The 240292-nt window shown below is 55.7% G+C and overlaps 11 protein-coding genes, 4 long non-coding RNA genes and 2 other non-coding genes across 84 annotated transcripts; 3 read left to right on the top strand and 14 right to left on the bottom strand.

Moving 5' to 3' along the window:
- Nucleotides 1-8690: 8690 nt before the first annotated feature.
- RASGRP2 (RAS guanyl releasing protein 2) lies at nucleotides 8691-26826 on the bottom strand. 19 transcript variants are annotated; one of them, XR_014836418.1, is made up of 17 exons: nucleotides 26193-26283; nucleotides 24199-24339; nucleotides 23449-23551; nucleotides 22879-22941; nucleotides 22430-22561; nucleotides 21522-21672; nucleotides 21136-21309; nucleotides 20444-20983; nucleotides 18159-19008; nucleotides 16449-16526; nucleotides 16107-16229; nucleotides 15663-15778; nucleotides 11311-11452; nucleotides 11002-11038; nucleotides 10455-10631; nucleotides 9324-9388; nucleotides 8691-8905 (listed from the first exon to the last, which is right to left on the bottom strand). XR_014836418.1 is itself a non-coding variant. In XM_085009493.1 (17 exons), the coding sequence occupies exons 2-16, from the start codon at nucleotides 24269-24271 to the stop codon at nucleotides 9330-9332; spliced, it is 1827 nt and encodes a 608-aa protein (XP_084865619.1). In that variant the 5' UTR covers nucleotides 24272-24339; nucleotides 26736-26826; the 3' UTR covers nucleotides 8691-8905; nucleotides 9324-9329.
- A 1059-nt stretch (nucleotides 26827-27885) lies between these two features.
- Nucleotides 27886-41668, bottom strand: PYGM (glycogen phosphorylase, muscle associated). Of its 3 annotated transcripts, none has more exons than XM_085009970.1 (21): nucleotides 41552-41668; nucleotides 39135-39379; nucleotides 37949-38050; nucleotides 37782-37860; nucleotides 37583-37686; nucleotides 37095-37226; nucleotides 35713-35824; nucleotides 35544-35626; nucleotides 34705-34848; nucleotides 34263-34355; nucleotides 33870-34016; nucleotides 33522-33685; nucleotides 32877-32991; nucleotides 32261-32362; nucleotides 31783-31930; nucleotides 31416-31474; nucleotides 31158-31299; nucleotides 30517-30724; nucleotides 28690-28824; nucleotides 28403-28469; nucleotides 27886-28294 (listed from the first exon to the last, which is right to left on the bottom strand). In XM_085009970.1, exons 2-21 carry the CDS (start codon nucleotides 39375-39377, stop codon nucleotides 28145-28147), a joined length of 2529 nt encoding a protein of 842 aa, XP_084866096.1. In that variant the 5' UTR covers nucleotides 39378-39379; nucleotides 41552-41668; the 3' UTR covers nucleotides 27886-28144. The 3 variants fall into 3 exon arrangements, with proteins under 3 accessions (XP_084866096.1, XP_084866095.1, XP_003122636.3); XM_085009969.1 differs by lacking the exon at nucleotides 41552-41668 and adding an exon at nucleotides 41255-41536; XM_003122588.6 differs by lacking the exon at nucleotides 41552-41668 and having other exon boundaries at nucleotides 39135-39453.
- A 2518-nt stretch (nucleotides 41669-44186) lies between these two features.
- On the bottom strand, nucleotides 44187-57839 carry SF1 (splicing factor 1). 21 transcript variants are annotated; one of them, XM_085009986.1, is made up of 14 exons: nucleotides 57665-57839; nucleotides 57281-57440; nucleotides 55790-55918; nucleotides 53020-53095; nucleotides 49813-49965; nucleotides 49530-49619; nucleotides 49018-49201; nucleotides 48813-48928; nucleotides 48606-48713; nucleotides 47725-47905; nucleotides 47187-47460; nucleotides 46784-46843; nucleotides 46476-46655; nucleotides 44187-45733 (listed from the first exon to the last, which is right to left on the bottom strand). In XM_085009986.1, exons 3-14 carry the CDS (start codon nucleotides 55869-55871, stop codon nucleotides 45396-45398), a joined length of 1842 nt encoding a protein of 613 aa, XP_084866112.1. In that variant the 5' UTR covers nucleotides 55872-55918; nucleotides 57281-57440; nucleotides 57665-57839; the 3' UTR covers nucleotides 44187-45395. The 21 variants fall into 21 exon arrangements, with proteins under 21 accessions (XP_084866112.1, XP_084866109.1, XP_084866104.1 ...); XM_085009983.1 differs by lacking the exon at nucleotides 57281-57440 and having other exon boundaries at nucleotides 44187-45095; nucleotides 45529-45733; nucleotides 47183-47460; XM_085009978.1 differs by lacking the exon at nucleotides 57281-57440 and having other exon boundaries at nucleotides 44187-45095; nucleotides 45529-45733.
- Nucleotides 57840-70124: 12285 nt separating this feature from the next.
- On the bottom strand, nucleotides 70125-83867 carry MAP4K2 (mitogen-activated protein kinase kinase kinase kinase 2). 8 transcript variants are annotated; one of them, XM_003122586.5, is made up of 32 exons: nucleotides 83746-83867; nucleotides 83565-83622; nucleotides 83235-83325; nucleotides 83085-83149; nucleotides 82724-82779; nucleotides 82348-82395; nucleotides 82220-82262; nucleotides 81782-81854; nucleotides 81562-81693; nucleotides 81423-81485; nucleotides 80970-81051; nucleotides 80771-80878; nucleotides 79988-80066; nucleotides 79713-79771; nucleotides 78861-78904; nucleotides 78738-78776; nucleotides 78606-78639; nucleotides 78382-78487; nucleotides 78206-78294; nucleotides 78090-78131; nucleotides 77916-78000; nucleotides 77748-77827; nucleotides 77598-77658; nucleotides 77384-77501; nucleotides 73679-73737; nucleotides 73496-73599; nucleotides 73208-73385; nucleotides 71408-71476; nucleotides 71206-71292; nucleotides 70904-70974; nucleotides 70750-70805; nucleotides 70125-70660 (listed from the first exon to the last, which is right to left on the bottom strand). In XM_003122586.5, exons 1-32 carry the CDS (start codon nucleotides 83839-83841, stop codon nucleotides 70573-70575), a joined length of 2463 nt encoding a protein of 820 aa, XP_003122634.3. In that variant the 5' UTR covers nucleotides 83842-83867; the 3' UTR covers nucleotides 70125-70572. The 8 variants fall into 8 exon arrangements, 7 of the variants coding, with proteins under 7 accessions (XP_003122634.3, XP_005660785.2, XP_084866097.1 ...); XM_005660728.3 differs by having other exon boundaries at nucleotides 78206-78270; XM_085009971.1 differs by having other exon boundaries at nucleotides 80771-80857.
- Nucleotides 83868-84171: 304 nt separating this feature from the next.
- On the bottom strand, nucleotides 84172-90976 carry MEN1 (menin 1). 5 transcript variants are annotated; one of them, XM_005660726.4, is made up of 10 exons: nucleotides 90932-90976; nucleotides 90078-90538; nucleotides 88426-88634; nucleotides 88099-88227; nucleotides 87757-87797; nucleotides 87592-87679; nucleotides 86823-86959; nucleotides 86298-86433; nucleotides 85696-85860; nucleotides 84172-85483 (listed from the first exon to the last, which is right to left on the bottom strand). In XM_005660726.4, exons 2-10 carry the CDS (start codon nucleotides 90520-90522, stop codon nucleotides 85001-85003), a joined length of 1833 nt encoding a protein of 610 aa, XP_005660783.1. In that variant the 5' UTR covers nucleotides 90523-90538; nucleotides 90932-90976; the 3' UTR covers nucleotides 84172-85000. The 5 variants fall into 5 exon arrangements, with proteins under 5 accessions (XP_005660783.1, XP_003122633.2, XP_005660784.1 ...); XM_003122585.6 differs by having other exon boundaries at nucleotides 90944-90976; XM_005660727.4 differs by lacking the exon at nucleotides 90932-90976 and adding an exon at nucleotides 90841-90929.
- A 10820-nt stretch (nucleotides 90977-101796) lies between these two features.
- CDC42BPG (CDC42 binding protein kinase gamma) lies at nucleotides 101797-121194 on the bottom strand. 7 transcript variants are annotated; one of them, XM_085010782.1, is made up of 38 exons: nucleotides 120850-121194; nucleotides 118203-118294; nucleotides 118039-118122; nucleotides 117581-117676; nucleotides 117134-117282; nucleotides 116515-116608; nucleotides 116071-116271; nucleotides 115736-115984; nucleotides 114959-115038; nucleotides 113773-113870; nucleotides 113599-113679; nucleotides 113228-113319; nucleotides 112962-113141; nucleotides 112603-112698; nucleotides 112347-112468; nucleotides 112198-112270; nucleotides 111974-112080; nucleotides 111773-111887; nucleotides 111422-111570; nucleotides 111253-111341; nucleotides 110901-110953; nucleotides 110720-110818; nucleotides 110575-110634; nucleotides 110178-110283; nucleotides 109752-109885; nucleotides 109529-109668; nucleotides 109353-109434; nucleotides 108496-108712; nucleotides 107825-107848; nucleotides 107461-107523; nucleotides 106740-107339; nucleotides 105144-105241; nucleotides 104979-105063; nucleotides 104738-104858; nucleotides 104470-104593; nucleotides 104192-104315; nucleotides 103979-104064; nucleotides 101797-102989 (listed from the first exon to the last, which is right to left on the bottom strand). In XM_085010782.1, the coding sequence occupies exons 1-38, from the start codon at nucleotides 121007-121009 to the stop codon at nucleotides 102933-102935; spliced, it is 4680 nt and encodes a 1559-aa protein (XP_084866908.1). In that variant the 5' UTR covers nucleotides 121010-121194; the 3' UTR covers nucleotides 101797-102932. The 7 variants fall into 7 exon arrangements, 6 of the variants coding, with proteins under 6 accessions (XP_084866908.1, XP_084866911.1, XP_084866909.1 ...); XM_085010785.1 differs by having other exon boundaries at nucleotides 109353-109374; XM_085010783.1 differs by having other exon boundaries at nucleotides 110720-110815.
- Nucleotides 121195-127710: 6516 nt separating this feature from the next.
- EHD1 (EH domain containing 1) lies at nucleotides 127711-149988 on the bottom strand. Of its 2 annotated transcripts, none has more exons than XM_085010787.1 (5): nucleotides 149486-149988; nucleotides 144454-146051; nucleotides 133216-134979; nucleotides 130222-130386; nucleotides 127711-129769 (listed from the first exon to the last, which is right to left on the bottom strand). In XM_085010787.1, the coding sequence occupies exons 3-5, from the start codon at nucleotides 133441-133443 to the stop codon at nucleotides 129245-129247; spliced, it is 918 nt and encodes a 305-aa protein (XP_084866913.1). In that variant the 5' UTR covers nucleotides 133444-134979; nucleotides 144454-146051; nucleotides 149486-149988; the 3' UTR covers nucleotides 127711-129244. The 2 variants fall into 2 exon arrangements, with proteins under 2 accessions (XP_084866913.1, XP_020938530.1); XM_021082871.2 differs by having other exon boundaries at nucleotides 133216-133628; nucleotides 145954-146051.
- LOC110259240 (uncharacterized) lies at nucleotides 136355-140929 on the top strand. Its single transcript, XR_002341446.2, has 2 exons — nucleotides 136355-136476; nucleotides 137293-140929. It is a non-coding gene; the product is annotated as an uncharacterized LOC110259240 (long non-coding RNA).
- LOC146405056 (uncharacterized) lies at nucleotides 141746-149749 on the top strand. Its single transcript, XR_014836867.1, has 2 exons — nucleotides 141746-144293; nucleotides 145453-149749. It is a non-coding gene; the product is annotated as an uncharacterized LOC146405056 (long non-coding RNA).
- A 1627-nt stretch (nucleotides 149989-151615) lies between the features above and the next one.
- On the bottom strand, nucleotides 151616-165571 carry LOC146405055 (uncharacterized). The gene is made up of 2 exons (XR_014836868.1): nucleotides 165533-165571; nucleotides 151616-153761 (listed from the first exon to the last, which is right to left on the bottom strand). It is a non-coding gene; the product is annotated as an uncharacterized LOC146405055 (long non-coding RNA).
- MIR192 (microRNA mir-192) lies at nucleotides 163694-163773 on the bottom strand. The gene has a single exon (NR_038549.1). It is a non-coding gene; the product is annotated as a microRNA mir-192 (primary transcript).
- MIR194A (microRNA mir-194a) lies at nucleotides 163899-163974 on the bottom strand. Its single transcript, NR_128424.1, has one exon. It is a non-coding gene; the product is annotated as a microRNA mir-194a (primary transcript).
- A 1254-nt stretch (nucleotides 165572-166825) lies between the features above and the next one.
- ATG2A (autophagy related 2A) lies at nucleotides 166826-187480 on the bottom strand. 8 transcript variants are annotated; one of them, XR_014835804.1, is made up of 41 exons: nucleotides 187214-187480; nucleotides 185120-185282; nucleotides 184860-185012; nucleotides 184653-184755; nucleotides 184111-184246; nucleotides 183858-183956; nucleotides 183476-183572; nucleotides 183229-183393; nucleotides 182985-183125; nucleotides 182637-182874; nucleotides 182407-182551; nucleotides 182218-182310; nucleotides 181617-181775; nucleotides 181267-181510; nucleotides 180777-180873; nucleotides 180489-180648; nucleotides 179451-179593; nucleotides 179225-179370; nucleotides 178975-179135; nucleotides 178255-178405; nucleotides 177939-178132; nucleotides 177751-177831; nucleotides 177200-177306; nucleotides 177018-177110; nucleotides 175401-175487; nucleotides 175121-175197; nucleotides 174340-174510; nucleotides 174072-174198; nucleotides 173771-173985; nucleotides 172802-173010; nucleotides 172245-172380; nucleotides 170409-170609; nucleotides 170118-170219; nucleotides 169951-170035; nucleotides 169722-169854; nucleotides 169564-169636; nucleotides 169312-169394; nucleotides 168960-169081; nucleotides 168659-168813; nucleotides 167591-167743; nucleotides 166826-167506 (listed from the first exon to the last, which is right to left on the bottom strand). XR_014835804.1 is itself a non-coding variant. In XM_085008685.1 (41 exons), exons 14-41 carry the CDS (start codon nucleotides 181267-181269, stop codon nucleotides 167270-167272), a joined length of 3681 nt encoding a protein of 1226 aa, XP_084864811.1. In that variant the 5' UTR covers nucleotides 181270-181510; nucleotides 181617-181775; nucleotides 182218-182310; nucleotides 182407-182551; nucleotides 182637-182874; nucleotides 182985-183125; nucleotides 183229-183393; nucleotides 183476-183572; nucleotides 183858-183956; nucleotides 184111-184246; nucleotides 184653-184755; nucleotides 184860-185012; nucleotides 185120-185282; nucleotides 187214-187480; the 3' UTR covers nucleotides 166826-167269.
- Nucleotides 187481-188054: 574 nt separating this feature from the next.
- LOC146405054 (uncharacterized) lies at nucleotides 188055-192981 on the bottom strand. The gene is made up of 3 exons (XR_014836864.1): nucleotides 192783-192981; nucleotides 191548-191846; nucleotides 188055-188121 (listed from the first exon to the last, which is right to left on the bottom strand). It is a non-coding gene; the product is annotated as an uncharacterized LOC146405054 (long non-coding RNA).
- Nucleotides 192982-193050: 69 nt separating this feature from the next.
- PPP2R5B (protein phosphatase 2 regulatory subunit B'beta) lies at nucleotides 193051-201313 on the top strand. The gene is made up of 14 exons (XM_005660724.4): nucleotides 193051-193397; nucleotides 193821-194293; nucleotides 195078-195274; nucleotides 195829-195930; nucleotides 196091-196183; nucleotides 196309-196439; nucleotides 197581-197640; nucleotides 197740-197848; nucleotides 198361-198414; nucleotides 198488-198538; nucleotides 198661-198780; nucleotides 199635-199762; nucleotides 200029-200130; nucleotides 200542-201313. The coding sequence occupies exons 2-14, from the start codon at nucleotides 194095-194097 to the stop codon at nucleotides 200687-200689; spliced, it is 1494 nt and encodes a 497-aa protein (XP_005660781.1). The 5' UTR covers nucleotides 193051-193397; nucleotides 193821-194094; the 3' UTR covers nucleotides 200690-201313.
- On the bottom strand, nucleotides 201310-202668 carry GPHA2 (glycoprotein hormone subunit alpha 2). The gene is made up of 4 exons (XM_003122551.5): nucleotides 202610-202668; nucleotides 202121-202223; nucleotides 201777-201961; nucleotides 201310-201669 (listed from the first exon to the last, which is right to left on the bottom strand). The coding sequence occupies exons 2-4, from the start codon at nucleotides 202221-202223 to the stop codon at nucleotides 201568-201570; spliced, it is 390 nt and encodes a 129-aa protein (XP_003122599.3). The 5' UTR covers nucleotides 202610-202668; the 3' UTR covers nucleotides 201310-201567.
- A 2238-nt stretch (nucleotides 202669-204906) lies between these two features.
- MAJIN (membrane anchored junction protein) lies at nucleotides 204907-239763 on the bottom strand. 3 transcript variants are annotated; one of them, XM_005660723.4, is made up of 11 exons: nucleotides 239674-239763; nucleotides 228087-228203; nucleotides 224149-224194; nucleotides 220338-220413; nucleotides 220059-220184; nucleotides 218640-218671; nucleotides 218224-218315; nucleotides 211224-211287; nucleotides 206774-206846; nucleotides 205863-205980; nucleotides 204907-205254 (listed from the first exon to the last, which is right to left on the bottom strand). In XM_005660723.4, the coding sequence occupies exons 2-11, from the start codon at nucleotides 228185-228187 to the stop codon at nucleotides 205209-205211; spliced, it is 774 nt and encodes a 257-aa protein (XP_005660780.2). In that variant the 5' UTR covers nucleotides 228188-228203; nucleotides 239674-239763; the 3' UTR covers nucleotides 204907-205208. The 3 variants fall into 3 exon arrangements, with proteins under 3 accessions (XP_005660780.2, XP_084866905.1, XP_084866906.1); XM_085010779.1 differs by lacking the exon at nucleotides 205863-205980; XM_085010780.1 differs by lacking the exons at nucleotides 205863-205980; nucleotides 239674-239763 and adding an exon at nucleotides 228888-228950.
- Nucleotides 239764-240292: the final 529 nt, after the last annotated feature.

Raw genomic sequence — 240292 nt, 5'->3', positions numbered from 1 at the left:
AAAACAGTGTCAAGCAGAGGCTAAAGTGCAAAGTATGTGTTATAGCATTAATCGCTTTTTTTGGCTGCATCCACAGCATGCAAAAGTTCCCGGGCCAGGGATCAAACCTGAGCCGCAGCAGTGACAACGCCAAGTTCTTACCACTAGGCCACCAGGGAACCCCAGTAATCACTTTTTAAACTCCTCATCTTAGGAGTTCCAGCTGTGGCTTAGTGGTAATGAACCCAACCAGTATCCATAAGGATGTGGGTTTGATCCCTGGCCTTGCTCAGTGGGTTGAGGATCTGGCATTGCTGCAAGCTGCGGTGTAGGTCGCAGATGTGGCTCAGATCCAGTATTGCTGTGGCCTGGGCATAGGTGGGCAGCTGCAGCTCTGATTAGACCCCTTGCCTGGGAACTTCCATATACCATGGCCCTAAAAAGCAAAAATAAATAAATAAATAAACTCCTCATCTTAGCATTTTACAGTTTGCAAAACACCGTGTGTCTCACGTTTCCTTTGAGTCTCAGGAGGGCCTGGTGAAAGAAATAAGCAAGGCAGGCCTCATAGCTGCCCCCTTCGCAGATGGGGAAATAGACACTCAGAGAAGAGAAGGGGCCTCTGAGTGTCAATTTCTGTGGGACAGGATTCCATGGAGGAAGAGTGGGTTGAGGTCCTGAGAGCAGCCGAGTCACCCGGATGCCACCCCCTCTAGCTCCCATCACCATGGGCTCAAGGCTGCAGTGTCCACCTGTGGGTAGGGCCCCAGGGAGTTGACTGGGTGCAGAATCCCCAAGGTCACACACTTGTAAGTGGCAGAGCCGGGCCTCAGATCTTGCCCCCTGTCCCAGGCCTTCCTCCACCGTGCGAGGGGCTTCCTCCGACTCCGGAAGGTGGGAGAGGAACAAAAGGGTCTGGAGACTAGTGGAGGTCCTATAGTAGCACAGCTGGGAGTGGGTAGGTGTGTGTGGCGGGGGTGCCCCTGAGCAGGTGTCTGTGGACATGGAGAGAAGCATGAAGGGGGCTGGGCACAAGAGTGGCAGCTCAGCGTGTGCATGATGAGGCTGTTGCCAGGTGTGTGGGGCTGAGAAGATGGGTGGGTTGGGGACCGAGGTGCAAAAGAATGACTCGGTGGAGTGGGGGCTGGAGCACAGGTGCCTAGGAGCTTGGGGGTAGGCGGCAGAAGGGGTGCTCACCCCTAGGCCCAGCCATTGCTGTGCACAGCTGACGGATGATGCCCCAGGTGGGCACACCCCAGCGACGTGGAGAGAACAGATGGTTTCCAGGGGCAGCCTTGTGAGTAAGCATGAGGTTCCTAAAGGTATCCACGACAGGTGTATATGCGCATGCGCTTGTGTGTGTATGTGTGTATGTGTGCATGTGTGTGTGTAAGGTCATGACGATGATAGAAATAGCTGCCATTTACTGGGGGCTTTCTACATGGTTGACAAATAATCAGACAAAGTAAAATTCACAGGGGGAGTTCCCTGGTGGCTCCGTGGATTAGGGATCTGACACTGTCACTGCTGTGGCTTTGGTGGCTGCTGTGGTGAGGGTTCCATCCCTGGCTTGGGGACCTTCCCCCTGCTATAGGCATGGCGGGGGGGCGGGGGGGGAGAAAGTGAAGTGCACAGAGTGCTTAGCACAGGGCCAGACTCACAGTAGATACAGTGTACAGGAGTACCTTGGAGAGACTGCGGGTTCGATTCCAGACCGCCACAATAAAGCTAATATTGCAATAAAGCAAGCCACCCGAATTTTTGTTTCCCAGCACACTGTACTGTAGTCTCTTAAGGGGGGGAATAGCATTATGTCTAAAAAAGCAATGTACATACCTTATTTTAAAATACTTTATTGCTAAAAAAAACACTAACCATCATCTGACAACAAAAGATTGCTACAAACCTTCGATTTGTAAAAAAAAAAAAAAAATACATCTGTAAAGTGCAATAAAACAACATATGCCTGTAAATACAGCTGTTACTATTATTATTGTCATTATAATCATCTCACCTAGTCCTCAAAAGAACACCATCAGTAGGTATGAGGAGCCCCTTTTTACAGAGGGTGAAACTGAGGCTCAGAGAGGGGCAGAGCTGAGCCCAGGCAGCCTCACCCTCACCGCACCCCACCGTGTTAGACGGCAGAGATGGCTTTGTAAGGATCAGCCAGGTGCCAGGCACGTGCCAAATTATTTGTTGAATGAGTCTCTGAGAGCGGGAGCCCTGTCGGTGTGGACCGTGTGGATGGGGCCAGGCGGGGGGCCACCCGGCAGAGGGAGCAGCAGGGCGGGTGGCGTGTGCTCGCACTGTCCATCGGGGTGTCCCCATGAAGACTGGGCATGAATGGGCAGCGTGGCTCTGGCTCCAGGCTGGGCCGGGGTCCCATGGGTGAGGATTAGGGCTGGGGGAGGAAGGCACCTGAAATGGGAAGGTTATGGGGAAGGCCAGGCGTGGCTGAGCGCTGGGCCAGACCAAGAGGGACTGTGATCATGCGCACGAAGGCCTGGGACAAAGCACTTGGGACCAAGAGGAGAACGTGGTGCTTAATGATGGGGGCTGCTATCTGGGAGGAGAGGGTGTGTCCCAGGAAGGGAAGAGAACAGGTGTCCCTGTGTGACTCCGAGGGGGTGAATGGGTGGATGGGGGGCTGTGTGCTTCTGAGGGTGAGGGCCGACCCTGCAGTGTCGTAGGGGCCATGAGTGTGTCGTGTGCGGGAGAGCAGGGCGCCTGGCGGAGGTCTCTGAGGCAGGCAGCGAGGTGGCTGTCTCTCTGGGCGGGGAGTGTAGGCGGTGTGCTGCCGGGAGGTGTATTGTGTACGCAGGTGTGTGTGCCTGTGTAGGTGTGTGTCTGGGTGGGTGCCACCGAGCATATGTATCAGTGTCAGGTTGTCTGTGTCACTGACAAGGGCAGGTGGGAGGGAGAAGCCGGACCTGGATGGAGACTGAGAGCCTGGAGGGGAATGAGGGTCCCCCACGGCCCCTCCAGATCGCAGCCCCCTCCTCTCAGGACCCCCGAGTGTGGATTCAGCAGCCAGGAGAGGCCCCAGCTCCAGGAGAGAACTCCCCAGCCAGCCTGCGACTGCCGGCCTCCGCCTGGCGGTCAGTCCCGCCCACCCCTGTGGATCTGAGGACAGGCTGGGGCTGAGAACACCTCCTCTAGAAGGAATGAACACCTCCTCCCCAGCCAGACTCTTCTCCCTGGCCCCTAGAAAGATCCAGCCCAGGCTCAGATGCCAACCTCCCTGGAGACATCCCTGGAGGCAGGAGTTAGGGACCCCAGTGGTCAAAGCGCCCGCAGAGCAGAAGGCCTTACAGTTAACAGATCAGCCGACCTCCCTCCTCTGTCTTCCTCCTCTCTTTCTACTTCTCTGGCAGGAGACAGACGGCAAAGCCCTGAAGTCTCCCCTCCCCTCAAAGGAACACCCAGACCCTGGGAAGGTGGTCAAGAGGGAGGGGCAGGAGTGAACGGGAGGTCCTCGCCCATCCGACCCCACCCCCCCACACATAAAAAACCCTGAGTCTGTGGAAGGCAGCCCCAAGGCACTCAAGAGGACCGGGGACCCAAGACCCACACCCTGAGGTTGAGTCCATCCCTCCAGGTCTGAGCAGCTTCCCCCTCCACCTCCAGGCACCAAACCCCAGCCCTGTCCCAGCCCCTGCTGGCTTAATGAGGGACGGAACGCCTTCGCCTAGGACTCAGGTGAGGGTCGAGGGTAAAGAAGACAACAGCCCCTCCAGGCCGATTTTGCCTCCAAGGGCCCCTCAAGGCGTCAAGGGCTCACACCCCAGCCCAAAGAACCCCGGGGCAGATGGTCCCCTCAGCTGGGGAGGAGGCTAGGACAAGAGGAATGGTCCCCTCCTCTTTAGGGGTGGGGGAGCAGCCCGGGGCCCTGCAGCTTCCTCTCCCTGCAGCATTCTCTGACCATAACCCTGTCGCCGCCCCCAGCGCATTCCCACCCCAGCACAGCCCCCTCCTACCGATTTCCCAGTCTCCCTCTCTCATCACCCCCAACCTTCCCCCGCAAGCTTCCGCTCCTCTCCCTCAGGCCCCCCATCTTTGCCGGCTCTCCACTGCACAGACCCATCTCTGCCTTGAACACCTTGGCACCTTCCCCTCTGCTCCCTCCCAATAACCTCCTCTCCCCTTGGCTCCCATCCCCCAGTAAAGCCGGGTCCTCCGAGCGGGGCCCCCCCAGGATGGAGCCCTTGGCCTGGCCCCTGCTCCCTTCCACTTCTCTCCTTTCCCCTTTCCAGCCCTCTTCTCTCACGAAACCAGTTTCTCGCTGGTTTCTCCCTGCAGATCCTTCAGAGCACAAGAGCTCCCCAGCCCCTCTGACAGAGCACTGCTTGCTTTCAGCGGTTGGGGCTAGCCTAGGCTGGGGACCCCCCTCTTCGGAGCCTCCCTCACAAGCCCTCTGGGTGCCCCTCCTTCTCGCCCCATTCCTTCCCCTCAGCGACCCTCCCTCCCACCCCACCCCCTCCATTCACCCAGGCTCAGGGCCAGTGACCCTTCCAGAGGGAGGCTTCGACCCCCAACCCCCCCCCAGCTGCTTAGCCGCCTCGCTGTCATCCAGCCAGTCCTCTCAGCGCGGCAGCGCCCCCGCCCCCCCAATCCATCCTTCCTGCCTCCCCCGCCCCTCCAAACGCTCCCCTCCCCCGAACTGCTCCCGCCCCCCGCCCCCCGCCCGTTTCCGCCGCAGCACCCCCCCACCCCGTACCTGGTTCTAGGGGCACCAGGAGCTGGAGGGTGGGGATCAGAGCCCCGGGGCCTCCCCGTCTCCGGCGGGTAGTAGAGCCAAGGCTAGCGGTGTCGGCCGCCTCGCGCCTCTCTCGCTCCCCACGGCGTCCCCGCCCGCCTGCCGGTCCACCCGCCCAGCCGCGGTGCCGCTCGAAGGAGGATGCTCCGCGAGTCAGGGCGGCTGCTCCCGCCGCCGCATCCCTGCAACACCGACTGACGGCAGCATCAGCACCAGTGCCCGCCCCCCAGATGCGCGCATTGGACCACGCTGTGCTAATGGACGAGCGGCACAGCCAATGCGAAGGCCCAGAAGCCGCCAGTCCCGCGGCTCCACAGGCCCACCTCCCACCCCCGGGAGGGACCCAGGCGTCCCAGCCTCAGGGCATCCGAGCTCTTCCCCGCTTCTCGCGGTCCTTAGCCCTGGCGCACAGGCCTCCAACCAGGCAGACCCCCAACCCAGCCCCAGTGCCTTTTCCGGAAGCCCAGGCGCCCCAGCCTCTCGCCCGCGGGTCCCGCATCCCCTGGCGGGTGGACCCATGTGGCAGAGCCCAGGGCTGAGGCGAGCCGAAGGGGAGGTTGAGGCCCCAGACTTGGGGCAACCAGGGAGCAGGACCGGTGCGGAGGCCCGGGCCGCAGCGCCCTCTGCTGGCTACGCCCAGAGGCGGCCCCGGACTGCCTGGAGCCTAGGGAACCTCGCCTGCGGCTGCTGGGGGCCTTTTCCAGGCTTTGCCTGGAGGGTCCCACGGCCTAAGGGGCCCCTCGCCGCCGCTAGAACTGAGGAGGGAGGGTCTTTGGTGGGGAAAGGACGGAGGTGGTGGGGGAGGGAAAAGCAGAGATGGAGGTGGAGTAGACCCAGAGGTGTGAGGTTTCCCACCCCTACCTCATGGGAATCCCCGAGTTTGAAGCCTGATTCCCAGTCCTGCCTGGAAGTCTGGCCTGAGACAGAAATAGGTTTAGGGGGCAGGGCACCGGCGCACACTACCGGGACCTCTGTAGGGACGCTGGCGGCATCTCCCTTCTCTGCTCTCCACTCAATCAGGAAATTCAGAGTGAATGTGGCGCCGGGGTGAAGGTTTTCCCTATGAGGGCGTCTGAATCGCTGCGCGAGGGTGTGAGTGTGGACGGAAGTGGACCCCTTCACTCAGCCAACCCAACGTGGACCTGGCACCTAGCATGTGTATGCAAAGTTGGACACTGGGCTTCTGAATGATGGTGAGTGTGTGTGTAAGACCATTCTGCCAGCTCACTCCAGGACCCTGATTTCTGTTGCAGAGTCTGTGATCTGCACAGCCAGTGGTAGCTGGCACTTCCTTAGCTAGAGGCAACCTGCAGGAATGCTCACATTCGAACACCAATGCGCGCATGGGCACTCGGGGGTGTACTCACAGCCGTGCACACCTATCCGTGTGCACACAGGCATTCCCAAAGGGACACACAGGGACACCTGCAGAAATGCCCCCCTCCCAATAGAACAACACTCAGGAAGCACATCCTTGCTCAAGAACATACACAAGCTTGTGCACACAGGTGCTTGAGGCAAATACATGCCCGGGGGAACAGGTGTACACAAAGGACCGGCCCACGAGGTCGTCCTGCCCCCCCCCCCCCGCCCCTGAGTGCAAGGTGGTCAATTATTGAATAGATCCATGGGGACATCCCCCCACCACAGGTCTCCCTCCCCAAGCTGTGGGGGGATGAGAGGGGGACCGGGGCTGCAGGACCCTAGGGGTTGGGAAGAGAGATCCCTGAGCCGGTTCCCACACTTGGGGGGGCCCACTCTGACCTTGGAGAGACACTCGGGATGGCCCCACCAAGGCTACCAGAGGAACCAGAGAATGGGAACTGCTGAGTCAGGGCCTGTGGATATGAAATTGCCTCTCTGACCCCAGATCCCACAGCCCTGCCCCTCCCCCACGCTCCTCTTCCTGCAGCGCCCCTCCCACCCCATACACACGCAGACTGGTCCAGCCAGGCACCGGGGCATAGATAGACAGACAGACAGACAGGTACAGCGACTCATAGAGACTGTCTCTCAGACCCTTATAGATGGTCGTGGGAAGGGATGGGGGTGGGGGCAGGGCAAGATGTAAGTATGAGCACTTGTCTTGGTCCCCACCCCCAGCTCCCTGGGCCACCTTTGCCCATCAAGGGCAGGGAAGGTCACCTAGCAGCTGCTGTACCTCCCTGCCCCTCCCCCAGCTACAAGGATGTCTCCCCTGACCCATGTCCAAGGTTCAGCCTGCTGGATGTCGCTGGGACCCTCCACTTCAAGACACCCCCCCCCCAACAGTCCCCACCCAACATGGTCATTCCCCTGTGTACAGTCCAGTGAGGACACATGGTGCAGGGGAAATGCAGCAGATACAGCATGCGTGCCCATGCACACACATGCATACACACACACAATGTGCAGCTCATCCACCAAATTCGCACAGGCAACCATGAAAAGGCAGCCACACAGCACACTCCCAGGTGGAGCAGACCTGTGCGTGTGGACGCAAACACACACACTGGGACGAGGCCAGGCTGGGGCTGGGGGAGCAGCAGGGAGGGGGCAGACCAGGCTGCAGGGATGGAGGCAGCGCGGGAGGCAGTGCAGGGAGCGAGCTGCTCTTCACAACACAATCGCCGTCTGTTGTTATAGCAACTCAGCCCCCAAATCGTGAAACGGATATTACCGCTTCGAGAGGGGGAAGGGCTGGAGGGGGCTGGGGACAGGAAGGAGGGGCAGTACCGAGGCCCCAATGGGAGACTTCGGGGGGAGGGGGGGGCGCAACAGGGGGCAGAGCTGCAGCTGAGAAGTAACAGGGTGGGAGGAGGAGGTACCCCAAATGAGTAGGCCTGGGGGAGTGAGGTCTCAAAGAGCAAGATGGGCATGGGGTCAAGGTACCTTGAGGGAGGGGGCTGAGGCCATTGCCAGGGCCTCAGATCTTGTGCTTGGCAGGTAAGAGTTGGGGTGCTCAGGCCTCCACCCCCAGGACAGCCTGAAGTTGCTGGAGGACACGCCCCACCTTGAGAGGGGTGCTGGGGAGGCGGCGCCCACTCTCAAACTGCCATCTAGAGTCTCCTGTCCCCAGGATGGCCTGGCCCAGCTTGAGAACCTCTCAAAGACCCCCCCACACTCCATCTTCCTCACCCAGACCGGCCTTAGCAGTGGCCTTAGCCTCTCTCAGGCAGTGGTGACCCCCAAACCTCCATGCTGCAAACTTGAGAGGGAAGAGCTGGGTTGGGAGAGGCTGCCGGAGGCTGAGAGCAGGATCAATATGCATTTCCTCTGGAAGTCACTGTCCTTCCTGCTGGCAGCAGCCCTGGGCCTGGAGGCTGCAAGCCCAAGGAGTACAACCCGGCCTCCCTCCTCCCCCCACAGCCAGCGCTCTGGGCTGCCCTCTCCTTCCCACGATTCTCTGTAGTGAGCTCCCCGTTGCTGGAAGTATTCAAGCAGAGGCTGAAAGGCCACCTGTCAAGCAAGGGAATTTCAGCTGTGGGCTGAAGGCTATGGTTAAACAAGACCGCTAGCCTCAGCCATTCTAGTTTCAAGTGCTAGAAACCCAAGATTCTGGACTCCTCAAGATTCTAGACCCTCCAAAAAACTGTTCTAGGGTTTCCTTGTTCTTAAAAAAAAAAAAAAGAAAGGAAGAAAAAAGATAAAAAAGGGTAAAAAGGAAGTTCCTTTGTGGTGTAGCGGTTTAAGGATCCGGTGTTGTCACAGCTGTGGCCCAGTTTGCAACTTTGGCTCAGGTTTGACCCCTGGCCCGGGAACTTCCACGTGCCGTGGGTGTGGCAAAAAAAAAAAAAAAAAAAAAAAGACAAGGTTTCCTGGTTCTAAGGCTCTACCCTCCAGGATTCTCTCCCCTCAAGATTCCAGATCTCCCAAGATTCTCTAACTACAAAGTTTTAGCCTCCGTGATTCTAGTCTCTGTGATTAATGGACCCCTGCCCCCGACGAGGATTCTAGGCGCTGATGGTCCAGGTTAATTACACGGGCCTTTTTATTCCATCTGGAAAATACAAATATTCACAAGAGTCTGTACAACCTTAGGGACACCAGCCCTGGCCCTGCCCTCAGCCGCATGCCACCCTCACACCCCGCCCCCCAGCCCCAGCCTGCTGCCCCAGCACCCCCGGCTCCCTGCTCTGGTCCAAGTCTTTTCTCCAAAGCAGGCATGAGTGCTCGATCCAATCACAGCTGGGAAGAGAAAACAGAGGTTGTGAGGAAGACTCCCCTCCAAAAGTCGGGATCCGACTGACCTGGGCCATTTGCCTTTTTTTTGTTTGTTTTTTTTAGGGCCACACCTGCGGCACATGGAGGTTCCCAGGCTAGGGGTCCAATCGGAGCTGTGGCTACTAGCCTACACCACAGCCACAGCGATGCGGGACCCGAGCCGTGTCTGTGACCTACACCGCAGCTCGAGGCAACGCCGGATCCTTAACCCACTGAGCAAGGCCGGGGAGCGAACCTGCATCGTCATGGAAGCTAGTCAGATTCGTTGATGCTGAGCCTCGACGGAACGCCTGACCTGGGCCGTTTGGACAGAAAGCCCCCTGATCCCCGCCTCCTCCAGCCCTGGGTGGGAAGGCCCTCCGCAGGCTTCGGGAAGACTCACCATCAATTACAAGTGGATGTCGAAGACGCCATCCTCCACCGTCTGAACCTCCTCCTCTCGGATCTCTGCAGGGAAGGGGGTCGCAGGACCAACTCCTGGGTCTCGTGCCCTCAGCAGCCCTCACTGGACGCACCCTGCCCCCTCCCGAAAGCAGACCCATCCAGCAAAACTCAATTCACTGAATGACCAAATAGCCCAATTTTCGAGGCTCTTTTTCGGTTTTCATTTTGCCGGAGCTTTTGCACAGCCACAGATGTGTCAGTGCAGTTTGCTTAAACGGCAATTTTGTGTGTGCTTCACATTTTAGACCCCAGCGCTTCTGGAAGGTTCGATGCAAATGGTTTTATCTTTTCTATTTTTGAGTACTTATGCCTCAATATTTGAGGACTTATGCCAATCTGAACTGTTGTGGTCAACTGTCTTAGACCCCAGTTTAACATGGTTGTTTAGAGTGTTCTCGGTAAAATAATCATTTGAGAAAGTGTCATTCAGAAAACTGACCTAGAACCGCCACTGACCCCAAGAGAGCCACTAAGAGATTTTTGGGGGCAAGGGACTTTTCTCAGAATAGCCTCCAAAGCAGTCAAAAAGGGAAACGGGCAAATGGCTCACTAAACTCCCCCTCCAATCATTGTCAATTCCCTTAACAAAATAAGAGTGTAATTGCATCCTGAAGCCGCTTTCACTTCACTCTTTTTTTTTTGGTCTTTTAGGGCCGCACTGGCAGCATATGGAGGTTCCCAGGCTAAGGATGGAATCTGAGCTATAGCTGCTGGCCTACACCACAGCTCACGGCAATGCCAGATCCTTAGCCCACTGAGAGAGGCCAGGGATCGAACCCTCATCCTTATGGATGCTAGTCGGGTTCGTAACCACTGAGCCACGACAGGAACTCCCACTTTACTATTTCTTATATATTAATTTCTTTCCTCCTTAGCCTCAGAGGGTTGAGGGTTCTCTGGCCACTTTCTGGCACCCTTACCTGTCCAGCCCTTCTCCATCGCCCCACCAAAATAAGAGAATTTCAAACTCTGGAATGGTTTCCATCCTGGAAAAGCTAACACTTTGCCAGAATGGCCTTCCCTGCCTCTCTCCCTCCACATGCCAGCACAGGAAGAGACCCTCTCTTACCTGGAGGCCGGGAGCCTCGCCTGCCTGGGCGGGGCAGGGAGAAGCTGAAGGCCCGATGGTGGGTGTGGGTGGGTGAGGGTGAGTGTGCAGACCCCTCCAGACTCACACTCTGCGCCCGGCGCCGACACTCGACTGACAGGCGATCTTTGCACTGCTTGTGGCAGTTCACACCACAGGCTGGAGAGGCAGGTGGGGAGCCCAGCCAGGGCCATTGGTCAGAACACCCTCCATCCCATTCTGTGGGCCTGCACCTCTTCCCAGGTCCATTGGCTCCTGAGCAGCCACCCCACCAAAACAAGAGCCTCCTTTCAAAGTGCTCTCTTCATCCTACTTGCCAGTCTGTGCCTTCCCCAAAGTTCCCTGTTCCTGGACAGCTGTCTCACCAAAATAAAAGCCCTGTTATAGCCCTTTCACATCAATCAGCATGTTTCTCGGACTCTAAGATACTCCACTCCTTGGCAATCGCCCCACCAAAATAAGAATCTCCACCCAGGTTAGTAACTCTTCCCAAAAGACTCAGCCCACCAGTTCTGCCACTCCATCTCACCTCGGCATTTGAGGCCCTGCTTGTAGATGCCCAGGATCTGAAATAGAGGAGGGGGACCGTCGTGGAGGGGAGGGATTTAAAGGTGATTTAGAGGTGACTTCTTCCTTCCCAAGGGCGGGAACTGGGACTGACCCTTTATGGGGCCTTAGGGCCCCTCTCGGTTTGGCTCAGAACACCGAGAAGAGAGGCAGGTGGAATGAACGCTTGCCTCCGCTGAGAAGGCACTGGCAGGGGCGGGGCCAGAGGGGAGGGCGGGGCGTCGAGGGACCGGGGCGGTGCTGGAGGGGTGTGGCTTGGGCGGGGGCTCACCAGGGCCTTGCAGTGGCGGCAGGCGACCGGGCGCAAGGAGTTGCTCTCGTGGAAGTTGTGTACGAAGCCCATGCGGCCCCCCAGCACGGAGCTGGACCGCAGGAAGTAGGAAACCATCTCCTCCCTGCTGATGCAGCCATCCCTGTCCGGGAGGGGGAGCACCTCAGCTCTGGGGGCCTCCCTGGGACCACCTACCACCTGCCTAACCCATTCCCCTGGGCAAACCCTCTACCAAATAAGAGGTCCTCGGCAGCTCCTGAATTTGGACCCTTGGTGCAGGGAAGAGAAAGAACTAGACTTGGACTCAGGCAGATAGAGTAGCTGCTACGAATTAGGCGTGTGATCTTGGGCCAGTCACTTGCCCTGGGTTTCCTCCTTTGAAAAACAAGGATCATAAGGCCTGCCCTGTCCACTTCACAGAGCTGGTGTGTCACCTAAAACTGCTCTGCACTTTCCTGTGGGATTATCAGCCTCTGTTTCCCAAAGGGAGCTCTGGGAACACCAGTCAGGCGCCCTGAGCATTAAGGGATCTCTAATGAGTCTGGGGACCAGGTCAGACTGGAAAAAGCTGCACCATCTCCTCTTGCCTAATCCTGCCAGAAAGACACCTGTCATCGGGGTTTCCCACATAATCCAGGGCTTCCCACAGAGCCCTTTTTTCACCTCTTCACATATTTTAGGGCAAGCATGAGCACGTGCCCTGTGATGGACAGAACTCTGTTCAAAATTGGGCTCTGCCGCTCCCTGGATGTGCGACTTCAGGCCAATCTCATGCCTCACTTTCCTCTTCTTGAAAGGAGGCCATGACAGTTCCTACACCTCAGAGGGGTTTTAGAAAGGATTCAATGAGACCGTGCACATGCAGCCTGGACAATCATGCCTGTGTGGTTAATAGGTTCTGGGCCACTGGGAGCTACTTCCGTCAGGGCTAGCCCGTGTCAGAAGCTCCCGCCCATTGTATCCGGATGATCCAGGTGGTCCTTCAAAATCAGTGGCATATTGGGACAACTGGCCATTTAAAAAATACATAAACCAAAAAAAAAAAAAAAAAAAGATGATAGCTAGATAGATAGAGAGAGAGAGAGATAAACCTAGGTTCCGACCTCATACTGTGCATGACATTCCCACTGAATTGAGAACACTAATGTAAAAAGCGAAATTATCAAAGTATCTGGAAAGGTATAAGAGAATAACTTTGTGATCTCGAGGGGATGAAGGCCTTTCGACACACAACACAAATCCGAGAAGCCATAAAGGAAAAGACTGACATACTGAGCACACAGTTTTAAAAAATTTTATATGGAAAAGGACAACATAAATGACAGACTGGGAGAAAATATCCGCAAACGTAGTCAACACCAAGGGTTAATATCCATTAACAGAGATCCTAGAAATCAATGAGGAAAAAAGACTCACAAACCCAGGGGAATAATGGACAAGGGATATGAACAGGCAATTAACAGAAGAAATATAAGAGGCCAATAAACATATGAAGATATCCTACCCCCGCTAGGATTAAAGCAATGCAAATGTAACCAAGACGCCGTTTGCCAATTAGACTGGCAAAATTGTAAAGCTTATTTTAGCATCCACTGTTGGCAAGGAAGTTGGGAAATGGGCACTTGTTCACGGCTGATGGGGGTGCAAGCTGGCACCACCTTGCCTGAGGTCACTTTGGCAGCCTCTCTCCCAATTTAGAATGTGCATATCTTTTGATCCAATTATCCCACTTCTAGGAATTTCTCCTACAGAAATAGTGCCCTGAGTGCACGGGCACAAAGATGCTCACAGCGGCACGGCGTATATTAATAGCAAAAAACTGGGAACAGTCTCCTTGTCCATCAGCAGGAGGATGGCGAGGTAAATGGTGGCCCAGCCACACAGTGCAAAACTCTGCAGCTGTTCCAAAGAATGAGGTAGTTCGGCATGAACCGGCATGGGAAGAGGTCCACGATAAAAGTTCGAGTGGAAAACGAAAGTCAAAACACACAAGGCGTGCGGCTCTGTCAAGACAGTGATCTAAAAACAAAAACAAACAAACCAGCCACCCCTGAAAAGCCCACTGCCGCAAATACATAGATGTTGCTTACAAATGTATCAAAAGCTGGAGTTCCCGCTGTGGCACAAGGGGATTGGCAGCATCTCTGCAGCACACCAGGGCCGAAGGTTTGATCCCTGAACCGGGACAGGAGGTTAAAGGATCCGGTGTTGCCTCAGCTTCAGTGTAGGGCTGCGGCGTAGCTGGAAACTGTGGCTCAGATCTGAACCCTGGCCCAGGAACTCCATGTGCCATGGGGTGGCCAAAAGAGAGAAAAAAAAAAAATAATATATATATATATATATAGTATATATTTTATATATAAATAAAAAATATGGAGTTCCCATCGTGGCGCAGCAGAAACAAATCTGACTAGGAATCATGAGATTGTGGGTTCGATCCCTGGCCTTGCTCAGTGGGTTGAGGATCCGGCATTGCCATGAGCTGTGTTGTAGGTTGCAGATACGGCCCGGATCTGGTGTTGCTGTGGCTGTGGTGAAAGCCGGCAGCTACAGCTCCGATTCGACCCTTAGCCTGGGAACCTCCATATGCCGCAGGTGCGGCCCTAAAAAGAGAAAAAATAAAAATAAATAAATAAATAAATAATATATAGTATATATTTTATGTGTGTGTGTGTGTATAAACACATATATCAAAAAGTGCTTTGGTGTTCCCGCTGTGGCACAATGGGATCGGCAGTGTCTTGGGAGCACTGGGACACAAGTTCAATCCCCAGCCTGGCACAGTGGGTTAAGGATCTGGAGTTGCTGCAGCTGCATCTTAGATTGCGACTGCAGCTCACATCTGATCCCTAGCCCTGGAATTCCATATGCCGCAGGGTGGCCAAAAAAGAAAGAAAGAAAGAAAAAAGTGCTTTAAATGCGTAGGTGCGGAGTTCCCGTCATGGCACAGTGGAAATGAATCTGACTAGTATCCATGAGGATGCAGGTTCGATCCCTGGTCTCACTCAGTGGATTAAGGATCCCGCATTGCCGTGAGCTGTGGTGTAGGTCAAAGACTCAGATCCTGCGTGGCTGTGGCTATGGTGTAGGCCAGCAGCTAGAGCTCAGATTCAAACCCTAGCCTGGAACTCTCCATACGCCGCGGGTGTGGCCCTAAAAAGACCCCTCCAGAAAATGAAATAAAACAATAAATGCATAGGTGAGTCTGCAAGAAATGGCAATCCCCAAGTTCCTTCAAACCTAGGCAGTCAGTTGTTGGGGCCTGATGGTGCAGCTGCCCCAGGAGCCAGGTGCTGAGTTTTGGTACCCAACCAGGGGCCCCGCACAAGGCCTGGGGCCTGTAGGAGGTGGGGAGTTAAGGCTGAGCCACCTTCGTAACACTGGAGCCTTGATGGCGCCCTCACTAAAGGGGTGGCCTAGAAAAGAAATCCACTCCACCCAGGGAGGTGACAGGGAACTCTGTTTTCAACTATTTGTTCTCAACTCTGGGAGAAGAAACAAAGCAATGACAATAAATGCCACGGGCAGAACAGATTTCTACTGTAATCCTATTTGTCCATGAAGCAGACACAGACAAATTCGCTATCAATTTGCAACATGCATGAAAAAAAGACTGGAAAGATACAGGCATTGCCAAACCAGTAACCTGGCTAACTGGGTTACAAATGACAACTTCTAAGTGGGAAAGGAGGGAAGAAACACTTCTTACTTTATACACTTTGGCACTATAAATCTATTTTATTTCCTGGGTTTGTTTTTTTTTTTTTTAACCTATATAACCTATTTAACTTCCTGGGTTTAATTTTTTCCATATAACCAGCTTGCAATATGGATATCATTAAATAAAATCCACCAGGAATGGACTATCAGTTTTGATGGGAATTTTGCCTGCTCCACAAAATAGGTGTGACTAGGCAGGTGAAAAACCAGCTGTTTGTGCAAACTGTCAGCAGGTGAATTGCTAAGCGAGTGGGTGCTGCTTATTACAGGCCTTTCGTATCTAGTCATTAAGACGGGCTTCCCGGGAGTGCAACTTGCCCACACTTTTTGCCCCACAAATAAAATGGCATCTATGTAGCAACTGTCCCCAGGCCACCATTCAGGTAGAGTTCTCTCCCCACCCCACCCGCGGCCCCCCCATCGGTCTGAATAAGCGAGGTGAGCTAAGGCTGTGCCTGGGCAGTGGGTGGCGGCCCCCAAAATAAGAGGGCCCCCCCGCCCCCTCGCCACCATGGGTGGCTTCCTCTGCCGAGGTCATCTGATTAAATGGCCTCGTCTTGCACAGGAGGAAACTAAAACCCAAGGGGAAGTGAGCCTGCCTTCCCTCTCTCCCTGCCCCCAGCCCTCCTCACTGGTTCTGGTCGAGGTCCCCAAAGGCGCTGAGGTAAGGAAAGTTCCCACGGATGATCTGGAACTCCTCCTGCGAGATGTGGCCGTCCCCATCGACGTCAAAGTTCCGGAACACAGACTGAAGCACACAGAGGCACGCGTGCAGGTGGCGGGGGTAAAAGCGGCACTGCCCCATCCCGCCCACGTTCCCGGTCCGAGGTTCGAAGGGTGTCTCCGAGGCCCGCAGCTGCCTGTCACCCCCACCACCTCGATTCTCCACACCCGCTTCCCAAACCCACCCGTCAGCCACGCCCCCGTGACTTCTGGAGACTGAGTGTTGACCCTTGGACATGGCCCTGGTGGTGGCTCCCAGGGCAGTGCCCTGGCAAAACCAGCCTCGAGGGCCCCTAAGGACCAGTCCCCCGCAACCCCCTCAGACTCCAGAGCTGGCTTCCACCGACTCTCACCTCCACCATCTTCTCAATGTGTTCCACCAGCAGCGCCTGATCCAGCTTGGGTTTGGCCACCGAGGTCCACTCCTCCAGCACTGGGGGCCGGGGAGGCGGCGTGCAGCTCGTGGGGCTGGTCGGCTGTGCAAATGGTCAAGCCTGAGCGAGGGCTGGAGGCGAGGGAGCCCAGGGCCCAGGGGAGGAGAGCGCGGAAGCCCTGGGGAGGAGGAAGCCTCTCCACCAAGCAGGATGGGTAAGGTAGCCGCCCCCGCTGCCCTCCCATCCTGGGGTTCCCAGGAGGGCAGAGGCAGGGGTGGAAGACGATGGGCCGAGTGGGTAAGCGTGGATTCCCTCCCTTACCGAGGACTTGGAGCGAGGTTCCCGCTGCAGTGACAGCTGGTAGAGCTCATCCTCCGTCTGATACTGATCCAAAGACACCTGGGACACACAGGTTGATCGCAGTCACTGGCCCCTGCTTCTCCTGCTGGGCAGGAGCCCACTGCCCAGAACCCAGAGCCACGGGTCCACCTAGAGGTCACAGCCCAGCCCTCAGCCGGGTCCAGAAGCAGGGCTCAGGACAAAGGCCAGCTCAGAATATGCCCCCAACAGGGAGTTCCCATCGTGGCTCAGTGGAAACGAATCTGGCTAGTATCCATGAGGACGCAGGTTCGATCCCTGGCCTCGTTCAGCAGGTTAAGGATCCAGCGTTGCCGTGAGCTGTGGTGTAGGTTGAACACACAGCATGGATCTGGCGCTGCCATGGCTGTGGTGTAGGCCAGCGGCTACAGCTCCAATTCGACCCTTAGCCTGGGAACCTCCATACACCACAGTGTGGCCCTGAAAAAGACAATGAATAAATAAATAGGTAAATAATACACCCCAAAAACCACATGCCAGCGCAGCACACAGACCAGAACCGAGAGCATGGCCCCAGATTTTGAACACAATGCACAGCCAAGATCTCAGCCAAGAATTCAGGTCACAACCCAGCTGAGAGCTCTGAAATTTACCTCCAACATAGAACAAACCCAGCAACCAGACTCCAGCCCAGATTTCAATCTGAATCCCAGACCAGAGCCTAGAAGCAGGTGAGACTTCACACCAAGCCTTGACAATTACGTCCTAGGCCAACAACTAGAACCCAGTCCAGATCTGGACCAGAACTCAACTCCTACCCTGGAACTCAAAACCAAGAACCACAGAGCTAAGGGCCATGTTTAAAAACCACCCCTGGGGAGTTCCCTGCTGGCCTGGCAGTTATGGATTTGTCATCGTCACTGCTGTGGCTCAGGTTCAATCCCTGGCCCGGGAACTTCCAAATGCCAAAGGCAGGGCCAAAAAAAATACATTGAAAATAAATAAATAAACTCTATTTTGCGGTTCTTCTGTGCTGCAGTGGGTTATGGATCACTGCATTGGCTGGGGTCACTGCCGTGCCATGGGTTCTATCCCTGGCCCAGGAACTTCCACATGCCACGAGCATGGCCAAAAAACAAAACAAAACAAAACAAATAAAAAACCACCCCTGGGAGTTCCCGTCGTGGCGCAGTGGTTAGCGAATCCGACTAGGAGCCATGAGGTTGCGGGTTCGGTCCCTGACCTTGCTCAGTGGGTTGACGATCCGGCGTTGCCATGAGCTGTGGTGTGGGTTGCAGACGCGGCTTGGATCCCGCGTTGCTGTGGCTCTGGCGTAGGCTGGTGGCTACAGCTCCGATTCGACCCCTAGCCTGGGAGCCTCCATATGCTGCGGGAGCGGCCCAAGAAATAGCAAAAAGACAAAAAAAAAAAAACACCCCTGTACCCAGAATCCCATGTTTGACCCCAAACCTTGAACACAATCCACTGCTAGGAATTCAATCCAGGAGCCAGGCCCAGCCTTAAGCCCACACACCAGCCTCAAGAGCCAGCCGCAGCCCACAGCCCCATCTGGAGCCTGGAACCCATCTCCCAGCTCACCCCGACCCTGGGGCCCAGGCTGGGTCTTGGTTTCTTGACCAGAACGAAGAACCCAAGGCCAAGCCCACAGGCTTGTGTAAACACAGGGCCAGGTGTGTGTGCCCGGCCCCTCACCGTGAGCAGGCTCAGCAGGTCAGGATTGGCCTGCACTGGGGGCCGAAGGCTGGTCACCATGGCCAGCTCCTCCAGGATGCTGAAGAGCTGCTTCATCTTGGCCCCATTCAGTCGGGTCCGGGCGGGATCCAGCCAGTCAGGCAGTGCCAGCTGCAGGGCCACCAGATCCTTGAGGTGCACACCCAGGATGGGGAAGCGGAAACCCACACAGGCTGCCAACCGGCGTCGGTAGTTGCCATAGTTGCCGGTGGCTGTCACTAGTTCCGTCAGACCTTCCCAGAGCTGGGGGCCAAAGGAACACGTACATCACAAACACACACACGTGCACACACATGTCACATATCACGGGCTCAATTCTGCCCCCCGCCCACGCAACCGCCCCGGACATGTGGGAAAGGGTGTGGAGTCAGTCAGGGATGGGGGAGAGGTCTAAAGCCCCTCTCGCTGTCCCCCAACACTGGCTCCCCTTAGCACCCGGGGGTCGGATTTCCTAGGTCAGGAATTCAAAGGACCACCCATTGCCAAATACCACACTTCTGCACCCGGCCTGGGCACAGATCAGCATTCACAGTCAACAGGAGAGGGAATTGAGGGTGAGGCAGCAGAGCAGCACAGGACAGTGATTTCAAAGAAAGGTCTTAGTTGGGTCATCCGTAACAGCCCAAACTGGGAAAACCTCAAAGCTTAAACAGGAGAGGAGATACATAAATCAGGGCGGACAAAAATATTACGTGGCACCAAAAAGCATGGACGTTTGCTCCACAGCACAGAAGGTAAGAAGCAAAGAAGCAAGAAATAAAATGACAGCAGTTCCCTTGTAGCGCAGAGGGCTAAGGACCTGGCATTGTCACTGCAGCAGCTTGGGCTGCTACTGTGGCTTGGGTTTGATCCCTGGCCCTGGGAACATGTATATACTGCAGGCGTGGCCAAAAAATAAATAAATAAGTAAATAATATAAACAACACCATTCCATTCACAGGAAGTTCACAGATAGGCAACAAAAAAATCTGCATTATTTGGGGATGCATTCATAGTGGTAAAGCTATCAAGAAAAGCAAAATCAGAAGTTCTCGTTGTAGCTCAGCAGTAACGAGCCCGACTAGGAACCACAAGGACGAGGGTTTGATCCCTTAGCCTCACTCAAGGGATTAAGGATCTGGCGTTGCCGTGCACTGTGTTGCAGTTTGCAGACGTGGCTCAGATTCCATGTTGCAGTGGCTGTGGTGTAGGCCGGTGGCTACAACTGCAAACCCTAGCCTGGGAAGCTCCATATGCCACAGGTGCAGCCCTAAAAAAAAAAGACAAAAGACAAAAAAAAAAAAAAAAAAGCAAGATCAGAAGTTCCCATTGTGGCTAAGCAGTAATGAGCCTGACTAGTATCCATGAAGACAAAGGTTCAATCCCTGGCCTCGCTCAGTAGATTAAGGATCCGGCATTGCTGTGAGCTGTGGTATAGGTCGCAGACTTGGCTCAGATCCTGAGTTGCTGTGGCTGTGGTGTAGGCTGGCAGCTGTAGCTCCGATTTGACCCCTAGCCTGGGAACTTCCATATGCCACCAGTGCAAAACTAAAAAGCAAAAAATAAAGACAGACAGACAGAAAGAAAGAGAGAGATGGAGTTCCCATCATGGCTCAGTGGTTAACAAATCTGACTAGGAACCACGAGGTTGCAGGTTCGATCCCTGGCCTTGCTTAGTGGGTTAAGGATCTGGCGTTGCTGTGAGCTGTGGTGTAGGTTGCAGACGTGGCTCAGATCTGGCGTTGCTGTGGCTCTGGTGTAGGCCAGCGGCTACAGCTCCAATTAGACCCCTAGCCTGGGAACCTCCACATACCATGAGTGCAGCCCTAGAAAAAGATAAAAAAAGGAAAGAAAGAGAGAGATGGAGGAAGGGAGGAAGGAAGGAAGGGAGAAAGAAGAAAAAGAAAAGCAAGATCATTGTCATTATGAAGGTCATGGCAGTGTCCACCTCTGATGGGGAATGAGTTATGCTCTAAAGTTCTGGGAGCTTCGGACGCTGGCCATGTTCTACTTACCTGAGTGGTGGTTACACGGATGTTTTCTTTATCTTTTTTGGCTGCTTCCCAGGCCAGGGATCAAACCCATGCCAGAGCAGCAATCCAAGCCACAGCAGTGACAACGCCAGGTCCTTAATTCTCTGAGCCACTAGGGAACTCCTTTTTCTCTTTTGGCTATAATTTTTAAACTATAGGAGTTCCCGTCGTGGCGCAGTGGTTATCGAATCCGACTAGGAACCATGAGGTTGCGGGTTAAATCCCTGGCCTTGCTCAGTGGGTTAAGGATCCGGGGTTGCCGTGAGCTGTGGTGTAGGTCACAGACGTGGCTCGGATCCTGCGTTGCTGTAGCTCTGGCGTAGGCCAGTGGCTACAGCTCTGATTCAACCCCTAGCCTGTGAACCTCCATATGCCACGGGAGAGGCCCTAGAAAAGGCAAAAAGGCCAAAAAAAAAAAAAAAAAAGGAGCAGAAGAGGAAAGCACAAGCTTTGAAGTGCAGCAGCCCTGTGAGCCCCCACACTGCCACTTTCACTATGCAACCTGTGAAAGGGGGAGCCTTGGTTGCCTCGTCTGTCAGATGAAGATAGGAGGCCCCAGCCCGCAGCACTGCTGGGAGTTCTCGGTGAGGCCAGGCCTGGCAAGGCTGGTCCCAGCACTTGACCAGGCTGTCCCCCTGACCCCCAGGTCTCAGGCACCTTGATGGTCTCTGGGCTCACGTGGCTGTGGGTCTCCTTGAGGCGGGAGATGGAGCTGTGGCTCAGGCCCCCGACCACCGCCATCAGCGTGTTGAAATTCTGCAGCTGCAGCAGTTTCTGGGGGGGTGTAAAAGAGGAGGAGGAGGCGGTGAGTCACGGAGTGGGCCCAGCCTTTGGCCCAGCCTCTCTGGAGAAGCTCTGGCCCTGGGTTAGGGGAAAGGAGGCCCCGCTGTCAACGGGGGAGGTTGCAGTGGGGGAGGGGCAAGCACCTCTGCTACGTGGACGAAGTGCGTGATGACCAGGGCCCGCTGCGGCGCGGTGGGCTTGCTGAGAACCATGAGCTGCACCCACTGGGAGACGCTGTTGAAGAGGGAGATGAATCGCTCCAGGACAGGGTTGTCCACAGTGCAGCCATGAGTCACGAAACTGTGATAGTCCTGGAACTGGGGGGAGGCGGGGGGAGCAGCCTCAGCACCCTGGGGCCCCTCCCCTCACCGAGGGCCGCCCCTCACCCGCCAGTCGCCTTTCGGTGGTTACACTGAAGCCCCAGGCCCACCCTGTCACCCTGCCCAGCCCAGGGACACTGCCCCTTCTGGGACACCCCCCCACACCCCGGCCCACACTCGACTCCTGACTGAAGGCCCTTGGGCCGCACCAGGATCTTGCAGAAAGAGCGATACTCCAAGTACGTAAGATGCTCCGCCAGCTCCAGGGGCTCCAAGTGGTCAAACAGCAGGGACATCTTGCGCTTTTTCTGTCCCACCGGGTTCCGCTGGGTCACCTGCCGCTTCCACTTGTAGGTGGGGCTGGGGGGCGAGGCGGGGAGAGTGAGTCCTTTGCTGAAGATGCCCCGCCCCTCGTGGCCCCACGCTCACGCCCCTCGGGCTGACTGCGAGACACCGTGCAGGACAGGAATGCCCCCAGTCCCAGCAACTGCTGCAGTCTCCCCCTTGTCAGGCACTCGACACAGATTTATGGAGGACGTACTCTGTGCCAGGCACTGTGCCAGGCGCCGGGGGTACAGAGATGAGCAAGACACGGTTCCTGCCCACGAGGAGCTCACAGTCTACCGAGGGAGACAGACACAGAAACAAACAATCACAAAACAGCGTGGCACACGAATGTGGCTTTACACGGGGTCTGAACAAAGGAGGAGGAACAGAGGTGGGAACGACAGATCCTGCCCTGGAGGACGCCACAGACACGCCACACCTGAACTGAGTTTTGATAACACGGAGCAGGAGGCAAGGGGACAGGAGCAGAATGCCAGGGTGGGAGAGGAGGCAAGGGCTATGGAATGGTAAGTGCACCCGCGTAGCTGCAGAATGAGGGGCTGGGATGGGCGGTGGGCTGTAGAAGATGAGGCAGGAACGCCAAGCTGGCCTGAGACAATGGAAAGCCTTAATCCCCAGCCGAGGCATCTTGAAGGCAATAGGGAGTCATAGAAGGTTTTTAAGCATCAGTGACATGCCCCTCACCATTCATCTCCACAAACACTTATGAAGCACAGATGCTGGAGGATGCTGAATGCCCTTTCCCGCCCTCCCAGCTCCCGCCACGCACACGCTCTCGATGTCGATGAGGCTGCTGTGACGGCGGTTCCCTTCCTGGTCTAGTAGAGCCTTCAGCTCCTTGATCTGCTCAGCGAGCTCAGGATTCAAATCAAACTCCGCTGGGAATGCTGAGATCCAGTACCTGGTGGAGGCTCAGAGTCACCCGAGGCAAGCCCTTCTCCCACCATTCCTTGGGACGGTGGCTCCCCGAAAAGGGGAAAAGAGCCTCAAAATGGGGCTCCCCTCACCCAGCTCTTTACTTTCCCACCCCCCCCCCGGGCAGATCAGAAGACAGGACCCGGGCCAGGACCGGGAAGGGGCAAGCCCGGGGCAGCCCACCCACCATGGACAGGGCCAGCGTTCGAACCCACACGTCCAACTTCCAGAATGGGCTAGTTCAGGCCAGTCTGAAGCCTGAGAGAGTGGAGGAGAGGACAGAGACCCAAGAGGAAGACTCACCTGACCAGATGGCATGTTTTCACCTGCAGCGAACTGGAGTTGTCCTTCCGGGATTGTTGGTAGGTGAAGGAGAGTTAAGGAAAACAAGGATGGGGCCTTACCCTAGCAAGGGAGCCAGGGATGGGACCCGGGTTCTGGAGGGAGGCTGAGGGCAGCGACTGATTCTGGGAGAAACGCTGGGGGTGAGGTCTGGGGCCCGGTGAGGCTCAAGCTCCAGAAACAGGCTGAAGGCAGAGGCGAGCTTTGTGAGGGTACATGGGTGGAAAGGGGGCTAGGCTCTGGGAGAGGCTGAGAGCGGGACCTGGGTTCTGGGAGCAGGGACAGGTCCTAGGCTGTAGGGAAGGGGAGGGCGAGGCCTAGGTTGGGGGGCAGGGGGCGGGGCCTTAGTCCTGAGGGGCGGGAAGGGGTGGAGCCTATGCCCTCGAGGGAGCCTGGGCCAATCCCAGGACGTGGGAGGGGCCCACGATCTAGGACCCAAGCCCATCCTCTACCCCCACTGGGCAGCGGGGCGGGCGGAGCTAGTTTATGGACTCGGACCGCAGGGCCCTTGGCGTGGATGGCGAAGGATATATGTGGAGCAGTTTCGCCGCCAGCTGAGAGGAAGGGATGTACCAGGGGTGCATCATGAGGAACATACGCACCAGCTGCGGGTCCCGCACCTTCCCGGAGTCATCTAACTCCGAGGGGTCAAAGAGAAGCGAGGTGACCCTTGGTCCAGCAGCTGTGGTCCCTAAACCCTAGCCCGCAGCCTGCCGGGTATCTGGCCCTGGCCATCTCCCGCCTTCCCAAAGCTCCAAAACCAGGAGGCAGATTATAAAGACAAGGTCAGTTGGGAGAGGGATAAGGCAGGATCCAAGGAGAGAAGCGTCAGAGTGGGGCTCGCAGTCCGGAGGGGAACCAGCTGGGGCGGAAGAAGCCTGGGTTCCCCGGGGTCAAGAATCCAGAGGTCATTTCCTGAGTGCTGGGGGAAAGGGGCACCCCCTCACCAGATAAACCGCCCCCCATCAGCCGGAAACAGCTCCCAGGCCGGAGATAGCCAGTTCCTCCGGATCCCCCAGGGACACAGATACTGTTCCTCTGTGTGTCAGAGTCTGGGGACCCTGTCCCTCCCTTCAACCCTGGCATAATAAGGAAGGGACACATTTCATCTTTCTGCAGCATGTGGATCTCTCTGCCCTGTGATGAAGAGGAGACTTTCCCTAGAGGCTTTGGCACGAGGAACTGGGTGGGTCCGGGACAGAGGTCTGCCCTGGGAGGCAGGAGCCCGGGTTCAGGCTCCCGGCTGGGCTCAGGCTGGGTGTGTCCTCCGGTGCCACTCACCGAAAGCTTCGATGCAGCCACGGAGCAGCTCCTCCACGGTGCAGCCCTTGTCCAGGTCTAGGGTGCCCGCCATGGCCGCCGGCGGGGTAGGCTGGGCCAACTTGCGCTCCGGGAGCCTCCCACGGGGCTCGGACCGGACCCCTGTCCGGAGACAGGCAGAGCGGGAGTGTGAGGAGGCGCGGGCCGGGCGTGCGGCCCCGTGGGCAGAAACGGGGCGGGGCGTGCACGCCCCCTGCTGGGCAGGGGCGGAGTCGTCCGCCGCGGCCACTCCCGGGGTTAAACGGTCTGGTCCGGGATGGTGCAACCCACCAGTTGGGAAACAAACCGGCCGAGAAGCTTCCGGCCCACCCTTGGAGTCGCGGGAGGACTGAGGGACTCCCCGGGGATGGAGACGAGTCAGGACTCTGGGGGCTGGGTGGTGTCGCAGCCCCCTCTCCCCGTAGGCCCTCTCGTCCTCAAGTCCTCTCCCCAGAGGCACCTGCAGCACCCCGCAGCCCGGTTCTGCGCCCCTCCCGCTTCCCTCCCTCCACAGCTTCCCTTCCCCCGCAGGGTTATTTTGGGAACCCAGAGCCTGAGGGGACCTCGGAGGAATTTCTCCCTGGGATGAGAGGGGGGAGGAACCCAGGCGTCCTGCCCGCGTCGCCCCCTCTCGGGCTCCCAGGAAGGGGAGGCGGGGCTGTGGCAGCCCCCAGGGGCCTGCCCTTAGGAGGGGGGCTGGAGTGGAAAGGAACATTCCTGGGAGGGGGGGCGTGGGGGGGGGGGAGCCCGCTGCGGCTCAGAGGCGTCAGCGGGAAGCCTGAGCCTGGGAACCGCGCGCTCCCAAGCCACCTCCTCCGTGACGGCCCCAAGGATCCCGGCTCAGCCCTTCCGCAGGCCATCTTCATCCTCAGCCCCGACTCCTGACCCAGGCTCCCATACTGCACAGTCGAACTGAATGCACACACAGGCCGTCCACACTCGGGCACGCAGAGTAGGGTGGCCAGAAGGGGGCGCTAGTGCCGTGGGGGGTGAAGTGTGCCTGGTGGAGAGACTCCACCGGCAACTCCAGTCACTGGCAGAGTCAGACGCACCCGTGCAAGAGCAGACACCCATTCCATATACCCAAGGCCAGGAACCCCCCACTGGGGTGCCAGAGTTCTGAGGTTCACAAACAGCCCGGCCTCTGACAATTTCCTCCCATCCTCTCTCACACACACAATGGCCCTCAAACCGCGCACACCTGCACGAAGGAACCCCCGCACACATACCGAGCTCTCAACCCCAAAATGCAAACCCGCTGAAGGGGCCAGCTTCCGGACCTGCTGTTCACTAGAGCCAGGCCAGCCTGGAGCTCTGCAGCCACGACAGCACTGACATCCACACACGTGTGCACACACGCAAGACCGTGCACCTACACGCATGTACACTCTCCCACACATGAACACACCCCGTGGGTGCACACACACGCCCATTTCGCCCCCGCCCCCTTCATCTGCAGTACAGGACCAGCCCTGCGGTCCCAGCTCCCTGACAGTCCTCACCCCTGGACGCTGGCAGAGCCGTGCCTCACCGAAGGTACCCCGCCCCTACACATACTCCCCCAGGCCTGGGGTGGGAAGCCAGGGGCTCCTCTATGGAGTTCTCTGGTAGACTTTTCCTAGGAGCCACCCAGAGACATCGCCGCCTGGTTCTGCCGCTTCCTCGCTGTGTGACCTTGAGAGTCACTTGGCCTTGTACAGCCTCAATTTTCTCATCTGTCAAATGGGGGGGTCCGCCGGGGAAGGTCCCGCTGAGACGCGGCTAGGAAGACCTGGGTACGCTGCAGATGTCAACCCCTCCCGCCGTTGTCCGGGGAGCTTCGGCTCTCTCTGCAGGTCCCTCCTACCCCCGACTCGGGCTGCAAACTCCCCACCTACCAACCCACCCGCCGCCCCCAGCCCGCCTGCGCGGCCTTCCGGGGCCCTTAGGGGCCGGGCCTCTGCTGCCCGGCGCCCCGCCCGCGCTCGCTCACTCACACTTGGGACCCGCGGCAAGGAGCCCGCACCCGGCCCGGCTGGCGCCACCTCTGTGCGCTCCCGCCCGCCGACCTCGCTGCGGCTGCGACTCCCGCCCGCTTTCCGCGCCGCAGCCCTGCTCCCCGCCGCCCCGCCCCCGCGCCGCGGCCGCCCCCTCCCCTCCCTCCCCGCCCCTCCCGCCCCAGCGCCGGGCTCCGCACCGCCGGCTGCACCTCCCCCATCGGGGGCTCCCTCGCGCCCCGCACACGGCGGTCCCTGCGGCAGCTTAACCCCTCCCCTGCCGCGCCGCCCGGGAGGCCAGGGCCGCGGGCGGGGGGCTGCGCCACCGGCCGAGCCGAGGGTGGGTGCGCAGAGGTCAGGCCGCGCGGGACGTGGAGGGGGGAACTAAACCCAGGGCCTTCTCCCCCCACCCAGAAACCCCCAGATGCCCCCCGCCCTGCCTAGTGTTGGGCAGAGGAAGCCGGGAGGGGCAGGAAGCGGACTGCGGTGGGGAAGGGGCGCCCCGCCCAGCCCCCGGCCCGGGTTCCTGTTTTCGAGACAAACCGTTCCCACGGGGCTAACCCGGCCCGGGGCTGGGCGTCTTCCTGCGGGCAGCGGGGGCCACAGGCCTGGTAGAGATGGGGGGGTGGGCACTGAGTCCTTGTGATAGCCTGGGGGAGGAGCTAGGCCAAGATGGGACTATTTGGGGGAGAGGGGCTTGTGGGGCTAGAGGAATGAGAACGCGGCCCATCTGGAGAAGGGGCCTTGAGTCTGGGGATGCTGGGGGGAGCTCCACCTCCCACAGGAGCGGCTGGAGCCCCGGAAGCCTGGCTCCCCATGGGACCAGATAGAAAGGGGCAGCTGCAAGCGACGGGTGGGTTCTCCGCAGCTAAGAGACTGGAGCCTGGAGGCCTGGCCTCAACCCTCACCCCTCCCCCGCCCCCCAGCTGGGAGGAACTTGGGAGGGGCAGCCGCAGGCCGTTGGGGTCCCCACAAGCCAGGCCTAGGGGCACTGGTAACCGTTTCCGGCTGTTCAGGTTCAGACACACTCACTGTGAAACCACTGGCCCCAAACTAGTCTTCTGAGGCTTTCCCCTCCCAGCTCCCGGGCTGGGGAGGGAGGACTTGCCCCACAACTCAATCTTGGTATTATGAGACCTAGAAACAGGCCCTTTCTGGCCCTTAGTTTCCCCAAGTGAGGAAGGGCAATACTGGCCTCAATTAGACGGTCAGTGAATGTCCCCGGCCCTAACATTCTTACTTTGGACCCAGCGTAGCCACCTGCTTAGAGACCCTTAAACGCCGCAGTGGGGCGGGGCTGAGAGCGGACTCAAGAAGGTGCCAACCACCCAGAAGCTCCTCCCCCTTTTGAGTCCCGCCCCTGACAGCGTGGATCCTCAGTAGTCCTGGAGGCCTGTGCCTAAGTCCCGGCTCCCAGCCCCCGTGGGCCCCACCCAGGCGGTTGCCACGCCCCCGGCCAGCCTAGCAGGCCGCTGACCTAGTATGGACACACAGCACTGGGAAGAGAGGCGTGGAGGGTGACGCCTGAAAGGGGCCTGGAGAGTCCCGGGCCCCGCCCCCACAGGCTGCCCCCCCCCCCCCCCGCAAGGGGACGCACCTGCCACGGGTGTGGGTAAGGCACGGTGACTGCGCAGCTGCTGCTGTGCCGCCCGGAGCTATAAATATTTCCCAACTGAGAGAGGAGGGAGGAGGCTCCCAAGGAGAATCAGTTTATTGGGGAGTGGGTGCAGCTGGTCGGACCCATAAATAGGAAGGGGCAGGGAGCCTGAGGACAGGATGGGAGCAGTGTCCTTCGTCGCGCTGAACACTGGGATCTGGAGGCTGGGGAAAATGGGGGTTCCAGGAAGAGGTTTAGGTCTAACTGCAGTACCCCAGCCTCTGGATGAGGAGCTGGCGCAGGCCTGAGGGATTGCGAACAGACTCAGGGGCAGGTTTGGGTCTGGTCTAGAGGCTCAGATCTTCTCATCCGGGGCCGGCAGGCGCTGGCGGGAAGGCTCCACGCCCCAGATCTCCCTGGCATACTGGGCAATGGTGCGGTCGCTGGAGAACTTGCCAGAGGTGGCTATGTTCCGGATCACCATCCGCGTCCACTCTCTCGGGTTCTACAGGCCAAAAGGGAGCTCTGGTTTCACTCTGCCAGTGGGGACCCTCCACCTCATGCCAACCAGGACCCCCCAAGCGCAGCCACCTCGTAACCCAGGACCCCTCACCTTGTACAGGGCACTGACTCTCTCCTGGCACTTAATGTAGTCTTCATAGTCCGCGAAGACTTTAAACCTGAAGGGGAATGGAGAAGCAGGATGCCTCATGAGGTCAAGAGCCAAGCCCATCCTCTCCCAGCGGACTTCCAGGGACCTGGACGGCGATGCCTCTTCCAAAAGGAATCTGGCCCCAACCACCCAGAATCCCTGCCCAGCTTCCCCACCCCTGCTGCCCGGAACCTGAGCCTGTTCAGCCCAGCAGCCCCCGTGCACGGTTCCCTGGCCGGCCCGCTCACCGGTCATGGTGCATGAGCATGTTGACAATGTCCTTGAACAGGTCAGGTTGTTTCGGGGAGAAGAAGCCACTGCTCAGCTGATCGATGATGTGCCGAAGCTCAGGAATTCGGTCATAATACTCCTGGGCGTTGTACCTGTGGGGGGCGGGGGAGGGGGGTAAGGTGGGGGTGGGGGGTGGGGAGAGCCGTAGTTGGCACCCTGGAAGGGAGTTCCTGGCTCCTCCTCCAGCAGACATCCAGCAAGTTCCAAGCCCCAGGGTCAAAACCCAGCCCCAGCCTGCTGCTGCCCTCCCTGCAGCTGCCATGCTCCCTCTGCAGGTCCTTCCAGGGGGCCCCCTCCCTTGTCAGCTCGGCCTTTCACCCCCATCCCATCTTGTGGATGAAGAAACTGACGTCTGAAGAGGGCAGAAGGGAAAAATCCCAGAGCCAATGCCCCAAGCTGAGCGCTCTTCCCCCCCCCCCAACAGGTGTGTTTCTTCCACGAACCGCTTTTCTCTCCCCATCCCAAGTCCATCCCAAGTCCATCCCTGGCCTCGCCTTCATGATCCAGGAAGAGCCAACAGGTATCTCCTGAGAAAGGTCCTTAAACTCTCTGGCCAAGCTCATCGCTGTCCCTGGTACCAACTTTCCTCCAGTGTCCCACTTCCTGAGGCAGCACAACCCATCCCCAGGCTGCCTGGGTTCAAATCCCTCCTCAAGACCAGTCTCGCCTCTTTCCTTCCCTCCTCTCTTCCAAACAGAAACCAAGGCCACCTCCTCAACTGTGTCCCTAAACCCCATCCCTGGCACTGGCCTTTGGCAAAAGACTCTCCCTGCTATGTGGTGTCAACCCCCCACTGGTCCCTCACAGACACTTTGCCCCCTGTGGTCCGGCCTCCATCCTGCAGCTGAAAGTGTCCATCTGGAGCCTAGTTCTGAACATGCTGGACTCTGCTCAAAACATTTCCTATATCGGAGTTCCCGTTGTGGCTCAGTGGAAACGAACCCAACTAGGATCCATGAGCACAGAGGTTCACTCAGTGGGTTAAAGATCTGGCGTTGCCATGAGCTGTGGTGTAGGTCGCAGACGCAGCACGGATCCAGCCTGGCTCTGGCTGTGGCGTAGGCCAGCGGCTATAGCTCCAATTTGACCCCTAGCCTGGGAACCTCCATGTGCCATGGGTGTGGCCCTAAAAAGACAAAAATAAATAAATTACTAATAATAAAAATAAAAACATAATGCTAGGAAAATATCTTCTCTGAAGATCTGCATTTCTGACCATCAGCACTGTTGTAACTACTGTATTCATATTTCTCTTTTTGCTATGGCTGCCAGGAGGCTAAGAATTTAATTTTACTCCCAATTGCAGAAATAGTATTATCTCCTAGGGTCAATACTATTTTCTCTTCCTTTTCCTTTGATTCTGTATTATTTCCTTTCCAATTTCATTTATCTTATTTGTTATAAGTTATCTCAAAAATTTTCTAGGAGCTCCTGCTGTGGCGCAACAGGACCAGTGACATCTTGGGAGCGGCTGGGACGCAGGTTCGATCCCTGATCAGGCACGGTGGCTTAGGGATCTGGCATTGCCAAAGCTGCAGCTTAGGTGGCGACGATAGCTCCCATCTGATCCCTGGCCTGAGAGCTCCATATGCCGTAGAGTGGCCCCAAAAAATGACCAAAAAAAAAAGTTTTCTAGACTCTGGATGGCCATCACTAAGAGACCTTGTGCAGCCTGGACCAGCCTTTCCAGCCATGCCTCTCGCTCCCAGCTCTACCCGCCAGCAGCCACACTTTGGCGCCTCGTGCCCATGGACTGTGAACTTGGCAGCCCTTGACTCCCATACCCTTTCTGGTCAAGCCGTTCCACGTCCTCCACCCGCATGCCGAAGATAAAGAAGTTCTCCTCCCCCGCCTCTTCTGCCATCTCCACGTTGGCCCCATCCATGGTGCCAATGGTCAGGGCCCCATTGAGCATGAACTTCATGTTGCCCGTGCCCGAGGCCTCGGTACCCGCAGTAGAGATCTGCTCCGAGAGGTCAGCGGCCGGGATCACTGTGGGGTGGCAGCAGGGGACACGCTTAGTCAGGGAAGAGCCCCACATCAGCTGGAGACTCTGGAGTGAAACCCCAGCTGGATTCAGGGTCCCCTCTCCGTCCCAACTCTCCAGTCTTCAGCAACTGGGGGCCCTCTCAGGCCCCCCACCTCTTATTGATTCTTGAACATCTGGGATCTAACCAAGACTCCCCGCACCCTACCCCCAGCTCCATTGCGTGATCTGAAGGGCACCACCGAGGCCCATCTCCGCTATCATGTCACCCTGTACTGCATGAAATGCCACCCTCAAGGGGACAGCCTCAGGATCTGAGTGTTGTCCCCTCCAGATGTTTCTTTAAAGTGCGAGCACCCCAGGATGCGGAGACGAATATCGCTCCCTGGGACGGAACTAATCAGAGCTTCCCAAGGGTCCCCACGGGCGGCCCCCCACCTTTCTCAGCCAGCGAGACCCGGTAGTTCTCCAGGAAGATCACGCGGAGGCGGTCTCCCACCACGGGATCGTGGTTGACCACATCCCCAATGGCTGTAATGAGTTTGATGATCATCTTGGCCATGTGGTACCCAGGGGCAGCCTGTGGGGGCACAGTCTGGGATCAGCTCCACGGCCCGACCTCCTACCCCCATCCTGCAACCCAGCCAGGCTGACCTCAACCCGGATGTGTCAAAGGTCTGCAGCCCAGCTTCTCACCTTCCCTCCAATCATCACCGTTCGAGGCACGACAAACTTATTGGGTTCCTTCTTGATGCCTATGGAGAAACAGAGGGATGGCATGAGGGGGCCTAGTTCTCCCTCTGGGCAGGAGCTCCTGACAGCACCCATCCAGCCAGGCCCCGGCTGGGAGACCGGAGCCCTGACTTGGGCAATCACTTGCTTTGTGACCTCCGATCTGTCACGTCCTCCGTAACAGAGCCTCCGTCTGCCCATCTGTGAAATGGGACTAATTCCACATCCCAAGAGTTGTTCCGAGGCCGGAGGAGAGGTGGGTCAGGAAGTATGTAGTGTGCTGAGAGGAACCAGAGGGGGCCCCGGAGCCAGAGGGCACCCTGCAACTCACGGTTGTACAGTGTGATGACGTGGAGGCAGTTGAGGAGCTGGCGTTTATATTCGTGAATCCGCTTCACCTGGATGTCGAAGAGCGAGTTGGGGTTGATGTGGACTTTGTATTCCCTCTCTAGATACGCAGAGAACTTTAACTTGTTTTCCTGAAGGCAGGGGAGGTGGGGAGAGCTCACCAACAGGCCTCAGCCTCAGGAAATCCTACAGTCTCATTTCTTTCCCAGGAAGGGAGAGGATAGAAGCCATCCTGGCCACCTTCATCCACGCCTGCGTCAGGGCAGACATTGCTAATCAATGTCAGCACTCTTCCAGGGAAGCCAGGCGAGGCCTTCCCATCATGGACTGACTCCAGGCAACTTCTACCAATGGCCTGAGGTTGCAGGAGAGATGAGCTCTATTGGCCATCCCAGACCCCTCCAGCACCCTCCATGCCAGCCCCAGCACAGGTGTCTGGCCCAGGTGGCAGCGCTCCTCACCTGCTTCACTTTGGCCACATCCCGGATAAAGGCTTCGTCGTCCACGTAGGAGAGCAGTTTGCGCAGCTGGTCCAGGTCTGCGATGTACTCCTCCCCGATGCGCTGTGGGAACACGGCACTCAGGCCCAGGTCACTCCTCCATCCTCCCTCGTCCTTGACTTTCCAGGTCAGCCAGGCCCCGTCCACTGCAGCAGCGCCTTCCCCTGCAGCCTCCCAGCTCAGCGGTGGTATATGCATCTTCCTCCCTGCCCGACCTCCAGCCCTGATGGCTGAATCCATCTGACCCCCACCCCCATCCGAATCCTCCTGGCCTCTTCCTCTGATGGGCAATGACCTTGGTCCCAGTCTCTGCCCCTTTCTGGCCTCACTTCAGATGTGACCTATTGATAACCCCTCCATTAGACAGTGAACTCCACCAGGCTGAGCTTCATAGTCAGGCCTCTGTTAGCGCACAGGCACCCTCACGCAAGCAGGGGAACAGTTCCTCTCCTCCAGACACGTGCCAGGCTTGGGGAACGCACTGCGCAGGATGGATTTCAGCCCTCAGCTGGGGCCCTACAGTGAACCACGGATATGCCCACAACCAGACCCCTATTGGCCACACAGGACCTCTCACCTCAGCAATGACCTCCGCCAGCCCAGGGTTACACATAACTAGCCAGCGCCGAGGGGTGATGCCGTTGGTCTTATTCTGGAACTTATGAGGCTCCAGCTCGTAGAAGTCCTTGAAGCTACAGGATGGGGTTGGAGGGTCACCAATCACCCCAGGGGGATGAAGGCCACCTCCCTGGGGCCCTTCCCCTGGTTTCTTTTTCTTTTTTCTTTTTTTTTTTTGCTTTTTAGGGCCGCACGCACAGCATATGGAGGTTCCCAAGCTAGGGGTCTCATCAGAGCTACAGCTGCCGGCCTACACCCCAGCCAGAGCAACGCAGGATCCTGGCCGCATCTTCAACCTACACCACAGCTCAGGGCCATGCAGATCCTTAACCCCCTGAGCGAGGCCAGGGATCGAACTTGCCACCTCACGGTTCCTAGTCGGATTTGTTTCCACTGCACCACCACGGGAACTCCTACCCTGGTTTCTTGATGAAAGGGGCGGGGAGGTGAAGAGGGTGCGGTGTGTAAGAGGGGTCACGTGGGGACCACCCTGCTTAAAAGAAGCGCCCGGCCGAGGGCGACCGGGAGCGGCCGGTGCTGGGCAGTGAGGCGGAGTGGGAGGTGGGGGCAGAGGCAGGGGCAGGATCGGGGGCGCGGGTCTCACATGGTCTTCTTGAGGATCTCGGAGTGGATGCGAGCCACGCCGTTGACGGCGTGCGAGCCGGCGATGCACAGGTGCGCCATGTTGATGCGCTTCACGGCGCCCTCCTCCACCAGAGACATGCGCCGCAGCCGGTCTACATCCCCAGGGTACGCGGCCGCCACGCGCTGTGCCGGCAGAGCTCAGAGCTAGGGAGGGACCCGGGGCCCCGGGTCCCCCAGCCCAGAGCCCCGCCATAGCCGTCCCGGCCAGAGCTTCAGGAGCCAGGCCTTCCATGCCGTCCTCGCCGCACCCCCCCCATCCCCCACCCCCCCACCTCCAACACCCCCCCCCACACACACACAAACTCACATTAAGGAAGCGCTGGTTGATCTCATAGATTATCTGGAGGTGCCGGGGCAGCAGGGTCTCCATGAGGTGCACAGGCCAGCGCTCCAGGGCTTCTGGCAGCACCGTGTGGTTGGTGTAGGCACAGGTTCTCACGGTCACGTCCCATGCCTGAGGGATGGGGAGGAAGGACCCCCCGGGTGTAAGTTCCATGGCTCTGCACACACACTGCGCCGCCAGGAGCCGCGGCCCCGCCGCTGCCTTGCCAGGTTCTAGGACGCTCGCCCTCTGGGCCTCACACTGCTGTCTGTTCGGTGGGGGGGCTCCACCCACATCTTTCCACCCCCCCAGACTGGGAAGGGGACCCTGCGACAGAGAGGGTGAGGTGGGGGTGGAGGGAGGGGTCCTTAAGCCCACCTTCTCCCACTCCAGCCGCTCCTCATCCACCAGAATCCTCATCAGCTCAGGGATGGCCAAGGAAGGGTGGGTGTCATTGAGCTGGATGGCCACCTGGGGTGGGGAGGAAGGTGAAGTCAGTCTGGGCTCCAAATCAAGGCTCTGGTCATTGTCCTTTGCCCCTTGACCGCCCCCCTCCAAGGGCCCCTCATGGTGCTAGGGCTGAGCTGGGGGTGGAGGGTATCACGGGGGCAGCTGTGGGCCAGGAGGAAAAAGAGGGAAGCGAGGTTATAATTAGGGTCCTGAGCAGATCACCCACACCCACACCCCAACCCCAACCCCACCCCCCCGCCGCCTCCACTCGCTCATCTATAGAATGGGCGGTGCGGACAGAGGCTGGAGCGGGGAGGGCTGGCACACATCGCAGGAGGTGAGGAAACCCGCCCTCCCCGGGGCCGGGTACCTTATCCGGGAAGGCGTCGAAGCTCGTGCGCACGGGGTCACGGCAGCCAAACTTGGAGGACTTGAAGCGGCGGATGATGTCCTGGAGCGTGGCCGCCACCACGAAGTACTCCTGCTTCAACCGTAGCTCCTTCCCTTCAAAGAACTGCGGGCAGGGCGACGTCAAGGTGGTGGGCGTGGCCACACTGCTGCGGGTGTGGCCAGGAGAGACTCCCAGCCACACCTAGAGTCCTGAGGCCTGAGCGGCCCCACCTCAGGGACGCAGGGGTCTTTTCCCCACCAAGAAGTAGCAATGCAGACGGACAGTGTCAGGAAGGAGGCACATAAGGACCAGGGCTCTTGTGGGCGTCACCAGGGAACAGCTCCTCCAAAGCCGCACTCTAATCCGCTGCCCCCAGTATTCAGGCATCCTCCCACGGTTTTGTTTGTTTGTTTTTGTCTTTTTAGGGCCGAGCCCTTAGCATATGGAGGTTTCCAAGCTAGGGGTCTAATCGCAGCTGTAACTGCCAGCCTTCACCAGAGCCACAGCAACGCCAAGATTCGAGCCACGTCTGTGACCTATACCACAGCTCACAGCAACGCCAGATCCCTAACCCACTGAGCAAGGCCAGGGATCAAACCCACATCCTCATGGATACTAGTCAGGTCCTTTTAACCACTGAGCCACAACTGGAACTCCCAGGCATCCTCCCACTTAAACAACTGGAGGGAGGAACAGGACCCATGGGGACCAGCAACATGCCCTGGGTGGGACCAGGTTGCCAGCAAGTGTCACCCCCACTTCCCCTGCCCTCTCCCATGCACTCTGGCTTCTGGTCCCCATCCCAGGGGGTAACATACATTGTCATTGGGGTACAGGACCCGAGAAATGTTCTCAGCCAGGTTGCGGTCCAGCACAGCCTGGATGTAGCCACCGACGTTGACTGGGGAACAAAAAGGGGACAGGGTCAGGTGTGGGCTGAGTGTGGGCCGGGGTGGGTGGGGGCTGCCAACTTCTGGCTGAACTCACAGTCTTTGAGGTTGAAGTCATTGGGGGCCTTGGCAGACCACAGGCGCATGGTATTGACGACGTTGTTGCGGTAGCCAGGCACGGGTGTGTCGTAGGGCATGGCCAACACCACCTGCGGGGCACCCGGCATGGTGTCAAGAGGTGGGTATCTGCCGCGTCTGGGAGGCCCTGAGAGCTGGAACTCCATGCCTTGTCCTTGCCCTCTGCCAACTCCCAGTCCCGGGTTCTAGTCCCAATTCTGGGTAACCCCAAGCAACCCCTCAACCTCCCTGGATCTCACGCATAAAGAGGGGACATCCCAGAGCCACCACCACCACCTCCCTGCCCCTCCTTGCTAGGCTGTTGTGAGGATTCCAGGAGGAGGCAGGGGTGAGCCCAGAGCCCAAGGTGGAGCCCTCTTGGTAGCCACTCTGCGGTGATGGGGAAGAGCTGGCTTGCCTGGCCTGAGCACAATCTAGAGGACACTCTGGACTCATGGAAGGACTGGGGGATCATGGGGCAGCTGACAGGGTCACAGAAGTCAAGCCAAGTCCATGCAAAGAGTTTATGACCAGTTGACCTCTGGACTAATTAACTGTGACTGATGCTGGCCCCACCTCCCACAATTAGCCAACATCAGGAACCGTTGCTAGTAGCTGCCACCACCACGGGGCCACATCCACGCCCCCCTCCCCACCATGAAGTAGCCCCTGATTGGAGCAGAGTGCAAACTGCAGCTCAGAGTGGGAAGGGGCTGCCCTGAGAGAATACAGCCAGGTGGGCAGCCAGTGCCCTGCTGGACCTTAGCGAGGATGACAGCAGAATGACTCTCACTCTCGATTCTGAAAGACTAGAGCTTTCTGTGCAGCCATCTGGAAGCCGATGACCGGCAGCCACAGCAAGAAGACTGGCTGAGCTGGAATTCAGACACCTGGTTTAGCTTTAGGCTCCAACTTGCTCCATGACCTTGAGTGAGTCATTTGCCCTCTGCAGGCTCTAATTTTCTCCCCTGTCCGCATTTCTGGGCTGTCGCTTTCTTTCCTATGGAGCCCCCAGGTCAGACGTGCAGGGGAGCCAAGCGCCCGTGACTATTCTTTGATGAGTCTTGTGGGCTGGAGGGGAGCCAGGTCAGGGAAGGAACATGGGTAGAGCAAGCCTCTCTCCTCCTCCCAGGCTCTGCACTTGGCCTGGCTCCCCTGTGATCTTGTCTCTAGCCTCTCCTGGTTCCAGCTGTGTGACCTCGAGGAAGTCACTTAAGCTCTCTGAGCCTCGGGGTCCTCTATTATAAGACGGCACAGGGTCTAGTAGCCTCTGGGATCTTTCCCTGTTTCTCCCTGTTTCCTCTAGAACTTCCTCCCCTCCCCATCCCTGGATCCTCCTCTGCTCCCCGGCATCCCCCTCACCTGTGTGTCCACCCACTTGGCCCCCTGGTTGGTGTGCTCCACTCGGCCATAGAAGTGCACAGGCAGCGTGAATTCGGGTCGCGCCTTCTCCCAGGCGTTGCCATAGCGAAGCCAGTCATCAGCCTCCTCCATCTAAGCCCAAGGCAGGTCGGGGAGAAAGGAAAGCAGCGTCAGAGCCAGGCTCACGCCACAAGAAGTGGCGGGCAGGGCAGGAGCAGCAGCTATACAGCCCCTGTATAGGGAGGGCATACATGAAAGACTCTGGGGCAGGCGGGCCCCTGGTCTGGTGGGATAGCCAAGCGGACACGGTGTGTGCATGAGAGTCTGAGAGATCCCACAGGTACGGCCCTCCCATCCCAAGAGATAACGATGGGACTGGGGCCGGGGGCTGGGGCCAGTTCTGGATCTATGCACAGATGAATGAGCACATAGGGGGTCTTCCCCCTCACAACCAGGGCCCTACACGGCCAGGGCCCAAGGTTGCTCACCTGCCAACCCCCAGTGATCTTCTGGTTAAATATCCCAAACTCATAGCGGATCCCGTAGCCATAGGCAGCCAGGCCCAGTGTTGCCATGGAGTCCAGAAAGCAGGCTAGGGGTGTGCACAGAGGGGTGTCAGAGATGCAACACAAAAGGACCCTTCCGCCCACCCCCGACCCCCACCCCCGTGCCACCCAGCTCATTCACCTGCCAGCCGGCCCAGGCCCCCATTGCCGAGCCCGGCATCCTCCTCCATTTCCTCCAGCTCTTCCATGTCCAAGCCCAGCTAGAAGGGGGAGGGTGTGCCAGTCGTCAGGGCCAAGGGCCAGCGGGTCCATGCTGCGGTCCCTAGGGCTTGCCCCACCCCTACACACCTGGTAGGTGGCCTCATCACAGGCATTTTCCAAGGCCAGGTTCACCATGGTGTTTTGTAGCGTCCGGCCCATGTAGAATTCCAGAGACAGGTAATAGATCCTCTGTCCGGAGAGACAGACGGGGTCAAGGCTGCCCTCGGACATGCATTCAGCCAGGCTCGCTTGGGCCGGCACCTCTCACACGTCCTGCCCCATGCCTAGGCCCCAGCATGTTCTTTCCCCGCTTCCTCAGGCTTTGGGGACCCAACAGGTAAGTTCCAGCCCCAGCATTTCTTCTGACTTTTGCACAAATCATTTTTCTTCTCTGAGCCTCAGTTTCCTCATCTGGAAAATGGGGCTGGCTGTATCTCCCTGGGGGGCTGAGGTGCTTAGGAGAGGTGGGAACCCCTTCCTGTGCAGGAAATCCTCCCAACAGCCCCTCAGGGAGTCAGGATGTGGGGGAGCATCTCCAAGGGCTCCCCAGGAGGGGGGGCCAGGCCCAGAGAAAAGTCTTTGGCTCAAGGTCACACAATGACTCAGGGCTAGAGGCAGCCACCTCCCATCTTTGCAGGGCCCAGCTCCCCTTGGCCCTCAAGCCTCTGTCCCAAGAAGGGGCCAGAGAGGCGCCAGGCTCCAGGATGCAGATGGTGCGTGGTCTCCTGGTTTCCTGGGTCCCCTCCCTGCCCCACCCGTCTGCCCCTCCCCCACTCCTGCCCAGAGGTGTCAGGTTGCTGACATTTACCAGTGACCCCAACAGACACTTGATCTCCCCCCTCAGCTGCCCCAGCCGAGCCCCACCCGCTCACGGACGCGCTGTGCACACATTCAGTGACATGTCCTTCCACTAAGGGTCCACCCCAGGCCACAGGGGTCTTCCTGCCCCCTCAACAGCCCCTCGCTCCGAGATTCTAGCCGAAAGAGGGGGCTGGACTGTGGGTGGCTCTCAATCAGGGCCTTTGCCACCAGCCTGCCTTGACCTGAGGCCCCTGACCCCCACCCCACCCCTCGCACCCCGCCCCTGGGTCCCCGCACCCATTGCACCTGGCACCCCTGCATCTTCCAACCTCAGGAACCTGGAGCGACCCTTTATTTTGCAGCCCAAAATCCTGACCTCAGGAAAGGGCTGCCACGTGGTCACGATCTCCTGGGCCCCCCGGGGCAGGGCCCCCCCCTGCCCATCCCCCACCCGGGGGGCCCCAAGCAGCACCTTAGGGTCCTTCTCATAGTAGTGCTGCTGCGTGCGGATCCAGCGGCCCACGAGGTGGTCGCGCACGGTGTAGGCCAGCGCGAAGTAGTAGTCGCGGGCGTTGGCCACGTTGCGGTCCTTCACGAGGGTGAAGTGCAGGTGCCGGTTGAAGTTCTTCTTCAGCTCCGCCACATTCTCCACGCCGGCCAGGCCGCGCACGCTGATCTGCTTTCTCTTCTCCTGGTCCGTCAGGGGCCGGGACATGGCTGCGGGAGGGCGGGCCGGACGGAAGGACGGACGGTGGGGACGGGGGCCTGAGCGGTGCCTCCAGCCAGGGAGTGGAGATCCCCGGCCGGCCGGCGATTTAAAGCCCGGCTCTGGGCAGCTTGCCCCGCCTCCTCCCTCCGGGGGAGGGTCTTGGCCTGGGTGCTCCGGGAGCTATTTTGGGGCAAGCGCAGGAGAGGAGAGAGGGGCAGGGAGAGCAGGCCGGACCTCCGCCTGGGCTGGGCCCGGCAGCCCTGTGCCGACCCACGTCCCCCCCCACCCCTCGCACACGGCGGCCCTTCTGCCCTCTGGCCCCCTCCCTGCCTTTTGCAGGGTCAGAGACAAGATGCAGCAGGCGGCGGCGGCTGGCCTGAGAGGCCTGAGCCTTGACCGGAGCCGCTGGGCTCCAACTTTGGCTGAGGCTGCCCTGCTCTGGGCCCGTTCCTGGGTTCTAGATGAAAGATGGGGCCGGACCTTGGCGGCTGTCCATCAGGGCTCCTTGGAGGGGCCAAGTGGGATGTCAAGGAGGACAGGTCAGGAGCCCCAGCCCCCATCAGAGCCTCTTGGCTTCTGTTCCAGACATTCACAGAAGAGACTGCAAACCCCAAGCGGGGTGACCTCCGGTCAAGCTTCCACGGCAGCCCTGCAGCCGGGTGGGGAGGGACGGGCTGAAGGCCCAGGCGCTGAGGATGAGCCCTAACAGAAGTGCAACTAGCAGAGGATACTGGGTGTCTGCACGAAGGGGCACCGGGACCCTGCGTTCCAGGGGGTGGTATGGGGAAGGTTGCCTGAGGCAGGGCTACAGTGCACACCCCACCCCCCCACCTAAGTCGAGCCACTCTGAGCTCCCCCTGTTGCTGTCCCTCAAGGGGCTCTGAAGTGACCTTTGCAGAGGGATGGTCAGATTACAGGCCAGCTTTGGCTAGGGACCACCAGCCTGGAGCAGGGGCCCCTGGGAACTGTAGTCCTGGGGCCCACAGGCGTAGGAGAAACTGAAGCGCCCCCTTCATGCGCACATGCACGTGCGCGCACACAACACTGGCCAATGATATCAAGTCGCCCATGATGCGGCTGCCAGGTGAGTGGCTGGAGGCCTTCTCCTACCCATCTCTCCCACCTGGGGCCACACAGTGGACAAGGGCTTAGTGGACCAGGTTCACAAGTGTGACTCCACCTGTAAAACGGGCCTCTGCACCCCAGGAATTTGTCTTCATGGCCTGACACCTCCAGACCCCTCCCTTTGAGGCTTTGCCTGCCCCCAATTCACTGCTGGTGCCCTGGCCCCAGCATTCATTTGCTATGTGATCTTGGGCTGGTTGCTCTGCTTTTCTGAGCCTTGAATCCCTTCACCTAATGAGAATATAAAGACCTGCCTCCTCCAGCCCCTGCCTCCTAATCTCGTGGAGGCAGACTTTGGAAGCTGCTTTGTTCTTTGAGCAAAAGAAGACCAGGGCCCAGTGCTATTTCAGAGGATGCCTGAGCCTCCTGGGGCAGAGGGCCCGTGGAAGCGGAGAACTGGGTGTTCTGGCCTGTGGGCCAAGGAAGCAGATCTGGGCTTGGACAGCTGCAGGATGCTATTGAGAGTCTGGCTCAGGGAGGGCCAGGCTGTGTCGGAGGACTTTGAGCCACAGCAGACCTGCCCTGGGATCACCCACTTGGTGTGGGGGCCCAACTCCAAGCCTCCCTATGGCTGAGCTCTGCTCTGCCCCTGCCCCCCAAGCAGCGTCTGGTCTGATCTGCCACAGAGCATGCTTCAAGCAGAGAAAAAAGACCAAGAAGAAAACACCAAAACACACCTCCACAGATAGCATGAAAACATAGAAAATTGTCTAACATTTTTTGCATTTTCCAATTTCTCTTCTAAAAAAGTGTTTTACCCATTGTATTTCAAAAAAGAAATGCCCGATGGCTCTCTTGTCTTCAGTTCTCATCCTCAGCCTCTCCTCCCCGGCTGTGCCTTTGCAGAGGTTCACCCACTCTGGCCTCCGGGCTTGGCCAGCATCTCAGGCCGCCTGGCCTGTGGTCCCTCTTGGAGGGCTGTGTAGAGCTCAGAGGTTCCTTGGCACATGGTCATTCCTTGACAAGGCAATGCCAGCGACCCATGTTGTCACCTCGTGCCCCAACTGTGGCCATACAAACCTTTGCACTGACCCATTACTGCCTGTAGGACTTACTTTTCCTCCTAAGGCCCGGCTCCCGCCTCTCCCAGGGCTGGCCCGACGCCCCTCTTCCTGCTCATCCACCCAGCGCTCGCCCTGCCCCTGCACTCAGAGCTCTTACCGAACTGGGACACGTTCTGTTTCCACTGGGAAACAAATATACTCTGGACGGGTTTCTCCCACTACCTTTTTTGGGGGTTCTTTCAATCTTTGTCAGTGGCCCCGCCTCTAACTTTCCAATTTTTTTTTTTTTTTTTTTTTTTTTTTTTTGTTCTTTTGTCTTTTCTATGGCTGCCACTTGCAGCACATGGAGGTTCCCAGGCCAGGGGTCTAATCGGAGCTGTAGCCTCCGGCCTACGCCAGGGCCACAGCAACATGGGATCTGAGCTGCATCTGTGACCTACACCACAGCTCATGGCAACGCCAGATCCTTAACCCACTGAGCAAGGCCAGGGATGGAACCCGAAACCTCATGGTTCCTAGTCGGATTCATTAACCACCGAGCCACGCCGGGAACTCCTAACTTTCCAATCTTATATGGAGGTTCCCAGGCTAGAGACTGAATCGGAGCTGCTGCTGCCAGCCTACACCACAGCCACAGAGCCACAAGGGATCCAAGCCTCATCTTCAAGCTACACCACAGCTCATGGCAATGCCGGATTGTTAACCCGCTGAGCAAGGGCAGGGATTGAACCCACGTTCTCATGGATACTATTGGGCTTCATTACCACCGGGCCACAATGGAAACTCCAAACTTTCCAAACTTTTTCAGGGGCAACACCACCCCCCAGCCCAGCATGGAGCCTTGAAGCTTCAAGCTGACCAGCTCATTTCCCCAAGTCCTCCCCCTGCCCCCCCACTCCCATGTGTTGTGTGCAGTTTTATTTTCGAGAAGCCTGAGACCGCTTTTCCAACCTGAACTCTAGGTTATGTCCAGACAGACACCTGAACTAACTCAAGGTTGTTTGTGTGCGACTAGGTTTCTAACCAGAAATCCCGCCTCCTTCCTGGGACCAATCTTGGGTTCTCCGGAGCACTTGGCTGGGCCTCAGTAACAGAGCCCTAACAGTGACCTTTCCAGCTGACATTCCTTTGGCCAACCCAGCTCTGAGGGGGTGGGGATACTCTGCTGCAGCAGCAGAAACAGAACAGGGTCAAGCAGAGGGCTTTTCTCTACCCTGGCTGTCTCAGGTGGGCGAGGAAGCACTGCTCATCCCACGGGCTCCGCTGCCAAGGCAGGTGCTTGCTGCGGTTCCGAGGGCTGAGGCCTCCTGCTGTCTCTCTTCCATTTCGGGGCATCGGGCAGCTTGGAGAAAGGCCGGAGACTGATGCCTCCGTCAGCCACTTTGTTACTCTCCAAAACCTTAACAAAAGCTGACGGCGGCTGGGGAACAGAGGAGTGAGCACAGGAATGGAGCTGGCCCCAGGGGAGAGAGATGGAGGAGATAGCTGGGCTGTGGTTAAGTCATTTATTGATTTTATTTCTAAAACCCACATAGCGCCACTTTGCCTCTTCCAGAGCTTCAAAGAGCTAATTAACCGCCCAATGAGCCCACCAGGGAAACCGAGCTTGTGGGGGAAGCAATGAGGGGAAGCCAAGGTCAAAGAGGGGTTGCCAGGCCCCAGGCCCTGCCCCCGTTCTGTCAGCTAAGGACAAAGAGATCTCCCCATTCCCTTTTAAGTTCAGGGCTCGCTTAAGGAGCCCCAGTGTGTCTGAGGCATCGTTAACCCCTGCAGGCCTACTGCAGAGTAGAGGCATCCTGGACGGGGCCCAGAAGCCCAGGCCCTGCTCCGTGTAAACAGCAATGGCCAGCCCCGGCTTGAAGCTGGAAAGCAGCCCAGGCCAGAGCTGTCCCCACTGGCCAGGTGCCGCGGGCAGCAGGAGCTCACTGTCCCTCAGCCTCCCCAAAGGAAGGAAAGGCAGCCAGGGAAGGGTAGGCCCCAATGCAGCTCTACCCAAGGGAACTGCAGCAACACAGCAGCAGCAGCAGCAGCAGCCGCTGAACAAGGACCTCACTGCCTCAGGGAGGCCGGACAAGGATTTTTCTGATACATGATGGGCCTCGCCTGCAACCCTAAACATGAAAGAACAAAAGAGCCGGAGACCCTCTGCAAAGTGCTTACAGAGCACAAGACAAGGCCCCTTCTGCCCCCACCTCTCCCTGAAGCCTGCAGTGCTGGCAGGCTGCAAGTCACCAGCAGAGAAAGAAAAAGCCACTTGGCGGTTTTAATTTTAGCAGCTCTGAGCCTGACAGGCAGGATTAGTCGGCTTGACCTTTAGTGCTGATGCCTCCCTAGGCCCAGGGCCTCAGTCAGGAGGCAGCTTCCAGGCACAAATCACAACTGGAGCTCATCAAGTGCGGGGGTCCAAGCCCCAGGGAAAGGCCTTCTAAAGGACAGGGACCAGGGAGGGGGGAGCTGGTTCCCAGCCATTAACTAGTGAACAAGGGGAAGAAGGTGAGGCCGCCCACACACCAGCTCCCCCAGCAAAGCCGCACAGGGAGGTAGGCAGGGGGCTTCCTTAATGAAGCTCCCAGAGGCCCCGTCAGGGAGAAGGGGATGAGTGGCGCCAGGTGCTCAACGCAGGTAAGGGAACTGTGCCGGTGCTGACGGTGGCAGAGGGGACTGAAGAGAAAAGAAAACAACCAGACCGGGAAAACCACACTGCTCTTTTATTCACTGGAACATCCCCCTTAAACGCAGTGTTGAATCAGACACCAGAAAAAAAAAAAAAAAAAAAAAAAAAAAAAAAAAAAAAAAGCCCAGAGAAATTTCTGCAGATAAACCAGTGAAGAGAACGCGCATTATACATTATTGTCAACATAATCACTCCATGAAGAGGGAAGGAGAAAAAAAGGAAGCAGAACGAAAATGAGGGGTTCAAACCCCCCGACACTGCAAAACATTCAGACGTTTGGGATTAAAATAAATTTTAAAAGGAGACCTTCCAGGAAGGAGAGGAACAAATGGAATCTGAGGCAGCTCAGATGCTCAGGGAACGTGGAAAGGGCTCTCCGGGCTGGCAGACAGGCCCAAGGTGGCTCAGGGTGCCAGGATGGATACGGACCCTGGACCTGGGGATTAACCCACTACTCTACTAGGGGAGCAGAGATGAAAGAACTATCTCCCCGCAACTACAGCACCTTGAACATCTCAGAAGCAAAGGAACACCCCTCACCCTACCAGCCCAACATGGATGGCCAAAGGTCTTTGCCAGGAAACCATTTGCTCCTCTCTCCTTAGAAAGAGAAGAACGAGAAATGAGAAAAGGGAAAGGAATCTAATTGCAGCAGAAGACCGGGGAGAGCATCTCCTTGGACGGAGTCTGAAGAAAGGAAGAGATAAGGAGATAACAAAGGAAAAAGAAAAAATTAATAAAAAATTCACAATATGGAGCCAGCGTGTTCCGATTCCGTCCACAAAAATAACTCAGGCTGCTTTGCCGAACCATCCTGTCCACCAGGGGCGCTGCTGAGGCTGTCTGCCTGGAAGGGTCACCAATGGGCGCGGAAAGTCCTCACTCTCATGGCTCGGGCCATCGCCGCTGCGGGGAGGGATCCTGGCGGCCCGGTTTGGGGAGAGGCAAAGGGATTTGGGTGAGGAGAGAAAGAAGACAAAGAAGACACTCGATGCTACGGGGCGCCAGGAGAGCCCAAGCTGGCGCCCCTACTACCACCTGCCCGTTCCCAAGCGAGTCCTCAGTCGCTTGGCCCAGCCCGGTGCGTGCACACACACACATGCGTGCACACAATCACATGCGTGCGTCCCAATGTCTGGCTCCATATGGTGAGGTTCGGCGTGTGTTTAAACGAGACCAATTCTCTCTCTATATAATATATATTTTCTTAAAAAACCGAGTCTAGTTCTGTGGTGGAGGCGGTGGGGGAGCTGGAGGCATCCCGAAGGGTGGCATGCCCGCCACCCCCATGCCCATCATGGTGACAAAGTTAGAAGGGTCCATGGGAGGCGGAGGAGGGGGGGGCGGGGCATACATCATGCCGGCGGAACCAGGCGGCGGAGGCGGCGGAGGGGGAGGGGCCCCGGGCGGCAGAGGCGGCTGGACCCCTGGGGGCAGGGGCACCATAGTGGGGTTGCCTTGCATCTGAGGGGCTCCTGGAGAAGCTGCGGCAGCCGCCTGCTGCTGTTGCCATGGCGGGATGGACCCTGTGCCAGCGCTCGTGGTGGTAGTCGTCGTATCTGGGGTGGTAAAGAAGCCCAAGGTCACACGCGCGGGGGCACACCGCGGCTCTCTGCGGCTGCTGCCTTGGGATGGGGGGCGAGGGACGCCTGCTCCTTGCTTGGCATGCGGTACGGTGGTGGGGGGCGGGCGGGCGGGCGGGGCTGTCCTGGTGATGGGGAATGGAGGGGTGGGCAGGACTACCCTGGGGTCAGCCTCGAGGTCTCTAGGCTTAACAGAGTAAGCCCTTTGTCACCAATGCCCCTGCGCGGGCTGAGGGAAAGGTACCAGACACAAGAACCGGTTCTGAAATCCCTCCGCCCATCCGCCGCCACCACCGAACGGCACATTCAACCTCAAGGCCACAGCTACTCTCCCGACTGCCCGGTCCCATCCCCACAGTCTCTCAGGCCCCAATCACAGCCCTCTCCAGAGCATGCATGCACCCCCCCGAACCCGGGCCAAACGCAGAGGCAGCCAGCAGCTCACCCAGCCGGAGAGCCTGGGCTTCTGGCATTCTACCTGTGATGGTGGGCTCCCCTCCGGCCCCCCCACCCGTCCGGAGACAAAACCACACCAAACATCACATCTCCTCCCAAGACCCCCAGAGGCCACAAGGCCCTATCTGGCAACCCCCCAACAGAGACCAGAGTCTCCTCTCATCCCGAGGTGCCTGCCTGTGTGAGCCGCGAGGGTCTCTTATTCCTCAGCCCCCTCCCCCCCATCCCACCCACCCCCAGGAGTCCAAAATATTCCACTCACTTTGCTGCCATGGCAAGGGGGTACTGGAAGCCATACTGCTGCTGGGCGGAGGGGGCGGCGGAGGCTGCTGCTGCTGCTGTTGCCATGGGGGAAGAGGACCAGAGGGCGGGGGCGGGGGCTGCCCACTGGGAGGCGGCGGCGGTGGCGGCATCATGCCCATAGGTGGCGGCGGCATCATACCTGCAGGTAGGTGGAAGCAAAAGTGAGGCCTCAGGGGAGAAGAGGGATTTTCCACAGCACCCCACTCACTCCCTGGCCCAGGGAGGCAGAGCCTCCGCTGCGCTGCGCAGACCCCCAGGCTCCATTACCTTTTCCTTGATGCAGGCGATAGACCCCAGAGCCCACAGGCGTACTTCCCAGGTACTGATCTTGATGGAAGGAAAGAGCAGGGACTTAGCAGGACATTGCAGCCGGCCAGGGAAGCTGCCACCCCCACGAAGGGCTTACTCAGTCCCAAGGGCTGCAGTCACCGCCCCATCAGAGCAGTTCTAGGACCCTGCCTCTAAGAGACAGGCCTGTGCCTGCCCCACAAAGAAACCCCTTCCTGCACCAGAATGGAGTCTTCTTCCTCCCGGAGCCCACGCCTCGGCAAGAGACTCAGAACCAATACCCGACCACTCTGAAGGCTGCTTCCGGGCTGCAGTGACTTGATGTAAACCAAACCCTCACTGATCCCCAGGCCCCAATGTTTCTGGTCTGACACTTACTTACCCATTGGAGGAGGGCCATGGTGCCCAGGTGGGTGGGGGCCCTGGTTCATCGGTGGCGGCGGCGGCTGCATCCACGGGGGTGGGGGTCCGTTGGGGTTGTGCTGCATGGGATGTCCACCATGCCCACCTGTCAGGCTGGGTAACGGGTGCGGGAAGCTATGGGGCCCACCTCCGGGCCCACCGGGCCCACCGCCGTGCATGCTGTGGTAGGGCCGACTCTCCGAAGGGCCAGAATTCATCCAAGGCGGGCGGCTCTGGGTGGTGGACATGAGAGACTATGTGAGAGCATTTCCCGCCAACGTCCCTGCCTGTGCCCCCTGGTGGCAACACTGTTCTTTCGGCTCTGCCACAGGACCAGAACGCAAGGACAAGGTCTGCCCAGAATGAGAGGTCCCCAAACATCCCTGACATCTCGAAAGAACAATGTTGCCAGCTGTGTCCACCTGTTCCACCCAAAGCGCCTGGCCACATCCCCCCGTCTCTCAGGAAGAGAAAGGGGGCCCAGGGCCAGGCTGCGAGCAGCAGCCCCTGGAGCTCACCGGTGGAGGTGGGTTGTTGGCGGGAGCAGCAGGCCGAGGCGCACTGGCCAGGGGCGTGGAGGCAGGCCCAGACGTGGAGCCCACAGATGCGGGCACAGGAGCCTCCCCCAGTTCGGCCATGAGGGACAAGTACTCTTTATCCATCCGCGCTTTATCCTGAGCTGACTGGGGGTCACCAGGCCTGAAAGGAAGGTGGGAGACAAAGGGAAAAGGGGGGAAAACTCATTAAGAAGAATTTCCACAGAAATTTTGAGGAATTGAGCCAGCCTTTCTAACCCCTTCCTCAAAACAGTCTCCGTGAGCTCTCCAATCCCTCGCCCAGCCCTGCCGCTGGGATTTCCACACGTTCCTCTGCGGCTGCAGAGACCCTTGGGGCAAGAAGGAGAGAGAGGCAGCACCAGGCCACAGCCTGCCACGCCAGCCAGGAACGCTCGGCTTGAATCCACGTCTGCATTCCAGGGCTGAGGGAAGGAAAATCTACGCAAGACCAGAGCAACTGCCAGAATTTCCTTCATTAACAAAGCTTTTTGTTAACGTAGAAAAAAGGTGCTGTCAAAGTGCTGGTGTGCAAGTGGTCAAACTCCACAGACTGCTGTCTTCTTAGACCAATCTTAAGCAGCAAAAGGCACTCAGTAACACTAAGCAATACTGAAAACACACAGGAAGACAACTTCCCAGTTTTCCTGGGCTCCAAATGAGCAATAACCGAGGGGTGGTTCTGCACCAGCTGTCTCTCATCATTCTGGGCTTTTAAATCACCCCATGGCAGGCCATTCAGAGAAAGGAAGCTTCTCTTGGGTCTACGGATTAAGAGCAACCCACCACTCTACTTCAGAGCGGTCCAGTACATCATGGGCTATCAGGAAACTACAGCCTCTCACCTCTGGAATTTGCAATCAGAAGCAATGTGGCCAGCCCCTCCACACTTGGTACACACTGTGGTATTGGTAATGCTGCGGGTCTCTGAGCTCTGCCAGGGTCTTAAGATCCTGCCGAGAGAAAAAAAGTCACCTCCAGGGCTATGGCCAATCACCTTTCATCCATGGGCCCCTCAGGTTTCTGTGCTCCCCTCTAAAGCAACTGCATACCTGTTATCATCTTCCCGAAGGGTCCCGTTCAAGCGAGCCAATTCTCGCAGCTGCATCTTCCGCAGATCATTCTGGTCCTCAGGAGTCTCAATACCCTGCTTCAGGATGTTTCTTATCTGATGGAGACGCAACGGGCAAGAGTTACCTACGACCTGGGACTACCACCTGGATTTCTGGCAAGGGGCTTCCTTTCTGGCTCCCTCACCTGTTCTACTGCTTTCTTCACATTCTCCATAGTATTAGCAGTAACCAGGGCGTGAAGCGGCTCGTCCTCTCCAGGCAGCATCTGGCCATCCTTGCGCCCGACTTTGCCTTCCTTCACAGAGCCTTTGCCCCGGATCATGATCTTGGCGTTACACTCCTTCTCTATGTTCTTCAGAGTGTTCCCTCTAACAGAGACAGACAGGACCGCTGTTACACCTGCCACGCAAATTCACAGGCCAGAGGGGCTCACAGGCACCGGGAGGAAACTGTGAGCGCAGAGAATGGGATTTTCCCACCCAGAGCTCCGTGATCTCTAAGTCAACCTCAAAGCTGACTTCTCCGCGGTGAAATGGGGAAATTTAAGAGATTTTCTCAAAGAAACATGAACTCAGCCAAAGTGAACATCCTGCCAAAAACAGGAAGCTGAGCCACCAATGGCACCCAATCAAGCACAAGACAGACACATCTCAGTCCCTTAGGAATTCCACATCCCACAGGATGGCAGTCACTCACCTGGGCCCGATGAGCAGCCCCACAAAGTTGATTTCTGGATACTCATCTTGCGGAATCATTACTTTATCGCTCACACGTGTTGCTGGGGGTCTATTTGAAAGAAGAGACTCAGAGACTCATTTCTCAGATGACACAGATAGTCCGCAGTCTTCTAGAACTAACCCTTGGCACCCCACCCCCCGCGTTAATCCCAGGTGACTGGGAGAAAGGGCGAGATGTTAGTACCAAAACTGCTCTACCAGACCACACCAATGTGTAGGTGTGCCTGTCCCAGCTCACTTACTTGTAATCGGCAGGTGGCTTAAAGTCGGGGTTGAGTGCAACCATCTCCGTGATGAGGTTATGCCGCTCCTCTTCGAGCTTTTTGCGGGTGCGGAACTCCCGAGTGTTGAGCCGCTTCCCCTCACTATTGTAGATGGGCTCAGGGGAAGGGGACCTGTGGGAAACGGACTACCGTCACTGCTCTGCCCTCGCCCTTCTCTCATCCCCACATGGGCTAAAATAAGTCTTCCCCAGCCCTCTGCCTCTCACATCCTAACACAACTCTCTTCGGAGGAACCGACCATAACGTGTGCTATTCAAGATCGTGTGGAATGGGGAGGTGGAAGGTGGCTTAGCATTGCGGGGACTGGGGTGTGTGAGAAAGAAAAAAAATGCTTTTGCTTCTAAAAGTGCCATGAGGAAAAATAGTCTGTCCGTCCCGGGGAAATCTTTGGACTGTAAATGGCAAGGATAGGATCACCCTCTGGAGTCATCTTGCCAAATATAAATCTCATTTGGAAAAAAACTAACAGTATTACAACTTTACGAACCACAGGAACCCCAAGTTTAGGTAAAATGTTAACTCTTGCAGAGCTCAAGCCCTATCAGGAAGAGTGTCTGTACCCCTACCACGTAGTTAAGCATGAGCTCTTTAACCCAAGGCAACTGGGACTCAAGGTTACTGCAGCTACTTGGCCCCCACAATGGAGAGAGATGGTTCAAGGCTTCGTCTCTGCTTTTCCTTCAATGGCCTGGCTGGCTGTGTCCAAGGCCCAGGAGTCAACCTGTTTTCTGGCTGTTGGAGGTTGGGGAGTCTGGGTAGAGAAAAACGTTAAATTGCTAAAGCAGCTTCTGAGAGAGGCTGCAAATGCAGATTTGGTCAAGTACTTGTCTAGGGTCTGAACCTGCAAACAGCAAGGGGAAAACCTACGATTCTCCACCAGAGTTTACAAGTCCAGAAAGCAGATTTTCTCTCTCTCTTTTTTTAAGGAGTAAAATGCTGTTGCTACAAGTAAAAAAATAGTAATGATAAAATGGTCAGTTTACCACAGCTGGATTTTGCGGTAATTAAAAAAAAAAAAAAAAAAGATGTTACACTCCTAGAATTCTGAGTTAAGATTACAAAAAGGACCATAGCTTGATATTCTGAATGAAAATTTAGTAGCAGCTGCAAGAAGGGAAGAGACCATGTGGATCAGGTTATTTAAAAAACATCCTGAAAGTAGTCAAGACTCCTATATACACCCTTGGTTTAGTTGAGAGAACCTTGCCTAGTTGGAGAGCAAGGACTGAGCTCGGCTGCTCCCACTGTCTTCGGCCTAAAGGGAACCATGTCATACCACGTTACACACACGATGGAATAAAAGGTCAGGTTTGTTCATGGCTAATGACGACTAAATGAAACCTCCGTTTCTAGCATTTGTATAAACTGTTAACACAATTCAGTAATAGTGAACAAAAACAAACATACCCCAGCTCATTAGACTATCATCTTATACGTTTAAGTCTATAAGAAGTTTTAAAACATTTTTAACTGTGCAAATTGAGCAACATCAAAATGGCATAAAGTGGCTTAATATTGAGAATACACCTTCTTAAGAAATAATCTTAAGTAAGAAAACTCATGCATTTCCCTCCAACCTGGGCTCTTTCAAAGCAAAACCATCGGGCATTAGTGCCTCTTTCAAACTGAATACAAGGGAGAAAAGAACCTGCTCTAATTTTATTTCTAACATGCTTGACATTTCTAATTCCCACCCCAGAGCTGTCTAGAATTAAGCATTTCTGGCTAATCACCAAAACAAGTTTTACCAGTACCAAATTGGTCATTTTTTAAAAGGCCTCACAACAGTGTGACCTCGTTCCAAACTGTGGATGGCAAAGGCAAAAGCCAATATTCTAGAGGTCAGATTGGCCCAACTTCTTCACTTTGAATAGGCATCATATATAGAGCATCTAAATTCTATTCCGAATTCTCCAGAAAGCAAAGAGGGTTTGTTAAAAATTCAACCTTTTGAGGAATTGCCTGGTAACCTGTAGACATGTTATTAAAGGGAAAAAGGCCAAAAAGGCCCTAAACAGTTGTGGTCTACAATCTACAAAGTAAATCTTAAAAAAAAAAAAGTCAAAATATAAAACATAGCAACCCGCCAACCAAAATCTACAGATGAAAAAAAATAAATTTAATAAAGTAAAATTAAAAGAATCAATATGGAGAAATAAACTGTTTCCTGACAAAGGGCAGCAGAAAGATGCTTGAGTGAGTGGCTTCTAAAATCATTACATAATCTTTCTGATTTAACAAGTTATTAATTAATGGGTAACAAAAGCCAAAAATACTACTTTTTAAAGCAAAGCATTTTCAACTATATTGCATGCACCAAGAGAAATTTCGAGAGGGAGGTGTACTGCCCTTCTATTAAATGGACCGATTTTAGCTGTTCAAAATCAGCTTGCCAATAAAATTCCTGTTTAAAAAAAGTTCATTTCCCTCGGACTTTTTAACTTTTCAGAGGTGAGAGAAATTGTAAATGGAAATAACATGACCACAGCTGTTTGAGGACCACACTCCCTTTGAAAAATAAAAAAAAAAAAAAAAAAAAAAAAAAAAAAAAAGGAATTTAGAGCTGGTTGCTTGCCTTCCCAAAACAAGTGAGAATATTCTGGCCCCTCCCAACACCCCAGGCAATGATCAAGGCTGAAAATTAACTGGCAGTGAAGGAAGTTGGTTAGAATCTCATCTATTTTTAAAACCATGTCAAAACCATGAGCAGGAGACTACATCAACAAGCTGACCAGACTGAGTTTCCGGCCTGCTCAGACTCAGCGATGCTCAAAAATATTCTTAATCCCTGCATTGTGTAGTACCTGTAAGGAAAACTACACCCTGGGCCTTCAGCCAAAGCAGGTACTGAAAAGGCTGGTTAACAGGCCACCTCTCTGTCCCTATCCATAGGTAAATCAGGTTAAAATCTACAGGCTTACCAATTGAAAACCCGTTGTCCATTTTCCTGTAACTTTGATTCTGCTAGTAATTGAATTTCATTCCAATTTACTAACTGATAACTGACCATACATACTGCTATTTACAGTCTAGTACCCAAAATGGTCAGAGTACCAGTCTTCTTACTAGGATTGTATTGAACTGACACAACATGTTGCCACCAGTAAAACGTATTGAGAAAAAGGTAAAAGCGTTACTGTCAGCTGGTTAAAACTGTTTCCCAACCTGTCCTCAGGGTTAGGGGGGATGCCCAGGTCTCCTGTGCGCAGTTTACGAGTCAGGTCTTCTATCTGCAGTTGCACTGGAAGAAACCAGGTTAGGAAAGAAAAAAAAAGGATGGAAAAAAGACAATGTTACCAAAAAACATCTCAAATCTCAACAATAAGCATGAAGAACTCGGAGACTTTGAAAAGGGACGATTGATCAGTGAACACATTGAGGCAAAAACCCCCAACCACCTATCAGCAGGAGTCCATTTACATCTTTAAGTATTTTTTCACTTCAAAATGGTTATCACTTAAGGAAGCAAACAGTTTGTTGGAAGAGGGGTTAGCAGTATAGACTGTTCACTAAGGCTAACATCAAAGCAATTATTAGGAGGTGTTCCACCTCTCCCTCCCCACCAAGGCTTGCTTATACAATTGGCACCCAGAACCAAACCATGTATGTTAGCACCAATACCCTGTTTCCCACCAATTACTCTGAGTGCAAGACTCTTGTCTCAGTTTTTCATTATTAAACACAGCCCAAAATGAGATTCAAATTAACATGGGACAAGGAAAAACACCAGTCAAACAAAGACCATTTTCACTGATACCAGCCTTAAAATTCCTTAAACAAGTTAAGACATTAAATAACCAATTCAACAACCTCATAGAAGTTTGTCCGTTCTCCTGTACAACCAGATCCATACTAGCAAGGATCCCCAATATGTGCTGCTTTTATTCAAATTGTATGACAATCCATATACCTTAATAAACCAGTAACCACAAAGTTTGAGAAGTCTGTTTTTACACTTGCTTCTTATGTGGGGAGTAAAAGGAGGGGTGCAGAGGATGGAAAGTGTGGGTTCAGGAGAATATGTGTGGCCCTCAGATCTTGACAAATGAGGCTGTATGTGAAAAAGAGAAATGAGGGTTTCACAAAAGTTCAGTGACTCCAGGGAAGTATCACCCGGCTGACTGCTCGAGAGAATGGGAACTGCGGAGCCAGACTGCTGTCTTCAGCACACTGGATCATCAAACCACCTCCTTCTTACCTTTGCAGCATCTGAGTGTTCTAGGCAGACATCTCTAATAAGGGCAAGTCTGGGTTGGGTTAAAGTTGAGTTGGCTCCAAGTATTAATGCATGTCTAACTCCAGACGCTCTTCTAAATTTTCAATACATCCCACAGAGCTATGTATTACCACACACCCACTCAAACGTGGAAGAAATGAGAGTCCATATTAACATCAAGAGCAAATACTGGGGCATTCTGTACAAGGCAGTATGTACATGAGAGAGAGAAAAGGACACATGTGGGCCCCTAAGCTCTTTTATGCCAGAAAAGTTTTGACATGGCATTCAAGTATTAAGCCCAACAACTCAAGGTGAAAGTCACCTTCACAGAGGTAACTGGACTGCGTAAGGGTGTGGGATCTGACCTGAGGAGGTGGCTGGCACATCGAAAGCCCGCTATCTACCATGGAGCAGAGAGCTCTACTAGCCTTGGCTTTCATTCTACGTTGATTACAGCTAAAAACAGCCCTTAGGGCCCAGAGCATTAACTGCCCCCATGGGAAGAGCCGGAGATGTAAAAGAGTTTGTTTTTCCCATGTTCTAAGTCTGCTTGTGTTCTTGGGCTATCACTCCACAAGGGGTATTTTCACAAAGTTATCAAGACCCAGTCATGATAACTGAGACATAAGGGGGTGGGCGGGAGTAGACTGGAACAGCAGGGAAGAATTATTAGTATCACAAAGAAAACTGACAACTCCAGCACCTCAAAATGCTCAGCAGTCTAAACACACAAGAAATTAAGATCCTTAAGAACATGTCAGGCGTGAAGCTTTTTATTGTGCAGGCCACAGCCTCACAGATCTAGGAAGCTTCTGCCCTATTTTACTCCAAAGGGGATGTTGATTTGGTTAGTAGAAGATGTTTATCAAGTGAACTTTTTTGAGACAGCTGCAGAGGCACATAAAGGTAAAACTTGCATTAAAAACCTTGTATTTAAAAAAAAGGTAATTTTGAGGTTAATTTCATTTCTACTGTGGACAGTCATACTTGATTTTCAAAACTTCCCAACAGTTAAACTCTTTTATTCTAACCCTTCGTTATTCCATCAGAGAGCTGTACCCCTTTGTCAGCAGAGCTCTTTAGTAGTAAATACTAGAGCCCCCATTTTAAGACAGCTCTCCAAAGACCAACCAGAAAAGATGCTGAAGGAAAAGTTAAATTCAACGAAAATGGTAAAAAGGGGTGCACTGTAAACACACTTTCAGAAACACCTTTTGATTAAACTGAGGTTTTTTTTTTTTCTCTTTCATAAAGTACCTATAAAGAATAAAAGACCACATTTTAGGGAAGGGAAGAATATGAAATTATGGTGAAAGGCCATGCTGTGAGAAAGGTACTTGGTTTACAATACCTGCAATGTGCTCCACTGGGGCCGTGTCCAGAGAGGCGTGAGACACTCACCTCATCAAGTGGCAATGAACAGCAGCTGAAAAGGGTGGGGGAGGGTGCTGGACGGGGGACTATTCTCACTCCTAAGTGGGCCCCTCTACCCTCCTGGCACTCATGGAGAACACTATTGTTACAAGCAGACTGAAACAAAAAGCTACAAATGCAGGCCTCTTGGAGCAAAAGTGAATTATATCAAAGTCACAAGCATACCTGACAACACCTCCTCTCAAGAAAAGAAAACACTTCAAAGTCTCAAACTTTGAACAGATAAAATGTTTCTCAGAATAATAACGTGAAAAAGCGTTTGGGTGCAGAACGTGTATTTACCTATATAAGCTCTTTCTTGTTCCCGAGTAAGTCCAGGGGGGATAACTGTAGGCATTCCTGGAATCACTGTCTTCTGTTCCATTGTGTCTTGGTTCCAGCGGCTCCTCTTCCGTTTCTTACTTGGGAAGTCTAAAGAAGAGAAAGTTCATCAGATGCAAATATAAACTACCAGGATAACTTCCGACAGGCAGTTCAGGGTACTAATGGTCCTACACACAACCTCAGCAGACTGTGAAACAGAACGTGACCTAAAATGAAATGGCAAAGAATGAAAGACAAGACACACACACACACAAATATGGCCACTAGAAGGATACCTGGACCAGAGTCTGAAAAGTTAACATTCCACATTTACAGTTTTTGACCACAGAAATTCTGTGAAGCACGAGAACAACCTAAATCTCAACGCACAGTTTCAAGTAGTGAAATAAAGTGTTGAGGACATATATGTATATTACACAGTTGCCCATGAACACATTAACAGCCCCAGAGGCAATAAGAGCAGACTCAATATTCAGACAAGTCCATAAAACAACACTGGGACCTGCTGGCTCCTCCCACTTCCACCTCCCCACCTGTCACCTTTTGAAGGGAGCCAGAACACAACCAACCTTACGGTTACTAAGTGAAAAAGTTCCTTCAGCAAGATCACTTTCTTTCTAAGTTTAGCTAAGATCAGCGTTGAGTTTTCCTGGCCAGTTAGTTGGTCACTTAATGTCTAAAGGATACATCAAAAGGTCAACAAAAAACAAGCTACACAATAGTAGCCAAATCCTCCTACCCTAGTCCACAGGCAGAACTCCCTAGCACTTGGTTCACAAAAGTGTTCCACTTCTCAGGAGCTAGGCCTAAGGGGAAGCCTCAAGAGAGGAAGGCGGGTCAGACTTCTTTTAAGGTAGATAAAGGAAGATAAGAAGGAGAATTTCCTTCCCCAAAATGAACCCCCCCACACACACCAAAAAACCGGACCCAACCATCCCCTAAAGACTTTCAATCTCTTTCATTCTCTGCAATGAAAACGCTGCCTTACTGTAGAAACAGAGGAGCTACTCTCTGTACTTTCCTCCCTTTACGACTCTTCTACAACCAGAAAAGGATGTTCCACGTCATCAGTTGACCCTTCCAAGCCCTCCAGACATGCACACCCAGCACCCCATCCACCCACTCGACCCCTCCACACCACTCCCCTACACTAGGAGTGGAGAACAAGTGAGCTCCCGCCAGATTTTAGTGGGGGCCTTAAGGCCCGGCCGCCACACTGCGCCTGCGCGCAACAAACCTCCTCCCGCCGTGCCCCCACCCCTTCCCCTACCGCGCGTGCGCACTCGAGGCCCGAGAACCAGGCCGCGCGCCCCGTGGCGCCTCCGCCCGGGCCTCCCCGTGCGCGCGCGCGCCCCTGCCGCGTGCAGCCGCCGTCGCCACCGCCGCGCGCCCCTCAGCCGGCCGGGCCCATCCGCGCGGCGCCTCTCGCGCTCTCTCGGCCCGACTCACCTCCTCCGCCGCCGGCCGGGCCCGGCTGCTGGTCCTGACGCGGCGGCTGGGGTGGCGGCGGCGGCGGCTGCGGTGGCGACACGCGCTGGTAGAGCGGCGGCGGAGGGGGCGGCTGCGGCGGTGGGTACGAGGAGCCCGGGGAGGGCGGCGGCGGCGGCGGCTGCTGGGGAGGCGGGGGGGGCGGCGGCGGCGGCGGCGGCGGTGGCGGAGGCAGCGCCGCGAAGGGGAAGGCCGCGGTCAGGGCCCCCACCGAGCCCACAGGCGGGGGCGGCGGCGGCCCGGGCACCAGCAGCCCCGCCCCAGGCCCGGGGGCAGGCGGTGGCCCCGGCTCGAAGCCCCCTTTGGGGCCGGGGATGGGGGGAAGGCCGGGGGGGCCGAGCTTACCCAGCGGCGTGGCGTTCGCTCCAGTCGCCATGGCGCCCCCGGGGACCGGCACCGGCGGCTCCTTTTCGGCGGCGACGGCTTCTCCTTCGTGACTCTTCCGAGGGGAGGGAACCTGACTGCGTTCCGCGGAGCGCGCGGATCCCGTCCTCTCACGCGGCGGGCGGGCGGCGGCGGCGGCGGCGCGAGACGCACAAAGAGGGAGGAGAGAGGGCGCCGCGGGGGCGGGCCGGGGGCGACGGGGCCGGAGCCTGGATTGGCCCGGGCCGAGGCAAGGGGTCGAAATCTGCGGCCTCCGATTGGTGGAGCCTTAGCCCTTCTCGATGTGCGTTGGGATTGGCCGGACCGTTAGGCCTGGCGAGGAAATGGCGGCCGAGCCTGGCGAGCTGGGAGGTGTCGCAGCGCGCACTTCATTTGTTACTGCGCGGACTGAGCTCGGAGTCCAGAAAGGAGGGGATCGGGTGGGGCAAATTCTATGACGTGTGGGGCCAACAGCTCTATCATTGGCTGGAATTGATGGAGTCAATCAATCACGATTGCGTCGTAGTGTCATGGGATTGGCTGTCGCTGTTTCGATTCTTTCTCTACTCCCCTCCCATGGGGAGTAGTCTCGCCGGGTTTAAGCGAGAGGTCGCGCCGGAAAAGCCCAGGCCGAATGAGATTTAAGGTCGGGGAGGAGTGGAGCAAGAGCGCGCATGCGTAGATGGTCAGAGCCGCCTTTCAGGCCCTGGCTTCCCTGTCGATCTTCGGTCCGGCGCGGAAGCCCTAGATGACGTCAATCCTCGATTCCCATGGTAACCCGGAACCGAGGGACGGGGGAGGGGCTGGCGCGCGCCCGTAAACTTGATCCGTTGACGACTCAGGTAAAAGGAGACTTCCTGTTTTCTTTGAAAAAAATTAAAAATGGGGAAAAAAGCTACAAAGTAGAGCCCTACTAAGGGATTAAAAATGGTATCTGAGCCGATGGAGGTACAGGTATCTTAGATAGAAAGCAATATGAAGTTGTCAATTCCGAAAATTGGTTTACAGATACAGTGCATTGGAATTAGAATTCCCAACGTGATTGGGGTTGATTAAATCATGTCATATCAAATAATAACTATGGAAATAGTGGGGAAACTTGTAAATGAGGTTGAGAGGAGCTTGCTTTTCCAGAGGATACGCATATAAAAGATACAATAATGAAACAATGTGGTATTGTTGTGGGAAAGGCAAATTAGTGAAACAGAGAAGTCTGGAAAAAGATTCTCCAACAAGGCAAAGACTTAGCTAGTAAATGGTATAAAAAGTTCTAAATCTCAATAGTAAAACAGACATAGAAATTATCAGGGTCGGAGTTTCCTTCCTGGCTCAGCGGTTAACGAACCCGACTAGGAACCATGAGGATGTGGGTTCGATCCCTGGCCTTGCTCAGTTGGTTAAGGATCTGGCCTCGCCATGAGCTGTAGTGTAGGTTGCAGACACGGCTCCGCTCCTGTGTTGTTGTGGCTGTGGTGTAGGCCGGCAGCTGTAGCTCTGATTCGACCCCTAGCCTGGGAACTTCCATAGGCTGCAGTGTGGCCCTAAAAAAAAAAAAAAAAGAAAGAAAGAAATTACTAGTCATCTATAGGTAGAGTCTTTATGAAGACTTATGAAGACGAGAAACTCACATGAAAGATGTGGAGTTTGCATTGTGGCTCAGAGGTTTAGAAAACTGACTAGTATCATGGATGTGAGTTAGATCCCTGGCCTTGCTAATTGGTTAGGGATTGGGCAATGCCCTGAGCTGTGGTGTACGGTCACAGATGTGGCTCAGATTCCCCCATTGCTGTGGAGATGCAGCTCGGATTTGACCACTAGCCTGGGAACTTCCATATGCCACAGGTGCAGCCTTAAAAAAAGCAAAAATAAATAAATGAATAAATAAATAAAAGGGATATTTGATTACTCAAGAAAGTAAACCAATGATCGAAGTCAACAGACTATAACACTTAGGAAGATATTTGCTTTTTAGAGCCACGCCCGCTGCATATGGAAGTTCCCAATCTAAGGATCAAATTGGAGCTTCAGCTACCAGCCTATGCCAGAGCCACAGCAATGGGGATCCAAGCTACGTCTGAGACGACACCACAACTGGTGGCAATGCTGAGTTCTTAACCCACTGAGTGAGGCCAGGGATCGAACCCACATCCTCATGGATACTAGTTGGGTTCTTTTCTGCAGAGCCACAGTGGGAACTCCAAAAATATACCTTCCCTACATATCTAAAGAGCTAATATCTACAATATGCAAAAAAAGTCTTAAAAACTAGAAAAAAGGAGTTTGGAGTTCCCGTCATGGTGCAGCAGAAACGAATCCAACTAGGAACCACGAGGTTGCGGGTTTGATCCCTGGCCTTACTCACTCGCTGAGTGGGTTAAGGATCCGGCATTGCCATAAGCTGGGGTGTAGGTCGCAGACGCGCCTCAGATCTGGCGTTGCTGTGGTTCTGGTGTAGGCTGGCACCTGTAGCGCCAATTGGACCCCTAGCCTGGGAACCTCCATATGTGGCAGGTATGGCCCTGAAAAGACAAAAAAAAAAAAAAAAAAAAAAAAGGACACAAAACAAAAACAATAGAAAATGAGCAAAGACTACGAATGGGCAGGTCTCAGAAGACAAATCCAAAAAGCCAAAAAAATCATGAAAGGGTACCAACCTTCAAAACAGAAATGCAGATTAAGGTGATAATAAGAAATCTTTAAATAACCATCAGATAGAAAAAAAAAAGTGTTAACATCTACTACAAATTCTTTTTTGGAAAGCCTTCTGTTACCTATTGCCCTGGTATCCCTTTCAGGAAAAATAAAAAACCCTTTCAGTGTAACAATCCCCTTCCAGGGACTCTGCCCCAAAGCAAGGCATGTGATTATATAATGTGATGTGTTCAAAGTCTTCTTTTTTTTTTTTTTTTTTTTGGCCTCGCCCAAAGCAGGTGGAAGTTCTAGGGCCAGGGATCGAATCTGAGCTATAGCAGGGACAGTGAACCACAGTACTGACAATGCCAAATCCTTAACCACTGAGGCCACCAGGGAACTCCTCTATTGTTAAATGAGAAAAAAGCAGAGAAATATATATCACATGATCTTGTTTTTGTAAAATAAGCAAAGCCCATATATGTATGTGCATGTTTGCCTATGATTACAGAACTATAGAAAAAGCAATGGAAGATACACAACAGGTCATTAGTGAAGACATTGAGGGGGAAACAAGTATTTGAAAGTTATTTGGTACATTTTAAGAACGTTTCTAGGAGTTCCTGTCATGGAGCAGCGGAAATAAACCCAACTAGGAACCATGAGATTGCGGGTTTGATCCCTGGCCTCACTCACTCTTTCAGTGGGTTAAGGATCTGGCATTGCTGTGGCTGTGGTGTAGGCCAGTGGCTGCAGCTCTGATTTGACCCCTACCCCGTGAACCTCCATATGTGGCAGGTGCGGCCCTGAAAAAACAAAAATTTTTTTAAATGTATGAGGAGTTCTCTTATGGCACAGCAGGTTAAGGATCTGGCGTTATCACTGCAGCAGCTCAGGTCACTGCCATGGCGCAGGTTTAGTCCCTGGCCGAGGAATTTCTGTGTGCCACAAGTGGGGCAAAAATTAGAAAACATATGGGAGTTCCCATAGTGGCTCAGTGGTATCCACGAGGACACAGGTTCGATCCCTGGTCTCGCTCAGTGGATTAAGGATCCAGCTTTTCTGTAGGCTGTGGTGTAGGTCACAGATGCGGCTCAGATCCCGCATTGCTGTGGCTCTTGCGTAGGCCAGTGGCTACAGCTCCGATTTGACCCCTAGCCTGGGAACCTCCATATACCACATGTGTGGCCCTAAAAAGCAAAAAAAATATGCCGTGATCCCATTTATATAACATATAGAAATAAGGAAATGCAATGATAGGACAGTTACCAAATTTCCACTGGTGGTGGGATCTCAGGTAATTTTTAGTTTTCCTTCTATTTCTATATATCTTTTTTAACTTTTTATACTGAGCAAGTATAATTATGTAATAAAAATGAAATGGAGTTCCCTGGTGGCACCACTGCTGTGGTTTAGGTTCAATCCCTGGCCTGGGAAATTCTGCGTGACTCGGACATGGCCAAAAAAAAAGCTAATGTTGTGGACAAGGAAGGAAAAATATAAGAAATGTTTAAATAATCTGAAAAGGAAGTAAAAAAAAATTTTTTTTGTCTTTTTAGGGCCTCCCCCATGACATATGGAGATTCCAGGCTAGGGGCTGAATCTGAACTGTAGCCGCCAGCCTACACCACAGCTCACAGCAACGCAGGATCCTTAACCCACCGAGCAAGGCCAGGGGTCGAACCCACAACTTAGTGGTTCCTAGTTGGATTTGTAAACCACTGCGCCACGACAGGAACTCCTGCCCACAGATCTTGACACACAGCTTCAAAAACCTTTGGGATTTGCTGAGTGGTAGGAGTGTTTTTCATTACTTATAATGAGCCCTTTGGACCATACCTGAATTTAAGGTAACAGGATGCCTCATTGCCAGCTCTGGGAGGTCCTGAGGGATTTTCAGGATGGTGGCTGGTCACCAGAAGAACACCCAATTGTCTGGGCAGGAGAGAGGGGCTGGAGATTGTATCTAATCACATGACCAATGATTTACTCAACTATTCCTGTGTAATGAAGCCTCAATAAAAACTCTGGTTTCATGGAGTTCCCATCCTGGCTCAGCGGAAACAAAATCTGACTAGCATCCATGAGGACACAAGTTCAATCCCTGGCCTCGCTCAGTGGGTTAAGGATCTGGCATTGCCATGAGCTGTGGTGTAATTCGCAGACGTGGCTCCGATTTGGCGTTGCTGTGGCTGTGGCGTAGGCTGGCAGCTTCAGCTCTAATTCAACCCCTAACCTGGGAACTTCCCATGTGCTGAGAGTGCGGCCCTTAAAAGACAAAAAATAAAATAAAAACTCTGAACGTTGAGGTTTGAAGAGCTTCCAGGTTAGTCAGCATATTAATGTGGCAGGAGAGTGTGCACTCGGGGGGCACAGGTCAGCGTGGAGCTCCTGGGCTCAGGACTCTTCCCGACCTTGCCACTCAACGCAGCTCTTCATCTAGCTGTTCATTTTTCCTTTCTTTTTAGGGCCTTGCCTAAGACAGATGCAAGTTCCCTGGCTAGGGATTGAATCCGAGTCACAGCTGCCTGCCGATACCACCGCTGCAGCCAACGTGGGATCCGAGCCGCATCTGTGACCTACACTGCAGCTTGTGGCCACACCAGACCCTTAACCCACTAAGCGAGGCCAGGGAACGAACCTGCATCCTAATGGATACTGATTGGGTTCTTCACCCCCCTGAGCCACAACGGGAACTCCTAACAGTTCATTTGTAGCCTTTAAAATAACATGGTAGGAGTTCTTCGTGGTGCAGTGGGTTAAGGGTCCTGCATCATCGCCGTCGTGGGGTACGGTCTCTGCTGTGGTTTGATCCCTGGTCTGGAACTTCCACACACCATAGGTACAGCCAAAAAACCAAATTTTTAAAATAAAATGGTAGTCATAAATACTGCACTTTTCTGAGTTCTCTGTGTCATTTTGGTGAATTACTGAACCTGAAGGGGGCTGTGGGCACCCCCAAATTTGTAGCCAAGTTGGACAGAGGTGTGGGGGTGGCCTGACTGAATTCCTTCACCAACTCGGGGCTGTTCATGGCAGAAGTGAATTGAATCGTGGGACCTGCCGTTGGTGTCAGGGAGGTGGTGTTGGAATGTAAAGAGTAAGACATCTCAACCCCTTCCTGCCACCTTCCTGGCGTTTGCTGTCTTTGACAGTTTAGAAAGCCCAAATTTCTGGCAAGATTGGGAGGTGGTATCATGCAGCTAGCTGAGCCTGGAGGGAGCAAATCAATGGCTCTTAGCACACACACACACACACACCCCTCCCGCTGTGTCCAGCTTTTGGAGAGGCCCTGTGTGTGATTCCATTGCCTGAATGAGGAATGATAATATCTATCATGAAGTGAGCACACGTGATGCACCAAGTACTTTTCATATTTTTTTTTCCTGGAAAACCATGTTTATTTATAGCTTCCTATTAAAGGTAATTTGAACAAGGGGAGGACGGGTATTGGAAATTTTGAGTTAGGTACAAATCAGAAATAGCAGCATAATAAATATATTCAAATCACATACTTGGTAAAGGGCTTGTATCCTGGCTCCCAAAACCCAACAAGAAGGAAGTAACTCATGGAGTGCCTATTGAGGCTCAAGGGGTTAAGAATCCAGCTACCATCCCTTGCCTCGCTCAGTGGGTTAAGGATCCAGCATTGCTGTGAACTGTGGTGTAGGCTGTGGATGTGGCACTGACTGGCAGCCACAGTTCCGATTTGACTCCTAGCCTGGGAATTTCCATATGCCTCAGATGTGGCCCTAAAAAGACCAAAAAAAGAAAAGGGGGAGTTCCCTCTGTGGCTCAGAGGTAAGGAACTCACTGGTAACCATAAGGACATAAGTTCAGTCCCTGGTCTCGCTTAGTGGGTTAAGGATCCAGCTGTGGTATTGGCCAGTGGCTTCAGCTCCAATTAGACCCCTAGCCTGGGAACTTCCATATGCTGTGGGTGCGGCCCTAAAAGACAAAGAAAAAAACTCCTGACGGAAGTGTTAACTAGGGTTTGTTTGTTTGTTTGTTTGTTTGTTTGTTTGTCTTTCTAGGGCTGTACCCAAGCCACATGGAGGTTCCCAGACTAGAGGTCAAATCAGAGCTACAGCTGCCAGCCTACACCACAGCCACAGCAATGCCGGATCTTTAACCCACTGAGCGAGGCCAGGGATCGAACCCGCAACTTCATGGATCCTAGTTGAGTTCATTAACTGCTGAGCCATGAAGGGAACTCCCTAAGCTTATTTTTGCAATCATTTCACAATATATGTATCAGATCATCACAATACACCTTATCCTTACACAATGTTCTATGTCAGTCATATCTCAAATCTGGGGAAAATAAAAAACACAGAAACAACCCTTTTTTATTTATTTATTTTTGCTGCACCCATGGCATTCGGAAGTTCTCAGGAATTGAACCCATGCCACAGCAGATACCTGAGCCGTAGCACGGACAACACCAGATCCTTAACCCACTGCACCACACGATAACGCCACAACCTTTTTTTTTTTTTTTTTTTTTTGCTTTTTAGGGCCACATCTACGGCATATGGAGGTTCCCAGGCTAGGGGTCACATCGGAGCTACAGCTGCCAGCCTCCACCACAGTCATGGCAGCTCGGGATCCGAGCCTCGTCTGCAACCCACACCACAGCTCACAGCAACACCAGATCCCCAACCCGCTGAGCGAGGGGGCAGGGATCGAACCCGAATCCTCATGGATACAAGGTAGATTCCTTTCCACTTCGCCACCACGGGAACGCCAATAAAGTATTTTTTAATAAAGGTGTGTCCATTGTTTTTTTTAAAACATAATGTTATCACACACCTAACAGACTACAGTCTGGTGTAAACATAACTTTCATGTGCTCTGGGAAGCCAAAAAATTGATGTCACTCACTTTATTGAGGTGGCCTGGAACTAATCCCGCAGTATCTCCGAGGTATGCCTGCAGACGGTGAATCAGCACAGGAAAGATGATCGATGTTGGTCACGAAGGAAAGACAAGTTAAAACTACCATGAGGGGCTTCCCGGCCTGGCTCAGTGGAAACAAAGCTGACTTTCATCCATGAGGACACAGGTTCGATCCCTGGCCTTGCTCAGTGGGTTAAGGATCTGGTGTTGCTGTGGCTGGGGTAGAGGCCTGCAGCTGCAGCTCCAATTGGACCTCTAGCCTGGGAACTTTGGGTGTGGCCCTAAAAAAAAAAGAAAAAAACCAAAAGCAAACAAAAAACCACTGTTGAGATGCCACTACTCACCTACTTGAGTGGCTACAATTAAACCAGTAGCAAGTGTTAGCAAGGATGCGGAGGAACCAGAGGAATCAGAACTCTGACACCGCCGGTGTGAACACAAAGCAGTCCAAATACTTTTGAAGACAGTTTGGTGGTTTCTCAAAAAGTCAAACACCACCAGGAGTTCCCCTCGTGGCTCAATGGTAACAACCCTGACTAGGATCCATGAGGATGTGGGTTTGATCCCTGGCCTCACTCAGTGGGTTAAGGATCAGGCATTGCCGTGAGCTGTGGTGTAGGTTGCAGATGCAGCTTGGATCTGGCTAACGCCTGGCTGTGGTGCCGGCCGGCAGCTGTAGCTTCGATTAGACCCCTAACCCGGGAACTTCCATATGCCGCAGGTGCTCCCTAAAAAGAAAAAAAAAAAGGCGAGGAAACACCTACCTTATGACCCAGCCCTTCCACTCCAAAGCATTTACCCAAAAAAAAAGTATGTATCCACACAACGACTTACACATGGATGTTTATAGCAACTTTGTAATAGTCCAAAGCTGGCAATGGCCCATATGTTTATCAACAGGTGACTGGCTAAAGGAACTGTGGCGCATCCGTCTGATGGAATAGTCCTTAGTCCTTGGCAATAAAAGGAATGACCATTAATACATGCAGCAACATAGATGAGTCTCAAAATAATGACAGTGAAAGAAACTATAAAAAAAAAAAAGGAGTACATACCATATGGGTCTATTTATATAAATTCTGAAAAATGCAAATTCTCTATTGTGACAGAAAGCGTGTCAGTGGTTACCTGGGGATGGGGAGGCAGGGAGGAGGGTGTGATACGGAGAGAAGGCCTTTGGGGTGATGGAGACGTTTATCTTGACGGTGATAATGATTTCATGGGTGTATATATTTGTGTGAAAGTCATCAAATAGAATAGTTTAATATATGCAGCTTATTACATGCCAGTTATACCTCAGTGAAGCTGTTTGAGTTTTTTGTTGTTCTTGGTTTTGGTTTGTATGTTTTTAGCCACACCTGCAGCATATGGATGCTCCCAGGCCAGGGATCGAATCCCACCTGCGGCTGTGACCTACGCCACAGTTGAGGCAATGCCAGATCTTTAACACACTGCACCACGGCAGGAACTCCTGTTTTGTGTTTTTGGTTTTTTTTTTTGGGGGGGGGGACACCAGTGGCACGTGGAAGTTCTGGGGCCTGGGATCAAACCCACACCACAGCAGTGACCTGAGCTGCTGCAGAGACACCACCAGATCCTTCACCTGCTGAGCCACCTGGGAACTCCCTGAACAAAGCTGTTTTGAAAGAAGCCACAAAAGACAGCAACTACAGAGAGAGGGACCTGCCCGTGGTTTGTCAGGGACCTGCCCCTGATTTCATTATCTCCACTTAGGTACCTTACGTGCATTTTAGGAACGGAGCTATAAACGCCCATGAACCCACCACCCAACCTCAGAACCAAGATGTTACCTGCACCTTCGCAAACTCCTGGCATCCTTCCCTACCCTGTTCCCACCATCACCTGTATTTTGTGCTTTTCGTCCCCTGATCTCCTGATAGGGTTGCATCGCACGTGCTTCTATCTCCAAACAATAGACCAGACGGTTCCGTTCTGCTTGGTTGTGCCATCACACGGTGTGTCATTTCATACAATTTGCCGTTTTATTTATTTTTATTTTTGCCTTTTTGCCTGTTTCTAAGGCCGCACCTGCGGCATATGGAGGTTCCCAGGCTAGGGGTCGAATCGGAGCTGTAGCTGCCAGCCTATGCCAGAGCCACAGCAATGCCGGATCTTTAACCCACTGAGTGAGGCCAGGGATCGAACCCGCAACCTCGTGGTTCCTAGTCGGATTTGTTAACCACTGTGCCATGACAGGAACTCCATACAATTTGCTGTTTTCAATCCAGCATTCCCTCTCTGCCGTTCCCCTGCGTTGTGCTACGCGATTACAACACCGCCAATCCTCCCTACACTCCCACTTAGACTTAGGGTACAATGCAGGGGGAGGGAAAGCACAGCTCCACAAGCTCACCTGGTCCAGGCGCCCAACTCCAGGGCCTCCTCTTCACCCTGTCACCCTCATTCCTTCACTCGGACATCATGACTGAGGGCCTTCTGTGCACCAGGCAGTGACCAGGTGCTGGACATGCCACCGGGAGCATGGCCAATGCCCCGCTGCCCTGAAGTGCATATTCTGGTTATCATCTCCCACCCTGACCCTCTTTTGACTCAGCGTATGGGCCACCCCAACATCCTGGGGTGCCCACGCCTCTCCCACTTAACCACAGAATGATGGCTCAGAGGGGCCGATCTGACCCATCCCAGAAGCTTCTGCCCAGGGAGGCCAGTGTATCAGTAGAGATCCCCAGGACAGACACAGCTACCCCGGACCCAGCAATGCCATGTCCAGGAATTCATCCTATTGGACACTTGGATATGTACAACGTGGCCCTGGCATAAGAATATTTATTGCTGCATCATTTGTAATATCCAACTAGGAGAAGCAACAGATATTTCCATCAATAGGGACCTAATTACAGTTAATTAGCATTAATTATGGGAAACCCCTATGGTGCAATTCCACCAGCTGCAAAAGAACAGAGGGGGCGGCACGGGTCATGGGACGACACTCTCCAGGGCAGATTTTAAAGGGCAAGATTAGAACCACGTATGGAAAATGCTACTGTGTACAAGGGGGCAGAATAAAGCATACCAACCGCTTACGTACACAGATACGTTCCTAAGTAACTGGGACCTGGATAGGAAACTTTTCATTGTCTTTTGAATTTTTTTTTTTTAATTGTGTACCACGGCCAAGGGCTACCATTAAAAAAAAAAAACACAGACATAGCAATTTTGGCCTTTCAGTGCATATTCCCTGGCTTCCTGACCTTTCGTTGGCTTGTGGCCAGCCTTTGCTGGCAGCAGATATGTTATCAGAGGCTCCTGTTTGTCCCAGGTCCTCCACTTTGGCACGTTACAGTCTGACACCCCCTCAACCCTCCTTTACCGGGTGCCGGGCAGCCTGCCACAAGGTGGCGCTGTCTTCTCCCTGCTGCTCTGTGGGCTGAACGTCCGTCCTCCCTGCGCACCTGCGGTCAAGCTCAGGGGTCTCTGCTGAGCAGGAGCTCACCTCCCCACCCCCTCCGCCCCCCACAGTCCTAGACTTAAACCTCCGCCGAGACATCTGGAAAAATGGAAGTTAGGAATTAGAGCCCTGTCGTTCGCTCCGTCGGGCCCCTCAAATGCCTTCAAATCTTCTGAACTTGGAAGGTGGCCCTTACCTCCCTTTGAGTCTCGGGCAGGACATGGGCATGAATGCCCAGTACACAGGAGCTGTATCTCCGCCCCTGATCTGACCCCCCATTTCAGCCGAGAAACCCTCCCTGGTCACTGAGAGGGCAGTCAGAGCTCTGGAGAGTGGACGAGGGGATGATGTGACAACCATGAGGTGGCCCAGGGTCCTCCTGCCAGGAGCGCCAGGGACTGGCCACCACCTACCCACCACCCACCGGCTCACTATTTCCTTCATCAGACATCTACCAACAGCCCCGCCGGTGCGGAGTTCCTACCCAAGCACCCGCTTGAAGATCAGAAGAGAGAGATGATGGGGCCAAACTCAAGAGACCTGACCTTGGGCCTTGGCTCAAGCTCCTCCTGCACACTCAGCACCTTCCCACTTTCCACGGCCCTGGTCCCTCCTGTGCACTTGACCCCTCCCTTAAGGCCAGCTGCCTTCCTGCCTCCTTGGCCTCCACTGTCCACAGGCTCTGGTCCAGAGCAGCCTGGTCAGCGCCTAGGGCAACAGGGGGCTCCCTGATCTCTAAGAGGGCAACACGGCAGAATGATGACGCAAAACCCAAGGCCAGTGATGAGTGGACAGACGTGCCCTCAAGACGCAGGCTCTGGCAAGGATGCCAGCTCCCCTCAACTGGGGGTTGGTCGAAGCTTGGGAGGGGAGGGACCCCTCTGTGAGCCCAGGGCCTGGCTCGGAGGAGGCCCTCTGGGAATCCTTGTTAAATGGACACGGCTAATCTCCCCAGAGCCCAGCTTGGTGATCACAACTGCGTTCAGTAATCCCAGCCTGACAGGGCAACTAGCAGCAGGTGGGAGGCTGAGAGGCGGCCCCAGGCCTGGTGGGAGATACAGGTCCCGGCAGGCTGTCTCCATAAGCCACAGCCTCCCTGGGGCTGGGTGGCGTGTCCTGCCTGCCCCTCCTGGGCCCTTCCATAGGCCACCCAGGGAGGTCCTGTATGGGGCAGGGGTGCCTGGAAGAGTCCCTCGGTTCAGCACCCCCGCTCCTCCCACACACATCTGTGTGACCCCTTGGCCGCAAAAGAGACCTCACAAAGGAGGGGAGCCTGGAAAAACACAACGATCCTGAGAAGCCACTGGGAAGCTCATGGCCTCCCCTTCGCCTCTGCCCGGCTCCCCCAGGAGAGAGCCACCGGAACACTGGTTCCCCCTCATCCCCTTCATGTTATCCACAGCACCTGGTGCCACAGAAAGATGTGCTGGGGGAAGATGAGGCAGGGGCTCAGCCCTCCCCGACCCAGAGGGACCCGTGGAACAAAGTGAAACCAGTTTTAATACCAATATAGTTTCTCTCTTAAATACCATGTTCCCCAGACAGAGCACAGAGGCGGGCTCTTGGCAGGAAGAGGGGAAAGGACATGGGGAACAAGATGGAATGGCTAGTCCGGGGCCCGCCCTTTTCCTTCACAGGTGACCCCTGGGCCCCTGTCACAGGGCACCGGGGACCGGCGGCCTGCAGGGCAGGGGGAGCTGACAGCAGCTTCCTCTGGTCCAGTTATTGCAGAGGTGTGGGTGTGGGGGAGGCGCCCCTCCCTCACCAGCCCCCCAAACTCTTCTCAGGATTCCTGTCCTTCAGATCCGCAGAGCCGGGGGGGCCTGGGCTCCTCTGATCTGGGAGGGGTCCCTCTGCCTAAAAGAACTGCCGCTAAGGCCTCAGGCAGGCAGGTGGGGGGGCGCGGCGCTGGCCAGGCCGGCCCCCTCGCTCAGTAGCTGCTCTGATGGCCCGTGAGAATGTAGAGGTTGCTGTGGGCCCCCGGGTTGTCGGTGGGGATGCTTTCAAGGATGATGTCTCTGGAGGGGAGAGAACCGCAGGTGAGCAAGGTGCGAAGACGCTGGCCGTGCGGGCGTCGGAAGGGGGGACCGAGGACACCGCATCCTACCTGTGGGCCCCAAGCACTCGGAAGACCCGCGTCTCGTCTGTGATCTCCTGGGTCACCTGTGAAGGAAGAGGGCGCTGAGGCCACCGCACCAGGTCCTCTCCCAAAAGGTGGGGACAACCCAGTGGGGAGCCGCCGGTTCCCGAGTCCCTCTCACCTCATTGGTGTCCAGGCTGCGGCCTTGCATCCCGTGGCTCCAGAAGGCCAGCACGCTGTCCTGCAGACACACTAAGGAGAGGCCAGGCTGCCATTCCCCCCTACACCTGCCGCGAGGAGACGGGCTCCCCCAGATACGCCCCGGGCCCAGGTCTGGGCCACAGAGGTTCTCACAGACCGCAGGGGACCAGAGGGGCCGGGGGACGTGCCTCCTTGTCCCGCTGTCAGGCCCAGCGCCACATCGTGTGCTCCAGGCCAGGGGGTACTCCCATCCCCCACACCCCCGCTGTCTGGCTCACTCACCCACAGTCTCAATGGGGAAGTCAAAGGTCAGCACAGGTGCCAGGGTGGCCGTGGGCTCGCCCAGCAGGTTGACAATCCTTACGCAGCCTGCACAGGGGTGGACTGGTGGGCGGGGATGGGGTGGCTCCCTTCCGGGGAGGCAGGCGCACAGGGCCACCCCGCCACCTTCCGCTGCCCCCAGCCTGACCCCCCGGATACTCACGGTCAAAGCAGACGAGGACCGTGTCCCTGTCCACCTGGATCACCTGCTGGGCGGAGCCCGGGAGCCCGTCTGCAGGCAGGGAGGGGAGACACGGGCTGGCTGAGACACCAGCCCCACGCCAGCTCCAAGAGGAAGACTGGGGGAGGGTGCTGCCACCAGCCTTGCCACAAGTACGTTTCACAATGTACATTTCAGCGCCACGGGGTCAGGATGCTAATCTCACTGCACAGCTGCAGAACTGAGGCTCAGCAGCCAAGGGACGCATCGCAGGCTGACAGGGAGCAGCGGTGAGGCCCACAGAGCCGTGGGAGGGCAGGGGCTCCGGAGGCAGGAGAACCAGGCTTCGTGACTTAGTTCCATGCCACCTTGAACCTCTGAGCCTCAGGGATTTTTTTGCTTTTTTTTTTTTTTTTGGCCACTCCCACGGCACATGAGAATTCCCAGGCCTGGACTTCCTGTCATGGCTCAGCAGGAACGAACCCAACTAGCAACCATGAGGACACAGGTTCGATCCCTGGCCTTGCTCTGTGGGTTAAGGATTTGGCATTGCCATGAGCTGTGGTGTAGGTCACAGATGGGGCTCGGATCCCACGTTGCTGTGGTGTAGGCCAGCAGCTGCAGGTCCGATTCGACCTCCTAGCCTGGGAACCTCCATATACCATGGGTGCAGCCCTAAAAAGAAAAAAAAAAAAAAAAAAAAGAATTCCTGGGCCAGGGATCAAACCCATGCCAGCAGCGACCCAAGTCATGGCACTGGCAACATCGGATCTCTAACCCACTGAGCCACTGGGGAACTCCTAGTTTCTCTTTTTTTTAATTTTCTTTTTATGGTTGCACCTACTGCATATGGAAGTTCCCAGGCTAGGGGCTGAATCAGAGCTGCAGCTGCCGGCCTACACCACAGCCACAGCAACACCGGATCCGACAGCTTGTGGCAGCACTGGACCCTTAACCCACTGAGCGAGGCCAGGGATGAAACCTGCATCCTGGAGTCCCCCATCGTGGCGTAGTAGTTAACGAATCCAACTAGGAACCATGAGGTTGCAGGTTTGATCCCTGGCCTTGCTCAGTGGGTTAAGGATCCGGCGTTGCCGTGAGCGGTGGTGTAGGTCGCAGACACAGCTCGGATCCCACATTGCTGTGGCTCTGGCGTAGGCCGGCGGCTACAGCTCCGACTCGACCCCTAGCCTGGGAAAATCCATATGCCGCAGGAGCAGCCAAAGAAATGGCAAAAAGACAAAACAAAACAAAACCAAAAAACCCCCTGCATCCTCACAGAGAGGTCAGGTCCTTAACCCACTAAACCACTATGGGAACTCCTCCTGGTTTCTTCACTTGTAACCCAGGCATGACAATGACTACCTCGCAGGGCTTCATGAGGATCAGGAATGAAGTCCCGCAAGACTGCCGGCTCGGGTTTGGGCCATGGCAGTGCCCTGGCCAGGGCACCCGCCCCATCCTTTACCCACGGCCACTCACTCGGTCCCCCTGAGCTGTCCCAACACCCCGTGTCCCGCTGCCTTGCCAAGAATGGAGGCTCCTGGCACCTGCTTCCCTAGTTTGGCTCTGTCCCTGAGGCCCCTGCAGGGTTGGTTAGGTTTTTCTTAGCTGCTGAGCCCTTTGGTCTAATGAGATCTTTGACGGGGACATGCAGCTGAGGGGAGGCTGGGAGTTTCAGGTTCTCGAGGTCTCCACAGAGGCATCAGCTTAGCGGGGACACTCCCTCTACATGTACGGATATCACACACCCACACCCACACCCACACCCACTCACGCCCAGCAGCCTGGCCTCCTGCTCACCGGGTGGTATGAGGATGTCTGGGGTCAGGCCAGCCTCCAGTGGCAGGACATGGAAGAGGACACGGCAGCCGGGCCCCTCCGGGCCCTCGGCCCCCACGCACACCTGCGGTAGCTCCTTCCCGTCCAGCACCAGGGGCTCCAGCATCCCTGCTGGGCTGGGCAAGGGGCTGGAGAAATTCTGGGGACAGCAGGGGTGCTCAGGTCTCCATTTCTCCCCCCCACGCCCTCTGCCACACACACACACCGCCCCTGGGATCCCCCCCCCCCACTCCATCCCCGACCCCGCACCTTCAGCAGAAGAAACTTCTGGAGCGGCTCGTACCACTGCAGCAGGAGCAGGCTGGCGGGCATTGCGGCCAGCAGGAAGGTGCTGCCCGTGTGTGGGTTCCGCACTGCGTGGAGAGAGAGGAGGCAGTGGGCCGCGGGCTGGGCCCACGCCAGTGCCGCCCCGCCCCATCCCCCTGCTCTTACCCACGCGACACTGCAGGCAGCCTTTGGTGTCGGGAATCTTGGTGGACAGGGCAAAGCGCCTGTGGGGGTGGCAATCAGGGCACACGTCACGGGGTGCCATCATGGGCGAGGCCTCCGCAGGGCCCTAAGACGTAGGTACTAGCACCTGCACCTCACAGGTGGCAGACTGAGGCTCAGAGAGGCAAAGCCACTTGTCCGAGTAGCTGTGAGGCTGCGAAGGGCACAGGATGTCAAACCTGGCTTGCGGTTCCGGCCGCCACCTCCACAGCCCAGAGCACCTGTCACCTCCGTCCAGTCCCGGGTTTGGTTTGGTTCACACAATTATCTCTTAACTGTGTGACTCCGGGCAAGGCGCTTAACCTCTCTGTGCCTCAATTTCCTCATCTGTGGTCTGGGGCTAACCCAGCACCTCTCAGGGTCACAGTGAGGATTACATGAGTTACCCGGCGGGGGATGGGGTGCTGACAGCAGAGGCCAGCCCATCAGGTGCCCTCACAAAAGGCTAGCTTTTGTCTGACCAGAGCATTACTTTCCAACCTACTTTCAGCCCCTGGCTCCTCCGGCCACCAGAGCACTCACGGCCAGTGTCCATACCCCACACACCGCATGTCACAGATGGGCAAGGCGCAGAGAGGAGAGCAGGACTCAAGAAAATGGCCTGTCCTTGGCTGCTTCAGCGGAGGCGACTCCACGTGGGGGGCCAGTGCATGGCTTGCCTTGGTGCCTGGGGTCCTTGCTTCAGCTACAGGCTGTCCCCCAAACCCTCAGGCGACCTTCCAAGTCTGTCTCTTCCTCTGGGGAACAGGCTCCCTGGCAGCAGCCCGGCCACCTCTTCCCAGGGACCCTGTCTGTACACTCCCCCCCAGAGGGTGGGGGTGGCCCCAGCAAGGCAGCCAACACCTCTCCCTCCACACTCCCCCCCCCTCCCCCGCCCTGCATCTCTCTCCCTCCCTCCTTCCCTCCCCTGCTTCCCCCCCTTCTTGTCCTCACTCTCCCCTCTCTGCTTGTGCCTTCCACCCTCGGCCCCAGCCAGCCTTCAGAAGCGACAGGCAGATTTTGGTTTTTTCCTCCAACCATTCGAGATCTGTGTTCTTGACATTCGAAGTGGACACTGCAACTCTTGGATTTTCCCAAACATACACCCACAGCAGCCCGGGACTCGGGGCTCTGATGGGTCTATGTCCCGCAGGTTCCGGGCCACGGCAGAGCTTGGTTTGGCAGGTGAGAATTCTACCACCGAACCACCCGTGACACAGGGTGCTTTGCGACTGAGATCAGGAAACTCCAAGCCCCCCACCCCCCGCCCCGGCTCCTGGTGTGGCCCATGCATGGTAGGCCTGCGCCCCTCGGCTCCCACCCCCGACCTGGATACACCGACATCTAAGGCCACAGCCCAGCACCCCCCTGGCGAGTCAACAGAGGCCCCACATGCACGTTTCAAACTCCATGTGACAACACTGAATTCTGCTCCACCCACAACCGATGACAGCGCCATCCTTCCTGTTGTGCAGGCCAAAACCTTGGACTCATCCTTGATGCCTCTTTCTCTCCCATCCACCAATTGTCAGGAAATCCTGTTGGTTCCACTTTCAAAATAAAGCTGGAATCTAACCGCGTCTCACCGCCTTCACTGCTCCCCTGGCCCAAGCCACCAGCATGTCCCGCCTGATATTGCAACAGCCTCCTGACAGGTTTCCGCTTCCACCCTCGTCCCCTCCGGTCTGTTCCCAGCACAGCAGCCAGAGCGACCCATGAGATCCCTGGTCACGCCACTCTTCTGCGGTGGCCCTCGGGCTGCTCCGAGTCAGGGGCAAAGGCCTCCCTGTGGCTCCAGGGCCCTCCCAGACCAGCTCCCTCGCACTCCTTCCATCCCGAACCCCCAGCCTCCGTGCCACTCCTCATTCGGGCAGCCCTGCTCCAGCCCCAGGACCTTTGCAGGGGGCATCCCCTCCCGGGGGTACCCTTCCCCCACATAACCTCAGGGTTCCCTCTGGCACTGTGCTCAAAACAGCAGCATCTCAGCGGAGTCCTTCCTGAGCACCCGGTTTAAGATTTCAAAGCCCCTCCTGGCGCTCCTTCTCCCTGGAGCACCTTCCCCTCCACGTGACCAGAGAACACACACTCTTCTCACACCCACTGTTGCCTGTGTCTCTGGACAGGAGAGTCTGGGGAATATACGATCTCTAGTTTCCGGGTCTATCTCACGCCCCGGGCACCGCCTGGCACATACTGGGTGCTGCTGACTGACTGAGGGACTCTGTCTACCGCCTCGTAGATGTAGCTGCGCCACACGATCTGGTCTCCAGGGGTCTCCCGGTCCCTCCCCCCAGCTCACTCTGATGAGTCCCCAGATCCCATCCACCCACTTCCTAAGTCCAGTCCGTCCTACATGGTCTTGGGTCACTAGGCTGGCCTCCTCCCCAGGCCCTCTGTCAGCCTCCCCTCACCCCCACTCACCCTTCCCACTGTCCCCACGGTCCCCACAGTCCACAGCAGCTGCTCCTGCTTTCATCTATCCCAGCACCTCCCTCCCCCCAGCTCCAGGGGAGGGCACATGACCTGGGCCTGCCCCACACCCCAGCTCCTCATCCTCTGGCTGCTGGGACTGGCTCAGGGGTAGGTGTGGCGCTCAGCAAGGCCAGGGAGAACTGGCCCCCAGACTTCTGTGGGAATCACTTGGAAACAGGCCCTGGTTCCACGGGGTTGTTGCTAGTGGAATATTGGCCTGGAAGAGCAGGCAGCCACACTGAACGGGAGAGCCCACGGAAGAACGGAGGTGATAAGAGGAAAACTGAGCCAAGAGATGCAGGAAGATGCCGGAGGAGGCCCTTGAAGCCTGGATCCAGCTGAGACTGCAGCTGACGCTCCTCCTACACAAGCCATTAAATTCCCTTCTGGCCTTAAGCCAGTGAGTTGAATCACCTGCAACAGGAAGAATCCTGACTGACACACAGAGGGAGCCTTCTGAGATGCTCCCAGTGCCGCTGCCGCCAGTAGGACAAGGCGCAGGTCTGGGGCCTGGCATTAGAGGAAGGACTCTGCCCCCTGCCCATCTTCCTCCTGGGCCCACTAACTCATCTGCCCAGACGACCCCCAGGCGTGGTTAAACTCCTCCAGCCCACTCGGCCCTCCCCACCTAGCCCACCTTAGCCCCAAGCACTGACTATCTTTTTCTTGTTGTTGTCTTTTTGTCTTTTTAGGGCCACACCTGCGGCACCTGGAGGTTCCCAGGCTAGGGGTCCAATCAGAGCTGCGGCTGCCAGCCTACACCACAGCTCAGGGCAACGTTGGATCCTTAACCCACCCGAGCAAGCCAGGGATGGAGCCCACATTCTCATGGATACTAGTTGGGATCCTTACCCCTGAGTCGCAGCGGGAACTCCCGCAGGTGCTGAGAGTCAAGGACTCATTTGGTGTGTGCTCCCCAAGCCCTGGCTCATTTGCCCCACAGCCTACCCACCGCACCCCAGCAGCCGGCTGGGCACCTTCACATCCATTGTCTCCTTCCCTCCCAACAGGCCCAGCGGCAGAGAGAGCGGAGGCCACCAAGGATCCTGACAGATGAGAAAACCGGGCCTCGGAAGGGCCAAGGTCACAACAGTCTCAGGACAGGCAGGCCACACGGCAGCCCTGGTCGGGGAGGGTCTGCCCCTCCGCCTCCCCCTCCCCCACCCCTGCAGCGCCAGGCTCCCCAGGGTCCCTGACCTGGGGATGATACGCTGGGTGAGACGGTTGGTAGGGATGGAGAGGGGGACCTGCTGCTGTAGTCGCCGCTGCTCAAACAGGCCTGGGAGGTCGTGGGCCCAGATGTGCGTGGATTTCCCTGCGGGGGGGGGGGAATGGGAGGGAGGGGCGGGGCTCAGGGATCGCAGGTGGGTGGGCAGGGCGCAGGCTCCACCCCCTGCCTGCCCGCCGCTACCTGAGAGTGACAGCAGCACGTTGTTCACACAGTAGAGCCAGGCGCAGCGGGGTGAGATCAGCTGGGAGCCACAGGGCGAGAGATGGACGGGGGGGATCAGCACCCCAGGCCCCCCGGGACCCCCTGGCCCCCACAGCCGGCCGGCCCCACCTTCTCCAGCGTATCCTCATGCAGTTCGTGCAGATTGAGGGTGTAGATGCCTTCCTCGGCCCCCACCACCAGGAACTGGTCTGCAGGTTTGGGGTCAGAGGTCAGCCACGGCCCCTGGCCCAAGCTGGGGGTTCCCAGGCCCCTGCTCCCTCCCTGTCCCTGGCCTACCCCGGGTGACAGGGTGAATCCAGGTGACAGCAGCGTGGATCCGCAGGGGGCAGCCATTGAAGACCTTGGAGAAGCAGGCGCCCATCTGGAGAGGAGGCAAGAGGCTGGTGAGGAAGCAGGGAGGGGGCGGGGAGATGGAGGGTGGGGGGCTGAGCAACGAGAGCAGACACTTACGTGCACCTTCGGGGTCGGGGGGAGCCCATGGCAGGATGACCTCTGGGAGGGAGGGAAGGAGTCAGGGCCAAACCCCAGCCGCCTGTCTCCCCGCCCCCTGCACAGCACCCCCTCACCTCGGGGTCTTCCCGGTGCTTCATGGTGGCCCAGGCGGTGGAGAGCAGCGGGGGGCTGTCAGGGCCTGGAAGAGGTGGGGGTGGGGTTCCTGCAGGCACACACCCGCTGAGACTTCCAGTCCCAGACCCCCCCCTCTCCAGGGGCTGCCTCCTGGTCCCCCAAGCCTGGGACTCACCTGGGAGGCTGGATGGAAGGTCCTCAGCTGGAGGCTCAGGGGGGGAGGACCCCAAGAAGGGAGCCCTCTTGATGGTTCCTATGGTGTCGTCTGGGGAGTCCAGCTCCTGGCAGGAGGGTCAGGGGGCCCAGGGAGCTGTCGGCAGGTCACCTGTAACCTCCTCCCACTGCACCCTCCAAGGCACTGGCCCCATCCCATCCCGCTCCCCTCCCTCCACTCACTACCTGGAGTTCCAAGGCCGGCCGGATGGTCAGGCTCCTGCGGGGACAAATCAGATGAGGTGTGAGATGGGCCTGGGTCCTGAGCCCGGCCGCACCCCTCCACCGCCCCCTGTCAGGCCAGGCTAGGTCTCTCACCTTTCCTCCAGGGCCTCCTGGACTGACTGCAGCAGGCTCCTGGGCAAGGAGGGGAAGGGGTCAGAGGTCAGCCTTTCCTGTGGGCCCCCACCCCGCCCTGCGGCTTCCCCCTCCCGCACTCACCCGCTCAGCTCCTCCTTTCCCAGCAGCGTCCACTCCTCTTCCCACTGGGAGGAAACCGGGTCAGAAAGACGGGGAGAGAAGCAGAGACAGACAGGCAGTGTGAGAGGGCGCCGGAGAGATAGTGGGAAAGATGGCAGACAGACCGACAGACAGACGGATGGAAAGTGAGATGGCAACAGGCTAGAGGACTGAGAGAGAGCCAAGAAATGGCAAAAAGGGAACAAATGGCGAGAGAGGAGGAGAAAGAGGGACAGAGAAAAACAACCGGGAGACTGGGATCGCGGGGCGAGGAGAGATGCTGATCCCGACAGAGCAGAGACAGTGAGTCAGGGACCAGGGCAGAGACATGGGCTGAGCAGGGGGCAGGGTTGTGGCATGTGACAGGTCCAGGTTTCAGAAAGGGCAGGTCACCCTGCCACCCACCACCAACTGTCCTAAAGAACTTGCTCCATGGAGTTCCCGTCGTGGCGCAGTGGTTAACGAATCCGACCAGGAACCATGAGGTTTCAGGTTCGATCCCTGGCCTTGCTCAGTGGGTTAAGGATCTGGCGTTGCCTTGAGCTGTGGTGTAGGTCGCAGACGTGGCTCGGATCCCGCGTTGCTGTGGCTCTGGCGTAGTCTGGTGGCTATAGCTCCAATTCGATCCCTAGCCTGGGAACCTCCATATGCCACGGGAGCAGGAAAAAAAGAACTTGCCACAGGAAGGAGCCCCAGGCTCCCGTGTCCCTGGGCAGACAGGCCCACTTGGACAGCTTTCCTGAAGGCCAGGCCACCACTGCCACTACCTGAGATGCCCGGCCGCCTGCAACCTGTACCCCCCGCACACCACCTGCCACACCACCAGCCCCTCACCGGCTCATTCAGTGGGTCTGTTTCCTTCCTGCGTGGGGCGCCGAATTTCACCTGGTGAACTGGAGGGTCCGGATCCAGGGGTTAGGGGGCCAGAGTCTCAGGACTGACCCCTAAACTCACACCAAATCCACACAGACTGTCCCCCAATCCATAACTCAGCCCCCCCAGCAACTCCACACACGCAGCCCCCCAACAAGTCTACCTGCTCACCCCCAGCAAATCTGCACACACAGGCCCCCCAGTCCGCTCACAGCCCCCTCACCAAGCAGACTCACACTGGATCTCGGAGGGGGTCCTCTCGGCCGGGCCGTGCTGCCCCCGGGAGTGAATCGTGTCAGGAAACATGTCGCGGGTCTAGGAGAGAGCACAGGTGCTGCTCTCACGCCCGCACTCGCCTCACACGGGCTATTCCTTGAGGCGCTTTACACACCCACATGTCTGTTTTCGCGACAGTGCACTGAGATTATCGTGAGATTAAATTGCATCCTTGTCTCACAGACGAGAAAACCAGCACAGACAGGTGAGTTCCTTGCCAAAGATCACAGAGACAGGAGTTGCCATTATGGCGCAGCGGAAATGCATCTGACTAGGAATCATGAGGTTGAGGGTTCGGTTCCTGGCCTCGCTCAGTGGGTTAAGGGTCCGGTGTTGCTGTGAGCTGTGGTGTAGGTCACAGACATGGCTTGGATCCTGCGTTGCTGTGGCTGTGGTATAGGCTGGCAGCTGCAGCTCTGATAAGACCCCTAACCTGGGAACCTCCCTATGCCATGGGTGTGGTCCTAAAAAGCAAAAAAAAAAAAAAAAAAAAAAAATGCAGAGACAGCAGAGGGTGGCTTAACTAGGGTAATGGTCGTGCTGGGGCCAAAGGCAGGAACCTAGAGCTGCAGGGCTGCAAGGAGGCAAACCGGCTCAGGGACGAGTCCTAACAGGTGGGCTCAACCAGGTCAAAGCTCCCTGTGCTGGAAATACACAAGTTGGAGGGACCTTGACCTCTATCCCCCTGGCACTCCTGACAACCAGACCAGGCCAAGACCCAGTCCCCAGCTGCCCTCACTTACCTCCAGGTCACAGTCTTCTGGGGAGGGGGTTCCCAGGTGGGGGTCATTGGCCTTGTCCAACAATTGTGTAAGGAGAGCCCGCGGGAGCTGCTGGGTCGTGAACGGGTGCTGGAGGATGGAGGCGGGGGCAGGTAGGTCCCTGGCCTCCAGGACCCTGCTTCTGAAGTCGATCCCCCTGCCCCAGCCCCCTGCCTCCCACCTGGAGAAGCTTCTCTGCTGTTGGTCTCTTCTTGGGGTTCTTGGTCAAGGCAAGCTTGAGGAAGTGATGGAAATTCTGGGTCCTGGTGGACACAAGAGCCCCCGCCCCCAGACCCAGGTTAGCCCTCGGGCAGAGCATCCTGCCAACTGCCCCCTGCCACTGCTCTGGAGGAGCCCGCTGGGCCTGCCCAGGAAGGAGCCAGCCTGAGGCCGAGGGCAGGTGGCCCGAGCCACACTGCTGTTGCGACATGGCACTGCCTCCTTCACCAACCGTCTGCCCTTCCTCCCCGTCCACACAGGTCCTGGCCCAGAGGCCCCTCCCACAGATGTCTTTGGAGGCCTGGAAGGGGCAGGGCCCTCAAGGCTGCACCCTGGCAGTCGGCTGGCTGAAGGCTCCTCCGCCCCCATGGGGCTTGGCTGAAAGGGGGGTCCAGCAGGCAACCTGGATCCTCACCAGCGCATCTTGTCTCTCAGCTTGGGCGGCTGGAAGCTGCTCTTTGACATAAGCATCAAGGCCCTGTGGAGACCACAAGGTCAGAGGGCGAGGGTCAGCAGGGCTCTCGGGGTCGGGCAAAGGCAAGTGTTCAGCTGACCTCATGGGGTGCAGGTGGAAGAGAGGGGGCTGGAGTTCGCCCAGCTCGATGGCGGTGATGCCCAGAGCCCAGACATCACACAGCTCGTTGTAGCCACCTTTGCGCTCCACAGCAGCCACTTCTGGGGCCATCCTAGAGGCAGGCAGGTCACAGGTGAGACAGCCAGGTGCCTCACGGCTTCCCCCCCACCGCGCCCCCCTCCCCAGAGGTGCAGCCTCACCAGTACGGAGTCCCAATGAAAGACCTCCTCTTAGCTACAGATGCCGTCAGCTCACCAGACACCCCAAAGTCAGCTGCAGGGGAAAGGGCCGCTCTCACCCAGCTCCAGGGCTCAGGTTCACCATGCAGCTGGCAGGGCTCAGCCAGCAGGTGGCCCAGGTTCAGCCACAGCTGCCCCAGGCATAAGGCAAAGCCAGGTCCCGTCCCAGCAGGGGCCAACCACCTGCTATCCCTGATGGGTTCCGTGTAGGACTCCATACAGACCCAACCACATCCAACGTCTAGCAGGAAGGGAAGCCGCTTTCACTTTCCAAACAGGGAAAGTGAGGCCCAAGTGGTAAAGCGACTTGCCAAAGGACAAGTAGCAGGTGAACTCAGGCTCGAAGGCTCCAGGGGCTCCCAAGAACCCTCGCCCTGATTGTGTCCCCATGGTACTGACCCAGCTTGACATCTCCCTGGAGGGTGAGGAGAAGGTTGGCTCCCTGTGGGAACGGAGGAGAGAAGGTCCCGTCTGGTGTCCCCGAGTGCCTCCTCCTCGCTCCCACCATGCCCCGGCCAGACCCCTACCTTTATGTCTCGGTGGATCTTCCCCTGAGAATGCAAGTGGTGCAGCCCCTGGGGACGAAGAGGAGCCCCTGAGAGCAGGGACCCAGCATCTCCCACCTCTCCTGAACCCCCTCTCAGGACTGGGGCCCCCCACCCAAGCCGCTTCCTCCTCCCCTCTCCCCAAACAGGAAGTGGCTGAGCCAAGAGGGAAATGGGCTGCTTCCGGCAACAGGGCCAGGGGGCCGGGGGCCCCTTCCCCCCAGGACCCACAGCCCCCCAGGCCAGCTCTGCCTCAGGCCTCCACCCACCCCATCCCCCAACACACACACCAGCCCGCAGGGCTCCCTGCCCAGCTCCTGGGGATTGAGGGTGAGAGCAGCTCTAGGGGCCCAGCTACCTTCAGTGCCTCTCGGCAGACATAGGCAATCTGCCGTTCCTCCAGGGGCCCCGTGGCTGAAATGGAAGGGGTAAGGGCTGGCATGGGGGTCCGGGGGACATGCTGCCCCTCCCAGGCTCCACCCTGTGTGGGGAAAGCAGCAGGCACTGCTAGGTGATAGGAGAGCCGGCCACATCCCCTCCCGGCGTAGGCTGGGATTCAGAGTCCAGAGAAGGACAGTGTTTCTTTCAAGGTCACACAGCCAGTGAGAAATGGACAGGGGCCCAAATCCAGGGCTCCAGCTCTCCCTTCCTGCCCTGTGTTGGGGTAGGGGATGGGGAGAAGGCTGCGGTCCCCTGGGCCCTGGAGTCCTGGCCCTCACCGTGGTAAATCTCCTGCAGGGACCCCCCTCCGCAGAACTCCATGCAGATCCACAAGCGGTCATTCCTGGGGTGACACAGAGCTGGGGTGGGCACTTGGCAGGGCCACGTGGGGGCTGCCTGGGGGCGGGCAAGGGATCAAGCAACCTCACCTAAGGTAGCTGCCAATGTAGGCCACCACATTGGGGTGGCGGCACTCACGCAGGATGGTGATTTCCTGCTGGAGGGAACTGATGTCGTCCCCTGGGAAACATGGGGCTTCGTTAAAGGGGCCGCGTGGGGCTCACCCTAACTCGGCGCCCCCATCTGCAAAATGGGCACAGAGTGCCTCCTCCCTCCAGGCCAGACAGGTGCCGCTGACGGTGCCTCCAGGGCCTGCCTCTCAGGGGGTCTCGGAAATGTCAACTCTCCGCCCCTCACATCGCGCCCGCGCGGCGCGGTGCCCTCCCTCTGGCGCTAAGGGCCTGGCCCCGGGCCCTCACCTGGATCTAGCTTGACTATCTTGACCGCGGCCAGTTCGGACGTGACCGTGTCGCGGGCCTGCAAGGGGCGGAGGGGTGAAGCGGGATGAGGAGGGGGCGGGGCTGGGGGCTGGATCCCGCAGCGGGCGCGGAGTGCGCACCCTCCTCGCCTCTCTCCCGCCAGTCCCGCCGCCCGGCGCACCTTGTAGACGTCGCCATAGGTCCCGGCCCCCACGCGCTGCAGCAGCTCGAAGCGGTCCCGTGGATCCTGCAGCGACACGTTCTGCAGTAGCGCCATGGCCCGGCGCCGGGCAGGCGCGAGCTGCGGAGCGGCGGAGCCGGCGCGGAGCGGCGCGGGGCGGGGCGGGGCGGGGTGGGACCGCCGGGGCGGGCGCCGGTGGCTCCGAGGCCGCGGGGGTGGGGCCGGGGCCCGGGGCGGGGCCAGGCCGGGGATGCCCCGCCGCCCGGCCGGGAGGAGGCGCCCGCGGGAGCGGCCCTCGGCCGCAGGGGGAAGCCAGCCACCGTTTCCTCGCGCTCTGCAGGTGGGGAGCCCGAAGCCCGGAGGGCCAGAAAGCAGAGGAAGGAGGGGGCGCTCCACCCGCAAGTTCCCACATGACACACGGACAAGTTTTGTTTTGTTTTTTTTACAAAATGTATTCATCTTCCTCGCAACTGAAAAATAAATCTATGTACAAAACAGGAAGAGATCAGGCTCCCTTCACCCATTTGCAAACCCGTGCAGATTTCCTCGGGGTCCCCCGAGACGGGCTGGACCTCGGGGAGGTTCCCAAAGGGTCGGATGAGAGGTCTGCTCTGATCTGGGGCCAGTTTGGTCAGGAAGGGGGCGGGGCTCAGGATTCACACAGGCCAGGAGCGTTTCGTGTCCCGGACTCATGGGATAGAGAAGGGAGGAAGCTATGATTTCCAAATTCTGGAAGCGTTGCTTAGGCTTTTTGGCTGTAGGGGGGTTGGATTCCCAAAGGATGGAATTCCGAAGTGCGGAAATGTACTCTAAGGGGCTGAGCGGGGTCCTTGGTTCCCGGACCTGTGCTTCTAGGGTTTAGGATGAAACCTCGGCCCTAGGGGCTGGAAGCAACCCTGAGCCAACACTGGTCAGGCCGAAGGCTAGAGCCTCGGTTCTGAGGTGGAGCCCGAGTTTCCCGCGGTTAGATCTTTAAAGACTGGTGAAGGGCTCAGGGTAAGGTTTCAAATGGCCAGCTGGGATCCTGGGGGATGGGCTCTACATTCCAACCACTGGGCAAAGCCCTCGGTTCGGGCGCTGGGTACAGTCTGTACTCTGGGAACCTGCAGCCTGGGTTCCGGGTAGGGTGGGGCCTGAGGGCGGGGCCTAAGCGCCCTCGGCCGGGGGCGGAGCCCGGGCTCCCTAGGGGGCTGGGGTGGAGCCTCAGCGGATGGAGGGCGGGCTCCCAGTGGGCGGGTGGGGAGGCCCGGCGACTTCAAAGGCCCTTGCGCTGCCGCTTGAGGAAGGAAAGCGTGTAGTCACTAGGTGTAGACACCTTCTGCTTCTTCATCTGCACTTGTGACTGCGCCGTGAGCTGCAGCTTGATGGCGCTCGAATTGATCTTGGTGGCCACGAGCAGCTCCTTCATGCCCTTCATCTTCTCGCTCTGGAAAGTCAGCACCGGACCCTCCGGTGGCGGCGAGGCGGCGGGCGCCGGGGTCGGCGCCGCGCTACCGCCCTCGGGGCCGCGGGCAGTGCCCGAGACCGTCCCTGGGGGCTTCCGGGGGGCTCCCGGCACCGCGCCCTGGCCCGCGCCTGGGCCCTTGTCCAGCGCCGGCTTCTTGGGCGGCGGCGGCTCCTCAGGCTTGGATTCCCGCCGCGGGCCTCGCCGCCGGCCTTCCCGGGCTTCCTCGCCCCACGGTTCCTCCGCCTCGGCCGCCTCCGCCTCGCGGCTCACGATGCGTACCTTCTGCCGCACCTGCGCCGGTGGGGAGGGCAGGCTGAGGAAGAGGCTGCACGCGGGCGGCCGGGCGGCCGGAAGCCCAGGACCCGGCCCCGGCTATCCCGTCGTGGGGCCTCGGCCTCACCTGCACCCAAAGGGGATGCAGAGCCCCTTCAGGGTACAAAGGGGCTGGCTCCTCTGCAGCTGCTGTCACCACCTGTCCACCCCCCTGCACAGCTGCCCCTCACCTGTCCCTCAAAACGGCCTAGGGACTGCACGAGGAAGGTGGCCCAGCCCACGTGCAGCACTGGCGTGGGGCTGCCCTCTTCCCATTTGCAGATGCCATCGTAGAATCGCAGCAAGTGGGCGAAGCACTCTGGGTCCTGGAGGGCAGAACCCTGGCTCTGGGTGCCCTGGGGAAGGGGAAAGGGGGGCACCATTCAGACCCACTATTCACCCCTTATCAGAGGGCACAGCCAGGCCTCTCGCCTGGGCAAAGGGCCCTGGCTCTGGCAGATGGGAGCAGAGGTGGAGAATTCCTCGAACCTCCTTCCTTTTATAAAACCGGTCCGTAGCTGGGCCTTGGGGGAAGGGGAAACCAGCCCTTACCTCCATCTCACCCCGCAACTGAATGAGGGGCACTGACCATGAGAGATGGGCTTCCGCCCCGTACACTTCCTCTAACCCAGGCCCAAGCCCTCGGCTACCGTGTAAGAGAGTGTAGCTCTCTGCCTGCGCTGGGCCACTTTTCTCATGCTGTCCCCAGTCCCGCGCAGCAGCCCCATGTCCTGTGACCGAGAGCCCTGCTCAGGTGGGAAGGTGGACACAGGCTGGAGCGCCAGTCCTTTACCTGGGCCTGCTCCCCTGGCCGCTCCTCGCCGGCCTCCAGCAGGCTGGCGGCCTCCTTCAGCAGGTTGGGGATGACATCATTGGCTACTTCGAAGAATTCCTTGTAGATCTCCTCGTCTTCACGGCAGTAGTTGTAGCTGTGAGAGCAGCAGAGCACTGAGGGGGCTCAGCCATGGTGGGTACCCCCCAGGGACCTGGCAGGGGATGGAGCCCTGGTCTCTTTTCTGGGGTCCTCACCAGCCATGGTGTCTGGCAGCCCAGAGCAAGAGTGAGAAGGGGGGCATGGGGCTGGGCACGCAGGTTCCACAGCTGGGTGATGGTGGTTGGAAATGGGGGGGTGGGGGGGAGGCAGGAGGCCCTCATCAGGCGTCCCTACCTCTTGGGTGACAGGGGCTTTGGCTGCCTAGTGACTGGATGGAGAGGGGACAGGGCTTGGAACCCAGGCCTCACTCCTGGATGTGGGTGGGTGGAAACTGGGTGGAAGGGGAAGAAAGGCCGGGCTGGGGCCCCGTGGGGGGATCCTCACTCCTGGATGACAGTGGCTGTGTCGGCCCAAGCCTGCAGGGCTTCGCGCACATTGCGGTTGCGACAATGGTAGCCAGCCAGGTACATGTAGGGGTAGATGTGCTCGTCCCGGTAGTGGGTCTTGGCTGAGGCAATGCCCTGGGGATAGAGCAGAGCGGCCTCGGCAGGCGGCCCCCAGCGGCCCTGGGCGGCACGCAGGGCCCGTTGGCTCACACCCGGGGGGGGGGGGGGGGGGGGGGGGGGGAGATCCTAGAGTCTCATCTCCATGACGACCTCACCCCCGGCCATCCTCTCCACCAGGCGGCCATCCTCTCCACCAGGCGCGCCTCCCGGGTCTGCAGGTCTGCTTGCTGAGGCCTGGGCCAGACAGCAGCAGGGAGGGGCTTGTCTTCCAAGCTCAGGGCCGCCCCTTTCCTGGGCTTTCCCCCACACTCCCACAAAAGCACCAAGGCCTCCCAAGCCCAGCCCAATGTCCCGCCTGCCCCCAGGCCCCACTAAGTTAACACCCCTGCCTCAGTGCTCTCACCACTTGACCCCTGTCATACTCCAGGAAGGACAGCGACAGGCAGTAGAAAAAGGGCTGAGGGGACAAATCCGGGACCTAGCACTCCTAGGCAGGGAACCAGGACACCCCTCGGACAGCCCTGACTGCACGGAGCATGCACAGGGTAAACACGAAACGGGGACTGGAGGGCGATGCTTCTCTCCTCACCTGCTCCCTCCCAGTCCCCAGGTAGAAGGGGACCCCATCCCTCCTGAGAGGTCCCCACCTTGTGGTAGAGGGTGAGTGGGTCTGGCCGGCCAGGAGTGGGCTCCAGCTCCTCCAGATCTGCCAGGTTCCCCAGCGCCATAGGGTACCTGGGAAAGGTTTATGAGTCCAGGTTGCTCCCCAGCCTGCTCCCTGAGGCCCAGCCTGGCCACGTCCCCCTACTGACCTTTCCAGATGTCCCAGGTCATACAGCAGCCAGAGCAGCTTCTAGGGGCCAAAGGAGAGAAGTGTGAGCTGGCAGGAGGGAGGCGGGCACTCAGTCAACCAGAGAGAGGGGGCTCCAGCACCAGCACGGACCTCCCACCAGGTAGGAAAAACCAGAATTCAGCAACTAGCCCCTCACTGGAGTCAAATCCCTTTGATATCTCAGTTAACCCCCCCCCCACCAACCCCAGGACCCCAGGAAAGTCCAGGGTAGGACTGACTAACCCATGTTAGTTATAGAAGTGGAAGTTGAAGGTCAGGAAGGGAAAGCACCTGGGCCCAGGATCCCACAGGCGCCCCTCACCTGCTGCAGCTGGAGCAGCTCCAGGGAGTCTGTGTGCAGGTCAATGGACGGGTTGATGGCACACACCATAAACGCCACCTCCATTTTGCGGTCACAGCGCATGTACGAGCCTTTCAGGTACAGCCAGCTCTTGGGAAAGGACAAGACTGGGTGTCCCCCAACAGCCCACCTGTGCCTGTTCCAGGGAAGGACAGCCAGGAAAGGGGCCCTCCCCTTCCTGGCATATGCAGGCGGTGACAGAAAGAGAGGAGCGTGGCCCAAGAAAGCAGAGCTCCTGGAGTGGCTTGGGGCTAAAGACATGTGAAGGGGACGGGAGAGGGGGCATACCCGCTCAGCCACCCCCGCGTTGACCGTCTGGCCCCTGCGATCCTCGTTGCCCTTGCCATGCCACGTGACCTCAGCCGTCTGCTCTCCGTTGGGCCCAAACACGACCCAGGCATGGTCCTCAGACAAGGCCAGGTGAACATCCCGGAGACCCAGGGCCTGGCAGGCCCCCACCACGGCAAAGGCCACACCAGAGCTGTCCAGTTTGGTGCCTGTGGAGGGGAAAGTAAGGAAAGAACGTCCTCTGAGCTCTGGCCCGGGGACAAGGGGCCAGGGAGTGACGGGCCAGGCTCCCCCCCACCTGCCCTTCCAAACCTGTGCCCAAACCACAGACCTTCCAACCCATCATCGCTCCAACCCTTTCCTCCTCTGCGCTCAGAGCCTTTCTGTTCCCCGTGATGTTCCCCATCCTCAACAGGAGCCCCTACGTCTTCCAGAGTTCCACCCAGCTTTTGACTCGTCTCTTTTCTTTCTCTGCAGCCACAGTATGTATTTCTCCTAATTTGAGGATTTCCTCATTTTATTGCACCTAATTAGGTTGTGACAGGGACGACCAAAACAGGACACTAGCCAACACTTTTTTTTGTTTGTTTTTGTCTTTTTAGGGCCGCACCCGCGGCATATGGAGGTTCCCAGGCTAGGGGCCAAATCAGAGCTACAGCTGCCAGCCTATGCCACAGCCACAGCAACACCAGATCCTAGCTGTGTCTGTGACCTACACCACAGCTCACGGCAATGCCGGATCCTTCACCCACTGAGCGAGGCCAGGGATGGAACCCGCAACCTCATGGTTCTTAGTTGGATTCATTTCTGCTGTGCCACGATGGGAACTCCCAACAGTCTTTTTTTAATCAGCCACTGGCAGAGGCTCCTAATTTATCTTTCCTTGCTAAGCTCAGAAGCAGCCTCAGGAGTTCCCGTTGTGGCTCAGTGGCAACAAACCCAACCAGTATCCACAAGGTCGCAGACTGGGCTCAGATCCCGTGGTGCTGTGGCTGTGGTGTAGGCTGGCAGCTGCAGCTCTGATTCAACCCCTAGCCTGGGAACCGCTATATGCTGCAAGTGCTGACCCTGAAAAGGGGGAAAAAAAAAAAAAAAAAAAAAAAAAGCAGCCTCAGATTCCTTCTCAATATGGTACTCCAGGACCTAACTGCCAGTCAACTGGGCTTGGAACAAAAAGGAGAGCTCTTTGCAAGCTCTGAGCCTTAAACTTCTTGAGGTGAAGTCCTGATCTGTTCACTTTCAAAATACGTTCACAGACATTTCATTGAACTGTCTCAAATGTAGCTGGATTGTGGCTCCTCACCCACTAAATCTGCTGCTGCCCTCTGTGCCTCAGGCTGGGCTGCAGGACTCCTGTAGCTGCTCGGTGGCAGAGAGGGGGGTGCTAAGGGGCAAAGGGTGGGCTAATGGATTTGGAGTCAAGTGATTAGGGTTCGGTCCCAGCCCTGCTGTTCTGTGTGACTTTGGCAGATTGCTTTCCATCTCTGAGCTTCAGTTTCTCTCGCTGCAAAGAGGTTCATAGCACCTGCCCCACCTCACAAGGCCTACCGGGCTCGAAAGGGCTCTATAAACCATACAGTGTTGTGAAGAGGTGGGCCAAGGTGCTCAGCTGAGACAGGATTCTTGCCCCCTGCCACCTGTCGGGCTCCAACCTGTGATGAAGCTGAAGAGGGACTGGATGTGGGCTCGATCCTTGAAGTAGGAGCGGCTGAGGCTGTTCCAGATGACGTCGGACACCTTCTTCACCAGCTCGCGGCTGGAGACGCCCCCCTCTCGTGGGTAAAGAGACAGGTCGACCGCGCCGCGGATCTGGGCGGTGAAGCGGGCATACAGCGCGGCGATGATGGATAGATCGGCCACGGGGAAGTAGGTGAGGCCGCCAGGAGGGTCGGGCGCGGGGCTGGGCTGGAAAGTGAGCTCGGGCACGTTGGTGGGGATGACGCGGTTGACAGCTAGGAAGTGCTCCACGAAGCCCAGCACCAGGGATAGGAGCACCAGGTCCGGCTCCTCTCGGCCCAGCTCCGCAGCGAACAGGCGCACCACGTCGTCGATGGAGCGCAGCGGGAACAGCGTCTTCTGGGCGGCCTTCAGCCCCATGGCGGCGGGCCTCGGCCTGCGGGCGAGCGCGAGGAGGGTGGGTCGGGTGGGCACGGACAGGGAGCCCCTTCCCAGGGTCGACTAGCGTTCCACACCCCCTACATACACACACACACACAGACGCAAACCCTTGGTTCCCCGCCCCCTTCACGCTCCGCTCATCGGTTCCCCCTCTTCCGTCGAAGAGACCCCTCAGTAGAGGCTATAGGGCCTCCTAGTCCCCCACAACCCCAGGAGCCCCAGCCCCTACGGGGGTGCGCCCCTAGGACCCCGCTGAGGACCTCCAATGGCCGCCCCGCCCCCTCTCTGCGCCCGTACCCTCGGGGCCCTAGAGTCCTCCCAGAAGGCGCCCCTAGGCCAGGCCCCCCAAATCCCAAGGAGAGTCGTGGCCGCGGTCCCCCGCGCCCACCTCCGCGCTTACATCCCACACAAGGCACCGCGGCGCCCGCCGCCTGGAGCCTGCTGGGAAATGGAGTTCCGCCCCCCTCGGGCCGCACTGCCTGCCGGGAAGTGGAGTCCGGGGCGGGGGGGGGCCCTCGGCGCCTGCCAAGTCTTGAAATGGTGGCCCGACCAGCTACTCCGCGGTGGCTTGTGGGAGTGGTAGTCCCGCTGCTCTGGGCGCCCCGGAGGTAGGTGAAGAGCAGAGGTAGCGCCACCTTCCTGAGGTCCTCAGGGATTGGTCCTTCCATTTCACGCTGACCAGGTAGGGAGGGGAATCGCGGTGCAATCTGGGAGATGTAGTCTGGTGAGTGAACAGGCAGTCACTGCTTCTGTAGGTTATCACGTGTTGGCAAGATGCGAGAAAATCGAGTACTTTTTTTTGTTTTGTTTTTTTTTTTTTTTTTTTTTTTATCTTTTTGCCTTTTCTGGGGCTGCATGCGCGCAGCATATGGAGGTTCCCAGGCTAGGGGTCTAATCGGAGCTGTAGCCGCAGGCTACACCAGAGCCACAGCAACGCGGGATCTGAGCCACGTCTGCAACCTGCAACACAGGTCACGGCAATGCCGCATCCTTAACCCACTGAGCAAGGCCAGAGATCGAACCCGCAACCCCATGGTTCCTAGTCGGATTCATTAACCACTGCGCCACGACGGGAACTCCTCGAGTACTTTTAAATACTGATGGAGTACTGTAAATGTGTACAGCCATTTTAGTTGTGGATTTATCAATACCCATTAACACGTAAGTGTGCCTACTCTTATGTCTAGCGTTCTGTCCATGAGAAAATCTAACGTGTGCGAAGAGGAACATCTAAAGCACCATTGTAGTTATTTGTAATACAGCAAAAAAGAGTAAAGTAGGAGTTCCTGTTGTGGCGCAGTGGGTAATGAATCCAACTAGGAACCATGAGGTGGCAGGTTCGATCCCTGGCTCCCAATGAGTGGGTTAAGGATCAGATGTTGCTGTGAGCTGTGGTGTAGGTCACAGACGTGGCTCGGATCCCGAATTGCTGTGGCTCTGGCATAGGCCAGCAGCTACAGTTCTGATTAGACCCCTAGCCTGGAAACCTCCATATGCCATGGGAGCGGCCCTAGAGAAGACAAAAAGACCAAAAAAAAAAAAAAAAGAGTAAAGTAACTCTTTGCATCCTAAAATAGATCTTCAGGGCATATTGTTGAAGGAAAAAAAGCTGCAGCACTGGGAACTATGTCTAGTCACTTATGATGGAACATGATAATGTGAGAAAAATAATGTATACATGTAGGTGTAACTGGGTCACCATGCTGTACAGTAGAAAAAAAAATAATGTATTGGGGAAATAAAAAAAAAAGAAAAAAGCTGCAGAACAATATGTATGTTAGCATAGTATTTGTATTAACATTTTAAAAGGAGTTCCCTTGTGGCACAGTGTGTTAAAGATCCCACGTTGTCATTGCAACAGCTTGGGTGGCTGCTATGCCGCAGGTTCCCACTCTGATAGGCAACTTCCACATGCCAACAGCGCAGCCAAAAATAAGTAAATAAATAAATACATAAATGCATTTGTCTTTAAAAAATCAACTTCAAAACAATACTAAATAATTCATTCACTTAGTCATTTAACAGATTTTTGGTGCTTACAATGGGCCAAGCACTCAGTCCCAGGCAGTAGGTATATAGCAGTGAATAAAACAGATCAAATTCCTGCCCTACCTTCGTCTTTGTGGGGTTTTTCCCCAAAATCCATGTCTAGTCTATTCATGAGAAAACATCCATCAAACTCAAACGGAGGGACTTTCAGATTGGTCATACCTGACCAGTTAGTTCTCCTCAGAATCATCAAGGTTGTGAAAGACGAGGTAAGACTGAGAAAGTGTTCGCAGATTCGAAAACACTAAGGAGGAGCTCCTGCTGTGGCATAGTGGGTTCAGGATCCAGCTTGTCTCTGTGGAGGTGAGGTTTGACCCACAACCCAGCCCAGTGGGCTAAGAATCCAGCATCGCTGCAGCTGTGGCACATAGGTCAAAGCTCTGGCTCAGATTCCATCCCTGGCCCAACCTTCCCTGGTGGTCTAGTGGTGAGGATTCGGTGTTCTCTCCATCCCTGACCTGGGAACGTCCACATGCAGCTGAGGAAGGAAGAAAGAAGATAGGAGTTCCCGTCGTGGCGCAGTGGTTAATGACTCCAACTAGGAACCATGAGGTTGTATGTTCGATCCCCGGCCTCGCTCAGTGGGTTAAGGATCCAGCGTTACCGTAAGCAGTGGCGTAGGTTGCAGACACAGTTCAGATCTGGCATGGCTGTGGTGTAGGCCGGCAGATACAGCTCCAATTAGACCCCTAGCCTGGGAAACTCTGAATGCTGCCATCCTAGAAAAGACAAAAAGACCAAAAAAAAAAAAAAAAAAAAAAAAAGAAGAAGAAAAAAAAAGGAGTTCCCATCGTGGCGCAGTGGTTCACGAATCTAACTAGGAACCACAAGGTTGCGGGTTTGATCCCTGGCCTTGCTCAGTGGGTTAAGGATCTGGCGTTGCCGTGAGCTATGGTGTAGGTGGCAGATGTAGCTCAGATCCCGCGTTGCTGTGGCTGTGGCATAGGCCGGCAGCTACAGCTTCAATTCGACCCCTAGCCTGGGAACCTCCATATGCCGTGGGAGCGGCCCAAGAAATGGCAAGAAAAAAAAATAAAGCAGTCAAGGAGTTCCCGTTGTGACTCAGCGATAAAGAACCTGAGTAGTATCCATGAGGGTGCAGGTTCGATCCCTGGCCCCACTCAGTGGATTAAGGATCCGGTATTGCCGTGAGCTGTGGTATAGGTCGCAGATGGGGCTTGGATCTGGTGTTGCTGTGACGTAGGCTGGCAGCTGCAGCTCCAATTTGCCCCTTAGCCTGGGAACTTCCTTATGCTGCAGGTGTGGCCCTAAAAAGAAACAAACAAACAACTAAACAGTCAATTTGGGGGCACCTAGGAGTCCTACTTACGAAATAGAAATACAAATAAAATCTGTAGCTTGGTTCATAGTTTCATCAATAATTTTTTTCTTTTTTTTTTTTTTTGCTTTCTTTTAAGGGCTGAATTCATGGCATATGGAGGTTCCCAGGCTAGGGGTCAAATCGGAGCTACAGCTGCCAGTCTACACCACAGCCACAGCAACACAGGATCTGAGCCACATCTGTGACCTACACCACAGTTCACACAACGCCCAGATACTCGACCCACTGAGCGAGGCCAGGGATCGAACCTGCATCCTCACGGATACTAGTCGGATTCATTGCCGCTGCACCACAATGGAACTCCCATCAGTAAGTTTTGATAAACATACCATGATGTGGAAGATGTTCCCCCGTGGAAAGCCGGGTGAGGCGTGTATGGGACTGCAATCCAGGGCTGAGTTCTGGGGCACCAGGAGGAACCAGCGAAGGGTTCTGGGAGGGACAGACCGGAAAGATGGGAGGAAAACCAGATGGGCATCTGGCTCAGAAGACCAAGGCAGAGGCGTGATGGACGGCGCTGGATGCTGCCCGTAAGTCAGCAAGCTGAGCACCAGGGACAGACTGCGTTTAGCTCTATGCAATTGCCTGGTGACCACATCAGGAGCAGTTTGGGAGCAAAAGCACAAGGTTCTTGGGCTCAAGAAAAATGAGAGGAAGGAAATTGGAGACAGCGACAAAGACGCAACTCTTTCAGGGAGGTTTGCTGCAAAGGGAAGGGGAACAGCAAGATGGCAGCCGGAGGGGGAAGAGGCTCAAAGGAGGTCATTTAATTGGTGAGAACACAGGATGGGTGACCTTGGGTGGGTGGAGAGGGATAGGTGACCTTGGGCGGGTGGAGAGGAAGGGATGGGTGACCTTGAGCAGGTGGAGAGGAAGGCTTGCCCTTCGCTCAGGGCACAAACGGTCTAGCCACAATGATTGCAGAGAAGGCAGATTACATGGGCACCTGTGGTGGGTACTTTCATTTTCTCAACAAAATAAGAAGCCCAGTTGGTCTTCATCCCAAATGCCACCTTCTCAGTGAGGCTGACCCAAACCTGACCAGCCTAAAATATTGACACCTTCTAGATCTGGGCACTCTTGACATCTGGTGCTGGACAGTCCTTTGTAGGTGGGGCTGCCCTGTGCCCTGTGGGCTGCGCAGTAGCCTCCCTGGCTTCTACCCCATCCAGACGCCCCTCCCCACTCCTGGCAATGGCAAAGTCTCCAGACATTGTTGGATGTCCCCTTGGTGGGGGGGGCAAAATTGCTTCCTGTTGAGAACTGCTATTCCAGCATCTAATATAATTTACTTGTTTGTTTATTATTTGTCTCCTGCTGCCAAAATCCAAACTCCCCAAGGACAGAAATGTGTCTGACATGTTCCGTGTGCCTAGAATATTCTCCGGCACGTAGTTGATTTTCAACAAGTAGTTGGTGAATAAATGAATAAATACATTCATATGAAGGAGTGGTTGACCTGGAATTTAGGCTGTTTGAGGAGGGATGTAAGGACCCAAGAGGGATGAGGTGGTGAAATCAGTGGAGTATAGGAGTTTCTGTTGTGGCTCAGCAGGTTAAGAACCTGACTAATGGGGAGATCCCATCATGCCGAAGTGGAGACGGATCCACCTAGGAACCATGAGGTTGCAGGTTCGATCCCTGGCCTCACTCTGGCGTTGCCGTGAGCTGTGGTGTAGGTCGCAGATGCAGCTCTGATTCAACCCCTAGCCTGGAAACTTCCATATGCCACAGGCACAGCCCTAAAAAAATAAATGAAAATCAATGGAGTGTAGGCTTCAGTCAGGTCAAAAGTTTATTGAAGGTTCTAGAAAAACTGGAAAGATGGGGGTGTTGGGTAAAGAGTAGTATGCTTGGGATTGAGGTCCTAGGGAGTGGGTTTCTGTCATTATTGGCAGTGGAAAGATTTAGAGCAGTGCTTCCAATGGAAATGTAGCACGAGCTACATGTGTACTTTTAAATTTTCTAGTAGCTATATTTAAAAAAGTAAAAGATTGGAGTTCCCGTCGTGGCGCAGTGGTTAACGAATCCGACTAGGAACCATGAGGTTGCGGGTTCAGTCCCTGCCCTTGCTTAGTGGGTTAAGGATCCGCGTTGCTGTGAGCTGTGGTGTAGGTTGCAGACGCGGCTCGGATCCTGCATTGCTGAGGCTCTGGCGTAGGCCGGTGGCTACAGCTCTGATTCGACCCCTAGCCTGGGAACCTCCGTATGCCACGGGAGCAGCCCAAGAAATAGCAAAAAGACAAAAAAAAAAAAAAAAAAAAAAAAAGTAAAAGATTAATTTTAATAGCTTATATCCAAAATGTTATTTCAGCTTGTAGTCAATCAATATGTGATTAATGATAATTTATATTTTTTCCTATGCTACGTCTTTGAAATCTGGTATGCATTTTATTTTCTTATTATTTTTTGGCCATGCCCAGAGCATGTGGAAGTTCCCAGGCCAGGGACTGAACCTACACCACAGCAGTGACCCAAGCTGCTGCAGTGACAATGCTGGATCCTTAACCCAGTGCACCAGGAGAACTCTTCTGGTATTTTTTTTATTTTTGAGCTACACCTGCAGCATGTGGAAATTCCCAGGCCAGGGATCAAATCCTATGCCACAGCTGCAGCAATGTTGGATCCTTAACCCACTGTGCCACAGAGGGAATTCCCTCTGGTATGTGTATTATACTCTCAGCACATCTCAATTCAGACCAGTCACCTTCCTTTCTTTTCTTTTTGCTTTTTTTAGGGTTGCAACTGCGGCATATGGAAGTTCCCAAGCTAGGGGTCTAATCAGAGCTGCCGTTGCTAGCCCACGCCACAGCCACAGCAACACGGGATCCGAGCCACATCTGGGACTTACACCGCAGCTCATGGCAACGCTGGATCCCCAACCACTGGCCAGGGATCCAACTCACATCCCCATGGATGCTAGCTGGGTTCATTACCGCTGAGGTACAACAGGAACTCCGCTTTCTTTCTTCCTTTGGCTGTGGCATGCAGAAGTCCCCTGGCCGGGGATGGAACCGGCACCACATCAGTGACCTGAGCCACAGCAGTGACGACACTGGATCCTTAACCCACTGAGCCATCAGGGAAGTCCCAGATGAGTCACATTTCAAATGCTTGGTGGCCACATGTGACCCGTGGCTCCCACATGGGACAGTGCAGCTCTCAGTATGGCTGTGGGAGTGAGTGGCTGGGGTGAGATGGAAGCCAAGATCGGGGGAGAAGATGAGTTCAAGGAACGGAGAGGCCTGGTGGTAGGATCATCCACAGGTATAGCGAAGCCTCAAGGACTAAAAGGCAGGGAGGACGGAGAGGGGACAGCAAGCCAGGAGCTGGAGTTACCACGAAATGTGCCATGCAGGGCTCGGGAGACGCCTGAAGCACCGTGGGTGGTATACGTGACAACTTGAGTTCACCCCGAGCATCTGAAAGGAGGAGAGAGGATTTCGTCGCAGTGGCCACGGGGAGGACGCCTACCCCACCTCCGGGCCCAGCGCAGAAGGGGCAAGGAAAGTCTGCGGGACACGAGGGAGGAGGGGCGAGTGCCCCGGGGAGGGTGAAGCTTCTGCTGGAGCAAGAGGGTTAAGGACCATTGGCAGAAGGAGCGAGGACACGGGGGATTGGCCTGAAGGTAGACAATCAGTGCCGGGGCCCGCAGAGGGCAGCCGTCAGAGGCTGAAGGTGGATGTGGGCTGAGAAAAGGGGGTGGCCGGAGCCATGGAGACCCTCGGACGCCTGCGCTCCTGCGGTGAAACGGAGCAACAGGAACGACGGGTAGGACCAGCTCTGATGATCCTTGGGGAGGGGTAGGGTGGTGGGCCCGCCGAGAGCGAGAACACAGAAGGCAGGGCATCCTGCCAAGGGTAGGAGGGGTCCTGAGGCTCTGACCGCCTTCCCACTGATGGGGGCAAGGAGGCTGGGGGAGGGTGGTCCCTCTTGACACCTGCCAGTAATATGTCTGGTCTTATAAGGACATAAATTAACAGGGGATCAGACGGGAATTGAGCTTCTAATTTACCCCCAAAATCGTATATTATTGTAATCAAAATTAATTTAAAATTGTATCTGCTACGTACTATCTTTTTAAAATTCTTCCCTTTTCAGCCACGCCCAAAGCATGCAGAAGTTCCCGGGCCATAGATCAAATTCAAGCCACAGCTGTGCCGTATGCCACAGCTGCAGCAACCCACTGTGCTGGCTGGGGATCGAACCTGCACCCCTGCAGTGACCTGAGCTGCTGCAGTTGGATGCTTAACCCCCTGGGCCACAGCAGGAACTCCTGCGATGTAATGTCTTGATAAAAAATGTTAAATGTGAATTTAATAAGGAAACAGTCAAATTTGTACATCACAGGTTATTCTACAAAAGAACTGGCCTGCACCCTAGAAGAATGTTAACACCCTAAAAGATAACTCAAAAAGGCGACAGGAGAAGGTTGTAGATTAGAGGATTCAAGAAACACAAGCCTCTGAATTCCTGTTGTGGTGCAGCGGAAATGAATCCGACTAGGAACTATGAGGTTGTGGGTTCGATCCCTGGCCTCGATCATTGGGTTAAGGATCTGGCGTTGTTGCCCTGAGCTGTGGTGTAGGTGGCAGACATGGCTCAGATCCTGCATTGGTGTGGCCGTCGTGTAGACCAGCAGCTGTGGCTCTGATTTGACCCCTAGCCTGGGAACCTCCACATGCTGCAGGATGTGGCCCTAAAAAAGCAAAAAAAAAAAAAAAAAAAAAAAAGGAAAGAAAAAAGAAACACAAGACCCAAATGAAACATGTGATCTAGGATTGGATCAACTTTTTTAATGCTGTAAAGGAACATTTTTGACACAATTGTACCACAAACTGGGTGGCTGAAACAGAAACGTATCGTTTCACAGCTCTGGAGGATTGAAGTCCAAGATTAAAATGTCAGCAAGATTCCTTCCTCCTAAGAGCTCAGAGAGAATCTATTCCCGGCCTCTCGCCTCGCTGCTGGTGGTTTGTTGGCAAATCTATGGCATTCCTTGGCTGGTAGAAGCATCGCCCTGATCTCCGCCTTCATCTTCCTAGCCTGGGAACCTCTATATGCCATGGATGCAGCCCTAAAAAAAAAAATTTCCCCTTTTTTAAAGGACACCAGTCATATTGGATTAGGTCACCCTAAAGACTTCATCTTAACTAATTGCATCTGCAATGACTCTGGTTCCAAGTCAGATCACGTACTGAGATATTTAGGAGTAGGACTTCATTTTTAGGGGTCATAATTCCACCCGTAACAGATAGATACAGAGTATCAATAGTAAATATCTTGAGATATTAACAGTGACTTCTGGTGGTTCTTTATTATTATTATTATTATTATTATTTTTTGGTCTCTTTTAGGGCCGCACTCAAGGCATATGGAAGTTCCCAGGCTAAGAACTGAATCAGAGCTGTCGCTGCCAGCCCATGTCACAGCCACAGCAGCGCCAGATCCGAGCTGCCTCTGTGACCCACACCACAGCTCATGGCAATGCAGGATCTTTAACCCACTGATCGAGGCCAGGGATCAAACCTGCATCCACACGGATACTAGTCAGGTTCATTACTGCTGAGTGGTGACAGGAACTCCATGATTCCTTATTCTTAAGTGACACTTGCAGAGTATTTAGGTGCAAAGTTCAAGTTGCCTGCAACTCACTTTCATATGGTAGCAAATACATGTTACACATACACATTTACATGGATAAGAAAGTAAAGCAAGGAGTTCCCTGGTGGCTGTAGCTCCAATTACACCCCTAGCTTGGGAACCTCCATATGCCACGGGTGAGGCCCTTAAAAAAAAAAAAGAAAGAAAAATTGTCAACATAAAACTTTGGGAGAAAAACATTTTTAAATGTGAAACTGAATATCACAGAGTTCCCTTATGGCTCAGCAGGTTAAGGATCTGACTTTGTCACAGCTGTGACTCGGGTTCATTCCCTGGCTTGGGAATTTCCATGTGCTGTGGGTGTTGCCAAAAATGAGTAAAATTGAGGAGTTCCCGTCATGGCTCAGTGGTTAACAATCTGACTGGGAACCATGAGGTTGCGGGTTCAATCCCTGGCCTCGATCAGTGGGCTAAGGATCGGGCATTGCCGTGAGCTGTGGTGTAGGTTGCAGACACAGCTAGGATCCGGTGTTGCAGTGGCTCTGGCGTAGGCCGATGGCTGCAGCTCTGACTAGACCCCTAGCCTGGGCACCTCCACATGCTGCAGGTGTGGCCCTAAAATAAATAAATAAATAAAGTAAAACTAAATATCTTTTGGCTAAATTATTGCTGGATGCTGGGGAAATGGCCATCTCTCCAACATGGTGAGAGTGGCTGGAGGCCCTCGCTGGCAAGAGGCCTCTCAGCATCCCTGGCCTGGGCCCACTCTTTGGGCTTCTCCATCTCCACAGGCAGAGAAAACATTTCCTGAATGAGCCGAAGGCATTTTACGCTCATTATCGCACCAGTGTCTCCCCGGAACCTCCCCTCCCGTGAGATGGGTTTTATGATCCCCAGCTATAGATGGGGACACTGAGGTCACTTGCCCATGACCGCACTGGACTGGAATCAGGGCCATGCTCCTAGCCATGCCCTGGAGTCTCATGGGCACCTTCCGGTCCCCATCTCCCACCAGACCCAGGCACCCAGGCCCCTTTTTGGCTACTTTCCCTACTGAAAAGGGCCATCCACGTGCCATCAGCCCCAGGCCCTCCCCTCCTTCCTCATCCAGCCCTGCCTCAAGGCCTGGGTCCTGTCCAGTCCTTACTTAACACTGCTTGGAGCAAGTGAGGCCCCTCCTAGACCCCCCGGTCCCCGCACGCCCCCCCCCCCCACCGCACCTCAGCAGCCTCACCTGGTCAGGGAAGCAGTTTGTGCTCATCAGATCCACTGCCTCCCTTCTCCGCGCTGCTCTGTACCCCAAAAGCTGCCCTCTAGACCCCCAGAAACTGCGCTCTAGGGGCCTCTGGCTGCTGCTTGGGTTTGGACAAGAGGAAGGAGATGGGAGGGAGGGAATAGAGTGAGGTGGAGGAATTAATTTCCTGGGCTGCCTTCCTGCTTGGCCATGGCCAAGTTCTACTGAGAGCCAGATCTCCCGAGGGGTAACACCTGCCTCTTCTTGCATGATTGGCCTGGGGGTGCTAAGAGCTCCCCACCGCTGCCAGGGCCAGGGCTCAGGGCACACCACACCTTGGTGGGTCCCCCAATGCTGCTCATCCTTTTTTCTTTTTAATATTCACTTTTTTCTCTTCTTCCCTTTTTTTTTAGGGCCGCACCTGCGGCATACAGAAGTTTTAGGGTTGAGTCAGAGCTGCAGCTGCAGGCCTCCGTCACAGCCACGGCAATGCCAGATCCAAGCCGCATCTGTGACCTGCACTGCAGCAATGCCGGATTCTTCACCCACCGAGAGAGGCCACGGATCGAACCCACATCCTGGATTCTAGTTGGGTTTGTAAGTTGAGCCACAGCAGGAACTCCTGCACCCTTTTGTGGGCCATCCCTTCACTTTTTTTGTTTTGTTTTGTTTGCTTTTAAGGGCCGCACCCGCTGCATATGGAGGTTCCCAGGCTCGGGGTCTAATTGGAACTGTGGCCGCCGGCCTACGCCAGAGCCACAGCAATGCCAGCTCCTTAACCCACGGAGCGAGGCCAGGGATCGAACCTGCAACCTCATGGTTCCTAGTTGGGTTTGTTTCTGCTGCACCACAACAGCAATTCCCCATCCCTTCACTCTTAAGCTCTCCTCATTTACCTCCATTTGAACGTCATCTGACTCGTGAAAACACAGGAAGACAACCCGGTCTTTGGCTGCCCCTGATCCCCCCACGCCTCCCTCCATTTTCTGAACCCCAGGAAGACACATCAGGGCAGGGAGGCCAGCAGCTTCACAAGTTGTCTTTATTGGTTTCTTACTGCCTCACAGAGCGTCAGGGTTGATCCCTCCCTTGCATATGGCATTTGAGAAGATAAATACTTATTTTGCCCCCTACTTATCTGGAGGGGGAGGTTTAATAATAAAAATAGTAATATAATAACAATAATGGCGACTGTGATCAATAATAAAATGCCCCTATGAACCCCTAATACACGAGTGGTTGAAGCTTTGAGAAGAAGGACCCCTCCCTTTCTGGGAAGGGCCACAGTGTGCCTGGAGACCCTTGGGGTGCCCATCTTCCACCAAGTAGCCCTTATAAATACCCCCCCATCCCTTCCCTGTCTAGGAGTTACCTTCCTCTTGGACGGATTCCGTGACAATGTCCTTTGGCTCCCCTGCTAGCGGGGCCCCTCCCTGTCCCCACCCTCACCGGCTCCCCGCAGAGAGACGCCCCCTGGGCGCTCCCCCAGCCCCCTCCCCTCTCCTCTGGCCTCTCTCTTCTCCATCCCTCCTCCTCCATCCTTCTCCCTGCCGCTGCAGCCTCTAAATGGCTTTCACCTGCTTCCCATCACGTCCCCTCCTCTGCACTTACTTTCCTGCCTCTTGCCTCTCCCACCTCTTTCACCTACATGCTCTCCCTCCGTCTCTGTCTCTCCCACCCTGACCCTGAGTGGAGACTGGGACGTGCCCCAGCTCGGCCTCCCTGGGGTTAAACAGTCCACTGCTCCCAGGGACCCGGCCCTTCTCTGTCCCTCATCCCGACGCTTATTCACACGCCTCCTAGGGCTCGGCCCTGCAAATGCGAGCTTTGGCACGATCAGCCCTGGACACCAGGGCAGAGGGGCCCCCAGGGCGGAAGGGGGCCATCCTGTTCCCCATGGCGAACACAGGTTGGGGCTGGGAGCGGAGGGGAAAGGCGGGATGAGGGCTCGGAGTCAGACCCCCTCCCAGCCACCCCCCCCCCCGCCCCCGCCACCGGCCTGGGGAACCCAGGCCAGGGTCCCCATTGCTGCCCAGCCCAGGCCCTCCCTGAGTCCGAATTTCCACACATCCCGGACCAGCCGGAGTATGGCGTTCCTCAAGCTCTTTGCTCCCTCAAGTCTCTCAATCCTGGGATTGGGGTGGGCCCCGCCAGAGGGTGTCAAGGGGAGCTCTCAGATTCAGGGGCCGGGGGGAGGCTCCGGGGCCGTTCTGAGACCTGCAGGGGAAAGAGAAGAAGGTGGGGTAGCAGGAGGAAGGTGGGGTAGCAGGAGGAAGGCTGGGCCGGGCCCTCAGAGGAGGTCAGATGTGAGGTGCAGTGGGGGCACGTGAGAAGAACCGAGGAAATCCTTAACCTTGAAGCCCAAATCAAAGGCCCTCTGTTCATTCACTCTACATCCAACCAACAGGTGCTTTACTGGGGGCAGGAGACAAACACGAGCCCTGGCATCAAGGAGCCTGGACGAAAACCACAGCACAGCAGGATCGACAAGGAGGGGGTAGAGAGAGGAGGGCGCCAAAAGGGCCAGCCCCAGGGCGGCAGTGACCACCCGACCAGGCAGCCAAGTGGTCTTTAGAGAAGAGCCCTGAGCATGGCCTGGGCCTTGATCAGGTTGAGAGAGGAAAGGGCCCCCAAAGCAGGGGGATGGGGAGTCCCCGTGTGGCACGGCAGCTTAAGGATCAGCGTTGCCGCGGCTGTGGCACGGGTTTGAACCATGGCCGGGGAACACCCACATGCCGAGGGTGTGGCAGAACACAAACAAACAAAAACAGGGAGGATGGCAGTGCTAAGAGCCTGGAGGGGGGGAAAGAATATGGCGAGGGCCAGGGGTCTGGAGGGTGGCTGGAGGGTGAGCAGGAGTCTTCTCAATTCCTTAGGTCTTTTCTCCCCGGCCAGGGTGGCTGCTCCCTCCTCTGACCTCTCAGCCACAGGCTGGGCCTCTGTTAGGAATCCCAAGAGCTCCCTTGCTGTGGCGTTCTCCCCCTGCGCCATGTAACTTCACCTCAGACAGGTATCATGATAATAATCTCACTTTACAGGTGAGACAAGTTCAGGGAGGCTTGGCACCCTGCCAGGGACCGCGCTGCTGGGACAGTAACAGCCAAGATTCCCACCCAGGCTGACCCTGTCCTCTGGCCTCAGGTCCTAGCCCAGAACAGAGCTGCCTGCCTTTGAACGGGGGCAAGGGGAAGTTCCCACTGGCTCACCTGCACAGAAGAGGCTGGGGGGCTTGGAGGTCCCTGGGGGCAGGACACGGACTCGCTGGACAGTGATGTCCAAGGTTTCTTCTTCACTGCTCCAGGAGGATGAACAAGGGGACAAAAATCCAGGGTCAGATTCGAGGGACCCAAAGAGGGTGCAAACGGGGGGGAGCGAGGCGGGGGACACAGAGGTAGCGGAGGCTGTGAGGCCGTCCTTACTGGGGTCTGAGTCTCCAGCGAAGCCGTCACTGCTCATGGAGGCCGGACGTCGCGGGGCCTCTGAGAAGCTGTGAGGCCGCTGTGGGCCAGAGCTGCGGGCACCTCGGCCCTTCTGGTCTGGAGCCTGTTGGGAGACAGTGTGCGGAGGGTTGGGACCAGGTCCAAAGAACCGCACGCGGCCCTCAGCCTGCAGTAGCTGAGGCCCAGGCCAGGTAAGCAGAGGCTGTGATTGGCTCAGACTCGCCAGGGCGGCTTGTGATTGGCTCCGGAGGACTCACCCGTCCTGGGGGCAGTTCCCCGGCGCCGGGCCTCCCGTCCGCAGGGCCTACGTGCACCAAGTGGTTGAAGTTGGTGGGCGTGGAAATGAGCTTGGAGCGCACAAAAGGATCCTTCAGCATCTCCCTGCAGGGGGAAGGGGTGAAGGGGTGAAGGGTAAGGGAGGGGGCGGGGAAGGTGACACCGCCAGGCCCTCTGGGTGGTGGCTTGTGCTTTGTCCCACCCCCAAGAGAGGACACCCCGCCCACCCGCCGCACCACGCACGCGCACCTGCGCTGCTGCTGCAGCTGCGCCTCCGACACGCGGAAAAAGAAGCGGCGCTTGCTCTTGGAGCGGAACAGCTGGCGCCGGCTATTGTCGGTGAGGTTCGGGATGTCGAACTCGTCCTTCTCTGCAAGAGAAGCAGAGAGCTGGGCGGTGCTCACAAGACCCCAAGGGCCCCAGCTGGTGCTCGGGGTCACACCCCCATCCTTCCCCCTACCCACTCCGCCTCCGTCTCCCACTCCCTCACCTGCGAGTGGGTTCCTGAGGTAGGTCAGGCGGACCTTCTCTGTGCCGTAGAGGAACAGGGAACCCTCTGGGTTCAGGGGTCGCACCTGAGCAGCAGGCACAGAGGTCAGACCACACTATGCAACCACACCCCAGTCCCGCCCCAGGGGTCTGAGTGGGCCCTCACCTTCTTGAGTGGCACCGTCTGGACCCACTCTGCCCGCCTCACATCAAACACGTCAATGGCGTTCTCGCTGAACACTGTCAGGTACGGGGCTGCATAACCTGCAGGGGGGGAAGCTCTGCTGTGCAGCCCCAGGCAAGTCAGGCACCTCTCTGGGCTTGTTTCTTCTGTATCACAGGGAACACCCTGTGCACTCACAGGACAATAACTTCCACGCCCCATAGAAGGTCCTTCTGAAGACGCTCCCAGTTGCCCCACCCAACCTCCACAGCAGGTCAGAAATAACACTCACTATAAGCAGTCTCAGGTCTAGTTCTAACCACGTTGCATATTTTTTCTCCTTTAATTCTCACACCGCTCTGGGCAGGTAGCATTGTCACCCCTAACTTACAGGAAAGGGAACAGAAACCCCAGGGCTAAGTTATGGCCAAAGTCACTCAGTGGGGAGTGAAAGTGAGGGCTGGGAACTGGCCCCAGGCAGTCTGGATAAAACGCCTACACTCTGAATATCTGTGCTACACCCAACCCACAGGCCCCACCCCTGAAGGGTGATAGTTCATGAAAGGAGCACTGTCCCTCTCTTCCCGCTGGTATCTCATCACTGCAGCTACCTGCCCCATCCATTCATTCATTCATTCCTCTAAAATTCACAGCCCCTCGGGTGTGCTTGCCTGGGCTGGGGGCTGGATGAAGCACCAACCTCCATCCATCTGCAGGCCCCCAGTGCACCAAACCAGTCATCACCAGGTGTTAAGAGCCAGAGAAAGAGTTCCCATTGTGGCTCAGTGGGTTAAGGGCCCTATGTTGTCTCTGTGAGGATGCAGGTTTGATCCCTGGCCTCACTCAAGTGGGTTAAGGATCTGCTGTTGCCATGGCTATGGCTATGGCCTCAGCTGCAGCCCCCATTCCGCCCTTAGCCTGGGGAACACCCATATGCCACAGGTGTGGCCATTAAAACAACAACAACAAAAAGCATTCCCGTCGCGGTGCAGTGGAAACGAATCTGACTAGGAACCATGAGGTTGTAGGTTCGATCCCTTGCCTCTCTCAGTGGGTTAAGGATCCGGCGTTGCCTGAGCTGTGGTGTAGGTTGCAGATGTGGCTCGGATCCGGCGTTGCTGGGGCTCTGGCGTAGGCCGGTGGCTACAGCTCACATTAGACCCCTAGCCTGGGAACCTCCATATGCTGCAGGTGCGGCCCTAAAAAGACAAAAGACAAAAAAAAAAAAAAAAAAAGCCAGGGAAGAGGTCTGAACAAAGAGGGCACAAAGGACCCGTGGTGGGGGAGAGAGGCAGCCTGAAAGCGGTAATGACAATGGCAGCAGTCATGGTGGTCATTTACGGGGGTCCTACCAGCTCTAGGCCCTGAGCTGCCACTGGCGCTGGACTTGGTTAAGAGTTTGCCAGGTACAAAAAGGGGAGCAGTTCAGGCAGGGGATGAGCACGAGTGAAGGCATGGGAAGGAGATCCTGTGCAAGCCACTGAGGCTGTGGCCGGGCACGGGGTGCACGCAGGCCTCAGGAGCTTGGGCAGGACCCTGTCTTCCTCCAACATCTAAGCTACACTGCAGGTGCCCGGCCCTGCCCTCCAAAGGCCTTACCCCAGCCCGTGGGCACTGCTGGCCACAGCAGCTCCTGGATGCGAGACCTCCGGCCGGCATTGTCCACGTAGATCCCAGCAGTGGTGAAGAGCAGCAGGAACTCACTGAGGCTGAGCTCCACGGCCCCCAGTGCCTCGCCCAGGCCCCCACGGGACGGTGGCAGCTCCTCAGGCACCAGGCCAGCCCCTAGCGCTAAGGGCGCAGCCTCGTTGAGCAGCGGGTAGAGGACAAAGGCACCGGCCGCTCCCACGCACAGCCGGTCGCCCAGCAGCCCCAGGCTCTGCACAGGTGCTGGCGCCTGCAGCTCGCGGATGCGGCGCTGCCAGGGCCCCGGGCCTGGGCCCAGCTGGTAGCAGAGCACCTGGCGCTTGACTGCGACACAGAGCACAGGGGTGCGGGCCTGCAGGATGCGCCCGGCTGCCAGTGCCTGGCAGCCTCGAGACTCAGGGATCTTGGCACCGGCTGCCTCTGCATTCTCCAGCTCGGCCAGGGGGAAGAGGCGCACGCTGGGGCCACGGCCGCAGAGCACGGCCAGAAGGCCTGCTGTGGGGCTCACGGCCAGCCTCTGCACCCGCCGGCACTCGCCCACCTGGAAGATGTCTGCGGGGGTGGCGAGGGACAGTGTCACCAACTGAGCCAGGAGCAGCCTGGGGCCCACCCTCCTCTGTCCCGGGGACGCTGACACCCTCCCACACCCGCCCTGCCCCGCCCTGGCTCCTACCGTTGCTGTGCAGGTGGATTATAAACAGGCCCTCCTCGGTGCCCAGGGCAAGCCGTTCCTGGTCTGGTGGAGGGAGGGAGAGGGTCAGGGGTCAGAGGGCCCCTCCAGAGGCAGGAGACTGGGCAGTCGGCCTGCCCTTGCCGAACCTCAGCATCTCCTGAGGACACGGAGACGGCAACCCCACTGTTCCTGCATCACTGGACCCTCCTGTCCCAGAGTCTGGACTGGCCCTAATGGGGAAGGGCCACCGGCCAGGAGTCAGGGTAAGAGGCCCCCCGCCCCGAGCTGTGGGATTGGGGGGTAAGTCACGTCACCTCTCGGAGCTTTGGTTTCCCCTTATGTACTATGGGGATAATAGTGGTACCTTTCTCACAGAGCTGCTGTGAGGCTGCGAAGAGATGAAGCAGGGCAGGGTGAGTGTTAAGCTCACAGCCATCCCTGCTCAATAAACGCCCTCGTCTCCCTGGCTCCCGCCTGACACAGGGGACCTGGAGGAGGCGGGCGGTGGCTCCGGTCCTGAGTGACTGCGGAGAAGTCCCAGCCGCCAGGGCAGGGGCTGGCCCCAGGCCCGGGCTGCTGGGGGAATCCAGCGAGCGCCGCCGCCTCTCTTCTCCCCCAGCTGCCTGATCCAGAGGCCCCGCTGAGCACCGGGCCCCTGGCTGAACACGGCAGCTCCAGAGGAGAGAGTGTGAGGCTGGGCTGCAGTCACCCAGCCGCTGGCAAGACGGCCAGGAACGGAACCACCTTTCTCTCTTCCGAGATCCTCTGCTCGCTCAGTCACTCGAAATTCTTTGCAAACAGGCAGAAAGGGAAGGGCAGAGAAATGGATGCCAGAGGCCGGGCTCCCCACCCCCAGTCCAGGCCCCTCGCAGAGCCACGGCCCCGGGAGTGGCGGGAAGGTCCGCAGCTCAGGGCTGCAGGCATCGGGCCGTGACGGTGGTCCTGGTGACTGGCTGGGCAGCATCATCCCTGCAGGCCCGGCCTCCTCCCCTAAGCCTGCCCGGGCCGGCGGTGCCCCCTCGGCGCGAGGCTCACCGATGATGGCGGCGCAGAGCGTGTGGGGCAGCAGCGGCAGCCCGTTGTCGTAGGCCTCCTTGAGTGTGTACACAGGCCGGGGCCTTGGCCGCGCGTCCAGCAGCAGCCGCTGCAGCTCGCCCAGCACCTGCAGCCAGCGCTCCCGCTCCCCCTCGCTCTCTGCCAGCAGCAGCACGGTGCATGTGGCAGGTGGCACCGTCAGCTGGGAGGCCGTCACCTACGGGCGGGGACCCAGGCTGGAGGGGAGAGGGCCGAGAGCCAGCCAGCCCGTCCTTCCTCCCGTCCCTCTGCACCAGAGGATGCTCATCAGCACCCAGGTGGGCTTGCCCGGGGCAGCACGAGGTGCTGGCTGGCAGCAGGTGGCCAGCCAGGCGGGGTGGTCAGACAAGCACGTGGACAACTCCAGAGCCCTGGGACCAGTGCCACAGAGGGGGGAGGATGGGACACTGTAGGAACACTGGGTGGGGCTTGCTAACCCCGGCTAAGCAGTGAAAGATGAGCTTCCGGGGCGAGACATTTCTGCTGGAGGCCGGGGGATGAGGAGAGTAACCGGAAATGCTCAAGATGGGGGGGTGGGCTGGGGGCTGGCAGGGTCAGAAATGTAGGACCTCATGGCCATGGGCAGGACCACCCTGGGGGTGACAGGGAGCAAGAGAAGGGTCCTAAACAAGGCAGGACCCCGTCAGCTTCATGTATAGAAAACTCTCTGTACCAGAGGCTAAAGCTCGGCTACATGGGCCAGAACGGAGGCCACGTGGCAATGAGCGGGGGACAGAATGACAGGGACAGCCGTGGAGACGGAGAAAAAGTGGCTGGAGGAGGGCCAGCACAGAGGCCCATCCTGCCCCCAAACTCACCCTAAAGATACGTGGCAGGTCCCTGGATTGGGCGTGGATAACATCAGAGGCCAGCACAGGGGTAGCTGAGAACTGGGGGTCCCTGGGAGGTTCATGGAGCAGGTCAAAGGCGGCACGGCTCTGGCTGCCACCTTGACCCATGCATCCCCCGCCCCAAGCCGCTGCCCAGCACCCACCTCAGATCGAGTGTCTGCAGGAGGGCCCCGCTGGCCGGGCTGAGCCTCGGGTCCGGGGCGTCAAACAGCAGCAGGCGCGAGTCACTGAGGGCGGCAAACACTCGTTGCCAGCCCCGCCGGACACCCGAGGGCCGTGGCACCTGGGGGAAGGCAGGCATGGGAGGGCCCGCCAGGCTCCCAGCCCCCCAACGCCCGTCCTCCCCCTCCCCCAGCGCCAGCTCACCGACAGGAAGCCCTCGTAGGCGGTGCCCGTGCCCGTCTCGGGGTGCACTCCCAGGGCCGTGTGGAGGAGGTCAGGGGGCACGGGGCAGGGCGGGGCCTGTGGGGCACAAGTCGAGTGACAGAAGTAGCCGCAGGCTGTAGGGAAAGCGGGAGCCGACAGATGGTGTGAGGCAGGGTGGGGGCAGCCGGGAAGCAGGACCCTGGGCTTTCCCAGCCCCAGCATCCCGCAGGCCGGGGTGGCCCCTGAGCAGTTGCCAATGCCCCAAAAGTGAGAAAAGAAAAACAGAAAGCGAAGAGCGGGAAATGTTGGCCGCAAGTCGCCCGTGGCTGAGAGAACCAGCCTGGGGTCAGGGTCAGGGTCGGGGCCACTTCTGTTCCCTCCACCCCAGGGGCTGTGGCTGGGGCCCGGGGTGGGGGAGGGTCTCACCGTCACAGCCCAGGCCCTGGCGGCCCAGACCCAGCATCAGCGAGGTGCAACGGAGACACTTGGTGGGGGACGGGAAGCTCCGGGGGCGCAGCGTGTGTGAGCCGGGCTGGAGAGGGGGACATGGCCATTACCTTGGCCTGACCATGGCCTCTCGGGGCCTGAGCCCCACCCCTGAGGTCACCCTGAAGTATCAGGCAGGACCAGGGAACGAGCAGGGGACAGTGTGAACTCTGAGCTCCAGAGAGTCTGTGGTCGTGCTCAAACCTCATTGCCAAGGCCACCGCCACGCCCACTGGTCTGATGGCCAGGAGGCACGTGCGGGGACCCAAGCGGGTCCTTGGAAACCAAGCAGAATGGCTTGGGGGCCCCACCCTCCCCTGCCCCTCCGGGCACTGACCTTCGCAGGAGGACTTTCTGGGGAGGCTGTGGTAGCAGCAGGCGCCCTGGGGAACACGGCCTGCAGGAGGGCGAGACCGGGTGAGAGGCTCACAGGCAGAGGATGGGGACCGGCCCCCACCTGCGGGTCTCCCGCCTGTCCTCACCCCCAGGCGCAGGCTGCGACGGCCCTCTGGCCTCAGCTCTGGCTCCAATCCAGACCTGGGGGCTTCTCCTGAGATGCCAGGGTCCTTGGCGGAATCCTTCTGGGGAACGGGATGGGGGCAGAGTCAAGGCCCCTGTGTCCCCCCAGGGGCTCCCCCCAGCCAGCCCCCGACCCATTCTTACCTCTGTGCTCCAGAAGGACAAGAAGGGAATCAGGGAGTTGGAGGGCTTGGTATCTGCAAACAGAGGGCATGGGTCACTGGGACCAGGAACCCCACTCTAACACTTGGAACTGAGAAGCCAGGGGCCTGAGGGGGCCTCAGCTTCCATCCCAGTAAAATAAGGAAAGGACCACAGGCTGGAGAGGTGGGAGGCTGGCATACAGCAGGTGCTCCCCAGGTGCCGGCTAACGGAGAGCGGGTTAAACAGCAGAGCCTGGAGCACATTCTTGTCTCCACAGCCCTGCGAGGCTGTTGTGGGACCCCTGGTGACCTGGAGGACTTGCTCCAGGACAAGCATGTCGTCGGCCACTCACCTCCTGGGCCACGGGCCCGCAGCTCCTCCCGGAGTGCAGCCAGTTCCTGCTGCAGGCCCTGGTTCTGCTTCTCAGTCTCCTGCAGACGGCTGGGAAGAACCGAGCCAGGCCTCAGCACAGGCCTCTGCATGGGTCCTGGGCCCCTCGCGGCACGGGCCCCTGGTCTCACCTCTCAGCCCTCAGCTGGGCCTCCTGCACCTGCGTCAGCCGCTCCTGCAGGCCCTGCTTGGCCCGGATCTCGGCCTCTAGTGCTGACTGCAGCTCCAGCCTGGCTGAGGCCTCCATCTTCTGCAGCCGCCGTGCCTTCCACTGGTGATCCTGGTGGCAGGGGGACGGGGGTGGGGCGGGGGGAGGTTTCAACATAAGATGCCCCCTCCCACTATGCCACCTGGCCAGGCTCAAAGCCCACAGCTCATGCGGTGTCAGCTTAGGCAAGTCCCTGATCTTCCATGAGCCCAGTGTCTCTATCTGTGGAGTGTGGCTACTGACACTCCACCCCCTGGGTGTCCCTGGGGCTCACCAGCGACCGGGCAGGGAGAGTCTGGGTGCCCACATTCCGCAAGGACTCCAGCTCCTCGGCCATCTTGGTGGCCAGGGCCTGCAGGTAGCCTCTTGACACCTTCTCATCATTCACCCTGATTGGGAAGGGGGCACAGGGTCAGCGGCTGGACTCTCCGCCCTGCCTGGGCCCAGCCCCCGCCCCCAGCCCCTCGGCACCCACCAGGTAAGGATGTCGGCAATCTGGGCCTCCCAGTTGCTCTCTGTCTCCCGCTGCTCTCCCTCCAGCCTCTGCTTGCTCTGCTGCTCCCGCTCCAGCTCTTCCAGCAGCTGGGGCCCGGATGGGAAGCTGGGCTCAGGCCCCAGGAGCCCCAGCAGCCCTGCCCATCTCTGCTCCGCCCACCCTCCCTGCCAGCCTCTGTCCCACCTCTGCGCAGCCCTGCTCACCCGCTCTTGCTCCCGGCTCAGCCGCTGGTTCTCCTCCCGTAGCCGGCATAGAGCCTCCTCCTTTCCACTCGGCCTACGGGGAGAAGCACGGCTCGGCGACCCCCAGCTCAGCCCCTCGCCCTATCCCCTGCCCTGGCCGCCCTGCTCACCCGTGGCTGTGGGCCTGCTCCAGCTGCACACGCAGGGCGGCCACCTCCTGCCTCAGCTGTGCCTCCTGAGGCCCGCCCTCGGGCGATCCTGTGCCGTTGGTCTCAGAGGCGGTGTGGACAGTCTGGAGGACGCGGAGAAGGGGTCAGGGCAGGGGCCCGAGAAGCCGTGGCCCACCCTGGGACACAGGCCTGGCCCTGAGGACCCTGAGCGAGGCCAGGCCAAGAGATGTGCCACTTGGCAGGGGTAAGGCCTCACCACGTTGACCCGGGATGACTCCTTCTCGAGGCTTCGTTCCCTCTGTTTCTGGAGCCGCGTCACTTCCTGGCTCAGGGCAGCCACCTGGGCCTGCAGCTGTGAGGGCGGGCAGGGGCAGCCACTGCTCACCTTGGCCAGGCCCACCTTCCACCTCGCTCCAGACTCTCGCTCTTTGAGCTGCGGCAGGAGTGGAGCACCCCCCCTACCCCGCCCCACCTCTTCCCCAGCTCAGACCTCGGCCAGCCGCAGGGGGGTGCAAAAGCACACGGCCTTTCCGGCTCCCCAGGCTTCCTCCAGCCACTCAAGGGGTCACAGGGGCAGGGCCCTGTTGCTGTCCCCACCCACCCTCCATCACTCACCTCCTTCTGGGCACCCCAGGCTTCCTCCAGCTGGGAGTTCAGGGCTTGGGTCTGGCTGGCCATGGCCGCCTCTCTCTCCTGGGCCTCCTGCAGCTTCCGGAGCAGCTCCTCCTGCCGCCCCTGGGCCCTGCAGAGCTCCTGCTCCTGCGCCTGCAGCCCAGCCCGAGCCTCAGCCAGCTCCTGGGGTCCGGAGGGCAAGGCCTGGTGTCAGGGCCTGGACCTCCTTAGCGCCGAGCCCTGGGCCGCTCGCCCACCTCGAGCCCTACCTGGAGGAGTTGGTCTCTCTCCTGCCTCAGGTCACTGTCCTGGCCGGGCCTACCCACTGGGGGACCGTCCACTGTGCTGTCCTTCAGCGTCTCTGCCAAGAGTTGTCCCTGAGACTTGCACATGCTGACTGCCCCAGCCAGGAGCTCCACGTGCAGTAGCTCACGGAACCCACACCCCAGCTTCGGAGGTGGGTCTCCTTGGCCCATTTTCTACATGCAGACTCAGAGAGTTTAAGATGCTTCCCTGCGATCACACAGTATGTACAGCGCAGGGATGGGATCGGAACCCAGGCTGGACTCAGGTGTGCTGGAAAAGCAGTTCACCCCCAGGGCGAGGGTTAGTGGGGACGAGACGGGGTGCTGGGTGGTACCTGACAGCCTGTCCTGCAGAATCTGCACTTCCTTCCGTAGCTGCTCCAGCTCCCGATGGTCTGAGGGGGTCTGCAGAGCTTCTGCGGTGGGGGGCACCCAGGTGAGGAGGTGGCCTTGCAGCCGCAGCCCCCTGGACAGACCCACCCTGCCCTGGCCAGCTGGCTCCCCCATACCTTGGAGCTTCCGGCTCAGCTCCACCTTCTCCTGCTCCACACAACGGAGCTTCCGCTCCAGGGCAGCCAACTGCTCGGAACTGCTCTCAGGGCCTGGACTGGGGAGAGCAGGGCAACACGAGTTGGCAGAGAGCCAACTCACTCCTGACCCCCAAGCCTCCTCTGTTTTTCTGCATCCACCCATTCATGCATCTAAGAAATACCCTCTGGGAGTTCCTGTTGTGGCTCAGCAGAAACAAATCTGACTGGGATCCATGAGGACGCAGGTTCAATCCCTGGCCTCGCTCAGTGGGTTAAGAATCAGGCGTTGCCGTGAGCTGTGGTATAGGTTGCAGACATGGCTCGGATCTGGCATTGCTGTGGCTGTGGTGTAGGCTGATGGCTACAGCTCTGATTTGATCTCTAGCCTGGCAACCTCCATATGCTGCGGGTGTGGCCCTAAAATGCAAAAAAAAAAAAAAAAAAAAAAAAAAAAAAAGAAAGAAAGAAAAAGAAACACCCCCTGCCCACCAGCTCTGTACTCAAATCCGAGCTCATGCAGGGAAGAGAAATAAAGCAGACCAGACCTGTCCTTGGGAGAGCCCGGGCTGGTACCTGGCCCTTCCGAGCCGTGACCTTGCATGGTCCCCTAATGTATCAGAGCCTCAGTTTTCTCACTGGAAAATGGAGGTGACGATAGGCCCTCTTCCAGGGGCTCTCAGGAGGACTCGGTGACATGGGCCCCACGCCCAGCACCGGGTAAGCGCGCCCCGAGTGAAGATGAGACTCGTCTGCTGACACTTGACAGCCCCTCCTCCGTCAGGACCTCGCTGCAGTCTCAGGCCAGCCCCACAAATGGAATTGGGCTGAGAGCATCCTGCCCATTTTACAGAGGTGCAAAGGGAGGCCTGGGGCGCGGTCCTGGGCCTCTGGCTCCAAGTCAGTACACTCCCAGCTGCCCATGGAGAGTACCGTGAGGGCCAAATGCTGAGGCAGGGCCCATCGGGGGCACGGCCTCACCAGGACCCTGAGGACGTGGGGGGTCTGTCCAGATGAGGGTCCAGAGAACACTTGCCAAGCACCAGGAGCAGGCAGATGCCATGGGGGCCCCTCAGTCACTTTCCCAGGGTCCCGACCCCACACTCGCGGTGTTTTCCAGGCCAGGCAGCCTCCAGCTTCCTACCAGGTCTGTGAGAACTAGACTCACCTGCCTGAGATGTAGGTGAAGCCCACGAATGGCAGGTGGTGGCCTAAGAAGTTCCCATGGGAGGGTGGCGGCAGGGTCCCCTGCAGAAGGAGGGAAAGAGAGTCAGAGTCAATGAGCACAGCTCCAGGCTGAGGCTTGAGACCCAGGAGACCCCCTGGGACTGGAAGTGCCCCCCTCTTCTGGCTTTGGGGGGAACCTAGGGGGATAACATGGCCCCCCCAAAGACTACAACTCCCACAAGTCCTTGAGGTTATGGCTCCCAGGTGCTTCTGGGAGTCTTCTTATTTGATTTCTATTCTTTCTCTTTTTTTTGCTTCTTAGGGCTGCAAACACGGCATATGGAAGTTCCCAGGCTAGGGGTCGAATTGGAGCTAGAGCTGCCAGTCTACACCACAGCCACAGCAATGCAGGATCCGAGCTGCGTCTGCAACCTACACTGCAGCTCACGGCAACGCTGGATCCCTGACGCAATGAGCAAGGCCAGGGATCGAACCTGCATCCTCGTGGATGCTAGTCGGATTTGTTTCCACTGCGCCAGCCACGACAGGAACTCCCTCTTGGATGATTTCTGATGAATAGGATGACACTGCGGTCAAAGGACCTTCACTTGGCTCCAAAACCACCTCGGCACAGGTGAACCGTAATTCTCATGAACCTCTGTGGCCTGAAGGCCTCATTCCCAGCCCAACAGCTGCTTTGGAGAACTTCGCAGGGGGGTGTCCCAGAGCCATTGAGACTCAAGGCAGTTTTCCCACCATGATGGGACCCGCCACTCACTGGATGGTTGAGGGTGTCGTCGTCCACGTCAAAGTTGGAGGTGTCCATGGGCCCGCGGAGCTCAGGGATGTAAGGAGCGGTGCTGCTCGCCAGCCGCTCCCAGTCCACGCCTTCGAAGAAGGGGTGGTTCCGGAAGTCATCCAGCCCTCCACGGCCCAGACGCTCCTCCTGGCGGCACAGCAGCTGGCGGATCAGGTCTCGGGCACTGGCCGGCACATCGGGCACATCTGGGGGGAAGTGCAGGTGGTCCTGCAGGCCCAGGGAGACGGCTGCGGGTGAGTATCTGGGATCCCAGCCCCGACCCCCCGGGCCTCGCCCACCTGGAGGACTCAGACCTCGTGGTTCATGATCTTGCCGTAGGTCCCCACCAGGGACTCGGCGTAGAAGGGCGTCTCCCCAAAGAGCAGCTCGTAGGCACAGACCCCCAGGGACCACCAGTCGCACTGGGGGCCATAGTGGCCCTTGCCCTCCTCCATGGCCTGCAGGATCTCGGGGGAGATGTAGTCTGGCGTCCCCACTGCCACGGAGGAATCCACCTGCATGTGGGGGTGATGACGCCGTGAGGACTGCCTCGGGGCTTGGCTGAGCCTTCTGGCCCCTCGCCGTGGCCCAGGGGCCGGGCATGACAACCCCCTCCCTAGGCCTTGGCTGGCCCAGTGCCCCCACCCACAGCCCCGGCCTGGCCCTTCCCTCCTCTGGGAATCTGATGCCGCCTATACGAGGCTTGGGAGCTCTCCCAGCTGAGTGGCCTCTGCCCCCACCCGGGGTGGGGTCCTTACCATGCCACTGTTGTTGAGACGCAGGCAGGAGCCAAAGTCGGCCAAGCGGATGTGCCCGTTCATGTCCAGGAGGATGTTGTCTGGCTTGACGTCCCTGGGGGAGGGCAGGGAGGGTGAGGGGCTTAATCTGTGTGTGGGGATGTGCCTTTAGGCACACGCCTGGGTGTGTGAGTGTGGGCAGGTGCACACACTAGTGTGTATGGTGACACATGTTCCTGCGTGCAGACGTGAGCAGTGTGGGTGCCCATGTGTGGAAGGGGGAGGGAGGGTGGCCAGGCCCCTAGCTCCTGAGACGGAAGAAGGTGGTTAGGTTGGGGACAGGGACCCCTAAGGACGACTCCTGGAGGCAGTAAAGTGTGCCATGGAGGAGGCTGGAGTCACACTTCCCCAGTGCAACCCAGAGCTTGGCCGCCCACTGGCTGAGTCACTGCAAAGCACTGACTTCCTCGACTGTGACATGGAATGATAGCGGCGCCTGTCACATACGCTTTTTGGAGTGAGAATTCAAAGGTCTTGTGTATAGGAAGCACCCAGCCCAGAGCTTGGCACATATGTCCTCCGCTGTCCCCAGAGCGGTCAACAGGGGCTGGAAAGGGCAGCAGAGGCTTTGGGGTCCCACCTGTGGACATAGCCTAGCTGATGCAGCGAGTGGATGGCCAGCACCATCTCGGCCAGGTAGAACTGGGCCAGCTCGGGCGGGAGGCGGTCCTCGAAGCGGCTCAGCAGAGTGAGGAGGTCCCCTCCGGCATAGTAGTCCATCACCAGATACTAGATGGTGGTGGGCGGGGCAAGAATCAGATGGGGGTGGGGCTGCCCCAGGGCCCCGCCTCCGGGGGGGACCCCGGGGGCTCTGGGAAGACAGGCTGAGTCTCCCAGCAGCTCTGGGAGGCCGGCTCCCAGCCAAAGCCCAGGCAGGAGGCTCCAGGCCCCACCTGGCCGGGAGCAGAAGCCTCTTGGTCCCAGGAGGAGAGGCATCTCCCTCTCCTTGGACCAGGGCTTCTGGCCCCCAAAGGCCTTCTCCTTCATCCCCAGGTGACCCTCCTCCGACCTTGCTGAGCATGCTCACCAGGTACTCCTCATCTTGGAAGGCGTAATGCAGAGCGGTCACCCAGCGGCTGTCCCCTTTCACCAGAACGTCCCGCTCCTCCCGGAAACAGGCCGTCTGTGACAGGTTTGGGGATAAGGGAGGGGAGGGGGATCAGAGCCCAGGAACCCCACCTTGCCAGCTCAGGGGATGGAGGAAGACTCAGTAAGTCCAGGAGCTCAGATCAAGGTCGTCTGTGTGAGCCCAAGCCTGTGCGTTACGGCTCTGGGCCTCAGTGTTATCATAAGGACAATGGGAACGACTCTGCTTGTTCTAACAAAGGCTTATTGTGAGGAAGGGCTGGGAGGAGTCCGAGGCTGCTGGGGGTGGATCCTCTGCCTGTTCAGCACCCTTGCCCAGCCACTTCCCCTGCAGGTCCTGGAGGCCTCTAGGCACCCCTGTTTGCAGGCCCCCAAAGTTCCCCCAGACCCGACACTGACCTCAGCCCTCTTCAGCATCTCCCACTTGTGCAGCATTTTCATGGCAAAAATCTGTCCACTGTCCCTCTGCCTCACCACAGCCACCTGAGCCGCAGAGAGCACTGGGGTCAGGCCAGCCTGGGCGCAGAGGCCCTCCTCCCCCCTAGCCAGGGCCCTTTGCTCACCTCCCCGAAGGCCCCTCGGCCGATCACCTTCAAGATCTCAAAGTCATCTCTCTGCAGCCGCAGCTCTTTGACCTTTGCTACGAAGGGGCTGACTGAGGACACACAGAGGGCGGCTCAGGGAGCCCGCGGGGAGGCCCCAGCTCCCTCTTACCTGCAACTCCCATGAGGCCAGCCAGGATGCCTCCCCAGCGATGGCCTCTGGCCAAGGGCTGCTAGGAGCTTCGGCCCCCTCAGGACGTGTGGAGGGAACGTGGGGTCCTGGCTCTGCTGACCACCCGGCCCCTGGAACTCTCTGAATCCATGGCTCCCTGGACCCCTCTCCCCAGACTCCAGGTGGCCTCTATCCCAGGGGCTGATGGGATGTGTAGTCCTCCCCAGCCTGGGGGCTGACCCCGGCCGGCCAGGTCACCCTGGGATGACATGACGGGGATACCGTTCCCACCCCCAGCTCACAGTCCCCGGCCCCCTAGCAGGCCCAGGCCAGGGCCTGTCTTGGGAAACTGGACGGGCAACATTCCTTGTCCCCAGAGAGGCTTCTCTGCCACCGAGGAGCTGTGGGCCGGGTGCCGGGGACCCTGTAGGCACAGAGGTGGCTGGCTGGAGGGAGGCCTGGGGCGGCCCCGGAGGACAGGTAGGACATGGTCCTGCGGGGCTCTGGGTGGACAGGCTCTGTGTCCCCCTCGTGGGGCCTCCCACGAGGCACAGAGACGTCTGCCTGGGTCCTCACAAGACTCAAAAGCAGGGCCAAGAACCCTTTCCCTGGTGCCCGACGCTGGCGCCTGAGGGTATGAGCGCCCAGGAGCTCCTCCAGGCCCGACCAGCCCTGCGACTCTGAGCCCTGCCTCCCTTTCTGGACGCGGCCTGCCCCTGGCCAAGCACCTCCCTTCTCAGGTGCTCCCAGGAGGGACATCTCCCGCCTGGAGGAGCCACAGGCCTGTGGGAGGGGACCGGGGCCTGGAGACCAAGGGGGGCCAGGGTGAGCAGCAGGGGCCGGGGGCAGCTGCCGTGCGGCTTCCTGCCTCAGTTTCCCCCTGCCGGCGGGCCCGCTCCCTGCCAGCTGGGCAGGCCTGTGGGTGGGACGGAGAGCTGCTCCACAGGTTTATCAGGCAGAACCCCCACAGCAGGGGTGGTGTGGGAACCTCATTACAGACATTAATTGTCTCCTTCCCGGGTCCGTGTGTGTGGCTGCGGAGCCGCATCACGGGCCTCCGGGGGGGGAATTGAAGCCAGGGCAGCTGCCCATCCACCAGACAGGGGCCAAAGCCTGGGGCCCACAGCCGGGAGAGCCCCCGGGCCCCCAGGACAGGCTGCCCAGTCCCCTCGCCTTGCATAGGGATGGGGGGCTCTGGGCAGGAGCAGGGACACAGGGACAAGTTGGGGCAGGAGCAGAGTGAGTCACCGCCCTGAGAGTTACCTCAGGAGATGTCAACAGACAGGCCCCCACGCTGGGGTCCAAGGCAGAGGTGCCAGAGGCAGGCAGGGAGGAGCACACGTGTGCGTGGGCATCACGGGAGTGATGACAACACAGTCAGACACACACACACACACACACACACACACGGTGCAGGACTTTCAGGCAGACTGGCAGACAGCAGAGGCAGGGGTCCTCTGGCTGCCCTCATCCTAGGGGAAATGGCTGGGGCCCAACTCTCTGGCCCCCAGCCATGCCAGCCCGGGCCTGGTGCCTGCTTTCAGGAATGCTAGTCGCCCACTGGGCAAACACTCACCCACCCCACCCTCCAGGTCAGGCCCCCATGCCCTCCCTCCATGGCCTGTCTGGGTGTGACCAGAGCCCAGGGCTGGCACCAGTGCCCATGTTGGGTACAGGGTCACGCGGGGCCAGCCACTCCTGGTGACTCAGATGATTCAACCCCAGGAAGAGGTGCAGACCCACCTCCAGCCAGGGCCCCTGCTCCAGCCCAGGAAACAGCCCTCAGGAAGCCCGGCCAGTCACTTGCACACAAAAGGTCTGAGGTTGGTTCCTGCGTCCAGTCTCGGGGGGGTCTTGTGTGCAGGGAAATGGAAGGGGTATGTGTGTTGGGGATGTGTGCAAGTGTGCACTATCTATGGATAGTGAGTGGATAGTGCGTAACAGACAAGTGTGTAACAGAGCCAGCGGGGTGGGTGGTCGGCAGGAAAGTGTCTTCCCTGGGTCTCTCCAGGGAAGTGTCTCAGCGTGTCCATGTGTAAGGTGGGAGCCTGAGAAAGCATGTGTGTCAGTAGGTCCCAGGGGTCTGCGTGTGACAGTGTGTACTTGTGGGTCATAAGATGTGACATGTGAGCAGGGAATCCTGGCCGTGACTTTGGGCGGAGTGTGTTTTGTGTACCTGTGTCTGGGGTCTTTACCAAGGTTCTGGTTGTCTGTGAGATGTGTTGTGCACATGTGCCGGGTTCTAGGAGTGGGTACAAGTGTGTGTATGAATCCGAGTAGGATAAAGTAAGCAGGTGACCGGGAGGTCTGGGGGCACCTATCAGGGCTAGTGCACGTCATCCGCCAGGGGCAGCGGGGGCGGGGGTTGGGGGCGGAGGGAACCTGTGGGGGTGCGGCTTCCCGCGGGAGGGTCTGTGGGCGTGGGGCGCAGAGGGAGAGGCTCTGGAGCGGTATCCCTGGGGCCACCCCCCGCACCGTCCCGCCGGGGCCACTCACCCCAGTTCAGGAACTGCGCCACGTTGCGCTCCCGCCGCAGGGGGGCGCTGCTGAGCTCGTGGTGCAGCCCCAGCAGCAGATCCAGGAGGCCGTCGAGCCCCGGGCCGCCGCCGGCCTCGCCCCGCGCCAGCCGCTCCAGCGCGCGCAGCCGCCGCTCCATGGCTGCGGCCGGAGCCCCGAGCCCGGGCTAAAGTCGGGCCGCCCGCATGCCCGCCCGTCGGTCCGTCCGTCTGTCGGTCCGCGGGTCGGTCGGCGAGTCTTCCCCCCACCCTCCCGCCCTCCCCGCTGTCACCTTCCTCTGCTGCCGCCTGCGCGCCCTCACCTGGGCGCAGCACCCCGCCCTCCGCCCCGCCCCCCGACGGACGGCACAGGTGTGCGCCGGCCAATGGGCTCTGCGACTGGAGGTGAAGGCGCGCGGGGGCGGGGCCAACTCCGGGCCAGGAAGTGGGGGGGCGGGCCCCGAAGAGTAACTCCTGGGCGGGGCGGAGCAAGGAGTGGGGCGTCCCATCGCGGCCCGGACGGCAGTCGGGGTTCTCTCGTGGCGCTAGATTCGGCCCTCCCCGGGCCCTCGCTGGCCCTTATCCTAGGTGGGGGATGCCCAGGGCACTGCAGCTTCCCTCGCCCCCTGGGGCAGGGGCTACCTCTCCCTCAGCGCGGGGAGAGGGGCTGGGGATGCCTGCGGCCCCGGAGCCGGATGGGAGTTGTAGTCCGCTCCCTCCCCGGGATGCCGGCCGCTCAGCACCTCCCTCCGAAAAATTGGCTTGTTTCTCATTCATTTTGTTTGCATAGTTACAGACGACCTGGGAGACGGGGAGATGAGGCAGAGATGGTCACATCCATTTGGCAGATGGACACGCTGAGGCTTGGGAAGGACGAAGGCGAATTGGGAGGCTGGGTGGAGGGAAGCCCGGCAGCTAGAGTGGCGTGGAGCTGGGCTGGTAACTCCACCACAGGCAGGACCTGCGCCTGCCTGGAACTTGAGGGCCAAGGAGAGGTCGAGGCTGGGCTGGAGGAGGTGGGAGAGGGGAGGGACTGACTCTGACCAGTGGTATTTCTGACTTCTGCCCAGCTGTCTCCAGCTGGGCTGGACCAGAGGCCCTGGGGCTGCGGGGCTGTCCAAGAGGAGGGATCAAAGGAGCATTTTAGTGGCTTTAGACAACACATTCTTCCACTAAAAGATCTCCAAGATCTCTTGCTGCCTCCGCCCTCAGATTGGGAACCTTCTTGAGTCCAGACAGGGTTCGTTTGCTAGTGTTGAGGGGGGAGGTGCTCTGTCAGTGTCTGCGCAGCTGAACTGAACATCTCCGGCAGCACTCAGGGGGCCTCCAGAGGGTCTCCCATTTGATCTCAAGACCTGCCCTGTGGCTTCAGAGCCCAAAGTCTGTGCAGTGGTCTGCTTCACCCAAATCAGTCAGGGGAGGGAAGGGGAGTCAGGACCCAGACTTAAATCTGGGGATGTTGTCATTGTCTCTGTGTCTCCTGGGAGGGAGTGGGGGACAGGGATGGGCGTGGTGTGCGGAACCCTCCCGGCTCTCACCTGAAGCGTTCTAGGCCCTCCCTAAGGAGGCGGGGCAGAGTTCCCACGAGAAACGTTCCCACCCTCTATGACCACAGGGGGGCGCCAGAGACCAGGTGCTCAGGACAGGACCACGTTCCCGGTTTCTCAGGGAACTGGAGGTAGGGAAAGGGTCCTGGGTGGAAGATGGACCTCTGCCTCTCTCTGTCATCCTGACCCCCCGCCCCACCCCATCACGGCTCCAGGGGCCAATAGTCAAGGGCCAACTGGTGAGGCTCGTGGGTCCCAGCTCACTCCCTGTGTGCTGTGACCCTTAGCCTCTCTGAATGCCAAGTTCTCAAACAAGTCCATTCCCTGGCCCTTTAGACTTTGTCCTCACCTAGTACAGCAGAGGGAAACTGAGCCTCAGACAGCAAAATCTGAATCCTGCGGGATCTTCATGGGGCAGAGCTGGCACTCGCCCCCCTCCCCGGCCCATCTGGTATGTGATTCTCTTTGGTCCTGTGTTCATTTTTGTCACATCCTTTTTCCAAGCCTCAGTTGCCTTGCCTGTAAAAGGGGGTTGGATCCCCTGCCCTTTTCTTTGCAGTCGTAAGGTTAGAATTCCCCTCAAGACTCACTGTGTATGTGAACCCCTCAGCCTTGACCAGCAGCCAGTCCTGCCCTGCTATCAGAAGCAGCTCTGGGAGTTCCCATCATGGCTCAGCAGTTAACAACCCCACTAGTATCCACAAGGACCCAGGTTCCATCCCCGGCCTGGCTCAGTGGGATCTGGCATTGCCATGAGCTGTAGTGTAGGTCGGAGATATGGATCAGATTCCACGTTGCTGTGGCTGTGGTGTAGGCCAGTGACTACAGCTCCAATTTGACCCCTGGGAACCTCCATATGCTGTGGGTGCGGCCCTAAAAAGACCAAAAAAAAAAAAAAGAAAGAAAGAGAAAGAAACAGCCCTGGCACTTGGCCCTGCTCTGCCCAGCAGATCCACCCTCTGATCCCAAAGGCGGCAAGGACCCTGGCCGCGCGGGTGGTGGGTGGTCCGCAGGTCAGTGAGTCTGAGCGGAAGAGCTCGGGCAACCCCCTCTTCCCACTGCCTCTTTCTTCGCATTCCTCGGGTCACTGCTTCTTGGAGGCCCACTCAGGTACGCCCCCCCATAACCTCACCTCACTCTGCACCCCTTTGGCATTGGGGTGCTGGCACTAGCTCCCACCTGGCCCTGGGGGAGCGGCTTGCAGAGGTTACACCTTGCATTCCCAGGTACTTCTTAGCATTTCAAAGTGAGTGCAGATCTGTTATCTTCCAAGGGCCCTGCTGGAAGGAGGGAGTTATTATTGCCCTCCCTTGTTAAGAGGTTGATACCTCCAGGCCGGGGAGGTGGGTAGTGCCAGCCTCAAGCTCCTTACCCTGACTCCAGGCTTAGGCCAGTGCCTGGCAGCAAAAGGGCAGCATGTGGCATCCAGCCTCTGGGGACAGGGGACAGACTGTGGTGGACTTGATGTCTGAAGGTTTCCGAGAAGTGTCTTAGATGGTGAGAAAAGGAATCTGTCTGTTTCATGACCCAGCTCTAGCCGAAAGAGGGTGGATCAGATGAGGGGGACCCCGAAGAGGGGGAAGGTGGGAGCCCGGTGCAAATGAGTGGCAGGGAACCTAGGTTTTCTGGCCTCCAGAGCACAGCCTTTTGGTTCTGGAAGGCGCCCAGATGCAAGAGGCCCCAGGGTCTGTCATATCCGCTGCACATCTTGGGCCTCCTGACCCTGGACCGTGGCTCCCTTTTCCCCAAGGTCAAGGTTCAGCTGCTGTGGCTGGGCTGAGCCTCTCCCAGCCTTGCCTCCAGAAGCCGCCCTCAGCAGAAGGTCCCACAGGGCTAACTAGAGTGGCGGGCCGCCCCTGTCCTTGGCCACACCAGAAGCGCAGCGCCCCGCTCCTGCCTGAGGAGCCGGGGAACAAGGAGGTGGGCTGTGGGATCCTACAGCCCTGCCTACTGTTAACCAGGCCTGTGGCCTCCAGAGGGTGATGTCCAGTCTCTCTGGGTCTCTCTGCACGACAGAGAACTGCCTCTCTCAGGTGTGGGGGACAAATGGCACAGGGAAGGGCCTCCAGTGGTGGCCAGAGCGGGGCTCTCCAGGAGGAGCACGTGGTTGTGGGTGGGGAGCGCCTGCAGATTTGCCTTGCTGCTCAGCCCCCCCCCCCCCCCGCCCCGGTTTTATTTAAATGTGTGTCTCCTGGGCTGGGGGTGGGGGGCGATGCAGATGGTGGGATGTAGGGTCCCCACTCCCCAAGCTAGTCCTCGGCAGCCCCCCACGCCCACTTCTCCCTCCCCCCAACCCCAGCACGGCAGGGGTGTGGCTTTTGAAAAGTCCAAGGTCCAAACAGGGGTGGACATATGGTGATTTCATCATCCTGGCTTTTCTTCCAAAAATCTCTGCGCTGCTCCAACACGCCGTAGGGGCTCCCACGCTCACAGCCACAGCGGCTGCAGCCCCATGTGGTTTTATAATCACCAATCCTTCTAGGCGCGCAGGAAGCCAAGCCGGAGCCCCCCTTGGCCACCACACCTCTGGCCCCCGGGCGCCACTAAGTCTGAGAGCCGCTTCAGGGAAGGGTGGGTCCTGCCTGCGTTGATCTGGGAGTTGGGTGCGGTGCTGGGCTCCCCCCACCGACCCTCACCCCACCCTGACCAGCCTTCCTGAGGGGCTCAGGAAAGGCCGCCACTCCTGTTGGGCCTTCACAGGCCCCACCTCCGGGCAGCAGAGGTCACTGTTTGCATCTGGGCCCCAGGGAACAGATGGCTGCGCCCCAGCAGGTGGCAGGGCCAGGATTCCACCTCCTGCCTGTGGCCCCGAGGCCTGCCCTCTCCCTGTTTTTGGAGCTGGCTGCTCTGAATGCTGGAGGCAGGACAAGTGGGTGGGCTCCCTAACCTTCCCAGCCTGTTGGTCTTGGGCACGTCCTCTGACCAGTCCATTTGAGATAAGGCACTGGCTTAGATGCATGATTAGTTTTTTGTTTATTGAGGAGTAGAAGAAATGGTTACTACTCTCACATGGAACCTCCAGGTATAAAACAGCTGTGCTGCGGGGCCCAGAGGCAGTGGGTGGGATCTGAGGCATCGCGTGGGCAGGGCGCCCCAAAGTTCTCTGACTCCAGGAGCTCTGGGGCCCCAGGTGGAACTGCAGCCTGACCCCGGACCAGCCTGTAGGAGGGGGCCTTTCACCCAGGATCCTGGCCAGCTGGGATCTGAGGAGTAGGCAAGGGGGAGCCGGCACCCCCAGTTCACACCCACTGCCCTTCCAAACCCCATCAGAGCTGGGAGAAAAATCCCCGCCCCCCACAACCTGTAAAACCCAAACAGGATATGAGCTCCGGGGGAGCATGGGGGCAGTTGCCTGCTCTGGGGCCCTCTTCAAGCCTCCGATCAGCAGGCGCTTCCCAGGGCTGGGGCAGCCTTTGGCCACAGCGAAGGGGGTGGGGCAGGCTGGGGAGTGCTGCTCACCCTCCACGCTTCTTTTCTCTTTTTTTTTTTTGGCCGCATGCCACCAGGGAACTCCTCACACTCACGTTTTAAGAGAACCTGTCAGTCCTGTGTTTTCTTTCTTTTTTTTTTCATTTTTCAGGGCCACAACCACAGCATACGGAGGTTCCCAGGCTAGGGGCTGAATCAGAGCTACCGCTGCAGGCCTCCGCCACAGCCACAGCCAGGCCAGATCTGAGCTGCATCTGCAACCCACACCACTGCTCACAGCAATGCCTGATCCTTAACCCACTGAGCGAGGCCAGGGATCAAACCCGCAACCTCATGGATGCTAGTCAGGTTACTGCTGCACCATGACGGAAACTCTTGTGTTTTCGGTTCTTTTTTCATTTTTGGCTACCCTGCAGCATACGGAGTTCCCAGGCCAGGGATCAGAGCCTAGTTGAAGTCGAGACCTAAGCCGCAGCTGCAGCAACACCAGATTTTTAACCCATTGTGCCAGGCCAGGGATTGAACCCCCAAGATGCCACTGATCCCCTTGTGCCACAGGGAAACTCCAGCTGGTCTTCTTCGTGCTCCTACAGCTTGCACAGGCATGGCCCACTGCCTCTCAGGTGACCCTGGAAATTGAGGGGCTGCCCCAAGCTTTCAGGTCCCCAGGCTGGAGTGAGAGCATTTAATCTTCAGTGTGGGTTTCTCGAACCTGTGTCTATAGCTGCAGACTTTGACGGGTGGGGTGGGCTGTCAGTTTTGGTTTTTTTGGGGGTGGGGTGGGGGCCGCACCCCTGACATGTGGAAGTTCCCCAGCCAGGGATCGAGCTTGAGCTGCAGTAGTGACGCCAGATCTTTAACCTGCCGAGCCACCGGGGAACTCTTGTTTTTCCTTGGAAGGGTATTTTCCACGTGAAACTTGGGGGTGCATGATGGCTTTGGACTTGGGTGGCTTGAATCTCATCCCGCGACCCTTGCTCTTCACCTCCCCGCGTCCCAGGTTCCCGGCGGCGAAATGGAGAGAACGCGAACCTTCGGGTCACGAGGCGCAGGGTGAACCTAGAACCAGGCAAGCCCTGGAAGGGCTGGGAAGCCCCTGCCACCTCAGATGCTGCCATAAGACCAGACACCTGCCACCCAGGCTGGCACACACAGCCTGGCTCTCAAAACCCATAGGCACCTGTTGACATTCTGCCCTTTGCTACAGGTGTGTCTGGAATGGTCTCCGCCCCAGCTGCACCGCCAATCCGCACCCTTCCATGGCGTCGGCTCCCAATGTCTCACCCTTCCCTCTGTGGGTTACAAACGGTGCCCCATCTCTGACATCAGCTGGCCACATCCTTTGTAGTTTCGTTGCTGGTGTTATCTGCTTGATCTGCCTTCAAAGTACTGGCTTGCCAGTCTAAACCACCATGGGGGCAGCACGGAGCCCAGCCTACCCTGTCTGCTTGACCCCTCTCGGTGCCCAGAGCCCCGTGGGTGCCCACCTGTTCATGGTGAGGGCAGAGCCCAGGTTGGAGGAGACGCTGTGAAGATCACGGGTGGGGGTGGGGGGTACCTGCTCCTCCAGCCCGGGGGCCGCCTAGTTCTCAGTCATCAGAGGCTCTCCAGACTTCTTCACTGCCCCCCCCAAATAAGCTACTGCAGCTCAGCCCCCACCTGGCACAAGAAAGGGGGTCGCAGCCCCGTTTGCAGGCCTCATTCTATGGATGGGAGGCAGCAGCTGCCACAGAGCTGAGCATGGCTAGGGAGGGACTGCCACCCACCCTGGCGGGCTTGCCAGTCTGTCCCTGATGGTACTTTGGCCCCCAAATGCTCTGCCAGTGCCAAGCAGGTGCTGTCGGGAGCGGGCCCCAGGAAGAGACAGCTAAGCGCAAGAAGCCGGCTTCGGCACAATTAAACTGTTTTAATGCAAGAAAAAAAGTCTTGTCTTCAGTTGCTTTTTCTTCCCACAGGTAAGGGTGGTTAAGCCATTGCACCTTAAACAGTGAATTCCCGACAAGGATGTTGCTTCCACCCCCGATACCCTATGGAATAGGGGGCCGAGGCCGGCTGGAGGTAACAAGGCCAGTTCCTGGCCACTAGGGCCCGGCAGAGGTCTAGAGAACGGCACTGGGAGGGGGACCACGGTCAGAGGTCAGAGTGGAGTCCCCGAAACCCCTGAGGGAGTGCCTGGTGGGAGGCCTGCTCCCCCGCCGCGATGGTTCTTCGATGTCGGCTCCAGGCCCTGACCACTGGCCAGCAGGCAGGTCCAGACCCCTGGACGCCGTGCTGGGATAGCCCAGCCGAGGCAGGGCAGAGAGGTGGCCTGAGCTGGCCTCTCACTGGCTCAGGTTTCTCGCTGCTCAACCCCGGGGCTGCTATTTTAAGGGCATCCAAGTTGAGCAGCGCCCCCCTTTGCTCAGGGAGGAAGGCAGGTGGGCAGGGGGAGGGGCTGGGGGTGGGGGGGGTCCCTGGCCTCTGCTGGCTGGAGCACCATGCCACACCAGGTTCCGGGGACCCACTGCGCAGCAAAGGCAGGGAGGGCGGTGCCACCAGGACGTTGCAGGAGGGCGAGGGGAGGAGAAAGCAGCTCTCTCCGGGGGCTCCGGCGGGGTGCGCTCTGCACACACCCCATGTCTGATGGCTCCTGAGTGGAGCTGTCCCCTGGCTGGAGTGTGGGGAAGGAGACAAAAATCACAGCTTCTGAACAAGTGGTTGGGAAGTTATTGGAAAATTCAGTCCAGTAGGAAAGCTGTTAACTTTACAGAACAAAACCTAGCTTATGTATTTCTCTGGAAGATGGGCTCTCTCACACTCGCCCAGCCCCCGCCTCCCCAGAAAGGCAGCTGGGCCTGGCTTCGGTGACATGAGAGCAAGGAGCAGGCCCCTGGACAGGAGGACGCGGGGGGTAGGGGTGGGAGGAAGGCACAAGAACTAACTGAATCTGGGAGCGGAGGGAGAGGGCAGGGCTGGGCGGGAAGGAAGCCCGTGGCCTGGTGGAGCCACTCAGCCTAGAAACAAACGAGGTCCCGCGTCCCCGTCTACATGGTTGCAGCCGCGGGAGGGGTGAGCCGGGCGCCCTCCCCCGGGGCGGCAGGTGCTAGAGAGCCAGCGCAGGAGCCGAGGACGCGCAGGACAGAGGCGGGGTGCGCTGGGGCCGCCAGACGGAGGAGGAGGCGGAGGAGGCCAGAGAGAAGGCTGCCTCTAACGTTATATATTAAAAATATCCGTAGTTCTTATGCACAAAATTCCACCCTTCACATGTAAGGATCACCCCGGCCTCCCTGGCAGCAGCCTTAAGAGAAAGACGGTGGTTTTCCTTTGCGAGCTGCGGCAACAGGGCTCGGTCCTTGTGGGCTTGGGAACCGCCGCCCCTCCGCTCCCCCAGCCGCTGCGGGGCCGGCACGGAGGCGGCCGACTCGGCCGGCGGGGCCGCGGTCACTGGGGCCTCCGCTTGGAGGGCGGGATCAGGTGCGGGGGCAGGTCGGCGGGCAGCTCGTGGCCCTCCAGCTTGACTTTGATGAGGTGGTTGGCCAGGGCGAACTCCTCGTCGTCCAGCAGCCCGTCCCGGTCCACGTCGGCCAGCTTCCAGATCTTGCCCAGCACCGTGTTGGGCAGCTTGGACTTCACCATCTCCTTCTTGGCGTTGGCGCCCGTGATCTTGCCGTTGACGGGCGACAGCGTGTAGAAGATCTCGTCGTAGGTGGGCTTGTCCTTGCCCACCACCCACTCGACGTCGTCAATGCCCTCGCCGGCCCCCTCCCCGTAGCCGTGCCCGAAGGGCCCGTTCATGGTGCCTTCGAAGGCGCCGCCCTTCACGGCCTGGGCGGGCATCAGGGACTCCTCCTGACGCACCATGACCATCAGCCGGGCGATGTCGTTGGCCAGCATGTCGTCCACTGTGTCCAGCAGCTTGGGCTTCAGGGCCTGGAACTTGCTGAAGTCCTGGGACTGCAGGAGCTCCTGCGGTGGGAGGGAGGAAGGACGGGGCTGGGTCAGGCTGCGCGGTGGAAGCCGGGGTGCCCAGGAAAGAGCCGGCTCCGCGTCACGGCCCCGATCACTTAGCATTTCAGGCAGTGGTGTGAACTGCCCCCTCCCGGGGCCTTGGTGCCCCCCGCTATAAATAAGAGGTAAAAACAGCCCCCCCTTTGCAGCCTCCTTAACTGGGAGGAGACTGGGGTGCCTGGCACGGCCCAGCCCGCTCCCTCCCCCTCTGAGTGAGTCACCACATTCCCCTGCGAGGTGTCACGGGCCCGGGGGGGCGGGGGGAGGTCGGCTTCTCCCATCGGGTGGGGCGCTGGTGATTAACCAGGCTGTTTCCATTTGGGGAGGCCCCGCCCCATGGAGCCAGGGTTCCCTCGGGAACCACAGCCCCGGTGACCTGAGGCCGCCTCAGGGTGTGGGGGACAGCCCACCTGCATCTTGCGGAGGCTGGGGAAGTCGCCGGGGGAGATCTGGTGCTCGCGCTCGATCTTCTGGTAGATCTCGCCCAGGTTGTTGACCAGCTCTTTCTTCTTGCTCTCTTTGCCGAAGACATTGGGCATCTCCTTCTTGAGGGAGCTGATGATGTAGGCGTGGACCTGGGGCAACAGGGACGGGGTGTGCGTCAGGCGCCTCCCGGACACCTTGCTGGGAGCGTGGCCTGCACCCGGGCTGCCCCAGAAAGCTGGGACCAGAACCCGGGACTGCTAACAGCAGCCCAGAGCCCACGTTCTTGCCGTTTCTCCGTGCGCACCTGCCACGCTCCCCGCAAGCCAAGCGGAGCCGCGCCGCGCTGCTTCTACGGGCCTGTGGATGGTTTGGGGACTCCAGCCCGGCCTGTGTGACGCCCCGCTTTATCATCCTGACAGGCTCAGGGGTGACTAAGGACTGGAAAATCCCGTAAGGCTTCTCCCAGATGTTTCCGGCTTTATCTAAACTCAGTACCTTGCTCAGACACTGGCCAAGTCAGGGCGGCGCAGCCTCCCCGTCCTCACAGCGCACCGGGAACGCTGGCGACCCTGCGAGGCCTGGCCCTCAAAGCCCTCCGCCTTGCCAAGCACCGTCCAGCCGTGGAGAGCTGCCGCTCTGCCCCATCAAAGCCCCTCCACCGGCCTGACCCCACCTGCCTGGGCTGGGAGCCTGGCCGAGCACTATCCTGTCCCAAAGACACAGGCGTAGCTCTGCCCGTCACAGGCCAGCAGAGAGAGCGACTCACTCCAGGAAGTGGAAACAGTCTCGAAACAGCAGGTGCAGGACAGGACTGGAGAGGACGGGGCTTTCCAGGCACCGTGACTCAGTGTGCCCGGGGGCCCGGCGCGGACACGCCAGCTCTGAGAGGAAGGAGCAGGGGCCCGAAGTCTGCCCCTCATTCTGTCCTGGAAGGAAGCTGAGCGAGAGCACGGGAGGCCCTGTCAGGAGAGGGGCTGGGCGGGGTGGGCGGGGAGCTGCCTTCCCTGCAGCTGAGCAGAGGCCGGGCCGGGAGACCCACTCTCTCCTCCATTCACTGCCCCTCCCGTTTCAGCTCCTTCGCGGCCAGGAGCGGGTGATGGGGATTTTCGCATGGCTTCCTTTTTTCAGAACTAGCTCCACTCACCAGGAAAGTTCCAGAAGTGAGGTATCTAGAGAAATGTGCAGCCCTGCATCCTCCAGAGTGGGATTCTGCACCTTCACCGTGCATACGGGTCACCAGGGGACCGTGTCCGAATGCAGAGTCTGGTTTGGTAGGGCGGGGGCCTGGGAACCTACTCTTCCAGCAAGTTCCAATCTGCTGGTCCAAGAGCACTGGGGAAGTGGGGTGGGGACACAGACTGGGATAAAGGATGCAGGGTCACTTCTCTTTTTTTTTGGGGGGGTGCTATTTTAAGGCTGAATCTGCGGCATATGGAGGTTTCCAGGCCAGGGGTTGAACTGGAGCTACAGCCGCCAGCCTACACCACAGCCACAGCAACGCGAGATCCGAACCGCATCCTCGACCTACACCACAGCTCACGGCAACACTGGATCCTTAACCCACTGACTGAAGCCAGGGATTTGATCCGCGTTCTTATGGATCCTAGGCAGGTTCGTTAACTGCTAAGCCACGAAGGGAACTCTGGGGCCACTTTTCTTTACTCAGGCCAGGGAGTACCCAGAGCTACTTGACCTGGGCCTCAAGATGGCATGGGGTGCCCTGGGCCACCGTTGTTTGGACTATGGCAGAGTCCCCAACCTCTGGGCTACACACAGGCAGGCAGCTAGCTCCCTGGGGGCAGGAGTGTGGCCCATGGGGCTCCTCCCGGCTCTCCCGGGACAGAGCCTGCCCCAAGAGGTTTAGGATGCAGCACTATTCAAAGCCACACGTCCTCAGGGGACAGGTCCTGTCCGGGTGTCAGATGGGTCCCCCGTGGCATTAATCTTCCTTTCCCAGCCTCAGGCCTCCCCGGGGTCCCACTGAAAAAGCGTGGTCAGGCACTGAGATTCCGACCCCTTGAGCAACTCTGATGCTGTCAGCAGGTGCCAGCAGGCCCTGTGCCTCCACGGAGGAGCAGGGACGGTTTACAATGCCTCTGGGGTGGAGGTCACCCAGTGTCCTCTGTGCTGCAGGCTTGCGTCCCACCTTGCTACCAACTACCTCCTGTCCTGGCTTCAGCATCATCTCACGCCCAGGCCCCCATTCCGACCCACCCCCCAGGACAGCTCCCCAGTCACCGGCTTCTGCAGCATCCCACCCACGCCTACCCGGAGACAGTACAAATAAGGCAAATAAAGTCCTGCTTTCTTCTTTTTCTTTTCCTTCCTCTTTTTTTTTTTTTTTTTTTTTTTTTTGTTTTGTTTTTTAGGGCCGCACCCACAGCATATGGAGGTTCCCAGGCTAGTGGTCAAATCGGAGCTACAGCTGCCAGCCTACACCACAGCCATAGCAATGCAGGATCCAAGCCGCATCTGTGACCTACACCACGGCTCACAGCAACACCGGATCCTTAACCCACTAAGTGAGGCCAGGGATTGAACCTGTGTCCTTATGGATGCTAGTCTGGTTCTTAACCCACTGAGCCCCAACAGGAATTCCCAGCTGTGCTTTCTTTTTCTTTCTGTGCTCTGCTTTCCCCTGGATAGCTGAGGAGGGCCAGGAGGGGGGGGGGAACCTGCCCCACCGCATGCCCAGCGCCCTGCCCTGTGCTTGCTGAGGGCATGTCCGTGCTCAGCAGACCCCGGGGAGCTCACAGGGCCTCGAGGGACACCCCCGCCCACTCTCCACTTTCCAGGCTGCCCCTTGGGACAGCGGTACCTTCTTGTTTGAGGTTTATGTGTGCCAACAAGAATCTCAGGTGGGAAGAGGCTTGCAGTCAGGGGCACACAGGCTGAGGCAAGGCAGGGCCCCGCGTGGCCAGGGGTCTGCAGGGCTGGGCCTTGGGCATCCCAGCCCAGCGCTCCCCCCGGGGGTCTACCTTGGCCAGGCGCGCCCGCTTGATCAGGTCGTTGAGCTTCCTGAGGGCGGCGTTCCGGGGCAGCGACTGGATGTCCTTGAAGAGGTCCTGCTCCTCGGCCTCGAAGAGCTTGCGGTTGTCGGGGATGAGCAGCGGGTGGGACCAGAAGGAGCCGATGTAGACCCTGACCACCTCGGGCGTGTTGATGATCTTCCCGAGGGACCACATGAGGGCCCCGTAGACCCGCATCAGCTGCTGCGTCTCGATCTGGTCGGCCTTGTTCAGCACCACGCGGATCTTGTCCTCGTGGTTCTTCAGGGCCTTGATGACTTCGGAAAACTCGTCGGAGATGTCCAGCTTGTGGGCGTCAAAGAGCAGGATGATGCGGTCCACGCGCTCGGCGAACCACTCGAGCACGGCCGCGAAGTCGTAACCTGCGGGGAGGGACGGGCGCGTCAGGGGCGCCAGGCGGTCTGACTCGGCCTGGTACGTCTCAGCCCGGGGTCGCTGACATTTCCAGAAAGTACCCACGTGGACAGCACAGCAGGTTCAAGGCCTGCCTTTCGTAGCCGCCACGGCAACCCCTCGCCCACGGAGCACCTGGCACGAGGAGGCCCTTCACCAACACACAATGCGAAGGGAGTCACAAAGTCCGAGCGACCAGGACATGAGAACAGCCCCGGGCCCTGCCAGTCAGGGGGGGGCCCTGCTCACGTAAGCCCTGCAGTTGCTGCCTGCTCAGTGCCGTGTGCTGGGCCTCCCGTTCCGCAGGGAAGCTCCTTCGTTCTCTACAACGGGGGTTGGCAAACTACAGCTCAGGGTCCCATCTGGCCCATCACCTGTTTTCGCAACTCAGGTTTCACTGGAACACAGCCTGCGCATCGGTACTGCCTCTGCTGCTTCCATGCTGCACCGGCAGAGTTCAGCTGCGGAAGAGCCCGCATAGCCTGCACAGCCCCGAGTGTTAACACTCTGACCTTTGAGAATAGGTCTGCTGACCCCTGCTCTACAAGCCCCAAGCCCTGCAAACCACTTCCCCTTCCAGGTCTCAAACACTTCTCCAAAATGAAGCAGCTGGATGAAGCTCCAGCTCTCAACTCTGTTCTATGCTGCGTCCCCCCAACAAATTAAGGCCCGAGGGGACTGGGTCATCTGCGGCAGTACTGCTGACTGGAACACGTCCTCTATTTTTTTATTTTTTGCTTTTTTAGCGCCACACCCCCAGCTCATGGGGGTTGTCAGGCCAGGGGTCGAATCGGAGCTGTAGCTGCTGGCCTACACCATGGCCACAGCCACGCCAGACCCTCAACCCACTAAGCAAGGCTGGGGATTGAACCTGCGTCCTCATGGATCCTAGTCAGACTCATTTCCGCTGCAGCACAACGGGAACTCCAGAACACGTCCCTTTGTACAGAACTGTCCAGTTTTAGCTGGATTCGTGGCCCCCCAGCTTAAGGCTGAATTTCGCAGCCTCTCGTGCACAAAGAACAGGTGCCTGAGTGCTTTGTCCTCTTCCCTCTCTGGGAGGACAGGGATGTAGGGGGGATGGCAGGAGCTGGAACAGCCATGCTGGGTTCAGGATGGCCCTGGGTTATTGTATTTCACATAAACTATTGGATACCTGAGTTAAGGCAATGGATTTGTAGGTCTCTGCAATAGTGGTTTAATTTGCATTCTATTTTATAATCATGCCGTCTCAAAATGTTTCCACTTCTTCTTCTTTTTTTTTTTTTTGTCTTTATGCCATTTCTTGGGCCACTCCTGCAGCATATGGAGATTCCCAGGCTAGGAGTCGAATCGGAGCTGTAGCCACCGGCCTACACCTGAGCCACAGCAATGCGGGATCTGAGCCACGTATGCGACCTACACCACAGCTCACGGCAACGCCGGATCCTTAACCCACGGAGCGAGGCCAAGGACCGAACCCGCCACCTCACGGTTCCTAGTCGGATTCGTTAACCACTGAGCCACGACGGGAACTCAAAAATGTTTCCACTTCTTATGCCGCCCCCAGAAGAAGTGCAATTCCATTTCTCATCTTTTAGGAGTACGAAGGAGAGGTAGGAAGACCAGGTGGACACAGTGGTCCCAGAGCCTTCGTGAAGCTCAGGTCCCAGCCCCCGAGCTGCCATCTTTCTGGGTGACTCTGGGCAAAGCCCCAGGTTTCTTACTTGCTGACCACAGGCTGTACCCCAAATGTACGGCTGAACCAGTGTGTACCTCCCTAAGCACAGTCACACCCCTGAGAATAAGCCAGAGAGGCCGTTCCTGTAGAGAAGAGGCTGGGGCACCGCCCAGAAACAGGCCAAAACCAAGCTCCCCCACCGCAGGGCTGCTCCTAGGCTCCCCGCCCCGACCAGGCTGGGGTCTAGGCATGCCTTCCCGGGATGGCAGGAGACAGAAAAGTAGCAGGTAGAGGGGAGACCAAAGAAAAAGAGTGTCAACACAAGGCCCAGAGTGACTCACGGTGCCACGGGGAGGGCAGCTACCACCTTCCCCTCGTAAGGCGTGGCTGAGCAGTTCACCGGCTCAGAACCCACTCTCCTGTCCAGCCAAACCTTCGAGGCTGAATGGGAGTCCACAGTCAGCCTCCGAGGTGGCCCCTACTGGGGACACTCCCCCCAGGGTCCCCCCCACCACACCCCTGGCCAGGCTTTCAGACAAACAGGGCCCCATGTGGGGTGTGCCTGGGGTGGAGCTGTGCCCGGCTGGACAAACATTCCGGCCCCAGGCCTCCGGGTTCAAGTGGGCTCCGTGCCGTCTGCGCACCTGAGGCCGCAGCGTTCCGGCAGCGCCCCGCGCCCCGCCCTCAGAAAGAACACAGGCTTCGGTAGCAAGAAAGCTCTGGGTTCGCCTCCCGGCTCCAGCTGCTGAGTCTGGGGCCCAAAGTTCTTAATTTCTGACTTAGTCTGTTTTCATCTGCAAAAAGCAAATAAACGGCCTCTGCCTAAGATCAGAGGGAGGGTGAAACAAGGTGCCCGGTCGGGCTCTGCACAGGCCCCGGTGCTGGCGTGACACCAGGGGGTCGGGGAGGAGCCCCCGGAACGAGGGCCGAGCTGGGGCTGCATCACTGATGAGGCACCAAGACAACACACGTTCAGCCCAGCTCGGAGGCCAGCTCCGCCCTTGCTGCGAGACACCGAGACTTAAGGAAAACCCCGGAGGGAAGGTTCCGGAAGCCTGAGCACGCAGCCCAAGCGTTTCCTGCCCCAGCACCGCGGCAAAGAGGCCGCTCTGGTCCGAGGCAGCCCCTGGACCGGCCAGTTTCGTAACAGGGTGGAGGTGAGCTGGGAACTGGGCGCAGCAAAGCCCCTATGACTGAACTTGAGCCTGGACGGGGGGCTTCCAGAGGTGCATGCAGATCTCGGCCATGGCCGAGCTGCCAGAGTCCCCGCGCTCAGAGGACGTCGGAGGGCCCGGGAGCAAGGGCCAGGCCACTCCTGTGCCCGCCAGCCAGCCACCGCCAGGCTGCTGGTGCCCAAGGACAAGGTCTGCCTGGCTCTGGACCCGAGGATCAGGCCAAGGGGAGCGGGGCCGGCTGGGCCTCGCTGCCACCGCCTTTTATGGCCGGCTCTGGGAACGGCAGGTCAGCACTGAAAAAGCGATGACTCAGGGCTGAACGGCTGCTCCCTCTCAGCAAAAACGAGGCCCCACTTCTCCCCTCGTCGCACTGCCCTCGGACCGCCACAAGGCCACAAGTTCAAACGACCACAGAGTCACACAGCTGGGGAGGCGGCAATGGCCAAAGCTGGGAACAGGGGCGCCCTGATGGGCTGGGCTCGAGGCCAAGTTAGCTTTGGCCCAGGAGCCAGGACAGCACACAGGGAGCTGAGGTCACCCCGGACTCCACCCAGCGTGGCCTGACTCCTCCCCTTCCCCCTATGGCAGGCGGGGGGTCTGGGGTGCAGATGATGGGGGAAGAGAGAGGAGGGGAGGAGGGAGGAGGAAAGGGAGGCGTCTGGAGGAGGCCCCAGTCCGGGAGCCCCCAGCCAGAGCGAGGGCCCTGCGCAGCTCTGCCTGGAAACCCAGTTATTCGTCTTGAGTTGCAACTAAGAGAGCAAAGCCCATTTTTTTTTTTTTTTTTTTTTTTTTTTGCAGGTGAATGAAATTTCCTGTTTATATGGAAAGTGCTCACACTTCTGATGACAGCGACCTGGTGGCTGGCCAAGCTCACCCACAGGTCATGAAGAAGGTCACACATGCTCAGGCTTGAGCGAAGTCATGGCAGGTGGAGGACGTACTGGCCCGTGACCGCAGCCACGGCCAGGCCCCCCCGGCCCCCCTCATGCAGCCTGAGTGTCTCCACAGGCATCAAGGGCTGCACCGACTCACCGCTGCGGCCCTGAGAGCATCAACCAAGTCCACGCACTGGCCACTGTGGGCCTGGGCAGCTGACACATCCAGGGACAAGGGACAAGTTCAGAGAGGAGCCCCCATTCCTGGCACTGTCCCCGGCACTGCGCCTTCAGGCTTTGGGACATCCTAGAGGCCAGCCTTGGCAGCAGGACCGGGCACCAGGGACCACCTAAGGCACAGCGTCTCCTCAGCAGAAGCAGGAAGGCACGTGCGTCTGGTGAGGAGAAAACCCCACCCTACCCACCGGGACAGCTGTGAGGACACTGACACCCACAGAGGACCCAGACACCCAGACACCACAGTCAGAGCAGGTGAGCCAGACGGAGAGGGCTGGCCCTGCAGTGAGGAAAAGCCAGTGCTGATAAGAGACAGGCTCTGGCTCAGACAGTTCTGGGACCTCGAAGACCTTACGAAATAAGCCCTCACAGAGATGGCTCCGCTGGTATGAGGGGCCTAGAGCCAGACGCAGTGACACAAAGTCGAAGGGCGGGGGCAGGGCCTGGGGGGAGGGGGAGCTGTTTAATGGAGACAGAGTTTCTGTCTGGGAAGAGGAAAAAGTTCTGGAGGGGATGGTGGTGACGTCTGCACAGTGAGAATGTCCTTAACGCCCCTGAACCATGCGCTTAGAATGGTACAAATTGCAAGTTCCCCTGTAGCGCAGCGGGTTAAGGATCCGGTGCTGCCACGACTATGGCAGGTTCGATTCCTGGCCCAGGAACGTCCACATGCTGCAAGCGCAGCCAAAAAAATAAAGAAAAAAAAAAGGGAATGGTACATCTCACGCATATTTTGCCACATACCCGGCCCCGGGGGGCGGTGGGAAGAAGAGTGGCCCTGGGCAAGTCAGTGGAGTGATGGATGATCAGCAAGAAAGCACAGGAGGCCCGAGCTTGCCCGCCACCTTGGCTCTGAGCCCCCGAGCCTCCTGCAGGCCCCCTCCTGCTCCGCGGGTCCTGCCCTCCTCACCCAGTCCGCCTCCTGCCCAGAGGCCCGCTTCCCACCCTCTGGCACCACGGCCACGAGGGAGCAGTCGTGACGCCCAGCACCCTCCGCACACAGGTAGTTCCAGCAGCTGGGGGAAAAGCTGCTTCACACATTCCAGAAGTTTCTAGAACATGAACAATAGAGGGTTTGTCTCCAATCAACGTTTGTTTCCTGCCATTCAAGCTGCGTGGGCCTTGGCGTTTCTTGCCACAGCTCTCACCACACACGCCTCTAACCCGAGCTGGGGCCGGGAGGACGGGGTGCAGGGGAAGAGGAGAGACTCAAGACTCAGGACCGACACCGGGAGGACGCCTGAGCGTCCTCGCGCCGAGCTCCTCAAGGGAGGGGCTCCTCCAGCAGCTCAGGGGTCGGGGCGCAAGGGGCCTCCCGCGCCTAGGGGAGCAATAAACTTCGTGCGCTCCGCCAATGTCAAGAGCAGCTTTATTCAAAACTGCCCCAAACCAGGATCGCGGAAGCCCTTCAACAGGTGAATGGGTGACAAGCTACAGCGCATCCCAGGATAGGACAGAACCCCCACAAACGGGAATGAGCTGCGGACTCTCACGGGGAGCCTCAAAAATCAATGCCCCATGAAAGACCGACTCAAAAGGCTTCACACTGCGGGATCCCACGTGGGACACTTGGCAGGAGGCGCAACTGTGGGGGCAGAGAGGAGTGGGTGCTTGGGACCAGGAGGGACTACGAAGGGGTACGGGGAACTTTCTGGGGTGACGGCAAGACTACCTTGGTGGTGGTGGTGGTGGTTGCCCGGCTGCTTCAGGGAGGATCTTCCCATGGAGAAGGCAGACCCAGCAAATCTAGCAGAGGCCGGGCCGGGGAGGGGCGGACGCCCTCCGGAGAATCAGGCCCTCCTGGGAATCCTGAACCTCCTACTCACTCAGCAGCCAGCGCTGCAACCCCCGCAGCCTCTGTTTCTTCACCGGCAGTGTGAGAAGGGCAGCATTCTCCCGGGAGGGAGAGTAGTGCCTGGCACACGGCGGGCACGTCGCACATGTTTGCAATTATTTATTCACAGGATTTGTATTTCGGGCTCGAGAAGCTCAGATTCGGATGGGTGTGTAGGCAACGGCCGTGTCTAACGCGTGAAGAATGCCCCGTACCCCAAATATAAACTGAGCAGTTGCAGGCATGCGGGCCAGCTGCCGCCCAGCCAGGCTCGCAGCCTCGGAACAGGTGCGGTGCCAGCATGGGCTGGTCCTGCCCCCCTCGGGAGGGGGCACAGCAGCGCTCTGACTGACGCAGGTTTGGAGCAGAAGAAGGCTTTGAGGAGGGGGGCGGTCCCCAGAGGAGGTGCTGCCGGCTGAAGGGAAGCCCCTGCTGAGTCAGCGCCTCCCCCTCCTCCAGCCTCTTGGGGATGTTACTCAGAAAGAGGTCTTCCTCCTCCGAGTCTGGGAATCCCTGGGTTTTTCGGTGTCTGTATTTTTATTCAGCTGATGTTTGTTGGACACCTAACTGGGCAGCAGACTAGGGGGAAAAAAAAAAAAGACCTCAGCCTCAGGCACTAGGGCCAATGCTTCGATTCCTGTAAAATCACCAAGAGGAACCAGAGGCTGCTATTGCTCTTCTTGTTTTAGTGACACTGCTCCCAGGGGCTCAGCAACTCCCTTGGGCTCCTAAAGTACTGACCGGGGACTTGAACCTTCTGTCATTATCTGTGCTGAACCCAGGAGGGGCGCAGTACGTGACCTTGCACTAGTCCTCTGGGCAACTCTGAAGGCCCTGGTGGAAGCTGGCCCCGAGGGCTTTTAGGGCGGGCACCTCAGGAGGCAGGCAGCGGGAAGGGACGCCACTGGGTCAGAGGGCTCCAGGTTTGGGCCAGAAAGCCCCTACCTGACTGCTGAGCCAGACAGCTCCTGAACTGGAATGAAACTTGGGATGCAGGAGGGCAAGTGAGAACCCAGGGGACCAGCCAGCCTTGGCCAGGGCTCCTAGAGCCCGTCCATGGAAGGCTGGGCGGGGTGGGCGATTTCTGGCTGGAAGCAGACACTAGGGGAAAAAAAAGATCTCAGCCTCAGGCCCATTTCTGATCTCTCACTGGGAGATAAGTAGGGTGGCCCCTGGGCGATCCGGGAGGTGGGACCCCTGCATGGCACTGACTCAGCAGGGCCACAGGCGTGTCCAAGCCAGGCACGTATGGTGTGAGCATGATCTCTGCTGGGTTCAAATCCCAGGGCCGGAGTTCCCCTCGTGATGAACCCGACTAGTATCTATAAGGACACGGGTTTGATCCCTGGCCCCACTGGGTCGGTTAAGGATCCCATGTGGCTGTGGCGTAGGCCAGCAGCTGACTCCTAGCCTGGGAACTTCCATATGCTGTGGGTGCGGCCCCAAAATGACCAAAAAAAAAAAAAAGAGAGAGAGAGAGAGAGAGAGAGATCCCAGGGCCGAGATGGGTCAGCCTGTGTCCTCCTGCATCCTCCCGGGCTCCTTAACTTTGCTGAGCTCCGTTTCCTAACCTGAAAAGTAGGGGCTTCCTCAGAGGTGCTGCAATAAGCAGGTGGAGCTGGTTCCCACGGCCGCATCAGCAGAGAGACAGGCACGGGGCCGGCCGGCCTCCACCTCCTAATCCAAGTTGAAACAACCTGGCTCTGCTGACTCGACGCCCATGGGGGGGAAACGAGGCGCAAAAGTTACGGCTCAGCTCAGGGCCTCGTTGGGACAATGGCAGGAGCGCCCTGGTCGGGCCCCTGCCTCCTGGGCTGGGCCTTCTGCCGAAAGGAGCCTCCGACCGCAGCGGGTCCTCCCTGGGAAGACCCTGCTCCCCTCCAGGCCCCACCTGGACTCTGCTGGCGGCCAGCAGCCTGGAGGCCCAGACACCTGCCCCGCAGGGCCCCCGACGCCCTTCGGAACGCCCTTTATCAGTCACGCGGGCAGCACCCAAGAGCGAACGCTGTCTCCGAGGGTCACCTTTCTCGGCTGACACAGGAAAACTTTACCTTTCAGGTCTCTGGGGAGATTTGCACAAAGCGGAGGCGCAGCTCAGAGTCCCCCCACCCCTGCCCGCCGCTGAGGCCCCTTCTCTTCTCTGCAGCAATTTTTGGGGGTCTCTCGCAGAACCTGGGCTGCATTGTAACTGCTTTGGGCTTACACAGGCCCAACCTTATCTATCTTTCTTTCTTTCTCTTTTTCTTCCTTCCTTTCTTCCTTCCTCTTTCTTTCTTCCTTCCTCTTTCTTTATTTCTTTCTCTTTCTTTCTTTCTTTTTCTTTCTTTCTTTTTTCTGCTTTCTAGGGCTGTACCTGCGGCACATGGAAGTTCCCAGGCTAGGGGTCCAATTGGAACTGCAGCTGCCGGCCTACACCACAGCCACAAACAGCCACGCCAGATCTGAGCCGTATCTGCGACCTACACCACAGCTCATGGCAATACCGTATCTTTAACCCACTGAGCGAGGCCAGGGATCCAACTTGCAATCTCATGCTTCCTATTTGGAGTCCTCTCCACTGTGCCACAAGGGGAACTCCAACCCTATCTTCCCACACAGTATTTCCTACACACATTAGGCACCACAGGGAAAGGGGGGAAGAGGCGGCGGTTCGGGGGGCGGGGGGCAGACAGGATGGGAACTGCGAGTAAATGTAATTAGCACGCTGCTGTCCACGCAGCCTCCCCAAGGATGTCTCCAGAGAATGAGGTCGGCAGACCGGAGAAATGCCCCTGCTTGCCCGGGACCCTCCTTCTCTTTTGGAGACGGAAACACCTGCTTTCCACACTCTCAGCAAAGGGGGGCAGAGAGGCGGCTGGTCGGGGAGCCTGGAACACGCTGCCCCACTCTGACTTCCTCTGGCGGGCCACACGGGACCTTCGCAGTGACAGACGAATGGGGTCTCTGAGGAGGAAAAGCCCACCCCTTCTGCGTCCACCTAGAGGACACCAGCCCTGGAGCCACACTTAGCACAAGAGGTACCGCTCGGGGGACTTTCTCTGACTGATGAAACGCTGACACCAAAAATTTTCCACGGTCAATCCCAACTTGGTAACTTCTAGTAAAATCCTTTTCTTTCTTTTTTTCTTTTTAGGGCCACACCCTTGACATATGGAAGCTCCCAGGCTAAGGGTCAAGCTGGAGCTGCAGCTGCTGGCCTACAGCACGGTCACAGACACTTGGGATCCAAGCCACGTTTGCAACCTACACCGCTGCTCAGGGTAACACCAGATACTTAACCCACTGAGCGGGGCTGGGGATCGAACCTGTGTCCTCATGGATATTAGTTGAGTTCGTTACCGTTGTGTTACCGCAGGAATTCCTCCTTTTCTTTGTCTTTTTTTCTTTTTAGGGCTGCACCTGCGACATATGGAAGTTCCCAGGCTAGGCATCGAATCAGAGCTGCAGCTGGCGGTCTACACCACAGCCACAGCAACACCAGATCCAAGTCACATCTGTGACCCATGCCTCAGCTTGCGGAAACTCCAGATCCTTAACCCACTGAGCGAGGCCCGGGATCAAACACGCATCCTCATGGAAACTAGTCAGATTCTTAACCCACTGAGCCGCAACGGGAACTCCTAGTAAAATCCTTTTAACCCAAGCCCTCCAGGTCATGGAGGGAAGAAAACAGCCTCTAAAGTCAGTCTGAGCGCTATTACTTCACAGGGTGGAAAGCCCTCCTCCAGTCAGAGGGATGCACTTCTCTTTCTCGTTCTCAGACCTCCTCCTCCCTGCCCACGGTGGGTAGGGGAGGCCTGCGCGGCTGCCCAGGGACCTGGGAAGGGACACTGCCCATGAGCAGGGGGCACAGGCAGGCCCCACAAGGTGGACCAGGCAGGGCACTCATGGTGAACCCCGCCTTCTCCTGCTGGCTTCCTTCAAACACCTGTCATCGGAGGGCAACGTGCAGGACTGCCTGACGGAGGGCATGCCGAGGTACTGCCCAGGTGCCTGTCGCATAGAGAGCAAGTTTGGACGCCACTGTCTGCCTTTCTGCTGATGGGGCGAGGAAGCAGAGGGAAGGGGAGGCAGGGGAGGGACACACCCCGGCAGGCAGGGCTAGGGCACCCTTTGCTGCAAGACAGACACTCCCGGCTTCTCAGTCTGCTGGGCTCTAAGGCCACAGGCTGAGGTGCCAAAGAAGCCAGGCAGGGAAACTTCACAGCCCTGGTGGGAAACTACTGCTGCTGAGCTCCCTTTTAAGAGACGGCAGGGGCCCTCAAATCCTGTAACTCTGCAGGTTATCAGGAGTAGACATCTGGGGAGGATAAGCCTCTTTTTATAAGCTCTTATAGTCTCTTATCTAAAGATGTAAGCACATCAACTCACCGACCTGATCTGATGGCCCCCAGTCATGAGAACCCCTCCCCAATCTGTGCCCCCAGGTCATGAGAGCGACCACTGGCAGAGCCTCAGAGGAAGGCCCTCCGGGAGAGCTGGGGTAGAGGCAGACGGAGAATACATTTCCTTTTGCGCCTCTTTCCCTTTAAGAGTAGCTTATGCAGACTTTGTAGGCTTGCTTTAGCAAAGGCCTTGTTTATCAGGTGTTTTCTTTCTTTCTTTTTTTTTTTTTGCCCATGCCAAGAGGCACAGGCAAGTTCCTGGGCCAGGGATCAAACTTGTGTCACAGCAGCAACCTGAGCCACTGCAGTGACAGTGGCAGATCCTGAACCCACCGTGCCACAAGAGGACTCCCCATTTAAGAAAATGCCTATTTTCTTAAACCAGGTTAAGGAGCTCCCACTGCAGGGCAGTGGAAACAATCCAACTAGGAACCATGAAGTTGCAGGTTCGATCCCTGGCCTCGCTCAGTGGGTTAAGGATCTGGCATTGCCGTGAGCTGGGGTGTAGGTCGCAGACTCAGCTTGGATCTGGCATCGCTGTGGCTGTGGTGTAGGCTGGCGGCTACAGCTCCAACTGGACCTCTAGCCTGGGAACCTCCATATGCTGCAGGTGCAGCCCTAGAGAGACAAGGGACAGAAAGAACAAAACAAGCAAAATGAACAAACAAAAAAACCAGGTTGGAACAATAAGAGCAGTAAGAAAGGAGAAACTGGCCCTCGCCTTTTTCGAAGAGGTCCCAGATCTGCTCAGGAGTGGAGGAACCTAAGTTCGAACCAGCCTGAGAGACAGAGGGCAGCTTCAGTTTGCTCTGATGCAACCCCATGTTGGCAGAGGCCCACAAGGCAGGGGAAAAGGAGACCCAAGGTTTCCCAGCACCAGAGGGGCCCCAGCCCCTCACACCCACAGCAGAGATGCACTGCCTTCCAAGACCTTGGGCCGCTGGCTTCAACGGCAAAGCTCACTTCTGCTGGGGCGCCCAGAAGGAAGGGTGCGGGAGAGATTTGCAAGTTAATGATAAACAAATCTGGTCCCTCGTCCTCAACCCCCTCCAAGTTTGAGCTCATTTCATTCTGACACTCGCAGCTGCAGGCTCCACTCTGAGCCTGCCAGATATCACCGCCTCCCCGTGCTCCCCCAGAGAGCATTCAGGCCCAAAGTCCCCCCTCCTTTTCTGCAAAAAGGAGCAGCAGCAGAAAAATAACCCAGTTCAGGCGCATCCTGAACCAGATCTCCACAGAAAAGCTTGGCAAAGTCAAGACAGGAATTTATACAACTAGAATGGGCCTGGCACACTTGTATCCAGTGTGGAAACCCACGCCATGCCCAGCTCCCAGGGAGCCTGCTGATCACGCACATTTAGGCAAATTTAAACACTTTTCTGCTGGCCCCTAGATGTGTAAAAAAATCCCTGCTAGCCTCTCCTTTCGGCTGGCTCTTTTTTCTTTTTGTTTTTGTCTTTTCAGGGCCGCACCTGCAGCGTATGGAGGTTCCCAGGCCAGGGGTCAAATCGGAGCTGTAGCTGCCAGCCTACACCACAGCCACAGCAACATGGGATCCGAGCCACGCCTGCAACCTACACCCCAGCTCACGGCAACGCTGGATCCTTAACCCACTGAGCAAGGCCAGCGATCGAACCTGCATCCTCATGGATGCCAGTCAGATTCGTTTCCGCTGAGCCACCACAAGAACTCCTTGGCTGGCTCTTTCAAGTCAAACTAACTGTTCTTTCATAGGCCTGATGGACTCACTAGGAATTTACACAGTTTTGGGAGGCAAAGCGTTTAAACACCAACTAAGGTGAATGAGCCCCAGGGGAGCAGGTTCAGAACAGCAGTGCAGGCTAAGCTACCTGGCTCAGAGGTGAGCCGTTTCCTGGGGCTTTGCCGCCAGCCCGAGGAGCCTGTCCTCCTGGTAAACAGGCCCCGGGGGCCGGGGAAGCCTGAAAGCCACACAAAATGGGCTGTCGTCTTACCCTGATGCTCTCGTAACCTCAGCAAAGGGAGCCAAGGAAAAGGCAGCTCCCGCCCCCACAGGGCTGGGAGAGACCTGGGCAGCACCTGGGTAGCTCCACAGATGGAAGCGGTCTGAGCGCAGCGGGCACCCTGGGCGGTGGCACAGCCCCTTTACCTCTGCTGATGCGCTGCTTCTCTCCAGACAGGATCCCGGGAGTGTCGATGATGCTTATGCTGTCCAAGACCGGGTTGGGCAGCTGGGCGCACATGAACCTGCACGAGAGCAAGAGCCCAGAAGAGAGACGTGAGGACTCAGGCATCGCCGCTCTGCCCGATGTGGGGGGGGGCAGCAGGGATGAACGGGCTCCTTCATCTCTGCCTCTGGCATCCTTTCGGAAGCAAGGCAAGGCACTTTAGGGAGCTTTGCTCCTGTCCTCAGTTTCCAGGGGTGGCCAGCAAATTGCACGTATTGTCTTAAGTGGCTGAATCCAACCAGCAGGCTCAACTGACCCAATCAGCACTTCCCTCACTCAGCCCCCTCCCACCCCAGGTCAAGAGTTCAGCTTACAAGCTGCTGACATGTTAGTGGAAACCGAATAAGCCTCAGCCACCACCATCCAATTCCAGAAGGAAAACAGAAGGGTGACAACTGGGACCTTGGAACTTCCTATTAAAACTTTCAAACACTTGACTGCATTTCCACGCACTGAGAGATGCTCCTTCCCTGCTGCTCTGGGGCCAGAGCTGCCCTTCCACTCAGCTGCTCCGGTGAAGGCACTGCAGTGGGCAGCTAGGGACAGCCGGGGCGGGGGGGCACAGAGGCTGCGTGATGGTGGGGCAGGGAGTACAGACATCATTCTCTGAAAGTCAAAGCTGACCCAAGACCGAAGCCACGGAGAGGCTGGCAACTCAAGAGCGAGGGGTTAGCTGCATGGGCCCGAGTTCCCACCGAGCCTAGAATAGCCCAGAACAGCCAGGGGCTGTCCCCACTGAGAGCAGAGACTCCCGATCGGACACAGAAAAGGCTCCATTAAGAACTTGTCTCTGCAAAAGGCATTGTGAGCAAAGAAAATACTGGCCCCTTGTCTAGGAATCTGAGCTGATTAGCTTCTCCTCTCAGCCCCGCCCTCCCAAGTGACCCTCAGCCCCCAGGCTGGGGGCAGCTGGCCAGGCCCAGAGGTGCTGCCTGCAAGCACGACGGAGCAGAACCTGCTGACCTGTGGGACGAACAAACCTTGGACCTCATCCTGGCCGGGCCAGCAGCGGGGCACGTGTGCCGTCAGTACCTGCACATTGGACCTGGGGCTGCTGCTGGGGCAGGGGTGGGCGGAGAGAACGCAGAACCAACAGGGTCGGAAGCAGTCCTGGCTCCAGGAAGGAACACATCAGAACGCCCCGCAGAGAGCCTAGTGAGCGAAGGTCTCTAGGTATGGGTGCTCTGCAAAGCCTGGGAGCGAGGCAGGAACCACGAAAGAGCAGGCACTGCGGAGGCAGCAGGTCCCATTTCCTCAACAAGGACGCCCGGATTCCATCTGGCGCTACGAGCACCAGTTTCGCAATGAGTTCACACGGACGGACACTCTTGGGATACCCTGGCTGTGCCCTGCCTCCGGCTCCCTCTGATTTTAGCCTTAGAGCAGCCACTTACGGGAAAGAGGCCGGAAAGTCAAGCCCGCGACTCAATGAGTCTCTTTAAAGAGAGTGCAGGAGAGGCTGTGTCAGGCAGTGAAGAGCCCCCTTTGTGTGCCCTGGCTGGCCGGGCAGCGCTGGTGTACTACACAGGCTGACACAACTCGGGGCCTCCGGGGCCACCCCACACCCCCAGCCTCGGCTGCTGAGGCCCCTTCCGGCCGGGCCCCCAGTGTGCTGGGACCGTCTGGAGGTGACGCGGTGGCAGAAGGAAATAGAAGCGTGGTTCTCAGACCTGCGGTGTCACGACACCGGGGCGCTTCTCTACCTCGCAGCCCTCCTGAGCTGCTTTTATTTTTTGCTCCAGGTAGAATGAGCAGGAGGTGGTCCCTGGCTGCATAAAAGCCACAGAGTCGGCATTGCATTAACTTGCTTGCTGAACAGATCAGCTGAGTTCTCTGCGCTGTGGTTTCCTGAAGGAGGTGGGGCTGCCTAGGTGACGGCTAAGATACCTTCCGGCTCTGAAAAGTTAGGTCCCCAAGTTCAGAACACAGGGCATAGGCCCGTTTCCCCTTTCAAAAAGGGTCTGCTCTCACCATCAAAAGGGACCCCAAAAGACAGCAGAAGTAGGCGTAGCTACCCTTCCTTTTGGCTTCCCAGATTTCTGCATGGAAACAGAGACCTAATAATACATGGAATTCCCAGCATAGCAGTCAAACTTTCCACAAGACTGGATGCTCCCCCCACCCCACCCCCCAGCTGACAGCCAATCTCCTCCCTACAGGCCCAGCAATTCTCAAACACCAGTATCCTCCAGAGGCAGGCTCCCGGCTGTGCCTCTTCTCAGCCGAAGGGCCTTCCTCTACTCTGGTCCCATAATCAAAAGCCATCAGCCAGGAAACAGGAGGACAGGCTTCAATGCCTGAAAGGGGCGAAAAGACAACAGGACCCCGCCTGCCTTCTCTGTTCAAGGTCAGCTCTGCGCTCGCTCGGAGGTGGGCCTGACCACCGGCTTGCATGAGGGCGAGCTGGTCTACCCTGTGTGGCTGGACAGTGCCTGGAAAGGAATGCAATCCTACAGGGTGGAGACCCTCCTGGAAGCCACGAGTTAAGGATTCTTTCCTAGGCGCTTCCCCAGATGAGTGAGACTCTGAAAGGCATGTGGAGTCACTCCCTGAATGGGGTCTGGCAGAGAGAGCAGATCTGGGAGGTCCTTTGGTTTGTCCCCTGGGGGTGTGGGGGAGATTTCAGAACCACAGACTAGGCCCATCGAGTGCCTTTAGAGAAACGTGAGCTTGGCTGTCACCCTCCTGAGAGAAGAGGCCGATGCTTTTCATTCATAGCATCACAAAGGTAAGAACCTTTGTGGTTAATTACCGTCCTCAGAGCTTTACCCATTTAACCGGGGGCACTAAGGCCCAAGCAGGTTAGGGAACGTCCTTGTGAGTCTACAGAGGGGCCTGAATCTCAAGCCAGGGCTGCAGGGGCTACCGCCTGGCAGCACAGACCTATACTTCTGAAAGCCCTCAAGCAGCGCAGGCCCTTCCGAGCTGCCCGCCCCTGGGAGAAGGGCTAGGGCTGGATGTGTCTGCTGCCTCTGCAGACGGCCTCAAACTCCGCAGGCCGCGGCAGACCCTCCCCGTCCCTCCTACACAAACCACCGGTCCCTGGGGAGGGCCAGCACACCACGCCAGCAATGGGAATGGCTAAAAGTTTCACCGTGTTTTTCCATGATACTTATGAGACAGACGCTGAAAGGAAAGGGTGAAGGGGCTGGATTGAATGAATTAGGTGTGCCCAGTCCGGGGAAAGAAGGTGGCGACCAAGACTGACTGAGGGAAGTGACCTGGGACCTCTGCCAGGGGGGTTGGGAGTTAAACCGATAACCTACAAAATTCTGGGGGGCGACAGAGCCGGGGGAGTCGGCGACGCCCTCTCCCAAACCACCCCCGATCTGGGAGGCGGCAGGGGAGCCTCGTCCCAGAGAGTTGTCCTAAGGGTCAAGCGGAGGGCCTTGGAAACAAAGAACAGAGGGACCCCGGTCGTCCCCTCCGACCCCCGGGGCAAGTGGCGGGTACCTGTTGAGGAAGGCGTTGCCGAAGGCGTTAAGCTTGCGGAAGGGGCGCCGCGGATCGACGACGAGCGCGTTGCCCGGCACCACGCCTTCGGTGGGGCCGTGCATGACCGCGATGAAGGAGTCGGTGGTGGGCTCGGGCCCGATGCGCATCCCCGGGAAGTCCTGCTCGATCAGGTGCCGGATGAAGGTGGTCTTGCCCGTGCTGTACTGGCCCACGAGGAGCACCATGGGCTTGTTGTCGAAGTCAGCGTCCTCCAGCGCGGGCGAGTGGAAATCGTGGAAGCGGTAGTGCTCCTCCAGGGGCAGCAGCTTCTGTGCGTACAGCTGCCGCAGCCCTTCGGCCACCGTCTGGAAGAGTTCCGGCTCCTTCTTGCGGCGGGCATCCTTGCTAACCCAGCTGAACATCCTGCCGGAGGCCGAGCTGGCTGCTGCTGCTGCGGGGTACAGCGGCGGCTGAGAACCGGGTGAGAGCGCTGAGCCGAGGCGGGGCCGGGCCGGCCGGCTGCGGGGCCGCGGGGCAGGGGGCGGGGAGCGGCCCGCACTGCGCAGGCGCACGGCACGGCCAGCGGAGCGCCCTCTGCGCACTGGAGCGCGCGCCTCGCCTTGCGCCCTTTATAAGGCCCGGCCGAGCGTACGGGGCACGCGCACGCGCGCGCCCGCCGCCTCCGCCACGCGGGGCCGCGGGGAATTGGGAGGGGGAGGGAGGAGCCCCGTCCGCGCCCTCCGCGCCACGTCCTCCCCTCCCCCGCCTCCCATTGGTCGATTCCAAATCTCGCGAGCTCCACTTTCTTCGCTCCGCTGCCCGCGCTCGGTGCGGTGGCACAACCGCACCTGTGTCGGCTCCCCCCTCGTGGGCCGGCTCGAGGGATGCTGCGGTTGGGAAGGCGGGAAGCGGGAGTCGGGCGCGAGGAGGTCTCAGGGTTTGCACGCCTTCCGTCACCGACGAGATTTCCAGTTAGACATCCCAGTACTCTGACTACGCGCCCTACTTACTGTTCCCTCTTGAACTGCCCTCCTCCTCCCACTGGCTCAGAATCCCCGGAAGCAAGAGGGAGCCTGGGGTCCCTGCGCCTGCTGCCTGCACTGCCGTGCCTTGCCTGCTCCTCTCGCCCTGCTTCCCTGCCACTCCCACTCATCTCTTCATCTTTTACCTGCTTTGGGAGAGGGAGAGACAGGAAAGAGGTAGTGGAGGGAGCTGAAGGAGCAGAACATCCTAGGCGGGCTGGTGACTGGGGGGAAAAAAAGGGAAGGGAGGAGGCTGTTGGGGAAAATCTGACCAGCAGCAGGAGGCCTGAGCTCCCCTTAGGCCAACGGGGCTTGGCATTGGGCGATGGACACTAGCAGTGAAGGACACACGGGGCAAATAACACGTAGAGGAGAAGAGACATCGCCTTAAAGAGGCTGCATGGGCGTGGGGTGTAAAGAAGAAGTTGAAAGCACTTAAATCTTGAGGAAGTGAAATCGGAAATTCCCCATGTGGGGTGGAGGGGAAATGTGGGGCAACAGTGAAATCTTGTGGGAACTTAGGGGGAATTAAAAAACCCAAATACTTCCGCTTTCCTCTCTGGGCCACCACCAGTTACCATCCTTTACTCTGACCTCTTACCAGTTCCTGGCTGTTCCATTAGGCTCATTCCCCCACCATTATCCCTGGCCACATGTAGGCCCCCTTGGCTGTCCAGGCTGGTGAGACTCTTCAGTGGGTGATGCCAGAGCTTTAGAGACGGTGATTGTTATGTAACCAGTATCAGGACACTGAAGTGCCAGGGGTGGTGGCGGTGGGTACTCCGGGATCTAAAAGGCACCTGGAACCTTGGAGGCTTCATGTCCAACTTTCTGGGTACTGGGAAATGTGGAAGCCTGGAGACCTGGGTGCCTGTATCAGGGGAGAAAACAGCCTGGCTGGCCAAGAGGCCAGAGGCAGGAACTCAAACCTGAGGATCAGCAGAATATTAGGGGAGCTGAGTCAAGTGGGAGTCAGAGGGGGCCGGATGGGAGGTTTGCTCACCCACCTCTTGTAGGCTCAGGCCTCAGTGCCTTCTGAGGGAATAGATCACATTCAGTGGGTTGCCTTCCCTCCCCTCCCTGACCGGTGGAGAGCGGATGAATAATCCCAGCCGTGTCTGCAATCTTAGGTCCCTGACTTACTGCTTTTATTTAGGATTTCATTAGCATTCTTTTCATCAATCACAATAAAACACAGAAGCCACAAGACTCTTTCTTTGCTTTCTCATCAAAAGGGGATATTGAGACTCCTAGGCAGGACTGTCGCCAGAGGCTGTGTGCCAGCGTGTGTATCAGGCGCCTCCGGTGGGCCTGGTCCACACTTCCTGGGCCAGCCTTAGAAGCCAAAGGACTTGCCTCCTACATGGCACTTTCAGGGGTCCACCCCGGAAGATGTGATTTCTGGGCTGTTCCAGGGAAGGGCCTGGGGCTGCGGATCCTGAAAGAGGTGGTTGTCTAGTGGCCTGAATGAGGGTTCCACGAGCTTGTCCCAGCAGCACTCACGCTGACCTGCCATGGTTTTCACATCTCCCTAGAGCCCTGGGAGCTGGGAAAGCCCAGCCCGAAAACATTGAAAACAACAAAATGTTCCTGAGTTATTTATAAATGCAACCCAGCCCCTGTTGGTTATGTATGTCACTCGCTTTCTCCGAGGACTCAAAGAATCGGACGAAGGGCTCCGTCTCTTTCACGAGGCTCCAGGGGGTGGGAGTTAGTTTCCCCAGTGTCACACACTTGGCACCTAGGTCCTGGGCTGCTGTGATATCTAATAATACCCCAGATTGTGAAAATGTCCTGACTCGCTTTCCTTTCTGTATCGGGTAGTTTCTGTTTGGTGGGAAGTTTTCATAAGATGTGAGTGAGCCATTGCACTTCTGGTTTCTCCTCTTTTCACTTTCTGTCTGCTTTTGCCTGGTTCCCTGACCTAAGGTGGAAGAAGGATTCAGCTATGTTCCTTCATCTCAAATGTGATGCCCATCCGCCACCCCGGTGTTTTTTTTTCTTCTTTTTTTCCGGTGTTTCCTTCCTCAAAATCCACATATACACGCTGGGTTTCTGTGGAGACTGCTCCCACCTTCCCTCAAAGCGGTCTGCTCAGCCCTGTCGTGGCCTGGTCTAGAGAAGGGTCTACAAGGCCCCTAACAATAATGTTTTTTTTTTTAAAAAGAGGTATTCCCGTCATGGCACAGCAGAAACGAATCTGACCAGGAACCATGCCATGAGGTTGCGGGTTCGATCCCTGGCCTCGCTCAGTGGGTTCAGGATCTGGCGTTGCCGTGAGCTGTGGTGTAGGTGGCAGACGTGGCTCGGATCTTATGTTGCTGTGGCTGTGGTGTAGGCCGGCAGCTGTAGCTCCAATTCGACCCCTAGCCTGGGAGTCTCCCTACGCTGCGGGTGCAGCCCTAAAAAGCAAAAATAAATACATTTTCAAAAGAAAGAAAAGACAAACAGAGTTTTTCTCCAAATGTGGCAGAAAAATCAGGCTGGGAAAAGCCAAAAAAACATAGGTTTGTCCCTGGACTGAGGCGTGGTTCATGCTTTCTGCTGAGAAGTTTGCATATATGCAGTTTTCATTCTTGATGCCATGAGGAATAGATTTGGCCAACAGATCAGTTTTGGCAAAATAAGGTAAAGGGGGAGTTCCCATCGTGGCACAGCAGAAACGAATCCGACTAGGAACCGTGAGGTTGCGGGTTCAAGCCCTGGCCTCGCTCAGTGGGTTAAAGGACCCGGCGTTGCCGTGAGCTGTGGTGTAGGTCGCAGACACGACTCGGATCTGGCGTGGCTGTGGCTGGGGTGTAGGTCGGCAGCTGTAACTCCGATTGGACCCCTAGCCTGGAAACTCCCATGTGCGGCAGGTGCGACCCTAAAAAGACAAAAAAAAAAACCAAAACCAAGGTAAAGAACCAAAGAGGTCCATTCCTTTGCAGACCGGGGCTCCAGTGTCAGCTGGAAGGGGGTCTTCACCCCCCCTCTCTCTCAGCACCCCCAGGCCACTCTCCTGATGAGGCATAAGCAGTGGACACAGCCCTGGGGCTAAGGCTCTGGGAGGGGCCGCTGGGCTCCAGAGGCCTCTGCAGGTGTCCAGCTTGGAGGTGACAGTGTCAGAGCTGCTTGGGACCTCTGCTCTCCAACTCAGAAGAAGCCTGAGGCCTGGGTGTGCGGCATGACTGGCCTGAAGTCGTGCAGGTTGAATGAAAAGCCAGATCTCTGGAATCCGAATGCTGTGCTCTTTCCACACTCAAACCATCTGAAGTCACAGGATCGGGCTGCTGGCAAAGCAAAGCAAGAGGATTTAAGAGCCTGGTTGGGACGACCTCTGTCCTGAAGCAGCAGCTTCCGCTGTGCCAGGGCGCTGAGCACGTATAACCACAGAGCTTTGTAGAGCTGAGCTGCAGAGGCCTTTGAGCGCTTTTTTGTTTGTTTGTTTGTTTCTTGCTCATGCTCATGGCACATGCAAGCAGCATGTGGAAGTTCCTGGGCCAGGGATGGAATCTGCGCCACAGCAGTGACAATGCCAGGTCCTTAACCTACTGTGCCACCTGGGAACTCCCTGAGCACTTTTGATACCACAGCGCTGAAGGAGGCCTCCCACTGCCCGCCTGGCTTCTAAACGCAGGTTCCAGCCCTGGTGGCCTCTGGCCCCAGCTTGCAGGGGCTGCTGAGGCAGGAGCTGCTGCTAAACACAGGGTGGAGTCTTTACCCAAACTCTTGGGAGAGCTCAGGTGCCATCCCAGCCCTGCCCTCCAGGCCTTTGCTGTGGACACATGGCATTTGGGGACTTCTGGGGAAGAGCTGAATCACTTGGCACGTGAGAATTTGGCCTTCTTCTGTGATACCATCAGGGGTCCCTTGGCAGGGTCTTGGGGTCCCCTTATCTGCACTTGAAGGACAGGAAGACCACAGAACCCTTTCCAGAGCTGGGGTCAAGCCTCCATCTCCTGCACATCCAGCCTGGCCTGCTGCCCCTTGGTCCCAAGACCTCGCTCTGAAACACCCCCTTGCCCTTTGGTCATTATGGCAGCAAAATTTTGAGATGGTCCCAAGATTCCCCACCCCGTGCACACACTCGGTGTAATTCCTGGGTCCATGAATATGATGGGGTCACTCCTGTGACAGGTCATAGCTTCTTTGCTTTTTTTTTTTTTGATAGCTAATGGTTTGGATTTTTTGTTTGTTTGCTTTTTGTTTTGTCTTCTGTCTGTTTTTTTTTTTTTAGTTTTAGGGTCGCACCCGTGGCATATGGAGGTTCCCAGGGTAGGGGTCGAATCACAGCTGTTGCTGCCGGCCTACACCACAGCCACAGCAACTGGGGATCTGAGCTGCGTCTGTGACCTACATGCCCGAGCCTTAACCCACAGAGCAAGGCTGGCAATTGAAACCACATCCTCATGGATACTAGTCGGGTTCGTCAAACCACTGAGCCATGACGGAAACTCCAGATCGTGGGGTTTTTTTGCTTTATAAAATTTTTAATTTTTTTTTTTTTTTTTTTTTTTTTTGCTTTTTAGGGCCACACCCACGGCATATGGAAGTTCCTAGGCTAGGGGTCGAATCAGAGCTACAGCCACCGGCCTACACCACAGCCACAGCAACATGAGTCCAAGCTGTGTCCGAGACCTACACCATAGCTCACGGCAATGCCAGATCCTTAACCCACAGAGCAAGGCTGGGGATTGAACCTGTATCCTCATGGATATTAGTTGGATTCGTTTCCGCTGAGCCACAACGAGAACTTCCTGATAAGTCACGTTTGATGGTACAGTTGATTTTATTTTTATTTTTTATTTTTTTGGCTGTGCCCACAGCCTGCGGAACTTCAAGGGCCAGGTGGAACCCGTGCTGGAGCAGCAACCAGAGCTGCTGCAGTGAGAATGCCGGATGCAGAGTTCCCGTCGTGGCGCAGTGGTTAACGAATCTGACTGGGAACCATGAGGTTGCGGGTTCGGTCCCTGCCCTTGCTCAGTGGGTTAAGGATCCGGCGTTGCCGTGAGCTGTGGTGTAGGTTGCAGATGTGGCTCGGATCCCGAGTTGCTGTGGCTCTGGCGTAGGCTGGCGGCTACAGCTCCGATTCGACTCCTAGCCTGGGAACCTCCATATGCTGCGGGAGTGGCCCAAAGAAATAACAAAAAGACAAAAAAAAAAAAAAAAAAAGAATGCTGGATGCCTGCCTGGGAGTTCCTGTTGTGGTGCAGCAGAAACAAATCCGACTAGGAGCCATGAGGTTGCAGGTTCGATGCCTGGCCTTGCTCAGTGGGTTAAGGATCCAGCGTTGCCATGAACTGTAGCATAGGTTGCAGATGTGGCTCGGATCCCACGTTGCTGTGGCTGTGGTGTAGGCCTGCAGCTACAGCTCCGATTAGACCCCTGGCCTGGGAACCTCCATTTTAGGTGTGGCCCTAAAAAGGCAAAAGACAACAAAATAGAACAAAAGAAACCAAAATGCTAGACGCCTAATCTGCTGAGCCGCAAGGGAACTCTGGCACAACTGACTTTAGGTAGATTATCCAAGTGGCCTGACCTCATTGCCTGAGTTATTTCTTTATTCATTTTTGGTCTTTTTTTTTTTTTTTTCTTTTTTTCTTTTAGGGCCACACTGGTAGAATCAGAGCTGGAGCTGCCAGCCTACACCACAGCCACACAACACCAGATCCTTAACCCACTGAGTGAGGCCAGGGGTCAGGTTCATGACCTGAGACACAATGGGAACTCCTATTTATTCCATTCCTGAGGCATATGGAAGTTCCTGGGCTATGGGTCACATCGGAGCTGCAGCTGCCGGCCTACACCACAGCCACCGCAACATTTGACCTGTGCCGCAACTTGCAGCAATGCTGGATCCTTAACCAAGCTGCGCAAAGCCAGGGATTGAATCCACATCCTCACAGACACTGTGTCAGGTTCTTAACCCACTGAGTCAGGATGGGAATTCCCACACCAGCTCTTTAAAAGCAGAGAGTTTTCTCTGGCTGGTGGCAGAAGTCAGCGCCTCCAAGTGCAAGAAGGAGGCGCCATGGTTGGCTTGATGAGGGAGGGGGGCCATGTGAGAAGGATGTGGGTGGTCCCTAGGAGCCGAGAGCAGCCCCCAGCAGACAGTCAGCAAGGACATGGGGACCTCAGTCCTATAGCTGCAAGCACGGAACCGTGCCAGTCCAACAAGGACGAGCGTGGACGTGGATGCGTGCCAGGGCCTCCAGGCCAGAACTCAGCCTGGGCAACACCTGATTTCAGCACTCGAGACTCTGGACTTCTGACCTGTAGAACCGTAAGCTGATAAATGACTGTTGTTTTAAGCTACTTAGTTTGTGGTGGTTCGTTGTAGCGTAGAAGACTACTACAGCAATGGATTTAGCCTTTTGTCAACAGTGTATTTGCTTGGTAATTCCTGGCAACAGGAAATGAAAAGAAAATGAATCTAAAATGATCATGGAGTACCAGTGATTGAGAGAGTGGATTATTTATTTATTTTTCTTTCTTTGTGTGTGTGTGTGTGTGTGTGTGTGTGTGGGTGGGTGGGTGTGGGTGTGGGTGTCTTTTTGTCTTTTAAGGGCTGTACCCACAGCATATGGAAGTTCCCAGGCTAGGGGTCCGATCAGAGCTGTAGCCACCAGCCTACACCACAGCCACAGTAACTCGGAATCCAAGCCTCGTCTGCAACCTACACCACAGCTCACAGCAATGCTGGCTCCTTAACCCTCCGAGCAAGGTCAGGGGTGGAACCCAAGTCCTCAAACCTGATGCTAGTCAGGTTTGTTCACTGCTGAGCCACGACAGAAACTCTATTTTTCTTTTTATGGCCGTACCTGCAGCATTTGGAAGTTCCTGGGCTAGGGGTTGAATAGGAGCTGCAGCTACAGGCCTGTGCCACAGCCATGGCCACACCAGATCCAAGCTGCATCTGTGACCTAAGCTGTCTATGCTGCAGCTTGCAACAACGCCAGATCCTTAACCCACTGAGTGAGGCCACATTCTCACAGACACTATGTCATGTTCTTAACCTGCTGAGCCACAGCAGGAACTCTCTGGAAAGCAAATTTTTTTTTTCTTTTGTCTTTTTGCCTTTTTCTAGTGCTGCTTCCACGGCACATGGAGGTTCCCAGGCTAGGGGTATAATTGGAGCTGTAGCTGCCAGCCTACGCCACAGCCACAGCAACGCCAGATCCGAGCCGCAGCTGCGACCTACACCACAGCTCACGGCAACGCTGGATCCTTCACCCACTGAGTGAGACCAGAGATTGAACCCACAGCCTCGTGGTTCCTAGTCGGATTCGTTAACCACTGCGCCACGACGGGAACTCCTCCAGAAAGCAGATTTTAAAGTGAACACAGTAACCTGGCTTCACACACACACACACACACACACACACACACACACACACACACACGATCAGCCACTACTGAGATAGTGTAGCATCAGGGACAAGTCCTACATGTATGAGCTCTAGCGAGACTCAAGGTCTCTGGGACCAGCTGTAAAACGGGGCTTAAGGAAAGCAGCCGCCTCCTGGGACTGAATGTGAATACGCAGAGGGCACGAAACAGCAACACTGACTGAGGGGTTACAGGAAATGTCCAAAGCGCCACCCTTGCATCAGTGGAGGTGGGGCAATTTTGGTTTACTTTTGTACACATGTGGGTTTTTTGGTTGTTGTTTTTTTGTCTTTTGTCCTTTTTAGGACTGCACCCGTGGCATATGAAGTTTCCCAGGCTAGGGGTCTAATCAGAGCTGTAGCTGCCGGTCTACACCACAGCCACAGCAACACCACATCCGAGCCGAGCCTGCGACCTACACCACAGCACATGGCAACGCCAGATCCTTAACCCACTGAGCGGGGCCAGGGATCAAACCGGCAACCTCGTGGTTCCTCGTCAGGTTCATTTCCGCTGCACCACAGTGGGAACCTCTATATACATGTTTTTAATTCTTTTTTTTTTTTTTTTTAGGCCCGAACTTGCGGCATGTGGAGGTTCCCAGGCTAGGGGTTCAGTCAGAGCTGCAGCTGCCAGCCTACACCACAAGCCACAGCCACGCCAGATCTGAGCTGCATCCGTGACCTATACCACAGCTCACGGCAATGCCAGATTCTTAACCCACTGATGGAGGCCAGGGATTGAACCTGCATCCTCATGGATCCTAGTCGGGTTTGTTAACCACTGAGCCATGAAGGGAACTCCCTGTATTCATTCTTTTTCAGATTATTTTCCCATAAAGGCTATCAAGGAGTATTGAGCAGATTTCCCTGTGCTATACATTACTTCTCTATATTGTCCAATTTTTCTTTTTTTGGTCTTATTTTTTTTCTTTTTAGGCCTGCACCCGAGGCATATGGAGATTCCCAGGATAGGCGTGGAATCAGAGCTGTAGTTTGTGGCTTATACCACAGCCACAGCAACATGGGATCCGAGCCACGACTGCAACCGCATGGCAGCACCGGATCCTTAACCCACTGAGCAAGGCCAGGGATTGAGCCTGTGTCCTCAGGTTCATTAACCACTGAGCCACAGTGGGAACTCCTATATTGTCCAAATTTTATATAATGGACATAACTGATTTTCTTAACTGGGGGGAAGAGGAAAGGGGGAAAAAATGCTGAGGGACATTCTGTAAAATGTCTATACTGTCAAAAATGTCAAGGTCTTTAAAAACAAAGTAAGGCTGAGGATGGTTCCAGATTAAAGACTAAAGAGACTTGGGAGTTCTTTATGAGGACGTGGGTTCGATCCCTGGCCTCGATCAGTGGGTCAAGGATCCGGCGTTGCCGTGAGCTGTGGTGCAGGTCACAGATGTGGCTTGGATCTGGTGTTGCTGTGGCTGTGGTGTAAGCCGGTGGCTACAACTCCAATTGGACTCCTAGCCTGGGAATCTCCATATGCCATGGGTGCGGCCCTAAAAAAATAAGGTACAGACCTAACAACCAAATTCGAGGCATGACTGGGACAAGCGGGGACCGCTTGAAAGTGGACCACATGCCAGATCCCAGCGTTGCATCGGTGTTGCATCACTGTCACCAGGCCTAAATTTGGTAACCATGCTGTGGTTGTGTAAGAAATGTCATTTTTCTTAGGGGATGCATGTTGAAATACTTAAGAGTGCAGGGTCGTGAGCTATGTAGCTTACGTGTGGAATGGTTCAGGAAAAAAAATGTGTATGTATGTGACAGAGGGAGAGAGAGAGCCAATGTGGCGACATGGGTAGCTACTCTGGTGAATGTGAGCCAAGGGTATATGGAGCGTCATTGCACTTTTCTTGCAACTTTTCTGAAAGTTTCCTAATTGTCAAAAACAAAAAGAAAAAGGCTTGCACCAAGGTACCGCTGCTTCAGGCACGGTGGGGTTCGTTATTATGACATTTGCTGCCTCATTAGCAGCGGCACAAGGTCCATTTACAGTGGACTGGACAAAGCACCTGGATTCTACTCTTACGACGGAACATCGCTGGCTGCGAACAACCTGAACAAACCGCGGCGACAGAGGACACAGCCACAGGGTTCCACTGACATAACGAACCGCGACCACCCCAGGCAAAATGAACACATCATTTTTACCTGGCTGGTAAACCGCAGAGAAAGGCAAGGCAGTGATTCCGGTAAAGGTCAGCCTTGTGTTTCCCTGGGGGTGGGTCACCAGCAAAGACAGACTGCGCCGCCGCTGCCTGTAGGGGGGCTGACCGTCGCCGGCGGGCGGGCAGGGGCCCGGGAGGGGCGGGGACGGCTGCTGGGGTCCGGGCTGGGGAGGGAGGGGCGGGGAGGGCGGACCCCGCCCAGCGCTTGTGAGATGCGGTCCCGGGCGCCCTCTGCTGGTGGCCACAGATGCACGGCTGGCGGAAGAGCCGGCACCCTGGCAAGCCCACTCCTTTTTTTTTTTTTTTTTTTTTTGGTCTTTTTGCTTTTTTCTAGGGCCGCTTCCCGCGGCATACGGAGGTTCCCAGGCTAGGGGTCGAATCGGAGCTGTAGCCGCTGGCCTACGCCACAGCCACAGCAACATGGGATCCAAAGCCGTGTCTGCGACCTACACCGAAGTTCACAGCAACGCCAGCTCCTTAACCCACTGAGCAAGGCCAGGGATCGAACCCGCAACCTCATGGTTCCTAGTCAGATTCGTTCACCACTGCGCCACGACGGGAACTCCAAGCCCTCTCCTCTTTGATGCACCGCTGTCCCTGTCTGTCACGCCACTCCTTCCCCTGTAGAGCTCATGACCTTTTTTTTCCTGGGCTTCACCTCAGCAAAAGCTGAACTCAATCTCTATCTTTCTTTTTTCTTTTTGTCTTTTTAGGGCAGCAGGTGCGGCATATAGAAGTTCCCAGGCTAGGGGTTGAAGTGCAGCTGTAGCTGTCGGCCTATCCCCCCACAGCCACAGGAATGCCAGATCCGAGCCTCGACAGCGACCTAACCACAGCTCATCACGACACCGGATCCTTAATCCACTGAGCGAGGCCAAGGATCAAACCCACGTCCTCCTGGATATTAGTCGGGTTCATTACCACTGAACCACAGTGGGAACTCCCACACTCTACCTTTCCCAGGGAGCCTTTCCTGATCTAGGCCACCCAGCTCTGACCACTCCTTTCCCCATCGCCTTTTCTTTGAGGTTGGAACCAGTACCACATTGTTCACAAATGGGCAGTGATGGTGATGAAGACGGTGGCTGGCATTTCTTGAAGGCCTCCTACAGGCAGGTGTGGTGCCGCCCTCTCCAGGCGTCTGCTCCCCACCTCCCCTGAGCACCTTCATTCGATGAACGTGGTCACTGCTTCAGCGGACATTTCTTAGGCACCTGTTCTGTGCCACTCTCCGAGGCCACAGGAAACAAGAAATCAGTGCCTGCTGCTCCCGGGGAGTTCACAGGCTGAGGCAGAAGAGCAGGTGTGGGTGATGGGATGTGGCGGAAGCTCTAAGAGAGGCCACGAGCATCCTGGGGACCAGCGAGTGGGGAGCGGGCGAAGCTGGCTCTGGTGGTGAACAGGCGGCCTCAGGATCCTGGCGAGGCAAGACATGCACAGGCCCACCCCAGGGCCTGCCGGAAAAAGGGCACAGGTCCATGGTGATCAAGGAGCCAGTCAGAGGGAGCTGGGTCTGCCTTGCACAAGTTTCCTTTCTTTTTTTCCTTTTTTATGGCCGCACCTGCGGTATATGGAGATTCCCAGGCTAGAGATAGAATTGGAGCTGTAGCTGCTGGCGTGCACCACAGCCACAGCAACGCCAGATCTGAGACGCATCTGCGACCTACACCACAGCTCACGGCAATGCTGGATCCTTAACCCCCTGAGCGAAGCCAGGGATCAAACCCGACTCCTCAAGGATACTAGTTGGTTTCTTAATAGCCACGACAGGAAGTCTTGAAGTCTGATTCTTAACCCACTCCGCCACAGCGGGAACTCCAGGTACATGTGTCTGAGAGCCATCAGGGGCTGTGTAGAGGCACATGGAGGAGGAAACCCAGAGCAGGAGGCTGCCTGCCCCCCACTTCAACCCTAAGCCAGGACTCTAGGCCTGGGGCCCCACAGCTGCAGGGTCGGAGTTCGGGTCCCTTCCATTCGGCCAGTGTCCCATGAACACTTACTGTGTTGGGGCGGCCCAGACGAGGAGGACGAATGAGTCCTGGACTTTGCCCTCAAGGAGTCTGGGACCAGCACAAGGATAAGATAAGCTCGCAGAGCTCTGAACCCTGCAGTGAATGAGATAAGGCGGCTGTGGGAGAGGCCCACGGAGCTGGGCAGGTAGAGGAAGAGGGCAGAAACCTCAGCCAGGGAAGGAGCCTCTGAGCTGGGCCTCCACAGAGGGACCAGAGCAGGCGGCTGAACATGCCACCTCTTCCCCCAAACAGGTTTCTGTCAGATACCTCTCGAGGCTGTGGAGATTAATGTATGCAAGCGCCCAGCGTGCAGAAAGGGTCCAAGAACCGGTTCCTGTGATTAAGCAATTTGGACTGTATTCCCAGGTCTTGTTACCAATGTTTAAATTCTAATTTTTTAGTAGCTGAAACCTTTTTATTCAAATAAAACTGTTCCCGCTCAGATCTGGCTTGGCTGTGGCTGTGGTGCCGGCCGGCGGCTACAGCTCCGATTCAGCCCCTAGCCTGGGAACCTCCATATGCCGCAGGTGCGGCCCTAAAAAGACAAAACAAATACAACAAATAAAACTGTTCCCCAAAGCCCATTTTATAAAAAGCAGGCAGGAGTGAGGCTACCGCGGGGAGCTGGGGCAGGGCGTGGGGAGCTGGGCTGGGCAGCCTGGGGAGAAGAGTCTGGAAAGAGAGGAGAAAGGGCCAGGGGTGGCCTGGGGGCTGGGGGGCTCCAGCACAGGCTGGAACCTAGAGTCCTGGACTCCCCTTGGCCACACTGGCTGGTGGTGGTGCTTCCTCAGGGTGCCAGATGGAGGCTCAGGACCTGTTTAGACAATTTCTTGAGCACACACCTGGGCTCGGCTTGGGCTGGGGGCTGAGCTCATAGGTGGTGGGGAGAGCAAACACTGGGAGAAACACAGGGTGCCTGGGTGCCTGGCCAGCGACTTACAGCTTTAGGAAGGCTTCCTGGAGGCAGCAAATGCTTGGGCAGAGCTTGGAACAGTTATTAAAAGTGAGCCTGTCAGATCCCCCATTGCTGTGGCTGTGGCGTAGGCCGGCAGCTATAGCTCCAATTCGTCTCCTAGGCTGGGAACTTCCATATGCCGCAGGTACGACCCTAAAAAGGAAAAAAAGATTTGGGAGTGCCCATCGTGGCTCAGCAGAAACGAATCTGACTAGTATCCATGAGGATGCAGGTTCCATCCCTGGCCTCACTCAGTGGGTTAAGGATCCCGCATTGCTGTGAGCTGTGGTGTAGGTCCCAGAGGTGGCTTGGATATGGTGTTGCTGTGGCTGTGGTGTAGGCCAGCGGCTACAGCCTGGATTTGACCCCTAGACTGGGAACCTTCATATTCTGTGGGTGTGGCCCTAAAAAGAAAAAAAAAAAAAGTGAGCCTGGCAAAAAAGCAGGGAAGGGTGTTCCAGGCAGAGGGAACAGCCTGGACAAAGCACAGTCAGTATAGGTGGGGACCGAAAGCAGTTCGCGCTCAGGAGAAAGGAAATGGAAAAGTGGAAATGGGAGGAGGGGGCTGGGCCTTGATCGCTGCACTGAGACGGCGAGTCTTCGTTGCCCACTGGACACTCCTGTCCTGCTCCCCCCCCAACCCCCGCAGGTCCTGGAGGCTGGCATTGAGGCGAACATACCTGTGACCTATGGAATTGGCAGCCAGAGGGGAGATGAGAGCACTGGCTGTCAATTCATAGGTCAGAGCCCTGTGCACTCGGTCTTGGCAGCCTGCCGACAGCCCACCACCCTGCACCATCCTGGGCCTGGGATCGTGGCTGTGGGGATCCCTGCTGGTCTGCTGGACAGCAGCCACCTCTCCTCCTCCGAGGGCACTGGCCCCCACCCCAGATAACAGCAGCCCCACTGGAACTAGTGGGCACTTCCACATGGAGTTGCTGTTACAGGGGGTGGCAGCCAACTGGAGGCCTGGGCCCTGCCTGCCTGGCAGCTCCCTTTGGGCAGCCTCTGGGGAGTAGAGCAAGCCCACCCACTGGGCACCCTGGGTCTTCATGGCCCCAGGTCCATTGTCTTTTTATTGAGGCTCCTTATCATCGAGGGCCCACGCCTGGAGGCTGATGCCAGCTCTCCTTCTCTGGGCGAAGTCCGGTCTCAAGCCCAGATCTGCTCATAAAGCTGGGAGTGGCTCCAGTTTACAGCCCCTGGCAGCCTTTGCCCGCTCCGACACCCCCGCACCCTCTCTCCCCAAGCTCCTTGTTTCCTCGTTTCTTTCCGAACCAGAGCTGAGCCCCTGTTCCAGGTTCGGCTGCTGCGGCCTCCACTCCCTGCCCTTTGCCCACCCTTCCTGCTGCAGCCACAGGGCAGAGGGACAGGGACAGACGGCTGGGCATCTGACCAGCTCCGGGGCCCTCTGAATGCCCAGATTCCCGATGGCCCCATATACGAAGTTGCAGATGAGACGGAAAGAGAGAGGGGCGGTGGGGGGGGGGGGGAGTGGGAGAGTGAGGCCCAGAGGCCACAGGAGAAAGAAATGAGAGGCACAGGCAGAGACACCGGAGAGGGACAGAGGAGGGGGAGGGGGAAGGGGACAAACGGGGAACTGGAAACCTGCCGTGGAACGCCAAGAACCAGGCTAGAAGCCACGGCCCATCGGGAAGAGCACTGAGCGCCTCGGTGACCTGAGAGCTGAGTGATCTCGGGCAAGTGGCTTAACCTCTCTGAGCTGCCGCTGCTTCCTCACACGCCAATCAGAGCGTGTGAAGCCCCCCTGCACACTGGCCAGCCACCCTCCCTTCAAGCTTTGGGTCTGGCCCCCCAGCAGGAGAGGAGGGAGGGTTGGCTGGGGTCCCTGAACTGGCCTGAAGTCCGTGGGGTAACAGTCTTCTCTCCTGCAAAGCGTGTTCTCACCCCACCCCCCAGACAGGTTCTGGCCCAGGGGACCTCAGTGACAGTTACAATGCCAGTTCTGCCGAGACCTAGGGGACATTTTGGAGACTCCAAAGACTTTGGAGAGGAAGAGCTGGGACTCTGAGCTTTCAGAACGGACCTGGGCTATATTCTGCTTTTGCAGCGGTGGAAGCCAGCCCTGGGAGGCAAAGGAGGCTGCCCAAGGTCACAGAACAGGGCCTCGGGGGCTGTGTGGACTGACTGGCTCCCTGAAGTAGGGCTCTTCCCCTGGGGAGGCGGCAAGGTGGGCTGAGGGCAGGAGTCCTCTGCAGCCACCTTAGCTGGTGACCCCCAACCCCTGTCCCCAAAGCTCTCAGCAGGTCCTTCGAAAGTTTTCCCGGGCAAGACCCAGTGCCTTGTCTGGTTTGGTCTGGCAGAGGCAGCGGCAGCAGGAGTCCTGACCCCTCACCCCACAGGTGGAAAGAGGCCCAGGGGCTGGAAGGGACTTCCTTGGGTCACCCAGCAATTGCCCAGGTCCCTTCCTTTTTTCCTCAGCAGGGCTGGGCTCAGGGGCACCCTGGGGACAGAGGGGCTGCAGGGGTCTGACCGCCCGGGGGAGGCTCTTACCTGGGTGCCTGGCTGGCCCTTGAGGCACAAGGAGGAAGTAGGGTCCCCCGGGCCCAGCGCCTTTTGAGCCGTTGGCCCAACCCCTGGCAGCGGTTAATGATTATCCTGCCGCCTGTCAATACCGATCACAAGTGCGGTTCGAAGGGCATGAAACCCTGGACTGTGCTCGCGGGCAGGGTGGGGCGGCCCCAGGAAGCACCAGGCTGGGCCCCTCCACCTCTCCCGGGGGATCGGACCCTGGCCCTCAAAGCCCATCTCCCTCCCTCCCCGCACAGCCTCTGTGGCACATGACCGTGGGCAGGGAGGACCCTGGGGGTCAGAACAAAACTGCCCTGCTCACTCTGTGCCCAGATCCCCCTCACTGAGGAGGGGCTGCCAGGGGCACAAAGGGGAGCTTTGCTGGCCTGAGAGGTCTGCAGATGAGCCCAGCAAGGAGCGGCTTCTCTGTCTCTGGCTCTTAGCTTGGGCATCAGTTTCCCCATTGGGGAGCATGCATGTGATCAGAGCAGCCCTTTCTGCCTAGTTCACAGGAGACAACGTAGGGACTGTTGCTGGTGGGGGCAGAGCATAGGTAGCAGTTTTCTGATCCCATATAAGTTTCCGTGCAAACATCACCCTCAGGACCCCTACCAGCCACAGGGCTACCCCCAGGGCCCCTCCCCTTCCAGTGGCCTGGAGCTGGGACCCCAGGGCAGAGTTTCCAGTCACCTGAAAAGCCTCTGCTAAGGATGGCAGGGGTAGCCTCTAGGAATGGTGTCGTCTGACCCTCCTGGTCCCTGGGTCAGCCGGGCAGGGATTACCAGGAAGGATCTGAGGCTCGGAGACCAATGGCTCGGCCTCAGGTCTCAAGGTCAGGGTCTGAGCCTCCCTCGAGGACTCCAAAGCCCTACCCTTTTGCTCTGGTCCAGCGTCCTCCCACCCGTCCCCCCACACCTGGCCTCAGGTAGGGTGGGCACCTCGGCCCTTTCAGGGACAGAGCCAAGAAACCAGGTCTGGGTGAGGTGGGCTCCTGGGACCACCTCTCCCTTCTCCACTCAGCTCCTGTCACAGCAGAAGTGGGGCCAGGGTGGCCGTCCCCTGGGAGAGTGGCAAGGAGCCTGGTGCAGCAGCAGGGCAGCCAGGGGAAGGAACAGAGGGGTGGCCAGGTGGCTGGTTAGAGGCCAGGGGTGGCGGGAGAGCGTGTGGCAACCTCTGGTGGCAACACGGGAGGTGCTGGGTGCAGAGGTGGGGACAGGGGGCGGTGGAGGTCAAGGCTGAGGCCGGGGCAGGGCAGGGACAGAGGAAGAGGGGGCGGGCGGTGGGCACAGTTTATTCCACTTCATGCAGACACTGACCCACACACGCAAGGAGCTTAAAAATACACTGAACCGCACGGGGTCCGTCTCCCAACCTCCCCCCCAAGACGCAGGAAGACACTTGGCTGATGGGTCAGGGTCCGAGGGTCCGAGAGCCTCCATCCTGGAACAAGGCAGCAGTGTGGGCCCAGGTGGTGCGGGGGGCAGTGTCCTTTCTCCCCAGAGGAAAAGTGCAGAGACAGGGCCGAGGCCCCAGGCAGGGAGGCTCCACTCTCACAGCCACTGGCAGCGGGTGGGCCAGGCAGGGTCCTTCCCGCTCCGTCCTCTGAAGGCTGGCCCCGGCCGGCTATGGGCCTCAGCCCTTGGAGGTGTGGGAACTGAGGTGCCGCCGGGCTGGCCGGGCGCGGTGGGCAGCAGCGCCCTTGGGTCCTTTGCCCGGCGCTCAGTCCCGGGCCTCGTCCAAACGCCACTTCAGAGTGTGGTCCTTGTGCGCGTCGGGGAGGATCTGGTTGCGCATCCCTCCAAGCAGGTTGGACGTGGCCTCCGTGGCCAGGATGAGGGGCTTCACCACGGTTGGGGGCAGCTGGCGGATCACGCCCCCCACCGCGCCTGTCAGCCCCTTCTGCTCGTGGCCCCGAGAGGCCACCTCGCAGATGGTCTGAGCCGTGTCCAGGATGCCCTGCGGAGGGCGGAGGTCAGCGCGGGGTCGGGGTCAGGGGAGGGCAGGAGGAGGACGTGGGACAGGCAGGGCGGGCCTCCTCACCTCGCGAACCGTGTCGTAGGCCTTGGCCACGCCCTCCCGCAGGTCGGCCGGCTGCTGGCCCTTGCGCAGCCTCCGCACGGAGCGCTTGTCCTGCAGGGAGCGGGAGATGGGCGCCGCCGGGGACAGGATGTCATACACCGTCTCGGCTGTGGCCTGGGGGAGCACGGGGGCCACCGGGTGAGGAGAGGGGCCCCGGGCAGACAGGGACGGCCCCTCGGCCCCAGCCCCGAGCCCCCCTGCCCCTGCCCCGCCCACAGCCACACTTCACTGTGCGGCTGCTCCTGCCCAGGCACCCCCCACCCAGGTCGGGGGCTGCGTGCCTCCTGAGGGACCTGGGTGCCCCAGATGCAGCTTGAGCTGCTCGCAGTGCCCATCCTGCTCCTTGCGGGCTCCAGGGGACAGCCCTGGCAGAGACCTGGCTCCCGTCCCGCCCTCCCCTGCAGATCACAGAGCCGTCTCCAGGTGTGACCCTTCTGTCCACTGGCTCCTCTGCCCTCAGCATCACCCCTTCCCACCCAATTTCCTCACCTGGCTGTGCCACAGGCCAGCTTAGTGTTCCCAGGGGCGTCAGCTGCCTGCTTATCCCTCCGGCTTCTCTAGCGACCTTGCCTGGGCCCCACCCCCCACCCCCATGCTGTGCACCTGCAAGCTCACACCCCCTCCCCAGGACTAAACACCTGCCGGGCCAGCCCCCTCCACTCCTGACTCAGGGCAACTCCAGCAGCTCCCGACAATTCCCTGCTTTGCGCCTGGGCCAGTCTGGGGGCCTCGGTTTCTTTGTCGGTAAACAGAGCCACCCCTCTTCCCTTCCCTTCAAGACACGGCCGTGAGCACAGACCTACTGGGCTTTAGCCCGCAGGGCACTCGCCCTCCCACACTGGAGCTCCTGTGGTTCTCAGGGGTTCCAGCTGTGGGCCGCACCCTGGTCACCCGGCCTCTCAGTGACCTGGCTCATTACATACCACATACCCAGCTTGCCCACCTTCAGTAGAGCTGTGGGGATGGAACTGGGCAGCATGGAGCAGAGCCTCCGGCCCCACAGGGCCCGGACACGAGGTACCTACTTACCTGGATAGCTTGCACCAGCCGGTTGCTGAGTTCTAAGGCGGCTGAGGCTGTGGACGAGCCGAAGGAGGCAGCCCCCCGCTGCAGCCCCCTCATGAGGCGCCCGTCCTTCCTGTACTGCTCGATGGGCAGCCACAGCAGGTCCCGGAATCCTTGGACTAGGGGTATGGGGTTGTCAGAGATGCCCAAGGCTGCCCCCACCTACCCTGCTGTGGAACCTCTTCCACTTATTATTACCCAACAGCAGCTTCTAGGCTGCCCAAGAGTATGGCAGTTTCAAGCACCCCCAAAGTCAGATACTCACAGAGCTGGACCACAGAGTGCATGGGGCCCACGCCCCCCAGCAAGCCAGGCAGCTGGTTCTTACGGATGTCCTGCAGCCACTCATTGAGAGCATAGCCCAGCACCTTGTCCACACCCAGGAGCCTAGGAAGGGGAGAGGAAGAGGGTGGGGTGGGGCAGAGCCATGCCGAGGGGGTCACAGGGCCAGGAGGACCCAAAGCACCCCAACGTTCCCCATGCCCCCACCCAGCCCTGTGGAGGAATGACTGTGCCCATTTTACAGAGGACAAACTGAGGTCCCAGAGGGGTGACGTCTTGGCCTAGGCCACTGTCAGGAACAGAGAAAGGCCCTGGAGAGAGGCCTGGAGGCTCACCCGTGCCGGCAACAGAGCCGCTTTAGCTTCAGCTCCGAGCAGTTGAGCTGGGCCAGGCCTATGAGGAGCCCTGCGAAAGTGCCCTGGGGAGGGAGGAAGGCTTGGAGTGTCTGTGATGGGGCCCAGGGACCCCCGACAGGTGCCACTGGAGGCTGACTCGGCAGCTGATGGTGGCTGGACACAACCCCTGGCCCCTGGTTCCCAAAGCCCAGGCCGCTCCTGGGCAGAACGGGGCTTGACGGTGCCACCTACCACCTGGTCCATGGTGACGTGCTTGCCGTGGTAATCCAGCCAGATGGGCACCTCCGATGTGAAGCGGAACTCCCTGGATGGGGAGCAGGGAAGGGGTCCTTGGGTCACTGGCCTGGCTCCCTGCAGCCTGGCCTGGTGCCCCCAGCCCAGAGCCCTACCTGAAGTAGATGGGCTGCTGCTCCGAGGAGGCACCGTGTCTACTGCCTGCGGCCTCCTGGGTGCCGATGCTCTCCATACCCTCGGGCTGCCCTTCCTGGGCACTGCTGGGCTGGACTGGGGTCTCGGGGTGAGCTGGAGGAGAGATGGGGTGCACAGAGACCAAGGCTGGGCCCAGGGCTGGCTGTGAGGCAGGAAGCCCGGACCCTCCACTCCCTGCCTAGCCCTCACCTGAGGGCTCAGCCTCCGCCGGGACCATGGGGTTGATGTTGGCAGCCAGGCTGGTGAAGAAGTCCCTGAGGAAGAGCAGGGCATCCTGCCGGGGCAGGAGCACGTGAGGTCAGAGGCCCCCAGGCGGCGGGATACCCTCGGGCTCTGCCCTCAATCGGCCCGCTCACCTGATCCACGTTGAGCCGCAGAGGCAGCAGCGAGACGCGGAGACAGCACTCAGGTCCACCCAGGTTGGTCACGGGGGCCACGTGCAGCGCTTTGATCTTGAGCTGAAGGCAGAGGATGAGTCCTGTCCATGTTGTCCCCTCGGCCAAGCCTGCCCGAGCACCCCCCACATCCTCCAGGCTCACACACACCCCGGGTGCGGGTGTGTCCGTGCCTGTGTGTGTGTATGCACATGTGCACACAGGCATGCGGGGGTGCCCTGCCTGGGGGGGGCCCACGGGGGTGGCCTGTACCATGTTGGAGTGGGTGCGCCGCGGCATCCGCTCGCTTGTGTGTAGGTACAGGAATTTGTTGATCTGGGAGGAGGCCAGCCGGTCTCGGACCTCGAGCTCCTGTACGACGAACACCTGGCGGGACAGCGGCTGCTCTTCCAGCTCCTTGCCGGGGGTGACAGGGCCGGGCTCTGCTGGGTACGCCTCATGCTGGAAGCTTACCTGCAGAGTGGATGGAGGCCTGAGGCTGGGGAGGCGGGGCTGGAGAGGGAGGGGGTTCACCCAGGCTCCCCGCCTCCAGTCCCACATCAGTCCCCGCTGTGGCTGCCCCCTGGACACCAATGCAGGGAGCTCCTGACCCCCCCCCCCCGACAACACCGCCCCAATCCATCTGCCCTGCTCTCAGCCTTCCCAGAGCCTCAGTGGCACCCGTGCCCTATCACCCCAAGTGCAAACCTTGGTTCTGGTCTTGCCCTCTAATCCCCCCATCACCAGGTCTGTCAGTTTTGCTTCCTCAAAACATGTCCCCTAATCCCTCTGTACTTCTGTCACCTTCATGCTGCACCTGGTCTTGGGGCTGCTGTCACTCATCCGGAGGGAGCTTTGCTACCTCATTTTTTTTTGGCCACACCCATGCCACATGGAAGTTCCTGGGCCAAGGATCGAACCTGTGCTACAGCTGTGGCATCGCCGGATTCTTTACCTGCTATGCCAAAAAGGAACTTCCATTTCTTTTTTTTTTTCTTTTTGGCTGACCTGCAGCATATGGAGTTCCCAGGCCAGGGATCAGATCTGAGTTACAGCTGCAACCTATGTTGCAGCTGCGGCAATGCTGGGTCCTTAACCCACTGTGTCCAGGAGCTGCAGACACCACAGTGGGAACTCCCAGAGTTCTCCTTTGCCTGCCCACCTCCCGCCCTACAAACTCTTCCCTATGGCCTGGCAGGACCTCACTTCCTCCAAAGCCTGCCTGCTGCCCTTGCTCCTGGTGTGCAGGACGCTGGCCTCTTTTCTGCCCTTGACGGGGCAGAGCCTCCCTCACCAGCCCTGGCCTCCTCTCCCTGTCACCCCTCGCTGGCACCAGCTCCTAGGCTGCGTCGCATCGGGTCTCTGTGGAGCCCTGGCCACCACTGGCCTCACCTCCTCCTGCTCTCTTCCCTGCCAGCTGCAGCCTTGCTGGCCTCCCTGACTGCAGCCCTCACCCGTTGCCCTCTGCCCCGCACCTCTTCCGGGCTCACTTCCTTGCTTCATTGTGCCAAATGGCCCATTTACATGGGGACTTTCCTGCCCTCCCGGTGCCCTCTGCTGGCCCGCTTTCCCTGGGCATCATGTCATCATGTTTGACTCTATTCACCTCTAGTCTTTTTTTTCCCTTATGTCTTTTTAGGGCCGCACCCACAGCCTATGGAGGTTCCCAGGCTAGGAGTTGAATCAGAGCTGCAGCTGGCTGGCCTATGTCACAGCCACAGCAACTTGGGATCCGAGCTGAGTCTGCAGCCTACACCACAGCTCATGGCAACGCTGGATCCTTAACCGACTGAGCCGAGGCCAGGGATCCAACCAGCATCCTCATAGAAGCTAGTAGGGTTCGTTAACCACTGAGCCAGGATGGGAACTCCTATATATCTCTAGTCTTATTGGGCTCCCTCCTCCACAAGAGACAGGAAGGCAGGGTATGTGTCTGCTTAGCTCAGCACTACATCCAGCATCTAAAACAGCACGGCAGCAGCTTCATGGTCACGTGGCTTAGTGCATGACCAGGGGCCCTCGGGAAGACGCCACGGAGTGAAGTGCTAGCCGAGCAGCAGAGATGGGTCCTGACCCTGACCCCTTCCGCACCCTGAGCCCCCCGCTCACCTTGCTGAGCTGGATCTCCATGAGGACATGGTGCTGCCTCCCACTGCCCCCCTGCGCACGCCAGGAGTTCTGGGGCCGGTTGGGGCCGGAGGAGCGGGAAGGGGAGCCCCTGGGGCCTGCAAGGCCAGCTCTTGCCCTGGGAAGAGGAACAAGGGTCACGCTGACTCAGGGGAACTCCTTCCCCCTGTTCCCTTTTTTTTCTCCTGTTTCATTTTTGGCCACCCTGTGGCATATGGAGTTCCCAGGCCAGGGATCAGATCTGAGCCGTGGTCGTGACCTAAGCTGCAGCTGCAGCAATGCCGGATCCTTAACCCACTGTGCCAGGCTGGGGAGCGACCCCGATCCCGTTGTGCCACAGTGGGAGCTCCCCCTTGTTCCCGCTCAACTTTCAGTCTGGGGCAGGAGACCCTCTCCTGGGAGGTGGGCGGGGCAAAGAAAGAAAGAGTTGAGGCCAGCAAGGTGAGGATCTGGCTCAAGGCCACCGGCTGCTGAGGGTCAGAGCTGGACCCCAGCCCAGTGCCCTGGTGCCACAGCTGCCACCTGCACCCTCTCCTCACCTGTGTCCGGGGTGGGGCCCAAAGTCTCGGCCCCCATAGAGGTGCCAGACGAGGGACACCTCCCGCAGCACCACACGACTGCTGGGCACCGGGAAGTGGGCGGGGGCCCGCAGCAGGTCCGTGCTGCCTAGCGGCTGTGAGAAGTGCCCGTCCTGCACAACGATGGGGCCTGGATGCAGCTGCGTCACCACGGGCTCCCCATCTGGGGGCTGCAGGGAAAAGGCCAAGGAGCATATGGCACAGATGCTCTCCCAGGTCCAGGCTGCCTGCTTCTCCCCCCGCCTCACATCTCCCTCCCCCTTTTCACAAAAGATGGCCCTCACGGGCACTGTCCTGAGCGCCCTGAGTGACCCCTCGTTCCTGCCAGCCGTGTTTCCCTGGAACTAGGTCTTGCTGGCATGTGACAGTGAGTTCAGATATTCCCACTGGCACTTGGGGGCCATGAGGTCACACCCTAGCAGCCAAATGGTTCTGCTCACCCTCCTGCCCTCTGCCCTGTCCCCTCTCTCCCTTTCTTTCTTTGGTCTTTTTACAGCCGCACCCGCGGCATATGGAGGTTCCCAGGCTAGGGGTCAAATCGGAGCTATAGCTGCTGGTCTACGCCACAGCCACAGCAACGTGGGAGCAAAGCCGCGTCTGTAACCTACAGCACAGCTTACGCAACGCTGGATCCTTAACCCACCGAGTGAGGCCAGGGATCAAACCCCCATCTTCATGGACACTAGTCGGGTTCATTACCACTAAGCCATTATGGGAACTCCTCTCCCTCCCTACTCTGGAATGTTCTGGCCCCTTCTCTTTTCCTCTAGAAATCTGTTCAAAGGCCAGAGTGAGAGCTGCCTCCCCAGGGAGACCCTCCAGGCTCACCCATGGACCCAACCCCACTTCTACCCCTCGCACAGTGGGAGCTCTAGAAGGGTCCAGAACTAGGCCACCCTCCCTGGCCCCGGCCGCCTGCCCACTACATACCAGGATGCCCAGACCAGGAGCATCAAGGATGCAAAACTCATCACTATCCAGAGTGTCTCCATCCCCCTCCTCTTCCTTTTCATCTTCTTTGGCCTCCGAGCTGGACCTCAAGCTGCTGGTGGGGGCCCCAACAGGGGCCGAGGGGGGCTGGGCCCCACTCCGTTCACCTGGGAACAGGTAGACTGACACTGGTGAAGCCTGAAAGAAGGTGCTACCTGTGCGGGGAGAAAGAGAGGCTGGTTTGGGGGATGCCCAGTGGGGGTGCCTGACTGTCCGCCGGCCCCACGGCACCCTACACCACCTGAAGCCTGGGCCAGCTCCCGCAGGCTGCGCTCGGTGTCCAGGAGGGCGTCAGCCAGGTCCCGCTGGTTGATGAGGGCTGCCTCCACTGGGGGGCAGGAGGGCAGGGAGGCTGGGCTCTCGGAGAGCTGAGCAGGGCAGGGAAGGAGTGGTGGATGAGTGTCAGGAGGGAGGGGCGGGCCCCAGGGCTCCCCCGTCACCAGGTCCCTGGCGGCCACGGCAGGAGAGGGGCCAGCAGAGCTCTGGGAGCTTGTTCCACCAGGCCTCACCTGGACCTTCTGGCCGGCGATCTCCGTGGGGCTGGGGGGCCGGGGCGGGGGGTGCAGGTCACCCCCACTCATTACGTACTGGAGCAGGTTGACCAGCAGAGCGCAGGAGTCGGCACAGCTGTGCAGGTGCATCACGTTGTTGGAGCAGCGCAGCTCGAACAGTGGCTGGCTCTGCAGGGCACGGGCGTCAGCCCAGGCCCTATGCCCGCCATACCTGGATGGGGCTGGTGGCCCAGCCCAATGGCCCACTGGCTGCTTGAGCAAACTGAGCCCAGGGAGTAACAGGGGCTTTGCCCAGGGCCGCCTGAGGAAGCAGCAGTGCACTTCCTGTGAAGGGCTTTGCATGCCCAGCCTCCTGAGTCCCTCGCCTCAGCCCAGGGAGGCACGGCCCAGCATTTCCCTTTTACAGAGGAGGAAACTGGGCATCCACAAAGGCTGTCTGCTTCTTTTTTTTGGCCATACCTGCGGCATGTGGAAGTTCCCAGGCCAGGGATCAAACCCACACCGCCGCCGTGGCCTGTGTCACAAGGGAACTTCCAGCTCTGCTTTCTCTTGGCTACAGCTGCCCTCTGCTGGCAGGGTTCATGCTGGGGGATGGCCACGGAGGGCCTGGCCTTTCCCAGGAGGGCTGATGACCAGAGCCCAGCATGGGCAGGGCCGTCAGTGACTGTGACCTGAGCCTAGGCCGAGGGGGCAGAAGCTAAGAGAGGGTGACCCCTGAAGGCTCCCTTGCCCCCAGACCCGCTCGGCCTGGAGGACCTGGGGCGACAGCCACACTCACCAGTTTGTCCTCGGCACTCCCCTTCCAGGTTTTGATCACGAGCTCCAGAAGGTCCACGTCCAGGACACAGACGTAATCTGAGGCAGAAGGCAGAAGCCCCTGCTGCCTCACCCTCCCCGGCCCCTGCCCCAGGGGGAGAATCTGGGTTTATCTGGGTGTGTGCACACAGGTATGGGCGCTGAGACCCTGGCCAGCAGCCGGGCGAGGACTGTGGCTGCTCTGGGGACCAGGGGACACTGTCCCTCAGAGGGGAGGGAGTCCAGCCCCGGGCCCTGCCCACCTCGGCGCAGATCCGGGGCCTCCAGCTCACACTTGTCAGACAGGTACAAGGCGGAGTCGTCAAGGATGAACCTGGTGGGGAGAAGGGCTGAGAAGGGCCCGGGAGCTGCTGCAGGTGGCAGCTCCTTAGGGGCTGCTGGGGGTGGGGCTCCCAGAGGTGGGCAGAGGGGGCTCCCACAGGAAACTGGCACCAGGCCTTCTCTGGCCTTGGTGTCTTGTCTGTACTGTGTGGTGACTGGCAGCAGGCACTCGGGAAACCATGCCTCTCTTAAAGGAGGCAGCACTTAGCTTTCGCCAAATACCTCCAGCTCCTCCATTTCATTTGGGCCTCAGAGTGGCCCCGGGAGATGTCCTGTCCCCCCATCGCCAGCACTGTTCTTTTTTTTTTTTTTTTCTTTCAATTCTTGTGACCTTTGGTACTTTTTTTTTGTTTGTTTTTTAGGGCTGCACCTGCGGCATTTGGAGGTTCCCAGGCTAGGAGTCAAATTGGAGTTTCAGCTGCCAGCCTACATCACAGCCACAGCAATGTGGGATCCAAAGCACGTCTGCAACCATAGCTCATGGCAACACTGGATCCTTAACCCACTGAGCGAGGCCAGGGATCGAACCTGTGTCCTCAGGGACGCTAGTCATATTCGTTTCCGCTGAGCCACGATGGGAACTCCCTCCCCATATTTCTTAATGTTCTTCAATCTGACTTTAATGGCTGGGTGGGCCATGTTTACTGACAGGAAATCTGGGGGCCCTTAAATTGTTTACAAAGTTGTGACAATTTTATTTACTTATTTTTCCTCTCCGGGGCTACACCCGCAGCACATGGAGGTTCCCAGGCCAGGTGTCCAATTGGAGCTGCAGCTGCCAGGCTATACCACAGCCACAGCAATGCCAGATCCAAGCTGCATCCTCAACCTACACCATGGCTCGTGGCAATGCCAGATCCTAACCAGCTGAGTGGGACCAGGATTAAACCCCCATCCCCACAGATACCAGTTGGGTCCATTAACACTGAGCCACAACGAGAACTCCAATTTTGACTGTTTTAAATTATACTATGGAGGCTTACATTCCATCTTTCTTACCCTTATATCCTTTTTTTGGGGGGGGGCTGCACTCACGGCATATGGAGGTTCCCAGGCTGGGGGTGGAATTGGAGCTGTAGCCACCAGCCTATGCCGGAGCCCCAGCAACACCAGATCCAAGCCGCGTCTGTGACCTACACCACAGCTCAGAGCAACGCCGGATCCTTAACCCACTGACCGAGGCCAGGGATCGAACCCACAACCTCATGGTTCCTAGTCGGATACGTTAACCACTGAGCCATGATGGGAACTCCTCCTTATATCCTTAAGATGATTTCCAGAAATAAAATTACCAGGTCACAGAGCTCAAGTGCTTTTAAGGCTCTGATGTGTGATTCAGAGGCTGACTGGCTCTATCTAGGGAGGTGAAACCCCATCTGATTCCTCAGGGAGCATCATGGCAACGTATGGAAAGGCTCAGAGGGGCCTGAGGATATACAGCAGGTGGGCAGGACCCTGGGGGAGTGGCAGCTGCCGGCGACTCTGGATGGGATGGACAGGGAGCTTGGGGGGTGGGGTGGGGTGGGGGAGCCGCATACCTGAGCAGGAAGGTGGAGGTGTCCATGACGATGTTGCTGGAGAGGGTGAAGGTCTCGGCAGTGACAAGGACACGTACAGGGAGGTAGAGGGGCCTGGAGGGGGTGTGTCACGCTTGGGCTGGGCACGGGCAGGCCCCTTCCACGTCAGAGCCTCCCGGTGCCCGGCCCCCGTGCCTGGGTACCTGTAGTCCACGGCACAGGAGAACAGGTGTACGTGCAGGACGGTGATGACCGTTGGAGGCAGGTAGCCCAGCACTGGGTCATCCAGGACATCCAAGAACTCCAGCAGCTTTGGGGGCCCAGGTGAGAGGGACAGGAGGATGAGGGGTGTCCTTGCTCTAACCTCCCCACCCCAGCGCAGCCACCCACTTGCTGCCACCCAGCTGTCCATCACACCCTTCGCCCGGGGGGCTCTGCTCCGAAGCCAAGCCTAGAGGAGTTCCCGTCGAGGCGCAGCGGAAACGAATCAACTAGGAACCATGAGGTTGCAGGTTCGATCCCTGGCCTCGCTCAGCAGGTTAAGGATCTGGCCTTACCATGAACAGTGGCATAGGTGGCAGACGTGGCTCAGATCTGGTGTTGCTGTGGCTGTGGCGTAGGCCGGCGGCTATAGCTCTGATTAGACCCCCAGCCTGGGAACCTCCATATGCCGAGGGTGTGGACCTAAGAAGGAAAAAAAAAAAAAAAAGAAGCCAAGCCTAAGAGACCTGTTGCCCACACCCCCCTTGCTCACCTGGGAGTGCCAGCTCTGTTCTGGCAGGGCCATGAAGTGACGCAGGGTGGCTCTGTGTAGCCGGAGTGTCACCAGGAACTCCTGGGGGCAGGAGGGCACAGTCGGCAAGGCAGCAGCCCAGCCCTCCACGCACCAGGGAGGCGGCAGCCCTCACCAAACAGGTGGGCCAGAAGCAGATGCGGCTGTACCTTGATGTTCTTGTGCGGGTCCAGCTGGATGCGCACCGCTGTGGACAGCATGTGGGGGCCCCGGCCCTTGCGGCCTGAGGCTCCTTGCTCAGTCACCCCTTCCTCCGACGGGTAGATGGTTCGGGCCAGCTGGGCCGGAGGAGCAAAGGTGGGCGGCTCCAGGCGGCTGGGCAGCAGGTAGTCCTCCACGGCCGCTGGGGAGGCATCTGGTGAGCCCCCTGCCAAGCGGGCTGACCACCCACGCCGCCCAGGGCATACGTCCCTCCTGTCCACAGGCCCCAGAGACCCCATGGCGACTGGCCCCCAGCCCTCACACCTCGGTGGTAGAGGGTTGCCTTTTCGGCTTCCAGGCAGAAGTAGCCGAGTCCCGGCTGGCCTCGGTACTGGGAGACACTGAAGATCGTGCTGTGTTCCATGTCCAGCACCAGTTCCCCGTGTGTGGCCTCCAGCCGCCTCCCACACTCATCCTGCAGACGGAGCACGTGGCTGGGCCTCACCGGCTACACTCAGCCGCCCCCACACCGTCAGGGGTGAGGAGACCTCCTGGAGCCCTGGCCTGATGAGAACCAGCTCCAGCCTCCACCCGGACTGCTACAAGTTTGGACCAGCACTTTCTCCCTTTTTTGGCCCCACTTGTGGCATGCAGTTCCCAGGCTGGGGATTGAACCTGCAGCACAGCAGTGACAACGCTAGATCCTTAAACGCTAAGCCACCGGGGAGCTCCAGCGCTTTCTCTTTTGCATCAGAGGGGCAGTGTCAGCGTCCCCACCCTATACGCTACCCAGCATCAGAGGGTGCCCAGTTGGACCCCGGCACCGGGGCTTGCACACAGCAGATACTAATAAATGGCTGGCAGGGCGTGATGGGATGGGTGGGTCCGTGGGGGTGGGTGGGTGCTGCTGGCTAGACAGGCCACGCTCAGCCCCCGGTGGGGCCTGTTTCCCACATTCCCAGCTTGGAGCTGCTCACACTGGCCTGGCTCTCGTGCCAGTGGGGGCTCTGGGGTCAAGGGCTCACCTCCTCCGGCTGCCCTCACCTTGGTCTCGCAGTGGGCCGTGATCCGACCCTTGAACACCGTCACCAGGGCGGAGAAGGTGCTCTGGGAGTGACGGCCCAGGGACTCGGGGGCCGGGGGCGGGGGGGCACCCGATGTCCCTGCTGAGAAGTGCTGCATGTCCTCATCATCCGAGTCCGAGTCTGGGGTGAGATCAAGGAGCCCAGTGGGAAGGAGCCCTCGGGGGGCGGGCTGCCCTGGTCCCAGGGCCCCAGCAGGACACCCCTCCTACCCAGCTTGAAGGCAGACTTGCACATCTTGAAGTTGTCGTGCCAGAAGCCCGAGGCGCCCGGGAGGCCAGGAGGGTGGATGGCGGGGGAGGGAACAGGGGCGGGAAGCAGGTCCGCCGGCTCCCACATGAGCAGGTCATTGTTGATCCTGAGAAGGTGGTTGGACCCTGGCGGTGAGGGAGGCCCGGCCCGGCCCCTTGCCACCCCCTGCCCCGCCCACATCGCCACCTGTTGTAGAGGCTCTCGTAGACCTCCTTGCTGGGCAGGAAGACATGGGCGCTGGGCAGCACCACTTCCAGGCTGCAGCGGGACAGTGCCAGGGCTCGGTTCTGAAAGGCCTTCATCTCCTCAGGGTCTCCAGGAATCACCATCTGGACGGGGGAGCGGGGACGGGGAGAGGAGAAACGTCAGGGCCTGCTGCTGGCTTCAGAATCTGATCCAGATCGGAGTTCCCATTGTGGCACAGTGGTTAACGAATCCAACTAGGAACCATGAGGTTGCGGTTCGATCCCCGGCCTTGCTCAGTGGGTTAAGAATCCGGCGTTGCCCTGAGCTGTGGTGGAGGTCGCAGACGTGGCTCGGATCCCACGTTGCTGTGGCTGGGGCTTACGCCAGTGGCTACAGCTCTGATTAGACCCCTAGCCTGGGAACCTCCATAGGCTTCAGGTGAAAAGGCAAAAAAAAAAAAAAAAAAAAAAAAAAAAAACAAAGAATCTGATCCAGATCTGCTGCCCGACCTGTCATTCGTTCATTCATTCATTCGTTCACACAGACCCTCCGCTAACGGGATGGAGGACAGCGACGTGCTCATTCAGGTCGGCTCCTTTATTCGGGTCATTGTCCCTGCTTTCCAGATGGGGAAGCGCATCTGCAGGTAACTCCCCGAGATGACACCATCACTCAGCGGATTCAAACCCAGGCTGTTTGGCTCAGAGGCCGGGCCCTTGATTGCCTCTCCCTCAACCCTCATCACCTTCAGAGAAGAGGATTCTGGGGCCCAAATGCCACTGCTGAAAAGTGGTTGATGGGAAGGGGTCGGGATCTCCCCCTCGAGGACCCACGCCCCCTGGCCCTGCCCTCACCACCGCCCCCGCTCTGGGGCCCCAGGAGCTGCGGAGTTCCTGCCTCCCCACTGACCAGACGATGGGAGAAGGGAACGTCTCATTGGCGCAGGGGTCACAGTGTCTGGTGCTCCAGGGGATCCTGCCCCGCTGGCCCACAGCCCCCAAGTGGCTCCCATTAGACTCAGAAGGTCCCAGGCCTCACCTCTTCCGTCTCATACATGGTCCTTTTGGAGGAGAAGGGTGAGGGCTCGGGCTCCCGAAGCTCGCACAGAGTCTCGGCCGACAGCTCCAGCTCTTCTCCCTTTTGCGGGGCCGTTTCCCACTGTGCACTGCTGATCTGGGGGTTCAGGGTCACCACTACCCTGGCAGGGCACAGGCCTGTCACTGGCCTGCAGGGTCCCCTAGCCCCTGGTCCCCAGTGGCCTCCCACCACCCTCAGTAATAGCAGAGCCCCCCTCTCCTGTCTGCTCCTTCCAGAGCCCCAACTTACTGGGGCAAGAAGTACTTGTGCCCAGGGCTCTTGGGATCCAGGGCTTTGGAGACCCGCAGGCAGGGGACAGGTGGCTTCTCACCATCTTCATAGGTGACTGGAGGGGAGGGGGAGGGGCAGGGGGTCATTACCGCCACCTGTCCCCATTTTTTTCCCCCACACTAGGTGGGTCAGTGGGGCCCTCAAGAGGTGAGCCTGGCGCCCCCCTCCCCATAACAGCTGTGTTTTATTGGTTACAGACCTGTGACCTCCCCCCCCACACACCTGGGCGGCCCAGGGAGAAACAGTCTACACTGCCCGATGCCTGGCAGAGCCCGGGGAGGGGCAACACTGCTACCTCACAGAGCTGATGAGGCCTGGGCCGGGGCCTGCCCCCACCGGGATCCAGCCCCTTCCTAACCCAAAGGCCACCCACCACTCCTAGAGGCCTGAGCCCCCTGCCCAAGGGGTCGCCCCCTGCCCAAGGGGTCGCCCCCTGGGCGGTTCTTACCATGTAGGTCGGAGCAGGTCAGTTCCAGGCGGGTGGGGGCTGGGGGACCAGGCCCACTGCTCAGCTCTGACCGGAACTGGGGCTCAATCAGCTCCAGCCGCAGCAGCTCGGTCCGCACGGCCCGGCCCGCCCAGGGGTCCCGTTCAGGCCGCAGGTCAGCAATGGGGAAGTGCAGCTGCAGTGTGGCCCGTGGTGCCAATAGGCGCACCACAGTCTGCTGCTCAGCAGCTGGCGGGGGCTCTGCCTGTGGGTGGGGGGGTGTCAGAGCTGCTGCCAGCACCCCGCACCCCCACTGTGGTCAAGGGCCAGAGGGCCCACGCCCTGCTCTCCACCCCAGCTGGGCATCTCACCAGCAGGCCAGCAGGCGGCTTGGGAGGGGGTGTGGTGGCCAGACGCAGCAGGGCAGCGAGGCGGTCCAGGGCCCCCAGCTCCACATCTGCCTGGAAGTCAGCCAGGTCCAGGGCCAGTTCTGAGTGATAATGGCAGGCAGCTGGGCGCCGGGGCCGGCTCTGAGGGTGAGGGTGCTCAGGTCAGCGGGGGCTGGGGGGTGGGTGAGGGCGGGGTGGGCAGGGCTCCCCTTGAGTGAAAACAGAAAGAACACAGAGGCCTCCCGAGTTGCGGGGAGAAGAGCCTGGGTAAGAAGCCAGGAGGGCACGGATGGGGGCACCTTCACCAGCCTGCTTGAGGCAGGTGACCAGGCTTGTTTAATGAAAGCTACCCGACACTTACCACTCCCAGGCAGGGAGGTTGGCAGAGAATTGCCAAAATGAGCCAGGAGGGGGGAAACAGGGCTAAGAGAATGGTATGGGGGTGGCCCAGGTGTGTTTGAGGGTCCTGGTTTGAGCAGAGGTGAGGAGGGTGGAGGGCGGGAACAGGGAGGCCCCAGAGGGGGCCGCTGGGGGGCACACCCCATGGGAAAGAGGCAAGGGCCGGGGAGGGGGGCGCAGTTACCTTGGACACCCGGCGCAGGGTCTGTGTGTGGCGCAGATGCGCGCAGGGCTGAGTGGAGGCCTGGGAGCCCAGGCTGCTGGGGAAGCTCAGGATCTGGGAGGGAAATGGGAGATGAAGGGGGGGCCGAGCCCCACATGCCTGCCCTCGCCTCCAGGCCCTGCCTCGCTTGCCCTGGCGCTCAGCCCTTACCTCTGCGTACTCGGGCTCCGAAGCTCCCCGGGGCCACAGACACTCCAGCACCTCCAGCTGCCCGAAGTGCACCTCCGTGCTGGTCACCCGCCGGCCCCTGCTGGTCCGGAGCTCCCAGGACAGCTGTACGGCGGCACCTGTTAGCCTACGGGGAGGAAGCTGGGCATTGGAAGGGGGCCTGGGGGGCCCAAGGAGTCCCCTCCAGCTCAGGCCCCACCATGGGCTTGTACCGGACATGGCTACAGGGACAGGCCCTCTGGAAGCGCGGTCGGAGATGGGAGAAGTCATGGGAGCCAAAGGACCCATCCTTGGAGGCATCAAACTCAGCAAAAAAGTGGGTGGTGAGGTCAGCTGGTCCGGAAGATGGGGCGCACGTCTGAAGTAAGGTCAGGGTCACGCCCCCCAAAGTCATCTTCAGCAGCGAGTCGGGGCGCAGGGTGTTCGAAGGGGGTGCAGGGGCCGTCTTACCTGAGCGGACAAAGGCTTCAGGGCAGGCTCCCCAGAGCTCCCGGGCACCCCAAGCCACAAGGACTGGCGCCGGGCCTTCCTCCAGCCCGTCCTGCCCCTGGAGGACTCACCGGTTGGGGGGGCCTGGGCAGAGGGCCGGCGAGACGCAGGGGTGCTGTGCACAGAGGAGCCCAGGTCCACGTCGGAGAGGGAGAGCTCGGACAGGGCCGAGGCCACACTGCTTGTGAGGCCCGTCATGGAGAAGAAGAGGTCTGTGGGCCAGAGGAGGGGGTCAGAGCCAGCCAGGCTTGTCCCCCTGACTCCTGCAGCCACTGCAGACACCCTACCAACAGCCAGGTCTGGCTCCACACCCACCAGTGCTCTCCAGGTTGACGAGGGGGTGCGAGAAAGGGTCTGGGCTGAGGGGCTCAGCTACAGTCCCTGCCTGCAGCTGCTGGTTCAGATCCTGCTCGATCAGCCACAGGTCTTCAGCACCTAGTGGGCGGCTCTTATTCAGCTTGTCAGCCAGGCCCTCGGGGTCTACAAAGGACACTTGTGTCAGTCTAGTCCGGATGGCCCCCTCGCAGCCACCCTGTCCCCCTGGCCCGCCCGGAGGCCTCACCTGCAAGACTCACGGCGCCGAGCAGTTCCTGGAGCTGCTGGAGCTGCTGCGGGGTCAGGAGCAGGTGCAGGGAGCCCAGCTGTCCAGACACCTCCAGCTGGGGGTGGAGGAAGCAACCGTGGAGCCCACACCAGCCACTGCCGCCACCCACCTGCCCTCACCCTGACAAGGTACAATGCTCGCTGCCAGGCTAAGCTCCGTCACCAACCGGCTGGCTGTGTGACCCTGGCTACAACCCGACCCCTCTGAGCCTGGTTTCTCCAGTTGCCAGAAGGCAGTGATCTGCCTCACTCAGTGACCCCGCTCTGTGCCAGGGAAGATCAGCATTGCTGAGGAAGGCTCTGAGATGGGGCACCCCCCCCCCAGGGGTCTGAGGACCCACCTTGGGGCCTGGGAAAGCCTCATTCTGCTTCAGTTTCACCGTGAGCTCCAGGCACCCTGAGCAGCTGCCTATCTGCAAAGGAGGCTGTGCAGGTCCTTCCTGGGAGGCAAGAGGACACAGGAGGGCAGGGGACAAAAAGAGCCAGTCGTGACAAAACGGTCAGAGGGATGGAGGTGGAGCAGGGCAGGGTCAAGGGCCAGAGAGGACAGGGGTTAGAGGGAGAAAGCCACAGTGAGGACCAGGGTCGGCCCACCTGCGGGGGGAGCTCCTCGAAGTGCAGGCGGACCCCCGCCAGCTGCAGCAGCTTGTGGAGGAAGGCGGGGGGCTGGTGCACATCCACGGGGGGTGCCTGGCTCGGGTCTCGCACGGCCTCATCGCAGTACTCCAGTCTGGGGAGTGGAGGGCCAGCTCTTGCCCAGGCCTCCCTGGGCTGGTGCCCCGCTGCCCTCAGTGTCTGCCCCAGGGGCCTGGGGTTGGCAAAGTCTGGCCTGCAGAGCTGCCCCATCAGAGCCAGGCCCTCTTGGGCCTCCATGGCCAGTGCTTGCTCCACAGACCCTCAGCATGTCACCTGATCCTCAGGGCCCCGGCCACCCTGGGCCTGCACCACCTGGCCCCTGGACACCCACCCCAGGCTCACAACACAGCTCCGGTCACGCCGCGGCCCAGGCCCACCTGGACTTGCTCCGAAACTTTCCAGGAGCCCGGGCTGGGAGTGGGGTCAGGGGCAGAGCCATTCAGCAGCCACTCACCCCGCTCTCCCTCACACCAGCCTGGCCTGCTTGGCCGGCCCCCTACCTTTGCACATGGATTTCCACGGCCACGCCACGCTCCCCGTCACTGGGCGAGTGCTCCACCCTCACGACAGTATCTAAGAAGGTCACCTTGATCCTTCGCAGTACTGAGGGGTGGGAAGGGGTCTCAGGTTGGGCAGAGCAGCAAGGGGCAGACAGAGTTTCCCTGCCTGAGGCCCCTGCCCTATGGGCCGTGGAAGGGCCTGCTCACCTGTCTCGATGGTCTGGGCAAACATCTCCAGTCCTTCCAGGGGCTGTGGTGGCTCAGAGGGTTCGGGCGGCCCGTCCCGCAGGCACTCCTGAGCCAGCTGCATGCTTGTGGTCATGCACGAGGCCCAGCTCTGTGAGTCGGCAGCCCCCGGCCCTGCAGGCAGAAGAGGGTCTCAGGGCGGGCAGGCCCAGGCCACCCCTGGGTGCCCTGCTCCCCGACCCTCACCCCCACCCCCTGCCCCAGCTTCGCCCTGCCCTCACCTGGGCCCTGGCGGGGCTGTAAGGTGAGCTGGAGCCCTGACACGTGCACAGTGCAGTGGTCAGTGAGCAGCGCGGCCCAGGGCACAGCCACCTCGATAGAGCCCACGAAGCCTTCCACCAGCTCCAGCGGTGACTCCATGGACTCCAGCACCTCATTCACCGACTGGGAGCAGGCAGGAGACAAAGCCAGCTCAGGGGAGCCCCAGAGCCAGCTGGCTCCCTGGCGCTGCTCTCTGCCTGGCTGGTCCTGCTTGGAGAACGCCCTTGCTACCTAGTACAAGGTACAGTCTTTGCACCATTGTTCCCTACACATGGAGAGTCCCATGTGCGCAGTCTCTCCAACCAGAAGAGGGGAGAGCTGAGGGATGAAGAAGGAGCCCCGCATGGGGACAGCACATGCAAAGGCCTTGCTGAGAGTGGCAGCACCCCCGATCATCCGGGTGAGATGGAGTTTAGGAGAGTGTCCAGGAGAGGCAGGCAGGGGTCTGACCTGAGTGGGAGCGGGCCCCCAGCTCCAGAGACACATGATGTCACGGTCCCTCTCTCTGAGGCGCAGCTCTGGTTTCTGATAGGGGAGATGTACCCCCACCCGTCTGGGAGCTCCCCGCAGGCAGGAGCCCACCTGCCTTCTCGGAGTGACTCCAGGCACTCTGTGTGGTGCCCCCCAGAGAGGGCCTCAGTAAACACTTGCTGGACCCATGAATTAGATACATGACAGAACCAGGAGACCCAAAGAGATCAAGTCCAAATTCCTCACTCAGAGAGCCACAGATGGGAACACTTCAGGGACTAGGCTCGTCACCCCGTATACTATGGGGACAGGGACTGAGACCCATGCCTCATTTCTCATCCTCTCCTGGGGTCCCAGGCACTCTGGGGACCTGCAGGCCAGGCAGCTGGGAGAAGGGCTGGCATCCTGGGAAAGCACCTTCAATCCACCTCGGCCCAAAGCCCTCCCTGGAGGCCAAGAGGAAAGCAGCCTAGCTAGGAGCCAATTAAATCCCTAACCAGAGGGCAGGGTGGGTGGGAACACAGAAAGAGGCTGAGGTCAGAGGTCAGAAAAGGTCTCCTGCACCGGGATTCACAGGCAAGAAGTGCCACCAACTCCGGGCTCAGGAGTCTCTGCTCAGGAAGGCCGGCTTCTCCTGCCCAGACTGTATTAAGGCTGAGCACCCTGTCTGCTCCCCCAGAAGACTGAGAAGCCCCTGATTCCATGCCCACCCCTGTTACTTTGGACTGGGGGGCTGACCCAGTGCCAGACCCGGTCTGGTGCCTCTAAGCAACTTTGCAACTTCCCAGGTCAGCTGAACGGTGAGTCACAGCCCCCAGGCTCAGGCCTGACCCAGACTTTACTCCTCTCTGCTTCCCCAAAGTCGCTCTTCTCTGCCTGAGGCCAGGCCTCTCCACCTTTCTCCGAGGGCTTTCCTCTAGGTGGGGATGCCGGATGCCCAAGCCCCTCCCCAAACACCAACTTGGTCCATCCCACTCTCTCCAAAGCAGGAAGTAAGGCAGCGAGGCAGCCACACAAAGTGTTGATCAACACTGGTGCTGACGCGGTTGTTGACATACATATCCCGCGGTGAACCCCACCCCCTGGGCCCAGGGTCGTGGGGTTAGGAGGTCAGGGCACCTTTCCCACAGGTGCCCTCAGCAGGGTCCTGGACCTCTTCCAGACTCCCCTAACCAGCGATATGCCCCAACTCTGTCACTTCCCTGGCCTGGTCCCAACAGAGGCCCCCTGGTTTCTCTGATCCCTCCCCTCCCTTTCCTAAGCCCCATTGGCACCAAGTGCTCAACTCGGGCCTCAAACATGATATGCTTATTCTGTCACTTATCTCCAGATGAGTGACATCCCAATCCTCAGTCTCAGTTTCCCCTCCTGTGAAGCAGAGGCAGGAACCCCCTTCCCGTACAGCTTCTGGCTCTAGAGGCGATCAGCTGGGGTCCCTGTGACCCCTGGAAGGGGCTGGACGCCCAAGGCCTTTCCACCCCGGTGCCTGGTCCCCTAGTCCGATTCTTTCGCAAGGAGCCTCAGGTCGCTGCGCCCCCTCCTCCCCGTTCGGACCCTTCCAGGGCTCCGGCCTGAATCCTCACCCAGATCTCCAGGTGTATATCCCTCAGGGCAACGCTGCCCTTGTATAGATCGAGGCTGAGCTGGTCCAGGCTGAGGTGCTCCTGGAAGAAGTGACCCAAGTAGTGGTGCAGCAAGTAGCGGCAGACCCGCTCTTTCACACAGTTTGACCATGGCCACAGCCATCGTGACATCTCGGAGAGCGCCGGGCCCGGGCCGCCTCCGCTTGCCGCCCGCCAGCGTTCCCCGTCCGGTTGCGCTGTTCACTAGAGCCCCCGGCTCACCCCGCCGCTTCTCTTAGCGCCAGGCCGCACCCCCGGACGCATGACCACGCCCCCCACGCTTATTGCCATTGGCCACTGGGAAGGGCGAGGCCTCCTGATTGGCCGCGGGGGCGGAGCCTTGAGGCGCGAAAAAGGGACTGGGCTCGCGGTACGATATAGGGCTCCCAATCTTGATTTACGCTTGCGTATAAATTCTGTGTGGGAGGACCTTTAACCTCTCTCCTAAGGGCTCTGGGAAGGCTGTTGTGGCTTGAGGTACCAGCCCCGCAAAGGAATGCGCATGTGCCGACTCGTCCAACTAGTACTTGAGGTAGTTGGGAAGGATTTAAAGGGACAGTGTCCCATCCAACTTCGCTGTGCGCTTTCCAGAAGAATAGTCAGTGCGAGAGCCCCAGCTCGCATCTTTAGAAAGATTAAGTGAATAAACACTTGCATTTTATAAAACGCCTTACCTTCCTTTATCTCATTCAACCTTCACAACGATCTTCTAAGATAGAGATCATTGTCACTATTTTACGGAAAAGAAAAACTGATTTAAACAGAAAGCATCATGAAGGACGTCTTGCCTTCCACTCCTCACCTGAAATGCGGGACAGATTAACTGATCATCCCTTCTCCCTGTAGTTGGCCAGGCCTCTGGCCCCTCCCTGTAACGACAACAGCAACAACAACAACAATAATAATAACAACAATTTTTTACATCCCAAATCCTCAAACTCAATAGTGGAGTTCTCTTGTGCCGCATCAGGTTAAGGATCCAGTGTTGTCACTGTAATTGCTTGGGTCACTGCTGGGGTGCTGGTTCAATCCCTGGCCTGGGGAACTTTCACATTCTGCTGGAGCAGCCAAAAACAAAAAACAAAAAACACAAACAAACCCAAAACAAAACAAAAACCCAAAACACAAAGGATGGATTCCAACCCCCTTGAGCAGAGATTCATTGTTTGGTATCACCCTTGAGCTAAGAATGGTTTTTACATATTCCAAGAGTTGGAAAAAACCCAAATGGGTAAGATTTCATGATGTGAAAATCATATGAACTTCACTAGTGTGTCCACAAATAAAGTTTTAGTGTTACACAGCCGTGCTTGTTTGAATAAGTATTCTCTAGGGCTCCTTTCTTACCATAGCAGGGTTGAGTACTTGAGACAGAGGCCTACAAAGCCTAATAATTTATTTTCTGGTCCTTTACAGAAAAAGTTTGCCCAGCCCTGCTCCACAAGACCCTAACATCATGATGACTGAAGATGGAATTATAATTCCATTTTAGCTTTACCAGGGAGATGGACTGCAGTCTAAAGCCAAAATTCAGCCTGAAGCGAGGGCAGCCCCTCTGGCCTGAGGGGCAGGGATCAAGATTCCAGTGCCAGCTCTGTGTGGCTTCAAGCAAGTCCTATTTAAGCTGCTCCTATTGTGAGCCTGTTTTATCACTCTTAACCTGGGGTTGGGCTCATAGGCGGGACAGCTCCTTACCTGGGAGAGACTGAGGAACAGCCTCAGAGAACTGCAGGAAACGCTAAGACCCCCCCCTGTCCTAGGAGCCTGGCTAATAGGATGGCTGCTCAGAAAATGATTGTGAAATGAATCAAGAGATCTGCCTGACCCCTGTGACAGGCCAGGGGCAGAGTTGGGTTCACTGAGTATTTATTAATTAGGAGAAATAAGAGACATCATGAATGGAGCCCATGGACTGTCCTGGACCCTGGACGTGTCACTCCATGTGCATGACCTCATCTGCTTTTTACCACACAGGCTCATAGGGAGGCACTATTTTTTTTCTTTTTCTTTTTAGGGCCGCACCTGCGGCATATGGAGGTTCCCAGGCTAGGGGTTGAATCCGAGCTGCACCTGCTGGCCTACACCACAGCCATAGCAACGCCAGATCTGAGCCGTGTCTGCGACCTACACCACAGCTCACGGCAACATTGGATCCTTAACCCACTGAGCAAGGCCAGGGATGGAACCCGAAACCTCATGGATCTTAGTCGGGTTTGGTAACCACTGTGCGGCGAAGGGAACTCCCAGGAGGCACTATTAACATCCCCGTTTTACAGGAAAGGATATTGAGGCTGTGTGCCTCGGTGCCTGTGGAGCAAGTGAATGAACAAGCATCACTTCTCCCAAAGGCAGTGGGATTAGAAGGGCAGATTCTGGAGTCTAGGAAAAAGTGTCCTTATATTCAGTCTAGGAGGGAGCTACCACTCCCCAGCAGTGGGAATTGAGAGCACTACACACAAGGGGTGGGGACACGGGGCCATTTCCAATGTCCAGACCTCCAATCTGAGATGCCTGCTTCCTAGGTTTGCTTCCTGCCTCTGAGGCGGCACGCATGTCCTATCTTTCATTAAAACTTTACTAGGGGCCACATCTGTCTCTCAGAAGTGGGTGCCTGTGGGTTGACTCTTAAGCCCGATTCCCTCTGTGGCCGGGACACAGTGCAGTGTCTGTGTCAGAGCAGCAAAGTAGACAGGACTCAGAGGGATAGAAAGGTCCTTCCTGCCACCTCCCCCAGACAACATGCGGTGAACGCCACAGAAATGCAACAGATACACTGGCTCTGGGCGCTGGACCATGGATCTCAGCGAACTCAAGGGTCTGGGGAAGTGTAGGGCCGGGGTTCCTTCTCAAAGAATGAAAAGGGGGGAAGGCCAGGCTTTGTAGGGCTTCTCGGAGGGTATCCCCACATCCGATTAGACAGAAACTTATCAGGCAAACCACGTGCTCTCTCCCTTCCCCAGGAATGGCCCACCCAGGAGAAGCCCCTCTGGGAATTTCCTCACTGAGATCAGGATAGACGTAAAAGTGATTATGGAAGGTGTGGGGGGGCTGCGGCTTTTCACTTGGAGACGGCGGAGGGCCTGGATTTTGCATTTTGTCTGAATCATGGTAAAATGCACATGATAAATTTTATCATCTTAGCCATTTCTGCTTTCTTTCTCTCTTTCTTTCTTCCCCCCTTTCTTTCTTTTCAGGGCCACACCCTCAGCATACGGAAGTTCCCAGGCTGGGGGTCAAATTGGAGCTGCAACACTGGCCTACACCACAGCCACAACAGTGCCAGATCAGAGCTGTATCTGCCACCTACACCACAGCTCACAGCAACGCTGGAACCTTAACCCACTGAGTGGGGCCAGGGATCAAACCTACTTCCTCGTGGATACTAGTCAGTCTTGTTACTGCTGAGCCACACTGGGAGCTCCTGTCGCAGCCATTTGTAAAAGTACAATTCAGTAGGGTTAAGCATATTCACACCGTTGAGTTCCCTTTGTGGCTCAGTGGAAACGAACCCGACTAGTATCCATGAGGATGTGGGTTCGATCCCTGGCCCTGCTCAGTGGGTTAAGGATCTGGTACTGCTGTGAGCTGTGGTGTAGGTTGCAAATGCAGCTCAGATCTTAGCTGCTGTAGCTGTGATTCAGGTTGGCAGCTGTAGCTCTGATTCAGCTCCTAGCCTGGAAACTTCCCTATGCCACAGATGCAGCCCAAAAAATAAATAAATAAATAAATAAATATATATATATATATATATTCACACTGTTGTGCAACTAATCTCATCAATTTTTTCATCTTGCAAAATGGAAATTTTATACTCATTAAACAATAACACCAAAATGTGTAAATTTTATGGAATGTGAGTGATATCTCAATAAAGATGATTGCAAAAATAATTTTCAGAATTCCCATTTGTGGCTCAGTGGTAATGAACCCGACTGGTAACCATGAAGATGCAGGTTTGATCCCTAGCCTCACTCTGTGGGTTAAGGATCCGGCGTTGCCGTGAGCCGCATTGTAGGCTGAAGACACGATTTGGATATGTTTGCTGTGTCTGTGGTGTAGGCCAGCAGGTGCAGCTCCAATTTGAACCCTAGCCTGGGAACTTCCATATGCTGCAGGTGCAACCCTAAAAAACAAACAAACAAACAAACAAACAAAACCCAACTCTCCACCCCTCATGTAACATTGTAACTATTTTGAGATCCAAGAAGTCTTAACCTCTGGCTTCCAACCTTCCATGCCCCAGTCCTCAAACTGAGCTTGCCCTTTGTACAAAACACCCACCCTCCACGGCCTACCTGGCCTGGAGACCCTCAAGAGTCCAGGCAACTGAGTCCAGGGGAATGATGGATGTTGGGGGCCAGGGGACCTGGGGTGGGGAGCTGGAGCTGGTGTCCTCCTGACTTAGGCTGGGAGGTGGGGGCCTGGGCTGTGGTGCCAGCTTCTGACGATAGGCTAATAACCTTGGGCAACGCACTTTTCCTCTCTGGGCCTCAGGGTCTTCGACCGGTTGTAGAAGGCTTGGTGGGCCTGCTTCCCCGACCTCCATGCCCCGCTTTTTTCTGCAGGGCCATGGGAGAGTCTTCATCTCCTGAGCCTGGGAAGTGGGCAAGAAGGAGATGGTGAATTTTCATTTGACAGACGAGGACACCAAAGGCCAGAGGGACAAGGCCTGTGGAGCAAAGGGTTCAGTCCTGGATCTCAGCCTGGCTAAAGTGTGGCCTTTGGTTTATGGCTCTAGCAGGTGGGCATCTCTGGGGCACCCAGCCTCCCTCTGCAGCCCAGAAGGTGGCTGGGTGGTTCTACAGGGGCACTGAGTGGTCAACAAGGCCTAAGGCAGGGTGAGGAAGACCCTGAAGAGGGCCACAGCCCCCTCCCCGACTCCATTGCCCACTCCTGATGCTCCCACGGACCAGTTGTTCATCCAGGCCAAGCTTCCGTGTGGGGATTTCACAGCGAAGTGTAGGCAACTGAGTCCAGGGGAATGATGGATGTTGGGGGCCAGGGTGCTAGGAAGGGGGCCCAGGACTGCCAGCTGGGAACTTTTGGCAGGAATGCCAAACATGGGATTCCACTCATGCCTTGGATACCCTGCAGGCCGGTTTTGGACATGAGACCCCCGTAGCACATCTTAGGGCCCTAAAGGCTGAGAGTTCCATCCAGAGAGGCCAGCTTGCCTGGGGTCGGGTGACAGCACCGAGGAGCACCTCCTGCTCTGATGGGTTGCTGCTCCTAGGCTGGCCCTTTAAACCCAGAGTATGATGTCACCTTAGACGGCAAGGGATGGGAGGGGGACTGCAGGCCTGAGGAAGGACTGCATTTCCCAGCAGGCTTGGGGGCACCACACCCCTCCCAGCAGGCGCTGGCTCACTGCAGACTATTAACCAGTCCGGTGCCGTTTGCTACCATTTGAAGTGTCCAGCCCTTCTGAGGGGAAGATGGAGCTCCCTGGGGGGTGGAATGCCTGGGGCAGGCCCAATCTTTGAGCCTGACATAAGATTGGGCCGCTTTCCTGCCAAAGTCCTGGCATCACCTGCAGCTTCTTGGTGCAGACTCCTGAGTCTTCCTCTCTCCTCCTGCGGTCTCCCTTCCAGAACCCAGGAGCCCAGCCCCAGTTGGACCCATCCCGCTCTGCTTCAGTCTGGTGCCCGGGCGCCCGCAGGGATTACCCCTTTGGTCAGGTAGCCCGCCCGCTTTAAGCGGTGTCGAGACTACATCTCCCAGCTGCCCCCGGCGGGAACTTCCTGACGCAGCGCCCCCCCCCCCCGCCCCCCAAACCCGCGGGGATGTGCGGGCCGACTGGGGGAGGTGACTTGATGTCATCGTGAGCAGCTGGGCGGCGGGTGCCGGTGCGCACAGAGCCAGGGCTCCCGCGGTGCCGCGCGGGTCGGGTCCCACGACTTAAGGAGAGGTCTGCGCGCTGCCTCGGCCAGCGAGCCCCCAGGCGCCCGCGCCCCGACCCGGGGCTGAGTTAGGGGCATGCTCCGGCCCCCCCGGAACCGGAGAGAGAACCCAGGAGCGCCGCCGCCCAGCTCCAGCGCCCCGAACCGAACCGCTGCGAAGGGGCCCTGAACAGCCGCTCCCCGCCCCACCCGCAGTTCAGGGGGGGGAAGGGGGGGTCGGCGACAAAAGTCTGGGCTTCTGAGAAGTGAGTGTCCCCGCCACCCGGGGTCCAGATGAGATTTGGGGGTGAAGAAGAAGCCGAGGTGGGGGGAGGGTGCCGGGTTCTAGGAAGGAGGTGGCATGGGCACCCGGCTCCCATTCTTGGGGAAGTCCCTGGTGACCCGGATTAGTGGAGCAGGAACCGGGTCCCATTCTAGGTAGGGTCTGGCTTAGGGGAGAGGCCCTATTTCGAGTGGGGTTGTTTTGGAGCCAGGGGCCTTTTGGTCTGGGAGAAGGGAGGGACGGGTCCCCTCGGGGAGTGGGCTGTACCTCTGCTTAGGGTCTGAGCAAGGTTTGCAGGGAAGAGGACCTGGACACTGAGCAGCAGCCCCACACGCTGTCCTGAAAGAACTGATGGGCTCTCTCTGTCTCTTTCTTGCCAACCGCTCTGCCCTGACTTCTTCAAAAGAGCCAGGGTGGGAACCCTAAGTGGACTCCTCGGACCCCCAGGGACCCCCAGGAAGATCCTGAAACCTGAGCCATCCTCCTCTCTACCGCGCTTGTCCCCCAGAACTGGGCAGTTGCCGAAGGCCCTTGAGGGGGGGGCCCAGGACTGTGGTTGTGGCCCCCCCCACCCACCACACAGGATGGACCCAAGTTAGTCAGCCCAGCCTCACTCAGCATCCTCTGGGCCCAGAGGGAACCTCAGGCGCGCTGAATGCTTGACCTGCTGCCTGGCCGCCATGGAGACGAAGCTGCCCCCTGCGAGCACCCCCACCAGCCCCTCTTCCCCAGGGCTGTCCCCTGTGCCCCCACCCGACAAGGTGGACGGCTTCTCCCGCCGTTCCCTCCGCAGGGCCCGGCCCCGGCGGTCCCATAGCTCTTCTCAGTTCCGCTATCAGAGCAACCAGCAAGAACTCACTCCACTGCCCCTGCTCAAAGGTGAGCCCGGCTGCTGGCTGCGAGAGTACCTGCGACCTGGGGGTGGGGGGTGGTGCATGCGAGCCCTCGGGGTGGGGGAATGGGGTAGTAGAAGCAGCTGGCAGCTGTGATCAGAGGGAATCTGAATGGCACCTTCCCAGTGAGGGACTCTAGCATCTGAGCTGACCCCCACCCCCCAGCCCTCTAGCCCTCTCTGCTGACGCATGGCCTGACTGGCCTGTCATCCTTGGAGGTGGGGCATCTGGAGGTGGCGCCACCCTGGGGGGCAGACCAGGGCCAAGGGTGGGGCCTACAGCCTGGGTTCCAGGAGGCCACTAGCAGCCCAGCTGCTGCCAGGGTCCTGGAGCAGGTGCTTAGCCTGGCTCCCTGCAATCACCGTGTGGTCCCCCCACCTCTTGGCTACAGGACCCAACTGGCTGAGGCAAAGGGGGCCCCAGAGATCCTCCATCCTGGCCCTTGTCCCCACTTCTCGCTCTTAGAACAGAGTGCCACCTATAAGAGGAAGGCAGTGGCTGTTTGGGGCACCTGTGGAAAGCCTGGACATCCAGGGTCTGTTACCTTGCTTCAAATTCAGGCCATCAGGTTCTCTGATGGTAAATGAAGCTCCTTTACTTCCCAAGAACAGAGGATGGGACAGAAATTGTTTGCTCTCCACAGGGAGTGGGCATGGCACAAAACATGGGGTCTGGGGGCAGAGGAGGCTGCCCTAGGGATGAGGAGGGCGCACCCCTGCCCAGAGCTGTGGCAGCTGGAGCCCGGGCTCAGCCTCCTCCTTCCTCCCCAGATGTGCCAGCCTCTGAGCTGCATGAGCTGCTGAGCCGGAAGCTGGCCCAGTGTGGGGTGATGTTTGATTTCTTGGACTGTGTGGCTGACCTGAAGGGGAAGGAGGTGAAGAGGGCGGCGCTCAATGAGCTGGTGGAGTGTGTGGGGAGCACCCGGGGAGTCCTCATTGAGCCCGTCTACCCAGACATCATCCGCATGGTGAGTCCTCTGCGGAGGCCTTGGCAGGCACGGGAACCCCGCTGCTGGCCCCAGGGAATAGAAAACCTCAAGGCCCACATCTTCCTGCCTCCCTGCCCATCCCAGCCCCACAGCTGCCTAGCACCAGCCAGCGTAGGTCACTCTGTGCCTCCTGGGCTTGTCCCGCCCTGCACTTTGACTTCTACTCTCCTCCAGCACGTCCTCCACGTCTTACTGCATGGCCGGGCTCAGTTCCTGCCTCTTCCATGAAGCCCCTCAGTGCCCAAGCTAGGAAGCTCCCTTCCACTGCTTAGAGTGTCCGTAGACCTTAGCGCTTTCCATCTAGTCCTCCCTGGTGGACAGCACCCCACAGAGGGGCAGGGATGTGTCTCGTCCTCCCTGGGTCCCCAGCCCCTGGCCCAGTCCTTCCATGAACTAGGTGTTCTGGCAGAGATCACCAAGCTGTGAGTCTCTTGCTGTGACACGTGCCAAGGCCCATGCAGCTTTGAGTGAGGAATGTCTTGGCATCTGCCTTCAAGGGCTCTTCCTTAAAGAAGCCCGACTCTGCCCCTCAGATCTCAGTGAATATCTTCCGGACCCTGCCACCCAGTGAGAACCCTGAATTTGACCCTGAAGAGGATGAGCCCAACCTTGAGCCTTCATGGCCACATCTTCAGGTATGATGCTGCGGGAAGACGGGGATCTGAGTTTCAGAAGAGATCTGAGGAGAGGGTAGAGGGTCTGCTGAGGTCCTGGACTGTTGCATGAGGGCCAGAGGGCAGGGTGAATGGGGGAGGCTGATCCCGAGCTCACCTTTTCGTCTGTCCCCTCCCCCAGCTGGTCTATGAGTTTTTCCTGCGTTTCTTGGAGAGCCCAGACTTCCAGCCCTCCGTGGCCAAGAGATACGTGGATCAAAAGTTTGTCCTGATGGTGAAGTGGGAAGCCCTGGCCGGGTGGTGTCACGGGGCAGGGACAGGTTGTCTTAGGAGTGTGGGGAGAGGACAGAAGCCCTCTGGCCTGGCCTTTTCCTAACCCCCGGACCCCGGGTCCCACAGCTCCTGGAGCTGTTTGATAGCGAGGACCCCCGGGAGCGCGAGTACCTCAAGACCATCTTGCATCGGGTCTACGGCAAGTTCCTGGGGCTCCGGGCCTACATCCGCAAACAGTGCAGCCACATCTTCCTCCGGTGGGTGCCCTCTGCCTGCCCGGCTGACACCTGGGGAGGGAGGGAGAGAGCTGTGGGTTTGGGGGGGGCCTTGTGGAACTCTGGTTTATTGAGTTTTCCTTGGCAACATATTGCATAATATTGCTCATACAAATCCTGTGAGATCAGGAGAGAAAGGGTATTTATTTCCAGATGAGGAAACGGAGGCCAAGAGATGAAGTAGTTTGCAGGGACTAGGTCTGTTCAGGGAACCCAGGATCTAAATTTTTTGATCCTTGCTGCACCAAACCACAAGGGCCCAAAGAGAGAGATTCTTCCTGCAAATGTGTATTGAGCACCAGTGCTCACTGGGCATCAGGGACCCGTATGGCCTGGTAGCTGAGACTGGCTCTTGAGCTAGATGACCTCTGTTTGAGTTTGGGTCAAAAATTTGGGTGAACTTGGGCAAGTTATTTAAGTTTTCTCCTAGTTCCTTCAGCTCTAGAATGGGAATGGTAGCTATACGAACGCAGGGATAGCCGTCGAGATGAGATGACGCAGTGCCTGCAAAGCACTCAGTATACTCCTGGACCAAGGCTGGGACTCTGAAACATTAGCGCGTATCGTTGGTAGCTCCCGAGTAGGTGAGGCATGATCCCTGTTCTCCAGGAGCTGAGAGTCTATTAGAGCTCCTGCTTATTAACTTTGAAGCATGCTTCATTGAACTGAGCCTTGATTCCTTCATCTGTTAATGGGTTGAATAAGCACCACCTCCTGGGGTAATTGTGAGGAATACATAGCACAGAATAGATGCTCTAAGTGTTTGTCATTCTTTTGGGTGGTTGTCATGAAGAGCAGGTCAGGGTGGGTGCCTGGATGGGCACCGGGTCATGATGGGTGGGGTCTGGAGCAGGAGGAGATGAGGTGGAATGCTTCGTAGAAAAGAGCTTTGAGCTGGGACCCAGAGTGGCACAGGTGGCGGGGCTGAGAAAGCTGATACAGAGGTGGGTGTGGATCTTGAAGTGGGGCCTGGTGTGGGGTATTGGGAAGAGAGCACAGCCTCCGGGTTGAGAGAGAGCCGGATTGATGCGTAGGGTCGGGGTGGGCAGGCGGGATGGCTGAGGGGGGCTGGGCCTGCTCCAGTAGCCTTGAGCCTCTCTGTATCTTTCTCTTCCTCTCGAAGGTTCATCTATGAACTTGAACACTTCAATGGCGTGGCTGAGCTGCTGGAGATCTTAGGAAGGTGACTCTCCCTGGGCCTCAGCTGGGGCATCAGGACTTGGGAGGGGACCCTGAGGCCTGGTCCTCTCAATCCTCCTCATCTCTTCTGCCCCCTTCTCAGCATCATCAATGGCTTTGCGCTGCCCCTGAAGACCGAGCACAAGCAGTTCCTGGTTCGGGTCCTGATTCCCCTGCACTCGGTCAAGTCGCTGTCTGTCTTTCACGCCCAGGTAAGATGCAGGCCTGGCCCTGCCGTAGCAGGGAGCTCCTGACAGAGTCAGGGCAGCCACCCTGGCCTGTAGGGTCAGCCTGACACTCTGACTGCAGCCACATTAAAGCAGGAACTCATGGGATCCTCCCTCCCCACTTTCTTGACTGATTCTGTTCCATCTACCTTAGCGAACCCCCGTGACCCTCTAAGGCCCACCTCAGACATCAGCTCTCTGAAGACCTGCCAGCCCCCTCCCTCAGTTCTTCACAATTCGTGCAGATCACGATACAGATTTCGATTAGGGAACCTTTTCTAAAACCACGAGGACTAGTTTTCTGAGTGTTTCCCCTGAGATCATTGCTGTGTCCCTGCGCACTAAACATGGTGCCTGCCACACCCTGGGTCAGTAAATGCTCGGTGAGTGAGAGCATTTACTGACCATTGCTCACAGTGAATGAGCAAACGTCTGGCGCCCTGTCCTGGTCCTCTCCTGACCCCAGTCCCCTTTCTCTCTGCCTATGCCCCCTGCAGCTGGCATACTGTGTGGTGCAGTTCCTGGAGAAGGATGCCACCTTGACAGAGCATGTGAGTACCTCTGGGGGCACGGGCAGGCCCCCGCCCCCGCAGGTCTGACTCCTTCCTGCCTCGCCTCCCACAGGTCATCCGGGGACTGCTCAAGTACTGGCCCAAAACCTGTACCCAGAAGGAGGTATGAAGCAGGGCCTGGCTGTCAGCAGAGGGAGGTGGGGGGGGCTCAGCTTCCGGGGGGCAGTCAGATGTGTGTCGGCAGAGACGGGAACTGCTGCCCCTGTGTCTCTGCCCCCGGCCCAGGTGATGTTTCTGGGGGAGATGGAAGAGATTCTGGATGTCATCGAGCCCTCCCAGTTTGTGAAGATTCAGGAGCCCCTCTTCAAGCAGGTGGCTCGCTGTGTGTCCAGCCCCCATTTCCAGGTATGGGGGAGGAGTGGGGGCCAGGGCATGGTTGGCACTAGCATGGCTTCCTCTGTGCTCCATTTCTCCTCTGGATCTTCCTGGGTCTGGTATTGAGGACCTGCTGGATTTGGGGTCAAGGGGCCTGGGGTCAGGCCTCAGCTGTGCCTCCCACTGCCTGAGGAGGCTTGAGCAAATCACTTCGCCGCACTGAGTCTGATTAAGCTTCCTCGTCTGCGGAATGGGCCGACTGTGGTCTCTTCACAGGGCGGTGCGGGGAGCTGCAGAGACGGTGGCATGGATGCATTTGGGTAGCTGAAATGGGTGTCATGAATGGGGCGGGTGATTGTCATCACTTTCCCCCGTTCTTAGGGGACTCGGATTCATGAGCTCCCCTTCAGAGCTCAGCGAGGTTTCCCCACACCACCCAGGCTGGCTGTGACCGGCGTTCTCCTCGTCTCTCGTTGTCATGAGCTATAACCTGGTGGTTGTCGGTTTTTCCTCCCGGTGACTGGCACCTCTGTTTCCTAAATGCCTCATGTGATTCTTAAAATAGTTGGATGAAGGTAGCTATTGCTAGCCCCACTTTACAGCTTTGAAAACAGGCCGAGGGGTTAAAAAAAAAAATGCCTTGCCCAAGTTCATGTGGCCCCTGTGGTGGATTCAGGATGCACTCCTGAGCCTTGGACTCCAAATCCCATGCCCTTTTCCCCAGACCGCATATAGCTTCCCCCAGTGGGTCACGTGAGCCCTGAAGTGGGGGTGTGTGGAGGGCAGGGCGCCCTGGGTTTGGGGGTTGGAAATGGATACCAGGCCTGGCACGTGTATCAGGGAGGCCACTGCCAGGTGCTTGCTCTACCATCTCGCTGCCCCAGGTTGCAGAGCGGGCTCTGTATTTCTGGAACAATGAGTATATCCTGAGCCTCATTGAGGACAACTGCCATACTGTGCTGCCTGCTGTGTTTGGGACCCTCTACCAAGTCTCCAAGGAGCACTGGAATCAGTGAGTGCCCAGGACTTGACCCAACCCGCAGAAGCTGGGGTAGGGCTGGCCGGTCCGGACCTGGGATCCTTCCGAGCTGGGGAGGATCAGGGAGGGCATCGAAGGTGGCAGAAGGGTGGCAGAAGGGGCAGGAAGAGGGCAGTGCTTGTGCTGTTCAGGGCTGCATGCCGTGTTTGGGACACAGGGATCAGCAGAACGCCGGAGAGGGCGGTGGGGCCTGGCTAAACTTGCTCCCATTTCTCACCCCCTCCGTGGACCCTGCCAAGAACCATCGTATCTCTGATCTACAACGTGCTCAAGACCTTCATGGAGATGAATGGGAAGCTGTTTGATGAGCTCACAGCCTCCTACAAGCTGGAAAAGCAGCAGTGAGTGCTGGGGGGCTGGGCCTGGGGCGGGGGGAGAAGAGCAGAAAGGAAGCCGTTCCTGATGGTCGGAGGGAACCTGAGCGGACACCCACGTCCCCTCTGACCCGATGTTTAAAGTCGCTCCCTGGGTTCCTGCCAAGCATGGGGCCATCCGAGGCGACTCGGCGCTGCAGCCTCCACTAGGCCTGCCGGCACTCCTTCCAGGAGTGGAGCTTCCTGCCCTTCAGCTGGGCCCTCAGGGCCCGGCGGGTCCTGCGGCTCCACACCCCCGGGTGGGACCAGACCGCCCTTAGTGCTGCCTCCCCTGAGTGGAAGGGTCCCAGCCGTTCCTTCGCAGGTGGGGTGGTGGTGAGGGAGGCTGGACTGTAGGTGGGGCCCTCGTGGGGGAACTGACTCACCCTCTCTCCACAGGGAGCAGCAGAAGGCTCGGGAACGTCAGGAGCTGTGGCAAGGCCTGGAGGAGCTACGGCTACGCCGGTTACAGGGGACCCAGGGGGCCAAAGAGGCCCCGCTCCAGCGGCCTACACCCCCGGTGGCCACCAGTGGAGGTCAGAGCTAGAGACCCCGGGAGGGAGGAGCTAGCCCCAGCGCGATCAGCCCTCCCTCCTCCCTTCTGCGCAGGGGCCCAGAGAGATGCAAAGCTGCTCCTGGCCTTGCCCGAGTGGGCTCGCCTGGCCCCGTGTGGGCAGTTTCCGCTGGGGGGAGAGAGGAGAGATGGTGGTCCTGGCCACAGAACTCTCAGGCCCTCCTGGCAAGATTTGACCAGGGCAAGCTTGACCAGGAAGCTGCCATTGGGGATCTGCCTCTGCCCCACAAAGCTGGGCTCCAGAACTGCAGGCAGGTTCCCACCCCCTGCTCCCAGCCTAAGGCAAGGGGACTCAGCCCCTTGCCTGCCCCGCCTTGTGCCAGCGCGAGGTCCTTCCTCACCCCACCATGGGATCCATGGTCTATTTATTCTCCCCCAGCTCACCTGCAACACAGACATTCTCCTGGGCCTGGGCACCCTCCTTCCCTCCCTTCCCTTGCCCTGTACATCCTTGTTCCCTTTTTATTTATTGGGCAGGGGGAGGGGTGAGGGCACAGGCAGAAGATTCCCCGTGTCCTGGGGCAAGGGGGGGGTCACAGTAACCACGGTCTCCCCTTTCCCTGGCTGGGGGTAGATTTAATAAAGAGAGAAACTCGAGATCTGCTTGTTTTATTTAGGGGTAGGGACAGGGAAGGAAGTGAAATGAAGGACTGGTTAGAAAGACAGGCAGAGGTGGAGAAGAGACAGACAGCCCCCTCTTCCCAGGAGGGGACAGTCACAGGATTTTCTAACAGGGCTGGAGCTGTCGTCCTTAGTGAGGATATATATTACGTCCTCGGGATATAAGAGACTTGTAGGATGTGCTCCAGCGTTAAACCCTCAGACCAAGGGAAGGGCTGGGGGAGGCTGGGCTAGTAGCGTGAGAGGCGACACATGTCGCACTGGCAGGCCCTGGCCGTGAAGATCTCCAGCTCCTCCCTCCGGTCCCCCCCACAGTGCAGCTGCACCTTCACCTGTGGGAGAGGCGGCGTCTGTTCCAGCCCCCTCCCGCGGGCCATCTCCCATCCCCATCTCCTCTCTCCCCTCCCAAGTGGGCCCCGGCTGGGCTCGGCCCCCTCACCTTCCTCAGGCTGCTGATGGTGCAGCACTGAGAGACGGAGGTGATGTTGTGTCGATAGCCGCTGGCCACCAGCACGGAGTACCGGGACGGGAAGGCACTGGACTCACAGTGGCCCACACAGGCCTGTGCCACATGGGAGCCCTGGCAGGTGCCTTGGCGGTCACTTCGCACGGTCACGTTGAAGGCTGGAAGGAGAAAGGCGGGCGGGAGATGGTGCCTTTGCGAAGGCTCACTCAGCTCCTGTTGCCTGAGCCTCACCGGGTCCTCCAGGGTGCCGCCCGCCCCTCGGTCCAGTCCATCAGAGCTTTGCTCCCACCCAGCTGTCTGCTCCCAGGGTTACTTACGGTGCAAGTGGCAGCCTGGGATGGCTGCCTGCTGACCCTGGCCTTCAGGGATTGCCAGGACCAGCAGGCAGAGGAGCAGGGTTTGGGGGGAGGCCATGGGCATCTGAAACACAGTGGGTAGACAGATGTCTCTAGAGGAGTGAGCAGGGGGGAGGGCGAGGGCTTTAAGTTGGCGGAGCCAGGGCTAGGCTGGTCTCCGACGGGGCAAGGCATGCAGAGAGGGCTGTCTTTTCCTGGTATCTGCCTTTGGGTGCGTGTGCTTGTGCATGTGCGTGTCTGCCAGTGAGTCTCTCCGGATGCGTGTGAGGGTGAGCAGCTGTCTCAACGTGACTTGTGTGTCAGCCCACTGCGGTGATGCTCCCCTGGAATTTCCTCCACCATCTGGAGCACAAACCTCTGCCTCCCTCCATCTGCCCCACGCCGGTCTGCAGGACCCTTATCTGCAGTCCCCAGGCCCTACCGGGGCTCTTCCTGCCTCAGTGAGCTCACCGCTTCCAAGGCCCAGGAACTGAGTGGCTGGAGTGGCTCCTCTTGCCTCCTGTGGTCTCCAGCCGCGAGGCTCTCCCAGTTTTTATTTGCCAGCATTCTGCAGCCACGCCCTCTCGGAGATCGGCTTTCAGGCCTGCCTCTGCCGAAGCCTCACAGCAAAACCACCTGGGAAATCCTGCTCTTCTCTGAGGTGTGGTCCTCAGAGGGCGGACGGATTCTGCTGCCCTCCTGTCCGAAAGCAGCCTGCGCCCCGGGCTGGGGAAGTGAGGTGTAGAGAAAGCCCAGGAGCCGGGAGAGGGCAGCGTGTGTGCAGGTGGGGCGAGACGGCTCCGGACTGGGCTGTGTTGTGGCCACCTGGGTTCTCTGCTGTGTGACTTTAGGCAGGACATTTCTGTTTAGGGCTTTGCCAGCCCAACCTTAAACTATTGAACTCACCATTGCCTCTCACCCACTGCAAAGGAGAGCATGGACAGGAGAAGTGATAGTGGGGGTCTCCTGAGACGCTTGGTGGCAGAGCCAGGGAAAAATGGGGGTTCCCAAGTCCGTTTCAGAGCTTCATTTTCACTGTCGAGTGGGTGATTTCTCATCCTGGGGGTCAGCTACAGAGTGGGGCTCCTGCTAATCCCTGGAATAACAGGGACTTGACTCCTGGAAGAGCGTGAAGCTGTCGACCCCAGAAAACCTGATCATTGAGTCCAGCCCTGGCTCTGGTTTTACTGGTGAGGCAACTAAGGCTCAGAGAAGGAAAGTGACTAAAGGTCACACAGCTAGTTCATGCCGGGGCAGATTTGAAAAGCCAATCTCTTACTGTTCATGCATGGTGCTAAATTACACTTGGGGCAAGAACAGGGCAAATTAGAAGAAGACCCCTGATCAGCAGGAGCCACGGGGGCTGGGGCAGGGAGGAGATCCAAGGACGCTGGTGGTGGTTCTGGCCCACACGCCCTAAGGCCACTGCCTCACTGACCTTCTCAGGGTGCTGGAGCCAACCACACAGGCTGCCAGGGCGGGAAGACACTTGAGAGCTCATCAAATCCTACCCCTTCATTTTCCAGAGGAGAAAATAAGAACCAGAAAGGAAACTGACTTGGCCAAGGCTTCACTGTAAGTTCGTCAGTCCGAATGGCATTCAGCTCTCTAGATTCTGGAGCTGTGCCTTTCAACAGCTTCGGAAGGAGGCTGTGTTTGGGAAAGCTGGGCAAAGGCTGCAGACACAACCTGTCCCTAGCCCTCTGGTCCTCACATACCATGCTTCCCCCTCAGCCCTCTTCCCCTCAGGTCCCGGGCCCTTCAGCAAGCCCAGCTCTTCCCTCCCCACCCAAGGGAAGGGCATCAGAACAAGGGGTCTCTGAGGGACCTCAGCAATCTAGCCCCAGCTTTCCCACTTACTGGGGAAACTTTCAGCATCTGACAGATAATCGGCTCTGTTTAAAGACTAGGCACGGTGACAAAGGCTCATTACCTTACAAGGTGGCCCATTAGATACTGGACATCTCAAAAGTGTTTCCTTTGTTCTGAGCTCAAATGAGTGCCCTCAATTCCCATATATTATTGTGCCCCTCTGTGGTGGCCACACAACACAAATCTAGTCTGTCTGTTCCACATAAGCCCTTGGGTTACATGAAGACAGATTGGATGTCCTGGTCTTCTCCAGGGCCCTAACCTACCCTGACTTCCAGTTAATCCAATAAACTAATCTCCATTATTGCCAAAAGCCAAAGGGGTGGGTAAGTGAGAAGCATTTACCTACCAAGAGACAGCGCTTTGGGGTCAAAGTGGGTGAATGGAGGAGACGTGATTTCTTGAGCGTCAGCAGGGCTTAGGACACTGAGTCTTGTAAGACTTTGTTCTCTAACCCCCCCCAGGGGGGTTTAAGATTTGAGGTCAGGGAGTTCCCATTGTGGCTCAGTGATAATGAACCTGACTCGTATCCATGAGGACGCAGGTTCGATCGCTAGCCCCGCTCAGTGGGTTAAGGATCTGGAGTTGCCTTGAGCTGTGGTGTAGGTCACAGATGCGGCTCAGATCTGGTGTTGCTGCGGCTGTGGCGTAGGATGGCGGCTATGGCTCTGATTGGACCTCTAGCCTAGGAACCTCCATATGCTGTGTGTGTGGCCCTAAAGAGACAAAAAAAAAAAAAAAAGATTTGAGGTCACGTTCAGACCCCACCCACCCAAAGCGTTCTGTGGACAGTAACCAGGGAGACCCGGGGGAGGTTTCAGGCATGGACGTTTCCCTATATCTTGAGGAAAGAGTTTGCTCTCTTTCCCTCTTTCTATCTCACTAAATTTAGTCAATAACTCTTCATAAATAATTTATTGTCATTAGGAATCTAAGTGCTGGAGATGAAAGACCTAACTGGCCCATGGAGCAGTAAAATTCTCAGACTAGAGCATTTCAGAAAGTTACATTCTTTTCTTAGTGTTTTAAACTGGGAAAAAACATTCCATTGTGAAGAGGCAAATGACTAGACGAACCCACGGGAGGACTCAGGGAGTTGGGGCTCTCGGATCCCGTGACTGGAATGTCATAAGCAGAGGGTGGACTGGGGGAGTCACTGCAAGAGACAGAGCCCTTCCCGCCGCTGCACTCAGAAGTCTCACTGGGTGCTCTTTCTGAAGAAATACCGAAACGGGAAGAGAGAGCTGCAGGAAGGAGAGCAGAGCAGGTTGAGACTCGAGAGGCCCACGTCCCTTCTCCCAGGCCCCGTCAGGGCTCCAATAGCTAGGGCATTTTTGCTCTGAGAGACCACTGAATAAAACTCAAGTCTGAAACAGCAGTTGAAAAGGTACCAAAGTTAGATTGTACTCAGGAGGCGGAAATGAAGAAGAATTGCAATGGGATGGCTGAGCCCTCCAGAGATAAAGGGATTTGCTAACCACACTCTGCAAAAGAGACTCTGAAGATAGAGCCTAGATTCAGAGGGAGAATGGAAACAATTTGGTAAGCAAATCATGTGAATAACCCAAACACAATAATGGTCTCTGTCTCAGCAGCATGTATGGAATCAGGCCGAACGCTGAGCACATCGGGATGGGGTAGGTCGTATAAAAACGACCAAGACACGGTCTTCGTTGAATTCACAGTTAGGGCCCTCATGCTCAATCTCATTTCCATTATCTGCCCTGGGCAAAATAGAGGTTATGCAGGTAAACTGTTTTCTCATCTAATTTCCCTGAGAGACTCAAGGCGGCAGGCTCTGGAGCTAGGTTGCCTGGATCTCAGTTTGATGCAGGAAAGAAATCTGTTCTACCTTAGAAACCCAAAGAAGCCACTGGTTTGCGGATCTCCGGGTCCTTCAGGTGGAGGGGGATTGTTTTGCTGCAATGGTGGGACAGTCTTCCCTGCTGGGCTGTCTCCCCACTTAGAATCTGCAAGGAAAACACTCAGGCAGGAAAAGGTGTGAGTCTGTGGGTGACTTTCGTGTGAGCAGGAGAAGGCAGGATATTGAGCGTGAGCCAAGGGCAGCCTCAAAGCAGGGTTGTTTAAAGCCCGGTGAATTGTTTGCTTCGACCTTCCCAGTTTCATCTCAGTGCAGTAGATGCTATTCTGACCTTGGAGTATTTTCAGAGTCAGGTCCCTCAGATTTTTACACTGCTCAAATCCTAGACACCTACCACGGCTGGTGTGTTGTCGCATGGAATGACAACTTGTTGAAGAACTCACCTGCTTACAGGCCTGCATCTATGATAACTGCAGTCCACACTGAATCCTCATGCTGAGTGAAAGAGCAGCAGGATGAAAGGACAACACCTCCACGTGCATTCCCAGCCCCTGCTGAGCGTCCGTCTGCACCTTATATTAACACTCACGCTCCCAAGGGAAGAGGAGGAGAGACAGCTTCCCAGAGATTGTTCTCCAGGATAGAAAAGTGAAACACATCCCTCCCAAGGTCTCTGTAACACTCACCAGTTTTACGACAGAAATGTTCTAAACTCGTGGGAGCGTCAGCTTCACTATCAGAAGCACATGGACATGCACTGCCCCCTTCACTCCTTTTGGGAACCACGGGGCTTCTGCTACTCAAGAGCGGGCCCCCAGCCTGGAGGATGGCCAACGCCGAGCGCGCCCAGACTCAGAGCTCTGTGCTGCTCTGCATGTCAGAGAACTAAAGGGGACAGGACGATTACTGAGGAGAAGAAACAGGAATTTCCCAGAACCTACCCTGGTCCTGGACATCAGTGATAGCAAATGCTGGAGTTTCCTGCCATTCCTGCTGGGTTTTTCTTGCCTTGTTCTGATAAAAAGACCAAGAAAAGTCTTAGATTTGACACTTTTACAGCTTGGTGGTCTGAATGCTATTTGCTGGGGAGGTGATTTCACCTCTAGCTCTGGGCCTGGATTCTGACTGCCCAGACAGATGCCGTTTTTCCTTCCATAGGACTGTCCTGTTCTCACCTCATCTTCCCAAACACTGTCCCTCTAAAATCATAATATTTAAGAGCTAAGAACAAACCAAGCTGAGTTTAACATACCATTCCATGTTTGTGAGTGCCAACTATTGCCAAGGACAGAATATTGAGGTTTCAGAAATCAGGAGAACCTTTCCTTTACCTTCGAGAAAAGAATAATCTATGTGGTAAAACTGACATATAAACTAAGTATTACAAGACAGTGTGATAAGACGATTCCATCCGTCTATGCAGGTGCTGTGATTGCTGAGGAGGACGTGGATACAGGGGGCAGTGGTTATTCAAGGACGACCTCACAGGGGAAGTGTTATTTAGATGGGGCCTTGGTGGACGGCATCAAGGGACCAAGAGAGGAGAGCGTTCCAGATGGGGACATGATGTACAAGGGCACATTGCCAATAAACATGTAAATAGGAGCAGCATGGCTAGAGCCAGGGCAGCAGAAACATGACTACGGCATAAGCAGCTGGCACCCTAAGACGCAAATCTTATTATTTCTCCCTGTGCTACAGCTTATAGACCTTTTTAGGCACTTTGAAGGGATATCCTACAACCTCTATACTATTCCAGGACATACCCTGATAGTCAGAAACATGGTTTATGTATTTCCTTTGCGACTGTCTGCCAATTGGCCACTCCCTTCCTCTGGACAGAACCTAAGGGCCTGACTACCCCGTAGTGCTGGGGGAGTTCCTTGAGTCATTTTGCAGGTGAAGAATTCTACAGCAAGAGGGCTACAGACTGTGAGGGTGTATCTAGGGGCAGAGGCACAGCAAACTCCCAGGAAAGTTAGCACATATCCCCCATCCTAAGCACAAGCTGATTTTTTTTTTAGGGCCACACCTGCAGCATACGGAAGTTCCCATGCTAGGGGTCGAATCAGAGCTGAAGCTGCTGGCCAAGCCACAGCCACAGCAACGCCGGATCTGAGCTGCATCTGCCACCTATGCCACAGCTCACAGCAAGGCCGGATCCTTAACCCACTGAGCGAGGCAAGGGATTGAACCTGGATCCTCATGGATAGTAGTCAGGTTCTTAACCCACTGAGCCATAACAGGAACTCCTAAGCTAATATTTCTGATAAGCTTTTCCACAAAGCCCTCAAATCCCACATGGCAGCCACCTGGGTTAAGTGCCCCTAAAAGTGAACGGGGACTCTGGGCAGAGGAGGCCATCCTTACCTCTTCTACATGGGGGGGGATGGAATTTAGAGGCCAGTTCTTTTAACTTGAGGGAATGATTCTTACAAACTTAATGAAACTACGACATGAGGTTTAAATCCTGCTGCACTGACCCTAAAGAAAGCATCTACCAAGGTTAGGTGGGGACCAGGACGGCAAAAGCCCTGGGGCAGAGGTATAGCCTGCTTCTGAACCAGGGCAGATTTCCGTCTAGATAGTTTAGCCTTGGGGCTCTCCTGAAAATTTTATTTTTTTTGGTCTTTTTTTTAGGGCTGCACCCGTGGCATATGGAGGTTCCCAGGCTAGGGGTCTAATCAGAGCTACAACGGCCTGCCTACGGGAGAGCCTCAGCAATGCAGGATCTGAGCCTCGTCTGCAACCTACACCACAGGTCACAGGAACACTGGATTCTTAACCCACTGAGCGAGGCCAGGGATTGAACCCGTAACCTCATGGTTCCTAGTTGGATTCGTTTCTGCTGCGCCATGACAGGAACTCCCTGAAATCTTGACAGAAGTCTGCTCATGCAAATATTGTAAAGAGAGGAAAATCATTACAGCCTGAAATAAGACTAAGGGGACCATCGAGGACATCCAACAACACATGATACCCTGAAAACCTGATGCAAGGTTGTCCTTTGTGTGTTCAGGGTGAGATGTGCTTAGAAATGGTTCTAGCAGAGGTAGTAGAGAAGCCACGTGCAGGGCAGGCCATGTCACTTCTGGACCATTCGCTTGCTCTCCCCCATTTATTATCCTTTTAGAGTCTAAATCTCTAGGTCTGGGAGCTGAAGTAACAAACGGACTGGAACAAGTCTGCCTTTTCTTCCCACCCTCCCCAAAATACCTCTTATGAAACAGAGACCTTATTCAGGTATGTGTGGTATTCTGAGCTTTCCCTGCACAGGCTCCCAAAGAGTTCTAATGTGTGCAATACACACGGTGTCTCTACACCCTAACTTCCTGCAAAGGGGAGAGAAAGTATTAAGCTTTGGACCATAGGAGCAAATTCAATTCTTCCACCTCAAGTGACATACACCAAGAGTCACTGTGCTTGCTTTAATTTAGGAGAAGTCCAGTCTCTGGGAACAGGGTCTACAATGAAGGCTGTTTGGGCTTTGAGTCAAAATCAATAAACATGTTCCTTTTTTTTCTCTCATATTTTTTTCTAAGCCCAGTATCAGGTTGAAAAGGTAATTATGTTGAGTAAGAAACTGTGGGTACTGTTCTTGAGGGAGATGATGTGTCAGACTAAGAATAGGAAGGTACAAAGGGTAGAGAGTGAGGGAGATGTTCCTTTAATAGTACTTATCTTGTTGCATAAAGTGTCTTTGTTCTCCAGAGCTTCATGTACTTTTCGTGTACTTTCTCGTTTCTTCTTCTCCCCTCTCTATGGATGAGGGTACAGAAGAGGCAAGCAACTGCCTAAAGTCACTCCATGGGCCCGGTGGCTATGGGCACCACAGGGCTCTGTACTCTGCCCCTGCCCCTGCCCACAGAGGCAGAGGTTTGAGTCCTTAAAGGTTCACTCTTCCCCCAGCTAAATAATAAGCTCCTGGGAAAAAAACAAGGTTTTGTATGGTTGGGTGCACCCCAGAACCTAACACAATACCTTGCAAACAGGAGACAGAATTGTTTAGAAATGAAAACGACTTCACTTTTCTACTTTAAAATGTTTTAGGGAAGTCCTATTATTTTATTTTATTTTTAGTGCTGCACCCGAGGCATATGGAGGTTCCCAGACTAGGGGGGATTGGAGCTGTAGCCAATGGCCTACGCCACAGCCAAAGCAATGCCAGCTCCAAGCTGCATCTGTGACCTACACCACAGCTCCTTAACCCACTGAGCGAGGCCAGAGATCAAAGCTTCGTCCTCATGGATACGAGTCCGATTCGTTTCCGCTGAGCCGCAGTGGGAACTTCCCCATGATCCTGAAGGTGGATTTAAGGCCTTTCATGATCCAGCCCATGCTGACCTCTCCCATAACGTTTCTCAGAATTGACTCTAAGCACTAACTGCACGGGCATCAGTCGCCAAAAGCACTGCGTACTCTCTCCTCTCAGCCTTAGGTCTGTGAGCTGCTCCGAGCTGCTCTGGGAACTAACTCTCTTTCACAGCCACTTGGCCTGACTGAGGTTCACCTTTGGGGTCCCTTGTACCCTGTGCTTCCTGTAGTCCTGCATAGAGCACAGCTGTCAGAACTGTCTGCCCAGCTTTATAACTTTGGGCATTTTTAGGGCAGAGTGTGTGTGATATCCCTAGTACTTGGCACATAGCAGACATTCAATAAATGTCTGTGGAATGAACGCACATGTAAATGTTTTCTGGATAACTGATCATGTTACGGTTCCTGGAGAGGTGAGGGAGGTGAGCTGGGAGTATTTGGATACTTAAAGTCAGAGCGTCTTTAGAGATGGAGGGAAGTAAGAAGAGGCACAAACAACAGCTACTTCAAGAAAAAGGGCACTATTTTAGAGACCACTGTGGAAAAGAAGCCCTGAAATGGAGGAGTAGCAGATGTACGAATATCTAAATGGAGAAGAGAACCGCCAAAATGAATCCAATATTACTGGGGCCGGCCTGTCTGCTCTAAAGGAAGTCTTCTCTTACCAGTGTCCTGCGCTGATATATACCTAGCTTGTCTGTAAAACCTGGATGCTCCCAGACTCGGGCCCCCGTGCAGATGAAAGCAAAAAGTTTTCTTAAAAAATTCTAAGCTGGATTCCACCTCAATTTAACAGATCTATTTTCTTTTTTTCAACTTCAGAGTATAAGACAGCAGCTTTTTAAGCAAGAGAAGACCTTTTAACTAAAGGATTCATCGATGTGTGTATTATGCAGCTACTTTTAGAGCAGGTTGTGGCAAGGGTGGAATGGTTGAAAGTTGTGCTGCAGGTGGTGAAACCGGAGAATGAGTGAATTCAGTTTGTACTTAGGACCAGGATGTGCTGGTAACAGGAATCCTGACTTGTAACAGAGAGGAAATAGCCAAGAGTCTCGAAGAGTCCATTTTGATGCTTACCCTCCTAGTTTCCATAAGGGGCTTCTTTTTGCTGAGCCCTTGGTTGGAAGTCCCCATCTTGGCCCTGAGGTGGGAGGGAAAAAAACCCAGCAAATGTTACTGGCAGCCGCAACATCACCACATTCAAGCAAATGTGGCCCAAATGAATATTTCAGCAGGTTGGCTATTTTTATGCTACTCCTGGCCTACAGAATAATTTGTGTGGCCAAATTCTCTTTGGGTGCTGCTTTAATTCACAGTAGAATCACAATTTGAGACATTTTGGGATCTAGGGGTTCAGAAAGGGAAAATGTGACTGACAGCAGGTATCAGATTTTGAAATACTTGCTTGGGCATCAAAACACAGAGAAAGGGAGGATATGAGTCCTCATTTCCATGGAAAATTCAGTCAAATGGAACTGAGCAAAGCTTCACACCTCCAAGTATCCTCACAGCCCACCTGTCTGGGAAAGGAATTTCCTAACTCTTCACTGACGTGGGCATTTGAAGGGTGTGGTCTACCTTCACTGCTCCTGTACATCTTGGGGCCCACAGAGTATCAGGAAAAGAACAGCTGCCCTCTGCGAACCTGGGCTGAAAGCACTTTGGCTGGGGAACAAACCACACCTTCGACTATCCCAGGATCCCTCTCTGGGTGCTAATATGAACAACTGAATTGTCTTACAGAGTTATTCTGCCTCTGACAGAGTGTCAAAAGAAGAAAATAAGCAGCCTGTACAAGAGCAACTTCGACATGCTCACGGCTGTGTTCAACACTCTCCCTAATAACCGAAGCACCTCACCTGATAATTGATACATAACCCTCTCAGAGACATTTATATTTACCTCTTTATTTTTTTTGCTTTTTAGGGCTTCACCCATGGCATACGGAGGTTCCCAAGCTAGGGGTCAAATCGGAGCTACAGCTGCTGGCTACACCATAGCCACAGCAACACGGGATCAAAGCCGCGTCTGTGACCTACAGCGCAGCTCACAGCAACGCTGGATCCTTAATCCACTGAGCAAGGCCAGGGATGGAACCCACAACCTCATGGTTACTAGTCAGATTTGTTTCTGCTGTGGCATGGTGGGAACTCCGGTTTCTCAATGTTCTTATGTGATATTCTGGGACTTCATAGAAGAAATGGACAAATTCTTAGAAAGGTACAATCTTTCATGACTGAACCAGGAAGAAATAGAAAATATGGACAGAGCAGGAGTTCCTGTTGTGGTGCAGTGGAAACAAATCTGACTAGGAACCATGAGGTTTTGGGTTCCATCCCTGGCCTCGCTCAGTGGGTTAAGGATCCGGCATTCCCTTGAGCTGTGGTGTAGGTCACAAACGCAGCTCAGATCCTGAATTGCTGTGGCTGTGGCATAGGCCAGCAGCTATAGCTCCAATTTGACCCCTAGCCTGGGAACCTCCATATGCCTAGGGTGCAGCCCTAAAAAAGCAAAATAAATAAATAAGTAAGAAACTATGGATGGAACAACCACAAGTACTGGGATTGAAATTTTGAGACTTCCAACAAACAAAATCCAGGACATGATGGCTTCACAGGTGAATTTCTTTTCTTTTTTTCTTTTTTCTTTTTGCTTTTGTCTTTTCAGGGCCGCACCCATGGCATATGGAGGTTCCCAGGCTGGGGGTCAAATTGGAGCTACAGCTGCTGGCCTACACCACAGCTCACAGCAATGCTGGATCTTTAACCCACTGAGCAAGGCCAGGGATCAAACCCAAGTCCTCATGGTTGCTAGTCTGGTTTGTTAACCACCGAGCCGGGACAGGAACTCCCCACAGGTGAATAGGTTTTTTTTTTTCTCTGTCTTTTTTTTGAATGTGGGTTTTTTTTTATTGCTCAATGAATTTTATTACATTTATAGTTGTACAACGATCATCACAACCAAATTTTTTTTTTTTTTTTTTTGTCTTTTGCCATGTCTTGGGCAGTTCCCGTGGCATATGGAGGTTCCCAGGCTAGGGGTATAATCGGAGCTGTAGCTGCCAGCCTACGCCAGAGCCACAGCAACGCAGGATCCGAGCCGCGTCTGCAACCTACACCACAGCTCACGGCAACGCCGGATCGTTAACCCACTGAGCAAGGCCAGGGATCGAACCTGCAACCTCATGGTTCCTAGTCGGATCCGTTAACCACTGCGCCACGACGGGAACTCCACAACCAAATTTTATAGCATTTCCATCCCAAACCTTCAGGGCATCCTCCCACCCCCCAACCTGTCTCCTTTGGAAACCATAAGTTTTTCAAAGCCTGTGAGTCAGTATCTGTTCTGCAAAGAAGTTCATTGTGTCCTTTTTTTAGATTCTGCGTGTAAGTGGTAGCATTTGATGTTGGTGTCTCACTGTCTGACTGACTTCACTTAGCATGGTAATTTCTAGGTCCATCCGTGTTGCTGCAAAGGCTGTTATTTCTTTCTTTTTAATGGCTTAGTAATATTCCATTGTGTATATGTACCACATCTTCTTTATCCACTCCTCTGATGATGGGCACTTGGGTTGTTTCCATGTCTTGGCTATTGTATATAATGCTGCAATGAACACTGGAGTACATGTGTCTTTTCAAGTCATGGTTTTCTCTGGATAGATGCCCAGGAGTGGAATTGCTGGACCAAATGGTAATTCTATTTTTAGTTTTCCGAGGAATCTCCATACTGTTTTCCACAGTGGTTGCACCAATTTATAGTCCCACCAAGAGTGTAATAGGGTTCCCTTTTCTCCACACCCTCTCCAGCACTTACTGTTTGTAGATTTTTTGATGATGGCCATTCTGGCCAGTGTAAAGTGGTACCTTTACACTGGTTTTTATTTGCATTTCTCTAATAATTAGTGATGTTGAACATCTTTTCATGTGTTTTTTGGCCATCTGTATGTCTTCTTTGGAGAATTGTCTGTTTAGATCTTCTCCCCTTTTTTTGATAGTGTTTTTTGATTTTTTTGGTATTGAGCTGTAGGAGGTGTTTATAAATTTTGGAGATTAATTCCTGTCAGTTGCTTCATTTGCAAATATTTTCTCCCATTCCCCACAGGTGAATTTCTATCAAACATTTAGTGAAGAGTTAATGCCTATCCTTCTGAAACTGTTCCAAAAAATTGCAGAGGAAGGAACACTCCCAAATCGTTCTATGAGGCCATCATCACTCTGATACCAAAACCAAAGACACCACAAAAAAAGAAAATCACAGGCCAATTTCATTGATGAACATAGGTGCAAAAATCCCCAACAAAATGCTAGCAAACTGAATCTAACAATACTTTAAAAGGATCATACACCATGATCAAGTGGGATTTATCCCAGGGACACAAGGATTTTTCAATATCCGCAAATCAATCAAGGTGATACACCACATTGTACACCACATTAATAAGTTGAAGAATAAAAACCATGTGATCATCTCCAGAGATGTTGAAAAAGCTTTGACAAAATTCAAGACCCATTACAAATTTTTTTTTTAAATTTTTGTCTTTTTCAGGCCACACCTGTGGTATATAGAAGTTCCCAGGCTAGGGGTTAAATCAGAGCTGTAGCTGCCAGCCTGTGCCACAGACACAGCAATGTGGGATTGAAGCCTCATCTGGGACCTACACCACAGCTCGTGGCAATGCCAGATCCTTAACCCACTGAGCAAGGCCAGGGATCAAACCAGCGTCCTGGTGGATACTAGTTGGGTTCGTTACCACTAAGCCACAACAGGAACTCCCTCAACATCCATTTATGATAATAAAAAAATACCTCTCCAGAAAGTGGGCATAGAGGGAACCTATCTCAACATAATAAAGACCATATATGACAAACCCACAGCTAACATCATTCCCAATGGTGAAAAGCTAAAAGCACATTTCTTCTAAGATCAGAAACAAGACAAGCATGTCCACTCTTGCCACTTTTATTCAATATAGTTTTGGAAGTCCTAGCCATGGTGATCAGAGAAGAAAAAGAAATAAAAGAAATCCAAATTGGAAAAGAAGTAAAACTCTGTTTGCAGATGATGTGATATTATACATAGAAAATCTTAAAGCTACTACCAGAAAACTACTAGAGCTCATCAGTGAATTCAGTGAAGTTGTAGGATACAAAATTAATACACAGAAATCTCTTGCATTTCTATACACTAAAAGACTAGAAAGAGAAGTTAAGGAGACTATTCCATTTAACATCACATCAAAAAGAATAAGATACCTAGGAATAAAACTACCTAAGGAGGCAAAAGACCTGAACTCTGAAAACTATAAGACACTGACGAATGAAACTGAAGATGACCCAAACAGATGACACAAACCATGTTCTTGGATTGGAAGAATCAATACTGTCAAAACGATTATACTACTCAAGGCAGTCTACAGATTCAAGGCAATCCCTATCAAATTACCAATGGCATTTTTCATAGAACAAGAATTAAAATATTTTAAATTTGTATGGAAACAGAAAAGAATCCAAATAGCCAAAGCAATACCGAGAAAGAAAAACAAAGGGGAGGAAACAGGTTCCCTGACCTTGGTCTATACTACAAAGCTATGGTCACCAAAACAGTATGGTACTGGAGTTCCCTTCATGGCTCAGTGGTTAATGAACCCCTGGGTGCAGCCGTAAAAAGCCGAAAAAAAAAAAAAAAACCCACACCAAAAAACAAACAAACAACCCCCCCCAAAACAAAAACAGTACGGTACTGGCACAAAACAGAAATATAGATTAGGGGAACAGGAGAGAAATCCCAGAAACAAACCTAGGCACCTATGGTCAGTTAATCTATGACAAAGGAGCCAAGAATATATGATGAAAAAAGACAGTCTTTCAATAAGTGGTGCTGGGATAACTGGACAGCTACATGTAAAAGAAATAAAACTAGAACATTCTCTAACACCATACATAAAAAACTCAAAATGGATTGAAGACCTAAATATAAGATGGATACAATAAAATTCTTAGAGGAAAACATATATAGAACACTCTTTGATATAAATCATGAAAATAAAACCAAAAATGAACAATGGGACCTAATTAAAAGCTTTTGCACAGCAAAGGAAACCATAAACAAAAAGAAAAGACAACCCATAGAATGGGAGAAAATATTTGCAAAAAGTGACTGACAAGGGATTAAGCTCCAAAATCAAAAAAAGACAAACAATCCAATCAAAAAATGGGCAGAAGGAGTTCCCTTGTGGTGTGGTGGGTTAAGGGTCTGGCATTATCATTGCAGTGGCTCAGATTGGTGCTGTGTCATGGGTTCAGTCCCTGACCCAAGAACTGCCACATGCAGCGGAGTGTGGCCAAAAATAGATGGGCAGAAGATCTAAACAGACATTTCTCCAAAGAAGAGAGATGGCCAAAACGCACATGAAAAGATGCTCAACATCTCTAATTATTAGAGAAATGCAAATCAAAACTACAACAAGGTACTACCTCACACCAGTAAAAATGGCCATCATTGGAGTTCTCCTGTGGTGCAGCAGGTTAAGGATCCAGTATTGTCACTGCAGTGGCTTGGGTTGCTGCTGTGGTGAGGGTTCAATCCCTGGCCCAGGAACTTCTGCATGCCACAGATGTGACACACACACACACACAAGAAAAGAATGGCGATCATTTAAAAAGTCTGCAGATAACAAATGATGGAGAGGGTATGGAGAAAAGTGAACCCTCCTACACTGTTGGTAGGAATGAAATTTGGTACAACCACTATTGAGAACAGTATGGAAGTTCCTTAAAAAACGAAAAATAGGGACTTCCCGTCATGGCTCAGTGGTTAATGAATCCGACTAGGAACCATGAGGTTGCAGATTCGATCCCTGGCCTAGCTCAGTGGGTTAAGGATCCGGTGTTGCTGTGAGCTGTGGTGTAGGTTGCAGACGCGGCTCGGATCCCATGTTGCTGTGGCTCTGGCGTAGAACGGTGGCTAAAGCTCCAATTAGATCCCCAGCTTGGGAACTTCCATATTGCTGTGGGAGCGGCCCAAGAAATGGCAAAAAGACAAAACAAAAAACAAACAAACAAAAAAACCCCTAAAAATAGAACTACTATATGATCCTGCAATCCCATTCCTGAGCATCTATCCCAAGAAAACCATAACTCAAAAAGATACATGCACCTGTGTTCATTGCAGCACTATTTACAGTAGCCAAGACATGGAAGCAACCTAAATGCCCATTGACAGAGGAATGGATAAATAGGGCATGGTACATATATACAATGGAATATTACTTGGCCATAAAAAGAATGAAATAATACCATTTGCAGCAACATGGATGGACCTAGAGATTACCATACAAAGTGAAGTAAGTCAGACAGAGAAAGAAAAATACCATATGATATATGTGGAATCTTGAAAAAAATGATGCAAATGAACTTATTTACAAAACAGAAACAGACTCACAGACTTCAAAAACAAACTTACAGTGACCAAAGGAAAAAGGCGGGGTGGGAGGGATAAATTAGGAGTTTGGGATTAACACATACACACTACTATATCTAAAATAGATAATTAACAAGGGTATAGCACAGGGAACTCTACTTAATATTCTATAAGAACCCATATGGGGAAAGAATCTGAAAAGGAATGGATATATGTATATGTATAACTGAATCACTTTGCTCTATACCTGAAACTAACACAACATTGTAAATCAACTATACTCCAATATAAAATAAAAATTAAATTAAAAAATTCTGGGACCTCATTTCTTGTGCCTTCTGACTGCATTTTCTGATAGTACAACCATGGTAAGTACTTGTTGACTGTTAGATTCAGTTGTATAGATCTGGTTGCGTTTTCTCTCAGGCTTCATCTTGATGAACAGAAGAATTCTACTTTGCTGAGGAAGGGGACTGTGTTCAAATTCACTGCAAATATCAACTCGCTTCCTCCTTCCTTTACTCCACCCACTAGAATAGGCAGGTACAAATTAAGCCTTGACAGAGAGTGACTTGCCCAAAAACAAGATCAACCAGCAGCCATAGCTGGCAGGCCTACCTAGGATACAGGATTGAGCCCCTCTCCCAACACCACTGACCTGTCCAGTCCTGGCCTGCTGGGAGAGCTGGGTACTTCCATGCGTTTTCGTTTCCTCATCGTGGCTCCTGCTGCTTTCCTCTCTGCCAGGACCTTCAGAGAGGAACCACACTCCTGTGACTCCTCCTTTCCAGAGCTGCTCACACAACAGCACAGTGAAGAGAACTCCCCATCTTTAAATTGCTAAAGGCAACATTGAACACCAGCTACACCAGCTTTGCGAGTAAGGACAGACATTCTCCCAGAGACATCGTCTCAGAAATCTAGCCAAGGGGAAAAGAATGTCTCTCGTATACAATTCTGATTGGTCTTGGGTAGCAACAAAGGAGCAAAAAAGACGAGATAAGAGCAGGATTTTGGGGGCAACCTGGAAGCAATAAGGGCAATTTTCATTTCGTACAGAAAAGGCAGACTTACCAACCCGAGAGGACTGTTGTTTATTGGTTTACCTACAACAGGAAATTTGAATGTCATAATGGATCAAGACTGTTTCACCCGGATTTCTGACTATCATTGACTTCTCAGAACTGGTCCTAGACAAAACTTTGTGCGTGCCCTTCTGCCTGGCACCGCTTTCCCTAGAAATACTGTCTTCCAACTTTCTTCCTCCCTTATTTTATAACTGCTGTCATCTACAGGTTGAAAATACTTTGATTCATACTATAATCTAACTTTATGTCACTTAAAAGGAGATGATCCCTATTAAAAAAGGAAAAAGGTGGAATGTCCAGCATCAGAGATAAATGAGTTGGGGAGATATTTTGAGATAAGGCCTTTGTACCTTTTTTTATTTATTTATTTTTATTTATTTATTTATTTATTTATTTTTGTCTTTTGTCTTTTTGTCTGTTGTTGTTGTTGTTGTTGCTGCTATTTCTTGGGCCGCTCCCGCGGCATATGGAGGTTCCCAGGCTAGGGGTTGAATCGGAGCTGTAGTCACCGGCCTACGCCAGAGGCACAGCAACACAGGATCCGAGCCGCGTCTGCAACCTACACCACAGCTCACGGCAACGCCGGATCGTTAACCCACTGAGCAAGGGCAGGGACCGAACCCGCAACCTCATGGTTCCTAGTCGGATACGTTAACCACTGCACCACGACGGGAACTCCATGTACCTTTTTTTTTAAATCAAAAAGTGGCAGATGCCTCCTTGTCCCTCTATTTGTAAAAATAGAGATGGCCCTCAGAGATTAAAAATTGGGAAATTTCTCTCTCTTTTTTTGTCTTTTTGGGGGCACACCCGCAGCATCGCTAGCGGTCTAATCAGAGCTGCAGCTACTGGCCTACACCACAGCTCAGGGCAACACCAGGTCCTTAACCCACTGAGCGAGGCCAGGGATCAAACCCATGTCCTCATGGATACTAGTCAGGTTGAATACCACTGAGGCAAAATGGGAAATCTAGGATTTCCTTAGCGGGATCTTTGAGATACTACCAAGGTGAGTCATTCCTTCTAAAACAGAAGGAATTATTGATAGAGTAGGTAGGTATCTTTCATTGAGTGATTACTCTAAGTCAGACATGTTTATACATTTAATCTTTTCAACAACTCGAGATAGGTACTATTATTATTATTCACCATTTGACAAAGAAGGCAGAGAAATAGTGAGTAATTTATCTAAGGTTATGCAGCTATTAAGTGGCAAAGCCACTGGAATTTGAACCAGGCCATCTAGTTTGGGGCACATGCTCCTGAGTTCTGCACTGTGCCCTGCGCCCTGCTGGGGCCTGATCTGGCAATTTGCCATGTTCAGCTCGCAGTGGTAACTAACCTATGGCTGTCCAACCTTCTCTTTTTTCTTCTCTACCACCCACACGTCCATCATTCTACTTACCAGGTGACAGGTTTTCGTGAAACCGTTTCATCTCCACATATAGAGTGAAAACAAATGGATAAGGGACCAAGACAACATCCCCGTGTTTGAATTTCAGGTGGGACACACTCTCCCATTTGCTTTTATCTGGGAAATGTGCTAAGGATTGAGGAAAGAAGCCAGTATGAATCTTTGAGTATTATTTTAGGGAAAAGACTCCCTCTGCTTTCCCTGACCTCCCCTCCAAACCGCCTAAGGGTTTGCTAGCATGGTTCATTTTCACCAGGAAAGAAAGGATACAGGGAAACACAATGAAGTGCCCTGTGGCAAATGGCTGCAGATTGTCCAAATTTCCCAAGACTACACGAATAGAATCCTGAAAAAAATTTTTTAAGGATTTTAATACTGTCTAATCTTAGCCAATCTATCAATTTATCCTTGCCACTGCTCTTCACAATCCTTATATTCTTTTACTTTAAAAAAATGTATTTTTTTTTTTTTGGCCACCCCCGTCAGCATGCGGAAGTTCCTGGGCCAGGGATCGAAACCAAGCCACAGCAGTGAAAATGCTGGATCCTTCACCTGCTGAGCCTCCAGGTAACTCCTATGTACCCTATGTTCTTTTACAGCTGAACTATCTGCTGCTCCCTGAATATGCCTTCTCCTGCTCCATTTCTATGCTCTTGCCTTTCAACCCAGCAGGATATGACTGAATTCTAACTATCCTTTTTTTTTGTCTTTTGAGGGCTGCACCTGCAGCATATGGAGGTTCCCAGGCTAAGGTTCTAATCAGAGCTGTAGCTGCCAGCCTACGTCACAGCCACAGCAACACCAGATCCTTAACCCACTGAGCGAGGCCAGGGATCAAACCCCAAACCTCATGGTTCCTAGTTGGATTCGTTTCCGCTGCGCCATGAACTCTGCTACCTATCCTTTCATGGTACAGTTCAAAAGCCATTTCCTCCAGAAAGTCTTCCCTGATTTCCTAATTGTGTTAACTATTGGTCTCAAATTTCACAGTAGTTAGCCTTGGGTCTTTGGTCCATGTACATATTTTCACTTTCCTTACTGAGAAATCTCCTTAAAGTAGAATATATACCTGATTTATCTTAGCATCCCTTCTATGGTGTCTGCCATAGTGGATGAAGCATAACAGGTCCTCCATAAATGTATATTAATTAATGAATAATACCGTTATTTATTGATATACACATTTTCTTTTGTTTAAGTCAAACCTTCTCTTCTACTCTTTTTAAATCTTAATTGATTAGTCCCTAATTAACCTACACTCTAATAAAGTAGTAGTATATGCTAATTAAACAATTGGAATCTAGGGAGTTCCTTCATGGCTCAGTGGTTAATGAACCCGATGGGATCTATGAGGATTTGGGTTCGATGCCTGGCCTCACTCAGTAGGTTAAGGATCCAGCGTTGCCATGAGCTGTGGTGTAGGTCACAGACTCTGCTTGGATCCCCTGTTGCTGTGGCTGTGGTGTAGGCCGGTGGTTATAGCTCTGATTTGACCCCTAGCCTGGGTATCTCCATATGCCTCGGACGTGGCCCTAAAATAGCAGGAAAAAAATTGGTACCTGTAAAAAGACTATTGAATTTCTATGGGAAAAAACTTGAATTTCAGTTTCAGCATCATTATTTCATTTCTATACACTTCATTTTCCTCATTTTTGGGTTCACAGAGAACAGAAACTGTGTCATGTTTATCTTTGTATTGTTTTTACTAGCATAACATCTAGCTTATAATTTTTTTTCTTTTTACTGCCACACCTGCAACATATAGAAGTTCTCTAGCTCTGCAGTTGAATCAGAGCTGCAGCTTCGGGCCTATGCCACAGCCATGGCAACGCAGGATCCAAGGTGTCTCTGCAACCTACACTGCAGCTTGTGGCAATGCTGGATCCTCAACCCACTGAGTGAGGCCAGGGATTGAATCCGCATCCTCACAGAGACAGTGTTGGGTTCCTAACCTGCAGAACCACAATGGGAATTCCACTTATAATCTTAATTGCTAGTATGTATTGAGTAATTGCTCTGACAAGTGTCATTGTTTTTATACGTGTTAATTAATTTAACATTCATAAAACCCTATAAGATAGACACTTCCATTATCCTCATTTTACTAATGAGGAAACTGAGACAAAAAGAGGTAAAATAACTTATTAAAGGTTACACAGGTAGTAATGGTGGAGCTAAGATATGAACCTAGGCAGTGGGGTTCCAGAGCTTAGAATCCTAACCATTAGACTACACTGCCTATCAATAAATGTTTTCTAAATGAATGAAATAGGATAATAACACCTTCCTCAAAACTAATGAGAGTAAAAAATATATACAAAAAGCATTTAAAAAAATTTTTTTTTTGGCTGCCCCATGGCATATGGAGTTACCAGGCCAGGGATCAGGTCCGAGCCTCAGTTGCGGCCTATGCCCCAGCTGTAGCAATACCAGATCCTTAACCCATGTGCCAGGCTAGGGATGGAACCTGCAACTCAGAACTCCACAGACACCACTGATCTGGTTGTGCCACGGTGTGAACTTCTCAAAACGTTTTAATACGATTGTAAATGTGTATAGATGCACTCTAGCCACCATTAGTTGAGCTACTGTGTGGCAGGTATTTCACATATCTATTTCTAATCCTCACCACAATCTTGAAAATCAGTATTATCAATCTCACTGACAGGTAAGGAAACAGACTCAGAAAAGGTAGGCAACTTTCCCAAAGTCACATTGTGAAAGCAGAACTAGAGTTCAAATCCAGGTTTCACTAGTTTCAAAGTCTGTGCTTTCTCCACTTTACTACGTTGCCTTGAGCTTTGTTTGTTTGTTCGTCTTTTAGGGCTGCACCTGCAGCACATGGAAGTTCTCAGGCTAGGGGTTGAGTCCAAGCTGCAACTGCTGGCCTACAGCACAGCCACAGCAACGTGAAGTCTAAGCTGTGTCTGCAACCTACGCCACAGCTCTCAGCAATGACAGATCCTTACCCACTGAGTGAGGTCAGGGATTGAACCTGCATCCTCTTGGATACTAGTCGGGCTCGTCATCACTGAGCCCGCAGCAGGAGCTCCTGTGTTGAGCTTTTCCTGCCCAATTAAGTGAAGCAAAGTGAAATAAATTCTACTCTACCCATACTTAAAATAAGCAGAAAATTGTCATTATCCTATATTAAAATAATTTTATTTATAACCATGCCTCTGAGGTCCTGTAAGATCCTGATGTATCTTTCAACACATAGCAAAAGATCCACAGGTACCTTTAAGACTTTGACTCAAGTTTTTGGTCTCACAGAGTTTTGTGTTTATGTATGTAATTATAGTCAAATTCTTTGAAATATGGCAGCGTATGTCTTTATAAATCCTAGTACTCATAGATCACTGCATTGTGAAATTTGAAGAGAATACACTAGTTGAAAACTCTCATTTTACAAACAAGGCAATTAAGACTCGGAGAGATAAGTGATTTGCCAAGGGTGACACAGCTAATCAGTGGCTCAGCTAGGACAGGAATCCAGGCCCAGCAACCTAGAACTCTTAACTCCCGTCCAGTGCTTTCACCAACTTATGAATTTGTCCACCTGCTTAATCTTCTGCCTTTGGGACTTTAAAGCTTTAAAGCTGGGAAGAAAAGGAATGAAAATGAAGTGGGAATAAAGCAACTGCAAATGTTTCCAATTAAAATGAAGACACAGCAGCCCTGTCTGTGTATTTACAGTTGAGTTTCCTGAACGTCAAGTACCAGGCAGTGGTTGGGATGGTTGAGGTTTCCCAGAGCCCTGGAAGGCAGCAGTCCTCTGGACCCTTTCTCTATGCCAGCTGCCACAAAAGAGAGCTGCCCCCTGGCTGGGAACTCTAGTGGAAACAAAATAACTCTTAGCCTCAAAAGTGCTGACACTTTAACTAGGAGAACTGAGAAAAAATACAGGCTTTCACTTCCCTGGAAACAGTAAGTTTCTTTGCGGAGGAAATGTCTCAGGGAGACACCAAGTAATCAAGTGGAGGCTGTGACTCAGTTTGCAGGAAATAATTAAAATGTGAATATGGACACAGCCTCAGCTTAAAGAATAACATTCCCAGAAGTGGTCTGCTTCTTTCCCTACCTCCAGCTCCTGGATGATGACTTCCTTATTTTCTACCTCTTCCTCTCTAGAAGGTAAACAGACAAGAGATAAGTAAGCCAGGAAGGAAAGTTCTGGAGGCAACGGATTCTAGTAGAACAAAAATGACACTTCCACTGGACTAAGGAAACATGGCCAAGTAACAATTGTGTTGCTCTAGCAGTGCTCAAGGGAAGAAGTGATCGCCTGGGTGGTGTGGTCTGAGGATTGCTACAAGGCTATACCAAGATGTCCTCGCCATTAACCTTCCAAGACCTGAAACTTCCACTGTGAAAGTTAACAGTTTCTCAGACCAGCTGCACAAGTGTAGTCTGTGGACCTCAAGGGGTCCTCAAGACCCTTTCAATGACTCTCCAAGGGCAAAACTAGTTTCATAAAAATACTAACATGTTATTTGCCTTTTTCACTTTGTTAACATTTGTAATCAGCAGAGCAAAATCAATGGTGGGCAAGGTTGCTGGTGCCTTAGCACAAATGTAGCCAGTTGACCAAAATGTACCAGCAGTTGTAGTCATCTTTCCCTCCACACAGGAAAAAAAAAATCCAGTTTCATTTAATATCCTAGAGGAAGGAATAAAAAACTAGCAATTCTGTACATCTCAACCCTTGAGTACAAGTTTTAACATATCATGTGATAAAACAAGAAGTAAGCATTAAAAGCACTTGTGCTGCACACCAAAAAATGATGGTTGTCTTGAGGACCATCTTGTGTGACTGTTAAGTTACAAATCAACTCCTTGCTTTTTTTCATGGAATATTTTACTTAAATGATCAGATGACAAACTATGGTTATTATTAATATTATTATTTGTCTTTTTAGGGCCATTTCTTGGCATATGGAGGTTCTCAGGCTAGGGGTCAAATTGGAGCTTTAGCTACCTGCCTATGCCACAGCCACAGCAATGTGGGATCTGAGCCACATCTGGGACCTACACCACAGCTCACGGCAATGCCAGATCCTTAACCCGCTGAGTGAGGCCAGGGATCAAACCCACAATCTCATGGTTCCTAGTCGGATCCTTAACCCACTGAGCGAGGCCAGGGATCAAAACCTGCATCCTCATGGCTGCTAGTGAGATTCGTTTCCGCTGAGCCTCGACAAGAACTCCCTCCATTTTAACCATTTTTAGTATCACTTCAATGGTATTAATTACATTCACAACCATAGTGTGCAACAATCACCACTGTCTATTTTCCTTTTTTTTTTTCTTTCTTTTGTCTGCAGCTTTAGATGGGATCTCAGTTCCCTTCCCCAGGCCTCAGTGGTGAAAGCACTGAATCCTAACCACTAGACCACCAGGGAACTCCTACCACTACCTATTTCTACAGCTTATTTCTGCAAACAGAAACATTGTACTCGTTAAGCAATAACTTCTTTTTTTTTTTTTTTTGTCTTTTGTAGGGCTGCACCTGTGGCATATGGAGGTTCCCAGGCTAGGTGTCGAATCATAGCTGTAGCCGCCGGTCGATGCACAGCCACAGCAATGCTGGATCGGAGCCACATCTGCAACCTACACCACAGGTCACAGCAACACTGGATCCCCAACCCACTGAGCGAGGCCAGGGATCGAACCCGAAACCTCATAGTTCCTAGTTGGATTCGTTAACCACTGAGCCACGACGGGAGCCCCAAGCAATAACTTCTCATTCTCTGCGTTACCCAGCCCTTGGTGACCTCTAGTCTCCTTTCTGTCTTTATGAATTTTCCTATTTTAATATTTCATATAAGCAAAATCATACAATATTTGTTCTAACTAGCATATACTTATGAATGAAATTGCTGGGTCATATGGTAATTCCATGTTTAACTTTTTTAGGAACTACCAAGCTGTTTTCCATAGTGGCTGTACCACTTTACATTCTCATCAATGTATGAGGGTTCCAATTTCTTCACATCCTTGCCAACAACTACTGTTCTTTGTTTTTTAAATTATAGCCATCCTGGAGTTCCCTTCATGGCTCAGCAGTTAACAAACCCAATTAGGATCCATGAGGATGCAGGTTCGATTCCTGGCCTCACTCAGTGGGTTAAGGATCCAGCGTTGCTGTGAGCTGTGGTGTAGGCTGCAGATGTGGCTCGGGTCCTGCATTGTGTGGCTGTGGTGTAGGCCAGCAGCTGTAGCTCTGATTCACCCCCTAGCCCAGGAACTTCCACATGCCATAGGTGTGGCCTGAAAAAGCAAAAAAAAGAAAAAATTATAATCATCCCACCATGTTGTCATTGTTGAGGCTAAGGTTGCTGCTGTGGCTTGAGTTCAGTTCCTGGCCCAGGAACTTCTGCATGCTCTTGGTGCAGCAAAAAAATAAAATTTTATATATATATATATATATATGGCCATCTTAGTAGGTGTGACGTTATATCACTGTGGTTTTGATTTGCATTTCCCCAGTGATGAAGGATATTGAACATCTTTTCATGTGCTTACAGGACATTTGTCTATCTTCTTTGGAAAAATGTCTATTCTTCTACCCATTTTTTTTTGGCTACACCCACAGCATATAGAAGTTCCCAGGCCAGGGACTGAAACCAGGCCACCTCAGAGACAATGCCAGATTCTTAATCCACTGTGCCATAACGGGAACTCCTTTTTTCCCCCTCTAGCCATTTTTAATTGGATTGCTTATCTCCTTGTGGGGAGGTGTAGTTCTTTATATATTCTGGATATGAAGCTCTTATCGGATATATGATTTGCAAATGCTTTCTCCCATCTGTGGTTTTCTTTTTCACTCTGCTGGCAGTGCTCGTAGATGCGCAATTTTAAAAAGTTAGCTAAGTCCAATTTATTTATTTTCTTTTGTTGCCTGTGGGTTTGTTTCATGTAAGAAACCACTATCAAATCTGGAGTTCCTACTGTGGCACAGTGGGTTAAGAACCTGACTGTACTGGCTCAGGTTGCTATGGAAGTATGGGTTCAATCCCCAGCCTGGTGCAGTGGGTTAAAGGATCTTGTGTTGCTGCAGCTACGGGATAGTTTGAAGCTACAGCTCATATTCAATCCCTGGTCAGGGAACTTCCTTGCCTATGTCAAGGGAGCAGTCATGAAAAAAGAATGAAAGACAAGACCCATAGCCTGGGAAACTCCATATGCCACAGGCGCAGCCCTAAAAGACAAAAAAAAAAAAAAAAAAAAAAAAAAAGAAAAAAGAAAAGAAAGGAAGAAAAAGAAAGACAAGAAAAGAAACCATTGCCAAAAATACAATGTCATGAAGATGTGCCCCTATGTTTTCTTCTAAGGGCTTTATAGTTTTAGTTTTTTTTTTTTTTTTTTTTTTTTTGGTCTTTTTAGGGCCGCACCTGCTGCATATGAAAGTTTCCAGGCTAGGGGTCAAATGGGAGCTGTAGTTGCCAGCCTGCACCACAGCCACACCAACGTGGGATCTGAGCTGCATCTGCAACCTACACCACAGCTCACGGCAAAGCTGGATCCTTAACCCACTGAGCGAGGCCAGGGATCGGATCCGGGTCTTCACAGATACTAGTCACAGTCGTTTCCACTGAGCCACAACAGGAACTCCCAGTTTTAGCTCTTAACTTTAGGCTTTTGACCCATTTTTGGTTAATATTGTATATTGGGTAAGATAAGGGTCTAACTTTATTCTTTGCATGAAGATATCCAGTTTTCCAAAAACCATTCGTTAAAGGGACTCTTCTTTCCCACTGAATAGTCTTTGGCATTCTCGTAAAAAATCAGCTAACCATGTGTGTGAGTGAGGGTTTGTTTCTGGGCTCCTAATTCTATACTAAAGGTCTCTATGTCTGTCTTTATGTATAGCACTTTTTTTTCTTTTTACGGCTACACCTGCAGCATATGGAAATTCCTGGACTAGGGATGGGATCTATGCCACAGCTGTGGCAATGCCGGATTCTTAACCTATTGCACCACAGCGGGAACTCTCTACCCTCCTAGTTGTAAAATTACCTGATGTTGTTGCCATATCTAATTTTGAATTTATACACATTGGGTCCAGCATGAAGAAACCTTGTCTCAGGAAAAGGGTAGGTGAAAGGTTTTAAACTCATTGCTTCCAATGATAACCTAAATAAAACAGAAATATTAGAGAATTATTAAAAAGCTAAAATAAAGATGGTTCCTTATGTACAGGAAAGAGCGCCTACATAATCCGTAGTATCTCTTCAGGAGTATAATATCCAAAGTTCAATATCTCTGCCTGTGTCCCAGGCTCAGAACTGGTATCAGTTACCCGGACCATTTTCCTACTGGCATGGGGAGGACACGTGGTGTTACGGGGCAATCTCTCAAACTGAAGTCAGAAGACCTGAGTTAAAGTTTTGTTTATCTTGCGACCTTGTGCAATGACTTCTCTTTCATGAGATTAATGAAACTAACATCTGATGACTAATGGGGTTTTTGTTAGGATTAAATCTATCTCTGAAATATTTCTTGAATCTATTCTACTCCCTTGTCCCCACTTTCCCTGGAACCTAGGCCAATGTGAAGAGGGCACAAATCAAATAATGAAACAAATCAAAGGATGCACCAATAAGAGGCATGATGGGGAAGACCTCTGCTATTAATTTTGGATGGAGTTTAGAGATTAGTGCACCTTCCTGCCACAGCCAATGAAGAAAATGAAGATGCATGCTAATGTTTCCAGAGTTGCCAAAGGATGCCTTCTCTTTCCTACCTTTCAGCTCTTCCTCCTCACCTGAGGAGGGCATCCTATGCCATAAGAGTACCCACTGTCCTCCTGGCACTTACTAGTTTTACTTTTCCTGTTCCAGAATCTCTGTTCACTTAAGGTACTCTCTTCAGGAAACTCAGGAGAAGGAAGACATGGAAAAAGAAGTAGGGCATGTCTCTTCCACTCCAAGAGGGCACTTGCTCTGTACTCAGAGGAAAGAATCAAGTAAACTGTGATTTTCTTTTTTCTTTTTTTTTTTTTTTTTTGATGTTGTTGTTGCTATTTCTTGGGCCGCTCCCGCGGCATATGGAGGTTCCCAGGCTAGGGGTTGAATCGGAGCTGTAGCCACCGGCCTACGCCAGAGCCACAGCAACGCGGGATCCGAGCCGCGTCTGCAACCTACACCACAGCTCACGGCAACGCCGGATCGTTAACCCACTGAGCAAGGGCAGGGACCGAACCCACAACCTCATGGCTCCTAGTCGGATTCGTTAACCACTGCGCCACGACGGGAACTCCTGATTTTCTAAGTCACTAGGACTTTTCTGTGCCTTTTTAGAATCTGTAGAGATAATAAACTCTGTACTTTCTATCTCTTCATATGGAAGTTTAGATAATAATGAGAATAAAACATCCAAATTTCCTAGGATCAAATCTACCTATATACAATGCAAGTTACTGATTTCAGAGGCAGCTGAGATGGGGTAGACAGAACAGGCACAAAGTGAGAATAACTTAGTTGTTTTTTGTTTTGTTTTGTTTTGCTTTGTTTTGGCTTTATAAGGCCACACCTGTGGCATAGGGAAGTTCCCAGCTAGGGATCGAATTGGAGCTACAGCTGCTGGCCTACACCACAGCCACAGCAACGTGGGATCTGAGCTGCGTCTGTGACCTACACCATAGCTCACAGCAATGCCGGATCCTTAACCTGTTGATCGAGGCCAGGGATCGAACCCACAACCTCATGGATACTAGCTGGATTCGTTTCCACTGTGCTGCAATAGGAACTCCTGAGAAAAACAGGTTTTAATCTCAGCTTCATCGTCCCTACACAGTTTCTCTGGACTTTGGTTTTCTTTTTTTTTTTTTTTTTTTTTAAGGGCCACAGGTGCAGCATAAAGAAGTTCCCAGGCTAGGGATTGAATCAGAGCTGCAGCTGCCAGCCTACCCACAGCCACAGCAATGCCAGTTCCAAGCTGTGTCTGCAGCCTACACCAAAATTTGTGGCAACGCCAGATCCTTGAAGCCAGAGAGGGGCCAGGGATGGAACCTGCATCTTCATGGATACTAGTCAGATTCGTTTCCTCTGCGCCACAATAGGAACTCCCGATGACAACTTATTTATGCAACAACTAACAACAAAAACTTTTTGTCATACACTAATCTAAGTGCCATATATATATATTAATATATATATTAAAATAAAAATAAAAATATATATGGCATATATATATAAAATATATATATATATACTCTTGATCCTAACAAAAAGCCTATGAAAGAAGTAGTCTAAATTTGATAGATGAGGAAATTGAGGGAGTTCCCATTGTGGTACAGCAGAAACAAATCTGACTAGGAAGCATGAGGTTTCAGGTTCGATCCCTGGCCTCGCTTAGTGGGTTAAGGATCCGGCATTGCTGTGAGCTGTGGTATAGTTCGCAGACGCAGCTTGGATCTGGTGTTGCCGTGGCTCCGGCGTAGGCCGGTAACTCCAGCTCCAGTTAGACCCCTAGCTGGGGAACCTCCATATGCCGCAGGTTTGGCCCTAAAAGGTCAAAAGCCAAAAGCCAAAAGCCAAAAAAAAAAAAAAAAAAAAAGAACATTGAGGCACTGAGAAATGAAGTAAAGCTTCCTATCTTTATGAATGTTGGAATTGGGATTCAAATTGAGGCAGTGTAAATCCAGAGTTGGTGGTCTTAACCATTTTTCCACTTTGCTTCCTGGGGTTATTAGGAAGAAAAAAATGAGATAATGAATATAAAATCATTTTGTGAGTCCTAAAATACTATACACACATAAAAGATGATTATTTTTCTTTCCTCCTTATTACCCTGATTCCATGTCTACTCAGCAAGAAGAACTCTAATATGGTAGAGTCAGAGGATATATGTGCCCAAAGAATGGAATTTCCCACAATTTCCAAAGTTCAAGTCTGGGGCTGCCAGTAAAGAGATATCCCAGTGTCTGATCTTGGCTGCTTGGGATTAGAATGACAGGAGGCTGGAGCCAGAGACTGAGACTATTTAGACTAGAATTGCAGTCAAAAGTGAAAAGAAATGGTTGGTGCCAACTGCAAAGTTACCAGAGCGGAAATACTGTTCATATCCTGAGGAAAAAACTTGCAGATTCCCCATGCCCTAGGCATGGCAGGAACCCAGGCTAGATCTGATGGTGTTTTCTGGTGCTTTAAGGAGTCCACCTGGTGAGACTTAGGTTGCTGCCACAAAAATTTAGCCCTGAATTATTCAGAGGGTTCTTCTAAAAGACAATCACCTCTCCACACAGACTGAGGACTGGGGGCATCAGAGCAAAGGAAATGAAGAACATTTGCTGGAAACGACAGTCCAGAGAGGAAGCTTCATGTGCTGTGCCACAGATGGCGGTCTGAAAGAAGTGAAAACAACCGTCTTCTAGCTGGGGCCTGTTCCTGTTAATTGCTGGCTGCCTGCTTCAGAAACAAACATCACACACTAATTACCTTATTTGAAAATAGAGATTAGACAGCATAATCCCAAACACCCACAGAGCAGTTGTGGTTCAAAGATCTCACAAGGTTATTTTTCAACATGAGGGCTGCAGTCATGGTGACACACAGTCCCAGGAACTATTATTAAGTTGATAGGATCTTGCAGATGAAGGGTCAAACTCTCAACCAATTTTAGGTGATCATAAGAAACCATGCCTTTAAAATAAAAGAAGTTATAGGCAATATGGTTAGTGGGAAAGACACAGGATTTGGAATTGGAGGACCAAGCCTTGAGTCCTAGCTTTGCCTTTTATCAGTCATTAGGCCCTGACCAAGTCACTTAGGCTCTCATTTCTCAGTTTCTACATCTATAAGTGGGGGTCCCACCCACCCCTGGAATTGTTGTGGGGATTGCATGAGATAATGCTGTAAAATGCACTTCATAATTCCGGACTATTATTTAATATTAGCTGTTTTGATGGACTTGAAGAGTTTCTCTCTTAATGCTTTACTAGAAAAGCAAATTCAAGAGAGGAAAACTGATTAGCTTTAATATCAGTGCAAACTATGACAAATCTCAATTAAGAATCTTTCCTTGAAAATCCCCAGAAATAGATTTAAATGACATATAGGCACTTATATTAGAAAAGGAAAGATTTTTCAAGATTTTAGTAGTTTGCTTCACAAAAGAAACATCTGCTCAATGCACAGAGCCTGAAGCAGGGCTTAACGCAATATGAGGATAATGATATTGACTATCAAAGTTGAAGATGATCATAAGGAAATACTGTCACTAAATATATATGGTGACATTTGATGGGAAAACCCTCCACAGTGCTAAGAATAAAAGAGCTTTCATAAACATTTACTAAAAATATTGGGAGCTCCTGTCCTGGTGCAGTGGAAACAAATCCAACTAGGAACCATGAGGTTTCAGGTTCGATCCCTGGCCTCGCTCAGTGGGTTAAGGATCCGGCATTGCCGTGAGCTGTGGTGTAGGTCGCAGATGTGGCTCGGATCTGGCATTGCTGTGGCTGTGGCGTAGGCTGGCAGCTGTAGCTCCAATTTGACCTCTAGCCTGGGAAAGTCCACATGCTGCAAGTGAGGCCCTATGAAGCAAAAGTATATATATACTTACATATATATTTTTTTTTTCTTTTTTTGAGCAGATCTAACATGACAGGCTCTGTGACCACTAATGAACGTAGGCAACAAAATAGGGAAATCCCAATGATGCAATGAATCCATCTCTCAAGTTTTAGAACTGAGATTGAGGACAGATACCCAGCTTCTCCTTCCACCTTCAGAAGTCCTTGGCTAGTTTCAGAGGTCTGCCTGCCTTTGCTGAAGTAGATCCATAATCTCTGAAAATCTATATTTCTAACTTGAGATTCATGGTTGCCTACAGCTGGAAGTGCCCTTTGTTTCAGAGGGGACAAAAGGGAAGTGAATTCACCAAAGGAAATGACTCCCACACGGTCACTTAACTCAGTATGGAACCAGGATTAGCCCCCCAAGATTGTTGACTCCTTTGGCCCAAACATTTTCCATTGTAACACGTCATCCAGTCACTCATTTCGTTAAACCATAACCCTCGTCACTCTCATAACTCTGGATGACTCAAGGCAATGCAATCTGAGTACAAAGGCATCAAACCAAATTGGAAGATTTTCTTTTGTTTGTTCGGTTTTGCGTTTGTTTTGTTTTTTGTTTTTGTTTTGTCATGTTTAAGTTCCTGGGCCAGGGATCAAACCTATTCTATGGCAGCAACTGGGGCCACTGCAGTGACAGTGCCAGATCCTTGAAATGCTGCACCACAAGGGAACTCCAAAATGGGAGATTTTCTGATTAAAGTTTCTTAGGATTATATTTTGGGGTGTAAAGAGTTACATTCACATTTGTTTGTTTTCAAGCTCTTTTTTTCCCCTTTTATAACCATTCCCAAGCCAGGGGTCGAATCCGAGCTGCAGCTGTGGCCCATACCACAGCCACAGCCACACTGGATCTGAGCCAAATCTGTAACCTACACTGAAACTTGTGGTAGCAGCAAATCCTTAAGCCTCTGGGCAAGGCCAGGGATCAAACTTACACCCTCACAGAGACAATATCAGGTCCTTAGCTCCCTGAGCCACAAAGGGAACTCCCAACCTTTATTTTTAAAAGAAACTTCTTGGAGTTCCTATTGTGGCTCAGCAGTAAGGAACCCAACTAGGATTCATTAGGACTCAGGTTCGATCCCTGGCCTCACTCAGTGGGTTGAGGATCTGGCGTTGCCGCGAGCTGTGATGTAGGTCACAGACGCACTGGGATCTGGCATTGCTGTGGCTGTGGTATAGCCTGGCAGCTACAGCTCCGAGTTGACCCCTAGCCTGAGAATTTCCATATGCTGAGTGTGGCCCTAAAAAATAAATAAATAAATAAACAAACTATTTTCAATTTCCTCACCTTGCAGGGTGATTGGGATGATCAATGAAATAATGGATATATAACTGCTTATTGTAGTACTCTATTCATCGGTTGCTCAGTAAAGAACTTTTTTAGGGAGTTCCCATCGTGGCTCAGCGGAAATGAATTTGACTAGCAACCATGAGGACATAGGTTTGATCCCTGGCCTTGTTCAGTGGGTTAAGTATTCGGCGTTGCTGTGAGCTATGGTGTAGGTCGCAGATGCCACTCAGATCCTGCTTTACTGTGGCTATGGCATAGGCTGGCAGCTACAGCTCCAATTCGACCCCTAGCCTGGAAACCTCCATACGCCACAGGGGTGGCCCTAAAAAAGACAAAAAAAAAAAAAAAAAAAAAAAAAAAAAAAGAAAGAAAAGAAAAGAAAAGAAAAAAGAATAGCCTTTTAAAAAGCAAAACAAATCAAAATGTTAAGACATAGCACGGGAAGAGGCTTATCTAAGACTATCCCTGATACTTCTACACTTACTGATATCATTCTCTTTTTCACTAGAGTTCTACCTACTCTTTATGGTAAGACATAATCTTTAAAACACAGTGGCATTTGTTCAGGATTTGTGATTGGAACAGTGTCAGATTTTACTTTGTTTTCTTTGGGAGGGAAGGAATAATTAAATTTAACAGAAAGGTAGGAAGTTATCTTGAAATGAAATCAAAAGGCCTTGGTAAACAACTCAGTAGGCCAGAAAGGTGATCAAGTCAAACTGTTACGTTACTTTTTATACCCAAATGGCTCTTCCACTTCCATCTTAAACATGCTAAAAGCCAATGGAAGAACTATCTTTGGTCATCTGGTCCAGGACTGTGTTCCTTATTCTGGAAAAGCAGTAGAATGATGTCTCATCTCACCCACCCTATCCACTAGTTGTGGCTTGTTACATGAAGATCAACTTACTAGCATTCACATCACATTGAATTCACTGCAGCACTCTAAAAATACTACTAATCCCAGGTACCCAAAAAGCAGGTGGATGTAAAACTGTAGGCAATGAGGGACATTTTACTTTTTGGTTACATCACTGGGTGAATTTCCCTGAAGCACTACCTATAAGGAAGAAGATTTAAAATGATGAAAAAGCATGAGTAGTTTCAGAAGGGCAAACTGTTGAGAGAAGATCCTTAGCTAGAAATAAAGGAACAATTCTTTTATACCATTCTATTTTATAATTTTGAGCTATAAACTCTGAGTCCATATGTACTCTGAGTCCTTCTGTCTTAGTGACAGAAGACAGATATAGGAAAATGTGAAAAGAAAGTTTCTAAAATATACAGCTTTGTGGAGTTCCCGCCGTGGCGCAGCAGAAACGAGTCCTACCAGGAACCATGAAGCGCAGATTCGATCCCTGGTCTTGCTTAGTGGGTTAAGGATCCGGCGTTGCTGTGAGCTGTGGTGTAGGCTGGCAGCGGTATCTCTGACTAGACCCCTAGCCTGGGAACATCCACATTCCGCTGGTGCAGCCCTAAAAAGATAAAAGACCAAAAAAAAAAAAATTAAAATATACAGCTTTGTTCTTGGCATGAAACAATGAGAGATTCTGAAAAAATTAAGTTAATAAAAAACTAAATTACTTTTTATATAAAGAGAGAAAATTTCACACAGAAAATCTGAAATATTTTACTGACTTTAATCTAATTCTGGTGAGATACTGGGAAGATAAGAATTGCATTCATTAAGTTTACAAAAAGATAAACTTGAGGAGATCATCTAATCTGACCAAGGTCATATATCAAGAGCAAGATTAAAACTCAGATGTATTGTTAAAGCAAGACAGTCCAGCTGAATGAAGGGTATCATGAATATAATTACTTTATGAATTATCCTAGACTCAATATTAGCCTCAATTTTTTACCTCTTACCACCTAAGCATAGCTCTAAAATAACAGAATCAGGCATTATTGCTAAGAAACAGGAAGCTCTGTACTTTGAAAGACATCAGACCGTAGGGATCTGATGAAAAAAACATATTTATAAAGGCATTTCAGTTTATATAATAACTTTCCTATCCCTCTCTCACAAGATTCAAAAACATCTATTGAAGTAGACAAGGCAGATTCTGCTAATTTACACTCCATGCTAACTGCTCTCCTAATTTTCACCTGATTTAGTCCTCTGGATCTTGTGTTCACTCAATATCCTTCATTCAATTCACAAATATATGCATGCCTACTATGTTACCGAAATTTAAGGGCTGGAGATAAAATGGGGAAGAATAAGAATTTGGTCCCTGCCTGCAAAGAGCTTACAAATAATTTTAAGTGTGATGACTGCTACAAAAAGAGGTAGTATAACATGGGAACATGACAGAAAATCTTAACCTGAATGGAAGTCAGGGAAGTCCACTCTAAGTAACTGACTCATATCTGAAGGTTGAGTATAAATTGGGGAGACATAAATGGAGAGTGGGTGTGGGGTCTGAGTCCTCCATTGAGGGAGAGCATGGTACTTTCAAGAGACATATAGTACTTCTGGAACACAGCTGGCAAGAAGGCCAGTGCTATGAACTAAGACTACGAAGATAACCAGTGAGTTAGCACACATTTGAGAGCCTACTATGTATCAGGCATTGCTCTGAGTGAGTAACAAGAAAGATATGATTCCGTGACTTTAAGAAATTATATATTAGGAGGCTTGGAAAGCAATAATAAAAATATAAATAAATAAATGTAATTTGAAGTACTATAAATACTATGAAGAAAATAAAACACAAGTTTATAGGAGAGAGTGACTGGGAGGCTGCTTTAGCTAGTGTGGCCAGAGAAAGCCTTTTGAAAGATATCACAACTGAATTACATCCTTAATGGAAAGTGAAACAACCAAGTTGAGGGGGAAAGCATTCCAAACAGGAAAAAACAGCAAGCACAGATTCCCTGTGACTGGTGGTTCAAAGGACAGAAAAGTCATTATGACTGGAGCACAGAGAATGAGGAGAAAGCAGAGGGAAATGAAGTCAGAGAGACAAGCAGGAGCCACATCATGTAAGGCCTATAGGACTCTGTAAAGAATTAAGATTAAAAAAAAAAAAAAAAAAGAGCAAAAAATGTAGTTGCCGTCATGGCACAGTGGAAATGAATCCGACTAGAAACCATGAGATTTCGGGTTCCATCCCTGGCCTCGCTCAGTGGGTTAAGGATCCAGCATTGCCATGAGCTGTGGTGTAGGTTGCAGACGCGGCTCAGATCTGGCATTGCTGTGGCTGTGGTGTAGACTGGTGGTTATAGCTCTGACTTGACCCCTAGCCTGGGAACCTCCATAGGCTGAGGGTGCAGCTCCAAAAAGCAAAAAAAAAAAAAAAAAAAAAAAAGATATTTGATTTTATGCTAAGGGTTTTATAAAAAGAAGTGAAATGATTTAATTTATGCTTTAGAAGTAGCACTCTGGCTGACAAAAGGAAGATGACCTGTAATAGTACAAGAGTAGAAACAGGGAGACTAGTTTAAAGAATTGTAGTAGTCCAGGAGAAAAATGCTTCCGATTTGGGGTCTTGGTAGGTAGTGATTTGGGGTATATCTTACACTGATGGTCTAGATGTGGGAATCAAGGATGGCTCTTGATTTTGGCCTCTGCTATTAGGTAGGTAATGGTAGATACCCTTTACTGAGATGGGAAAGGATTCTAGAGAAAGAGATTTGCCTTTCTCTTATTTTATGTTATGGCCACACCCATGGCACATGGAAGTTCCTAAGCCAGGAACTGAATCTGAGTCACACCTGTGACCTGTGCTGCAGCTGTGGCAACAATGGATCCTTTAACCCACTGCACTGAGCCAGGGATCAAACCCACACCTCTGCAGCAACCCAAGCGACTGCAGTCAGATTCTTCTTCTTCTTCTTCTTTTTTTTTTTTTTGTCTTTTCTACCGCCGCTCCTGCGGCATATGGAGGTTCCCAGGCTAGGGGTCTAATCAGAGCTGTAGCCGCTGGCCTACGCCACAGCAAAGAGGGATCTGAGCTGCGTCTGCAACCTACACCAAGCTCACGGCAACACCAGATCCTTAACCCACTGAGCAAGGCCAGGGATCGAACCTGAAACCTCATGGTTCCTAGTCGGATTCATTAACCACTGAGCCACAACAGGAACTCCTGCAGTCAGATTCTTAATCCACTGTGCCAATGGCAGGAACTCCTGCCTTTATCTTCCTCTTTTCTTTTGGTTAAGTGTGAGAGGCCTATTAGATTTCCCAGTGGGTATGTTAAGGGGGCAGTCTCCTAGTATGCAAGGGATGGAAATCAGAACAAAAATATAAATTTGAGTCATCAGTGTTAGATGGTATTTGAAGCTACTGGAATGAATGAGATTATCCAGGGAGAAAGTATAGATAGAGAAGGGATGAGGGACTTGCTTATAGGCCAGGTTATGGATAGTAGAGTCTTCTCTAAGAGCAGTAGGAAGCTACTGAAGGGCATAATAAAGAGATGACATGACCACATGGCTGTGAGTTTAAAACAAACAAACCAAAAAAACCAAAACCATCCCTCTGGTTGTAATGTGGGAAATAACCCAGAACAAGAACAGGTAAGAGAGGATCCGCTAGGAGACTCCCATGGTTCCAACCAGAAGCTGAAAATAGCCTGTTCTACAGCAATGAAGGTGTAGATAGAAGTGCTGGTTGGGAAGATGCCTAGCAATATGTCTAGTCATGATGTGGTGACCTGATGGGCTGAGGGAGGACAGACAAGGATGACTGTGAGTTGCTTGAACAAAAAAACTGAAAAAATAAAAGTGCCATTCTCCCCCCCACCCCCCAAAAAAAGGAGCCTCGGAAAGTAAGTTTTTGGAGGGGAAGATGCTGAGTCCATTTTTGGACATGCTCAATTTTAAGGTGCCCACGAGATAGCCAAAGAGAGACAGAATCTACCTAGAAGGTAGACATTGCGGTGGGTTTACTGCTTGCCGATCTGTCCGTGAAGGGACTAAAGTTCAGAAAAGTCAAAGACATACCCTTCCCAGATGCCAGGATTCAAGGACCTGAGAGGCTGAACAGAGAAATGGCACTGACTTGAGTGCCATGACTCAAATACTTACTCCCTAGGCTCAGTCAAGCCTCTGAAAGCCAAAACCTCATTCAAATCCTGAAGACATAATGTGACAAGACATGTTTCAATGGAAAGAGTCTTGTTTTCACGGCAACGGCCAAGCCTGAGTTAGCGGGTGGTTACAGACCAGAAGGAACACTTCTGTTACCCGGAAAAGTCTTTTTGTTTTGCTTTGTTTTAAAAGAGAGGATGAGGTCAGGGGAGCTGCGGGCCTTAGCCGACTGGACGTCCGCCAGCGGCAGATTCCGTGCGGGGTGTGGTGTGACGGCAGCCACAGCCCCTGGCGTCCCGGGACGGGATCTTGGCCTCGGCGCTGCTCACTCGCCCGTGGAAGGGGATCTGGACGTGGCTGAGCACGCGCCCCGCTTCCCTCCCTGCCCGCCGGGCTCCCCCTCGCATCCCCGAAGCCTGCGACCTGGGCCTCGCGCGCCCTGGCGTCCAAAGGGGCCCCGGGCTGCAAAGGCTGCCTCGGGGGCCCGGCCCGCAATCTCCGTCTGAGAAAAGCGCAAACCTCCCCGGAGCACCAGGCCGCCGCGGGCCGTTACCTCAGACCCAAGGGCCTGCCAGGCTCGGCCCGGCTCGACTCTTTCTCCCACACCAAGGGTTCTTTGCCCCTCATCAACGTGGCCGCGGCCAGGGTACCCACTAAGAACCGCTCTCTGAAAAAGGGCGGGCGCCGACCTCTCTCTCACGAAGCCTGGTTGGCGGACTCGCTCGGCCTCTCGCCCGCGCCTCCGCTCGTGCCACGCGCGGGACAGACCTTCCGCGCACGCGCAGCTGCGCTCCCGGGGCCTCAGGTGGGCGCGTGCTCCGAGGCCTGGCCGCAGCCTGCGCGTGCGCGCCACTGACGCTGACACCGGCGTGGGGGCGGCGGGGTCGTGCGAGGCTGGACCCAGAGCCGCGTGCAGCCCCATCCACCGACCTGCAGTCGCGCGGCCATGTGGCCGATTTCCTGGGTTCCTGAGCCCATTGGTCACTTCGCACCTACTACGCACCTGGCAGGTATGTTACAGAGGACCTCAGGGTCCCTACTCTGTGTGGTGCGCTGGGCAGGTGCTTTCGTACACTTTCTCCTTTAATCCTCACCTCGGTGCTGTAAAGCAGTTATTAATATCCCAGTTCAAAAGAGGCCTGGGGAGTTCCCGTCGTGGCTCAGTGGTTAACGAATCCGACTAAGAACCATGAGGTTGCGGGTTCGGTCCCTGCCCTTGCTCAGTGGGTTAAGGATCCGACCTTGCCGTGAGCTGTGTTGTAGGTTGCAGACGCGGCTCGGATCCTGCGTTGCTGTGGCTCTGGCATA

The sequence above is a fragment of the Sus scrofa genome, chromosome 2 (assembly GCF_054392235.1).
Source record: "Sus scrofa isolate SSC_HxYL_T2T_F1_AM1 chromosome 2, Sscrofa_HxYL_maternal_Yorkshire_Landrace_v2.0, whole genome shotgun sequence".
In the NCBI taxonomy this organism is placed as follows: domain Eukaryota; kingdom Metazoa; phylum Chordata; class Mammalia; order Artiodactyla; family Suidae; genus Sus; species Sus scrofa.
Note: the sequence above shows the minus strand (reverse complement) of the source record. Positions and strands in the feature narration are given on the sequence as shown.

What these genes read in the sequence shown, in the direction of transcription:
- RASGRP2 (XM_085009493.1), bottom strand. Translation starts at nt 24,271, where the DNA reads ATGGCGGGCACCCTAGACCTGGACAAGGGCTGCACCGTGGAGGAGCTG. An exon ending in ACCTGCTGAGCCTGCTCACG is followed by an intron (nt 16,527 to 18,158) that starts GTGAGGGGCCGG and finishes TGTGTGTCCCAG; the next exon opens with GTGTCTTTGGATCAGTATCA. An exon ending in ACATTGAGAAGATGGTGGAG is followed by an intron (nt 15,779 to 16,106) that starts GTGAGAGTCGGT and finishes TGTGTGCTTCAG; the next exon opens with TCTGTGTTCCGGAACTTTGA.
- PYGM (XM_085009969.1), bottom strand. An exon ending in ACTATGAGAAGGACCCTAAG is followed by an intron (nt 38,051 to 39,134) that starts GTGCTGCTTGGG and finishes CTCTCCGGACAG; the next exon opens with AGGATCTATTACCTGTCTCT. An exon ending in GAGATCCTCAAGAAGACCAT is followed by an intron (nt 32,992 to 33,521) that starts GTGAGACCCGCG and finishes CCCATCCTGTAG; the next exon opens with CTTCAAGGACTTCTACGAGC.
- SF1 (XM_085009976.1), bottom strand. Translation starts at nt 57,695, where the DNA reads ATGGCGACTGGAGCGAACGCCACGCCGCTGGGTAAGCTCGGCCCCCCC. An exon ending in CCCCCTAACCCTGAGGACAG is followed by an intron (nt 49,966 to 53,019) that starts GTTGGGAAACAG and finishes CGTTTCCCACAG; the next exon opens with GTCCCCTTCCCCTGAGCCCA. An exon ending in AAGCCACCTGCCGATTACAA is followed by an intron (nt 49,620 to 49,812) that starts GTAAGTGAGCTG and finishes TCTTTCAAATAG; the next exon opens with ACCCCCAGCAACACGTGTGA.
- MAP4K2 (XM_003122586.5), bottom strand. Translation starts at nt 83,841, where the DNA reads ATGGCGCTACTGCAGAACGTGTCGCTGCAGGATCCACGGGACCGCTTC. An exon ending in CTGAGAGACAAGATGCGCTG is followed by an intron (nt 81,052 to 81,422) that starts GTGAGGATCCAG and finishes TGTGTCCACCAG; the next exon opens with GACCCAGAATTTCCATCACT. An exon ending in CTTCCCCATTGAGACTGTGG is followed by an intron (nt 70,975 to 71,205) that starts GTGAGTGAGCCA and finishes GCCTCTCCTTAG; the next exon opens with TGTGTCTGCAGGACAGCGTG.
- MEN1 (XM_003122585.6), bottom strand. An exon ending in AGCTGCTCCAGCTGCAGCAG is followed by an intron (nt 87,798 to 88,098) that starts GTGAGGGGCGCC and finishes TTTGGCCCCTAG; the next exon opens with AAGCTGCTCTGGCTGCTGTA. An exon ending in GGCCAGGGGAGCAGGCCCAG is followed by an intron (nt 85,861 to 86,297) that starts GTAAAGGACTGG and finishes CCCCTTCCCCAG; the next exon opens with GGCACCCAGAGCCAGGGTTC.
- CDC42BPG (XM_085010782.1), bottom strand. Translation starts at nt 121,009, where the DNA reads ATGGAGCGGCGGCTGCGCGCGCTGGAGCGGCTGGCGCGGGGCGAGGCC. An exon ending in TGAGCCGGGAGCAAGAGCGG is followed by an intron (nt 112,081 to 112,197) that starts GTGAGCAGGGCT and finishes TCCGGGCCCCAG; the next exon opens with CTGCTGGAAGAGCTGGAGCG. An exon ending in ACAGCAGCTCTGTGAGAAAG is followed by an intron (nt 107,524 to 107,824) that starts GTACCACTATTA and finishes TCCCTCCACCAG; the next exon opens with ACCAGGAACGGCTTGCCCTG.
- EHD1 (XM_021082871.2), bottom strand. Translation starts at nt 149,889, where the DNA reads ATGTTCAGCTGGGTTAGCAAGGATGCCCGCCGCAAGAAGGAGCCGGAA. An exon ending in GGCAACGCCTTCCTCAACAG is followed by an intron (nt 146,052 to 149,485) that starts GTACCCGCCACT and finishes GCTCTCGTGCAG; the next exon opens with GTTCATGTGCGCCCAGCTGC. An exon ending in AGCGGGCGCGCCTGGCCAAG is followed by an intron (nt 130,387 to 133,215) that starts GTAGACCCCCGG and finishes CTGTTGCCCCAG; the next exon opens with GTCCACGCCTACATCATCAG.
- ATG2A (XM_085008680.1), bottom strand. An exon ending in CACAAGTACTTCTTGCCCCA is followed by an intron (nt 180,649 to 180,776) that starts GTAAGTTGGGGC and finishes GTGCCCTGCCAG; the next exon opens with GGTAGTGGTGACCCTGAACC. An exon ending in GGAGCTGGCCCAGGCTTCAG is followed by an intron (nt 173,986 to 174,071) that starts GTGGTGTAGGGT and finishes CTCCCCGCACAG; the next exon opens with GTAGCACCTTCTTTCAGGCT.
- PPP2R5B (XM_005660724.4), top strand. Translation starts at nt 194,095, where the DNA reads ATGGAGACGAAGCTGCCCCCTGCGAGCACCCCCACCAGCCCCTCTTCC. An exon ending in TCCACTGCCCCTGCTCAAAG is followed by an intron (nt 194,294 to 195,077) that starts GTGAGCCCGGCT and finishes CTTCCTCCCCAG; the next exon opens with ATGTGCCAGCCTCTGAGCTG. An exon ending in TCCAAGGAGCACTGGAATCA is followed by an intron (nt 199,763 to 200,028) that starts GTGAGTGCCCAG and finishes GACCCTGCCAAG; the next exon opens with AACCATCGTATCTCTGATCT.
- GPHA2 (XM_003122551.5), bottom strand. Translation starts at nt 202,223, where the DNA reads ATGCCCATGGCCTCCCCCCAAACCCTGCTCCTCTGCCTGCTGGTCCTG. An exon ending in CCCAGGCTGCCACTTGCACC is followed by an intron (nt 201,962 to 202,120) that starts GTAAGTAACCCT and finishes TTCTCCTTCCAG; the next exon opens with CCTTCAACGTGACCGTGCGA. An exon ending in CCATCAGCAGCCTGAGGAAG is followed by an intron (nt 201,670 to 201,776) that starts GTGAGGGGGCCG and finishes CCTCTCCCACAG; the next exon opens with GTGAAGGTGCAGCTGCACTG.
- MAJIN (XM_085010779.1), bottom strand. Translation starts at nt 228,187, where the DNA reads ATGAGTTTAAAACCTTTCACCTACCCTTTTCCTGAGACAAGGTTTCTT. An exon ending in TCATCATCCAGGAGCTGGAG is followed by an intron (nt 220,414 to 224,148) that starts GTAGGGAAAGAA and finishes AATTTTTTTCAG; the next exon opens with GATTCTATTCGTGTAGTCTT. An exon ending in GCACTTCATTGTGTTTCCCT is followed by an intron (nt 220,185 to 220,337) that starts GTATCCTTTCTT and finishes CACATTTCCCAG; the next exon opens with ATAAAAGCAAATGGGAGAGT.